The sequence below is a fragment of the Bombyx mori genome, chromosome 1, assembly GCF_030269925.1.
Source record: "Bombyx mori chromosome 1, ASM3026992v2".
Classification (NCBI taxonomy): domain Eukaryota; kingdom Metazoa; phylum Arthropoda; class Insecta; order Lepidoptera; family Bombycidae; genus Bombyx; species Bombyx mori.
The window spans coordinates 14,273,139-14,561,496 of record NC_085107.1 but is presented as its reverse complement, the minus strand read 5'-3'; the positions used below and the strand labels follow the sequence as shown (position 1 = coordinate 14,561,496).

The following is a 288,358-nucleotide window of genomic DNA, read 5'->3' as shown; positions in this document are numbered from 1 at the left end:
TTTATTCCTTTAAAATCTGCTATTTGAGTTCTTTCAGATAAACAAGACTTAAAGAATTACATGCACCACAATATATTACGTTCAACACTGTCAAAAGCCTTACATAAATCATGGAATACCCAAGCAGCGTGACGCGGCTCCTCCCAAGCCTGAAAGAATTTTTAATAAGATCTACACCACCATTAATTATTGAAAGACGCCCGATAAATCCATTTCGTTTATTGTGAATTTTATTTGAACTGAAAGTGTACGCAGCTCTGAAATTAATTCAAAATTAGAGGACTCTATTACATCTATCTACACCCGATTTGAACAAAGGAATTATTTTACTATATTTCGTTCAATTAAGTAAAAACACTACAATGAATACAGTTTTGGGTGTTGATGTATCTGATACATATTTAATCAAATAAAGAACACAAATTTCATACAGTTATACTTGAAATGAATTAACAATTTTACAATACAAACTCCACAATTAAAAAATTTGGAGTAAAATTCAACACGTTTTTAGCTATTAAGGGGTTTTGTGTCTATCATAGACTATACCTACCAACATGCGTAGCGAACGCTTCTAGCAAGAACAATACGCATCTTGAACCTGCTGCACTAGTTAGATCACACATATCAATTTAATTAGAGTAGATTACTTACTCCCTTTAAAGTCTGTGGACGGATTCTAGTAACATCTTTCAACTGGCACTTCTTATGATCCATGCTTAGAAATTAAAAATACTAATATTGTAACATGAAACATATTTAATATTAGTTAGTATAAAAGTATTTTTTATAAATAAGTTCTCTTCGAATGTCATACACAAACCATCTTTCTTTCAGCCCCTTAATATCTTGATCCTGACAACAATAGTGACAGTTCTTTGTGTAAGAATCCAGTACCACTTTAACATAGTGAAGTAATGGAATAATAACATACCTTAAGGACGGTCTTGAGAATGGAACGTGATGTTTTGTTAGAATTTATTAGGTCGCACAATTTGGAAGTTTGAAAATAGTGATTCTCCGTAATGAGCATGTGCATACATAAGTACATATGTAGGAGAATGAAGTTTCCTTTTCTTTAAAAGCTTGAAGTACCTAAGGTTCGTAGCTGATGGGGCCGTTGAAGGAAAATAATTCTCGAAATAATTATAAGGTCGAATAGAAGTACAGATTTTATGCAAAAATCACTTTTAAACTGATTCATGTACAGTTTATTTTGAGGCTCTCCATAAAACTCCATATAATTCTTAGATCAATCATTACATTATAGAAAAATCTAGAATTCATTAGAGAGGACTACAAACAGATAAATTTGAAAAGTCAATATTCTGAAAATTCTTATGCCTGTTGCGTCAAGAATTGTCAAGGCCATTGTCACACCAGTTTGTATGACCTTTGACTATAGCTCATGGATACACACAGCCAAGACACTGCTGCACTTGTAAACGTTAATCCAAACTGAACTTAAACCCTACGTCTTATATCATATGGAACATATCTCACTCCAACACTAGACGAATCAGTTATTCTATATATTTTAAATAACGGTGGGCGTGCAACTTGGTGCACGTGGATGAAGTGAAACTTCTTTTTCGATGTGTAGTATTGTGGTTTTCTTCATTTTTCATCCTTATATCAGATTGCTCTTGTAATACGGAATTCTGTGTATAAAATATGCGACATCTTTAACATTTATATTATATATATTTTAAATTATAAATAGATATACATATCTTTTTTTTAAATACTTCATTAATATATTGGACGCTACTCACTGCTGATACTCGCGCCGCGCTGGCCTGTAACAAGTATACGACGCCTATGCGTTTGAGTCCCACGCATTCACTCTCACTCTTACTTTTTCTAGTATGGTATCGTTAAATGTTTAACGCAACCTTGTTGGAAGTCGCATTAGAAGTTTCACTTCAATACTTCGATGGTAAGTATTTAGTGAATTAAACAAATATGTAATTAGTCGAAAAACACGTTGAATATCACGTGCCGCCCACCTTCCCTAGAATGTAGCCGATGACCATAAAAAGTTCGAACTCAATCAGATAAATGAAGCACGAATGAGTAAAAGCAGACCAAACGTACCACGAAAACCACAACTAAAAACATTGATACTAACCACAAAAATTACATAAGTCATCGTGGCCCAAAAGATGATAAGACCTCCGGTGCATTCGTATGTAGCGATGCACCAGTGTTCGAATCCCGCAGGCGGGTACCAATTTTTCTAATGAAATACGTACATAACAAAAATTCACGATTGACTTCCACGGTGAAGGAATAACATCGTGTAATAAAATCAAACCCGCAAAATTATAATTTGCGTAATTACTGGTGGTAGGACCTCTTGTGAGTCCGCACGGGTAGGTACCACCGCCCTGCCTATTTCTGCCATGAAATAGTAATGCGTTTCGGTTTGAAGGGTGGGGCAGCCGTTGTAACTATACTGAGACCTTAGAACTTATATCTCAAGGTGGGTGGCGCATCTACGTTGTAGATGTCTATGGGCTGCAGTAACCACGTAACACCACACAAAAAAAAAACATAATGTTTAATGCTTGATAACAGGAATTGCCTCTTGGAATAGGAACTACGCCTAAATCAATCAATGGCCTCTCTGGTCTAGTGATTAGCGACCGCGAGTTAATTCCGAACGAAATCAATACCTTTGTTAAATATATTCCGCATTTAGGATATGTATGTGCCTACAGGTTATAGTCTCCTTATTTTCAGTACACATAATACAGAAGAAAAAGCTAGTTCGGAGTAATTGATGATGAAATGCCAATTGATACAATAAAATCAATCATTATTTAACAATAGCATTACTTTACAATATTTTTATATTACGTAATGCCTTCATTCGAAATCTTCATTATATGTACATATCACATTCAAAGCAATTAACAGATTTGGTATCTCACCTATCGATACCACTCATACCACAATAGCAACACGGTCAGTTGAACGTAAGCAATGGATAACAGCTCAAGCAAGAAAGAGCAGTTTGAGTTTTAAGAATTGTAATGAGCGTCATTCGTGTTTCGACGAAGCCATCGGCGATATATCAGGAAAATTCAATATGCAAATAATCTCCTTCATACAAATTTTCAACTTAAAATACATATGTGAGACTTGTTAAAATCTCAATCATGTGTTGCCTCTTTTGACTCCAGTGTCTTTTGGCGATTAAAGACGTCGCGTCTGCACTGACAGACATCACTACCCCTTTTTTTTTGGTCAGGAGGAAATCGCCTTACTCCCACCCTACACTGGGAATGGCGGGTGGGGTATATTGGAGTCGAACCGACTAAAACCTCCTGTCGCTCAACAACCAACATCCAAATCGCTCATGAGACAGAACTCATGAAAAGGCAAAGGGGGGAGAGTGAAGCATTTAGTGCGGAGCACATCTCTCCCATCACCCTCCCCCTCAGGACGCCGGACTGGCGGTCGTCGGCGCCACGACCACTAGCCCTCTCGGTTGGCAGGCTATCCGGAGTCCGCCTAGATGGCGCCGGTTAGAATGGGTTATCCTACGGAATACCCCGCTGGGTCAAAACCAGCGTGGGTCGAGGATAGCCGGCCTTCCATCACCCGGATGCTCTTACGTAAAACGTGTGCAGAGCAGCTTGCACGTCGTCTTCCTAGGCCCCCTTCGCTGGTCTCCAAACCGACATGTGAGGGGGACCCGAAACACTTAGAGGGCCAGGGCTTGGGCAAGGTCCGCCTCCCTGGCCCCCGCTCGACGGCGGCGGGCTTGTTCGTCTCTCACGCGCCCCGCCGCCTCCTTCAGCGAGATGGTGCACTCGCAGAAGTCGAGACATCACTACCCTACCTAATTTTGTTCCAAAACAGCTGGTTGTATGATGCTCTAGCAGCACTTTATCTTTAAAGTGAGAGTTGTGTAAGGTTATAAAGGTCTTCACTAAAGTGCGAGTGTACCATACGTTAGTAGATCCCTGATGCCACATGGCAACCGTGCCATAGCGATTTCTTCTGCGTCGAAGGGATATTGGTACTTCAACTTTGATATTCACTCCGGTAACTTATTAACACAACGTGGTCCATAGAGCTTTTGTGTAATAAAAAAAATTACTTTTGTTAGTTAAAAACTATCGGTGCATGAATAATCAAATAACTTCTGCATGGACGCGTTCGATTTGTTTGAAAAATTACTTTTGAACATGTGAACAATGTAATTTACAACTTTAAAGTTGTGATTATGTTTTGACCAAGTTTTCTTGTGAACGTTTGTTTTCTATTTATATTTAAAAAAGAGTTGTTATTCGAAAACAGTATTTGTTTGTTTGGATTGTTACATCAAGTTGTTTTACGTATAAATTACGCTCAAGTTACGTGTTCAATGTTTGTATTGTTTGAATGTGGCATTAAGAATAATAGACGGTGAAACGTTTTGCATTTTGATTAAAATCAAATGGTTTTAGCAACGAGATAGAGAGAGAGAGAGAGAGAGAGAGAGAGAAGCGAGTCTTCAATAAATTTTTAATGCTACTTAAAATGAATAATTACTAAAACTTAACCACGGAGATGAAAAACGTAATAAGCTACATATGTTATGTCTAATCAAAGCATCTACACTTACAAGATTACACGAGTGAGGTCATGTCCTTTATGGGCGGGATATGTAAGAAAGAGTCTATGCGAAGCGTCGCAACACTGCGTTAACATCGTAAGATCTCATTTGCACTACGAAAGACTACATCGTCGTTAAAATTAGCGTATCTTCTATAATATATTAAATCTAATGTACTGAATAATTTGTTGGTGAATTAGTTTGTCCGATTCTTCGCGTTGGTTTGTTAGCTCAAGCGTCTTTTATCTTTACGACTTGAAATGTATTAGTTAGTTATTACATTAGTTTCTGGCACTTTAGGGAATGTTTTGTTATACTACTATTAGCATAAGATAGATAATGTGCAAACTGTTTTAAAAAATGGGCTATTTTCCTAAGCTCACTGAAAGTTAAGCTATAGTGATCATTTTTCGTTTCTAACCAATATAATTTGTGAATAAAACGCTACTCAACGCATATTTATTATCATTTAAATGAGGTTTCAAATGTCTCTGAACATTTTCGGCTCCTGAAATCAAGTGTAATATGAATGTAATTTTTTCCGGGCTTTGATACAATTTCTTTTTTGCTTTTTGTGAATAATGGCAATACTAAGTGTATTGTAGTTCTATTAAAAGTGATTTTTCATCATTTTATTGGTGCACTGATGGTAGTCGATATCAAGCTACTTTACTCTAATTGAGCAGTTCCATTTTACTTAAATTTCGAGATTTAATCCACAGAAGATATATTGATGATTTTTATACAGTAAGTAAAAATCGCCATAATTACAAATATTGCGTCTAATAGTTAATCCGGGGAATCTTGAAGAACTCAAATACTTATTTAACAAGCGCCCAGTAAAAATAACAATATTGTAAAAGAAATGTTGACTCTGATTTTACATTTGCTATTTCTCTTTGCTTACTTTTTCATTCATCAATAAAAGCCGCTATAAAACTCCTTTGAGTTCCGCTAAAAGCAAAATATCTAAGTAATTAAAACCAGAGCTGATATTGGCTATTTCAAATCCATAGTATATCGCTTTGAAAATAAGGAAATGAAAAGTTAACAGACCGTGTGTAGAATATCGAAATGCTGTTTGCAAAACAATTGGATGCATGTTTACACAATGTTTGATATGATCGCTTCGCTTGCAGGTGCTTCAGCTATTCAAACGACATGTTTGGTGAATGATTACTTTGTAGTTTCCATATTTCATATTTCATATTTCATATTTGGTTCTTCAATAATTTTGGTTTTGTTGACACTAGAAGATATAATTTTTTTTAAATCGATTGCGACTTTTTTCGAGCCTCTTCGATTAGTTACCACATTGTCCACTAATGGTAGGACATCTTGTGAGTCCGCACGGGTATGTACCACAACCCTGCGTATTTCCGCCGTGAAGCAGTAATGCGTTTCGGTTTGAAGAGTAGGGCAGCCGATGTATTGTAAAAATTGAGACTTAAGAACTCATATCTCGAGGTGGGTAGCGGCATTTATGTATATCGCAGATGTCTATGAGCTTCGGTAGCCCCTTAACACCATGTGAGCCGTGAGCTCGTCCACCAATATAAGTAATAAAAAAAACTGGTGGTAGGACTTCTTGTGAGTCCGCGCGAGTAGGTACCACCGCCTTGCCTATTTCTGCCGTGAAGCAGTAATGCGTTTCGGTTTGAAGGGCGGGGCAGCCGTTGTAACTATACTGAGATCTTAGAACTTATATCTCAAGGTGGGTGGCGCATTTACGTTGTAGTTGTCCATGGGCTCTAGTAACCACTTAACACCAGTTGGGCTGTGAGCTCGTTCACCCATCTAAGCAATAAAAAATAAAAAAACTATATTGCCTATTTCAGCCACGAAGTAATCTTATGTATGAGTTTGTAGGGTAAGAAATATTAAAATTTGTATAACTCTTTGCGTTGAATTCACCCGATCGGTCGCAGGATTTGTTAAATATTCACTAGAAAAATTAATTGCTCAAGGTATTGGGATTACTTTCCTCGAAAGGGTTCGGGTTGGCTTAAATGAAATTTCATACTTTACGAAAAGGTTAACCTTATTTGTAACAAATCGAAATATATTTATATGAGTTATTTTGAAAAAAAAAAAAATGAAAACGGAACTGACAAACCGCTGGATAAAACTTACAGCTCAGACGTTTTACTTCAGTAAAACAGTTATCTTTCACCACGTCTAGCCATAGTATTAAAGCAGCTCTTTACATTTTAGCCTCCCATTTTGCTGGGAGCTGCTCGTCTACTTTGTCCGCATTAAGGGTAATACGCCACATTAAATTGAGAGCATCACAGTCGAGGACCGCAATAAACGTCCTCAAATGAAATCACAGCCATTACGGAGACGCTGCCACGAGTGTTCGCAACATTTTAACTGTACAGTGCAATATTTGTGGCCTGCGGTACCATGTTCGCGAGTTCGATGGCATTAGCACCAATACGGCTCAACTCACTAATTGTAACGAAGTACTAAGCCTGATAACAAAATTGAGCAGTAAGGTTATACGATAAGTAAACAAAATTTAAAAATCGCCTCGTTTAAAATACCGGTTCTGAAGCTATTGCTGAGGACTCCAGTTAATATCTTCGTATCCAACGTCATCATCAAAATTCTGAACGGTAAACACTGCGAAATGCGCAGTACAGACAATAGTAATAAGAGACATTATTACTGGTGGTAGGACCTCTTGTGAGTCCGCGCGGGTAGGTACCACCACCCTGCCTATTGCTGCCGTGAAGCAGTGATGCGTTTCGGTTTTAAAGGTGGGGCAGCCGTTGTAACTATACTTGAAACCTTAGAACTTATATCTCAAGGCGGGTGGTGCATTTACGTTGTAGATGTCTATGGGCTCTAATGATCACTTAACACCCGGTGGGCTGTGGGCTCGTGTGGACGAGCCCACAGCCCACCGGGTGTTAAGTGATGGGTGGCCTTCTGAGCAATAAAAAAAAAATTTACATCTTGTGGCTAATGAATTAAAATACCTTTTTTTTCTACAGGCAAGCCCCCGGACTTCATCGCTTTCGCCATTACTCTTTTGATGATGCTCGTCCTGATCGCTGGCGTGAGGAAATCGCTGATGTTCAACAACATCCTAAACTCCATCAACCTCATAGTTTGGGTGTTCATCATGGGCTCCGGTCTCTTCTACGCCGACTTCAGCAACTGGACTGATCATAAGGGTTTTCTTCCGTACGGATGGAACGGGGTACGTACACATATAGGTTTTATCACCGTTTATTAACAGAGAAACTCCCGATATTGTACAGAAATTATCATAGTCCTTAGTCATTACATCGCTGTACCACACTTATGGACGTCAGTAAAGCCAGCATCACATCCAGGCCACTACCTATCGAAAAAAAATGTTTTTGATTCTCTTTTTTATTGCCCTTGTAGGCAGACAAGTATACGGCCCACCTGATGGTGAGTAGTTACCGTCGCCCATGGACTTCAACAATGCCAGGGGCAGAGCAAAGCCGCTGCCTACGCCTAATACTCTCCACAAGCCTCGTTTGAAGAAGGACATGTCATAGCGCTCATATGATACTCATATGATAGCGGAAATACCGGAATGCCTAGTCACATTTTTATTGGAATAATATATTTATACGCTCAAAACCGATATGAGAGATTGTCATAATAAATACAGGGCTAAGAGCGATAGTATAGACGAATTGTTTTAGAGAGAGAGAGAGAGAGAGAATACACTTTATTGCACACCAAAACACAATTTACATTCAAAAAACAATCAAAAAAAGCAGATACATTTGTACAATAGGCGGTCTTATCGCTAAAAGCGATCTCTTCCAGACAAGCGTTTCATTTATAGAAATTCTGGAAAATATAAAAAACTAGTTTTAGATGCAAACCTAATAAATGGAAAAGGCTACCGTGATCACGACTGTATGCAAAACTTTGGGCTACCAGAGATCCAACAATAGTCGTTGATCCCGTTCACACAGATCGTTTGGAACTGCTGGGTGTACCGAGGGACTTTAATCTTTTCTGTTTTGCACCATATTCTCCATGAGAAGTGCTCTGAGGAATTATTCAATATGATCCCTCCGTCTACTCTCTAACGTCGCACCTCCCACCACGGCATTAGAGCTTATCCATACTAATTGGAATCGCTGCGTTCATCCACAGTGCGTTTCCAGAGATATTTTGTTCGTTGTACCATCCGGATCTAGAACGAACTTCCCTCCACGGTGTTTCTCAAATGCCTTGACATGCTCTTCTTATTCTTTCAAACGAGATGGCTTTCGGCCTGGAACTGCTGATGTCCATGAGCAACAATAACCAATGACCGTCAGGTGGTCCGCCAACCATCCGGCCGGTCCGGCCTATTTCTGCCGTGAAGCAGTTAATGCGTTTCGGTTTGAAGGGTGGGGTAGCCGCTGTAACTATACTGAGATCTTAGAACTTATATCTCAAAGATGGGTGGCGCATTTACGTTGTAGATGTCTATGGGCTCCAGTAGCCACTTAACACCAGGTGGGCTGTGAGCTCGTCCACCCATCTAAACAATAAAAAAAAAAGCGCTAAAGAAATGAAAAATTTAAATTCAATTTTGGGGCACTTCATGAAAACGGCTAATGGAGCCATGAAAAAGAATATTAATTATAATTAACCAACATTTGAAAGTGTTATCAAAGTTAAGAGTCCCATTTAATTTCACTTTCTAGGACAAATTTCTTTTTATTTTACTAATGATTTTTATAGTAATTTATAAGATTTGTTTTTGAACTGAAAACTTATAATACAAATTTGAATATATAACATACTATTTAAGAATTAAAAATCAATATATAGCAAGTATTTAAGTAAGCAAGTACCTATATGTGTCGGTGTTCGAATCCCGCAGGCAAGTACCAATTTTTCTAATGAAATACGTACTTAACAAATGTTCACGGTTGCCTTCCACGGTGAAGTAATAACATGGTCTAATAAAGAATGAAGCTCCCATAATTATGATTTGCGTAATTACTGGTGGTAGGACGTGTTGTGAATCCGCACGGGTAGGTAGCACCACACCACCTTTCTGCCGTGAAGCAGTAATGCGTTTCGGTTTGAAGGGTGGGGCAGCCGTTGTTACTATACTGAGACCTTAGAACTCACATCTCAAGGTGGCGGCATTTGCGTTTTAGATGTCTACGGGCTCCAGTAACCACTTAACACCAGGTAGGCCGTGAGCTCGTCCACCCAGATAAACAATAAAAAAATCCAAAAACAAAATTAAAATATGGATTAGAAAAAACACAAATATAAATTCACTTTTGTATAACGTTCCACGCTGAATTAGGCTTCCGCTGGTATTAGCTGATTATCATTGTCAGCTATCTTTTCTTGTTTGAAGAAGAAAATTCAGTGCTGAAGAAACATCGAAGAACCTAATGTTATCGACTGAAATAGATAGCCGCTGCTTTGTGGCTACTATAATAGAAAAATCTCCGTTCAATCTGATATTGAAAATCTTTTCTGCGGTATTCGCTAAGACTTGGTACGTACGTGTCTTTTTCAAATGACTCTTCGAAAGAAAATGAAAGGTTGGTTTCAATGAGCACAGTCCATGAAATTTACTCACAAAAGTCTCCCAATCAAGAGCTCAACCTACAAGTACGTCTTGAGCCGATCTGTCTACATACGTCAATTAAAATAAATCGAATTGCGAAGAAGGCTTTCAAAAAAAAAAGCGGCCTATTATGCAATCAGATTAGGATATCGATCTTCAGAACCAACTTTTAACACAGACACGTACTTACGAGTTCTGAATTAAAGATAGGGCTGTCAGCTTTGAATAAAAGATAGAAAATAAGGAGAAAGAGTAGATACTTAGCACTTTCTATGAACCTACAAAAGTAATTCTGTTACAACAAAAACCACAACGCCAAAGTTCCTTGAAAAAAATTTGTTGGAAGACTTTGGCAGGATGGAGTAATTTTTTTGAGACCAATCAAATTAAATCTCTACACACTGATTCTCGCCATCATTCGTCAAAGTTACGACAAGACCAATTCTTATGGCTAATATGTATTCATTATTAAAAAATTCTTTGCAACCCTATATACAATCCTAGCTATATAGACGTTCAATGAATTGTAGATATTCGGGTCGACTCCTTCGAGCGATTCCGTAATTTGTACTAAATTTGATTTAGTGGTGTTCGTGGAATTCAGCGTACGTGTGAAGCGATGAATAAGCTTATTTTTTTAAAGGAGAACAACAATTTTATGAAAAGAAATGAGAAGGTTTCTTTTGTCTTAATACACACAATGCCACTGAGATAAATAAATATTTATTTATATATTTGACAACACTTGACAAGCAATTGCACGTAAAAATCATTAAACCGCTCACACAAAGGCGTGACAAATAAATCCCCAACACCGGAATTTAGTACTGGTCACTCAGCAACTAGTATTAGAAATAAAATATACAAAAACATTTATTTTCTGCAATAAAGTAATCTCATTTTGAAAAGCATATCAGAACATGGCTGGTTATAAATATAATTGAGATCCCTCGGTGTCACACTAGTTTTTTTACGTGACGTCCATTTGATTTTAATAAAATGAATTTGGTTTTCTTAGTGTTTTAGAACTAAATAAAATCGTAATTAAATATTGATTATAGGATCGTGACTGCCGCTTTGATTTCTATTTAAACGGACAACTGACTCGAAGAACGCAGATAAAACGCGCATTAAGCCAAACAAACTACAAGTTGCATTGTAACGCAATGTCTGTTCTTTACTGCAATCCACTCAGCGTGGCGGTAATTCTACGGAATTAACTAAACGAATAGACCGAGATCCGCCTCTGCTAACGAACTTGGATTATTTTAATTTGATCATGGCTAATTCAGTTCTTGTGCCTAATCTTATTGCAAACTTTGAAAAGAATCGTACTTATATAAAGCCAATGATAGCAGTATGTGCCAATAATAGTGTGTTAAAAACAACATTAACATACTGTAATGAACAGTGCAAATGCTACAGAAATTTTATATATTCAATATTCACATTTCTAAAAAAATAGACCTAAGGATCTACTATATCCAAATAGGACCCCACCGAACGTGGTCTCGCCTTGTCGCGGCGGTGGGGCTTAAGCGTGCACCCCGATACCGTGGAGCAGCGTTGTCTGCACAGGGGTGCCGTGAACAAAGAGGACTGCACACCGTGTTCCCGTTTTCCCACCTTTGCTGGACAAAGGGTGCGTGAAGCGGGAGATGGCTCCCTTCTGGAGCCGTCTTGAATGCTAGGCCATGTCCCCGGCAGCTTTTTTGGCTGCTAAAGGGGAAGGCCCTCCAGAGGAGGGTACCGGTACGCCGGCGTGGCCACACCGTGGTCAGACGTGTGGGTCTGTCAGTAATGGTAGACCCCACGTGGATGAGAAGTGAACCGGAGGGCACTCCCTTCCGGTCGCTGGTTGCCATGTCCCCGGCTGCCTCTTGGCGGCTACAGGGGAAGGCCCCCCAAAGGGGGGTACCGGTTTACCGGCGTGGCTTCGAAGAAGCACACCGCAATCCCTACCGAGTAGGGGACGGGGGCTGCTGCCTAGCAGGAGCCGTGAGGATGCGAACCTCTATAAAAAATGCCCCAATCCCAAGTTTTTGACACCTGACGATGGGATGAATGGCTGGAGGGAGTCTAGTCCCAAGGGTTGTCCCATACCGTAATCCCCACTTGGTGGGGGGCGGGGGCCGCTGCCTAGTAGGGGCCGCGAGGATGCAAACCTCTATAAAAAATGCCCTAATCCTAAGCCTGTGACGTGCCCGGTGATGGGATGAGTGGCTGGAGGGTGTCCAGTCGTGAGGGCCGTCCCAGGGGACCGACCCCTGGTTAAATAACAAAGGAACGAAATGAATGATGGCAAACTTACAAAAAACATTACCCCAGGAGGGTACCACTCTAGGTGGAGAATCCCTCCGTGCTTCCACTTCGGTGGGAGCATGCTGCCCCACGTATTCTGGGGGGGGCAAAGCATGCCACGATGAAGGGGGCTGTGCGACGGGCAGCGGAAAACCCGTCGAACCGAGGTGTGCCAGCGCTGGCTCGACGCGCTCTGCGCTCGTCAGCGACTGCGAGGCGGCTGGCCCGAAAGGGAAAGTCAGGCGGAAGAGGAAATCGAGGGGAGTTTCTTCCCGCGAAGGGAAGGGGGGGCTAACGTCGTCCTCTGACACGGATGCCCCACCGGAGAAAGTGGTGGTAGTCTCCGATTCGGCCTCTGCCGCGGAGGAGATGCCGCCCCCTAAAGGGAGACCCGCTCGGGGGAAGGGCGCACCGTCACCGGCGCCGTCATCGGCGTCGATGTCTGTCGCCTCGCTGGACGGGCGGACGACAGAAGAGGAGGAGGGCGGTCTTCGGGACCCTGCCTTGGTCATAGGCAGGGCCATGAAGACCGTCAAGTCGTATGCGGCGACCAGTGCCAAAACCAAAGCTGCTGGCCGCAGGCTGCGGGAAGTCGTCTCGCGAGTCTCGAAGGTTCTGCCTTCGGTTGCTTCCGCCAATGACCAGGTGGTGCAGCTGATGGCGGAGAATTTGAGGCTCCGAGCACAGCTACAGGCGCAGCAGCGGCCCGATGGCAAGGTTGCTGCTACCAAGCGGGTAGCCGCGACGAGGTCGTCGCCCGCGTTGCCGCGTGCCGCTGGGTCGCGGACTCCTCCGGCATCTGTGCCGGCGGTGTCGCCGCTGGTCTCCGGGGTCCCTCGGGGTCCCTGTCCCTCAGCGGCGGCTGGCGACCCGTGGCCCGTGCTGCCACCATCGCGCGCGGTACAGCGGCGTTCGCGTCTCCCGTCGCCGCGGTCTAGGGAGGCGACGGCCGTCGAGCGGCAGCAGGGATCCGCGGGGCCACGGATCTTGGGCCTGCCGGAACCGAATTGCTACAGCCTGGACGAGATTATCGATCGCACCGTCCAGGCTGTAATGGAAAGGCTGGGTGGCGGGCTGGCGGCTCTCGAAGCGAAACGTATTGTCGCTGGTGACGCTGAACGGCCTGCGTCTACACATGCCGCGGTGTCGGGTGCTGCAGTGACCCGCTCCACCCCCGTACAGGCTCCAGCTACTAGGGCGGGCCCGGGGCGAGACAGAGCCAAGCGGGGGGGCGGCGCTAACGCGAAGTGCACATCGCAAGCGCCTCAACCCCGTCCGCTGCCCCCGCCCCCGTCTAACATGGACGAGGGGTGGAATGTGGTGGCCCGGCGGGGTGCCAAGAGGGCCGTACCGACAGCTCCCCAAGTGGGTGGAGCACCGGCCACTGCGGCGTCTCAGGCTGCTCCCCAACAGGGTCGAGCGCCTGTGGCCGCCAAGAAAAAGAAGACGAAGAAGAAGTCGACGCGCGCGCCGCGGTCGGCGGCAGTGGTCTTAACGCTGCTGCCGGCCGCCGAGGCCAGGGGCGTGTCATACGGAGATGTAGTCTCCCGGGCGTGCGCGGCTATTGATCTGGACGAGATCGGGGCGGGGGAGGGCCTCCGCTGTAGGCTGACGGCCAATGGGGCCAAGCTACTAGAGTGTCCCGGTGCCGATAGTTCCGGCATCGCGGAGCGTCTGGCGGCGAAGCTCCGTACGGTTCTGCCTGAGGAGGAGGTTCGAGTGCACAGGCCGGTCAAAATGGCTGAATTGAGAGTGACCGGCCTGGACGACTGCACCACTAAGGATGAGGTGGCGGCGGCTATTGCCGCCCGGGGCAACTGCGCCCTGGAGAATATAACCGTAGGCGAGCTGCGCCTCGGTTATACCGGGGCTGGCTCTGTTTGGGTGCGTTGCCCGGTAGAGGCGGCCACCTCCTTGGCTGCTCCTCCGCCCGGGAGACCGTCGGGGGAACCGGGCAGGTTGCGCGTGGGCTGGATAGCGGCCCGCGTGCGCCTTCTCGAACCACGCGCCTGGCGGTGCCTTAGGTGCTTCAGCACTGGGCACTGCCTTGCTAAATGCGCGAGTGCCGTTGACCGCAGCGGATTGTGCTTTCGCTGTGGTCAGCCGGGACACAAGGCGGCCGTGTGCTCGGCTGCGCCGCACTGCTTATTATGTGCGGCGGCCGGGCGCAAGGCTGACCACCGGGCCGGGGGCAAGGCCTGCCCTCCGGCCAGCAAGAATGCTGAACGAAATCGGCGCCGCCAAGCTAAGCGGCGTCAAAAGAAGCGGTTGGCCGGGGGAGCACCGGCCGGCACTTTGTCCCCCGCTGAGGCGTTCGCGCCCGATAGCGGGGGCAATGGAGTAGGGGAGGGAGCGATGGATGTGGTTCAGTCTTAATGGATCACACCTATCGCTTCCTGCAGGGAAACTTGAACCACTCCGCTGGGGCTCAGGACATGTTGCTCCAGACCATGGCGGAGTGGTCAATTGACGTGGCTGTGGTCGCCGAGCCATACTTCGTTCCCCCAGCGGATGACTGTTGGTTTGGGGACGTTGATGGCTTGGCGGCCATACATATCAGAAGAACCGCGATGGTCCCCCCCCTGGCGATGGTGACCAGGGGCCCCGGGATCGTCGCGGTACAGTTAGAAAATATCGTCGTGATCGGGGTGTACTTTTCTCCGAATCGGCCTACCGTCGAGTTCGAGCGGTTCCTGGACGGGCTAGAGGTGATCGCTCGTCACCTCGCTCCCCGTTCAGTGATACTGGCGGGGGACTTCAATGCGAAGTCTGTCGCTTGGGGTTCCCCATTCACGGACGCTCGTGGTAGGCTGCTGGAGGAGTGGGCGGTCGCGGTCGGTCTCTGTATCGTTAATAGGGGCTCGATCGCGACTTGCGTGCGGTGGACGGGCGAGTCTATCGTGGACTTGACGTTCGCGAGCTCGCCCGTCGCGCGGCGCATCCTCGGCTGGAGAGTGGTGGTGGGGGCGGAATCGTTGTCCGATCACCGGTATATCCGGTACGATCTTTCTGCCCCTGCGCCGACGCCGGCTGCAGGTGCCCGCGGGGTTGACCCCCCGCAGAGTGCATCCCGGTCATTCCCTAGGTGGGCACTGAAGCTCCTGAACAGGGAGCTCCTGGTGGAGGCCTCTATGGTGGCGGCGTGGGCGCCCAAGCGCCCACAACCTGTCGATGTGGAAACCGAGGCCGAATGGTTCCGGGGCGCGATGCACCGCATATGTGATGCCTCGATGCCCCGGGTCGGCTCTCGGCACTCTGGACGGCGACAGTCGCCCTGGTGGTCGCCCGAAATTGCAAGACTGCGTGCGGTCTCCATTCGGGCGAGCCGCCGGTGCACTAGACACCGCCGTCGCCGCCGCCTGCGGCGCGACGAGCCCGTCGCGTTCGCGGAGGGGGAAGCTCGGCTGCACCGCGAATATCGCGCTGCGAAGGACGCCCTGCGGCTGGCCATCAGGCGGGCCAAGGAGCAGAACATGGAGAGACTCTTGGAGGCGCTCGAAGCGGATCCGTGGGGGAGCCCATACAAATTGGTACGCGGCAAGTTGCGCCCGTGGGCCCCCTCTATGACTGAGCGTCTCCAGCCCCAGCAGCTGCGGGACATCGTTTCGGCGTTGTTCCCGCAGGAGCGGGAGGGTTTTGTCCCTCCCGCTATGGGCGGGCCGTCTGACACCGTCGACGGCCAAGCTCCTGCTGAGGTGCCTCGTATTACCGAGGCAGAGCTCCGGGTGGCCGTTGTCAAGATGACTGCGAAAGACACGGCCCCCGGCCCGGACGGAGTCCACGGCCGGGTATTGGCCTTGGCCCTCGGTGCCCTGGGGGACCGGCTCCTTGAGCTATATAATGGCTGCTTGGAGTCGGGACGGTTTCCGTCGCTCTGGCGGACGGGTAGACTTGTGTTGTTGAGGAAGGAGGGGCGCCCGGTGGATACAGCCGCCGGGTATCGTCCTATCGTGCTGCTGGACGAGGCGGGAAAATTGCTGGAACGTATTCTGGCTGCCCGCATCGTTCGGCACCTGGTCGGGGTGGGGCCTGACCTGTCGGCGGAGCAGTACGGCTTCCGGGAGGGCCGTTCGACCGTGGATGCAATTCTTCGCGTGCGGTCCCTCTCGGACGAGGCCGTTTCTCGGGGTGGGGTGGCGCTGGCGGTGTCTCTTGACATCGCCAACGCATTTAACACTCTGCCCTGGACCGTGATAGGGGGGGCACTGGAGAGGCATGGAGTGCCCCTCTACCTCCGCCGGCTGGTTGGGTCCTATTTGGGGGCCAGGTCGGTCGTATGTACCGGGTACGGTGGGACCCTTCATCGTTTTCCGGTCGTGCGTGGTGTTCCGCAGGGGTCGGTTCTCGGCCCCCTCTTGTGGAATATCGGGTACGACTGGGTGCTGAGGGGCGCCCTCCTCCCGGGCCTCCGCGTTATTTGTTACGCGGACGACACGTTGGTCGTGGCCCGGGGGGATGATTTTAGGGAGTCTGCCCGTCTCGCCACAGCGGGAGTGGCTCTCGTCGTCGGAAGGATAAGGAGGCTGGGTCTCGACGTGGCGCTCAATAAATCCGAGGCTCTGTGGTTTCACGGGCCGCGGAGGGCGCCACCCGTTGACACCCACATCGTGGTTGGAGGCGTCCGGATAGGGGTCGGGGTGCAGTTGAAGTACCTCGGCCTCGTGTTGGACAGCCGGTGGGCCTTTCGTGCTCACTTTGCGGAGCTGGTCCCCCGATTGATGGGGACGGCCGGTTCTTTGAGCCGGCTGCTCCCGAATATTGGGGGACCGGATCAGGTTGTGCGCCGTCTCTACGCGGGGGTGGTGCGATCGATGGCCCTGTACGGTGCACCTGTGTGGGCTGAGCCGCGCAACCGGGCCACTATGGCTCGGTTCTTGCGCCGGCCGCAGCGCACCGTTGCCATCAGGGTCATCCGCGGATATCGCACCGTCTCCTTCGAGGCGGCGTGTGTTTTGGCGGGGACGCCGCCATGGGAGCTGGAGGCGGAGTCGCTCGCTGCCGACTATCGGTGGCGCAGCGAGCTTCGTGCTCGGGGCGTGGCGCGTGTCCCCGAGAGTGAGCTGCGGGCGCGGAAGGCCCATTCTCGGCGGTCCGTGCTCGAGTCGTGGTCGAGGCGATTGGCCAACCCCACGTGGGGGCTACGGACCGTCGAGGCGGTTTACCCGGTCTTTGATGACTGGGTGAATCGTGGCGAGGGACGTCTCACCTTTCGTCTGGTGCAGGTGCTGACCGGGCACGGATGCTTCGGGAAGTACCTGCGCCGGATAGGGGCTGAGCCGACGACGAGGTGTCACCATTGTGGACACGACCTGGACACGGCGGAGCATACGCTCGCTGTCTGCCCCGCTTGGGAGGTGCGGCGCCGTGTCCTGGTCGCAAAGATAGGACCTGACTTGTCGCTGCCTGGCGTCGTGGCGTCGATGCTTGGCAGCGATGAGTCATGGAAGGCTATGCTCGACTTCTGCGAGTGCACCATCTCGCAGAAGGAGGCGGCGGGGCGAGTGAGGGAAAGCTCTCCTCACTACGCAGAAACCCGCCGCCGCCGAGCAGGGGGTCGGGACCGGGGTCGTATCCGTGACCTGGCCCCCTAAGAGCTAGGGGTCCCACCCGTTTTGTGCGGGGAGGGACCCAGACGAGGGGTGGCGTGCTCTGCACGCTCACCCGCAATAGGAAGCCGGGTGATGGTAGACCGCGTTCCCCCGACCGCTCTGGGGGAAGGTGTAACGCGGCGCCATCAAAGCGGGCTCTCGGCCCGCTGAACGAGGGAACCGGTGGTCGTTTCGCTGGCGGCCACCGGTCCGGCGTCCGTGGGACGGTGGGATGGATGTAATGTGCTCTGCGTCAACCCTGTCCCGCCGTTTCAATAGCCCCGACTGGGCTCCGGCCCGGTCCGAGGTAGGGCGCCGGTTGTGAGCGGCAGGAGTTTTTAGTGAGGTTCAACTCCCACATACCCCACCTGCCGCGCGGGTGGGGATCCGGCGATTTTCTCCTGTGGAAAAAAAAAAAAAAAAAAAAAAAAAATATCCAAATAGGAGATCAAGAGTCAACTGCACAGATATACGGTGACATCATCTTATACTTAGCATTGTTTATTGTGAATTGAAATTGTCTTTTGAAAGTAGGCACGCTTCTCGTCCAAAGTATTTTTGTTCACTAATACGAAGTAGGTTTATAAATAAACCTGTGTCAATAACCACAACACTCAATTTGAAAGTGACGGGTAAATTTGATTCTAAATTAAGATTCAATTAAAGTTTTGATGGCGGCGGAGGAAGCTGGGTCGAACCGGTTTAGTCGATCAGACTATTTATAACGAAGATCTTTAAGCGATATTTATCATTGTATAAGATATGCCGAGCATTTAGTTTTTGCTGGGACGTGGGTCGATTAGTTCGTCGGTCGATATCTTTATAACATTGCATAATATTCACACGTGGATCTATTTAGGCCACTCGGGTGCATTAAGCAACTTTTCCCAGCTCTAAATCCAGCACAAGTGGCACTATTCGACGCATCCTTGAGGTTGAAAGTGTGCCGAGGACTGTCTACTTTTCCACTTACTACGCAATGTTCACATAGAAAATACAGAGAAGTTTCCTCCTTTTCTGTAATACGGTACCTGAAGGTTGGAACAAAAACAAGAAAGATAATCAAATAATAGTTAATCAATGTTTCTCCTAACCGAACAACGTCATTTATCCTTGACATTGAATGTGAATGTCAAGGGCTCATATTTCTAGATCAACCAATATTTGACGAAGAAACTCATCATTCCAAATTCATTCTTCCTGTTTTGAGAATAAAGTTTAAGCTTCAATGAACATTTCCACCTGTTGCAGGGGCTAGCCGTCTAGACATTGACATGGTTTCAGCTCTATTCATAGTTTAAATTCTATTCGAGCGGGAGGGCCTTATTAAGTTCCTTATCGGAAAATTGATCTATGACAAATCTATTGGTTAGATAACACAATTCTACAAAAAATATTTCGTTCTTTGTCCTAACGTTTATACTAGGTTTTTCCGGTTAATTATTCACAAAAACGAAAATAAAATACCTTTTTTGGTATAAAGTTTGCTTTTGTGATAGTTATAGTAATAATACTCATTTTTCAATTTGGTTATAAATTTTAATTAATTTTAATACTTTAAAAAAAACCGCGCTATGAGAGTGGGGTGTTTACGTTTACAAAGTGCCACTAGATGGCACTCGAATCATAAACAACGATCAGGTGTTTTGTACAAGCCCAGAAAAACTTAAAATTTCACGAAAGTGTAAATACGATGCTGATGCATTTTGTTTCATATGTGGTCAATTGATTAAAGTTCAAAAGCAAACTGTTTCATGCCATGTATTTTCTTTTCGTCTAATTACGATCTAAGATATCGAAATTTTATGCTTTGCAATCAAAGTCCAATTTGGTGTTGACCCGTGTAATTGAAGAAATGAAATTGATCCTGAACTACGTTTTGAGGCTATGGATCTGACGTAGCTTATCTTCTGGTCTACGAATATTCTGCAGGCTAGCAGAATAAATTATTTCTTGCCACTTATAATTCATTCCCCATCCTTAATTTTCAGCTATTTTTCTAGTATCACCTTGTAGGACTAGACTAGAGGATAGCAACATAATTTCTATTTCTGCCCAGAATAAGTGAGCCTTTCTAAATTAATGAGTGGGCTAATATACAAATGGCAAGTGGAAAGAAAAAAATGGTGGGGGCGCAGTCCAATGCTTTGGTGTAATTAGGTCCGCACCGCCCTCGATTCCATCATCTACGATCCTCTCAGGGTAACCGACAGGACGACATAGCATAAGGACGAAGGTCAACTACGGTGGTGTGCCTACCCTCACAGTTGAGGAGTATAACTGGAGAAACACTATACAATACAATTGACTCGTAAGCAAGATAAGCCAACACACTGCAAAAAAACTCAAAGCTGTGGGACAAGGTTTGAGAGGCAATGTCTAATTAAGACAATAATGAACATTATCAAAAGCCCTCACTCAACTATATCCATGTCTTTAAGGAAATGTGTGCGCAACTAAGCGATAATAACAGAACACAGTAATTAATGCTTGAGACTACAAATGTGAGCCGTTTTCGTAATGTAATAATTTCGTATGTAGGAAGAAAGTAAAATATGGAAAAATACAATCTAACCGCCTCTTCTTTAGACAAATTAGTTTGACACTAATTTTCATTACAAGCAAGAGTTCTTGTCCCAAAATGGTTTCACAGATATGTATTTCTAATCTTTCTTATATCTGTTAAATATCCGACAGGAATGACAATGATCTGTCCAAATTTCAATATGTTTTTTGCAATCGTTTTGTGAATCCGCGTAAAAGATTTCGGGCTAATTCCTTTTTCTCCTTTTATATATGTATTTTATTCCGACTCTAACAAAAAGTCATCATCGAAAAGAATTCAATTTATATTTAGAATCAAAATTTTTTTTAAATTTAGATTGCTTAATACGAAAAAGTACAAAATTCTCTAATATGAATATGCTAGAATATGTCTAAATTATGTATTTAGCATTTAATATAAATATGCGTCCAAAGACAAAGAAAATAAAAAAGCATTGTTTAATAAATGACTATAGCGAAATGTTTTAACTGATCTGAAATAATTGTAGACTTTCATTTCATTTGCCTTCAAAAATTTTACAATCAAATGCCAATTTATTTTTATTTACAAGCCGTAGTCGAATACAAAAATATTAATCCCATCGTGCGCCTTCAGGCATAAAGTAAAATAATCAGTGCAGAAATTTCGATTAGTCCACCACACATACATATAAATTTATTGTATTGGACTAGATTTTTTTTCCTACCTATGCTGATAGCCTTGAGAGGCTATTTCAGTTTCTCCTTGACGTGTAGGTGACCTCACGGGGCTCAAGCAGTGTTGCTGACACTGGCCCTAGTAAGAGCAGTGCTTCGCAGAATCTACCATCGGATCGAAAACGCGACCCACTTAGAAGATCCGGCGAGAAACTCAGTGGGCTCTTGACCCAAGAGGTAGCTAACAGCGTCCATAGACTTCATCACAATAGAAATAACGGCACAATCCTGCGAAATTAAATTCAAATGCATTGTTTAACGGTTGTTAAATCTTCAAGCAGAATTTGGAATGCTTAAATTCAAATATTAGGCTTTTATGTTTGTTTTGATGACAACACACAAGATTTAGCACTAAGCGGATGGTCTTTGGAAGTTAACCCTGCCTGTTGTTTTCGAAACATATAGAGGTGAAACGCCATTTGGTTTAAGCAACTTTACAGGAGAGCTATTTAAAATTTAAAATTTCGAAAAAATATCATAACAGAAAAACTTCTTCAGCTATTTCAATGGTATAAACTTAGTTGAAGTTCAATTAAAAACATCGAACTGTAAATGTTAATACCAAATAAAACGCACCTTTAATCTATATAGGTATGTATACATATATAAAAATGAATAGCTGTTCGTTAGTCTCGCTAAAACTCGAGAACGGCTGGACCGATTTGACTAATTTTGGTCTTGAATTATTTGTGGAAGTCCAGAGAAGGTTTAAAAGGTAGATACATATGAAAATGCTCAGAATTCAATAAAAATAACAATTTAGTTTTTCCTTTGATGTGTCCCCCGGCGGACGGATTTTATTTATCGATTGAGGCACTACGAAGTCTGCCGGTTCAGCTAGTTACAAATATAAATATCACGTATTGGTATCGAAACGTCGCTTAAACCCAAACGAACTTTCACTCCTTGATATATTGTATACTCATATATATTATATACAAAGATATCTTGTAAACGTCGGCGAGAAACAGGCTTTTATTAAATTCTTTTTGTTCTGTGATAGTCACCACATTTTTTATCACTAAAGAAAAAAAATCAAATTACAGTATTGATTTAACATAAAAAGCCCAAATGTATTCGTATGTGTGTCACTGTGTCAATCCCATCAAATTGTATTCCAATATAAATTCTCTTTTTACACTTTGTCGGTGTTTTTTATTGATGTATCTTATAGTCATGACATTTGAGTGATGTGATTTTAGATCAAAATTATCAACTGTTTGCTACTTTTTATAATAAATCATAATATTTATTAACTCTCGGCTCTCCTACTCTTTCCAGAAGAACGCATAACCAAACCTGAAATGCTGATTGTGATAGCACTCTGATGTATAAAGCGATCTCACGATCTTTTCCTATTTAATTCATATCTTTATCACGTCATAAATATACTTACTACGTGATGTTACCGCAATTCGGCTACAGACGGCAATAAGAAATAATTAACACCGGCAGAATTTACTTCAGCGTCAGTTAAAATAACAATGATAAATAGGATTAGGAACTTACACGCTAAACTAAAACTAAACACGCAAGAATTCACATAACTTCAATCCGTAGAATCTTTGAAAAAAAAAAGAACAATCCACTCCAAATTAGTAAAAAAAACTATCATTTAAAATAAAAAAGGTCACCACAATACATTCAATATCATCTAACAAATCTTATTGAAATTTTACATTGAAATCTTAAGTTTAAAATATCTGAATTTTAAATAAACTTGCTCAATATTGAATCTCGCCGCATACTTCGATGAAACTTACGTGGTATGAATAAAATATGCGCCTAAAGAAATAAATAGCCGGGACATACCACAATAAGTTGTAATATAACTAACTCAATGTAAATCTGCTGCGAAAATTTTATTCTAAAAAGACAAAGTTAAATTGAAGTATATCTAAATTTTACATTTTAACATAGACTGAAATACTAATGAATCAGTTTCGAAAAGCGGTAAAACATTTTAAATTCTTAGAACGTTTTCAAAAACAAAACTATTTAAAATAAATATAAAAGTATCTAAGTCATTAGAACACAGAAAAAATTATAAAATATTTCTACTAATATTTAGATATACACCGAAATCTCAACTTTTTTTTTTTTCATTGCTTAGATGGTTGGACGAGCTCACAGCCCACCTGGTGTTAAGTGGTTACTGGAGCCCATAGACATCCACAACGTAAATGCGCCACCCACCTTGAGATATAAGTTCTAAGGTCTCAAGTATAGTTACAACGGCTGCCCCACCCTTCAAACCGAAACGCATTACTGGTTTCACGGCAGAAATAGGCGGGGTGGTGGTACCCACCCGCGCGGACTCACAAGAGGTCCTACCACCAGTAAAAACTGAACAAAACCCTACAAAATTATCGATTCTTCAGAATACAATATTATTTTATTTCGTCCACATTTAGCTTCTAAGCGTAATGTTGCAATACGACCTGTCTATTCTTCGAATTCTTAAAGTCAACCAATAAGTTAATAAATGTGTCTCTCAATGGTATAATATTAACTTCTGTATTTGAAAAATTTCATCAAAAGTTTAAATCATTGACAATAAGTTGGTAATAATACTTTTTTTTTCTAATATATTGGATTGAATGGAGTTGGTAGTAAATTGGATTTACTTTGTGTTGTAGTTTCATCACAAAGTTATTGCGATTAAGAATTGATTAGAAACGTGGAAGCTTGGTGAAAGGTTTTCTTTGTTACTGGACACAATAACTTTAAAGACGTTAACGTCTTAGTGTCGTATATGCCTTTAAACTATTACTCTTATTGAAAATATCATTGTATAGACAGAGAAGTGTATTAAAACTATTGTTGGAAACATAAATGTTATGTTATGAAATCTTTCAGCGTAACAATCGCCAATTTAATTTTAAGTCGATTAACTTTATCAGCAAGGACTAATAATTATGCAATAATTTTGATACTTTGTTTCTGATCAGAATCACATCATGGTGGTGGCTTTTACTGGTGGTAGGACCACTTGTGAGTCCGCACGGGTAGGTACCACTACCCCGCCTATTTCTGTCGTGAAGCAGTAATGCGTTTCGGTTTGAAAGGCGGGGCAGCCGTTGTAACAATACTAAGAACTTAGAACTTATATCTCAAGGTGGGCGACGCATGTACGTTGTAGATGTCTATGGGCTCCAGTAACCACTTAACATCAGGTGGGCTGTGAGCTCGTCCACCCATCTAAGCAATAAAAAAAAATTATAAAAGAATATATTTCGACTTGCAATACAAGCGTGATTTTTTTAAATAACTATATTTACTTATTACACAGGTGTTCAGCGGCGCCGCTACTTGCTTCTACGCTTTCATCGGGTTCGATATCATTGCTACCACCGGAGAAGAGGCCAACAACCCTAAGCGTTCCATCCCTCTGGCTATAGTGCTGAGTCTGGGCATCATCCTACTGGCTTATGTTAGCACTTCCATGATGCTGACTCTGATAGGTACGTATTGCAATAATTAAAAAAATATTAATAATAATAAACAGCAACTCAAATGTAACTACGACTAACCCTATATTTTTTAAGATCATTTTTTGTCGAACACAACTCTAAACTAAATAGTCTGGTGACATTAATTTTATTTTAGGTAAGAGCCACCATGACTGACTTTTGTCGAATACTCTAAACTAAATAGTCTGGTGACATTAATTTTATTTTAGGTAAGAGCCACCATGACTGACTTTTGTCGAATACTCTAAACTAAATAGTCTGGTGACATTAATTTTATTTTAGGTAAGAGCCACCATGACTGACTTTTGTCGAATACTCTAAACTAAATAGTCTGGTGACATTAATTTTATTTTAGCTAAGAGCCACCATGACTGACTTTTGTCGAATACTCTAAACTAAATAGTCTGGTGACATTAATTTTATTTTAGGTAAGAGCCACCATGATTGACTTTTGTCGAATATTCTAAACTAAATAGTCTGGTGACATTAATTTTATTTTAAGTAAGAGCCACCATGACTGACTTTTGTCGAATACAACTCTAAATTAAATAGTCTGGTGACATTAATGTTATTTTAGGTAAGAGTCACCATGACTTTTTTTTCCAGAAGAAGATATTATTATTCATATCCTATCGGACCCTCCCGATCCACTCTCGGTGCTTTTAGGGTCTCCAAGCACTAGTTACTCCAAGAGTTCGACCGATCCTATTGATACTACCCACTCAGTTTCTCGCTGGATCTCGATCCGGTGGTGAATTCTTGCCAGAGTGTTAACTTATCTCAGTTTGAGCCCCGCGAGCTCACATACTCGTCCGCGCGTAGTAGGAGGATCCCCTAAAGCTACCGACGATTAGGTAGAGAATAAAAGGTCACGGTCTACATACAGCCTTTTAACAATGGGTTTGCATTATTAATAGTTGTAGTATGTTAGTTGCGTATAGTATGAGCGATGGCTAGGACAACTGCTCGATCATTGTCAGAATAATTTAAAATAAATTAATACTTCAATTATCTAACTACCCACGTATGTACCTAGAATATATAATCTCATAAACAAAACATATTTCAAGATTCACGGTTTTATTTGAGAGACCTATTATATTTCTGTCAACGAAAGAAAATAATAGATCGAAAATTCTGTTTAAATTTTGAATGGCAGACAGATATTCAGACAAACCAATATTTTGCTGACCGCAGACTATTGATTCGGTTAGGTGTGTTCGAACTCCTGCCGTCGACGGTCGCCCACCGTGTTTGTATTTCAGCAGAAATTTGTGCAAACCGTAAACTCAGACTGAATAACAGATAAATATTGAAACGCCATTTATTCTACTACACTTTATCCTACCAACACTAATAAAAAGCAACAAAATTTAATCACCATTGCAAACCCACTCAGCACCTATAAATTTAAGTAATCTATAATTTGCTCTCAGCTTCAGTTATAAGCCGATGCAGGTCGAGGTCGGTCGAAAACCAATTCAGGTTCATCATGCAGTATACTCCGGTGGAAGCTAGAGCCTTTATTGCATGGGAATTAACCCGATAAACTCATATCTAAAGCCGCATAGATGCGCATTGTTCAGCTTCAATATTAACTTGAATCGCTAGCTAAATTTATTAGTAGTAATATTGAGACATAAAATTATATTAATTTATTATTATTACTAGCTGACCCGGTAGACTTCGTAGTGCCTCAATCGATAAATAAAAGACCTAAACTTTTGTATAAAATAAACTTAAAACAAACAAAAGGAATCCGTCCGACGGGGGACACATCAAAGGAAAAACAAAATTGTTATTTTTATTTAATTCCAAGCATTTTCATATTTATCTACCTTTTAAACCTTCTCTGGACTTTCACAAATAATTCGAGACTAAAATTAGCCAAATCGGTCAAGCCGTTCTCGAGTTTTAGCGAGACTAACGAACAGCAATTCATTTATATATATATATATATAAGAATAGATTACCTATAAAATATATTCAGCCACCATTTTAATATATTTTATGTTGTACAATTTTAACCCATCAAATATTTTGTACATACATCCCATTTTTCTCTACCTGTGCTTTGAGAAAAGAATACTTATTGACAGGTTACGCTCGTATTGGTAAATGTTTCTTAGATGTTCTTTTTAATCTGTTTTCTTTTTGAGGACAATAAAACCTAGTATGTTCGGAGTCTTGTATTGTATTTTAATTACCGGCAATGACACTGCCCAGTACTTTTTGTATGTTGATCTCAATGAGCACTTTTAGGTTCTTAGCCTAATCATTTTTTTTTTCAGAAATGAATATCCTAACCATACAATACAAAACCAGACTTATTTTTAGGATGACTATTTAATAATCGTGGATTTGATAATAATTACATTAAGATCATGAAATTATCACGAATTAAACTAAAAAGAATCATTAGAATAAAATCTCACTTAAAGTTTCCTGCTTAATTAATTATTTCTCCGTTCTCAAACAATATAATGAAGGTTACTAAAACAATAAAACTCCACAAGAATAATAAAGCATGTGGAATGTTCTATAAAATAATATTGCTATATACGAGAACCCTGTTCGGCTGAGAATTCTAATGATCCTCGCAGATGCCGTTACGAAAGTGAAACGATATATTCGTAAAGAATAACCCAACGTCGATTCGCCTAAAATTCTGACGTTGCGTCTTTAATGAGGGCTTGTTCACTTTATTTCTAATTAATCCAAACTTTTTGTACCAGAGGCCCATGAAGGGCTGGCTGGCTGATTGATGTTTGTAATTTATTTAAAATCCCATTCTAAATTTTATCGTCATATTGAAAAATAATAAGTTATTTAAATTAAATCATTGAAATGTCAATATTTAATTAAATTGTAACATTTATGCATTGTACACTTTCGTGAAAAAAGATTACTAAGGGAAAATATAATATACATTTCTTTTTGTTTCCTAATATTTTTGCATATTATTATGGGTATGTAGGTACCTATTTTTCCGAATAAATAATTTTGTAAAATAACCTGACTCTACAATCGAACACCGATCTGCTAATTCAAAAATATCATATAACACCGTTAAGGATAAAAATTGTATCTACTTCCTTAATCACGTTTTTCTTTACCTATGTTATTTCATTTTCATTTATTTATGGAATTTGGTCCCGAACATATCTAAGAGACCCTAGTTTTATTTTTCGTATGCACAATATATGATATGGGGTCTGTGTGAGTGTGAACTCAGTATACTCAAATACGTATAGGGTTGTTTATGTGCCAAATTAAGTGTAATATATGGAACAATGAGTGAATAACACTATGCTCGATATACAAAAGGGGAGATATGCTAATCAAAGGGCCATGCCACGGGCCAATATCCATCGTTTGATTTGAGTCAAAGGATTGCCTTCTTGAGCAACCCAATCTTCTTTTTTTAAACCCACCATGAAATGAAATAGGGTATATCTGAAGGATTCACTTCTTGTGTTTTTACCACAATTCTGCTTATTTTTGGATGCGTCAATTGTTATATAATCATTTAGAATACAGCCTCGTGTCTCGAGGCGACATTCAAATTGTCAAATATATCAGCTCTGAAGACCATTTAAACATCTACTGACTTAAAACAAACGTGGTAACCTTTGTCGGCATGAACGTAGTCGATTACAATCAAAATCTCTTTACCGTCTAACTTGAACGCTTATAAATCAACAACAAAACGTACTGAATAGACACAGCGAATTCAAAATGAACCCGCTTCGTACATACGTAACGAACGGCAGTCGGAAATTATATTTGCATATAAACCCATCCTAATTGACAGAATGATGTTTTAGGATGTCACACGAATTAACGTATGCATATTGTATTAAGTTTTGCACAGACTTTGACGTTATTAAATCGATCGAATTGCATACATTTATACTTTTGTAGGCATTATAGAGTAATATTGCAGTAGAGTTACTGGTGTTATGATCTCTTGTGAGTTCACACGGGAAGGTACTACAACCCTGCCTATTTCTGCCGTGAATCAGCAATGCGTTTCGGTTTGAAGGGTGGAGCAGTCGTTGTAACTATACTGGAGACGTTAGAACTTATATCTCAAGGTGGGTGGCGTATTTACGTTGTTGATGTCTATGGGCTCCAGTAACCACTTAACATCAGGTGGGCTGTGAGCTCGTCCTTCCATCTAAGCAATAAAAAATAAAATAAAGAATAGACTACCACAAAATTAACTTCAACGTAACATAAAATGTCATATTAAAAATACTAAAATACGTACAAATTAATAATATAATGCTGATATATCTTAAGAATAGGTCGTATGCTAATTATGTCATTTCTTGTGAATCGTCATCTTGCTCGATAAGAATTGTACTACACATACTGCAAGGTCTAGAAATGGAAAAAGAACTAAGCAAACTGATCATTTAAATGTGCATTTGATTGAAATATACAAAAGGTATATTTACGACAATTTTCAAAATTTTCAGTAATTAATTTGAAAGTCTCAGTCAAAAGTTCCCCCGCGGGACACACAAATGTTATTATTATGTAAAAGTTAGCACGAAACTTCAATGCGACGTAGCAAGATTAGCGACAGAGCATCCATTATCGTCATCGATTATTTTAAAATGGATATAATATCGATTTTTGTGTGTTTGAGCCATCGCTAAAGTATTGATGATGATAACGCTTCACTTTGGACGTTGGTTGTTGAGCGACAGGAGGTTTTAGTCATGTGACATGCTCCGCCCTCTATCCCCAGTGGAGGGCGGAAGTCCGGTTATTTCTTCCTGAACAAATAAAAAAAAAGCCACAGAACACATAAAATATAGATAGAGCCGTATGTATATAAATAAATAAATAAATATAATTATTTACTAACAATCACGCCACGTTAACTGGTCCCGTGATAAGTTCGTAAAGAACTTGTGTTACAGGTACCAGATAACGGAAATAAATGTAAGATTTTTATTATACACATACTTATATTTAATATACATCCATAACTCTGGAAAGATATTTTTTATATTTATCATACAAATATCTTCCCTTGCCGGGATTCGAACCCGCGACCCCCTTGTGTAGTGACCATGTCACTTACCACTACACCAGACGGCCGTTAATAATCAGTTTGATTGTTCTAGTAACTGTTTTAATGACTCAGTTCTAGCTTCAAACGTATTATATAAATACATACAAATAAATATATATTTATATTAACGTAACTTTTCCCAAGTTAAAGACGTCCGATTAACTTGTTTTTTTTTTATAGACGTCTTGGTGGTGTGTATTTTCTGGTAAGGATGATCCATTTAATCCATCTAACTATGCTGAAAACTAGAGTCTGTATACATGCTACTAAACGAGCGAGATTCAAGAGTTTCTGACTCTTCAAAAGATTTGTGTATTGAGATGCTATTTAAAATTGAATAGAGTTCATCCCTAGATCTTCTAGCACTGATGTGTTCCTTTATAATTTATTTTGAGCTACATTCTTGTCACGTACCATGGCGCTCTGGAATGAAGTCCATTCCACAGACTTCGTTATGAAATCTCCTTATTCAAATGAGATTTAAAAAGAGTCCTTGTACGTTGGTATCGTCTTTGTTATGCCTCTGATATTACCGACGTCCATAAGTGATGGCGACGACTCCCCATCAGTTAGGCGGTATATTTCTGCATTCTGAGACTAAGCATAGTTGGTGGGTGTAACTTCATGGGGAAAGCAAAAGTTAAGCACAAAACCACGACCAACTAGACCGTGGCTCAGTAACACAAATTACCTGAAATAGCAGTTAAATCTGAATGAGCCTTAAAGCGGGGCAAAGTTAAGAAAGTTTGTGTACAGTGCGAAATTCTATGCGGCTACGAGTTGTAGCGACAAAGCGAACGTCGAGTTTCTTTGTCGGGGGTCGGGAGTGAATTGAACAACAAATAACTTGTGCTTTTTAAACCGCCGGTATAGAAGTTTCGAAGTTGAATAAAACAAACTCGGTTACATTTATGATTGGACGAGTTTTTTTTTTTTTTTTGGCAAAAAAGAAATGTTTAATACGATCGATGTCAAACGTGACTTTTTTTTTTATTGCTTAGATGGGTGGACGAGCTCACAGCCCACCTGGTGTTAAGTGGTTACTGGAACCCATAGACATCCACAACGTAAATGCGCCACCCACCTTGAGATATAAGTTCTAAGGTCTCAAGTAAGTTACAACGGCTGCCCCACCCTTCAAACCGAAACGCATTACTGCTTCACGGCAGAAATAGGCACCCACACGCGTGGACTCACAATAGGTCCTTCCACCAGTGATGAATAAAATGAGCTTCAAAATGTATTCGATTAATTTTTTTTACCTAATTAATTATTATTTTTTCTTCTTTCCACTTTTTTCGTGTAAAGGAATATACGATCTCACAGGCCTTCTCGTGTTTTTTGGGTATCAAAATTGATAAACATGACAACTTAAATCTGGTCTGGGTAGATCATACATAATAATATGTATCTTTAACCTGGAATCGATAAAACTGCTTTACGCGCTTTATTGATTCGTGTGCAAATTTTCAAGTTTATTCAGACTCCACGAAAGTTACGTTGACATATCTATATATTAATACGTGAAGCAAAAACTTTGTACCCCTTTTTACGAAAATTGCGCGGACGAAGGTGTATGAAATTTCCCACACTTATAGAGAATATAGAGGAGGAGTGCGCAATGCTAATTTTTTTTAAAATAATGCATAAAAAATTCATTAACTCTATCTATCTATCTCTTAGGTTTATGGCGTTTCCTTTTAGATTTCGCCAATGTCAAGTGTATTTAATACTCTGCTTTCTATAGCGGGCTTCGTGAACGAGCAAGGTCACAGGTATTCACTAAGAATTAAGTGAGTAGCTAAGAATGTTTGATGACAGGATCTCTGTTGATTTACCTAAAACAATATACATACCAATATACATACAACATATATATACAGAGGTTAGTTCTAATTAATTATTAATTATTAATTCTTATTACATTAACTCAATCAAAAAAACATTACACACACTGTCATGTATTTGACACACACATACTCTTTGTTTATTGTCAATCTTTAGTTAATGTCAATAGTCTGTAGTCAAATAGAAAATAGGTTAATATTGTTTATCTTTAATATTATTGACTTTAGTTTAGTCTTGGCGAAATCTGTGATTATGGAAGTATAATAGTAATTGACAATATAACCATAAAACCAAGTTAAAGACCATTAAAGTCGAATTTCGACTACTGCGGGTCCACTAGTTCTATATTATAACATCGATAAATATCAATTTATGTAGGCTTATAAAAAGAAGTCTGCTAAACAATGATTTTTCGGCAACCATCACTTAAAAACTACCGGCCATCTTGAAATACAAAGTTAAACTCTCAGCTTACGTTTGTATTCGGAAATGTTTGTTACGAAACCGAGTCATAACCAAGTTAATATATGCAATCAAAACGTAACCCGCTGGGATCGTTTATATAGTAACACTTTACGCCGTATATAACTATATACATACAGGGTGTCCCAGAAAGAATGGATAATCCTGAAACATCTCATAGTAGAGCTATTGGGACTCAAAATAAAAAATAAAAACATTTGAAAACCCAAATTAAAAAAAACCCAAATTTCAAGATTAAAATTTAAGTTCAGATTAACTTTTATAAAAAATTACACTAGCTACTCATACGATTTCCTGCATATTACTTAGTATAGTCAATGTAAAATATTATAACACAAAAACTTCTATGGGTTTCATTTATTTGTAGCTGTTGCATATTCCAGAAACGCACAGCAGTATGGAAAATATCAACTTTTTTTAAATACGTAATTTGGGTACTACCTGAGATATTTTTTTTATTTTTATTTGTAACCCCAGCTCTACTATGAGGTGCTTAAAGATTATCCATTCTTTCTGGACACCCTGTATATATATGGATAAAATTAAGAAAGCAAAACCTAACATACTATTTAACTCCCTATATATACTAATACTAATAATTCATATTAGTATGTCAGAACGTTCCTATCGTGCTTATCTCGATTAACCTGTTCCAAATTGGAATGACAATTTCGAAATCAGTAGCATATCTTGGCACTACAATTCATATTGCAATCGTTTCAAAAGCTAAATGGCATTTTCAACATCTTTTTTTGTGACATAGAGAGACGAACGAGCTCACGGTCCACCTGATATTAAGTGGTTACCAGAGCCCCTAGATGAATACCGCCGTCCAATTTTAGGCTTTAAGTATATGTTTCCTTCAATATCAATGTCATACTTTATGCGGCTATGGAATGAGCTCCCCTCCACGGTGCTTCCCGAGCGCTATGACATGTCCTTCTTCAAACGAGGCTTATAAAGAGTATTAAACGGCAGGCAGCGGCTTGGCTCTGCCCCTCGCATTGCTGAAGTCCATGGGCGACCGTAACCACTCACCATCAGGTAGGCCGTATGCTCGTTGCCTAAAAGGCCAATAAAAAAAATGCGGGTTTCATAAAAAAATTTACACGATGCTATTCCTTCACGTAGTCACTTTACCGTGAATATCGTAAGAAGCTCGTACCTGGCTGCGTGCTTCCACAAAGCCGGCCCGGCCTAGTCCCATCGCTCGATGCCTTTAGGCCACGACTTAATCTCGTTACGATAAGAGGCTTCAAAACTTGCCGCTCCATCGAAAATTCCGAAAAGTATACTCCATGATGTACATAAATAAATCAAAGGCCGTCTGGTGTAGTGGTAAGTGACATGGTCACTACACAAGGGGGTCGCGGGTTCGAATCCCGCCAAGGGAAGATATTTGTATGATAAATATAAATGTCTTTTCCAGGGTTATGGATGTATATTAAATATATGTATGTGTATAATAAAAAGATTACATTTATTTCCGTTATCTGGTACCTGTAACACAAGTTCTTTACGAACTTATCACGGGACAAGATAACGTGGCGTGATTGTTTAAAAAAAAAAATGTTTAGCTTAACTTAAACATTATCTAATGCAACAGGCGTATCTCCACTGAAACTTGTGGGCTGAAGCATTTTGACGTGACAACGTCTTATAATTCTATGGAGCCGGCTGCACGCACGAAAAAACATGACTCATTCGGCGTTACCTCGCTCTGAGGCGTTCCATTTAAGGCTTGAAGTGCAAGCGAGAGCGCGCAACGAGCGACAAAAAGGCACAATCGGCCTCCGCGTTCGGCAGCGTTCGACATCTGTCTCTCTCCTACTTGAGTGAGCGATGCATCCGCGTGGACAGCTGCTATACAATAATACATTTACATGTTTTCGTCAAGTATGAAGTTCAGTGAAAAGTGAATGTGGTGTCAATTGTATATAGCAACGATAATTGCGATAATTGAAAAATGAAACCATTCCATCAGTATTTTCTTATGACGTTGTCACGTTCAACTATCGTCAGTAAATCGATTTACAGACAACCGATTTTTTTTTTATTACCCTTGTAGGCAGACGAACATACGGCTCACCTGATGGTGAGTGGTTACCGTCGCCCATGGACTTCAGCAATGCCAGGGGCAGAGCCAAGCCGCTGCCTACAAAAATAAGCTTTTCGAAATTCTCCCACAATTCAGAATTGAGCGAAATAGAAGGCTGGCTGAGTTTGAACCGCGCTATCGACAAAACCGCTCAAAGGCCATCGGAGCTAAACGTTTATGAGTCGATAAAGGAAAATCGGTGTCGTTTGCGGATAAATTGAAACAGTTTAAATTCCTTTGGAGTTTTTCCTGGAAATATGATGTCAGTGTCTGTGTTTTCGTAGCTTTGTAAGAACTACTTTAAGCCGCTTTCTGAAAAAAGGAATTGACTGAAATAGCGTTCTTAAATAAAATAAAACGCGCTTCTGTACGTTTTGCTTTTAATCCTCGTTCCAAATATGAGAGGTTTCTAATATTTGTTATTATATCTATACATATAAATAAAATTGGAGTGTCCGTTTGTAATATTGAAATAGCCTCTTGTTACTACATGCACATGAATATATATACGGTACATACACCAAAGTAACATTTTTTACAATTTTTGACTGTCTGTCTGTTTGTTCCGGCTTATCTTTGGAATGGCTGGACCGATTTTGACGGAACTTTCACTGATAGGTAGCTGATGATATAAGAAGTAACTTAGGCTACTTTTTTTAGACTAGCATCGCCCCGCGGCTTCACCTGCGGTACGACAAAAACCGCGGGTAAAATCGCGGGACTCAGTTATCAATAATAAAATTTAATGTTTCCGAAGCGAAGCGAGAGCGGGTCGCTAGTAAACAATACAATGTCAATGAAAATTATTTTTCATAAAATTTTGCTAAAGTATGTTTTAGATTGGGAAATATTTATTAAAAAAATCCTTAGGCAGCCAATTTGTTTTGTGTATGTAGCATTAATTCATTTTGGCTCCGACTTAGATCTCATGTTTTTGTGTATTCCGCTAATGAGTTGAAAACGGGGCGAGCCGTGGCCTCCCACACTCGTGTATGAAAAAAAAACTTGTACCGCTTTATTCACTCAGTCCCGGATTTCGGTTTCGAATCTCCTGCTATTTCTCCGTTCGCCAGTCGTCGCGCTTGTATTAACTAACGTGCACAAAAGCCGGCGAGCCCAGTCGCAACGTAACCCAGGTCACCAAGACTCGCTCCTGCCGCATGTAGGTCAAGGTATTTATCCGACACGTAATCCGTGCCGGCAATACGATACGAAGAAACCTTATAAATTTTTCACCACTAAGCCTAGAATTTATAAGAACAATTTAATGTTTTCATACATCATTGACGTTCTCCGTATGTATGCTGAATAAATTTATTTGTACGCAGTTCACTTCTGATTGTACATTTACAAATTTACATTTACACACATTTACATTTATACATATACGGTCGATGGGGCAGAAAGATCCTGGAGTGGCGACCACGTACTGGCAAGCGCAGTGTGGGACGGCCACCTACTAGATGGACCGACGACCTAGTAAAAAGCGCTGGGTCTCGTTGGATGCAGGTGGCAATGGACCGGTCGCACTGGAAATCTATTGGAGAGGCCTATGTTCAGCAGTGGACGGCGATAGGCTGAAATGATGATGATGATGACATTTATACATTTACACATTTAAGGCAGTATGGCGAATAAAGCCTCTGTATTTCGAAGTCAAAACTACCGCATCCCAAATGTAGACATTATATAAAGTTCTCATTAAATCAAAATATTCAGAGTAGTGGAGTGAACACGATTGTATATATAAATGGTATTATAATAAAGTAATATTGTAAAGAAAAATATCATAAAGATACAATGGGCCATTCTTAAATGTACCTCTTATTTTAATTGGTTTACGTCGTTAAAATCTACTTAAGCTATATTGCTGTATTGTTTAGCTTTATTGTACTGCTAGCTGACCCGGCAAACGTGGTTTGCCTTATAAATAATTTCTAGGTAAGATAAATTAACCTAGATATCGACTGCAGTGCCATCTGCCGGACTAATTTTCTAATCTAAGCCATCCAGGGTGCCACCCAAACGCATACAAAAAAAATCATTCAAATCGGTCCAGCCGTTTAGGAGGAGTTCAGTGACAAACACACACACAGAAGAAATATATACATAAAAATATAAGATATAAGAAAAGATATTGTAAGAGAGAGCTGACGGTATCCGGCAAAATTATCTCTAAAAATGAACTTTCGATTAACTCTGGTATTCGTGTATCAGTTACTAAGTACATAGGAAGATCAGATGCTGGGGGAAAATAATGTTCGTGCATATAACCCGCGCGTTTGTTCTCAATATTACAAACAGAACACGACCGAACGAATATTATTTGCTTTTGATTTTCCATCGCCCTTTTAAAATGAAAACAGAATTGTTTTCAAAAATATTGGAAAACAATTTTATTCGTTTTTTAATATACCAATAATAGAAACAGTTCACTTTCACAGATACATAAATGAACCCACAAATTATTAATCAACGGAACGTGTTGATTGATGTAAAAAAAAACAGTGTATAATCACCTACACAGCGAGGCGTGTACATAAATATTAAACTATTTATTTAGTTTTTTATTGCTTAGATGGGTGGACGATCTCACAGCCCACCTGGTGTTAAGTGGTTACTGGAGCCCATAGACATCTACAACGTAAATGCGCCACCCACCTTGAGATATGAGTTCTAAGGTCTCAGTATAGTTACAACGGCTGCTCTACCCTTCAGACCGAAACGCATTACTGCTTCACGGCAGAAATAGGTAAGGCGATGGTACCTACCCGCGCGAACTCACAAGAGGTCCTACCACCGGTAAAGTAGTTGATAAAAGTTGCTTATAATCATAGAAAAATTTATTTGGCGGCAGACTCGCAGCTTGGAATCCTATGACATATGGGTAATATACTCATCTTTGACGTAAAGAATTGGCCGTCATTAACATACGTACTCCGACAAAATACCTAAATAAACTTAGACAAAATATATGCCTTCTGTATTTAAAACGAGCAGTTCTTGTTCTTTCGTCAGTAGCTATAAACAATTTATAGCTAGTAGTGGTCCAAAGAAATTGGTTCTACCCAAAGTTAATTTTAATACTAAAGTAATCAAAAGATGCTACTTCCATTATATGTTAATAAATACCTTGTTAGACAGATACGCATTCTTTTTCTTTACAGTAAACAATGTGTTTTCATTTTGAATTCCATAAAATCTTATACCTTTAAACGAACAATTCTTGTATAATAATTTCTATTTATATAATCGGAATCTCGGAAACGGCTCCAACGATTTTCATAAAATTTGGTATACAGGGGATTTCGGGGGCGATAAATCAATCTGGCTACGATTTATTTTCAGAAAATGTTGTTTTATTCGGATTTTCAATAATCAACTCTTCCCGACATCTATTGGCGAATAATAATACTATTTTTCTTAATTGAGAGCAACTAACAGCTTTAGAGACACAACAAGATGGCGTTATTAAAAAAAAGCATCATCTAGTTATAATTATCGCAATAACTACGTGATTTTATCATTTCGTTTGATCGAAAACCTTTCGAAGCTTAATTTCAAACCAGTAATTGATTCATTTCAACACTCATCCTCGAATATGAAATTATGAAATCAAAGTGCATCAATTATACGAAATCATTTAGGCAAATTATTAATATCGCTCGCAGCTGAAATTCGCTCATGAATTGCTTTAATTTTAAACGAGAAATCATGTTTTTGATGCACGTACATAATTATGTAATAATATTTTGTGCACATTTATGTGTGTTTATATATTTTACCGTGAATTCCTTGTTTGTATTCATTATTCTTTTATATTTTAATGCATTTAACTATATTGAGTGATTTAATTAATGAAACACGTAGTTTGAATATTGAAATATCCTTATTAAAATTATTTGTACATTCCGGAGCTATCCGTCGTCGTCGTGGCCTAACGGATAAGACGTCCAGTGCATTCGTGTTGAAGCGATGCACCGGTGTTCGAATCCCGCAGGCGAGTACCAATTTTTCTAATGAAATACGTACTTAGCAAATGTTCACGATTGACTTCCACGGTGAAGAAATAACATCGTGTAATAAAAATCAAACCCGCAAAATTATAATTTGCGTAATTACTGGTGGTAGGACCTCTTGTGAGTCCGCGCGGGTGGGTACCACCACCCTGCCTATTTCTGCCGTGAAGCAGTAATGCGTTTGGGTTTGAAGGGTGGGGCAGCCGTTGTAACTATACATGAGACCTTAGAACTTGTATCTCAAGATGGGTGGCGCATTTACGTTGTGGATGTCTATGGGCTCCAGTAACCACTTAACACCAGGTGGGCTGTAAGCTCGTCCACCCATCTAAGCAATAAAAAAAAAAAAGCTATCCTTATTCTTGTATATCACATATATTTTTGGCACACATAGAATCCTAACCCTGGCTCGCTGACCATATTTTAGTCATTTTTTTTACTTATACTGCAGAGGCATATACGAATTTGCAGACTAATATATTTTGTGTTCTAATTCAAACCCGTTGACAAAACGTAATTACTACTAAACACCGTTGACTCTCCATACAAATCAGAATGAATAATAGCTACGTAGCATACAGGGAATATTGTAATATCCAGCAGTATAAGCTGACAGCGAACCTTAACGTACGGGACTAATAGCCTTCAAATTTATAAGAAGAGCTACGAAACTAAAGTGACAACAATAAACGGGTGGTTGGGAATGTTAACACTAAAAAAATCCCTAGCAAAAAATACAATTTCGATTTTTATTTACTTATTCGGGTTGTAGAAATAGTATCGTCACGACCTAAAACGATAAGACGCCGGATCACTGAGTTTCTCGCCGGATCTTTTAAGTGGATCGCGTTTCCGATCCGGTGGTAGATTCTGCGAAGCACTGCTCTTGCTAGGGCCAGTGTTAGCAACACTCCGGTTTGAGCCCCGTGAGCTCACCTACATACACATCAAGGTGAAACTGTAATAGCCTCTCAAGGCTATCAGCATAGGTAGGGAAAAAATGTACTCAATGCAACTATGTTAGTAATCAAATCCCGCAAGAAGAACTAATTATTGACATGGTTACTGATTGGGCTGATCGGGTCTAATAAGCCCACTCGGGTAATTCCCAGCGCCTATTACTGCCGCTTTTTTTTTAAGCTGGTAGCCTTGAGAGGCTATTCCAGCGTAACCCTAACTAGTAGGTGAGCTCACAGGGCTCAAACCTGATGACGTTGCTAACACGAACCCTAGCAAGAGCCGTGCTTCGCAGAATCTACCACCGGATCGGAAACGCGATCCACTGAGAAGATCCGGCGAGAAACTCAGTGGGCTGTGTCTGAGAGTTAATTTACATGTCGAGCCCTTCGTCGCAAGCAACGGATTCGACGAGAACGGTGACCGGTGCTTGAAGTACCTAGAAGCACCGTCAATGGATCGGGAGGATCCGAGATGACGTGTTTTGGGCGACGTCGACTGCTTTCCATTCTTTCCGCAGGATCGGGAATGTAGTTACCGGCGGCCACGATGAGAAGGTTCTCGTGTCGTGCCGCTTTATCGAAGTGATTACTGCCGCGCAATAATGATACGAACTGCAATGTAGGCTTTAAGGGTGGGTTAATTTTGAGATTTAGACCTCGTGTCTCCGTAGATTCCGGAAGTCACTTACCCCACCACGTACTCTCGCGAACTCGTTCATGCAAATAAAAAAACTTGTATGCAATTATTAACACGTGGTAGAAATGAAAGCTTAAAAATTTTTAGCTTTAAGATAATAAAACGGATGTAAATTTTCGGGAACAGAATAATTGTAGGTTTTAGTAAGTCATAATGATACAAAGTTTGATAATTATTTTACGAATACGAATATTAGGTACAAAAGCAGGCAGAGCACAAAGAGAACCACTGATATAAGAAACACGGTATAATCCTTCCTATCTCATTTGCTCCCACGTCAAATGTTATGAATTTATGTGTCTGTCTCTTTTTACTGTCTTTTTTTTTGTTTCATCGACTTTCGCATCATAACGATGCGAAATAAGCTTTTCCTTCAAAAACTAAAAAAAGAAACATTTTCACAAATTACTTCCACGACACACTATTTTTGACGGGGGTAATTTGCGGCATTCACTTTGTGTGATTTCTAAGCTCCGGTAATCACATGAATTCGTTTGGGTCTAAAGTTTATTCACCAGTCTGTGCAAGAAAAAGTTTAACACAAGTTTTATATTACTGCAGCCATAACAAGAATATCTTATTTTACTTAGCTTTCGAAACTTTATTTATTCAGTGCGAACTCTTAAAATTCTAACTCAGATAGTTCTGAGTTATATTAATACCCAATTTCCCCATACTTTCGACCGATACTCTAAGACGTCCTCTCAAAATTTCCTCAACCATTACTCAATGAGTATTACGTTAATGATCCCCTCGAAAAATCCTCAATCTCAGCTTAATAAATTTACCATTTTTGAAGATAAAAAATCTGGAACAGACATGCCCCTATGCCTAAAATAGTTTTAGTTATTTTTACTAAAGTTTATAAGATACTAGCCGTACTCGCCCGCTTCACTGGGCATTTAAAATTAACATTATTATTTATTGTCATTATTATTAGAGAGTCTAAGACTCATACAAATATTAGCCTATCCATTAAGTACATGTATCTTCTACATGGGTGCCAAGTTTCAAGTCAATCGGATGCATGGTTCAGTAGTTATAACGGAACATCCGTAAAAACCACTGTATATTTATATTTTAGTATAGATTTACGTCAGAACACATCATGTGTTACTAATGATCCTATTTATCTATGAAAAATTTACGCATACATCGTAAAAATGTTTCATTAAAATTCGTCCGTGAACTGAGAATTTTATATGCCTGTTTAATTCTAAAGGTTTTTTAGTTGTTATCTTTTCATGAATTTTATTTAGCTATGCTTTGTTTTAAAATAACTGAAACCTTAAACGGCCTTGGCCTGGCTTGGGCCCGGACAACCGAACTGACCTAGTTACCCGTCTTGGCTGATCACATACGGCCAAATGTCACTTGAATTAAATTATTAAATTACCAATAAAATGAAGATATTATATACATATATTATTGACTCTGGTGTACGGCCGTCTGGTGTAGTGGTAAGAGACATGGTCACAACACAAGGGGTCGCGGGTTCGAATCCCGCCAAGGGAAGATATTTGTATGATAAATATAAAATGTCTTTTCCAGGGTTATCGAAGTATATTAAATATATGTATGTGTATAATAATAATCTTACATTTATTTCCGTTAGGAAATATTTATTATTATTATTATTATTATTATTCAAATATCATATCATATCATTTACTAATACTAACGCCACTACTACTACTACTCTATACATATTATACAACTAGCAGCCCGCTCCGGCTCCGCTCGGATCTTTAACAAATATTTCAACGATACTTGACTTTTTTTTTTAATAAAAGAGCACTTATTGCGGCATAATTATAATAGTTAGACATATACTGTCGCGACACTTTTTGTAAATAATAATGTATTCTATAAAGTCGTAGTACATTCTTTTATTCTATCATCAATAGTTTTCGCAGCGCACGCGATGTAAAGAATATTTTCGGTAATTTTTTTACACCTTGGGTTACATTATTGTAGTTTTAGTAAGGATTCCTATTTTTTTTCAAAACATATTATAGCTTATGTCACTCGGCAATAGTGTAGCTTCCAAACAGTGAAAGAATTTTTCACATCGGTTCAGTCGTTTCGGAGCCTATTCAATACAAACAAACAAACAAATCTTTCCACTTTATAATATTAGTATAGATGAGATCTATTCGTAACTAAATAAAATATACTAGTTTCAGTACAAAATGACTTCTACATATGCCCCTTTTTATTTGAATTCAATATCCTCGTTATATTAGAATCAACCGGACCGACTGCCGCAGTATTTACATAAAACAGTAGTAACTCGAGTCAAAAACAACGATTGTTCGTTACCAACACTCACGCATAATGCATACACCGTTCCCAAATTGTATATAATGGACATAATCTATATATTAATACGTGAAGCAAAAACTTTGTATCCCTTTTTACGAAAATTGCGCGGACGGAGGAGTATGAAATTTTCCACACTTATACAGAATATAGAGAAGAAGTGCACAATGCTAATATTTTTTTAAAATAATGCATAAAAGATATATTAAATCAATAAAGAAAACATTACACACACTAACTACCATGTATTTAACGCACACACGCATGCATACTATTTATTGTCAAACTTTTGTTCTTGACGTCTGTGGTCAAATTGAGAATAGATTAAAATATATTGTTTGTCTTTATTAATATTGTTCTATAGTGTAGTCTTGGCGAAATTTGTGATTATAGAAGTATAAAATAATAGTGTACAAACTAACAATTCCAATTAATTATAGTCGAATTTCGACTACTGCGGGACCTCTAGTATGTATAATATTATGTACATGTGTACACGTGTATATATATATGTATTTGGCTCGGCAACGAAATCACGTTTCTCTTTTCTCTAGTCTTTTATAACATTTCTTTCTTTCATTTTAAAACATTTCGTTTTTACTGGTGGTAGGACCTCCTGTAAGTCCACACGGGTAGGTACCACCACTCTGCCTATTTCTGCCGTGAAGCAGCAATTAGATTCGGCTTGAAGGGTGGGGCAGCCGTTGTAACTATACTTGAGACCTTAGAACTTATCTCAAGGTGGGTGGCGCATTTACGTTGTACATGTCTATGGGCTCCAGTAACCATTTAATACCAGGTGGGCTGTGAGCTCGTCCACCCATCTAAGCAATAAAAAACAAGAGTTATTTCTACAGTTTTTTTTTTTATTTTACCGAATGATTAGACTAGTTGAAAGCAAGCCTTGTGTTAACGGATCCCATAGACAACAAAACAGCTCGGAGGTCCAGTTCAGTCAGTCACTAAAAAAAACGCAAGAGGGGTTCGCGGTAGAAATAAAGGTGACAATAGTACGTACAATAAATAGTAAGCCTACAATTAACGTAGTAAAGATTTTTTTATATCTATGTATATACGCTATAGATAATCGTTTATATGATGACATATTAGTGTCACAGAGTCTCTGTTTTAAACGTTCTTGAGTAGTAGTAGTAGTAGTTTTATTTTTTCAATTAGAAAGGCAAAGGTATCATACCATACAGTTTAATATTTTATTTATATGAAAATGATATTATGAAATGAAATGAAATCATATGAAATGAGATAAGATGATATGGAATGAAATAATAATATAATCTCAGTAAAATGGTGGTCATTTACTGATACTTTTTCAGTGGACTTTTTGGAAGATCCAGAGAAGCGGCTTTGTTTCATTTTCTCACATTTTTTGCACTTTCACAGATATTAAACAGTTAAACCACTATTATTACACATTTAAATCTGAAGAAACACCAAATAGACAAAATAAAACAAATTACACCACTTCACTCCTCGCGTTCCCGCTAAAAAGTCTTAAACGTTATTGATTTTATTTGATCTATCCAAAACAACTTGAAATAAAATTATGTCCTTTTAACGAACTGATGTGCAGAAATTAAAGTAATGTAAATTGGTAATACAAAGTAAATATCATAGTAACCTGCTTCTTACTAATTAATCAACTCAGTTTATAAATATTTCTTATTTAATATTCAAGAAAGCAATTGTTAGAAAAAAGTAATTTACATCACTTTATGAATCAGTTCTCTCAGATTAAAATTCATCGTCAAAGCATGAACAAAGAAATACCTTAACGTTTTAATTATTGTAATCGTTTCTAAGAAACATGATGTTCCCAAAAAATTTTAGAATTTTTGAAAGATTTTTTTCCCTTTTTTAACAGGTATTAATATTGACATTCAATGCATCATCAAAATATTCATTGCGATATATGTCAAAGACGATGAAATTCTTCGCCGAACGCCTCCGTGGTTCGTATTGCACAAAATTTCCGTTCGGTGAATTTTCATCTTGTTTCACCTTGAACTTTAAACACGAATCCGCGACTCGACTTATGTCAAAGGGTTGCACCCGCCCAGATATATAAAACTTTAAATCAAAAATATGTAATCAAATGTAGACAATTTTTTTTTTGTCGTAGTGTACAATTAAATCGACTGAACATAATCTACACACTTTAACATATCTAAGTGCTAAGTGGTTACTGGAGCCCATAGACATCTACAATGTAAATGCGCCACCCACCTTGAAATATAAGTTCTAAGTATAGTTACGGCGGCATTGAAAATTTCGGGAATTAACGAAGTGACACAACATTACTATCTAAAAATGTATTTATTGCTTTTCGAAGTATTCTCCGCGAAATTTGACGCATTTTTCCATTACGATGGAACCAATAATTGAAGCAACCATTCCATTCGGAAGTTGGGGTCTCCAAAATGGCCGTTTTGTAGGCGTCCACAGGTTCTTCAGGTGATGAAAATCTCTGTCCACGCAATTTATTCTTTATTTTAGGGAAAGTATAGAAATCATTAGGGCTTAGGTCGGGGCTGTACGGCGGATGGTCTAATAATTCTATGTTTTCTTGCTCTAAAAACTATTTTGTTCTGTGCGCGGTGTGAGAACTCGCATTGTCGTGATGGAGGATGATGCGGCGGCTGCAGTTCTCTTTACGGAGTTCAGAAACGACCTGTGGCAAACAAATGCTAGCATACCATTCTGCATTAACCGTTCTTTGTCCCTCAAGAGGAATAGTCGTAACATGGCCGGTTTTGGAGACAAACGTGGCCACCATTTTTTTTGCAACACTCCGTGAACGTACAACTTTTGTTGGCTTTAACTCATTTTCGAACACCCAAACTCGTGACTGGTTTTTTGTTTCGGGTTCGTACGCGTATATCCAGGATTCGTCACCTGATACAATGTTGTATACAGCATTTGAGGATCCTGCGTGGAATCTTTCGAGAGTTCTGACGCACCAAGTAACGCGAGCCGCTTTTTGCTCTTCACAGAGCGAATGCGGTATCCATCGGGAAAACAAATTTTTTACACCTAATTGTTCATGCAAGATTGTTTATATTTGACTCATGCCAATGTCTAAAGTTGCCTGAATTTCGCGGTATGTCACATGTCGATCTTCCTCAATCAGCTTACGCACAGCATCAACGTTTTCTTGGGTGACTGCAGTTTTTGGACGACCTTGACGGGGATCATCACTGAGCTTGACACGTCCACGTTGAAACTCAGCAAACCAGCGATAAATTATGGTTTTGGATGGGACTTCATCACCAAATGCAGAAATCATCCGGTCAACACACTGTTTTTGTGTTAAACCACTTCGAAAGTCATAATAAATCATCGCTCTTGAATTTTCTCGAGTCAATTCCATTTTCTTAACGACTAAACAAGTTTGACAAAACCTCGTGACAAGACCGAGAATCTTTTTTTAAATAAATAAATGGTATTCGGTTTTTAAAACCAAGGAGTTTTTAATTAAAAAGATTTTAATATGACAGGAACAGTGGAAATATTCCATTCCCGATACTTTTAGTGCAGCCTAGTACAACGGCTGCCCCACCCTTCAAACCGAAACGCATTACTGCTTCACGGCAGAAATAGGCGGGGTGGTGGTACCTACCCGTGCGGACTCACAAGAGGTCATCTCAGCAATAAATAAAAAAGAATGGGTCGTGTAAGCCAAAAATGGGAAATATGATCATAAACGGCAATCCTAGGGAAATATAACAGAGGAAGAGGCGTATTGAACGAAAAAAAATTGCCAATGTATGTATTTATTAATAAACGGCAGTTTTAAAAGTACAATCTGCATACCACAAACATAAGAAACATTATGAGTCAGTATAATAAAAAAAATACAAAAGAAAACAAAAAAAAATATAATAATTATAATAAAGCAAAGCTTAACACGAATCATAATGAAAACCGATAAATTTTTCAAAATTGTTCTAAAAATACCTAGAAATAACCGCTCTAAATATCAGTTTCACTTAGTTTTCAAAGAAGCACTATAATTTCTCGTTTAAATCGATCTCGAGAGACACCCCTGGTTTCAAGTTTCCGCTTGCCTCCCGGTGCACAGCCTTGAACTTCTAAACCCGAAGCCTGCATCCGACGAGAAAATTGACTTTCCAATAAATTGGGTTCAGGGGAGCCGCCGAGATTGCATGTCGCGTATGTTAACCGAGTTTCATAATGTTGCGGAGTTGATTTCGTGCTAATCTAAAGTGCAGCCGTTAACTATGCAATCAGAACGTCAGGGACACGTCCGTCTAACATATAAATATAAAGCAGCATACCTATGCTATTCCCCCGGGACACCAGGCTAAGTGGCCCCTTGCTGTGTTGTGCTGTGCAGTCAGTGTGTGCCCAAAGTGCGAGTGTTTTATCTAGCGGTGCTGCTTCGGGTGGAGACATTCCGAGCAGCGTAACGCAGGACCCGGGAACAGGTGAGTTGATTGACACTTTTATTCTTAACATTGGTTAATAGCGGGTAGGTGTCGATCAGCCTGTGAAAGCTGCGTAACCATTTTATTTTTTAATAAAATTGGTGTACGTGAGCGCCATTGAGTCTGGCCGCCCGTGTCTGTTCCCAGTCCTCCCCTACCCTTTGGGGTTAGGAGGGGCTGCTACCAACACCCGAAGGCCAATCCTTCACAGGTCTGCGGCGTCGGAGCCATCACAGGTAGGTCTTAAGTTAAGTTTAAGTTTAGTGTAGATTGTATATAATTGATTCCCTTTATAATTCACATTACTAGTATTAATTCAGTTTATATTTTTCTTATTCATAATTGTCAATATTTAAGTAGTTAAGTTTTTAATTAATCATTTAAGTAGTATTGCTAGTGCCGTCTCGCTCTAAGCGAATAACAACGAGTCCCAATTATATACAAACCGCACATTCAATTTGCATCTTTTTTCAATTCTACCCTCTTATACATTAATATATATTTTTTTTCCATCCATTTAAATACGTAATTTCACACCGTAATTTAATATTGGCATACCGATCGACAATATTAAGCTGTCCCTGTCGTTGTTCATCACTCATATTAGGCACGGTTGTTGGTTGCGGTTTTCGGTCGATCTGTCCTGTTAAGTAGTATTCTGTGTCATTTAATTAAAACTTCCTTATTTATTGTTTTCTAATATTCCACTATATTATTTTAAGAACTTAGCGGTTTTCGGTGTAGTGCTGAGTGGGAAGGGGAGTTCGACCCCTACGGTTGTGGATCGCTCGGCCGTTGAACCCTGGGCTTCCTGATCCAGAACCTGTGTTTCTGGACCCTCAAATCCGGGGCAATCCGGCCCTGCGATCTTCTGGCCGGGGTTCGTCCTCCGGGACCCGTCTTGGTTGCACCCTTACCGCTACCATAGATTAGTAATATCGAAGTTCCTCTCTCTATAGTTATCACTATCATTGTACTATTATTATTTTATTAGATATCAACATAAATTTTTCTCATTCTCATTTAACTTAACTTTTTTAATGAATTATTAAGTATTAATTAGTATTAGTGATAGGTGCTGATGGCTGCAACCGCCTCCGTATTGTAGTTTTGTAGTTTTGTAGCTTTGTTATATAAGCATCAAATTTTAGTTATTAACTGTATATTAATTCTTAATTCGTTTTTCTATTTTTTATTTTACTACCCACTAGTTGTAATTTTTGATTAATTGATTTTCTTTCTTTATTTATTAATTGAATTTAAATCGAACTAGTTGATTCTTTTTCTTTTTGATAATCACAGACATTAGACATTAATAGTAATATAGACCTTGTTTAAATTTCACCCCTTCCTTTCATTATTTACTTTATTTAATAACTGGCAGTGACTGATAGGGTCAGCAATAATTAGCTGTAAATTAGTAAAGACTTCCTAGTGAGGGTGCTCCTGATGTCCGCGTGACCGACTTAGGATAGCCATATCATGTCTGATGGGGATGACTCCTCCGCGGGCATCAAGCCGTCGCTTAAAATCAAGCCCATCGTATTATGTTTATGTATATATTTTTGTCGATGTGGAGTGCGCCGAACGCGCATACGAACAGCCCCCCTAATCCCGTCTTGCAACATTTCACCCCTGCCCTGTGTGGCAGGGAGCTTCGTTCCGGGCAGTGGGGTTTGCCCCGAGGCCCGTTCCGTGCCCCCGAAAGGGGGTACGACGACCCTTCTTCTTCTTCTATGCTATTCAAAATTATGTTATTAACTTAGACCGTAGTTTCGGTAGGGTGGGCGAGGATTATATGGTGAATATGGTTGTTCAAGGTTTTCAATAGTGGAAATTGACTACTATATATAATGTTGCAGAGTTGATTTCGTGCTAATCTAAAGTGCAACCGCTTATTAAACAATAAGAACGTCAGGGACACGTCCGTCTAACATATATATATAAAGCAGCATACCTATGCTATTCAAAATTATGTTATTAACTTAGACCGTAGTTTCGGTAGGGTGGGCGAGGGTTTTTTTTTTTATTGCTTAGATGGTTGGACGAGCGCACAGCCCATCTGTTGTTAAGTGGTTACTGGAGCCCATGGACATCTACAACGTAAATGCGCCACCCACCTTGAGATATAAATTCTAAGATCTCAGTATAGTTACAACGGCTGCCCCACCCTTCAAACCGAAACGCATTACTGCTTCACGGCAGAAATAGGCAGGGCGGTGGTACCTACCCGCGCGGACTCACAAGAGGTCCTACCACTAGTAATCTCAGTATAGTTACAACGGCTGCCCCACCCTTCAAACCGAAACGCATTACTGCTTCACGGCAGAAATAGGCAGGGCGGTGGTACCTACCCGCGCGGACTCACAAGAGGTCCTACCACCAGTAATATTGTGAATGTGGTTTTTCAAGGTTTTCAATAGTGGAAATTGACTACTATATATAATGCTGCAGAGTTGATTTCGTGCTAATCTATAGTGCAACCGTTTATTATAAGAAACGTAGTACGTTTACAATAAGAACGTCAGGGACACGGCCGTCTAACATATATACTTAAAACAGCATACCTATGCTATTGAAAATTATGTTATTAATTAAATATAACGCAATTTTAGTAAGGTGGGTGAGGGTTATATGGTGAATATTGCTTTTCAAGGTTTTCAATTGTGAAAATTCACTATATATAAAATCGGATGGACAACGCTAACTTACAAGTGGTAACGATCGTTCAGAGCTGTATCGAACTTTATGAATTTATCTCTGTCATAATGAAATCTTATTAAACTATTCAATACTAGCGACCCGCCCTCGCTTCGCTTCGGAAACATTAAAACACACATGAAACCAAAAAAATAAAATATTTTTTTTTTTTAAAAAAAGTAGCTTATGTTCATCAGGGACAATGTCGGCTTCTAATGGAAAAATATTTTTTCAAATCGGTCCAGTAGTTTCGGAGCCTATTCGAAACAAACAAACAAACAAATCTTTCCTCTTTATAATATTAGTATAGATATAGACTAAATTTAAAACAAAAGGGGATGAGATATTTTTACTAGTGATGGGTCGTATTTTGAATTTGAACGGGTAAGTCAGGCCAACTTACCTATTTCTACCGCTAGATTGTCGTCCATACCGGCTCGAGGAGTGGGGCAGTTGCGATTCAATTCAATTGACAGTTTGACCCCTCGTCTCAAAGTCGATAACGACTTTAGGATTTTCATGTTTATGAGCTGGAATGCTTAAATCGATATTCATTTAATTAATTGCCGTATCACCACGATACTCAAGTAAGTGCTTGTATTTCATGTTGCATTTGAAAACATTACAATATGGCTGCTTTTACTTTAACAAAATATAGCGTTATGATAGGCGTAGAATCTCACAACCTATCTCGTGTTCATAGGTTATCGGATTCTGTAGAAGTCACTGTGAATGCCAGCCCCCAGCTTGAGACATAAGGTCCAAAAACAAATTGTATTGTATGACAGCGCCAACTTTCAAATCTGGGCACATGACGGCTTCGCGGTAGAGATTACTTATCTAATCTGAAATTAGTTTTTTGATTTTGATTGGTATTATGTAGTTAATAAAAATGGCTTTCTCCTGGTTTTCGCAATGGTGTCTTAGAAGTATAGAAATATTTATTTCTACTGAAACACATAAGAATATACTTATAATGCAATTAGCTGTATTATTAGATTGACGTGTTTCTCTTTAGAAATGTATCGTAATAACTAAAACAGTATTAAAGGAAGAATTGTCATATTTTTCTTAATGGTAGTGAATTTTTAAGCTTCGAGACTGCGTTATTGATATTAAATGATCATTAAAACGAATCATTAGTAATTATATAGTTTAAGCTCGTTTAATTACCTACAAACCTTACATTTCAGTGCTGTGGCCATATTGATCAGAATTAATTCTTTAACCCTAATACCTTTGCAATTAACTTTATTCTATTATTAATTATAGCTAAGCTGAAAATCCTCTTAAATTTTAACAGTTAAGAATAAGAAATAATAAAAAAAAACACTTCGCAGACAAAAATAATAATAACACGTAAAAATTTTAAAAAAGAAGCTCGCACGTTTCACGTCACTTTGACAAAAAAAAAGGCACAGAAAACACGTTGTCGGTCCTCAAAAAGGCGGACAACGAATTTAATCCCCTCACCGTCCAAACCATTTTCTTTTTTCGTTTTTAATTTAAAAATGCTCTGTTGTATCTACAATATTGTTAAAAACTTTGATAAAACAAATGGATATGATTATTTGACGCATCGTTAACGTATTTGGAGATTCCTTGCGCTAGCTAGTTTCGTTTTTTGTACGTGCACCGTCCTATTAGACTGTTATTTTTGTTGTTAATTTCCGCTTAATAAAATTAACGCTTCTATATACAACCAACGGTTTCAAACTACACTGAACCTGTGCATTCCATAATGAAAAACACATGAAAAGCTTTCAATAACGAGAACTCTGTCAAACGGATCATCAGCGCAAATGCCCAGTTTTTTTTTATTTTTATTGCTTAGATGCGTGGACGAGCTCATAGCCCACCTGTTGCTAAGTGGTTACTGGAGCCCATAGACATCTACAACGTAAACGCGCCACCCACCTTGAGATATAAGTTGTAAGGTCTCAGTATAGTTACAACGGCTGCCCCACCCTTCAAACCGAAACGCATTACTTCTTCACGGCAGAAATAGGCAGGGCGGTGGTACCTACCCGCGCGGACTCACAACAGGTCCTACCACCAGTAATTACGCAAATAATAATTTTGCGGGTTTCACTTTTATTACACGATGTTTAAAAGCATTTCTCATTTACCGTGGTGCGAGTGATAATATACTATACTATATAAAATTTACTATATAAACATACTATATAAAATTTTGTAATAGAAGAATTCGTGTCGTGTCGAAGTCGTCGTGGCCTAAGGGATAAGTTTCGTGTTGAGCGATGCACCGGTGTTCGAATCCCAGGCGGGTACCAATTTTTCTAATGAAATAGGTACTCAACAAATGTTCACGATTGACTTCCACGGTGAAGGAGTAACATCGTGTAATAAAAACGAAACCCGCAAAATTATAATTTGCGTAATTACTACAGGAATGCGTTTCGGCTTGAAGGGTGGGGTAGTCGTTGTAACTATACTTGAGACCCTAAGGTTTATGTCTAAGTTTTAGAACTTATATCTCAATTATAGCGCATTTGCGTCGTAGATGTCTATGGGCTCCAGTAACCACTTAACACCAGGTGGGCTGTGAGCTCGTCCAGCCTTCCAGCAATAAAAAAAAATCTTTATAATGAAACTAGATACTTAGGTGCCAAGACACTAAGCAATTTTCAATCGAAAGATTACCCAATGCTTTATTCCGGTGCACGCTATGTATTGCAATAAAGACTCCGGCTATGTTCAATACCACATGGTTTCGAGGTAACGAGGACCGCATCCGCTAACTTCATTTGCTTTTCTCGTCAGTTCAACCAAAGCAATGGTACTTTTAGGTACCACAAGCACCGGTCACCGTCGTAGTCGAACCCGTCGCTTGCGACGAAGGGCTCGACGAGCGAATTAACCCATAGAGACAGCCCACTGAGTTTCTCACCGGATCTTCTCAGTGGTCGCGTTTCCGATCCGGGGGTAGATTCTGCAAAGCACTGCTCTCGCTAGGGCCAGTGTTAGCAACACTTTCGGTTTGAGCCCCGTGAGCTCACCTACATGTTAAGGTGAAGCTGAAATAGCCTCTCAAGGCTATCAGCATAGGTAGGAAAAAAAAACAAAGCAATAAATATTTTTGTCCGTTGTTATAATAAAAATTCAATTCATACTTCATTCAAATGATCCACTGTGTACCAGTTTTATATTACCATGTTTTATATTTTCCCGTAATTACAAAACAAAAAATCTGAGCCTATAGTCCACTTTAAAGATAAGCGTAATTACAAAATAAAAAATCTGAGCCCTTGTAGACTTTAAGGATAAGCATTTTTAAAAACAAATTGTTAATATAGACGTCGCTATAAGTCAATTTGAAAACCGTTTCGTTTTTAATTGGGCTATTTTTAGACGACTCTTCTTTAGAAATTGATTTTCGCTTTATTTGTGAACTGAAGCTGTTAAATAATGAATGAATCACTTAAATTCCCTTTCAGGCTTTCAATGGCTTTAAGCTATTTCGGGATCCAATGGCGGATCCAGGGGGAGGGTCATGGGGGTCATGACCACCCCCTGAGCTGGGTCCAGGACTTAGGTGGACCACTAATTGAATATAATGATTTTATTTATATATTTTGTCACCATACAGATTTTATTTAACTACATACCTTCAATATTTAATTAATTTAATATAATATAATAACTTTGTATAATGGCAAACGTTTGGGAACGAACGCATCTAAATTTGACTATGTGACCCCCTCCTGGCGCTAAAGCTGGATCCGCCCTTGTCGGGATCAGGGAAACCTCAAACGTAATTATTTATACATGTGACTTAAAGTGGGACTTTTAAAAAGGCCGGCGTCTTTTGAATGCCGTAGACTTTATAATACTAGCTTTGATAAATTTAATAATGAGTTGTTTTTTTTTTGAGTTTGGAATATTGGAGTTTGGAGTTTGGTATATTATAAGCGAGGATAGTGCTGTTCTACCCATTTCTAACACGAAACACACATTTGTTCTACAATGTAATCAAGACTTCGATATCATGCCATAAAAATTTTTTATATTTTTTTCTTTTTATTTATTGCTTAGATGGGTGGACGAGCTCACAGCCCACCTAGTGTTAAGTGGTTACTGGAGCCCATAGACATCTATAACGTAAACGCGCCATCCACCTTGTGATATAAGTTCTAAGGTCTCAGTATAGTTACAACAGCTGCCCCACCCTTCAAGCCGAAACGCATTACTGCTTCACGGCAGAAATAGGCGGGGTGGTGGTACCTACCCGTGCGGACTCACAAGAGGTCCTACCCCCACTATTTCTTAATCATCGATTCACTGTTGGACTGCATAGCTAAGGGACGTCCAAACAAAAATGGACTAACGCTAGAAAGTATCATGAAATTATAAGAGTCCTACTTTCCGCCATTATCATTCGCGTTGTAAAAACCAATAATACATTTATCGCTTACAATGTAACAGCGTGTACTTCGATCTATTAATTAAATACATTTAATTAAATATTGATTTCATTGAAACTAGCACTCCATGTAAGATGTGAGAATCTGTCATTAATAATGAAATATTTGGTATTTTTCTCTAGTTCCCTACGACCAAATAGACACCGACTCGGCCTTGGTACAAATGTTCGCCCGCGCCGGCGCCCCCATCTGCAAGTACATCGTTGCGATTGGTGCTCTCGCTGGCCTCACCGTGTCCATGTTTGGTTCCATGTTCCCGATGCCAAGGATCATCTATGCAATGGCGCAAGACGGACTAATCTTCAAGTTAGTAACGGTATTTCCTTTCAAACTTAAATAGATATCTGTCGTGAGACATAAATACGAGCGAAGAATCTGACTGGATATTAAATCAACGAACATCTAAGTAAAAAACATCGGTTATTTTTTTTTATGTGCAAAATGAATTAGTGATTGCGGCACACCCTCATATAAACAGATATTTGAATATTTAGTATAATTTATATTAAATCTAAGCGGCGCATATCACATTGAGGCTATGACTGACAATGCACATAAATACTATATAACATTTTGTATCAACACGACTCGTTCGCAATACGCTTCTTGTTCAAGATAATCTACTCGATCAAATTAAAATGATAGTAAAAAAATTGGTCGCTTCACGCGTGAATTGTATTCCTAGCTTATATTTTGAAGACAATCACAAAATAGCCGGACTTGAGTCATTTCTTTCTAATGGAAAAGTACAAGAGCCGCAATTAGGGTCATGCTATTTTAATAAACGAAAAAATTTGACGAACAAGAAAATTGAGTTGCGTTTTTCTCCCTTATATTGAGGTCATTTTCTTATTAAATTATATCGCTATTTCAGTTAGCCGAACTAATTCTAACAAATGGTATTGGAACCGTTTTTTTTTCCAGTGGTCTATATATTTTATTTCGTTTTCAATCACATGATCATATTTTTGTTAAATAGAAAATGTATAGTCATTAAATTTATGAAACATAAAATGAATTTTATAGTAAATTAAAACTATAATCTATTTCTAGTGTAAGGTTTTTATTTTGTTTATTTATGGTTCTTTTTTTAATTTTCTCATTTTGAATCGAAGGTTAAGATTAACATCGTCCATCAGTGTTTTGGGAACACTTGCTGAAACAGGACTTGATGCAATGTAATGACAGTAGGTGGGTTATAATTTTTTTTTTTTTTTCGTTCGCTATTAATTGTAAAATCTGAAATGCACTTACTACATTTTCCTTTGTTATTTTAGCACCTTAACATTTTTCGACTTTTACCGGCAACATGTCCATTGTTTTTTTTTACTTTTTCTATTATTTGACTTGTTTTTTATTACCTTATCAATTTAATATTTATAAATTTTTTTCTCTAACATTTTTTAATTTTTTATCCTATTTTGAAATGCAGATATCATTATTAACTTCTGCTTCCGAACAGGTCACTGGCGTCGATTTCGGAGACATCCGGGACTCCAGCCCTCGCTACCATCCTAGGAGGTTTCGCTGCCGCAATGGTAGCCCTGACTATCCAGCTGGAGGTGCTCGTTGAAATGATGAGCATCGGTGAGTATAAAATTAAAAAGCTCGCCTCAGCTATTTGATCTGTCGATGACTTGATTTGATCACGGAATCCGAGCTTTATTCTCGGTCAGGAACCGAGGAATATTCAGGTCTTTGGTCTAGTTGTTCTCGTCTTGACTTTTCCAGCACCCACAGGATATAATCGTAGCTCATAAACGTGAAATGCGTAAGAAATGTCTTAAGTAAGTTTTTTTTGAAGTGAAACTGCTTTAGAATCGTTGGGTGTGATTTCAAACTCGATGAAACGAAAAAATGAAACGTCAAGTCAAAATATCAATTCACAGAGGGTGGTATCTCATACTATAAAAGATGATTTACAATTATTTATATTTAGTTTGTTATCAACAGATGTGGTTGCACGTAAATTACTGAACAATTACTGAATCGCGATGACGAGATGTTACACAGTTGATAGACGCTCTCGTATTTCTCTAGATAAATCATATTTACCTGGCGTAGAGATTCTGTGATCATGCAGGCGGTTCCTCCAGAGTGAGGCTGCTCCATTGCACCGCGGAGTGGTTGGTGGTTGCCCTTGCGATTATTCTTATTTTTTATAAGTTTCACTTCTACCGTGTGTGACTGACTTGCACACACACACTTTTTTTATAAGTTTCACTTCTACCGTGTGTGATTTGCACGCACTTACATTTTTTTAACTACTAAATGAAAGAAACCTAAAATAGCTCTATAATTTATCCCTAATATAATCTTAGCATAAGCACAACTTGAATGTGAATTTTAATATAAACGGGGACTTTTAAATTACACATAAATAAATTGTATTTATTTGTTAGTTTCTGCAGCTATGTCAAACTCAAAAACAACTCAAACAACAGCAGTCGAGATGCTCTGGAACGAAACATCCAGAACAGACGCTAGTTAGCGCTAATAGGATCGCACTGAAACGAATCTAGCGTTGTTACCAATGTTACGTTGTTAAAAAAATGTTGTGAGTTTGTCACTTACTTCTTGTTTGTAACAATGAATAAAGTACACTCACTAATCTGTTCTGTGTCGAGGACTTGAGTGACGTAAACAGAGAAACAGCTTCTTTAGGATATATTTCGACGATTACAATTTTATGGCTAGTTTTACTTTGGTAACTCCAATTTGTGTTGTTAAATAATATATGATGTTAGTATCACTATTCTGGATAGTGCTATGACAAATAAGCACTTTCAATGCTTTTGTGTCGATTCGAACTACGGTACCAAATGTAGCCTTAGCTCTCGCTCTTAGCTGTAAACAGATAACATCATGTAGTTCGTAAACTCGTTCAGAACTACACTAAAAGCACCGTGACTTGAATCAACAATGGTATACACGCCAGCGTCTCAAATTTAATTAAGTTTTTTTAAGCTATTGCATAGCTTATATCGCGGGCTTTGAGCGCGGCAACCGAATCAAGAAATTCCGTAACGAAAATAAAACCTAACACCCTCACTCCGCCTACCATGTAGCTCGCGTTCAACAAATTCACACGTTGCGCTTGTGTAGTGTTTGTGAATAAGCGCGCGGCGTGACGTCGCACTGCATGCGCATCATGAAAAGTCTGCCCATCTCTCTCTCTCGCGGTCTAGCTTATGAATGTGAAGGGGACAGTTATTTTTTTGCTTTTGTTAATGTTTATAAATATAGCGTGGTCTTATTTTATTATTGTATAAGTTAATAAAAAATGCTAGACAATAGCTTTACCGCGGCAGTTCCCGAGTACCACACGTGTTTTTTTTTGCTTTAATATAATAGGTATTGAACATTCCATCTATTTCGTCATCAAGCCCCCGTGACCTAAATTGCTTAATTTAATTCACTTCGCGAGAAGCTAGAAGACATTCAATATGAAAAAAATTGGCAGTCACTGCGAACACATGACATTAGAATTTTTTTGTGTTTATTAAAAGATTTAAATATTTATTGGATGGACTAATACATTATGGATTAGAACTGTACAGCATCTGTACAAGATGCAAGTATTGCAATATAGAAATCCTTCAATTACTTATGTAGCGACTCGATAGCCCACAACGCCAGCAGGCGGCCTTTCCTTGACCTCTTCTTTCGGACTGCGTTCCTTTGCTTCTTCGATTTACAGTCAAAGACAGTTTCATAACTGCACAACGCAAAATACAGTCCACTTCTTCTGTTTGAAAGACCGTTAAGAATTCTGTACACAAGCGCAACCATGAGCTTCCTGGTTTGACAAAGAACAAGAGCGGTACTCCAAGAGTTTGTGCGTTGGTCTCATGTTTCAAGTTTAAATTACATATAAAAATGTCGCGAATTACAGGTAAATGTAAATTCTTATTCTTTATCTACCGAGGGTCATGACTCCAGTCGAGAAGCAGCTGCCTTTGAGCTGTTAGGTCTCCCTCGGAGGCGTTTGGGCAGCTGTTAGCGAATCCCACCCCTCCTGGTTGAGCCTTTTTTCGCCCACATATCCTAATGAAACTGAAAAGGCCTTTCCGCCCCCAGTAATCCTTACTTCGTAAAAAAGGCTGTGATGTCAATTTTTATTATCTATACACACGTGTATATATTTAAACGAATATAAGTATGTTTTTCAGTCTCTGGTACCGATAACACAGAGAATCCTAAGTCGAGGCCAGAAGAGCGTGCATGATTTGTTCCCTTAATTACTTAATTATCTATTTTATTTATTTGACTCTGGATAAAGTAGTTGTGACCGTTATGCAACCTCCAGGGCATTCTGATGCGCCCGTTGAAAAGATCGACCAAATGTGATTTAACTTTAAATTATTCATCCATAATTTCGGCTACAGCGACTGGCTTCCGACTGTCGGTCACCATTTTCGGAATAAAGGCAATTTTAACTTGGATGTGTACGCTGACAGCACACGCGTATTTTATTTACATACTTGTATTGGCGAATGATCTTTTGTGGATATTTTTGCTCGTTTTACTTGAGATACAAGTGTGAGTTTTAGCGAGCAAGTAGAAAAGGTTGATTATTTTGGGTATTATAATAAAAATGAAGACGGTACGTACCCGTACGGCTGTGAAATATCAAAACCCAGTATCTGCATAAAACTAAATTTTACAGGAGAGCCGAAAAACAATTTCATATCTTTGACAGCGTGCCGTTTCAATAATATTAGTCGTACCTTCTTGAGAGTGATTGCAAAATTTGAGGTGCATAACAGGCTTTATAAAAAAGTAGATTTCATGCGTCTATCACAAAAGATGTGCGTAGAGGAGCAGTTACTAATAAAAAGATTGTTTTCTTAGATCAAACTTTTTGAGTGTGACAATTTCAAAACCTAGTAAGATCACTTGCTTTGTTTTCATCTAATTCTAAAATATAATGAGTGGGGATAAACGCAAATTAATAGACTTAGTAAGATCACTTGCTTTGTTTTCATTTAGGTCTGAATTTACTGAGTAGGAACTAAATGCAATTTTTTAAACATAGTAAGAAAAAACAGAATAAAACAACATAAATATGGGCAGAAATAAGCAGTTTTAATGAAAAAGAAAAAAAAAACACATAATCGGAAACCAAACACTATTTGTTCACAGTAAAAAATCAAAAAATAATCACTCAAAATATTTGAAAACAGTCAAATAAAAATAAATTATTCGGTTATTAATATTTGTCCACTAGAAACTAAATTAACTGGATTATTATTAATCGGTACACTTTGCCAAGACTTCTTCTCCAAAACTTCTTTAAGCTAAATAAAGTTGTTACTATGCCTTCCTTTTTACTTTCGTTAATGCCTCTTGGAATATTTTTTAAGGTTGGCATGATCAAGAGATTGTGTTTTTAATAAGAGAATTCAACTCGGAATACGGAGATTAAAAATCATTCAAAACATATTACGGCACCCATTTACAAATATTATTTCAACCAAAGAACTAAGCAAAAAATTATTAATGGGAACAAGGTCATCATTGCGTCGCGGTATGCGTTTCTTTTTTACCCACTCATACGATTTTTCGAATTCGATAACTTCAATATGCGATTTGCAACCCAAAATTACATTCTTATAGTCTTCAAAATCGTACACAGCATCTTTTGTTTTTAATCTGCCTCTCCATATTGCCATGAACTCCATCAGCGACATGCTTGTGTGATCTTTAGTTAGGTAGGTATTACAAAGTCCAACTTTTTAAATTGAAAAACCCAGAGATTATTATAGTAACAAGTGATGTAAAGAGGATCCAATTTTTATTTTGAGCTCTGCAATTATCACACCACAATATCAAATGATTAAAATCTCTTTCTTTTTCGATCATTGCTGCAATTGCATTAACAATGTCATGAGCATCTCGTCCAGAACAGGCTTCATGCCATAGAATACAAATATTATTAACATTCGTTTTCTTTCTGATTGGTGCAAATGTCAAGTTGAAAGTTATCATTCTACTCAAGAAAAACGATTCTTTGACTTTAGGCATGTCGGGTAACAACATAACTTTTTGTAAATCCATCGAATAGTATCTCACAGAGGAAGTATTTTCTAGGGAGGCATCTTCTTGATACTTTTGTATTGCTTTACTTGCTCTAGCTTTGTGATCCCCGTATGCAGTTTTAACATCCTCTGGAATATTTGCACCTTCATTTACTTTATGTGTCGTAGTAGGTTGCAATTTTGGAAAACAAAAAACCTTGACAATAATAAAACACACTGAAGCGTACTTACATTTCACCATGTTGTTCTTTTAAAGCATTCAAGATCAATTTCGACCTATAAAACTGATTTTTACTCATTTTATAGACAAAAACACGAACAACGTGCAACGATTTTCTCACTTACTAAAGTTTCGCGGGAGTTTTGACGTTTATTTCAACCATTTCATTGCCTTAGTATCTGCATGAACCATTTTAAATCCAAGTAACTACAAGCACTTATTAGGTTTTTAAAATGGTTGATGTTATATACTATGTTCTAATCTTGTAATTTTTGCATTTTGAAAACCTTTACTGTAGATACTAGGTTTCCGACTTTGTGTAACTTCGTTTTTTACAAATTTTTGGGGGTTTTTGCTATCCTAATATGTGGAGAATGGTCTACAAGGTCGAAAAATGCAAAAACACACTTTTTTTTAAATTTGTCAGATACTAGGTTTTGAAATTGGACAGCCGGATTGTTTTCTTAATTTGGATCAGTTAACATTTTAAGAATGCTCTTCTACAAATTTATTTTTAATATACCTAGTGAAACGTGAAATACGTTTCTGGCACGAACCAGTCTTATTTTTGAGATTCAGGAAATTGGACCAAAGTCGTAATTGGGATAATAATAATAATAATAATAATAAAATAAGTACCAGCCGGACGCTGTACTCGAAAACGACCGTGCCAAGCTCTACTGGGACCGGCCCATCATTACGGACAGGACTATTCTTGCGAATAAGCCTGATATCGTGCTGATGGACCAGACGGAGTCTCGGGTATTTCTGGTGGATATCATCATCCCCTACGACGAGAACCTCGTGCGGGCCGAGGCAGATAAAAAGACCAAATATTTGGACCTGGCGCACGAGGTGACCGACATGTGGAGGGTGGTATCTACAGAAATAATCCCAGTAGTTGTGTCGGTGAATGGTTTGGTCCCTAAAAGCCTCTCAAAACATCTCGAGAGGCTTGGTCTCAACAAAAAGTCGGTGGTGGCCCAAATGCAAAAAGCAGTCTTGCTCGACAATGCCCGTATAGTTCGCCGGTTTCTCTCCCAATAGTCCCTAACGCTCCGGCCGATTGTTGCCCGCCTCGCCGGAGTGTGTCCTGCCGTCTTCCCAGGCGTGGCAGTGTTTAATACACTATAATAATAATAACGTTGATAACAAAGAAAATAATCTGAAATAATAATAATAACAGGAAGACCGCAATTTAATTCACGCCCCAGTTTCTATAAGTTTCGACAGCCGATGAAAACCATGAGAATCGGATCGTCCGCCCATCTACGCTTATTAAAAAACAACTTAGGCGAACTTAGCTTCAAGATGACGAAACGAATTTGGGCAATAGAAAATTACAAAAGTCACCGACCGATCAATTTCGGTTTTACTTGTCCATTTTAGCTAATTAAAAAAGCTTTCATACCGACTTCTGAAGTTGAAAGCCGCCCCTTAAGCGAAATACATGTCGTTTAAAAATACTAAAAAACACGCTCCGGGTATAGGAATTCGTTCAGAAAACAAATGACTACAAACTAAGTGAGTTTACTAGCTATAAAAAATTAATAATAGTTTAAAAAAACACGCTTTTATAGAAAAACCAACTAAAAAATAGAAAATAAATTTTAATAAATTTGAATTAAAAATAGAGTAAGTAAAAAAATATTTTATTGTAAAAAAAGCGTGAAGCGTGAAAGATTTCTTTATTCGCGATTCTAGTCGGTACATCAGTACACACACATTGATAAAAAGGATTCTAACATATAGGTAACCAACCGAATATCCTTAGTAAACGCTTTGTACATATATACCCTGCTTCGTAAAGAACTTTTACTGTACTGTGAAAGAAATTTTCATTAGATATCAATTGTACCAGTTCTTGCCTTATTTATGTCGGTACCCACTACACCCGTAAAATCTAAGTTTAGGCAGTAGAAGAACATGGAACATTAACAATATCATCATTTATTTATCGTATATTGTCGAACCACATTAGCTGTGCAATTAAGGTTTCTTTCAATCGCGATCAATATTGTTTCAGGAATTGCACGTTCGAAGACTTACATAATGAATTAACACAGCGACATTTTATTGCCAATACTATACTTCTATTTCGTTCTAAGTACCAATTTCCCGCTGGTTGAGGTTGAGGAATAGAGGCAACGGTAGATAAGAAGGCTCTCTGCTATTTCTACGCAATGTTATCATGCCCTACAGTTTGAAGGTTCCAAGTTCCAGCAAGAAGTTGATTCCAAGTTCCAAGGAACAAGTCTTAAAGTGGGAAAGCGTTAAATACGTTGTGATATCCATAATATTTCATGATTATTCTAAGGAATAATATCAAAATGAAATCGTTATATGCGACAGCGATAAAATGGACGTTTCAATTTTTTTATCGTAATCTAAATTTAATCGAAATATTGGTCAATGATCGCAAATAAAACAACACATCTAATATTCAATGTATTATATGATTCTTTAGCTCTGCTCTAATGCTAACTTTTACTATCATTAAGTCCTCTTTTGAATGTTAACCGTGCCTTCGGACCCCGGGTCTTGATAGATATTGCTTCGCGTTAAAAATAAGTACGGACGGTGATTCAAACTTCCTCGGGTATATTATGAATGATTATTATATCATAGGACGTCACAATCACTACAGGCGAATCATAAATTCACAATTTTTCTGATCAATAGTCTGGGGGGCGGTGAAATAATCTGGCAGCGAAATAAAGTATCTACATTTACCAAATGGCGATCGCTTTGGATTGCAAAATCCAGTGAGGTTGATTAAGAGTTTGTAGAAAAACTTAGATCTGCGGCTCATGTTATTAAGACAACTGACAGATTGTCTTACAGTATTTAGCTGTGGGGCAAAGATATTTAGAGACTTTTTATCTTGCAAACTATACCATTCACAATGATTTAAAATTGAGAATTACTGATCGATTAATATTAATCAATATTGGTGTAAAATACAATTTAAGATTATACTGTTAACAAAGTAACATACATTCAATAAATACTAAACATAAAATTCCAAACAAGAAATAAAATATAAAAACGTCTGTTTGAAATTTAATAACTCGTTCCTTTGTCAGGGCACCTAATACAGACAAATCCATTTTAAATGCAATACAAATATTGGGTCTAAACTTTAATATTTTTGAAATCAAAATATGCTTTAGTAGTAGAGTCTTATTAAAGACAAAAAATATGAATGAAAATTCAATACAATGACAAAATGGATAATGTATCTAAATTGGGCTTTGACTTAGAAATTTATATTCATTCCCATATCGAACCACACAAGAGAAAATATAATGATGCTAACACAAAAACAAAATATTATTATTAACCAAAAAGAAACTAGTCAAAACCTATTCTGATGTTCAATATTACCTAAGTATCAAAGCAGTGAAAAACGTTAATGTAATATAGCAATAACTAAGCCAAGCGGGTACCAAAGTTTATGTTAAGATTTTTAAATTTTCATTGATCTGATTTTATGTCAAATGATCATATTAATATTATATTGATGATATTTTTATAATTTTTGAGATGTGAAAGACGATGTGTAAAATTAAGAAATTATTTATTCTTTTAAAGCGACATCTAGTGGCATTATAGTCCAACAAATAAGAAAAGCTTATCAAACGAGAGTGCCATCTAGTCAATAGTAACTGAACTTTACTAATGCGTTAGTTTTTTATTTCTTTACCAACAAATAACATAGAGGGCGTTGCAATACTTTTTCATCCCACCAACAATAAGTATCGGCCTTTTTTTTTTCTTTGATTAAAAACCAAGTAGGAATAGGCTCGCTGAAACAAATTTTTAATGATAAATAGTCTTTAAATAAAGTTTTATACCATTTTAATCAAATTATTTTACAGATATCTTAATTTATATTTTTATTTTATCTGTGTACGAGAGAGATACAGAGTTTCCGTTACTACTCGTAGGTTTTAAATACTTAAAGAGTTTTATCGTTTAATATTATTGTATTTCATAAATATTTATATATTTTCAAACAAATTGAGAAATTAAAGGTTATAAAGCCATACCTAAATAATATAGTGAAAATAGAGGTGCTTCATTTTGCCAAAACTCCCCCACTTCCACCTCGTTTTTTTTTTGTCTTTCACATAAAATTTTAATAATCTCTATATACAAAAATGAATTGCTGTTCGTTAGTCTCGCTAAAACCATAGATTATACACTTAATATATTTGAGACTAAAACTCGAGAACGGCTGGACCGATTTGGCTAATTTTGGTCTTGAATTATTCGTGGAAGTCCAGGGAAGGTTTAAAAGGTGAGAAAATATAAAAAAGCTCGGAATTATATAAAAACAAACAATTTTGTTTTTCCTTTGATGTGTCCCCTTGATGTGTCTTTTATTTATCGATTGAGGCACTACAAAATCTGCCGGGTCAGCTAGTTTTTAATAAAATACTAATAAACGGTAGTCGAACAGTGCGCTTTGCAATAATCAGACTGAAAGTAGGTCGGTTTTATTCTGATAAGTTATAAAAAATATATGCAAATCGATTAAGCCGATAGCGTACATACTTACCATACCTACATTATTAAATAACACTCATTCTAAAAGCACTTTCTCTATCAAAACACTTAACAATTATATGATATTTTATAATAATGATAACATTGTTTTTAATTAAACCCCGTTCTAATTTCAACTAAAATCTTACCGAAGTTGATCACTTTTCTGTAACGGTTTAGCTAAATGTTACTGATGCCGTTTCCTAGATAATCCAGAAAAATGACGGGCTACGTGAACTTTGGAAGATACTAAACAATATTATTTATTTAAACGTCACTATGTCTTTCCTGTTCTATAATATATTTACTTATCCTCATTGTGTGTATTTCGTTGAAAAAAGCACGTCATTAAAGTCATGAGTATACAAGAAGCTTTGACTGCTAATTTATTATGTGGTATTTAATAAAAAAACAAAGTCGAAAAACCAACCCCTGTAACAGATCAATGTGTACATGTCGAGTCTTGTGGATTGCCAGTCTTAATGATCAACTAATCTAACTTCAGATGACGACTACTAACTTATTAAAGAAGAATATTACACGAATCGATTTGAATACAAAAAAAAAGATCATAGCTTCCGTAACCCTCAGACACAGCTTACTGAGTTTCTCGCCGGATCTTCTCGGCGGATCGCGTTTCCGATCCGGTGGTAGATTCTGCGAAGTATTGCTCTCGCTAGGGCCAGTGTTAGCAAATTCGCCAGGCTGAGCCCCGTGAGTTCCCTAACTCGTTTTATGAATCTAGTATAACCCATACTTACTAAAATATGTAGGAAAAACATAAAACAAAGCTTCCGTGGACAGCCGTCAATGAGGCCGTTGCTTAAGTGGTACCTATATCGCAGCATGAACGCTGTCATTGGTCTTGAGTCATTGAGCTGTCTCAACTGTATTGCATGACGATCGTGTCCTTTTCTCCAATATGAAACGGATGATCTCTTTCCAATAATATATAAGATGGTGCTATCTATCCTTGCATTCTCTGTCTTGGTCACATTTAAAAACGTCCCATGGACGAAATGCGGTGATTAAAAAAAAAAAAAAAAAGCAATTCTAAGCCAAATAAGATTTTCTGTTCACGTAGCTCTTAGAAGCTCAATGTCACAGCTTAAAACATTAATTTTCTTGGACGGTATTTTCATACAATATAATAAGAAAAGCAAAGGCTAAGTCGTAAAAAATCCGAAGTTACTCATAAGTGAAATACACATGTGGAACTATCGTAAAATAACAATTTAATGCAATTAATCCTCCAGCATTTCGTTGATAGCGTTTTGTTACTAATTTTAATTCCTTACCCATAGTTATGTTGTCACATAGTTTCGTAGGGCTGTTTGAATAAATAATGCAAATAATTATAGATAGAGCTATATTTATTACCCAAACATTTCTAGTGTGCCTACGTTGGTGCTTGGTCTGTATTCGAAAATCAAAACATTGTGGTAGCGCAATCAGACGACAATTATATCTGCTGATTTTAACAATGTCTAGATCATTTCAATACTTTTTCTGTTTAGTAGGGCTGTTTGCTTATACACGTTTCACATTTTGCAAGCTGTTGATTTATTATATGTATGTATATTGAGACATAAGTAATAGAATGATTTATTATTGTACATACAATAATAAATCATTATATTACTTATGTCTGTATGTTGTAAGTAGTATATTGTATATTGTAAGTAGGTAGGTATATATTTATAGTACCTATATTTTTTATTGTTTTATTTCATTATTCCTTAATGATTTGCATAAAGGTTTGGTCAGTTTCGATAGATCTCTCTAAATATTGTCAATAATAGTAAATTGCAAAATACCTGCTATATCTTGTTCAGAATTTCTTTAAATAAAAACGGTTGCCTAGAAGAGATCACTTGAAGCGATAAGACCGCTTATTGTTCAATTATACCTATCTGCCCGTTGACTGTTTTTCATTGATGATTTTTTATTGTGCGATAAAGTAACTTCTCTCTCTCTCCAATTGTTTTTAATCATTGAACCAATAGTATTTATATCTACGATGTTAGGGTATGTTATATCATGTTTACCCCGCGCGACCCTTATGCGCGGGGACCTCGTAGGAGGTTCGGCCCGGAAAAAAAATATCTTATATCAGCCAATAACTATCAATAGTCCATCTAACTACCAATAGTCCACTAATATATTCTTGTGTGTTAAATGCTTAAGTACTTTCTGTTGAGAAAAACTCCATGATAGGTTCAGTAACTTGGTTTCATCAAGGCTTTCTCTCCTTGTGACGCCGACAAAGAAATATGAAAACGAACATATTTTGCCCCACACATATATATTTTAAATTTAGTTTGCTAAACACAAAGGCGCGGTTTCCAGAAACTTCCTTGCTAATAAAATGTCTGGACAAAAATAAACATGAACAATAAAAAACCTAATACACCATTCAAAAAACGACGCTCGATGAAGAAGGCTAAGCGCTCGTTTTGCAGAAAGTTTGCTGAATTTCGAAGCTCCCTAGATTTCATTGATTTTCTCAGCTAGTCCCCGAGTCTGGGCTCGCTTGGCCCTAGGTAGGTGTCAAATCAAATCAAATCAAATCAAAAAATTTTTATTCAACATAAATGAAAGTACATACTTGTTGAACGTCAAAAGAACTACCGCCAATTCACAAGAACTAGCCTCCGTCCTGAGAAGAATTGGCAAGAAACTCAGCGGGCATGTTTTTTTTTTTTTTTTTTAATAAATTATTATTTATAAATTTTTTAATATTACATTATTTTTTTTAAATATGAGTTTTTTACAATGAGTATTATAACGTAACAATTACTACAATATTGAAATGCCCGGAGCGAGCAACTCATTCCCACTTTGTGCAATCTTCTAGATAATCATTGACTTTATAGTAAGCTTTATTGCACAGATGTTCTTTAACAGTTTTCTTAAACCTATGTATATGTAGGTTCTGAACATCTTGTGGAATTTTGTTGTACAGGCGCACAGACAAACACCCGAATGAATTTCGTATCTTATGTAACCTACTCATCGGCACAACAAGCTTGTGTTTGTTCCTAGTATTTCTATTATGTATGTCCGACTTTTTAGGAAACTCCTCAATATGTTTACGAACATACATCAAATTTTCAAAAATGTACTGGGATGGCATAGTGAGAACTTTAATTTCTTTAAATTTCTCCCTCAGGGATTCCCTTGAGTGCATGTTATAAATAGCGCGTATAGCTCTTTTCTGCAGAATAAATATCGTTTCTACATCGGCCGCATTGCCCCATAGCAAAATGCCATAGGACATGACACTGTGGAAGTAACTAAAGTAAACTAAACGAGCCGTGTCCGCGTTTGTTAACATTCTAATTTTTTTTACTGCGTATGCTGCAGAGCTGAGCTTACTCGCCAATTTATGAATATGAGGTCCCCATTGCAGTTTGGAGTCCACTGTTATACCAAGAAATACGGTTGACTCAACAAGCTCCAATGATTCCTCAGAAACAATTACATCACTATCCACTTGTCTCACATTTAAAGATGGTTTAATACATTTTAAAGTAAATTTAATACATTTAGTTTTCTTACTATTCAATAATAGGTTATTGATACGGAACCAATGAACCACACACGAAATCGCATCATTCACTTCGTCATAGACTTGTAATTGTCGTTTAATTTTAAATAATAAAGATGTATCATCTGCGAATAATACGACCTCGTGTCGGGACTCAATAAAACTAGGTAAATCGTTTATATATATTAGAAATAAAAAAGGACCCAAAATGGAACCCTGAGGTACACCCATTTTCAACAAGGTACCTGAAGATCTATTACCTTTCACATCTACTGTTTGTATCCGTCCTGATAAATAGGAAGTAATAAGTTCCAATGCACCATCCCTAATACCATAGTGATGTAGTTTCCTCACCAATGTTTCATGTTCAACACAGTCAAATGCTTTGGATAAGTCACAGAAAATTCCAAGACAATCATGTGATTCCTCCCAAGATTTAAAAATATTTTTGACTAGATAAGCACCTGCATCAGTTGTAGAGCGACCCCTGGTAAACCCGAATTGTTTATTATGAAGCAGGTTATTTGAATTAAAATGTTCTAAAAGTTGTGTCAAAATTATTTTTTCAAAGATTTTACTCAACGTAGGGAGTACTGAAATAGGTCTATAGTTAGAGGGGTCATCAGTACTACCAGATTTAAAAAGAGGAATCACTTTACTATGTTTCATTAAGTCAGGAAATACACCACACCTAATACAATCATTAAAAATACTAGCAAGATGAGGAGCAATAATGTCTATTACAGACTTCAAAACCTTTACTGATATTCCCCACAAGTCAGCTGTATTTTTTACATTAAGGCTATTAAAACTTTTTATTATATTGCTTGAATTAATTTCCTTAAATTTAAAAATTTCATTACATTTGTTGACATGTTTATGCAATAATATTTCAGCTGCTGTGGGGGATGAATTTAGAGAAGTGGTAGTTGAAACTGGAATGTCAGAGAAAAACTTTTCAAAAGCATTAGCCACATCTTTATGACTAGTTACCAATTTATCATCTATTTTTAATGAGAATTCTTGGTGACTATTTCTGACTTTTCCACTTTCTCTACCAATGATGTTCCAAGTCATCTTTATCTTGTCAGGGGCATTTTTTATTAAATCACTTAAATGTAAAGATTTTGCCGTTAAACAAACTTTTCTAAATACTTTTGAATAGTTCCTGACATATTGATGAAATGTTTCATCATTATTATAGGCTTTTTGAGAGTACAGATCATATAACTTTTTTCTACTTTTGTACACTCCGGTGGTGGCCCACTCGCTGAACACTGTTTTGTTTTTTAATGTTACAGTTTTAGGAATAAATACATCAGCAAAGACCAAATTAATTCTCTCAAACATATTCTGGTATGACAAATTTGGGTTATGGTTATAAATAATTTCTGAATGTTCTTGCTTAATATTTTTTCTAAACTTCTCAATTCGTTTTTTATTAATAGGAACAATCACAAGAGTATTTTTATCTATAGAATTGATATTAGATTCAAAAGACACAAATTGTCCACTATGATCTGATGTTAACTGATTAATAATTTTTTTGTTAATCGGTGTTACATTTGTAAATATGTTATCTAAACATGTTGCCGATGTGGTCGTTGTCCTAGTAGGCTCTAAAAATAAATTTGGGAGGTTATATGACTTTAACAGTGTTCTGAATCTAATAGTGGTATTTGTGTTTTCTAAAAGATTAATATTAAAATCACCACATACAAAAATTTGTTTATTAGAAACAGAAAGCTTCAGCAATGCATTTTCCAAAATATTTTCAAAAGAATCATATAACGCATCAGGAGGTCTGTAGACGCAGACAACAATGAGGTGCTCAAGCTCAACACAGGAAATTTCAATAATTCTCTCAACAGAGAGGGCCACTACATCCTTTCGTTCCTTACATTTCAAACATTTACTAACGAGAATCAGTGAGCCACCGCGAATAGCGTTCTCTCTGCAGAAGGAACTTGACAACTGGTGATCATTAAAATTAAACAATAATTCATAATTTCTAAACCAGTGCTCAGTAACACAGAATATATTAATATTATGCATATTTAAAAACATTTCAATTTCTAGCTCTTTACCCATCATCCCTTGTAAATTTTGATGCACCAAATTGAATATGTTAATAATTGAAACGTTAACGTCTTTTGATGGGTATAATCTAGTTGTATTAATTGATTTGTAATTGCAAGAGTGTGACTCCTTTGTCTTATCAATTAATTTAAATTGGAAGCAGATTCCAAAGTCTTAAAACATGTCAAATTTTTTTTTCCTGCTCAATAGAAGCAGGTATTTTTTTAGCTAAATTTATAGCTAGGAAATTGTGTATAAAATACTGTAGCGATGTTGCTACTTGTCTAAAATTTTTATTACTTAATTTAAATAAGTCATTTTTTGATGTCCTTAAATTTCTAAAATTTATTATATTATTTATGTCTATTAATTTAAATGCATATTTTTTGGATGTCAAGGTGCAGTTATTATTATCAAAAGCATTATAAATTGCATTATTAATATTATTAACAGATTTAACAAAGGCAAGTAGGGTGCGTAAAGAGCACAACCGATATTTCGTCTCTTTTTATCGAGTAGCTTGTGCGCAATGCTTTCTTGCCCGGGTACTCGTGAATGGCCTGATCCAAAGTTAGAGCAACGCGGATGTTCGACGTTGGGAGACGTGTTCGAGACAATCGCACTGCCCGGAAAAACATCTTAGATGCACGCTACGGAGATACGAATGTTTCCGGCGAACATCCGCGTTGCTTTCCACCAGCCCCATGCTCCGAAAACTCTTAGGTAAGAATTATCTCCTAGTTTATTTCTCCTTTTCTTTTTTCAAAATAACTCATTCAGTTCGACATAATTAATTTCATTCTTCTTTTTTCATTCTTTTCATAAGTTCTACTTTGTTTATGAATATACTATATTTGCAATCTATTCAACATTTTTGACCATGAACTTATTCGACAGGTATAAATAGTATGTAATAGTTGATAATGTTCCACAGGCACCCTTCTCGCCTATACCTTGGTTTCAACCTGCGTTTTGGTTCTCCGCTATCAACCTCACACCACAAACCTCATCGAGCTGCTGCCGCAAAGCTTGAGAACTCCTGTAGAACCAGACGCAACTGCCACCGCGTCCCACGAGACATGCTTCACTGTGAGTATAAAAACTTATTTCTAATAATTATTATATACGTATACTAGCTGTACCAATCCGCATCGCTGGGCATTAAAAATTAACACTATTATTTCTCACCCCCACAAAGATTCTCATCATTAACGCCCCCACAACTGGTGTAGGGAGTCCAACACTCATATAAATATTAGCCTATCCATTAAGTACATGTATTTTCTATATGGATACCAAGTTTCAAGTGAATCGGATGAATGGTTCAGTAGTTATAACGGAACATCCGTAAAAACCATATTAGTATAGATATATCTGTAAGTCTTGAAAATGTTTGTCCGTTTTACTACTTGTCTATTTTAGATTTATATTAAGGAAGGTTCGGGCTTGATCCCGGTAATAGGGGTTGGAGGGTGACCGGGAGGATGAGGGAACGACCGGGTGAATCGATGGGAAGATGACCGGGCACTCTTGACATGCGCATTGAGACCAAACAGCCTCCGCCTTGAACATACTGATCGTTCTAGATCTGATTTATACTTTGAATCTCGCGCTGTTATTTTTAAGCTTAACAAGCTTGAGAAACAATGTTTTCTGCTACGATGACTGTTGTTATTATTATTACACTTAAATACTGTAACTTATAAAATAACTTTGTCAAAAACTTTTCTATTAAATGAGATTAAAGACTTAGAGTTAAATACATCTCGTACCGAATGCTTAAACATTTTCTTGTAGTGCCTCATGAAACCGCAATACAAGATACAACAAGTACATTTAACTTTGCCTCGTCTGTAAGAGTTTGGTCATTGTGAAATTAATTATTTTGATACAGTAAAAACCCTATCTAACTAAAACAAAACAATAATGCAAAAATTTAAAATAGAAGTAATCTGTAACACATTTATTGTTAATTATGTTTTCTAAAAGAAGGACGCTGCACGTAAATATTTTCTTCTTTCTACTTATTTCTTCGTCTAGACCGGAGAATGGACGTTAATCTTGTGCCAGGGTATTAAGATCACCAACCCACACATGAGATGAGATGAGATGAGATGAGATGAGATGAGATGAGATGAGATGAGATGAGATGAGATGAGATGAGATGAGATGAGATGAGATGAGATGAGATGAGATGAGATGAGATGAGATGAGATGAGATGAGATGAGATGAGATGAGATGAGATGAGATGAGATGAGATGAGATGAGATGAGATGAGATGAGATGAGATGAGATGAGATGAGATGAGATGAGATGAGATGAGATGAGATGAGATGAGATGAGATGAGATGAGATGAGATGAGATGAGATGAGATGAGATGAGATGAGATGAGATGAGATGAGATGAGATGAGATGAGATGAGATGAGATGAGATGAGATGAGATGAGATGAGATGAGATGAGATGAGATGAGATGAGATGAGATGAGATGAGATGAGATGAGATGAGATGAGATGAGATGAGATGAGATGAGATGAGATGAGATGAGATGAGATGAGATGAGATGAGATGAGATGAGATGAGATGAGATGAGATGAGATGAGATGAGATGAGATGAGATTCCTAACAGTAATGTTACTGTTACAGGGACACCTGCAAGCCCATATCCAAGCAGCCAGTCAACACGTTATGGTCCGTCGTGTCACCCGAAGGTATTTTGTTTTTCCATTTAGCAGTTCTGCGATGCGAACACGCCTGCGATTTTTGGCAAACGCGAAAGGCCAGGCCGACCATTATTTTATAGTATGTGTTTCAACCGAATGGAGTCTCGACATAGTTATTTTCACAGTTCTCCGGACTCCGACGATACTCTTCCTGGCGACGACAGCGAAGAGTACGGTCGTGATGACACCTTCCTCGTTAACTCGGCTGCCGAAAACAAGTTCTACGGTAATTTTTTTATAACTCATCCTTTTGAAGTTGCTTACTTAATATTCATAATTTATTTTCCATAAATTCGATACCTATCATTTACGAATTTCGTGTCGTAATAGTGGGCGCGGTTCCTGGGGGCTCCGGAGCTGCTTACACGCGTTGCGGCCGCTTCATGGAAGCAATATCTCGTAGGCTGCACGCCATGTCTTATCTCTGCCCTGGTCTCTTCCCCTGGGTCGACTGCGGTCCGGCTACCGAATTTACCGGTTAGTTAATCAATTAGTATCGATTTGAATTTTTTGGACCATACAAATTTCGGCTCGTGTCTATAAAGTTAACATTGTTTCAGGTTTGTTCGTGATCAAGGCTGTAGGTGTGATGTTCGTTATGATCTTCTTGTTTGACGTCTTGGCTGCCTACGGTAACCCTGGTACCTCCACCTTCACCGCCATTGTTATGGTACTTCTCTTTCTCGGAATCGTCCTGATCCTTCTTCTTATCTCCCGTAAACCACAGAACCGGTAACGTGTTTTATTTTAATAATTTTGTCAAAAGATTTTATAGTTTAAATCAATGTTTGTTAATACGTTTTATTTATTTATTTTGGAAACAGCGTTGCCCTGATGTATACGACCCCTGGACTTCCGTTCGTGCCGACTATCGCTATTATCGTCAACATCTACCTGATTCTGAATCTCTCGATCCTGACTCTTGTTCGTTTCACCGTCTGGATGGCACTCGGTAAGTACTACGGTTGTGTAAGTACTGAATTAATAAAAATGCAAAGCGTTTGCTGAAGCGGCATGTCTTATTTAATTATTCTTCTTCATTACATTCAATTGTACCAACAGGAGAGACGGGCGTTGGCAGAGCGGTGAATTAACGGGACCTATTATTTTTAATATGACAGGTCTCGTGATGTACTTCAAATACGGAATCAAGAACTCAACCTTGGAAACCAACCCAAAGATGCCACGCGCTGTTACTCCACCCCCACCGAATCCCCTTGACCGCACCACGATCCCGCCAGCTTCTCCAGGACAGTCCAAACCAGTTGGAGACCGAAACATTTTTGAGGGAGACGGCAATAGCGGATTCTACGGACACTTTGACCAGTACGTGAAGGCGATACTGCATCTAACAATATTGGTACCGATGTAAACAATTTTCAAATAATAAACATTACTTTTAGATACCCCGATCCGCTTCTGTCTTGGCACGAGTCGAATCTAGAGCCTGCTCAATCAACCAGTCGAGGAACAATGTCAACGACTACATACAAACAGGTTGAGACTAGGTCGGTAAATAGATACTTCAATTTTTCAATTTATTTCACTTGCCCTGATCAAATAACTATGGTACTGTTTTTCAGATACAACATGAAAACCAACAGTACCACATCCCACACTTCGAGTCGACCACCATGGGCGTACCCAGATTCTACATATGACACATGGGACGACTAAAGTCTCTTTTTTTATTTTCTCCATTAGATTCATTTAAATACTTACAGTATCTGGCGGTTACTATTTGGTGAGATTTTGACGTCACCAATTTTGTGTAATTCATCAGATACTATGAGTATTTTTGAAATAGTTTTCAACTAAATATTTCATTGGTAATAATTTTAGCACCATCACAATTCAATATATTATTGTCTCAAGATGGGCGGCGACATGTACGTTTTGATGACCATGGGCTCCGGTAACAACTTAACATCAGGCGGACCGCGAGCTCATCCGCCCATATAGAGCAATAAAACATATCCCCAAAACATCTCTGACCACTAATTAAAAAAAACCTACAGTCTTAGTATAAATTTCCTAAAATTATCAATGAAAATTTAGTAACATTAGATCATTTCTTATTCTCATAAATTTGTCGGTTTTTAAGCGATTTTTTCTAAAATGTAGGTGTATACATTATTATCTAATTTCTATCATTTAAAGTCTGTTAATTGTAATGATTTTTTCATTCATTTAAAGTTACATTTAAGTTTCTAAATATGAATTTCTTTTTTAAATATAATTTATCAACTCATTATACACCTACTACTTTAGTTAATCTTTTTAAAAATATTTGTTTATTTATTTGTTTAATTTAACGTCTAAGTTAAAAAGAAGAGTAACATCTTATAAAGGAACCATGTAGTACTCGGTGGATCGTGGTGGACTCCAAATTTAATATGCGGAAACAAATATCCTACGTGGCTATAGATTACTTTCTGGAACGCTCGAATTATATTCTACATCAAAGAAAAACTAAGAACTAACTAACAAGAATAACTTCTTGTTGTCCACCGATATATCTTTCATTTTAATTTTTTTTTCTATTCAATTTACTTCCCTTCATAACTATCAACCTCACTAGAATCACATTAAAAATTCCTATCTTCAAATCGAAACATATCAGACGAATTTCTATAGATTTCTTAAAATTACTTACAATATTTATGTAGACTAATCCCCTCTATCTAAACTATCCTATCTAAAACAGTTTGGAAATTCTCTTAAATACAAAACCATTGTATTAAACTGTCTTATACTTTGTACATGTCTTTAGAAACTTCTACGGAGTTCGTTCAACTTTTGAATCCCTCTTATTGTTCGAAAGCCTGTATTGGAATGTGTATTTGTTGCGGATCGTTATTGAGTTAAAATTTCACTAACAATTTAATGTATCGAAGATTTTTCGGGACATGTTAAACCATGAATACGTAAGCTGGCGAAAACGAATCACAACAAACAATCACTACTGGAAAGTCTTCCGTCTATTATAACTGAACGTTTATTTGTGTGAGATGAGAGTGCAATTGAAACTAGAGTTATGGTAGGGATTGGCAATGTCTGGAGTGATAGAACAGGCCAGGGACGCCGGCCATGTTCAGTGGTCTGACGTTTTAATTGCCTTCATCATTTTCAGCAAATGAAGGTTTAGCTTTATAATAATTCGTAAATATAATCGCTGAGTGGCCGTTATTAAATTCGCTAACACGTCGATTCCTATTAATTTGTTTTATTTTCATCGAGTCTCGGAGGCATTCTTGATGACGTGATATTTTATGTAATGTGTTATAAGTTTGTAATTTTAATCAGCTATTCTAGAAACTTATGGGTCCGCGACTAGTTTTCGTAATTAGGTTAATGAATGTTTTTCGTTACTAAATGTATCTCGTTGGATTTTGCTGCGATCGGCATTTGGACTGTGAAAATTTGGACTGAACTTAGATGAGGCTAGAGAGGTGGTGTCGTTGGCAGCAAAATTAATCGCTAGTAATTAGTCTTGATGTAAGTCTTAGTATAACGTAGTTTTAAGGCGGCAGTGTCTCTAAGTAAAACCTCCAGCGTCATAAAAAAAAATTAAAACAAAGAATTATCACGAATAATTCTATTTCAGTACTTTTAGTATCATATAACAGGAATTAATATTCATTTCTGAAAACGTCGTAATTGAAAATAATAAAGAACTTAACAGTTGATCTTAACAGTTGTTGATCAATGAATTAAATGGTTGGCTTTTGAAATGTGATCGTGGAATTGTGAATGAATGTATGTTAATTGTTAATAGCTGGTTCGCATGGTGTCCCTTGACTCGTTCTGTAATTAGAATTAAATTCAATTCGAGAATTTCTCGAAAATTCGATATTAATTCTGAATATAGACGACAACGGGGATAATATTATTTAGTGTATAAAGCGTGAGAGTTTGTTGTAATGGTTAATATCTGGTATTCGAATTAAGGCAAAATTGTTAAATAATCGTTAAATTTCAAATCGGTATCTAGTACTCAAGTTTTTGCGATGAGGCTGCATGCCATTTAGATTTTAATATCATTATACCTATTTATTCTCTAGTAATAATGAAATAACGTGTGTCGTATGCCGCGTATGAAACCAAAACCTACTTCATTAATTAGGACAGACCCCAAACCACTATCGTATTTTTAATATGTGTGCTTTATGATTCTCGTGAAAAAATTTATGATCCGTTGCTAACTATGAAGCTTATTACAGCACGCGTTTTGTAACTGGTATTGGATTGTGAATATCATCGGTCTTGAAGTGTACTTGAAAGATAATAAGAGATATCGTCAACAAAAAGTATAGATAATAACTGAACCGACGCTATAATGGAGCGAAATGATGTGGCATCATTGGAACAACAAAAATGTTATATAAATAATTAGTAATGGTTATAATGTGCCTACAACGAATACAGCTTACAAATCACTAATAATGTTAGGCACCTTAAAGTGAGATCTAACTTTAGGCAGAATAATTATATTACCAGGAATTTTAAAAGCTATGATCTAATGTAACAGTCTTAGTAACTTAAACTAAACACCAAAAAGTTATGTTAGGCACCTTAAAGTCAGATCTAACTTTAGGCAGAAAAATTATATTACCAGGAATTTTAAAAGCTATGATCTGATGCTACAGTCTTAGTAACATATACTAAACACCAAAAAGTATATGTTAGGTCTATTAGTTATTGTATTAAAAATTTATCAGATTTATGGGAAGCAAGCTAGATTATAATACAAACAATCTTTGATAGACTTGTGTACGTACGGTAAGAAAGAAAATTGATGCGAAAATCTCAACGTGTGCTCAGTTATGTTGCTGTAAGTATTATTTTGAACCCCGATTTTCGTCTTGTATCCCGATAAATGTTGAAATGGTATGAAAAAAAAAAATACCTTAGGAATGTAAGTTCTCAGAGCTTCGTCCATCATATCGCGACGACTCTGACGATAGTTTAAGTTTTAAAAATTATTAAACGCCAACATTATATGTGTTTCGTGAGTAATCTAAAGGAATGTAATCGATAAATGGTACTTGGAAATGTTTTGCTATGTGTATCGCTCAAACGCAGGCTGAAATATACATATTAGCATGAATGAATGAGCCACTATACACGCAAATAATACGAGTAACGTTCGTCGATTTCGCAGATCTGTGGTGAGTTTTGTGTAGCAATTTTATTCATTAAATTCTTAAAAATTCAATTCATAATAAAAAAATGCTGTCTCACTCTTACACACTAGAGAGTGAAACGCATATTTTTGTAAAATATTTAAATTGAAAATGCATTTCTAATGATTTAATGATAAAAGAACGTTTATAATCGTAAACAGATCTGTTAAAATTTAATTTTATGTACTCATTGGAAACATAAATAATGGAGTTTAAATACATGTAATCGATATAATATTACTTAACAATTTATCTTAATCAATATACTGAAATATATAATACGGAATATGTGTCTAATGTAATCACATTTAATTGACCCTTTATAAGTCTAAGTTAACGCAGAGGTTGCAATAGCAATCGAATTACCCGCTCATGTGACATAAATGCAGAGATCGACCGAATATCTTATTAGGCTTCGTTGAAGCGTTCAAAATACTGTGCACACACCTTTAGATATACTCAAAAAGGAGAATTGTGCAATCACCATCTTGATACAGACAACAAATTTCGTTTCGCATGGGTTTAAAAGGAAACAAAACTACCCTCGCACTTAATTGGCTTCTATAGCTACATTACGCTTTGGAACCGTGCTCCATCCTGTACCGTTAAATTAGTAGTAACATTTTAAGCCTGAAAGTAGATTCTTGGTATCGGCGGAAATTAACTTCGAATTTACGAGAATTAAAAAGACGCTTGATATTAAAGAGCGTCGGGCTTATTTCGAAATACATAGTTGGATGCTTCATATCCAATATGTTAAGAAAACTACCCGCTACAGATTACCTGAGGAGTTTTCATTAATTACTACAGACTTTTTACAATCGTCGGTACATCGCGTTTCCAAGTCAAACATTCACCTTGAAGCTCAGGTCATAGATGATCGTACATGGTCGATCACACGCACACACACACGACGATCTGCAAATGCAGCCTACTAAATATCTCTATTAATGTGACAACCCTTAATTTGGTTGTCTAAATTGGTTTTTACGCCAAGTAAGATCCGGTAAGTTTCTCTGTTTTTGACGTGAGCGATTAGATGAAAATGCATGATTTGTTAAGGTTCCGGGAATATTGCAGAATTCGGCATTTACACTAAATGAGTGCGCAGTGATCAACACAGAACAGAACTTCGATGTGCAATCGAGCTTAAAAATTTTAGCCTCCTAACAGACGTAGGAACCACCTTAAGTGTATATGCTAATTCGCTGTTGAATAAAACTAAAAAGCGGATAATGTAATGTGTTTTGAGTCATTTTACATTCGTTTTCATTGTCTTAATGCCTTAATCGTAGCGTAGCCGTTGACTTTGCTCCTTTGCTACGCCGCATTGAGTTTAGATCTCGTATATGGCAAAGCAAGTGACAGAAATGGAGACAATGGCGATTGTTAGTTTTGCGACTGCTTATATTGGTACTTCTCACAGATGAACAAAATTCTGCATGTCAGTTTCGAACTTACCAAGCCTAAAACCTCGTATAAGAGAACACAGCCTTTGGATCATGTAAGTTTAAATAAATACGAAAACGAATTTTAAACAAATATTAAATCAAAAAAGATTTGATCCATTGAAGAGAAATCATTCATTGATCCGTTGAGAAATTGATCCATAACAAATCACCATTTTTGTAGTTCGCTGGCTATATGTAACCTTTGCCTTTAACCTTTGGTTGTACTTGTAAATCGATATGATCAAATATTGGACTGAATTTTATTTTAAGGAAAGTTAGTCTCATAATAGCATTTCACTTGACGCCGTGTATGCGAGTAGAGGTACTAAAAGTTTTAATCAATATTCAAAAGAAATCACTAACTTAATCAAATGAACCAACAAATATAAACTTACTCAGGAAACAGAAACGCGTCTGTCTAAAATAAATGAATTATTTGCATTAATTTGTGGTAATAAAATAATAATAAGCAGTAAATCCTCTATATTGTCGTTTGAGATAAAGAAAAAAACAAATGCACTATGACATGTATGTGAAGTGCTATTATAATGAGACTAAAATTTGCGGTACCATCGCAGTTGCAATGTTTTTCATTCGAATGTTTTTCGCTGAAGACAAATCGATCGTCAATTGAAAATCAAACGGAAATGTACAAGTAGGTATATATGTTACCAACTGTAACATCGGACACGTTTAAACATGTAACTTAATGTTATATTCATGAAATTCAGTTCAAAGTGTTTCATAGGCATATTATTAACAGTACATAACAAGGAAGTTTTGATTTGTAGATAAAAAATACAACATTATTTTAGACATTAGTAGACATAGACAAACCTTTTTGCACTACAAAGAACTTCTACCTGTCATAGACTCTTTTTTTTTGCCTACCTACGCTGATAGCCTTGAGAGGCTATTTCAGCTTCGCCCTAACGTTTGTAGGTGAGCTCACAGAGTTCAACCGGAGAGTTGCTAACACTGACCCTAGCAAGAGCAGTTCTTCGCAGAATCTACCACCGGATCGGAAACGCGACCCACTGAGAAGATCCGGCGAGAAACTCAGTGGGCTCCTGTCATAGACTATACAGTCAAAACTTACACTCTATGAGTTTAAAAAATTTACACGAATTCACCAAATTTTTACAAATTCCGGAATCCATTCAAATACCGTGACTTCAAAAACGTGCCAAATTACGCAGTCGGAAACTCTTATTAAGCTCGAACTAGGACTTTTGAGTTTGATTCTCGATCTAGAGTAGAGAGTCAAGATGAGGGAATCTAATGAAGAAATTCGATACGTTTTATAATTTTACTGCAAAAAAGGTAAAAATGCAACGCAAGCCGCGAAAAAAATTTGCGATGTTTATGGACCTATGGACCTAGTGCAGTGTCTGTAAGAGTAGCACAAATTTGGTTTAAGCGTTTTCAATCCGGAAATTTTGATGTCAAAGATGCTCGTCGCTCTGGTCGCCCTATTACGAATAAAATGGATGCCATTTTTTGAAAAAGTGAAGCAAGATCTGCATATCAGTAGTTATGATGTAGCTGAAGAAACTGGAATTTACCACAAAACAATTTTGGCGCATTTGAAAAAAAACTGGGTACACGAAAAGCTCGATATTGGTTACCTCACGAGCTCACTGAAAGAAACCTAATGAACTGTGTAGGTACTCATTTGTGATTCTTTATTACGACGTAATGAAACCGAACCATTTTTGAAGAAGCTGATAACTGGTGATGAAGAGTGGATCACGGACGACAAGAACGTGCGAAAAAGGTCGTGGTCAAAGGCCGGTTAGGCTTCACAGGCTGTAGCAAAGCCCGGGTTAACTCGCAACAAGGTGATGCTGTATGTGTGGTGGGATTGGAAGAGCATTATTCATAATGAGCTGTTACCACCAGACAGGACCATCGATTCTGAACCCTACTGCGAACAACGGATTAGATTAAAGCAAGAAGTTGAGAGAAAGCGGCCGGAATTAATCAACAGAAGATGTGTGGTTTTTCATCATGATAACGCTAGACAGCAAAAAGTAAGAGCTTGGCTGGAAGGTGTTAATGCATCCGCCGTATAGTCCTGATCTTGCACCTTTAGATTTCCACCTGTTTCGGTCTCTTCAGAATTTTTAGGCAGTGTCTGGTTAAGATCACGAGAGGACTGCCAAAACCAATTGTCGCGGTATTTTGACCAGAAGCCCCAAAATTTGTATAGCAATGGGATCATGTCTCTACCTGCAAGATGGCAAAATTTTATCGAATAAAATGGTATCTACATACTTTAGTTAAATGTAAATATATATAATAATATATATTAAAAATGTTGTGAATTTTCTTTTTTTAATGAATTTTCTTTTACGAAGAAACTTTTTCTCCAGCCTATTACATATGTATCTAGTACTGCATGATAAATCGATGTCTTTGAAGCGTCTCGTATTGACGAAGAAAAATTCTACTCTTGTTCTTTTTCACCCTCTTCAATCGTTAAATCCTTGATAAGTTTCCATAGACTAAGCCGAGGATTTAGATCAGAAACAGTTCCGCTAGTAACTGCATTGGAATAGTTGAATACTAATGTAAAGTTGCGCTTGAAAATCGTGTGTTCAGTGAACACAGTGAATTCTCAGATAAGTGCCAGGACCAGGATAGAACTCAATGTGCTTCCGTTTGACTCCATCACCGTCGAACCGCCCGGACAATCACAGTTTGTAACTTAAAGCCATTTAAATCTTAGTTCAAGGCCAAAAGTTTGACTTTGATCTTTCCGGGGAGGGTTATTAGAAGATTTATACAAAGAGAAGATAATGCTTAAAATAATGTTGCATTTGTAATTTGTTTCTTTCTGACGTAATTTGCCTTTGACTTATAAAGGGTTAACCATATAGATATTAGTGTTTCAATGTTCTTGATGTATTAGTCATTTTAATGATCTCTATGTTGCATGTAATCATTATCCATAGCCTGAGGCTCTCTTAAAGAGCCTTTCTGTACTGCAATGTTGTTCATAAAATAAATAAAAAATATAAAAAGTGTTTTTATTTATATAAAGATAGCTACCCATTAAATAGATTATCTTACGAGTATCTAATGGAAACTTAGTATGCGGGTCAACAATAAAGACCCGCCCTGGCTTCGCGTGGTTAACTGAGAAATAGTTTGCTAACAGCAGCCTTAGCAAAATCAGCTTTTTTTTCCTGCCTAAGCTGATAGCCTTGAGAGGCTATTTCAGCGTAACCTTAACTAGTAGGTGAGCCCACAGAGATCAAACGGATGACGTCGCTAACACGAACCTTAGCAAGAGCCGTGCTTCGCAGAATCTACCACAGAATCGGAAACGCGACCCACTGAGAAAATCCGGCGAGAAACTCAGTGGGCTGTGTATGTGGGTTAATTAACTCGTCGAGCCCTTCATCGCAAACGACGGGTTCGACGAGAACGAGGACCGGGAAAGATCAGTACTTCGCGAAATCTACCACCGGATCGGAATGGCGACCCAATGAGAAAATGCGGCGAGAAACTCAGTGGGTTGTGTCTATGGGTTAATTCGCCAGTCGAACTCGTCGATTACGACGAAGAGACGACGGTGACCGGTGCTTGAAGAGCCCAAAAGCGCCGAGAATGGATCCGGGAGATGCGAAAAGACAATTTACAAGTGTACAATTTCCAAAAATATTCGAAATTGAGTTAATATACGGAATCATTTGGTATCACCAGTATTTTTCTCATAAATACTGTCAAAAGAGCCTAATTCAGTTTTAGTTTTTTATTTTTCTTAGTTTACCTATATTTTGACTACTATCAACAAAATTAATACATAATTTTATTTTACTTTAAAAGACAGATAAATGTAACTGGCAAAAAATAAAAAATGAATATTGCAAAGATCATTAATATTAAAAATATCACATGTTAATAAACCTTTAAAACACTCTCCCGTAAAATTTGTAAGTTTTGAGACTTGAATTTGTAGGTTTTAATGCGAGAAGACGATGTTTCGGATGACAGCGGCTTTGCCTTGCCCTGTCACCTAGATTGGATATGGCTGACCCTATTCCTAATCCTTTTCGGAGTAAATTTTAGAAAAAACGAGAAAGTGTATAAAATTATGCACTTCTTATGTTGAACATTGCGGACTTCCATAGTACCATTTATCATTAATTAACCCCGGAGGAGAAGCTAAATTTCAAAAAATCTTCTTATTGGAATACTTACAAGATAAAAAGCACCATCTGCAAAATTTCGAGTTGGTATCCCCAGCGGCTTAGGCTCTGCGTGGATGAATCAATGAGTCGCTCAATCACTCAGGACAAGTAACTAACTATATATATGTAATATGTTGCGTAAATTTTTTTAGATTTAAGCAAACAAGTTATAACTTTTTTTATCATTTATTTTTCACATACAATAATTCCATTACATAGTATCATATGACATTGATTTTCTACGGTAAATCTAAAAAGATATTTAAAAATATCAATTATGATATTAATTCCTACTGAGTATATTAGGTAATATGAGATATACGAAGAGATAAAATATCTAGAATTACTTGATCTACTAAAAGTGTCTCCAAGCCACGGATATGGCCGTCGAACGATAAGACCGTTTCTTCTTCGTCTTCTCATAGACAATCGAAATCCCAATAAGTAGGGAACCCATCTATTTGATGTTAAATTCTACCTCCTGTAGACACTTTAATTACCCCTAAAACTATGACATGAAAACGGGTGGCACGAATATAACTTGCTGTATACTGATACGACAGCTGACTCTTCATGGTCTTTATTAAAACAGTTCCACAAGACTTCTCAAACGCAAATAGCGTTAAGATAATTTGTCTTCAAGTAAATCCTGACTACAAGATGGTATGCGGTCCTTCACAACACGGCTTCACGTGTGTTTGTTCTCTGGCTCAAATCGTTCTAGCGTTTATCTAACAACTAGACGCCTAGGGTGCCACCCGCTATATTTAACCTCAAGTGATTATATTTATTATTACTAACGACAACAGCTACGTATGGTTTAGGAGTTTAGGCCATCTAAACATAAATACCCATTTCATCATCTATGCTGAAATTTGGCACTACAAAAGAATATCATTACAATTTCTAGAATTTCGAAAGGTCGCCCAAATGATTATCAAACATTAAACTTGCTACAGCTGATATATATCTAAACATTATGACTTGAAGAATAAGCTACAATCGTGCGTTTAAAAGTTATTAAAATGTCCGCACTAAATGCAAATACTACTACACTATATACTACTACACCATAGTTAATGAAAAAAGTCTGCTACAGTTGATAATCTAAGATAAAATACAGGAGAACAGGAGTATACGATTGGAGAACTGTTAATAAATGCTGATTCGTCGATTTAATAAAATCATTCCAAGCTGCTGTTTGGTTTAAGCTATCTCGATTAAAGTCATTCTCGTTAGAGGCAAACTTTTAAAAGACAATGAATGAACTGGTATTCGTTCTCGAGACCGCGACTTTACATTATTAAATGCTTATTGCATTAAGTAGTCACTGCTCGCTGTTTATGGTTTGCTCTGTGGACTCATATATTTTGGGTCAGCAAACTATTCCTTTGGTTGTCGCAGAACTATGCGGTTTCGTTCCACTTGATAACATCTCCAGATGGAGATGGAGAACTTAAATTATCAGCTGTTGCTTTTAGTCTACTTTAGTTGATTATTATTCAAAATAGGACTGTTAATGGTAAAACTTTAAGAGAAATCTGGTAATCTCCATGATTTAGTCATTTAGGCTGAACTCAGAAAGCCTCTTCCTCAGAAGATGTCTTTGTAGACGCCACGAAGCACTGTTCTTGGCTTTCTTGTGGACGAGTGTCTTCAAGTGCTCTACGATCGCGTCCAAGCCCGGTATAATAATATTGCAGAAGCCGCAGTGGTACTCCTCTGGACGTACCTAGAATGGAAAAGTTTCTATAAAGTAGAATTCAATTAAGCACTTTATTTCAATCCATCAGATAGGATATTGGGTATTTGAAATGTACTTTTATGTGATTAAGACCGGCCATGCCTCTTTTGGGAAGGCCTAGTAGGCTTTTGTTCCTCTGGGACTAGTAAAGCACAAGTGCTTATCTACTAATTAACTATTTATTGACGGAGGAAGAGAAGGAGTACACGTAGCTTGAGGCAGCCCCATTTGGGTTGCCTTGTCGGATACCCTTTACTTTTGATTAAAATTAGAGGAACTAGGATCAAGTAGAATCTCGTGGATAATATGCAACTACTCTCCTTGTAAATTCAAATTCAAAATTGGATTATTTGGCATATATCCCAGACAGCCAACAGGAAATAATCTTCCTATTTCCATCCCTTTGGCTGATCAAATATCTGTAAATCTAGCGCGTTCACGCTTTAGGATCATGTTCCCAGATAAGCGCCTTCATTCGTATGTCATAGAAATTGCTTTACACTGAATCTGTACTCGATTGTGTATAATAAAACGACTTAGAAATATATTACCTCTCTGATGAATTCGTTTTCAACAGAGTCTATCACAATAACTGGGATTTCCTTCATCGCAGCTTCGTGTCTCACAGTAGCCTTGTGGGCGTCAATTTGATCAAACGTTAATTCGAACTCGCAAGCTTGACATTTCAAAGTGTCCGTGTTCGTTACCAAATAAAAGCTGAATACATTCACAACAATTCTCCTGTTAATGACGACGTCTTTGTTAGCTGCCGAATAATGTTCAATCACGAAAATGGTATTGACGAATTGATGCAGAGGCTCCCTTTTTACTACATGCTCCTGTGAATCTTTCGAATCGCAAACAAGCAATGGCTCCTCGTAGGAATAGCCCTGGGCCACATCCAGATATTGTCCTTCACCTTCCTGGTTGCCATCATCTGATGTATCTTCGTCACCAGTTTTATCCAGCTGTAAAACTGGTGATTCAACTCGCACGTTAGGTTCAGCATCTCTACGTTCTAATTGCTGATACTTTTGTTTGTGCTTAGGATGGGAAAAGTGGAGTGACACAAATATTTGAGTAGCGGTTTTAATAACTTCATTGCACGTCAAGCAATGAACAGAGTTTTCCTTCATCTGAAATTCGGAAATTTTCAAATCATGGAGTAACAATAGTAAATACTTTTTTAATAAGTCGATAATTTAGAGGATAAGGACTATGGAAAAACATTTGAAAAAAAATTCAAGTAAAAGCGTTTACTCAATACTATAGCTTTCTTTGCTGTAACCTAAATTTTATCTTTCATTTTTCCAAGCTTAGTAAATACCTTGAGTGACATACTAACCGTCCTGTAGAGTCCTTTATGAGTTGCAAACTTCACTTCAGTTTGCACTAATTTAAAGAGATGCTCCTTAGTAGAAATGTGAATCTCCATATCTCCAAATTTAATATTGCAGATCAAGCAGGTATGTCCAACGATTCCATGCCAAGCTGCTTTGGCGATAGTCACATTTTTGAAAGCAACTATATTATTTCCCACTCTTTCCAGGTTTCGGATGCCCTTATTATTGATATGCGTGTTTTCCAAAATATGGAGCCTTATTTTGGTGGGCCCCGATATGTACTTGTTACAGTATTCACAGAAGAATCCGTTTTTGACCTGTGGTAATAAACCGAAAAAAATAATTTATTTCAATTAACAGTAGAGTAATAAACCGATTTTTTATAATAGTTTATTTGTTTATCTTTATTTTATAATTGTTAAATAAAGAGCACTAACCTCCCTAATGTGGTCATTTATAAATTCTTCCACGAAGCCGTTAGCTTCCAAATTCTTCTTGTGGCCTTTTTTCGAAATATGTCTGTTAGCATCCTTCTCAGTGGGGAAGTAATTGCCACAGACAAGACAGCAGGAGTGGACTTTCCCCACTAAGATCGCATTCCTGTTCAGCTTCGGTATCATCTTTGAGGTTCTGTAAACGATATGCTTAATAAAAGCACAAGCAATTAACACAACCAATCAACCAAATGACAATTATAATTCAGTACCGTTCCTTAGTCAAAGAAAAAATCACAATAATTTTAAAATGATGATAATTAACACAGATGACATTTACTTAGATATTCATATCACTACATAGTATAAAACAAAGTCGCTTTCTCTGTCCCTATATCTGTCTGTCCCTATGTATGCTTAAATCTTTAAAACTACGCAACGGATTTTGATGCGGTTTTTTTAATAGAAAGAGTGATTGAAGAGCAAGGTTTATATATGTATAATAACATCCATTAAATAGTGGAGAAATCAATAATAAATTACAGTTTCCGAAGCGAAGCGAGGGCGGGTCGCTAGTATAATATATAATGTATAGTTAAAATTCTGTACCATATGTATGTGTGTGCTGAATATTGAAATTTTATGAAATGTATAAATATGTAAACCATGGTTTTTTGGTAGGTACGCAAATACAAATTATGGTTTTGTAAAAATGAACTCTATTTCTTAGCACAGAGGTTTGTTGCTCTACATCAATTTTAATTATGAACAAATTAATGCTTTTATTGCTTATATTATACTTTCTATATGTACAGAAATAAGAAATATAATAAGTATACTCTTCGTGGTCGCTGTTTGATTTTTGCCTAAAACATAAATCATGACTATTAGTAACAATAAGTTTAACAATTCGGATTTACCTACTTTTTATTATTAAATTTTAAAACGTAAAGGATAATAAAACAAAGGATCAAATGACAAAAACTGACGACATTTAATAAAGGAGTATTTTACAAAATTATTTTTTCTTTTTTACGTTTTTTACTTGACATTTTTGTTTTTTTCATAAATCCTTAGGAAAGTCTGCAATCTGTGTCTAGTATTGCTTCCTTTATTTCTTCTAATGTCCTTGAATTAGTCTAATTCACGTTATCAATCAAATTTTAAGAGACCATTCTTCTTGAGATGCATTTTAGAGATCTCTCAATATAAGGCGGCGGATCATATCTTCTTAATTTTTCTTTCAAGATTATTTCTTATATACTATGGCGCTTAAGTTAACTTATAGGTTTGTTTTTAATAGCAAAGGTGTTAGACTTCTGTAATAGCAGTATCATGAAAAAATACACAAATTTTTTTCAGAGATGAAGAGGTACAAGGTTTTGTTACAAAACTCAATTTAATTATAAAACGTGCAGCTGTTAGTGATCCAATCCCAAAGTTACGAATGATGATTTTCCCATTGTTCCATTGATCAATGTTGCAGTGAATCTTCTCTCACCTGGGCGCCTCCACTGCAATCCTTCTATTATTTGCCAATCATATTCCATTCTTCTATTTTCAAACAAAACCTGAACTCATATTTGAATAAAAATGTTCTTCAAACTCCTTCATTCGAATTTTCACGATACGAACATTATTATATTGAGCTATTGATTGATTGCGGCGAGAAGGGCAGGCTATTGCCATGTTATTCTTGTCCATTCCAGTCTTTTTCTCATATGATTGATCTTCTTGTTTTTTTTTTATTTATTGCTTAGATGGGTGGACGAGCTCACAGCCCACCTGGTGTTAAGTGGTTCCTGGAGCCCATCGACATCTACAACGTAAATGCCGTCGCCCGTCTTGAGATATGAGTTCTAAGGTCTCAGTATAGTTACAACGTCTGCCCCACCCTTCAGACCGAAACGCATTACTGCTTCACAGCAGAAATCGATAGGGTGGTGGTACCTAGTAGTACGGACTCACAAGAGGCCCTACCACCAGTAAAGAGGCCCTACCACCAGTAAAAAGGCCCTACCACCAGTAAAGAGGCCCTACCACCAGTAAAGAGGCCCTACCGCCAGTAAATGAGGCCTTACCGCCAGTAAATGAAGCCTTACCACCAGTAAAAGAGGCCCTACCACCAATAAAGAGCTTCGTTCTTACTTCAGATAACGATGGTCCATACTACAAACAATGAACTTCTCATCTCTGCTTACACCTCTCCGTTTATGTCCACCCCGCGAAACATGCAATAATCCGGCCAAGTAGATGTACCAGTAAATTCCGATATTTTTAAATATTTGATTTGATTACATTTAACACAATATATAAGTTAAAGAATGCAAAAAAAAAACTAAATTAAAATATTGCAAAAATAGTACGCAGTAAATAATAATGTTAATTTGAAGTTAGTATATAATGAATATATTTTAATATTAAAAGTATTTGATATTAAAGTACTCTCTTTGTTTCATGTTCTATTTTCTGATACAAGTCTCCAGGATAATTAGGTAAGTACAACAGAAAATATGTTTTTTTTTTGCATTCTTATATAATTGTCCATAAGCGTAGTTCGTATTAGTGATCAATACATAGCACCGTGTCAAAATCGTTTGCTACATGGGTGAGCCCCGAAATATACAAAAGCACAAAAATAGCTACAGGTATTGAAACGCAATAGTAAATGCTGAAATTATATATTTTCAAATAGCAGCCATTGAACCAGCAGTACGGAATTTTTGGTATTCATACGAGAAACGATGTGTTTCTTTTCTATCTTTGTGCAGAGCAAATAAGTTGCTTACCTACTTGTTGATATGTACACAAAGAAATGGGATCTTCAAAAAAAAAAATACTTCTTTCAAATTACCAGAGTCACAAGAATATAAAGAAATTTTAACAGATCGTTGTCAATGTTTAAATCGTCATTCCACTTCATTATTATTAAGCTTTAACCACTTAGTTTTATATTTGCGTAATTTCTTCCCAAATTAGTACGCACCTAAAGCTCATCTAAAGAAAACACATTATAACAATTAACTCATGATTTTTCAGTAACTTACCGCGAATGTGAACCAGCTGCTGTACTTAAAACACGAGATAATAGATAAATACACAGAATATGTGTTAATACGTTCAAAGGAAATGTCTGTGTTCCGCCAGTGGCTCAGCCAGTAAGTAGCTCAGGCAGCCGTCTAGAACATTTGCAAATCGATATTAGAAGACATGCGCAGTTGCAGTATATATTGCATTTTTCATTTTCTCTAAATTAAAGGATGAAGATGTGTTCGTTTTCTATTTTGTTAGTGTTCTATGCGTTCGTTCGGGGTTTTTATGATTGAATTGAAACTTTATAAATTTTGTTTGTTACTTCAGGGAAGGCTTCTGGCATGATACCAAGAGTCGGTAGTTTAGTAAAAAGGTATTTAAGAAAGATGACCTGCCTTCGTATTGATTGATGCAACAACGTACTTACATGTCGAATAGTAACGGGCCTTCCTTATGTGATCAAGTAGACAAAGATACGGTCCGTTTCAAATTTTTGCGTGGCATTAATTCGTTTCAGTTTCAAAGATAGATCAGCTAGAATTGTATGTGTTACAATTAAGACTAATCTCATATCTTATACTGCGAAATTCACCATCTATGAGTTTCAGTAACCACTATTGTACTTCATACATTACGTACATTTAATATGTATAATGAAAGATAGCGCAATGCAGTCGAGATTCATCATTGGTCATCAACTTATGACACTAAAGTTTATTCAAAATGACCTCCGTGATTTTGAATACAGGCCTTCAATCTGCGCGGCCAGTCGTCTATCGCAGCACGAACGAGGTCCATGTCAATATCGGCGGCTGCCTTAATCAAGGATGTCTTGAGTGACTCCAAATTGGGATGAGGCTTTGAGCACGCCTTTTCCTCCAAGTGTTGCCATATCTTGTAATCTAACGGATTCAAATCTGGACTGGAGGAGGGCCAGTCTTCGTGCCGGATGAAGTCGATTTCACGCGCCGCCAGCCAGTCTTGTGTGCTCTTCGCTCTATGAGCTGGCGCCGAATCTTGTTGGAATACCCAGTGCCTGTTATTGAACATGGTATGAGAAACAGGTTCCACAAGGTTCGTCAGGACTATATTTTGATACACAACTGCATTTGTTTTTACACCTTTCTCACAAAAATGTACCTCTGTTAAGCCCCAATAAGAAACTCCCAACCATACCATGAGCGAGGATGGAAAATGACCTCGTTGGATACGCGGAATACGGTTGCTCGGTTCTTCACTACTGTGTGCGTACACCTTATCATTTTGTTTGTTGTAGCTCTCTTCTAGGGTAAAAATTTTTTCATCCGAAAAAAGAATTTCCCGATATTTTTTTCCCGCGTACCGCTTCAACAAAGCGCGGCATCTCTTCAGTCTCAGGTCCATTAGACGAGCATTCAAACGATGTCCTGTTTTTCTTCGATATGCCCGAAGCCCTAAGTCTTCATTTAACACCCTTTTCACCGTGATTCTGCTTAACCCCATCTGAAGGGCCAATAGTTTCTGCTTACGTTTGGGATTTCTTTGAATTCGCGCCTTCACAGCTTTTATCACTGCTGGAGTCATAACAGACCGAGGGCGACCACTTCTTGACCTGTCACCTACACTAGAGTCTTCATTGTATCGTTTGATGGTACGATAAACGAATCTTTTGGTTATATTCAAAATTTTCAGTATGTTAAAAATTTGAATTGGCGCGTAACCGCAACGATGCAACGCAATAACTGCAACACGGTCTTCTTTAAGCGTCCACTCTATATTTAAAAATGAGTAAAATTCTAAAAGTATACATTTTTATTTTCATGAACAACTCGAAATTCGAATTCAATAAACTTTTTTGTGGCCAGCATTCTAAAAGAAAAGTTTTTACTGTGTGACAATACTTATGACCTGACTAGTTATATTCCGCTACTCCGAAAGCATTGTAAATGTAGGAATCAGTGATGAGGCTCTGATCGGACGTACTGAATTAAAGCAGCTTAGATTAAGTAAAAAATCTTTAGTTTTTTTTCTTTTTTCCTTTTATTTTGTCACTTAATGTGTGACATCATTTCAGCACTTCCTTTCAATTACTTACCCATTAAGAAAAAGACAAGAATAAAACTATAGTCAATTTATTTCAAGACAATTTTTTTTTCATTGCTGTACTGGGCGCTAAGTCATACATCTAATATTCAATTATGCCACCACAAACCGCGGGACAAGAGGTCCTTTCTATGGTAACCTATAACACGTAGCGGTATTAAGAGTTGCCGTTAAGACCTTGTGGTTACTAGAAAAATACTCTTCTTTTTCTTCTTGCCCTTAGCTCACATTATGTGGGGTCGACACAGCAGGGATTTGGTATGAGTTACGTACGACCGGCTGTCTACCTTATGTCAGTCCTCCACGGATAACATCTCCAGGAGTATATCCATTGCAAAGTGGCATAGGGATGACAACGTGCAAAACCTTTGCTATTCGTGCAAACTTTTTTTTTATTGCTTAGACGGGCTCATAGCCCACCTGACGTTAAGTGGTTACTGGAGCCCATAGACAGCTATAACGTAAATGCGCCACACACCTTGAGATATAAGTTCTAAGGTCTCAAGTATAGTTACAACGGCTGCCCAACCCTTCAAACCGAAACGCACTACTGCTTCAGGGCAGAAATAGGGTGGTGGTACCTACCCGCGCGGACTCACAAGAGGTCCTACCACCAGTGAGAAAAGGTTGGTTAAAGTATTTTGCTGATGGTAGGACTGCTAAAAGGGGGATGGGTGATCGGCGAACGCCAGGTAATAAGCCAGTGTATAAGTTAAAAACATATAGTTAAAAACTTTTTTTTCGGACGGGATGAATACTATATGCTTAGTGCGAATTTTTCAATTTTCGATCGCGTAAAAGGCTCTGATGGCAAACGTAGGCAGTGAAAAGCTCGCACTAAGCACACAGGGGGGCTTCTCTGTTTAACCAGTACAAAGGAGCAAAAACTCAGCCAGGTAGTTCGAAACTATGCGATGTCTAGTCTTTTTTTTATTGCCCTTGTAGGCAGACGAGCATACGGCCTACCTGATGGTGAGTGATTACCGTCCCCATGGACTTCAGCAATGCCAGGGGCAGATCCAAGCCACTGCCTAACGCAAAATTTTACAATGTACTCGATTTTTCTTTAATGAAAGCGAAAGTTTTACTTAAAGTAACTGGCCCGGCAAACGTTGTTTTGCCATGTAAATTATTTCTAGGAAAGATAAATAACCTAGATATCGACTGCAAGTGCCCTGCCACCCAAACGCATATATACAAAAAACACTCAAATCGGTCCAGCCGTTTAGAAGAAGTCCAGTGACAAACTCATGCACAGAAGAAATATATAAAGATTTATCACTGTACTTTGCTGACGCTAGAATCTCTCGTGACATGCATTAAAATAGCCTTTCGCTTTTCTTGAAGCTTAACGTTTTTCCTCCTTATAACTTATTAATGGTAAAGTGAAATGATATTTGTCCAAAAGATTTTTAACCAAAGAACAATTTTGTTGGGAATAAGTATGAATTTTTCACATTACCTACCTAAATATTATATGGTGCAAGAGTCGCACCGGTGCTCAAAATAATTAAAAAAAAAATGAATATATATGTCGAGATGATAATAAATGGAATTTCGAGTTTGAAATTTTCATACTCATTGCAAAAAACTAATTAAAAGCCCTGTCCTGGTGAAACTGGAAAGGCCTCCGGGCCACCAGTAATCCTTCAATCATAAAAAAAAAAAAGAAAATGTGTGCGTGTACTAGTGTACACACGTAAGAAGTGAAACTTATTTTTCGAAAAATGATCTACATGCAACTTTCTAGAAATTGGTTAAATAAAGTTAAATTAGATAAAGTTTAAACAAAAGGATTTTATTATCATAGACATGAATACAAAAAAGATGGCGCGTAACGGAAAAATGTGACGCGTAACCGAAAAATGTGACGGTAAATTTTTTTCCAACGCCGATAAGGAAGTTTCACTTCAAAAAATTAAAAGCAAACTTTATAAGCGACAGGTCGTACCGACTCAACCCGGGTAAGCATCAATGGTCTGCGACTATTTTGGCTGTAAATAAATCTGATTTGTTAAATAGGTAGTACCGTAAAAGATTTTATTTTATTTCATCAGAAATTTAGTAACTTATTTTTAAATAGGCGGTCTCATTCACAATCAGGTACACAACGCTTACCTGCCCATTTATGCTTTTTTTTTCCTACCTAAGTTGATAACCTTGAGAGGCTATTTCAGCGTAACCTTAATTATTAGGTGAGCTCACGGGGCTCAAACCGGAGTGATGCTAACACTGACCCTAGCAAGAGCAGTGCTTCGCAGAATCTACCACCGGATCGGAAACGTGACCCACTGAGAAGATCCGGCGAAGAAACTCAGTAGGCTGTGTCTATGGGCTAATTCGCTCGTCGAGCCCTTCGTCGCAAGCGACGGCTTCGACGCGGACGGTGACCGGTGCTTGTGGTGCCTAAAAGCACCGTTAATGGATCGGATAATTACTTACCTAACCTTGAAACATAGATTTATTTTTTTATAACCTACCTGCAATGAATTCACCTTTAAACTTCCGATGTATTTATTAGCTGGAGTGTTCCTCGTTACTCTGCCTTTCGCCAGCTTCTATTTTCTAAGTAACTTTATTCAAAAATTGTAACAACATTTTTAATTGGTCCTCATCCTTAGAAGTTAATATGTAAATATTAAGTGTATTATCTATGGTTAATATGTAGCGATATATGTATAAAGGACTTTTTGGCGGGAGCGCGAGGAGTGAAATTGTGTGATTTGTTATAATTTGTCTATTTAGCGTTTCTTCGGGTTTAAATGTATAACGGTGGTTTATAATAATAATATGTATACTAATAACGGTGGTTTATTAACTATTTAATATCTGTGAAGTGCACAAATGTGGGAAAATGGAACCAAGCCGCTGGACGTAACTTCTCGGGATCCTCCAAAAAGTCCACTGAGAAAGTCTCCGTAAATGACCACCATTTTATTGAGATTACATTTCATCCCATATCATCTCATCTCATTTCATTTAATGCCATGTTTCATCATATTAATCGACTTCATTTCATTTCAGTTCATATTATCATTTGCAGAGTTAATTACTACATTAATCAAATTACTTTCTCAACCTAGTTATCTATACCGTCTTACGCTGCTAATTTAATTCATACTTACACTGATATTAATAACAGCCAACATGGACAGTTTCCTTCGTTTTTATTTTTCTTATTACTTGACACTGGCTAATGCACAAACCGTGCGAGCCACAATAAAAAAAACTACGTCAATATTTTGATGATCAAATTATTTCAGATTCCTTTCATTAAAATTAGACTGCCATTGGATCATGTGAATTAAAACACTTCTGCAAACTTCTGACAAATATTTGTACCCACAACAAATTCAAAGCATTTTAATAATAAGGTTAGCTAAGGCTTCGAAATTTTATTTTTCAGACTTTTTGTAATAATTTTGTTTTGTTATGTTGTGTAATGCATAAAACACTTGTTTCATTTTTATTAATTTTAGTACCCTTAATTTGAAATAATAGGACAACTTTGTTGTTAGTCTCTTTGTCTGTCAGACAGTTAAGACTCTTTTTCAAGAACCATTAGATGTATGAAGTATAAGAAAATAGTATTGGCAAAAGAAAATCATAAAATCTCAAATTTCTCAATGAACGCCATCATTCTAAGGTTTTACCGTACAAGTAAAGAAAAGTGTGAAAACAGGATATTTTGTATCTTTGACATATAAAAAAATATTTTTGAATTCATATTCTTACGTCTGCATCGATCGTTACCTATCGAAAATGCACAAAGATAATACCCAAATCGCTAGTGACCAATTTCATTTTCTTTATCAATTAAATAAATCTCCATTATCAAAAAATCCACGTACATTTTCTTTCTTAGTTTTTAGTAATTTTTATTTGGTTTTTCCTATTACATTCCTCGGTGGTTTGTTTTTGGTTTTGTTCGGCGTACTGGATAGGCAGAATATGTGTCCGTATATCTTGCTATAATATTTAAACTATTTAAGATTTTTTTCTTGTGTTGTATATTTGCCCGAATGTATATCGTGTGTGTATCAATCTCAGCAAATTGGGCTAAAAAGTAGTAATAGCCGTCGTGATGATTTGATAGCCAGGTAAACTAAGCGGCTTACCCTTAGGTAAATTTGATTTTGTCAAGAAAAAATACTTTTTGGCGAGAAAGTGGAGAATTATGTGCAGTGAATTGTTTTATTTTTCTAGTTAGTTTTGCTAGTAGGCATATGTTTTTATCCAATATTCTTTTAACGGTGGGTTATTGTTGAATTTCTGAACGTCAAAGTGTCAGTGAGCGACGTCTGCCATGACACCAACTCTTTTTCAAATCCAGCCGCCAAGAGAAATGCATCAATTTTATATTTGTCTTATATTATGAAGTCTTTAAATTTGCCATATAACGGTAAAATAAATATTTCATCAAAATAAAGTCCACGCTTAATTATCATAACGCAACAGCTATAAATAAATCGTTTAGTATTTAAAATCCTACAAGATTACATACACATCTTCTATACTTCTCATCAATGGTCCTTTGTTTCACAAAATTTCTAGTTATACTGTAAGGCACTCATACGTTCAGTACATGATTAATATTAGAATGAAGACGTACGTAGCTTTACTTAAGATCTAAAGACGGCCTTAGCAAACCCGAAACTTTCCTGTCACGAATTATACTCGCAATTGTCCAGTTTTTACTTTTACTTTTGTTATCATTGAACTCTGGAATTCTTCCTGGTCGTTGACAGGACTTTTGGGTTAAGTTTATAAATGTCATTGTATAAATATACTCTCAACAGAACATATTTTCAATAAGAAATCTCCGCTACATGCTGTGATTTGTAATAATGGACGAAACTTCTTGCCCGTCAATGATAAGTGTGCGAATTTAATATCAATTGGCTTTTGATGGTTGCGTATAAAGCGGCTCCGCGTTGTATTGCAGACACAACGAAAAGGCCGCACACAACGCCGTCACTTACTTTGACACAAAAGGATTATAATTAATTTGCTACTTACATAATGTAATTTATGAAAAATAGTAAAATAAAAAAATGGTGGGCGTGCAACTTGGTGCACGTGAAAGAAGTGAAACTTCTTTTACAGTGTGTAGTACTGTGGATTTATTAATTTTTCATAGTAACCGGGAATGCTGTGTATAAAACAAACCACCTGTAGTAGAGTTATTTTGTCGCTGCAGTTTGGGTCATAAAACACAGCCGGGCTAGGGCGGTGAGCATGTTGCGCGGGCGCAACGCCATTATCAATAGAAACAAATAAGTCATCGAAGGCAGTCATAGCATATATGTCGAAGAGAAATTTGTTTTTGTGCATTCGTTCTCTGAATTTCTTTAGTGACACAATGGCTACTCCTTTCTTTTGTACCAAAACAGCACAATTTATTCAAAATAATATTTTTCATTAATAAAAAATTATTATTTAAAATATTAAATTATAAAAAAATATTAAATTATAAAAAATATTAAATAATTATTATTTAAAATATTTTTCATTAATAAATAATATTTTTCATTTCAATTATTCAAAATAATATTTTGCCTGTTGGCATCAATATACCAGCACAAGCACGTGTTGTTATCAACAATGTTTTAATTTTTTTTACTGAAATGAAAATAGATCCTAAAAAGTTAAAAAGTGTTAATTTCTGCCGTTCTCGTGAACTTGCTGCGGCGATATGTGGTGTGAGTGTTAGAACGGTCGACAAAATTAAAAATGAGTGTGTAAAGGGAGAAGTTAGCTCTCCACGAGAAAGCATCAATCGGCCTTGTACAGTAACTGCGTTAGACGACTTTGACAAAAGTGTAATTAAACAAATAGTGTCATCGTTTTATTGCGACGGTGAATATCCTTCCACGGCTAAAATTTTGAGTAGAGCAACAGAAAGAATTGACGGATTCCAGTGTTCCATTACTTCTATGCGTAAAATACTCATAGAACTTGGGTACAAGTACATACAAGCTTCATATGGTCGTAAACAATTGATGGAAAGGACTGACATCGTTTGTGCGCGGCTACAATTCCTGAGAAAACTCAAGACCCTGAGAGATAGTGAAGACACTCGACCAAGAATTTATTTAGATGAGACTTGGGTGAACCAAAATCACAGCCGCAAACGAATTTGGCTAGACAAGGATGGACAAGGTGGCTTAAATACAAAAACGGAAAAGAGGGGCAAGCTAATTGGTAAATATTCTTTCATCTTTTATGTAAGAAATCCGACTTAATGATAATTTAAGACAAAATATGATATTCACTTTATTATGTTGTTTCAGTTCGTCATGCAGGCTGCGCAAAGTATGGTTTTATACCCGAAGCCAGATGGGTCTTCCGCGCTGTGAAGTCTCCGAACGAGGGCTACCATTCAGAAATGAATGCCAAAGGCTTCACACACTGGTTTACAAAACTGCTGCAGAGTCTTGAAGAACTATCAGTCATCATAATGGACAACGCACCCTACCACTCCCAGCAAATAAATCAGGCACCAACATCAGCTAACAAAAAGAGTGAAATTCAGGAGTGGCTCCGCGAACACGGGATTGAGTTTAGTGAGAGTGAGCTCAAGCCGGAACTATTACAAAAGGTATTTCAGATTTTATTATTTAAAGTTTGCAATACATTTGTTTTCTTTTAAGTATTTAGTGGAATATACAAACAACATTATATTTACAGGTGCACCGGAACCGACCAGAAAAAATATACGAATTGTATCAGTTAGCTTTGGAGTCAGGACACGAAGTGATTCGCTTACCACCTTACCATTGCCAATATAACCCAATTGAGTTGGTATGGGCTCAAGCAAAAAATGAAGTTGCCAGCAAAAATAGAACTTTTAAAATTGCTGACGTCGAAGTGTTAGTGCATAAGGCAATTTCGAACGTTTCGCAAAAGAACTGGGAAGATTGTGTGAAGCATGCAGAAAAACTCCAAGAGGTAGACTTGAAGAAATCTCATCTGGCAGAAGAATTCGTAATTCATGTGGATGACGATGACTCTGATGATCCTGATTTATTAGTATACTAATAATTTATTTTTATATCATTATTATCTTTTTTGCTGTTAATTTTAAACTTAGACAATTATTTATATTTATTTTTAATATACAGTGAATTTAGGTTATAATGACGGCGGAGGGGGCACTTTAATGTCGTCGCTATATCCGGAGGCCGCCTCCTACATCTAAATTATTTTGACCTTCACCAAATAAACAGTACTTTTTGAGCTTTTTGAGCTTTGTTATAACATATAATGCATCTATAGTTGTTGCAATTTCATTTAGATTGCAATCTTCTTCCTCTTCTTCATCCTCCTCTTCTTGTGTTTGAAGCACAGACAATAATTTCACTATCAGTCAAGTTATCAGTAATGATAGCTTGATCGTCAATATTCACATAAGTTTCCCGTGCTCAGTAGAGGACTACTTAGCACAGATGGTCAAGCAAATGCTTTGTTTGTATGTTCCTACACAGATGGTCAAGAAAATGCTTTGTTTGTATGTTCCTACACAGATGGTCAAACAAATTCTTTGTTTGTTTGTATGTACATACAAATAAAGCATTTGCTTGACCATCTGTGAATGTAAACAAATGATGAGAAAGCTTAATAGTTTTATGAAAGTCTTTATGCCTTTGCCGACTCAATACCAATATCCGTAAGGGGTTTCTGGGAATCTGTCATAAATAGTTCATAAAAACAAGTCACTATACCCGAAGTTGACGCTATATCCAAAGTCACTATAACCGAATGAATTTTCTGGGAAAGTATGCTTTAAATTCAAGGGACGTATGTGTGACTTCGCTATAACTAAAAAGTCGTTATAACCGAGATCGTTATTAATGAAACACACTGTGACTCTAAACTTTTGTACTTATACGTTGCTTTATCAACTTTTTTCTTTCATTTTTATCACTAACCCACAAAATGACAAATCTAAATACACTATCGATAACGCTTATTGACAACAATAATGCGCATCACTATGCTCGTCCATAAGGCTCGTGAGCGGAAGGAAGAGAGAGCGAAATATTCGCTTCACCGCTCCGACTTTTTATTACCCAAACTGCAGCGACAAAATAACTCTACTATAGTTCGCTTTGTTCTTTCCCGCTTTCCACGGTTGAGTGGTTCGCGAGATGATCTATTTTCTAATTCTCGCTCTTCCTAAATTATATATTTTTTCTCTAGCTGAAACGAATCTGTGACGAGTTAAATTTTGCTCTCAACGCGCCTAAAGTTTCACTTCAATATTCACTATAAAAATTCAAAATAAAAATTCAGTGATCCTCTTCAGATCGATTAGTCGACGATTCCGGCAGAAGGGAATAACGAATTTTCAGTATTAATGTATGAAATCATGTTCATATTATTTACTTGATTATACATAAAATATTCACTATGAAAATTCAAATGAGTGATCCTCTTCAGATCGATTTGTCGACGATTTGGGCATAACGAACTATGCAGAAGAGAATAAGGAATTTTCAGTACTCATGTACGAAATCATAGTCATCTTATTTACTTGATTGTGCATAAAATATTCAAAATTCAAATCCAACGTGATGATGTTACTTACATAAAATTGTGTTACATAAATTTTACAATAAATTTTGCACAGTATTTTCACAGCACATATAAAATTCCGAACGATATATTTAATAATATTTTTAGTGATAATTTAAAACATTACTTTTATTTAAAATACCTCTCTCTGTAAATATTTTAGAAACTAAACTGTTCACACCGTTGGCCTTGCAATGTAGTAGTTTATATGAAACACAATAGATGTCGCTAAGCTAAATAAAATTTAAGATCGTTAATATGTTACACCATCTACAGAAGCAATGAGAAACTAATAACCAACCATCTAGTGGCCACCGCCCGTAAGCAGTAACTTTTCTCTACTTTTACTTTTACTTATACAGTAAATTTTACTTTCAAAGCGCGTATAGAAGTTTTACTTCAAATTGAAAAGTCATCTACAATGTTAAAGGTTCAATTTTTTTGATAGAAATGGAGGAATATTATTATGGTAAACTAAATACATTTTTTGAAGTACATATTAAAATTATTACATGATTAAGAGTATAGGTGTTATGATCACATAGAATATATTTCAATACTAGATTTGCTAACCACAAACCACTTGTCAGTAATTATTATTTTTGGGTTGAACGATCACCATTCGTCCAGAGACCTTGGTGCTTAGTCAGGATGAACGGGGACCTCGAGGGCTCAGCCTGAAGGCGAATTTCTAATAACAACAGCTCTAGTGCCACCGGAGGAGGCCTAACTGCTCAAGGACAGCTGCATCGCGAGTTCATCCACCACCTTAATCGGAACCGCGTCCTGCCGAGAAGATCAGGATCAGAAGGCTGATACTGCGGGTTCAGGCTCATGGTGACTTTTGCTTTTGTTGCTGTAGCTTCGAACAGCACTAAGATTGGATCAAAAGGAACCCCCATGAATCAATGGATTGTACACAAAAACGAACCATTACTAACGCCACGGTACTATTCTACATAGGTAATTACACATAATCTATTTAAAATAAGTTACTTAAAATTTTGATTCGCACTTACAATCTTGTGCAAAAGGTTATGAATTCTAAAATTAACATTGGTTTACACCAGTAATAAATTATGATTTATTGGTAGAAATGTGATTCAGCATCGTCAAACAGAAAGCCACAGATTATGGATCTATCTTCGATGATCCCATTACTCGCCTCCTTTGGATTTTGTACTTTTTATTTATTTATTTATTACTTATAACTATCAAACAATTATTTGGTTACGGTTGTTCGGTTTCAAAATATTACTTTCATATATAAATTGAGTTCACGAGTCAATATTTAACTGGAAATCCATAGAACCCAAGCTATTCTTAGTTCTTCCTTGAAATATGCTTTTCAATATCCTGTTAGCTGGCAAAGTCCGACGAGTCTGCAGGACTTAAATGACCCCATATGGTCGAGCTCTCGCTGAATTCTCAGGACAGGCACTGTAAAGAAAGAACTTGGGTGACCTCACAAATAATCCTATAAATAATCGAATTCGCCGGATTGTATTGGTCCAAGCTGCCTGCTTAGGAAACTTTCCAATATCGAAATTCGCAAAAATCATTAATTAAATGGGTTAAAAAAATATAAGACATTTAAAGCTAAGCCATTATCAGTGTGTAGTTTTCCACACAATTATTGTTGCGGTCGCCCAGTCAATTATAACGTTCGCCATTAACGTATTTCTATTAATACATTAGCATTAAAAAAGCATTTAACTTTACTATTCTTAGTATACATTATTAAATTCAGAATAAATAAACCTTTATTAAAAAAAAAGGTATTAACGTTATAGATTACTATTTAAAAAGAAAATTTGAGCTGCCGTTAAGAGTTTAGACGAATTTAATATCAATGGATGAGCTTATGGCTTAGTGAAAGAGCTTCCGGCCCATTTTATTTTCAGTGGTTAGTTAAGACAAATGCAGTCATCCACTTTGAGACATGAGTTTTATGTTTCAGTTTTACAGTACAAGGGCTGTAAGCTGAAACGCATTACTGCTTCACTGTATAATGGTGATACCTACACATGCGTGGTTAGAAGATGCCCTAACACCAGTAACAATCCGGTGTTCAAAATTAGAAGCCACAAAATGTGTAGGAATACACAAAACAAAAAAATACGATAGAAAACACAACTCTGTGCTATTGATAAATTTAAATCACCGCAACAATTTTTTGATTCGTTTCTGAAAAATTTTCTGGCATGGTGAAAATTCTACATAATAAAGGCATGCATTATTTCAGAAAAACCAACTCATTATAACAACATAATATTATGAACACGCAATAAAATCTATGAGTGCAATGGATCAGTCTGCAGGTCATTGATTCGCCAGATGCTTATAACACTTATAAGCCGATAGTAAGTGATTAACAGGCATGTGTAATTTCGTAACAATGTAGAACTACATACGATATATGCACTACTATATAGAAATATGTATGTACATAAAAATAATCATCTTCATGTATGAAATGTATATGTGTATGTATGTATGTATGTATATAATGTATAAAATGTAGTATAGTATGATAGTATAGTATAGTATAGTATTTTATTTGATTGAGCTATAATTTTGCCATTGAGGGATATACTTTGATATAATATCATCAACCTATGTATTGCAAGTTATAGACTTCCATTAATAGTGCAAACAATTAAAAGTGTAAAATGAAAAAGGACAGAAAAGCTAAAGGATAACAATTAGTAAATAATTTTATAACAAAATAGATATTACCTTCTTCATGTAAAATAATAAAGTTTAATTAGTAACAGAAATACAGAAATTACTGTGACCATTAACATTCTTAGTTTACATGTAAGAAAAACAAACAAAATTTACGCTCATACATTTCCTACATAATGGTCATTGGCCATCATAAGTTTGAAAGTTACTTAAATAATGTTTTTATGTGTAACAGATATGAAAAGATAATTATATTGTGGTGGTGGCTGTCTATCTGTCTGTCCTATCGAGTTCAAGCCATTTCAGGTGCAAGTAAAAGTACCACTTTGAAATTATTATAGATTTTGAAATTATTATATTAAGATTATGAAATTACCCAATGCAAAAATATAAGACTATCAATAATAGCTCTAGTTGAATGGTTAGATAGAACTGAGTACTGATATGAGTAAATTTGAATAGAAAGATTGGGTGTTATCTGCAAAACATATTAGACAGATGTAGGAAATAGGGCATATATATATTTTTTGTTATTACTTAGATGGTTGGACGAGCTCACATCCCACCTAGTTTTAAGTGGTTACTTAAGCCAACCATAGACATCTACAATGGAAATGCGCCACCCACCTTGAGATATAAGTTCTAAGGTCTCAAGTATAGTTACAACAGCTGCCCCACCCTTCAAACCAAACTGCATTACTGCTTCACGGTAGAAATAGGCAGGGTGGTGGTACCTACCCATGCGGACTCACAAGAGGTCCTACCACCTGCAAAATTAATTTATTTTAATTTAAATTAATTTGTTTCAATATATGTGGACTATCAACAAAAAGGGGGATAACAAATAAAATAACATCTAACAGAACTATATCATACTTATAACTATTTCTTTAATTTTTATGCAAGTAGTTATTTAAGAATAGGTGAGTAAATGAGCCTACCTATTGTAAAATTTGACAATCTTGAGTAACGGATAGGGTGTGGGTTCGATTCCCACAATAATTATTGGCAAGCATTTGTGATAAATGATATTGTTTGCTCATTGTCTGGGTGGTGTTTAATACACATATAAAGACATATATCAGTCTGGTTCCCATAGTGCAGTGAATCCTAGTTTGAGGCCAGTGTGTGATTTGAAGCAGATGGGAAAGCTGCTTATTTACTACTTAAGTATACAGGAGAGGACTATAGGCTAGCCTCACACATCCATTCCCTACAGTAACTCAGTAACAGGTGATTGGCAACTTGTGAAGGCTAGCTTTTTAAAACAGCTAGAATGATTTTAGATTTGCTTTCAATTAAAAGGATTAGGCTAGCTGAATTGGGTCAAGATTTAGATAATACTAACATGCGATGTATATTAAAGTTGTTAGAGGTAATATGGGATAAGCTTCCATTAAATTTATGACATAACAAAAGATTATGCGTATATAGAACAACTTTCATTAAAAAAGTTATTAATTATAGAGGAAATTCCTGTATTGCCAAGAATAGTAAATGATTTGTGATTTAACACTAAATCTACCCACATTTCCTGTATATTTCTACCATGCTTTGTCAAAGGTTATAATTTTTAAAATACAATGCAGATAGTAGTTGTTTTTTCTTGGAAAAGAGGAAATATAATTAGAAATAACGAGTGAAGAAAATATTATAAGCATATTCTAAGAATTTTACTATAGTATAGCTAATGATATTATATAATAACATTTACATTTAATTTTATGTGTAATTTATAAAAGTTTGAAAAGGGTTAATTTTAGAGGTACTAGTAAGTTTAGTGTTAAGTAATTTTATTTTAAGCTGATGCTACAAAATTTATCATCAAATAGAGAGTTCGCCATAGTTGTTATATAGTTAGAGCAAATAGAGCCGCAAGCTTTCTCACTCAAGCACAAATATTTTACAAATACTTCGCACTGGACATGAGTGCGACACACTAGAGTGAGAGGGAAGAAGTAAATATTCGCTTTAGAAGAATGAAATCATGATTTCTACATTGTTTAGCTCTGCTTTGCTTTGCTGTGCTTTACAGGATACTAAACACAAAGCTAGTTGATATGGTTAATGATTGAGAAAGAGGCTTTAACTAGGATTCACATTTTTGCATTCAAATCAAGCATCTTTGTCTGTTTGAAACTAGTTTAATGTCTGTTTTTCATTCTATATATATTGATATGAATATACATGTACTAAATACATATATGCATCACAATGATTTGAATTTGACACGAAAAGAAATTGAATTAAAAAATTATATTTAAAAAAATATATGAATTACAGATTACTCACCATTGTATACCTACATGAGAAAGCAAGTTGAATTGAACCATCAATGTGTTTAAATCATTGGCATTTGTGAGCCTTTCAAAAGCTTTATGAATAATTACATTTTGTTCCGCTCTATAATAGAAATGTTATAATTAATCAAAGGCACTTATCAGATAAATTCAATATTCTCTAGTTTTATGAGATAAATTCGATATTCTCCATTTTCTGTTGTTATTACATAACTTCTTCAGTAGGACCATTAAAACAGTGGCAGCGTATTTGTTCGTTTTGTACTGAAATTTATAAGAACATAAAAACAAAATTTTAAATGCAATTTTTACCATTAGGTCAGCGTAATCTGAACTGAATTGTAGTTAAGCTTTGTTTGACTGATGTTACGCTATAGAGCCCCGTACACTTCTAGTCCAGGAAAACCAACATAGTTTTCATGAGTGGATTTAGACACGTTTCCTTAGCGTGAACAAATAACCAAATTAGATGATGGATTCCTTTACAGTTTCTTCTCAATCGTTAGGCTCTCTAATCGGTATACTTTTTTCTATGCCAATCATTCTACAGTCTTTAAATCTTTTGTTAGGTAACAAAGGCCAGATTATCATTATTTATTACTTTTATAATATTAAATAAACGCATGCGTAGCATTTCTTTCATATCCATAGATTATACACTTAATATATTCGAGTCTCGAATATATTAAGTGTATAATCTATGGCCAGAGGTATCCTGTTTTGACATAGAGTTAGTTGTAGGTACATATTAACTCCATGTGTTTTGACAAAAACATTCTTTTTTCCGCGGGATGACGAGACTTTTAAGCTATTTTGGAAATTTTTACATAGGTATTGTACATTGCATATTAGTGTATTTCAAAGTATCATTTTGTCCAAAGTTAAAATATCTTAATCCGGGACTCTTGTTTTATTTAACTGAAAACAATGTTTTTACTTTTAATAAAACAAAACTATTATAAAAAGTAAAATATAATGAAGTGGGTCATCCAAAGATTCCTAAATAAAATAATATCCATAGATAATATTCATATACAATACACAAACTTATTGAGAATAGTATTTATAATACTGATTATACAGGATGGTAGCACTGTTATATTGTAAATGCGTAAGACATTTATTTTTTCTGTCAAATACGTGTTCTCAAATCAGACATATTATGTACACAAAATGTGACCATGTCTTTCCAAAATATAAAACAAAAAAGGGCATATTTACCTTAATGACCCTTATGGTCCAGTTTACAACCACTACTCGCGCGGGCGATGCCGCGATGCCGCAAATGACCAATAAGATTTTGTCGCGCCAATATCATTCAAAAAACGAACGAATGGTACAAAGACACTTTTGCCATCTGGCGAAAATAAACTGAATCTAGTGAATATCTTTGTTCCTACAGGTAGAAATTAGTTTTTAAGGCACTTTGGCATATTTAACTCATTTTCAGAAATTTTAGCACATCGGCTCTTGTCTTACCGAAGGTACGATATGTAGTGAACTTTTTGGCGGGAATGCGAGGAGTGAAGTTGTGTGATTTTTTTTATTTTTGTCTATTTAGTGTTTCTTCAGGTTTAAATGTGTAATAACGGTGGTTTATTAAGTGTTTCATATCTGTGAAAGTGCACAAATGTGGGAAAATGAAACAAAGCCGCTGGACGTAACTTCTCGTGATCCTCCAAAAAGTCCACTGAAAAAATCTCAGTAAATGACCACCATCTTACTGAAATTATATTTCATCCCATATCATCTCATCTCATTTCAATTCATTTCATCTCAGTTGATTAACGTCTCAAATTAATCATCTTCATTTCATTTCATATTACTTATCATTTTCCAAAAAATTAAGAATATAAATTAAAATAAGACATGACTTAAAGGTCTTAGTTACCAGGTCATAAAAATTAAAAAAAAAAGTCTCATAAAACAAATAATACGGAGTGAAATTAAATGAAATGAGATGAGAAAAAAAGCGCGAGAAACGTCAAAAGAGCGAGGGTGTTTTTTAAAATTTAAAATTTGAAAATATCTTTTATAGATCAGATAGGTGTTGAATCTATACCTAAGTTTAATTGAAAATAATACAAATTGTTATTTTTGAAAGTTTTATTTACACATAAAGTGGTGTGTGGTTGTTGCCGCGATGTCCCGCGGCAAAAAAAGGCGTAAGAAGAAGGAAGATGTTGAGGGAGACTCCGAGGAAAGCGCTGCGGTGCGGGACTCGGAGACGGACTCCATTATCTCTGAAGATGACGCTGTTAAGTATATTCCGTTTAAATTACCTGATTATGTCCGTTTCTATCCTGAAGATGGTGGCAATTTTGAATACATTGTATTCCTGGAAAGCATTGATAAAGATAAACCAATAGGCTCGAGAGATATGATGTCTCTCGCCAACGCAATCAAGCGTTACAATAAAGGCGTAAAACAATTAAAAAGAATTAACAAAGCTAAAGTTGGAGTGATATTTGAGAGACCAGCTTTGGCTAATGCAGCTCTAAGTAATAAAAAGTTCTTAGATGGCCACAAACTCTATGCTAGCATACCAGCTGCCGCAACAGAAACAACTGGCGTTATAAGTCACGTGCCGATAGACCTTTCAAACAAGGAGATATATAGCGCCTTGACCAGCACAAAAAATATAATCTCGATCAGACGCTTCATGCGTAGAACTACCGAGAACAGCACTATAAAATTTGAACCTACAAAAACTGTGTCTATCACATTTTCTTGCCCAATCTTACCAGAGAGTGTTGACCTTAATAGTTGGAGATTTGAAGTTCGTGCGTACATACCTCCAGTAAAACAGTGCCTCCGTTGCTTGAGATATGGTCACATTGCTAAATTTTGTAAAAACGCTGAAAGATGCTCCATCTGTGGAGAAGGTCACAACTTTAAATCTTGCAATGTCAACCCCAAAGAGGCCTCTTGTTGTCATTGTAAAGGCAACCACATTTCAATATCTTCTGCTTGCCCTGTCAAAAAAGAAAAAATTCAGCTAAATAAAGATAAATTTCAAAATAAAAGTTATGCACAAGCCCTTAACAGCACTAATTTTCCTTCACATAGTAAAACAGACCAATTCCTTTCATTACTTAATTCAGAATTAATTCTTAAAACCATTACTGAATCACTTGTTAAATTAATCACCCTCAACAGAACCAATGATTCAAAAATTTGCTCTGAAACTATAAAAGATGTTCTAAAAGAGTCCTTCAAAAAGCATAGTAGTAAACAATCTTCAATTATATCCTGATGGATACTTTAAATATAGTACAGTGGAATGCTCAGAGTATAGTGCACAATCAACATATTTTCAACAATTTTCTTTTGGAACACAATGTTCATGTGGCCATTATTTGCGAGACTTGGCTCAAACCTCATCGAAAATTTAAATTGCGTAATTACGATGTAGTAAGACTAGACTCAGGAAACTCTCACAATGGTGTAGCCATACTTGTACATAGATCTATCTCTTACTCTAATGTAAATACCGTTTATGATAATTCCCTTCAAAATATAGCTATTAGAATTAAATATTCAAATTGCAAGGAATTAACTATTGTAAGCCTTTACAGTCCAGGTAATTGCAGCCCTCCTTTCTCACCACACAAACTGAATTATTTAATCAAAAGTCTCCCTGAACCAATTTTCTTGGCGGGGGATTTTAATGGTCATAATATTGTCTGGGGCAGCCAAACCTCTGATTGCAGAGGCAGGGACATTTTAGATGTCATTCATAATAACAATTTAGTCTTACTTAATGATGGTCATGTGACTACAGTTGGCTCTCACATCTGGAGACCAAGTGTCTTGGATTTAACCATAGTCTCTCCTTCCATCTCTTTACAATGTGACTGGATAGTCCACGACGATCCATTAGGCAGCTATCACCTCCCTGTAATAACAAAAATTCTACTCAGTTATAATAATTCTTATTCTACAGACATACCTGATAGTAACCCTCTCCCTTCTTCTTGTAATTTAAAATTAGTTGATTGGGATCTATATTCCTCTAAAGTTGATCTGTTATCTCCCATTTTATGCTTAAATACTCAAGATCCTATTTTAGCATACAACAATCTTATTAAATGTTTAAACACGGCTCTATCAGACTCTTTGCCTTTCTCTTCATCTGGTCATAATAATTCTCATTTAAAGCCAAACACAAAAAGAAAAAGAAATCCACTCCCTTGGTGGAATTCAAACTGTTTTAAAGCTCTCACAGATAGTAAAAATGCATACTTACAATTCAAAGAAAATCCAACTGAAAAGAATTATCTAAACTTTAAAAAGCTTCAAGCTAAAAAAAAATACATAATTAGAGCTGAAAGAAGATTAAGTTGGAACAAATTATGTGAATCCTTCAACAGAACTACACCTATTTCAATTATTTGGTCACATATGCGTAAATTTAACAAAACTTACTCACCTTCGTCTCAGTTTGATAACAATTATGATTGGATTAATCATTTCCTTAAAAAATACACTCCAGATACCGTTGAGCCAGCATCCCACTTCAACAATCAATATTGGTCTTGCCCTAATCACAGCTACTTTTTGGAACCATTTTCATTTGCCGAATTAATGTCAGCAATATCATCTAGAAGAGACACAACAGCTGGCTTAGATGGTATTCCATATAAAATGCTAAAGCACTTATCCGCTCAATCCAAATCAGTACTTTTAAATGTTTTTAATCTTCTTTGGGAACAAACTTTGATTCCAGACGATTGGAAGATTGATTGTTTAGTCCCCATATTGAAACCTAACAAAGAGAAATTTGATTTTAATTCATATAGACCTATTGCTTTGACTTCTTGTGTGGGGAAAATATTTGAACAATTATTGAAACAAAGATTAGAACATTTCATAGAATTAAATAAAATATTACCTTCTAATCAATTTGGTTTTAGAAAAGGCAGATCTTCTAGAGAGAGTATTGCTCATTTACATTTGGACATCTTCCAAGCCTTCAAATCCAATAATGTTTTGGCCAGTGTATTTTTTGATGTTGTAGGGGCTTTCAATAATGTAAATCATCATATTCTGTCTTCTGAGCTTCTTGCCATTGGTCTGCCTGTAAAGGTCGTACAATGGATATTTGATTTCTTGCATGGTAGAAAAGTCTTTGTCAAATATCGTAACAGGCTTATAGGCCCACGTTTCTCCTATAAAGGCACCTGTCAAGGCAGTATTTTAAGTCCTTTAATCTTTACATTGTATATTCACAAACTTAACTTAATTTTAGGTCCCAATGTAACTAACTTACAATTTGCTGATGATTTGGTGGTATATTACTCTGATGCCAACTCTATAAATATAGCTTCTAAATTGAATGCTAGTTTAAAAAATTTACATACCTATTTCAACTATCTTGCCTTAGACATAAGTACAGAGAAATCCAAAGTATTAGTCTTCAGTAAAGGAAGGCCTTTTCAGGTCAAATTATATTATGATAATACAGAACTCCCAGCTGTAACTGAAGCTAAGTTCTTGGGGGTTTTGTTTCTTAACAATTTATCCTGGGGCAAATATGTTGATTGTGTAACTGACAGAGCTATAAAGGCACTGAATATTTTGAGGTCTCTTGCTGGAACATACTGGGGCTCTGATCCTAAAATTCTTTTAACTCTATACAAATCTCTTGTTCGTAGCCACTTTGAATATAGTTTCTTTTGTTTTGCTTCAAATAACCAACTCCTTCACAAATTAGATGTCATTCAAAATCATAGTCTTCGACTCATTACTGGGGCAATGAGAACAACTCCCATAAATTCACTCCAAGTTGAATGCAACACTCCTCCACTATTATTAAGGTTTCAATATCTACAAAGGAGATTTTTGCTAAAATTATTTTCTATAAATAATCACTCGCTTATTAACAAACTTATCTATCTGAACAATAATTTCCCTGTGAATTCCCCTTTCTCAAGCAATTATCCCTTTCTTTTGCACGAGCTCCCTTTCTTGATAAATCTGGTCAATCAGCACAACATCTTTAAATCAGATAACTGGGTTTGCTATACTAAGAGCTATGAAAGTATTATGCATCACATCAGCATAGTTATAGACAATAAACTGAGAGATCGACAAGAAGTCTATAATCTTATATCTCAATATCCCAATTATAATCACATTTACACAGATGGCTCGAAAAAGGAGGATAGGGTTTCAATGGCATTCTATATACCAAGTTTGAAGTTTGGACGAGGTACTAAATTAAAGGAAAATTTGAGCATATTTTCTGCAGAAGCTCTTGCTATTGTTGCTGCATTAAGATTCATTGATGTTCGTTCTGAAAGATTTTGGTTAATCATCACAGACAGCATGAGTGTTCTAAAAGCTCTCCAAAATCATCAATTCAGTGCTAAGTCAAGCTACATTATCACCGAAATCAGATACTTACTTTATATGCTATCTAAAAGAAATTACAGTGTAGAATTCATATGGACACCCTCGCATATAGGAGTCTCAGGCAACGAGCTTGTGGATTTCCTTGCACGTGCGATTGTTGACAGTGACAGCGGCAGCGCTGTTAACAATGCTGCTATTCCGTACACTGATTTACTACCACTTCTAAAGTCAAAACATAATCAGGATTGGAAAGATGTTTGGCAAGAAAGTTTAGCGAGGAAAGGCACTTGGTATGCTGCAATCAACCAAGATATTGGAATGCCATGGTTTTGTAAATCCAGCAATTACAAAAGCAGAAGATTTTACACAATACTTTGCCGCCTTAGATTCGGACATTGCAGATTTAATTCACATTTACACCGCATGCGCATTATTATGTCTCCCTCCTGTTCGTATTGCAATTCAGACGTCGATCAAACTTTAGACCACATATTCTTCGAATGCCCTGAATTCCATATCCAACGTCTTTGTTTGTCATCTAATCTGTTAAACTATTATAGAAGACCTGAAAATATCCCGCGCTGTATTCAAGACTTGCTTAAGAACCATAATATGCATGATATCATTTATGAATTTATTTCTAATACGGTTCAAAACATTTAAAAGGATTGTACTCCCCGGAATGTCTAATTGGATTGAACGGACATACTTTTGGATTTACCTCAACATCGGATTTGAAACAAGCACCTGGAAATATAGATAATTTTTATTTGGATTCTCCTATTATTGCTTAAGGATTTGACATCGACCAATTAAAAACATCGAAGAAGTGGCTTAGGCCTTATGACCGAGAATAATATGATATGATAACGATAAGACATGACATGGCTTCGGCCTTACGATCAAGAAAAATGAAGACGTGGCTTCGGCCTTTAAAACTACCAAAATTCTCCAATTATTACCAAAAACAAGACCTGGCTGTATGGACTAAAGTCCTTTGCCTTTCCCATTAGGGATAAATTAATATCATCATCAGAAATGAGATGAGATCATATGGGATGAAATTTAATCTCAGTAAAATGGTGGTCATTTACTGAGATTTTTTCAGTTGACTTTTTGGAGGTTCCCGAGAAGTTACGTCCAGCGGCTTTGTTTCATTTTCCCACACTTGTGCACTTTCACAGAGATTAAACAGTTAATAAACCACCGTTATTACACATTTAAACCTGAAGGAACACTAAATAGACAAAATAAAACAAATCACACAGCTTCACTCCTCGCGTTCCTGCCAAAAAGTCCTTTACTATTGCAATGTTACAATGAAAAATAACGTCGCAAAATGACGTCGCAATCACGAAATACGTCTATGAAATCTTCATCAAATTCAAAAAACCATCTTATGGAGGCCATACACACTAGGTTTTGCATGCACAGTTTTGCCATTAACTCTCAGTTGAGCTACCTACATGACGACGTTGTAGGACGCCAATACCAAACTACAATGTACGACGATGATGTGATAGCTGAACTTGGCTTAGCTTGTTTTGCAGAACAGAGAAAGTAAAAACGATTGCACTGAAAAGTCTAAACGCTGGTTCTTAAAAAGAAAGCAGTTCTCCTGCATAAATTTGATAAATGAATTGTGATTTACACCAACAGAATAGAACAATTATATACGAATGGAAGGTAAATTTAATGTCGCAGACAATTAAAAACTGAGAATTGTGGCAGGTAAGCTCGCTGGACACCACATATGCTCAGTTATGCTCGCGCGCAAACATAACCGAGCCACATAAAATATCAATTTTGATATTTGCTCGGTTGCATGTACATGCACCGATAGCTGTACAGTTTAATCACATACACGCTAGGCTTGCCTTTCGGTTATGCATGCACGATTAAAACCATCATGCAAAACCTAGCGTGTTGTCCTCCATTACATGGAGAATAGGTAGAGGTACTCCATTACTAGGAGATACATTATTAAGAATGCTTATTCTAATTTGGCCAAAGAGGTTGGTAAGTGTAAAAATACATTTTAAATTTATACTATGTTAATGATGACATTGAAAATGTTAAGGTTCTAAGATAAAATTAAAATATCCTAATATATTTATTAATTTTATTTTTCACATTCATTTATTCTATTACACAATTCTAAATAGCTCCATAAATAAGTAGCTGTTACATAGCTTATCCTATCATAAAATAGAAAAAAGGGCATGTCTAAAAGTGATTACATTGAGATTAAACTTGGTTATATTCTACTTTTTGGAGATTTTAAATATACCACAAAACAGTGGTTTTGGCTTAATATCTACGAGTACCTACATAATGTAAAAACTAAACGTTTAGGCCATCACAACATTGAATTTTTTTATTAAGTACAACAGGCCATATTGAAAACTTCATACTACTTTAGATCTTATAGTAGTGTTGTAGTATTTCTAATAATAACCCAAATGTTTTTCTAAGAAATACATTGACAAAAACACATAAAGCAATAATAATATAATCTACTAAGTATCGAAATATATTCAATACATCAATATTACACACTTACTATGCTAAACCTATTTTGTGTTAAGAAAGTTTGAGCCAGACAATATATAATGTAAAACATGGCATCATGGAAATAGAAAGATAATCCAAGAGAATATTTTGAGTGTAATCTTTATCAAACTGTTTTTAAAATCACCCATTCGTATTTTGTTTTGACCTGTGATGTTGAAGTCTCTGCCAACCGTGACCCAAAGTAAGACTGATTTTCATCCATTGTGTTTTTTATTATGGCATTATCGATTACATGGACCACAAATCCATGCATCTGTGTAATGAAGAAATGTTGCCTTTTCTATATTCGGTTCCCATCATCACATATCTGTATACACATATAAGGTACAACAGATATCATTTTTTTTTGTCCAATCAGCACAAATGTTTAATCGCAGCCAGTTCAGTAGTATTTGTGAGATACGCAACCAAAATATTAGAAATATCCAGATGAAAGATCAATATTTGTAGTACAGGTAGGTACAACATAATTATGTATCTTCTTGTTGTTGAATATACACGCTTTCCTGTTACTATTACAAGGTTCTACTTATTACAAGCCACAATTTCATAGGAATATCAAAATTGGATAACTTTTCTATGAAGCCCAATCAAAATACAACAAAAAAATAAGCATCAATTATTTGTGTACAGATAGATATTCGTAATTCTTTTATAATAAAAATGTAATAATAAAAATTATTATAATTTTGACGCCAATACTCTTTCAGACTTTCTTTTTAAAAATAACCTTTGTAAAAACCCTTTAATTCCATCCTTAGTATATTATTGTAACTCCATCCTCCGAAGTTATTTGAAATTACTTCGAAGTAGGTACCTACCTACTCTTTTTTTTGTTCTCATAAATGGACAGATGAGCTCACAGCTCACCGCATCTTAATGTGAACACCACTGCCCGCCTAGAGACATGAAGTCGAAAGTCTGAGTTTTGTTGAAAAAATTGTTCTACCCTTCAAACCGGAATCTCAAAATGAAAGAGAAAAATGAAGGACGGTGATATTAATCTGTACGCGCTTTGAATTCCTTATTATCGATAATATTTATTGACAAAATCACCTCATTACTGAACAAACGTTAAGATAAGGCTGGAATTTAAAAAAAATGGTACCTGCTTCAGCATCCGTCCAAACCGAATCGTATATTTACGAAACGCACCCAACACATAACCTGCATGTACTGAAGACTATATGTATATGTGAGACTATATACTCCAATAAGCCTACTGACTATGGGTCCTGTTCTCTTCCATTTTTCACCAAAACGTTCTGTAGAACGATCTTGCACAGCTTCTTTGGACTTTCCTTTGCTTCTTAATAACCTAATCGAATAACGCATGTTGAATGTTAGATTCTAAATAGTAAAATATTATATGTTGTAAGAAATTTTATCGTGTCTTTAGTTCTTGTTCTTGGTCACAAGATACATGTGAAGACGCCACGAGGCAGAAGTCCTGCTTTCCCTGTGGCCGAAGGTACCAAAGTGCTCCAACATATTATCCAAGCCGTGTTCGATGCTATTGCAGAAACCGCAGTGGTAAACATCAGGGCGTACCTTAAATGATAAAATTTTGTTTAAGATGTAATGTTCGGTGTAAGTAGAAAACAAAATTGTATTCAAAGTTTATTAGCGGCAGGATATGTTAGGTATGAATGTCTTGATTTGAATGTTTGAAAAACCGGTGATAGAGATTTTTCCGAAAAAACATTAATACCTCTCTGATAAACTCGTCTTCGGCAGACTTTAACGTAATAACTGGAGTTTCCTTCATCGCAGTTTCGTGTTTCAAAGTTACGTTATGGCTGTCGATTTGATCAATCGTCAATTTGACATTGCAAGCCATACATTTCAGAGTATCCTTTGTTATGAAATAAAAGCTGAAAACGTTGACGACAATTTTCGTATTGATAACAATGTCAGTGCCTCCCAAAAATGGCACTTCGATAGAATAAAAATTATTGATGAATTGCTCCATAGTCTCCTTCTTAATAATCAGATCCTTTGAAAGCTCCGACTTATTTTTATTGAAATATTGACCAAACTCTTTAAGTTGTACAATATCAGTGGCATCTTTTGCAGCCTTTGCCAGTTTTTCTTGTATCTGCTTATGTTTGGAGCGTAAAAAATGTGTTGTTACACATGCTTGAATTGAGGTTTTCACCAACCTAAAAACCTCGTTGCATGTCAAGCATTGGAATGAGTTGTCCATCTGAAAATATGAAGATTTATTCAAAATCAAATAATTTACCAAATACCAATCTACTACTATTTACTAGTTACTAATCTGCCTTAAAACCCGTACTGACCATTCTGTAGAGTCCATTATAGATCCTAAACTCCACCTCGACTTGCAGCATCTTAGCAAGATGATCTGCGTTAGAAATGTGATCCTCCATATCATCGCATTGAATGTCGCAGAGTATGCACTTGTTCTCAACAATCCCATTCCATGCTTCTTTTGTGATGGCCACGTCTTTGTAAATAATCAAGTCGTTTCCCAAGCATTCGAAGCAAGAAGTATCCTTCCTACGGATATGCTCATTTTCCGATACATGAACCCTTCCTATGTCCATCGTTGCAATACATTGATTGCAGAGCTCACAGTAGAATCCTTTCTTCACCTATTTATGTAAACACGAAATAAAAAATTTACAATTTTGTTCGTTTCGCAGTCACTGAAGGACATTTAAATATAATTATTTTATTGTAAGGTATATAGGACAGCTATGAATAAGTCACAATTGCCTACCTTCCTGATGTAGTCATCGACAAACTCATCCACAAAACGGCTTGCGTCTAGATTTGCTTTATGCTCCTCCTTTAAGATATGTTTCGCAGCATCTACTTCGCTTGAGATGTAAGTATCGCAAACGAGGCAGGAGGAGTACGCAGACCCCAATAGGATCGCGTTCTTGTTAAATTTCGACGTCATCTTTGAAGATGGCTAAAAAATCGATAGAATAAATAAAATGTCAGTATTTTATTTTTCATTCATGCAAACAGTACTATTGATCAATTAATTGCTAATCTACTGGTTTTATAAAAGAAGAGAAAAACAAAGGATATTTTAAATACACGAAACACTAAACCCATATACTTTTTTATAACTTACCGTTGAAGTTTTCCTGCTCAGATATTTAATGAAGACACAATATCAATAAATACAGTTGAATTGAATAATTCAAACAATTTTATCTGGAGGACCCAGCCACCAGCTCAGCGACCCGTCTAGAATGTTTGCTAATCGATTATTGCAGACATGCGCAGTTGGGTGGCGTCTCTGAAGTCAGTATAAGTAGCTTAAGTAACAAGTGTCTATTCATTGTTTATTTTCTTTTTTCAAATTATTTCAAATTAATTATATTAATGTAAAGTTATGGTACATAATTTATTACAGTTTTACTGCCTAGATTTATATCACAACAATCATACCGTTATCGTCTTAAAGATTAAAGTCGTCATACTTGCTGAATTATTTAATATTGTTGTTTATATATAATATAGTTGTTGTTGTTTATCTCCTTGATACTAATTCTTTTGCGTCAGCTGTCGCTAATAATAGGGTCTTCACTTTATATTTCTGCCTAATTTTTATCTGTAATATCTGGTAATTTCTGCTACGAAAATCTTCCTCCTTAATCCTTAATCCTGAAGTTGATACTTGCTCTTTACATCCTCATTGTACATTAACAATAAGCACGTGACTCATAAAAAATAAAAATGCTATAAATCCTGTCTCTGTGCTACTTCTAGAAAATTATATATTAAATCTGCCGATCTCCCTAACAACACATTCATTGAAATCGCCTGTATCAGGGAATCTCTTTTTGAGGGTACCTTACCCGGAACTGTGCTATGAAACTAAATAAAAACTTGGCGACGTTTGGAATGCATCATAGTGTATGTAATCTGAAGAACATGCTTCGTTCGATACGAATCTTATTTTCCGGCATTCACATTGTTATTTCTAATTTGGATCTCTTTTAACTTTAACACAAGGAAAACAATATGAAGTTAAATAAAAGCTTTACGAGCTTGTGTGTACATAAATTTGACGAATACTCAAGTTTAATAGAATCTTAAGATGAAATATTAATGTAATTACTGTAAAATTATTAATATAACAAATAAACAGGTCGCAGTAGAGTGTTAAACAGTTATTGGCGCTTTGATGTATTAGTGAAAAGGAATCTGTAAATTATGAAAAGAAAATGTGCACTGGTTGTGAGTGGAAAAATTTGATTGATCAGAGATTTGCCGGAATAGCAAGCACTACGAGTATTAACCAATGTCAGGAGAAAATTCTCAGCTAAATTTAGTCGTTTTTTACTAGTAATTGTAGATAATTACATCCTCTTTTTCGCCACAAAAATGAGTTACGCAGCGCTTCTCTTCGTTCCATTCTCAGAGGTCCTTTGTTCGCTGTGTTAATTAGTTTAGCTCTAAGTATAATAAATTTTATATTATGCCCATTATAATTAGGTAAGTAAATAAAAACACCTTAATATTTTTATTATCCTTTATTTGTTACAGTCCTTTACTCTTTTATATTATTAATAAGCTCCCCAGAAGAAGGGTATTGTTTCAACTATTGATTAAGACAATAATAATATTATTAAACACGACACCGACGCCTACTTAAAACAGGAAATGTTCTGAATACGAATAAATACTTATTATGTTAGGCAATTACAATGCGTTACAAAGTTTGTGCTACAATCTAAAGAAATAAATGAATCATGTTTAAATAAGAAGACATTGGCACAGAAATTCCTGATCTTTCTTTCAAGCAAAATTTGTTAATACGAGTTCAATAATCTCACATACTGGATACTATGTATTTGAGCTTCATAGGTATTAATAGATAATTATTATTAGTTAAGGGGACTTTGGTAAGGATATATTTGTGTCGGATCGATTCAGTAAGCTACGTATGTAGCAAGAAATTCAGGCGACAATTATTTGTTGAAGATAGACAAAGCTAGTGTAAATATCATATGTAATGTCACAAATATTTCCTAAGATTCATTAAATTCATTAAAAACTAGAAACATTAAAATTGAAGTTCGATAAACTGCACGTCTTGGGCTTAAGTTCCCATTGTAGATTTTCTTTTTGATGTTATTTTAGTTACCAGAAAACTCGGTGACTTTTATCCAGCGTGTAAATTTGAATTTTCCCAAGACCTAATACTTCTTAGCCTAAATCGAAATGTATGTATGTAATATTCAAATAGATCCAGATAATAAATATTCAGATAATTATTCGACAATGCGCGATTATAAATTACTGTTGTTTATTTTTATTCTTAGTCTGGATATGCATGTAGAAACGCCAAGAGGAAGAAGTTTTGCATTCCTTGTGGTTAGACGTGTTCAAGTGATAGACGATTTTGCTCAAGCCATTGTATGTGATGTTGCAATAGCCGCAATGGTATATTTCAGGACGTACCTTAAATGATAAAGTTCTTTAAATGAGTACATACATATATTACGTCTCTAGCAGAACACAATTAATATGAATAAAGTGAAATAAGGAGCAAGACGTTTCGAGTGGGGGTAGATACCATAATAAAGTAGATGATGTGTACCAAGAGTGGCCACATTCTGCCCTTCTGCGCAACTCAAAGATATTTTCACCAAAACTTAGTGTTAGATAAACAAAAATCATTACCTCTCTGATAAACTCGTCTTCAGCACATCTTAGTACAATAACTGGAGTGTCCATCATTGCACGCTCGTGTTTCTTGGTGACTTTGTGTGTGTCAATTTCATCAAGCGTCAATGTGACCTCGCATACTTCACATATCAATGAGTTCAGCTGTGTTATAAAATAGAAACTGAAAATGTTCACAACTGTTCTCATGTTGATGACAATATCTGTGCCGCCCAAACATGGATTCTTGATAGGATAAAAATCGTTGATGTATCTCTCCATGGGCACTTTCTTCAGGATCGGATCTTTGGATTCTGCAGTTCCCTTTGGATCAGTTAAATTGGACAGTTTCTGTTGATAATTAGACTGTTCGATTTGTTCTTTGGAACTCTTTTCTAATTTATCGTAAATCTCTTGGTGGTTAGGATGTAAAAAATGCGACGAAATACACGCTCGAGTTGGGCTTTCAAAAACCTCGTTGCAAGTTAAGCAATGGAACGAATCGTCCATCTGAAATGGTAACGAAATTATTTTAAATTACAGAAGAAAAATTACGTTTTTTCTATTTTGTACCGTCAAAAAGAAGATATTGTTTCGATATTGTTAATGAATCATGACTGACCGTCTTCCTGTACAGTCCACCGTAAATCCCGAATTGCACATCGAACTTTAACATATTGAAAATGTGTTTAACGCTGGTAATGTGCTTCTTCACATCATTGAATTCAATAGCGCAAATAATGCATTTCTTTCCAATGATCCCATTCCATGCTTCTTTCGTGATAACAATGTTTCTAAAGAGAACCATGCCATTCTCCAAACGCTCGAAGAGATAGGCGCCCTTATTACGGATATGCTCATTGCCTGTTACATGGAACCTTCCTTTGATTATTGTTGATAGATATTTATTGCAGAACTCACAGAAAAATCCCTTCTTGACCTGTTGAAACAGTATAAATAAATAGATAAATAATTTTCATTTTGCAAACGTTAGATAGATAGAGTGACGTCACAAACCTTCCTTATGCGGTCCTCGATAAACTCAGCCACGAAACTACTAGCTTCTAGACTTTTTTTGTGTTCTTCCTTTGAAATATGCAGTGCGACATCTCGTTCGCTTGGAAGGTAAGTTTCGCAGACGAGACAGCACGAATGCAATGTCCTTGTTAGTATTGCGTTCTTGGTAAACTTCGAAGCCATCTTTAAGATAGGCGCAGCAAATAAAACTGCAAAAAAATTTGTTTAAATTTGAATCACAAAATGCACCTTTTCAAAGAATTGACAGGAAATTTGAAATTATGCATAAAAATCTACCTTCAAAATGTATTCTACTAAATTCGTTTCTTTTTGTTACTAGTCTATCTATGGAGATGTATATTTCTATCCAATAATCATTTCACTGCAATTTGTAATAAGAATTGATAGGTTCATGCTTTTTTTCTGTAACTTACCATAAACTGTCTCTGTTTAAGTAGAGAAAACTCTAGAACATTAGAAATTTGAATTAACTTGTAACGGATAAACTTTATTCTTATGCCGAGAGGCCCAGCTAACAGCTCCGGATCAGGCACCCAGAATCTTAAAATCGATTAAAACAGGCATGCGCAGTTGACACGGTTGCCTAGAGCACTACGAGCTATTGATTTTAAAATTAAAAAACAAAAAACCATAAATGAAAATAACTTGCACACTTATGTATTAGTTAGGTAAGTAGTAAAAGTTAAAATAAAAAAATGATTTACAATTTTCTGTTTCTTAAATATAAGAGACGTTATTTTTTAAATCTAAAGAAAAACTCCTTTCATTACGATTTTTTTTGCCTCAGGCAACAACATCCTACAATTCGTAATTCCCTAATTTGATCTTAGATCGTTTCTAGCAATTCTAAAGTATTGTAATTAAACATTAGCTATTAAAAATAAGCGGGATTTCTCAGCTACGTTTTTCTTCGAATGAAATAGGAATGGTTAAAACCGTCTTGGCTTTACCCCTGGTCCTCCCATGGAGATCGGCAAAGCAAAGTAACGTAACAGATGAGTATTTGAGAAATAATATTATCGGGAAACATAAGCTGAGCTCAAAACTAGAAATTACAGTTACGGCGTCTATATTTTTTTGGGAAGAATACACCAAAACTTCAAGATTATGCTTTAGTTTTAGAAAATATCCTTATTTTTTAATAATTGTGTAACCGTAGAATAGCAAATAGTCGGACGTAATATGAGCCCGCGTGAGTAAGAACCATAAGCCTGCCTATTTCTGCCATAGAGCAAACAATGCGTTTAGGTTTTAGGGGTAGATGGGACAGCTCTTAAATGATGTAACTGAAACTTGCCTTATGTCTGGGTGGGCGCTGAATTACCCTTTGTGACATCTATGAGCTTTCTAGCAGTATCCACTCCACACCAGGTTCACCGTGGACTACCATAACCACCTAGTGTAATTAATATGCATTTCTACATATTTTTTTATAAATATAAAATTTTCCGTTCGTTCAGCGGAAACGTAACGATATTAATATTATTTGAAAACAAAGTTTTTTTTGGGTAAGTATTTATTTTCCTAATAATACATCCATATAATTAAAAGGTGTCGTGTTTTAAATACAACGTGGTAATATTTGATATTTTCGTAAGAACCAGCGTACACGACCGTTTCATTGAGTCTACATGTCACAAAGATTTTTAGATATAGTCCACCATCCGCGATCATATTCATCGTAATTCTTGCAGGATACTTGAGGCTGTACAAATTAAAACATGCGCATTTGTGGTTATGTACTTGAAAATTAAAGTATGTTTAGATTCTGCCGAATGATCGTTGCACAGGCCCGACCACCGGTCACCACTGAAGCTATGGTTTTTTTTTTTTTTTTTTTTTATGATTGAAAGTTTACTGGTGGCCCGAAGGCCTTTCCAGTTTCACCAGGACAGGTGGGCGAGCAAAGGCTCAGCCAAGAGGGGTGGGATTTGCTAACAACTGCCCGAGCGCCTCCGAAGGAGACCTAACAACTCAAGAGCAATTGTTTCGCGAATGAATCTACTACCGGATCGGAATCGCGACCCGCTGAGAAGATCCGGCGAGAAACTCAGCGGGCTGATGCATGGGTTAGGTTGCACGTCGACCTCTTTGTCGAGTTCGACGAGTACGGTTACCGGGGTCCCTAAGCCTGCCCCTAGTATTAGAGCTGAAGGCATCTAATGCAAAGGTTATTGGATCTGATGGATCCGTAAGGACGTGTCTAGGGCGTCGACGGTGACTGGCTCCTGCATGATCAGGATTCGGGGAGTAGTCAGCGGCGGCAACGATAAGGCGATTATCATGACGCATAGCCTTATCGAAGTATCGTTCCGACGCTGACTTCATGTATTTCCGAATTGATTCGAGGCCCAGGTCGTCGTGTAGGTCAACGTTCCTCACGAACCACGGAGCCCCGACAGCTAACCTGCAAAAGCGGGATTGTAGGGATTGGAGGGTGTCTATGTGTGTGCGGGCCGCGTGAGCGAACACCACACTCGCGTAAGTCATGACGGGCCTTATGCAAGTTTTGTAAAGTGTCACCTTGTTCCGAAGGGACATTTTACTCCGCTTACAGATCATGGGGTAGAGTCTACCGAGAATAAACGCGGCACGGTCACGGACTGACTTTATATGCGGGCGGAATGTCATCGATGCATCCAGGGTAACGCCCAGGTACTTGACCTTCCTGGCCCAGGGTATGGGTTGTCTAAAGAGAGTAATCGGGGGTGTGAGATTCCTCCTCCTAATCCGGGAGGAAATCCGTGTGGAGCTTCCCCTCTGAAATAGCACCGCAGTACTTTTCGCTGGGTTGATGTCTATGCGCCATTTTCGGAACCACTGTCCTAGGGCTAGGGCTGCGCTCTGAAGCTTCTTCGCGATTAGGGACTTATTTCTACTAGAATAGTAAACAGTCGTGTCGTCGGCGAATAAAGCTAAATGGGTCGGCGGCGACCGGGGAATATCGTTGACGAATAAGCTAAATAGGAGGGGTGAGAGGACAGAGCCTTGCGGGACTCCAGCTGTGAGAGGTCGTGGGGAGGAGCGGGTTCCCTCGACTCGATATCGAAAAGAGCGGTTCAACAAGAAGTCCCGTATGATGAGCACGAGACTATCCGGCACGCCCATGTTGAATAGTTTGAAAATCAAACCATTGTGCCAGACTTTGTCGAACGCTTTTGCGACGTCGAAGAAGAGAGCTCCCGTGTATAACGGTTTTGGTCGATTAAGCCCCACAAGAATGTGCTCCGTGAGGCGGTGCACCTGTTGAACGCATGAGTGATTTGTACGGAATCCGAATTGTTCATCGATGAGAATGCCCTTGGATGAGACGAAGTCTCTGAGGCGTTTGTAGAGCAGACGCTCATACAGTTTGCCTAGAGACATGAGGAGGCTAATCGGGCGGTAGCTCGTCGGATGATTTTTTGGTTTACCGGGTTTATGTATGCCGATAACGTCCGCTTCTTTCCACACCGCGGGAAAGATACAGTTCGCCATAGCGGCATTGAAAATAGATGCCAACATCACGATGAGTTGGACGGGTAGAAGTTTAATAACGCGGTTGGATATACCGTCGGAACCGGGAGCCTTGCGAGGACGTAGGTCTTTGATCAAGTCTTTAACTTCCATCGGGGTGACGGGTGGTAACGCATCAGAGGGTGGCAAGGAGGCTCTGCGTTCTACCTCACTGTCTACTAATTCTACATGAACAGGGTCCACGGATTGAGTGCTGGGCGTGCACTGGGTTTGCAATGTATCGGCCAGCAGCTCTGCTTTTTCGTCATCATCGAACGCCGCGAGTCGGCCTGAGGGGCCTACGAGGGGGGGCATAGTTACTACCGTATCCGATTTGAGAGTACGAGCTAAGCGGTAGTAAGACCTTTGAGAGGGCGCGAGTCCTTCTAAGAAATCAGACCATCTGGCATCTCGGACTTCGGTGATGCGAGACTTTACGTCGCGTTGTAGGGCACGCATTCGAATACGATTTTCCGCGGTAGGATACCTATCGTACGCACGGATCGAGGCGTTCTTAGCTCTAAGGAGTTCCCTAATATCGTCGGGCAATTTGAAGCGGTGAAGGAAGTCCTCCGCTACAACTTGCTTCGATGACCTATCTAATGTCGAGGTGATGTGTGACGTTACGATGTCTATGGCTTCAGCGGTATCCTGAGGAGACGGGATAGAGTCCGGACTAAACGGAAGCGATGGTGGATCAGATTCAGCCAGGCTAATGCCCAGCGTGTGCCAATCCACCACAGTCCTCGTGACGGGAACGGAATCGGGAGCGCGACCGAGCTTCATAACGACGGGACGGTGGTCTGAATCTAACTCTGAAACTACTTCGATCGAGTGTAAGCGCAGAGTTACGTTTTTTAATAACGCTATGTCGAGTATATCCGGGCGATGCGCGATATTTAGCGGGTAGTGAGTCGGGGTTAGCGGAGCGACGATATCGAAGGCGAGATCATCGACTAACGCGTCAAGCCGCCTGCCATTCGGGGTTGTGGTGTGTGAGTTCCACCTGATGTGTTTACAATTTAGGTCGCCCGCCAGAATGACAGAGCTCCCCATACCGAGCAGCGCCTCGATATCACTGCTTAGAACGATCTTATCCGGTGGAAGATAAACGGACGCGATAACGATCGGCGCGTGTCCCGTCAGTGAGATTCGGCACACTGATGCTTCGATATTAGCGAGCGCGGGAGGATCGAGCGGGACGCAATGCAGGGCTCTTCTATAGTAAATGACGGTACCACCACCACGGGCAGAGAGCCTGTCGTTCCTGACCATGTTATAGTTCGCGATTTTAGGGTCACGGCGCGCGGGCTTAAGTAGGGTCTCCTGCACTAAAAAGATATCAATTTGATGGTCACGCAAAAAGTCAGAAACCTGATCACGTTGATTTGCGAGACCGTAAGCGTTAAAAAATCCTATCGTTACGGATAGGGGCTTTATTCTACTTATATACGCCATTGATTACCGGCGGAGTGAGGGGAGGACGTACGTATTTAATGACGCGTATACGTCGGCGTATTCCTGCACAACGGCGATAAAGTGTTGTGCAGTGGAGGCAGCGCGAATGGCGTCGCCCAAAGCGTTAACGCGCTCAAAGTTGATCGACTGAAAGAAGTCGATCGCTAAAGCGAGATTTTCGGACGCGGTCGGAGGGCAAGTCGCGGGGGCGGGACGAATCGCGGAGGAGGGAGTTGTAGCCGTGTTCGTGTACGGCAGCGGTTTTGCCCAGGCCGAGACACTGGGCACCGCCGCCGGAACGAACGCTGGCTTAGCCTGCGACGCAGAGGGTGCCGAGGCTTTGATGTCTGGGCCGGAAGCTCGGAGGCGGTTTTGGCGGGCGACGCGGCGATTTATTTTAGGGGCTCGGGGGCAACCACGGTAATTCGCGGGGTGACCCTGTGTTCGACACAGGACGCAGCTAGGCGGTTCCGTCGCGGTTTTTTGGTCGCGAGCGCAGAGGGCCGTGGCGTGATCGCCCAAACACTTAACACATCGGGGGCGCGCGTGACAGTTACGGGAAGAGTGCCCGTACAATTGACAGTTATGGCACTGGCTAGGAGTGCCTTTTTTATGGGGGGCTTCGACAGCGATACCAGAGAGCCTACAGACGGTCTGTGTGTTAAAGATTTTCTTACCCTCGGGGGTAGGCTGGAGAGCGACTAGAACCATATTATATGGCTCCCTACCGCGACCGGTGTGCATACGGTGCACAGAATTCACTGGTAGGCCTTGTTCTAACAGGTCGGCTTTTACGAGCTCTACATCTAACTCTTTAGGGATTCCGCGTATTACAACGCGGAGTTCGCGCTCCTCCTGGAGCGTATACGTATGGAAACTTATACGCTCCTTACGGAGGTAAGAAGAGAGGGCCCTATGGTCGTCGGGTGTTTGAACCTTAATTTGAATGCCGTTCGCGAGGTTACGGGCATTCGTGAAATTTATATTTTTGGCCTTAAGGGCCAGGCAAACTCGATCCCAAGCTGCCTTCTCCTGAAGGATAACCGGGGGAGGGGTCTGGGTTTTATTTTGTGCCACCGGACGCGGCGACGGAGTGGCACGGGCTGGGGGCGCAACGGGAGTCTGAGGGCGGGGGCGCGACGCGTTCACGGCTTTGCTAATTTTAGCGGCCGCGGGAGCTCGAGACTCCGCGGCACGCTTCTTACCCTTCTGTACCAGGGTGAATCCATCCGTCGATGAGGCGGGGGCGAGGTCGACCTCCATGTCCGAGTCAGAGTCGGAGCACGAGGAGGCGGGTGCAGGCGACCTACGAGCAAGTGTAGGTGTTTTAGAGGGCGCGACGGAGGCCGCGGATGATCGCTCAGCTGAAACGATGGTCACGGCGGACGACGCAGCAGCTTTTCTCGCCAGTATAGGCGACACGGGAGCGGCAGGCACGACAGAGGCTGCGGTGCTCAATGCAGAAGCTCTGCACGCAGGTACAGGCGACGCAGGAGCAGCGAGCGCGGCGGAGTCCTCGAGAGGTCTCGCAGTGTGATTGGCCTTGAAGGCCAAAAACTCCGAGGCGAGCTGTGGGTGGCGAAGTCGGAGGAATTCCGCGAATACAGCGTCCATGATCGCTGAGTACCCAGGTGGGGCGGCCCCGGGTCTTGAAAACACTCGCCTTGCGGCGAGGCCCCAACTTCTCGGACCTGAGCGGTTCTATTGAACACAGGTGGCAATGCGGCGCGATTACTACAGGACAAAGAAAAAGCACAACAAAACAGAAATTACGAAAAGAAACAAAACAAATAAATACTTGCAGGAAACCACTTTGTCGGCAGATGTACCACGAACACAGAAACAACAAAAGGAAACAAAACAAATAAAAACTTCCAGAAAGAGCACTTAGTCGGCAGATGTACCACAAACACAGGCCGCGCGAACAATGGCCGGGCTAACAAAAGCCGGGCGAACAAAGACCGGGCGATCGAGTGGACGATGAGCACCTCCGCACGTGACGGGTGCCTCTATCGGAATGAAGCTATGGTGGTTTAATTACATAACCATCAAATCTAATAAAGCCTTAACTTTTTCAATACTTTAATACTGTGTCAGTGAAAATGAACGCGTATGACGGACACAAAAGTAATTGTATTAATCAAAATTTTATTTTTAAAACTGCGCTATTAAATATGGCGTTACAGACATTTATAGGTCATATCGTTACAATTCAAAACTACTGCTACTGATATTCTAAGTAGTCTCCTAATAATTAGATAAAACATTAAGATCCAAGAGAGTAAGTACAATTGCTACTTTTTAATTATGAGTTCCATTTATTAAGAAAGACATGTACAATCTACTACTTGAAAGACATTGAATACAAAATCGAATGCTACTCTAATATTTTAAATCAAAACTATTAATACGATGAAATTACGGCTTTCAGTTGATATTCAGTTGAGAGATACAGAGGAAAGGTAGGACGGGTGAAGGAAATTATGCGATTTTTTTCGAAGCTGTGGTGTTACAGAGTCTTATTACTAACCCTATTCTGACATAAAAGGTTGCTATGGGTATTATGAGAGATTATAATATGAATGTTTCTAATTCAATTACATAAATTTAAAATACATTTAAATACGTTTGAATAAGTTTTAGACATACCTTAAAAAAGATTATGCATCATTACAATCTACCGTAATATTTGCTGTGTGATTACAATGTTTTATTTTTTATTTCTATGAGCGTCACGAAAATGTAAATATCTATGAAATGACTATGCGACGTAGGTATATGAAATAACAACACCATTCAACTATGCGTTCTCACGACTAGTAACTACTTTGAGTATCATTACTATTGAAAATTAATAAGAATATTAAATAGTTTCGCATTAATTTATCCATAAACCGGCATCCTTCGTCGTCCTTAGCAGCTGATTTTTAACCTATTCTATAGTCATATTTTTGAAAAGTATCAGAATAGCTCATGACTTTGCTTTATTCCAATTTCTTAACCAGCATGTGCTCGTGGAGACGCCAAGCTGCAGATATCCTGCTTTGCTTGTGATCTGCGGTATTCAAGTGCTTTAAGATGGTGTCCATGCCTTGTTCGACGATGTTGCAAAAGCCACAGTGGTAAACTTCGGGACGTACCTTAAATGATAAAAGCGTAGGTAGTACGTGATTTGAGTAAATTTAATAATCATAGGAATTGGATAAATGTTGTTTGTAATAAAAATTTAGCGTAGACAATAGATGATCTATGCTTATTATTTTGCAGGCACTTTTTCAATTTCATTTTCGAAAGTGAGCGACTTCGTTTATCAGGTGCCAATTTTAGTTTAAGAATTTATGATATTTAGTATAAGTTACCGTTACAGGTAGCCTGCTTAGAGTTTAGATGGAAAGTGTCAATAATAATTATATTTAAATGTAACATTACCTCTCTGATAAATTCATTTCCCGCAGCCTGTATTAATATGACTGGAGTGTCACTCATTGCAGCTTCATGTTTCTGAGAGAGTCTATGGGCGTCAATATCATCAGAGTTTAAAGTGAGGTCACAGATCTCACATTTCCAAGTATCCAATTTCGTTATGCAATAAAAGCTTGAGAGCCCCACAATTATTTTTGTGTTTATGACAACATCTTTGCCGCCCAGAGATGTGCCCTTGATCGCATAAAAATCATTGATGAATTTCTCGATGGACAGCATCTTGATTCCGTCGTCGTTGTCATCTTCATTTGCAAGGGACGAATCAGATGACAGCTGGCGGCTTAAAGCATTCTTCGCATTTAAACCACGTGATTTTCCTTTATTCGTACGTTTGTCGTTAACTTGTAACTGTTCGTTTGCAGCTTTCGCTAATTTGTCATAAATCCTTTTATGTTTAGACTCTAAGAAATGCGTTGTTGCACTTGCTTCAACATTCGTATTTACTGGTGTATAAACTTCGTTGCATGTTAAGCATTGAAACGCGTTTTCCAACTGAAATTATGTCAACTATTTAAGCACTGTAATCCGTGTTTGCAGTGGGACGCTATGTTTAATATTAGTTCATGAAACATTAAAATATGAAAATTAAATCGTATTTATTGCTGCTTCAACTGTTACGTCTAAAATTATGCTATAAAAATATATCAAAAGAACTAGACAATACAAAAAATTAAAATAAAGAAAAGACCACTTGACAATTTGAAATAATATACTAACCACTCTGTAGAGTCCGTTGTAAGCACCAAACTCCACATCTACCTGTACCAACTGAAAAAGATGTTCTTGGCTAGTTATGTGACTCTCCAGAGAATCAAATTCTGTGTCGCAGATTATGCACTTGTTTTCAATGATCCCATTCCATGCTTCTTTCGTGATAGGTATGTTTTTGTAGCTGACCATACCATTTTCCATCCGCTGGAATAGTTGGACGCCCTTATTACGGACGTGTTCACCATCCGATACGTGGAGCCGTCCTTGTATTATGGTTGAAAAGTATTTATTGCACAGCTCACAGAAGAATCCCTTTTTAACCTTTAGAAAAATTGAAGTAATATAAAAAATAGAAAACCTTCAGAAAAAGATAAGCAAATTTCTAACTTAGCATATTGAAGTGATTTGCGCAAACCTTTCTTATTTGATCAGTTGTAAATTCCTCCACGAAAATGCTAGCTTCCAGATTTGTTTTATGGTCATCCTTTGAAATGTGCCGTATAGTGTCTCGTTTGCCTGCGAGGTAGCATTCGCAGACAAGGCAGTACGACTGCAAAGTCCCAAATAAAATTGCGTTCTGGCTAAAATTCGAAGTCATCTTTGCGATGGTCAGCAGCTATAAAAAGTACTGGAACAAGAAGGTTTTATGTTGATTTTTATAACCATATTTAATTTTACTCTCAGTGCGATTTGCCACTTTAATTAATTACAGTGATGTTCTAATTAATGGATAGACATAAATGTATATGTCAATTTAGTTTCCGTAGAAACTTATACTTTGAACAAAACTGTTGAGCAAGCGAGTCTTTTGTACATGTACCGTTTCCGATAGAAAATTTGTAAGAGCGAATAATACTCGATATATCGAATAGTCTCGAGAAATTGTAAAAAATCTCGATCTCATCGCTTAGAGCCTTTGGGTCTACGGAAAGACTTTAATGCTCTTTGTGTCATGTAATGTCTCTTTCATGTCACTACAGAAATGCTTCAAATTATTCTATCATCGTCAATCGCAACTTCTGTTGTTGTAGAAGAGTTCGTCCATATCACTCGGAACCGCTGCATTCATCGAGGGAGCGAGTCATCGTTTTTAGAATGAATGAGCTTCTTCTCCATTGTGTTCCCCAAGCACTATGAAATGTCCTCACAACAAAGTTTGAAAAGAGTTCGCAGTGGTAGGCAGCATCTTGAATATGCCCCTACCACTGCTATTGTCCATTCAAGCTTCTTCAATCCAATGAGCAAGGGTAACCACTAGATGTGCTACCTGGTCATTTGCTTATTACGCAAAAAAGTAGTTAACATTGCCTATGGTCGCTCAAAAAAACTACTTATCGCTACCGACCGTCGTGTTCGGCTCCAACGCCAGTAGGCGTTCTTCCCTCTAGTGAATGTTACGGGACGACATGAATGGGCGAGACCGAGCGGCGCGCTAACCGGACTCTAGGTCGCTCTTCAGAAGAGCAACCGATTGGCGGTATATTACGTTCAGAAACGGCAGGCTGGTTCTGAACTAGCGGTGTATTCCGGAACACCAGCGGTATCATGTAGGGCCGCCGTACGGTGACGTCCGACGGAGAGTCGTAGACTAACGCCTCGACTACTCCGTCTGCCGGACATCCTTAGGAACAGCTGCGCGTCTGGTTGTAGTAGGTTGTTGTCCGGATTTTGTCTCGGGCGGCCATCGGACGTAGGGCGAGGGTGCAGGAGTCATTTAGTAGGTGAGCCTTTAACACTTTCGACCGCCAAGTCCCACATGTCCCGCGTGTCCCTCAGAACCTCGTAGGAGGTCCAACCTCGGCCCAAAAAAACAAAGGCCCCTTTATCGAGGCAAGCACACGCCTCCACACACAATTAAGTTTGAAGACAGGCGTCTTCACAATCTTAAAATTCCCAGCTTTAAACAGGTTTTGTTTTCGTATGCATGATTGAAGAATATTCACTGACTTTTGATTTACTTGGGTGTATACAATTCGAAAATCAGCTACCGAAAAGTAGAGAAAGCCCGTTAAAAATGTTCCCCATAAAGGTAACACCTACGTATATTTATTGGTTGTATTGAATTCAATATAAGGTTCTTTAAGCGTGTACACCATTAAAAAGCATCGATAATATTCTAAATTTTGAAAAAATATGCAAAGCAAGCAAAGTTGTCTGTTAAAATGCAACAAAACAATAAGATTTTTGAAACTTACTTTTTATAAGTGTTTCAGCTGAAGTAATGATGGACACTTTCAACACAATTGCGCCGAAAGGTCCAGTCAGGGGCTCAGCGACCCGTCAAAAGCGCTTGTGAATCAATAATAACAGATATGCGCAGTTGCGCGCGTCTAACAGTGTATTCTATCTATACATTTATTGTAAAGATTTCTAGCGGGATAACTAATTTCAAATTTATTATAGAGAGGAGAAAAATGATGTTGTCCTTAATAAAGAGACCAACAGCATGTACCGAATTAGTTTATACGAAAAAGTATAAGGCGAGAAGTATGTAATAGGGTCAAAATATTAATTTATATTGAACTATAGACAATACAGTAATATAATTTCATAATTTTTTGTTTCATAAGCTCAACTAAATTACCAGTTCTTGTAAGCAACAGCTGTAAAGGTGTATGGGTTAACGATGTGAATTTAATTATAAATATATTTTTTGGACAAGACAAGAACCATGATACTTATATGTTTTTAGTGTAAAATTGTCCGTACTGGAAGACAATAGTTAGCATTATTGGCATAGGTGCCATTGGACAGATGGCGATAAATGTGTTCCGTAAGCCACTAGGTATATGTAATAAATATTAATGTGAACAAGTTTAAAAAGCGTAATATATAAGTATAGGTAATAACTAATAAATTTAGTTCACGAATCCAAGATTTTAACTATTAAGCGGAAAAATCCGAAAAAACCTTTACATATCCGAACTTTTAAAGGATATTCCGAACGAAAATTGTTTTAAACGAGATATTATATTGAGTAGTTTTTAAGCTACAAGATACTTTCGATACGACGTTTCGAAAGTATAGAAAACTTTATTTTTGAATTCATTATTTTATCTATGGTCTTTCATGGTTATCAAAATTCATAGGACTTTTTGGCGGGCACGCAAGGAATGAAGTTGTGTGATTTGTTTTATTTTGTCTATTTAGTGTTTCTTCGGGTTTAAATGTGTAATAGCGGTGGTTTATTAACTGTTTAGTATCTGTGATAGTGCACAAATGCGGGAAAGTGAAACAAAGCCGCTGGACGTAACTTCTCGGGATCCTCCAAAAAGTCCACTGAAAAAATCTCAGTAAATGATCACCACTTTACTGAGATTATATTTCGTCCCGTATAATTTCATCTCATTTCATTTTATTTTATTCCAGTTAATTAATATCTCAAATTAATCATCTTCATTAAATTTCACTCCTTATTATCATATTTCATAAAAATAAGAAATGACTTAAAAAAGGTCTTAATTACCAGGTCATAAAATTCCTTAAAACAAAAAAAAAACAAAATTCATAGACGTCACAAGGACTCTTTGGCGGGAACGCGAGGAGCGTAGTTGTTTGAATGTATGTTTGGTTAATTTGGTGTTTCAGCAGTTTTAAACGGCTTGTTAACCGTTTAGCGTTTGTGAAATTGCATAAGTTTGGGAACTATATTTTTCGAGTTCCTTCAAAAGCTCCACTGAAGTCTTAGAAAATTTCCATCATTCTACTGAGCCCTTATTTTTCATCCCATCTAATCTCATTTCAGCCAATTAAATTCATATCATTATACTCCGTATCATTTTTCAATAAAAAGAATATGTTATTTTATAATTCACGATTTTTATAAATTCGACACTGACAGCTATGGCATCGCAAGAATCCATTTGCCTTTAAAAAACGAAGAAAGGGACGCCACTACGTAAATGCTGCCACTCTTTTTACATGAGATCATGATATATCTATCGCACATTTCGAACTTCGCGATAGAAGTTTCCTTCGATCTACGTACACTGGTCGTCGGTATATTTTGTACTGTCTGTACCTGGGGGAGAGCTTGGAGGAATTGTCAGAAATTATCCTGTCATCTTATGAATAAACATCGCACCATCCGCCACGGGAACAGAGTACATTACGTATATTTATGTTGTGCATTTCAGTTAATCAAAACCGCCGTCCAACTCTGGAATGAATTCCAGCGTTTGTCTATGGTAATGGTTTTATATAATATATATATATATATATATATATATATATATATATATATATATATATATATATATATATATATATATATATATATATATATATATATATATATATATGTATATGTATGTCAATGAATGTCAACAACCACCCATAGACACAGCCCACTGAGTTTCTCACCGGATCATCTCAGTGGGTCGCGTTTCCGATCCGCAGGGAGATTCTGTAAAGCACTGCTCTTGTTAGGGCCAGTGTTAGCAACACCTGATTTGAGTCCCGAGAGCTCACATACACGCTAGGGTAATGCTGATATAGCCTCTCAAGGCTATCAGCATAGGTAGGAAAAAAACAACAACCGCTACTCATTAAGTGGATGTAGAACCTTATTTTCTAATGCTAAATAAAAAACTATTATTGTATTATATTGTGGTGGATTCGTTTAAATGAAGCTTTTATTGAAGAACGTTTAAAGTATGTATCTAATGAATGTTTTAACACATGTGACGTCACTATCTTACTTCGAAACAAAAAGACATATTTTAAAGACAGAAAAAAGGTTTTATTGAGTTCTCATACAGTATCACGGTACATTATTATGACATCGACAAACTACTAAATATATTTTACATTTTTAATGACGATACGTCTTTTAAGAAACATTATATTATTTGTTTGATGTCAATGTATTGTCACGCGGGTACATTTCAGCCATGAAGGATAGTTTTTAGTGTGGCCATAATCACTAACTATAATGTAGTCATCATTGCAAATATTATATTGCGCAAAGTGATACCTACAAATAAAAAAATTAGTGCGATTAATATTTATGATTTGATATTAGAAATGAAGTATATTCGTATCAACGAAGCGATAAATATGTGGATTTTTATTACATACATCGACTCCATAGAGTTTTAGTTAAATCTACCCTCTTTTCTTTTTAATAAAGTAACGATCCGCATAAGTTTTTTTGGTTCTAGTTTCATCTTAGCATAGTCGTATACGAAATATTCATATACGAACATTCTTTTGGTTTAGTCGCGGAGTCTGTTCGAATTACATTTTAAACTAGATAAAGTAAAAAAAAAACAAATTAAAAATCATATTAAAAGGAAAACATGGCCTGTTTTTACTAGCACGTATCAAATTCTGGTCTCTTTTCCGTTTCAAACAAAATATTTGATATTAAATTACCAATCATTTTCGAACATTAAGTATTTTATATTTATTGATAAAAAAAAATCCCGTAATGCCGTTTACATGCAAATAGAACCTTAGCGCGCTGCAAACAAAGGCTAGTGGATAGATGACGTTCGTTTGATTAGTATAGCATAGGGAACAGCGTTTCGAATCAAGGGAAGCTAAAAATCACGGAGACAGTACAGGCCAATCTCCACAGACAGTCCAGTACAGTCTGATTACCAGACCAGCTGACTGGATTAAAATATTTACACATGTCCAGGTGTTGGTTTACACGATTATAGCCTCACAAGTTGAGCTGGCCTAGTAAAGACGGTCACTTTGATGAGAGATAGGCATCGTTTCCGGATTGGTGGAGACGAATCGTATAGGATTCAGTACATTCTGGTTTAACGTAACCACGACTGACTGCTCTGCTAAGAGCCTCACGACTGAGAAAAATAACAGACAACGTGAGCTGTTATATACACGCGTTACAGATGACGTCATCAATGTTATTAAAATCCGAACACACCGACTCCGAGCACTCTTGAATACACATTACATAAAAAAATTATTAAAAAAAAGAGTGCCCAGTTCTGATATAGAAATTCCGGACCTACGATTCACAGATTGAGTGCGGAATAAGTTATTAAAAAAAAAAAAACTATATTCATACAAAAGAAAACAGATTCTCATTTTTTTTAAACATATTATGTTTTTTTTTCTCTCTTTTAAATTAAATAATAACTTTAACATATACTTCTACTGGTTACGTTCTACACATAAATTACACATTTATTATATTTACGGTAAGCGTGAGCGTTGTTACATTTCCTTTAAATAATTGTTTTTTATCATTTTTACAATGATAGTATTTATATGTAGTACAAACAATTTAATTAAAATACGATATTTCGATATACGATATACATAAATATGATACAAAAATAAGATACTACAGATTTAAACGCTAGGACTTGTATATATACGTGTTTATTTACTCTGTGTATGAACCGCCAATTGGTAAAACAATTTAATTTTAAAATTAGAAATAACCTTTTTATACCACGTATATATACCCAACGAGGCCTAACTGAACTATTTCAATAAACAAAAATACATTCACCGTCAATGTAAAAACATTTTAAACATTGAAAATTAGTAATTACATTTTTTTATAACTTCTAAACGAGAAATATAAAATTCACCATTCTTTTAGTGTAGCTTTAAAAAAAAGATGTAAGTAATGGTACGAATAGAAAAAATAGTTTTTATTTTTGTTTTTAATTGGATAATTTTTCATATTCCTTTTATCACAGATGTGGTAGCAGATAACATATGTAAAAAAACAGCATTATGCATTGTAACCCGTGTAAGTTAATTTCATATCATTTTTGGAAGTCTCTTTTGTTTTTGTTTTTTTTTTTTTAAATCTATGTACGTGTATTATTAGTTACTTTTGATTTAAATTTATATCTACTAATATGCGGAAACTAAATAAGTTACACAAATTTTGGCTCACTATTTACCATACATTTACTCATCTTTGTTAGAAGGCGTCGCCGCTCGGTTTTACACTGTCAGCCACCAATCGTAATAATTATAAAACGGTTTTAAATAAAAGCCGTACAAAGCGGGAAACGGCAGCGCCCTCTCTGTAAAAGTAAATAGGATATAGTACATAATTTACCAAGTACAACATCCTTCAAGATTTTTCATCTTACAAACGTATTAACATTACACGCAATGTAACACAATTAAACGCACCGCGTCAACGGTTCCGGAAGCACTTCGCTTTACATTACGCGTTCATTGAATATGAACTAAGAAAACGACGGTGTTTCATTCGTTTCATTTAATATAGAACTTTGTTTGTCTATATCGACATAGTATAATGTTGCCATTCCGACTCCGGGAAAGGTATAATTACTACCCATATTAAGGTATGTTTTATTTATATTACATTTTAAGAAGTCGGAAAATGTTGCGTATTATGTATTATATTCTCTCACTTTATCTCAAGTACAAGTTATTTTTTTTTTTTGAGTTTTATTTTATTTTTACTTTATCAACATACAATTTTATAATCTAAAAACTGATATGCTACTAGAATTTAATGATAATCGTTACTGTTACATAAGTCGCTTCCTGCAATAAATAATTCACGTCAAACGTTTTACAGGAATCTAATCATGTCTAATTTACTTAGAAACTGAAGAAAAAAAACCTTCACATCCATATTCTGATATCTTACAAAGACAAGTTTCTAAGTTGTAATTTATAAAAAAATTATTGACACTCCAGAATGATTGAGCAACCGAGAACTATTAAAATTGCGGTCAACTAAATTAATAACAAAGAAAAAAAAATACATTCTAAGAATAAATTAAGTTTCCGTAAAATAAATTCGATCGTTTCTTTTGTTCTGTTCAATATCATAAAAAAATACAATTTAATGAATGGTATTTTTTTTATTAAAATGTGTTGTTACACTACATTAATATGCACGAAAACGTCAAATCTCAGTAGGAATCAGATTACACAACAAATTAATAAATATTATAAAAGAAAACAAAAATTGTGAGTCCCAAAGTAATATTATGGATTGTTCTTTTTATTGCACTTGATTGTGATAATGTTTTTATAATTATTATTTTATGTAAATTAATGCTCACGCTCCGAACGTACATACTGTAAGGTGGTATTATTACGATCACCGTACATACATACATAACGATATATCAATCACCCTATAATTAAAATATGTTCGTAATAAAAAACGCAATGCAATACAAACTGGTAAGAGCGCTTTCTAAAAAAAACATAATTCTAATATATATTTTTCAACTGTTATATGCACGTTATATGCAGGGTACATACAAGTCAGCTGAACAAATCAGTACAAATACAAAGTAAACATTTCTCAAAAAAAAAACTTGTATAAAATGGAAACGAAACGGAATAAAATAAATATTATATCAAAATTAGAATGATATTTTGGTTTTCGTTTTTTTTTTTTTTGGAAAAAACAAGACTGTTTTTACATTAAATGTATTGCATACAATGTATTATTGCATACATGTATTAATTCACAACCGCGTCGACAAAGATTTCACGAAGGAACACCAACCATAGATATATGTATGTAGATGAAAAAAATATTTTTTACGGACTGAATGCAATCAGATATCTTGTACATAAGATTCCAAAAAAAAAAATTACTGACTGTAATCCATTAATCACCGCGGCCATTTTGAATATCAATGCAAACAAAATGGCGTCGTGATGGAGATCGCGAAGCCGTTAACTAAATTGAAGACGCGGAATCGCATTTGTTTTACTCTTGGCACTGAGTGCGTTCTTCGCTATCGTCTTGTTCTTTTGAAACTGTTGATTTATCATCTCCGGATTCTGCTACGTCTTCGGGATTCAAGTTCTCGTCCTTTTCTTCTATGGGCGCGTGTTCGTTGCGTAAGCTGGTGACGCCACACTCGCCGGTAGGACGTAGGACAAGATACATTAGCAGATCCGAGAGAGATATAATTCCGATGACTTTATCGTCATCATCGACGACAACTAGACGATGTACCTGAATAATGAACATTTTTAATATTTTATATATTATAATTATACAAAGGAAATTAAATGTCTAAAATGGACAAAGTTAATTAAGTGACGGAACATCGGTAATTCGGTAATAGACTAACATGAGTTTGGTTGAGACTAGCAAACTCTGGCCATTTTGGATAATAATTAGTAATAAAACAATATTAAATAGACTGTACCACTCAAATTTCGGTTTAAAATATTAAAAATGTTGGTTAGGCTACACAAAGTCATTATATTTTATTACAATTACAATTACATTACAATTATACTATTGGACATAGTTCGAACTGGGTCACGGTTTGCTGTGACTCGTTAACTGTTTGAAAAACATCCGATTTATTCAAACCAGTTGCGCGCCATCTATTTTGATTTTCATATTACTACGACAGAAACCTCGCCTAAGGCACCAAGTTCTATGACAGCCGGGAAAAGTATAAAAAATCAAACTTATGTAAGATCTGATATACGCAACAAATAAATTTGGATATTTAAATATCTTTGAGCAATGAAGCAAAAACTTTGTACCCCTTTTTATGAAAATTTCGCGGACGGAGGAGCATGAAATTTCTCACACTGATACAGAATATAGAGGAGTGCAGAATGCATATTTTTTTTAAATTATAAATAAAAAAAGTCATTAAATCAATAACTCAAACATTACACACACTACCATGTATTTGACACGCATAGGCGTATTTATTTTTAAAGTCCGATAATAAATATTAATATTGTTTGTCTTTAACATTATTTGCCTATAGTGCAGTTTTTGTGATTATAGAAGTATAGTCTTTGACAATAGAACCATAATAATGCTCAAACTTATAATTTAAACTAAGCATTATTGTCGAATTTCGTCTATGGGCGACCACTAGTAATTGTATTTTTTACTTTATTTTATTGCTTACGTCTGTGTACAAGCTCACAACCTACCTGGTGTTAAGTGGTTACCGGAGCCCATGGACATCTACAACGTAAATGCCGCTACCTACCTTGAGATTTAAGTTCTAAGATCTCAATATATTTACAAAAATATAAAACATAAAAATACCTCGGCCCGAACGATTCTTTCCATAACATCGAAGAGTGTTTCGTCGAGTTTACATTTCTGAACGCCCTCGAACCACTCGTTCCGATGTTCGTTTGCCGTTTTCAATGTAACGTCCAGATTATTATACGTCTTTTCGGCTGCCAGGTTCTGAAAATTAAAACGGTATTGTTTTATCGAGCAGTGACGTCACAAGCTCGCGTCTGACACAACCTTCTGCAATTCGTACATATTAGGTATTTATCTATGGATTTTTTTGGCGGGAACGCGAGGAGTGAAGTTGTGGTATTTGTTTTATTTTGTCTATTTAGTGTTTCTTCGGGTTTAAATGTGTAACAACGGTGGTTTATTAACTGTTTAATATCTGTGATGGTGCACAAATGTGAGAAAGTGAAACAAAGCCGCTAGACGTAACTTCTCGGGATCCTCCAAAAAGTCCACTAAAAATCATAGTAAATGACCACCATTTTACTGAGATTATATTTCATCCCATATCATCTCATCTCATTTCATTTAATTTCATCCCAGTCGATTAATGTCTCAAATTAATCATCTTCATTTCATTAATTCATTTCACTCCATATTAACATTTTTCATATAAATAAGAATATAAATTAAAATAAGACATGACTTAAAGGTCTTAGTTACCAGGTCATAAAATCCCTTAAAACTGTATACAAAAAGTTAATATCATTTTTTTTTTATTTCTGTCTATCAAAACATGCACCTCTTCTAGGGCAATGGCAATTTTTGGAATGACGTTCTTGGAAAAGACACGGATGCTATGGGAGCTAACATTATTCAAAGGCATTTTGTACTGCCTCTCGAATATTATATTTTTTCCTTGTCAACAAGAAAATATAGCTGCTGGAAAAAGTAGAAGTTTTTCGTCGCAAGTTCTGATGGGTACGGTAGATGTATGCAAAGCTTCGAACTCTTGTAGCTTGAGAGACCGACTTTTGAACCGGAAAAAATATCCCTTTATGTCTTGAGTAAGTTTGTCTATCTGATTCGAAGGCGGGGCTTGGGAATGGCTTAAGACGAAAAAGGATGCACATATGTGCGCTAATCACGTCACTAGCATCGAGTCCACTACGATCGCACTCACAATGACGTCAAACTTGGCGTAGATGTCTTTCAAACGTCCTTCGGGATCGATCAGGGGCAACGCCGAAACGCGCCTGTTCACGAATTTCTTCAGGGCTTCGATGATCGAGGTCTCCTCGGTGGCGGTCTCGATGTCGCTTAGGGTGCCGATGCGGAGATCGCGAATCTTACTCTTCAGGTACGACGGCTTTGGTAATTCGTTTATCTGTAAAATTGAACCAGTGACACTTTGAACGACTTTAATTTCGATTATCGTATTATATATTGTACATATTGAGGAGTGAAAAGCCCTTTGGTTTAAGCGACTTTTTGGAACTCTACAGGAGAACCATTTAAAGATTAAAATTTGGAAAAAATATCTTGGCAAAAAAACCTTCTTGAGCTGTTTGAATGGAGTAAACTAAATTGAAGTTCAATTAAAAACATTGAACTGTTGATGCTATAATACCAAATAAATCGCACGTTTAATTACGATGATATGTAAATGTGGCGTATTAAGCGAGATCTCGCTTAAGCCAAATACAGCCTTTCGCCCCCCGATATATGTATGTATATATCGTTAGGTTCGGATCGCGTTCAATTTAAATTTAAACCTATACAATATTTTAAATACTTCAGCAAGCGAATTCAAAAATACGAGCTTAACGTGGTACTGGATGAACACTGGGATGGTGCCGCAAACAAGATTATGAAACTGACGTTGATTCTTAATGAACTACATACATCTTAGCGTTATCGGCTTTTAACAAATGTCAAAAAGGAGATAGTGGTCTTCTGGTGGTAGGACCTGTTGTGAGTCCGCACGGGTAGGTACCATCACCCTACCTATTTCTGCCGTGAAGCAATAATGGGTTTCGGTTTGAAGGGTGGGGCAGGCGTTGTACCTATACTGAGACTTTAGAACTCATATCTCAAGGTTGGTGGCGGCATTTACGTTGTACATGTCTATGGACTCCGGTAACAACTTAACACCAGGGGGCCTGTGAGCCCGTCCACCCATTGATGCAATAAAAAAAAGATCTGAGTACAATTTAATTTTTATGTGTGCTTTTCCTAGATGAACCGATTTTGATGAATCTTATTTTAATATAAAAAATGGCGTTTCTCATGCGATTCCATTTAAATTTTATCAAGATCGATCGATTAGTTTTTGAGTTATCCTTAAAAATGTATATTTGATTAATTTCCGACTACATTGATGATATTATCATTTTGTTTTTTTTTGTTCAAGTCAGTTTTTAAAATTTATCAAGATCGATCGATTAGTTTTTGAGTAATCCTTAAAAATGTATATTTGATTAATTTCCGACTACATTGATGATATTATCATTTTGTTTTCTTTTTGTTCAAGTCAGTTGACTTCTTTTTGTTGTGTTAAAATTTTGTATCTGTAAATGTATTTAACGTGTCCACTGAAACGTTTCTATTAATTTACATATACATCCTTGTAATATTACATAATATTACAAGGAAATTATATAGAAAATAAATTCTCGTAACTAAGAAGTCGAAAAATATTACACAAAAATGTATCTACTCTTTTTAGACAAAAACACACCAAAAGTCTTTATATATATCCGATTGCTTATTTAACAGGAAAAATGAAGAATGAACTGAATAATCGATAAGAACAAACATTTAAAAAGAAACAACAAAACACGTATTGTTTATATTCCCTTCGGTTTTCTCGAGTCGGAAACGCAACTAAAATTACTTTTTTTTTTTTTAGTATAATTAAATTATTATTACCGAAGTTTCGAATACTATACAGATTTCGTGATCGCGAATGACTAAGGTGTTGTTCATCGACATTTGATTATTTTACTGCACAGCTAAAAGTAGTTTTAACTAGCTGACCCGGCAGACTTCGTAGTGCCTCAATCGATAAATAAAAAACCTAAACTTTTGTATAAAATAAACTTAGAACAAAAAAAAGGAAAAACAAAATTGTTATTTTTATTTGATTCCGGGCAATTTCATACTTATCTACCTTTTAAACCTTCTCTGGACTTCCACAAGTAATTCAAGACCAAAATTAGCCAAATCGGTCGAGCCGTTCTCGAGTTTTAGCGAGACTAACGAACAGCAATTAATATTTTTTTAAATATAGATTACGTAAACCGAGATCGACCGGACAGTCGATAAAAGCGTAAGGTTGATTATATTGGATAATGGATACTTACATACAAAAAGAGGAATCTCAGTATCCTCTTGTGCGTCAGTATGTAGAGCACGTTGCCGGTGTCGGGATCGATGACCGGTAGACGATGGATGCGGTTCGTGATCAACATCCTTATGGCTTCGAACAGTGAAGAATCAGGACCGATCGATACGAGCGGCATCACTGAACCTTTCAACACGCCTGCCAAACAAATATAACTGACCGTCAAAAACGGCAGCTGCAAAGAATAACATTGTAACTCAGTTTTAGCTTAAACATGATTTACAATGTTATTCGTTGAATGTGTCGAAATATCGCTATGAGAGAAAAAAATTACACTACCGTCAAATATGATTTACAATGTTATTATTTGCATGTGTCGAAATATCGCTATGAGAAAAAATATACACTACCGTCAAATATCATTTATAATGTTATTCTTTGAATGTGTCGAAATATCGCTATGAGAAAAAATTTACACTACCGTCAAATATGATTTATAATGTTATTTCTTGCATGAGATATCGTTAAGAGAAATTTTTCACACTGTCGTCCTACCTATTACTTTCTACGTAGAACACAAAAAACAAACTCAGTTGTGTTCTTTGAATGAAACTGAGACTTGTCCACATGGTCATCCCCCATATTGTATACTACAATAACCTTCCACTCTTTTTTTTTCTCTGTGACTAACGCTAATTCCAGGCTTCCTCTTTTTTATTTCCCTTGTAGACAGATGAGCATACAACCCGTGGTTACCGTCATCCATGGACATCAAAAATAGCAACGCTGAGTGTTATATGCATATTATATGTATTTAGTATAGGACCTATACCTATATAGGAAGTAGTATATAGCCTACCTCTTATATACTCATATCTAATTTTATCCATTCGTGTTACTACACACATCATCTCACAATTCTAATTTTTGCTCGATGCATTCTTTTTTCATCTACTGCTATCATAGCCCTGTCCAGTCTAGCACTCTGATCCATACGACGGGGTCTTATAGCTGACTTCTCTAGATTGATTAAGAGGCATTCGCCTATGTTAAGTAGGGTTATGCTATCCAATTATGAGGAGTGCTATCGTTTGTTTCGTGTTTTATGCACACGAGTTCACGGCACGATAGTTGACACATATGTAGTGTTGTTATTTGCAAACCAGCAGGGTTTGCGTTCAAACCCGAAAGCCAGGCCAACATTCTTTTTTTTTAACACTGGGGAATCCGATTACGGATGCCCGGTCGAGGAGGGTGACAGACCGGGTTATGTCGGACTCCGGCGCCTCCAGATAAGAGGAAGACAAAGTAAGGCCGTACGGGCGCTGGTAATACGCCTAACATTTAGGAAGTTTCTTCTAAAAGTGCCATTAGTGACATTAGTTTGCTCATCTACTAACGTATTAATTTGGTAACAGAGATACTTAATCACGAAATTTCATTTTTGCACTGAACAAAATTATAAAATTATCACTTATCAATCGTCATACAAGTAATTTAGTTACTCGGAAGACACATCATATTTTTTTCCTAAATATCGATATGTATTTTTGTTTCGCTTGCGGTTTGATTAATGTATGGATGGCTAAAATTCTAAATCTAAACAATGTTTTTCGGTCATTTGTTTACTGATTGGTGCTTTGTTGTCATTAAATTTGTACACTTTCTACAACATGGACTCGATAAAAATACGAGTCATTATCGAATACGAGTTCCGTCGCGGAAGCAATGCTGCATAATCGGCTCACAACATTAATGACGTGTACGGAGTGAACACTAAAAAGGAACGCGCGACTCGATATTGGTTTGAACGCTTCCAACATGGAGAATGAATCCCGTGGTCGCCTGAAAACTAACATCAACTACGACGAATTAAAGGCGATAATGGAATCTGACGATACTCAATCTATCGCTGGTTTGCAGCATCTTTCACTGTTGATGTCGAAATCAAGCGACTAAAAAATCCAACCATCCTTCGTGACAAATGTGAATACATCGCTAACATACACTTAACCTTGTGAGGTGTACATACATACGTCACGCTAACTACTTATGTTACGGATTTAGAAAAAAAGAACGTTCTGGAAAAACCGCGAACCAGTCGCACCTTCGTCTCTAGCCCACACTTGAATATCAGAGACATACAGTCCTATATAAATGAATTAATCTTTTTTAATAGTAATTCTTTTTTTTCTTTTTTTTTTTATTGCCCTTGTAGGCAGACGAGCATACGGCCCACCTATACTCATGAACCTATCCCAAGACAACGTTTATTTTAGAAATGATCGTCGAATATTCGAAATTCCACCACATTGCATTCGACTGCATATTTCTTTTATTATAACCTTATATATATATAATATTTATATATATATAAACACGTCATTACGAATCCTCCTTATCCATTAACGGTGCTTTTAGGTACCTCAAGCACCGGTCACCGTCCTCGCCGAACCCGTCGCTTGCGACGAAGGGCTCGACGAGTAAATTAACCTATAGACACAACACACTGAGTTTCTCGCTGGATCTTCTCAGTGGGTCGCGTTTCTGATCCGGCGGTAGACTCTGCGAAGCACTAGCTAGGGCCAGTGTTAGTGGCACTCCCGGTTTGAGCCCCGTGAGCTCACCTATTAGCTCGATGAATCTAGAATAACCCCTAGAGGCTACTAGTATAGATAGGAAGAAAAAAAAAGTTTAATCGCAACATCAAACACTCACGGCGCCACGTCTCGAGGCGGTGTTCCTCGAGCTCTTCCATTTTGACGTCGGGGCTCGTGTAGTACATCTGTAGTATCTTGATGAAGTCCGTTATAGTCAGCATACCAACGAACTGCTGCTGGTTCGAGTCCCACAGCGGGGCGGCTCGCACGCCTGTGGCCAAAATGTTTGGTTGCAATCGTTTTTTTACCGGACAACCAAATATAAAATTTCGTTTACAGCAAAACCGATTTCGGTTGCGACAAAACATACAAAAAATAAAAAAACGTACAAAGAAAATTATAATAATAAGCCAGAAAGAGTTTCGCTAGAGCATATAAATATGATTCACAAAACCAATTCGCGCTATTCACGGAGGGACGGACGCCTTTGATGTTTTATAGCATTCGTATTACAGTGTCCAGACTTATAATATATATATTCGCTTTGCGTAACAAAAAAAGAAAGAAAAACGAAACTTCATAAGATAATATAGAACTATCGAGAAATTCGGTAGGCACTGCTAGCGACTGCAAATCAAGTGTTTGCGCAGCATTAGTAGAATCTGTTGGCAACAGCGTGTTAAATCAACATAACGAATATAGTTTTACGCTAAGCAAATATTATTATCCGAAATGATTTAATATTTGATTTGGTTACTTTATATTGATGTAAATGGAAGGATTCGTTTCAAGCCCTACGCCCCAGCAGAGGGTAATAGGTAAGAAAGAAGAAGAATATTGATGTTAAATTAATCATATGAAAACAATGCAAATAATAATAAACAAATAGGAATGTCAGAATCCAACTCACCATTGTAAACAAGGGCGAAGAAAGCCTTCTTGACCAGGAGTTGCGTGTCGAACACGACCAGCTTCGCCGAGGTTGGTATCAGATCGTAGCACTTGTGAAACTTGAAGAACTTGACGAATATTTGCGACTCATCTTCCTCTGTAACGTAGAGAAGACCGGTGAAACATGGCGCCAATCTCGCACTCATTCTTACGTTAGAGTTTAAAGAATAAACAGGAATTACGGAAGACGACTAAAAAAAATCAAAGACTTTTTTGTGTCCGATATTAATAACCCCATTTTATATATCGAAAAGAAAGAACATTAATTTAGTTGTAGACACCCTCTAAATCCTCTAAAATATATATTTAGAGGGCTATAACAATCACGTAACTGCACTGTACTGTAATTGTACGAACAGCTCGCTAAAGTTAACAAGGTACGTAACAACCGTCCTGTCTACACCTGCGCGGCGGTACAATGTCTCCGGTTTCTTGGGTACGGCAAGGATAAGGATACGAGTAACCTATGTTGTTTGGATACAATATTTTAACCTATTATACCAAACTGAGTTGTGATCGTCTAGTTGACTTACGTATACCGTCTACAGCAATCACGTAAATTTACCATAAATACAGGTCGCTACATGAAAATATATACACGACAGTCGGTTGAATGGTTATCTTCGTTTGTAATCATCATTAATACTATCCCTCAAATTATTTTATCATAACGCAACCACTGTTTTAATTATAATTTAATACTTTATGATGTTCCCAATTAAATTTGAATTATATAAATAATTAGTCCGAAGCAAGAATCAAACAAACATGTAGATCGCCTTATTAGTGGAGTAGTAAGTAACCCTGACTACTAAAACGCGGTTCCGTATGTATAATTTATATAAATATAAAATATCACATTATAAATTTGAAAGGGTGTTTGTCCATTTTTGTTTTTGTTTGTCCTCCTTTAACGTCGAGATGAAGCAACGGATTGAGGTGTTTTTTTTTTTGAAGTAATAGTATCGAGTCATTAGAGTGACATAGGGTACCTTTCACCGAAAAAACACCTTATATCCACGGAAAATCATACTGCTAGTTTTCCTGGACCACGCGAGTGAAGCCCAGGGTAACATTTAGCTATTAATATACTTGGTACAAGAGATCACAACGTTCCCGCTTACTAGTATGAAGAACGTCTATTGGAACGTTTATGTTTCATATGTCGATAACATAATAATTTATATTAAGCACATTACGTAAATCACATGTGTCAGGCAACGTTTATCAACAACATATTATTGTGTGATAAAACGCAGTGCACAACTGATTGCAACTAATTGGTACAGACTGAGTATTGGTGTCGAGTAAACAATATTGCAATTATATTGGAAAATTAATTTAATGATTTCATAAATAAAAACATCAAATTTAAGAATTTCGTCTTAAAATCAGTTATAAAAGAGGTGAACGCACGCGGTTTAGCATTCAAAAATGCATCGGGGTTCCGTGAAATAGTGAATGAATTGATCAAAAACCCTTTATGTAAATTTGACTTGACCACTCTTAAAATCGGTCAGTGTTGAACGTTATACTCGTATAATAAAATTATTGTTATTAATGCCATACATGCAGATTCTGATCGAGAATTACAATAAAACATGACGGTTAATTCATAAACTATTAGTATATCCATCGTGTTTATACTAATGATGTAAAAAAAATTCAATTTCATTCAAAACGATTATACTCGAACTTATCTATGTTTTGTAACACAAATTCAAAATTAATAAGGCATGTACTTATTTATGGTAAAGTTCGCTCCGAGCATCGTTAATTCAAATTACGAATCGAAGGCATTTTATAATATTAATAATTTATTTTCGTTGCTCTCTTAACCGTGAAACACATTTAACCTTGGTGATCAATAGTCTGTTCCGTAGTTTTGTATTTTCAATTGCCCCTCGTCAAGGCAAACGGCGCGGCGCAGCGTAATCGCGGCAAACAATGTCGCGTGTTAATTCAATACATAAACATTAAAAAATGTTTAATTCGCTGTATAGTTATGAAAAACAAAAAGTTTCAATACATGAATTGTGCACGAAAATATCATAGAAACGGAATTAAGAAGGAGAACGTATGGATCAGTATTCCATAATACCGAACGCCATTCGGCATTTGTCTTCGTTCCCAGAATTAAATAAAAATGAACAAAATAAATATTTTACTAATATTTTCGTCTCATCACGCAATGTTCAGTACTTTAACGAATGCTTTGACGAATTAAATATACAATAAATTACAAAATTGCTATATAATTTGGTATATCTATATCTATAGCTAACTTATATCTATGTTTGGATATTCTTAAATTTGTCTCTTTTTGCCCTCTTTTCGTTTGGTCTCTCTTACCCTGTCTTGGAAATATTCTTTGCTCATGAGTCAAAAAAAACATGACATGTACAATGTGTTAAGTTAACAAAATAAAAGGTGAGTTCGAATCTATTTTCAGAAATCGTTCTTACTACACGACCTTCTAGATTTTTTGAACCTTATGACGGAGACCATAATCAGTCCTTTACTAACAGTAACAGTAACAAGGCAACATTCAGAAATCGTTCTTACTACACGACCTTCTAGATTTTTTGAACCTTATGACGGAGACCATAATCAGTCCTTTACTAACAGTAACAGTAACAAGGCAACAGCCTACCCTTGTCTAGCTCTACGTGCTATTAAGAATCTTCTTGATACAATCCCTATTCAAGATTTCAATAAAATTCTTAAGATATTGCATTCCATTTTGCATACAGTGCAAATTTGAGATCTCGCATATAAACGGATGTATTATTTTTAGTAATTTGGTTTCAAACTTATCCTATACATGCTCTATGGTGCTTATAAGAAGTAAAAGCACTATACTCCAACCCGCCCCTATCGTTAAAAGCAGCTGTGAAGGAGAGCGATATTAAAACCTGAATAATGCAATATAAAGTTCGTCAAGTTTCCAAAACGCTCTCTAAAAAGTTATTGGTGATGAATTTATGAACGTAAATTGATTAATTAGTAAATTACTTGTTATTAATATTAAGATAATGATATATTTAACTAATCATCATGTATTATGTAGTTACCCGGATAGTTATCGCGTTAGTTAGATATCGATAAGAATATTTGTCATTGTAATTTCAAATCATTTCTATGACATTTTTATAATATAGTTTTTAAACGATTAGCATGCAAAGGTTATGCGTTTTCTGTACTTTTGAAGTTTTTACATGCATTAATGTTCCTAATTATGAGCGTGACCTCGGGCAAAGTCAAAATAGGCAAAACATATTTTTTGATGGCCAGGACTCTCAAGCAGATGATAACAACGGAAACCATGAACATTGTAATTTAATAAAACCTTTAAAAAAACCTACTATTATAATATTTAAAACTATTTTTTTTTTTAATTGGAAACCACGAATACAACAAACTGTAGTTTTCGAAACGTTGCAAATAATATAATGACAGTAAAAAAAAAACGTAAGTGCAAGTAGTTTTAATTATATTTAAGACGCTCTAGAACCGAAAAAATCTTAAATTTATTTTTGTACACGTGCCATTACCCTCGTCGTTCTGAGAGCCCGAAGGTTACGCGAAGCGTATTTATTCAATCTTGTTCTTCAATTCCCGCTTATATAGTATATTGCCGTACCAACGCTTCTCGTTCAAGAATTTGCAGCGACACCACATTGGTGCCACAATTCTCTTAATTTATCGAAAGTTAACATTTTTAATTGTCACCTTTTCGCGAATGTTTTAATTAATTTAGTAAAAAGCGCATTAATTAAGTTAATATGTAATGTGCCACAACAATTTCTTAATAGTATTCCAGGGTCGAGAGCACAACGAACATTTTTCCGATTCCTACTGACATGAAGCAGTTATTACGTACAGAAATGTCTTTGGAATTCCTTTACTAAAAAGTTTTTATTTGACATGTTGATACATTGTACATCGCGTCTCCTGTTGCTAGGTGTAAGACTGTACCAATGCCAACGAATGCAGGAAAACTAGTCATAGTTTTGTTTATTTACGTTCAGCACCGATGCCGGTGAGTTGCGCGAGCGGTTCTGAGGCCATGACGTCACGAGAAACCTCGAATGACGGCAGCAATGGCTTAGATTTGTTTAGCATTGTAAGATTTTAATACTATTTCGAACATGATTTTCTTTTAAAACAATTAGGCTATTTGAACTAAAACAGTCATAGTATTGAGTTTACAAGCTTCAATTTCAATAATAACAGGATCACCATCTTACCTTGGAACTAGACCGTTAAACGCACTCATAATTCACAAAACGGAGCATCGAAGTAATAACCAAACATATTATTTAATTATTTTATTTTAATAAGATAAAACAAAAATACGAAATTGCTGTAGGAGACGGTGTAATTATTTTGTTTTCATATTTAGATCTTGGTTATTCCGAATGTTGACTTCAATTATCACAACGAGAACTAAGGAAACCGATGAGAGATGACGCTTAATGATTTCTTGTGGCACCTTTGTTTATTTGCATGCAGCTGCGCACAGTAACATAACGAAAACATCAACAAGCGACGCTCCGGCGGCGTGGGTGACATAAACAATCTAACACCTTTCAGGAGCCAGTCGGCAAGGAACGCCTTCCATGCCCGTCCGACCGCTTCGAATTCCTTGATGAGATCGATGGAGTAAACGGACTCCTCGGAGTCGTCGACGGCGAGCGCGGGGTTGTCCGAGAAGTAGTGTAAGCGCAGCATGCGCAGAAGCCGGGCAGCGCATTGCCCGTCGCCATGCGCCACTCGGTGCGGCCCGCCGCGCCTCCCACGGCTCACTGCTATTTATAAGCACCACGTCTGCCGACGACCGCTGCCCGCGCCGGGAGACGCGCGACGAACTTGACACCGCTTCTAGACGCGCAACTGCTGCTTGGCCGCCTGCCCTGTACCGATCCACGCCCACACCACAAACAGGGGATACGTGACCCAACCACAACCAATCGCGCATTCTCTTACCAAACAAATTCGTTCTGGTCATGACCGTCATAAACAAAAATACAAAGCGCAACATTCATTCGCCACTTAAAAAAAAAGGACTAAGTTTCAAAATAACGATCTAAATTTAAAATTAAACTTTAATTTCCTCAAGAAAAATGATATCTTTTATATGACTCGAATTCGTATTAGTCTAAATCATTGTAAAGAATAACAACAGTTTAGACATATAAATACAGGACAAAAGGAAAATAGTTCGGTACGACGTTGGCATCTCTCCTCGATAATCTATGTTTAGAATATCAAAACCGTGCATGCCACAACACAGACCACACGGAAGAGACGATCGTACGATGATCTCTATGAAAGCTCAACTAAGAAACCGCGTCGCCCGCAAGGTCGTTTTAGACGTATTTATGTCCATACTGTTCAATTACACATCATTAATCGCTAACTGTATTCGAAATTATACCTTGCATTCATTCCTAGCATAACCAGATCTATTACAGAATTGCTGGTAATACTTTTGGGTATGTATGTATATACATATATATAAATTTCATACAAAGTGCTCGAAACAAATGTAATTTTAAACCCAAAAGCTGGCGTACACTTGGTGCCTATTGAGTGCTTAGGTGAGTGCAAAGGATTAACAACACCACTATCAATCGTAGTGTTTTCCTTTTTAGCTGTACGGTTTAAAGGATGACTCCTTCGCGATAAATGTAGGCGGAATGCTGGTGCCTACAACCTGACTGCAGGATTTGACTTCTCGGGGACCGACATAACACAGTCTGTTACCCCCCTCGACCGGGTTTCAGCAAACGGATTCCCCAGCGTTAAAAAAGTATTTGACAACCGCCATAGTTGCATCACTCGATATGAAGACACAGGAAGTCTTAACCATTACGCTACGACGACCTCTAAACATGGGAGACAAACCTGAGCGGCGGACTAGATAGAGTGGAAGGAGCAGCCATTTAAATACGGCGCGAATCTCGAATAATGCCTTCCTGTTTCTGCCATGGTTGTGCTATGCTCCTATGCTATGCTATGCTTGTTAATTTTTATCATCTAACCGAGTACCACATATTATAAAAATATTAAAAAATAGTTGCAAAACAAATTAATTATTACGTCAGAGTGTAATAATATTCAAAATGAAAGTTAAAGACTCAGACAATTTTTTCTTCTTTTTTTTTATATATATTTACTGACTCAAGCCGGAATTCAATTCCGAACCTCATACAAGAGTTCACACAAAGCACTGTGGTCAAAACGACGTAATTGCATCGTTAATTCGACATTGCGCAGAAAAAAAATCATTTTGTTATTCGTATTTACATTGTTGAAAATAAAATATCATTAGCCTGATAGTTTATCACTCATCCGTGTACTTTCAAAATACTATTGCACCACAGTAAGTACACCACTCCGGAAACAAAAGTTAGAAAAACGGTTTAGCCACTGTTTGTTATTCCTAATATATATATATATTTGTTTTCAAACAGAAGGCTAGTCACCAAATTCTAGATCTTTCGGTTGATTTCAGTTTGTATTGGACGTGAATAACTAACATGTGATTGTTTTCTTTTTTTTTTAATGTATAATTCGATTACTAAATAACTTCGAGATTATACTAAGTTGCAATTTATCAAAATACTAGCGGACCGCTCCAGCTTCGCTCGGGCCTTTAACAAAAATTTCAAATTAAAAAATTATAATACACACACCCTTCTATTTGCGTCAGGTTACTAAAAAAAGAATATTATAAAGACTAGAGGTCCCACAGTAGTCGAAATTCGACTATAATTAATTGGAATTGTAAGTTTGTACACTATTATGATTGTATTTTATACTTCTATAAACACAAATTTCGCCAAGACTACACTATAAAAGAATATTAATAAAGACAAACAATATATAATCTATTCTCAATTTGACAACAGACGTCAAGAACAAAAATTTGACAATAAATAGTATGCATGCGTGTGTGCGTCAAATACATGGTATGTAGTGTGTGTAATGTTTTCTTTATTGATTTAATGTATATTTTATGCATTATTTTAAAAAAATATTAGCATTGTGCACTTCTTCTCTATATTCTCTATAAGTGTGGAAAATTTCATACTCCTCCGTCTGCGCAATTTTCGTAAAAAGGGATACAAAGTTTTTGCTTCACTTATTAATATATAGATAGTTTGAATATTATTATTTTGATCAACGCGCGACGTCGACAACTACATCATAAACGATATTATTTTGACGATGTTTTATTTTTTTTAAATTAAAGAACACCTATTGTGACATAACTATAATAGTTAGACATATGCTGCCGCGACACTTTTTGTAAATAATAATATGTTCTACAAAGTCATAGCACATTATTTTATTTTATCATCAATAGTTTTCGCCTCGCACGCGATGTAAAGAATATTTTAGGTAATTTTTTTACACCTTGGGTTACATTATTGGACTTTAGTAAGGATTCCTAATTTTTGTTAAAAAAGAATATAGCCTATGTCGTTCGGGGTAGTGTAACTTCCAAACAGTGAAAGAATTTTTCAAATGGGTTCAGTACTTTCGGAGCCTATTCAATACAAACAAACAAACAAATCTTTCCTCTTTATAATATTAGTATAGTATAGATATGACTTATCTAAAGTCTTGAAAAATACTTTTTTCATCGAAACCTGCAAACAAGACAACTTTGTAAAGCGGATAAAGTGATATTTTTCGTTTCCTTTCATCGTCGAGACAAATGGCTCTGCTTATATTTTGTAGTACACTACAACCTAGGGCCGCGGACGCATACATTTTTACTTTAATTTTGTTATTAATAAGTAATCGTTACTTTTTAGTAACAAATTGTCCAATTTCAAAGTGCAGACAGAATGTCTTAGTTAATATTGAAAATGCATCCAATTAATTCACATGTATGTAACACGAACTACCCTTGATTTCAAAACACACAACAACCAGTACAGACCGCGGTATAAATGACTCAATTTCATTGGAATAACAGCCATCATACTCCGTTAATCAGAAAAGCAACATTTCTGAACGCTACAAAAAAATATTGGTCGAAAGCGTCGAGATTATGCCCCAAGTATTACCAATATCCAATAGTGCAACTCAAAATTACAATGGCTTTATTATTATTAATGTTATAAATGTTATGTTACGTTATAGAAAGTCCCACAAGCGCTTTCATATTGTTCTATTATGATTTCCCGATAGCGTCGTCGTTTTCAGTAGTGTCCGTTGTATCAACGTCGTCTCCCAATAAATATACCAAGGTTTCTTTCTTTTTTGACGGAATTTATACTTTCGCTGCAACTGTTAAAAGCAACACAGCCGGCTACACATTTGGCTAAACGCGATAGTAGACAGCGGTACAAACCCACTGCACATATTGATCAAGTTCAAACGACATCAACGCCTACTATCCCGAGTTTACGAGTAGTTATTGTAGTAAATTGAGACGAACATCCAAGTATAGACCACCTATAATCAGTGCTCAAAAACAGACACTATTAAAAAAAATCGGTTGTCTGTAAAGTCGGTTTACTGACGGTAGTTGAACGTGACAACTTCATAAGAAAATACGCCTAAGAGCGAGGTAACGCCGCATGAGTCAAGTCTTTTTGTGCGTGCAGCCGGCTCCATCGAATTATAAGACGTTGTCACGTCAAAAAATGTGGATAGAGATGTGGGACAATCAAGCGTTTCCTCACGTTCGCATTGGACGACACTAACAGGATTCAAATAGGATTTTAACACCTTTAAATATTATTTTAAGTCCTTGAACTTACCTAAATCCGAAAGGCTAACTTTCTCCAGGAACGGGTCAGCGACGGGAAGCTGAAACGAATTTTATGTATACGTTAATTAACCTCGTACCTAGTTACATGAGAAAAATATGAATATAGACAAACAGCGATAGATAGCAGCGCAAGTGTTTAACTAAACTTTAATTAAACATTAATTGTTTGGAATGGAATTAACTGTTTGATCTTTCCATCTTGATTGCCATTTAATTATGAATAAATAATTAATTATTAGGGTTGATATCAATGTCTTGAGCGATTTTTTTTTATTGCTTAGATGGGTGGACGAGCTCACAGCCCACCTGATGTTAAGTGGTTACTGGAGCCCATAGACATCTACAACGTAAATGCGCCACCCACATTGAGATATAAGTTCTAAGGTCTCAGTATAGTTACAACGGCTACCCCACCCTTCAAACCGAAACGCATTATTGCTTCACGGCAGAAATAGGCAGGGTGGTGTTACCAACCCGTGCGGACTCACAAGAGGTCCTACCAAAATGAAGTCGCTCGGTGTTCTAGTTTATCTTTGCCGACTACGATAGTGAAAAGGGTGCAAATGTATTAAAATTCAAATTGAAGTAACATACCCCTCTGGAATCGCGGAAGAGAATGGCGGCATGATGAGGATCCAAGAATGCATCTGAAGCTCTGTGTCTGTTAACAGGCACGTTGCCGAGAGACGACCTGCGTTTTTCAGCTTGTTGCGAGGCAGCCCTGCGTAGATGTGCTCCTGTTGACAAAATGTAATTAAAAATTAATTGGAGTTGTTATATATTACGAAATACAATAAAGCTATTACTGGCCAGTTATGATCGTCATGAGACCGACATTCATTTTGTACACTTCGTCTTTCGTTAAGCACCTTCTACTTCAATACAAACGTTGGAACTCAAAATAAAAGAAAATAATAAATTTATCCATTAATATGATATAATTTAAAATTAACATTGTTACAGTTAAAAATAAGATTAAAGTGAACAGCACAACGTTACCGCCACGCGGGGATTGTTTATATTGACCACAAAATACAATAATATAAATTATCTAATAAAAGCCAACAGTCTTTTTTAGCTAGACGAGTGAACAAATCTTGAGACATGAGGTCGTAGTCTCGATAGAATTGCTTGTTCTATTAGATTCGTTTCTACGGTAAAATCCATAAATCGGAACCCATAAATTAGAATTATTATTAAAAATCAAGTGTCACGATATTTTCGTGTTTTCATCAATCAAACTGTCGGGATCTGTGATCAGGTGCGACCTATATTTCTATCTAAAAGTATAAGCTAATAAAACCAGATCACAAGATTAAAAATAGTTTTCACGGTAGCGGATAAAGCAAACGTCCTCGGGGTCACCGTAAAGACATGTGTTTCCGGTAAAATCTAGCCAATCGTGCTAAATACTACACTACTATAACGCTTTTGAGATATTTATAAAAAATATCAGTCGCGAATTGGAACTAAATTAAAAAAAAAACATTGAAAGTTTTTTAAACTGCGTTCATATTTTATTGTGTTAAGAAAGTTTAATAATAAATAACTGGGAACAAATCACACCTAATTATGCTTTCCTGTGTTATAATATACCAGAGAGTGATATATATACTTATACATATATGTACGTTTAAATATATACATATTATATAGATAATAAACTCCCAGACAAAAAGCAAACAAACCTGTTCATCATACGAATGTTTGCCTGATGTGGGAATCGAAAATAATGTTGTTCTAATTAACAGTGCTTCCTCTTAAAATAGGATTTACACGGCCCGAACACAACGCGACGTCATCACCATACCATACCACAACATTGTAGCGTGGATGTATACGTCATGATACCACAATGTGTCACTTCGGTAAAATACCACACACCGACATGTGGTAAAAACCAGTCGACAGTTTATCTCTATAATTATCGGATTGGAATGGTAACAATAAGGTGAATTCAGGTTTTTCTAGATATAGCATTATGAATAAAACTCCTGCATTCCGGTTTTCGGAGGGCGGGACAGCCTTTATACAACAAATACAATTAAGACTTCGATTTTATATCTTGAGGCGAATCGCTCTTTAAGCTGCAATACTTGACTGCTTCGCGGCAAAAATAAGCACAATGAGAATACGTTACCGTGCTGGCTAACAAATACAAAATTTAAATATTACGTAAAATACGATGGCTTCATGAATGATAGCAAAACTTGCAGTGAAACATATTTTTTTTTTTTTCGCGCCGGGGGCCGAACCTCCTACGAGGTCCCCGCGCCTAGGGGGCGCGCGGGGTATGTGAGACTCAACGATCTGCAGGTGTTGAGAGCAGATCGCGGGCCCAAGGATTTTAGGGCCCACCCACTAAACGACTCCCCTGCACTCTTACACCCGACGTCCGATCTCCGTCCGGGGTCAGAACCCGTTCAGAGTAGGGGGGTTCCCGCGGTCAACACTACAACCAGACACGCGGCGCCACCCCGAGGACGCCCGACCGACGGGTCGTCGAGGCGATAGTCGACGACCAACGACGTCGGTCTCCGCGGTACGGCGGCCCTACCAGGCCGCCCGGGCGGTGCCGCTGGTGTTCCGGGATACCCCGCTGGGCCAGAACCAGCCTGCCGGGTCGGAACGCGATACACCGCCGACCGGGTTGCTCTTCAACAGTATGTTCGGCGACGACAGCGACGACGAAAATGCGGACCGCATCGCAGTCCGCAGCCGCCGACGCGCCGTCCCGTCCTCCTGGTGCCAGCGCGCTAGAGTGACGGTAGCGTGCAGCGCAGCCTCAACCCCCTTAGGTCGCCCCGTGACCATCACCGGGAGGAGACTGCCTCCTCATAGGGGCTGGAGCTGGACAAACGCCCTCCTCCGAACCCCGGCTCGACGGCGGCGGCACGGCGCCGAGAGGGAAGAAGAGCTCTCCCTCTCCCGTTCCGCCGCCTCCTTCTGCGAGATGGTGGACTCGCAGAAGTCGAGCATCGCCTGCCAGGACTCGTCGCTGCCGAGCATCGTAGCCACGACGGTCGGAAGCGACAAGTCCGGTAACTTGCAGTGAAACAGCCCCAACTCATGGACCGATCTTCACCATTATTGCTCCATGATAACGCGAGACCTCATACAGCACGAGAAACCGTTTTAACTCTACAGGAATTGCAATAGGAACCATTCATCGCCCTCCGTATTCGCAAAGCCATGCTCCAACGGACTGATGACTGATTTGGACAATTTTCTACGTGATAAAAAGTTTTCTTCCCAGGAGGTAGTACAAAATGCTTTCACACAGTTTGTAGAATCTAGATCACTAGAGTTCTATCGCAAAGACATAAATTACCTTCCAATTTGATGGCAGTAATGTATAGATTATAATGGTAGATATTTTAATTAAATAAAGATGTTAAAAAAACATCAATTTAAAATTTTCAGTACAAATCGGCAATTTCATAACTTAACCCCTAATATTTGTTGTTTCGTATCATTGATAACAAAAACTGGCTCATCGCCATTTAATATTAGCATTTCAGTTCGAGTTCAGAGAGTCAACACGTCATAAGGCATGATTGCTGTATATTTATCTTTCAAAGTCGGTCGGTGTTTATTTTGAAATGAAAACAAAATATTTTTCATTTTAGACAGTGTTTATAAAGATTTTATCTCTAATCGGTATAGTGATTGATGCAGCTCACCGCTTTTTAATACCACCAAACTTAAATCAATATTTTAATAGTGACATTGAAAGTGTTAGGATTATATATTGAATTTAAACAAAATTAATAAGTAGACAACACTTTGACAGTGGTAGACAACATTTAATTGAATCAGTTTCATAGTCAGGTCCCTACTTTGAGCGCAGTGACAATGCCCCATTTAAATTAAAAATTGGCTTTTATTAAATTGCGTGCATGAATTTCCGGGTATTTCCTGTTTACTGTTGAGAAGTTCCTATATCTGGAGCCAACGCTGGAAATTCAGGTCATTAACCATAAAAATGCATTCTATCGAAATTGGAAAAGCAAGTAAAAATGCAGGATGCAAGGAGGCGTTTTGATACAAAAATGCATATTAAACAAATGCTTATTGTAACATTACCATTTTTTTACACTATTTATCTTAACAATTACTATTTAACGAAATGAAATTATGAGAGTGAGGCTAAAAATTAACACCAGGTGGGCCGTGAGCTCTTCCAAACATATAAGATATAAAACAAAAACTAGAAACCGAGCTAATATGAATTTGTAATTTTGCTGATGTGTTCATCTCGAAAAATGAAATTCTTATTTTCATATCTGTGTGCACCAATTTTTCGAGTAAAGTGTAATAAAGGGACGGACGAAATGAAAGCCTAGCCTGCAATCCCACCAATAGTAGAATACGTTTGCTAAAGATATGTATGTGCTCTAATAGAATATCCCAGTGTAAACATCTGACGCTAACTGCGTTGCTGAAGTAAACAAAAACTGTAATTTGTAATTGTTTATTCGGACACAAATATGCTATGTGAATAAAAACCATTTTTGACGTGACAACGTCTTATAATTCGATGGAGCCGGCTGCAAGCACGAAAAAACATGACTCATGCGGCGTTACCTCGCTCTGAGGCGTATTTTCTTATGACGTTGTCCGACAACCGATTTTTTTTATACACAGAACTTCTGAAACAAATTCGGCAGTAATCAATATCGGTCATTCATTTGTAAATGATCCTGTCTATAAGTAGACAGCTGTCGGTTCACTTTGATAGCCAGCTGGAGACGAGCGAGGATGGGACCTGATCGGTGTGTGCAGCGCCATCACTTCTCGTGAATTTGATGCTCGAAAGACTCATTTTAGCGTTTATCTAACCATTATGAGCTTAGCCTGCCACTTGCAGTGTGAAGTGTCTTTTATCAGAGCTGGCGAGACATAATAGCAAGCTTCGAGGTTGGGGGTGCTCTTAACGGTTGACATTTTTGCTTAGAATGCTGCTGCTACCTTCATAAATCACCATAACAAGAAAATTGTAGTCAGATATGTACCTTTAAAACCACGCCTGGTGCATCAACATTTATCTTTATGAGCCTTTGCATTGTCTGAGAAGGCTATTCTTGGTTATGGAACATCACTGAAACCGGACATTGCTCACGCAGTATCCTAGTGATCTTCTGTAGAACTCTGAGCGTAAACACGGTCATTCTGCTTATTACAATAATAAAACGCATACTAAAAATTGTATTGTATAATACTAAGAAATGTAGCTAAATATATAATTCAATTTACCGCGGCATTTTGTAAACTTTCTCTTTAAGTATCACATCAGTGACGAAAAAAAATTGCTTCTAATAAAAATATTTTCTCGTGGTTCGATTCGTACTTTACAAACTGGTGTTGTATGAGTTAATACATAATTTTTATATTAATCACTTAGTGGAATTGTTCGTCGTTCAATCGTCAATTTCATATTTTTGCATTGCATTATGATGTTTACAATGTTTGCAATCATTCTGCGGGGTTATCGTTCAGCACATAAATCAATCATGAAGGTCAGATAAGAGGTCACGTTGTTTGTCCGCGATGGACACCTAAGCTACTGAACCGATGTTAACTTATTTTTTTTTAAATAAGTGTTTTGGTCCAACTTGGGCCATAGGATAGTTTTTATTTCGATTAATGGTCGCAATATATATTGATTAACAATAAAATGATTTCTTATGTTGATTATTGTTATTAATTGTAAGTTTCATAGTCTAAAACAGATGGCACCTTAAATCAGTTTTTACAGACAATTGTAATGCTGTCTGACATTGATATCTCATAGATAGTGCGGTGTTAAAAATACCAACGTTTCACATAAGCTACAATTTAATGGCCTAAACACCACGTGTTACTGAGGCTAAAGTGTAAGTGAAATTTATTTCGTAGTAAACGCAATACAGTGAAATCCAATTGTCCTTAATTTGTTAATTTTTGGTATTAGTTTAGCCGGCCACGTGTTACTTAGAAACAAAAACCTTAGCTACAGCAACGTGTGGCCGGGTCTGCTAGTGTACATATATAATTGAGATGTTTCATTAAACTGTTGTTTTTTTATTACTATTATAAATATTATTAGCCGTCGGAAGAAATTTATGATGCAATTTTGTAGTCGACTGCTTCATATTATATTAAAAATAATCATTTAAGCGGAACGAATCTCTGAAATATTTGTCGTTCTATATTACTCTTTATGGTAGGTATAACAAAAGACTATTCCATAAATGATGTCGCATCATACAATTTGCAGGAATATGTGTGCATCCGGCTTCTGTGACCGTGCAGACTATTTGTGTCTGCACAAATAGTCTGCACAAATTACAGCAGTGCACAACATGTCTTCAATCAAACAGGGTATTTAAATTTGTTGACGCAAGGTAAGAACTTGGTTCTATCCATTAGTGATGAAATATGCAAAAAAAAATTTGAGCCGCAAGGGTAGATGATATCATCTTCTTGCCTATATTCCTGTAAATTCGTTGGGAAAGCAGCTACAGTGTAAAATATAATTTAGGCTAGGAATTCAGGAATAAAACTTGAACAATTAACAGTAAGTGGATCGTGAACTCGAAAATTCATCCACAAAAAGTAGAACACAAAATATCCAAATGGGCAACGATAACCATTAACCAAGTGTTTTAGATTATCTACCGACGTAAACAATGAAGCCAATATAAATAATAATATTAAATAAAATGTTATGAAATATTACGATACCAAACACAGGCACAGTGTTACACTCTGAATTTAAGTATTTCAAAGACCTCCAAGAATCCAATGGGTACTAAATTAGAATAGTTTTTATCTTTTACCATGTAATCTTATCTTCGCGATTACGACTACACTTCACCTTTTTGTATCAAAATAACGAAACTGATTTTATATCTTCAAGGTATTGTTTAATTAAAAATTCTATTATGCTTGAAAATTAATGTACATCAACACACGAAACAGATGCGGAAAAAGTTATAAGTACACAAAAAATATAATTACAAGATTTTTTTGTTTTCTTTGTGAAAAATTACGCTTCTAATTGTTTACTCACCCAAAAAATGAAATTCGCTTTACCGTATCGAAGTAATAACTTTCTTTGTTTCCACGTTTAACACGCCTAACAAACAAAATGCAAGAACGAAGAAGAAAAAATATATTGGATTGATTGGTTTCATTACGATGGTTTCCTTAAGAAGTGAGTAAAGTAATTAAAAGTTACCCTATTACGAAGCTTGATTAGAAATTTGAACTAGATCCGCGAAAATAAACAAAATTCAGAAGATACTTTTCAAAGGGGCCAAAAAATCGATGGAAAGCTTTTAATTGCCGAGGCACTTAACAACCATTGGCAAAACCTTTTTAAACCTGTCCATTTCTAAATGGAAAACGAATCAAACTGAATATTTTTATATTGGTTTCCATCATAATTTATTGGAAATGGTTACTTGAATTATTTAAAATAAGGAGAGCTGTTTTCTGTTTTAAAATACCTATTGTGTAAATATGGTGAAGAGAACAAACAGAAGGGGACGACAGTTATATTGTAATAATACAAGATTTAAATAAAACAACAATAACACTTGGTCGAACAATGATTTAAACTCACATAAAGGTGTTTTACGCAAATATTTATTTACGTAACGTTGGTGTTCGTTTTCTACGACAAAGGAAAGGTCTTCAGCCGTGCATATTTATGTATGTGAGTGACTCCCTTCTAGGGTTGTTCTATCGAGTATTTCTTCTTCTTGACACACTAAATATTCTAGTCGTCAAATGCACCAATAAAGACCTATCGCTCCACATAAATCCTATCTCCAATGAATATGATGAATAAATGATTAAATCCTATTTACAATTATTTTAATGAAGCACTACTAAAGAAACCCTGTTTTGGTTTTAAGCTTCATTTAGTAGGTTACCAAATGTTACTCACGCTGAGTTATATCTTCGAACCAAATCTTCTTCTGAGAGAGAATATTCAAGTAAACGCAGTTGAGTTGTGTATTGAGTGAACATATATATACATAGTAACAGAATTTTATTTAGTCGATAAACAATTTTGTAGTCCATATTATTTTGTCACATATGTTTATCACCTCACTAATGAAAAATTAATCCTTTACAAAAGATGAAGAAACCAATATTTATTGGGTTGCTCGATACGTACTTTACAACGTTGTTTGTAAAATATATTAATTTAATTATTTATACATTTAAAAAAACGCACGATTTATGAAATTATTTGACATGAATCCAACAATAATGCCTACATGCAGGTGATCCAATGCTATGAGAGGTCTTGACAAAAAGTATACTTAGTCTCACAATGTCGCACGCTATTGGCTTATTCACTCGACTAAAGTTTAAGGTTAACTCGTAGGTACTCGACTATTTTTTTGTATGGTTCAAACTTCAAGTTGCAAATAGACTAGAGTAGAATAACACAACGAACTACCCAAAGCAAATAAAAAAATATCAATTAGATCCTCGCTATTTACACCCGGCCGGGTAGGTGAGCTCACGGGCTCAACTGAGAAAATTTGCTAACACTAGCCCTAGCAAAAGTAGTGCTTCGCCGAATCTACCACCGGATCGGAATCGCGACCTATTGTGAAGATCTGGCGAGAAACTCAATAGGGCAGGTCTATCTACAGGGTTAGTTCGCTCGTTGAACACTTGAACGGAGGACGGTGACTGGTGCTTGTGGATCCTAAAAGCACCGAGAGTTGCTTTGCGTTGTCCCGTCGCGGTCAGATAAGTCGTTCATTGCTCATGCGAACTTAGTTCTAGAGACCGCGTAATTATGAGTAGATGAGCACTCGCTCTACCCAGTATTAAAGTGATTACCGATGTCGATTTTTACAATGCTTCTGGTGTACATTTTATACTGCATCTCGGATGAATAATCCAGATTTTCATAATACCTACAAAATGGAATGGCGGATAATGGACCACGCTGCAAACCTCAAGAATTTAAGGTAATTGTAACGTTGTGACCCGTTTTCATTGATACCAAGGCATTAATAACAGTTTACATATATGTTATGGACTGGACTTATGGATGAATGGCTTAAATGCTTTTTTTATTTTGCGACAATTTTAATCCCATACTTAAAATGTTGGCGGAAATTCATAACAATACAAGACTGAATAACAGATTCCAATTGATTCAACGGTTGGAAGGATTACCGTACACAAACATACTGTCAAATTTAAATATTATTTTTATATTACAGGAATATCTTGTCGAGCGAGGTTTGGAATAAATATTTTTTAGCTTGCAGCTGTTTCACAATGCCTCTAATAACGTTATTGTTCACGGAGCGGGACATTTTGCATCATACTCGTATATGCAGTGCCTGTATATCTGTACACCATATGTATTAAGCAATTTTTATTTTAAAATAACATGTTATTTATCAAGACCAAAGGCTTATGTCCACAAAAATCGACATAATCAAAATCTAATATCAAATGCCTTGACATTGTTTTCATAATTATTCTGATCAATGACAAGGATGTATTCGACAGTTTTTTCGACACACACACAACTCTTTGGTTTAATTATTAGTGACCCTGACTTGTTACCAAGGGGTTCAGGTTTGTTCACAGGTCGAAGCCAATATTTTAATAAGATACCCACTACACTTGTTTTTTAAAATAGAATGAATACACGGCCGTTGTACGGGAGAATTACGACATAACTCAAACCCCTCTGACTCCATGTGTCAAGTTGGGATATGGCATTCACGTTGTGATATCTTTAAGCTCCGTTAAAAACTCCATACCAGATGAGCTCGAGAAATAGTTCAATTATCATACTTAAATATATAAAGAAACTTAGTGCGATTGACTGTTTAAACGAATGTAAATAACTTGCCACTGAAACAATTCTTAAAATCATAAGTGTTTTTTATTATTATTTAACAATTAAGTCGCCGTTATTGGGAATCTCACCCCTCACCCTATCTTAAATGTTAAGTTTTAATCACAATTGAATTTAAAAATCGTTGTTTTTAATTATTATTATACCACATTTTTCACTGAAACGCACAAATAATGCACAAACAAGTATTAATACCAACAATATCATCAACTGTTTTCACATATGTATCTTTTGTGCGCGGCATAAAAAAGATATTAAAATGATATTTTTGTTAAAAATATCAGGCAATGAAAATTTCTATCGAAGTTGTCAGCTTACAGAAAACTCGAGCGATTCTGCAAATAAATCTTGAAGATGAAGGATGACAAACGGACGGAGCACCTGTCCTGATCCTGACCTTTTCAGCTGAAAAAGGCCTCCGGACCAACAGAAATCTTTCTATACCAAAGCAAAAGGAGAAGAAGTCACCACTTCGACAAAGCGGCACGACATGAGAACCCTCTCATCGTGACGGCCGGTAACTACATTCCCGATCCTGCGGACAGAATGGAAAGCAGTCGACGTCGCCCCAAACACGTCATTTCGGACTCTCCCGATCCACTAATGGTGCTTTTAGGTACTTCAAGCACCGGTCATCGTTCTCGTTGAACCCGTCGCTTATGACGAAGGGCTCTACGAGGAAATTAACTCTCAGACACAGCCCACTGAGTTTCTCGCCGGATCTTCTCAGTGGGTCGCATTTCCGATCCGGTGGTAGATTCTGCGAAGTACGGCTCTTGCTAGAGTTCGTGTTAGCAACGTCGTCAGGTTTGAGCCCCGTGAGCTTACCTACTAGTTAAGGTTACGCTGACATAGCCTCTCGAGGCTCTCAGCTTAGGTAGGAAAAAAAAGAAGAAGAAGTCATCGTTGACGGCTACTACTTTGACGCCATAACCATTAACGCTGGCGTTTCATAAGATTCGGTGTTTGCACTATGATATTCATATGACATTTCAATGGCTTGCTGTACACGTACAATATGTACAGTGAATGATAGAGTACAGAGAATGGGCGATGCCCGGTATAAATCAAGAATTTCTGAGATCTGAAGTAACGATCAAAATTTGTGTCTGAAATGGAAAGCTCTATGTGATAGGTAAGCGAATGGTGTGAATTGTATTAAGTTCGATTCAACCATTGAAGATACAGATTATATATTGCAAAGAACGACATATTATACTTATATGTCGTTGGAAAGAAGGACTTTTTTATCCCGGTGTCGTAATGCGAAGGCTTATCCCTACAAATGTCAAGAGAAATGAGATAAGTGTTTTTTGCGGCTTGTGAACATTGATTTGCGATTGAAATAAATTCAATTCTTACATTTGTGAAGCCGTCTCGAAGAATTCTCATCTTAAGACGAACGTTGTCCAGGGTTAGGTCCCACCGACCGGTTGTTCAGAATTACGTGTGGAAAAAATAAATTTGATGCTCCGCCCATTCAAAGCGCTAACGATCCACTTCCAGCGTTCCCCAGGGATTCTGAACGACGATGTCATCGACACACATGATATACGATGCTTGTCGAAGGCCTTCACAATATAAAAACTCATTGTGTGGGCTTCGAGAGTAAGGTCAACACAACCAAGACTGAAACCGTAATTTCAATCACTGACCACGAACCTCTCTTCGAGGTCCCTCGGGAGCTAAGCAATTACATTCAATTCTATCACCTTAAAGAAATTAAGTTATAGCAATATTTATGTAATTAATATCTAATATATAAAATTCTCGTGTCACAGTTTTCGTTGCCATACTCCTCCGAAACGGCTTGACCGATTTTGTTGAAATTTTTTGTGCTTATCCAGTATCTATGAGAATCGGCCAACATCTATTTTTCATCCCCCTAAATGTTAGGGGTAGTCCACCCCTAAATTTTTTATTTTATTTTTTTGGCAAAATTTTAAATTTCTATTTTTTTATGATACAACATACAAAAATACATACAATCCTCAATTTTCACTCTTCTACGATCAACCCTTGCTTTTTAATAGTCATTTTCATAATTTTATCATTTTCTATCCCGCTCGATAACATCAATTATTATCACTTGGTAAGTTATCCCCTCCATGTGTCTACCGGTGTCACTTCTCACCCTGTAAACAGCACGGAGTAGGGATGTTACCTCTACAGTTTTCGGCTATTATTAGTGTTTATGCTTCAAGCGTAGTAGTTAAACATTTTTAGTTCATCGCCTTGCATGTCAGATGGAAAATGTACAAAAAAATTCCCTAAAGATTTCACTAACGATACAATCACAAATGTCGACGGAAACCCAATATATCGTCGAAGGAATCCAGATAATGGCGGACAATCATTTATTAAAAACATCAGCAACACAGACATTGATATTGACAATCGTTGGGTCGTGCCATATTCGCCCCTGCTGAGCAAAACATACAATGCTTATATTGATGTTGAGTTCTGCAGCTCTGTGAAGAGCATCAAATACATTTGCAAGTATGTCCATAAAGGCAGTGACATGGCGGTGTTTAGATTGGAAAATATGAATGTACCATGGCACACAAACATTCGCTTGAGGCGTTGAACAGGACATTGAAAGATATTAAAAACAACGACAAACTATTTGGTGGCACTCTGTTAGTCCTTTCAGGTGACTTCAGACAAACACTTCCCGTCATTCCACGTTCAACATACGCTGATGAAATCAACGCCTGCTTAAAGTCATCTACATTGTGGCGTAATGTTGAAATAGTACAGCTGAAAGTAAATATGCGCGTTCAAATGCTTCAAAATCCATCCGCTGAAACATTCTCAAAACAACTCTTAGATATCGGCGATGGAAAAGTCACTATAGCTGAAACTGGATACATAAAATTAGCGAATGATTTCTGCACTATCATTGATTCGCAAGATGCTCTCATTGAACAAATATTTCCCAATGTACACACGAATTACATAAATCTCGAGTGGCTTGCAGAAAGAGCAATGTTAGCTGCAAAAAATGTGGAGGTTGACATTTTAAATCTGAAGATACAACAGTTATTGCCAGGAGACTTGGTATCATATAAATCTATTGATACAGTTTGCGATGACACTGAAGCTGTAAATTTTCCAACAGAGTTTTTGAACTCACTGGATTTGCCAGGCATGCCACCACATAACTTACAATTGAAGGTTGGATCTCCAATTATTTTGCTTCGTAATTTGAACCCGCCACGGCTATGCAACAGTACGCGATTAGTCATTAAAAAATTAATGAAAAAAGTTATCGAAGGCACCATTTTAAATGGCAAGTTTCGAGGTGAAAATATATTGATACCACGAATACCTATTTAAGCGGGCTAACAAAAAATATTGTTCACGCTGCAGCATTAAGAGATTAATATTATGTAATGAATTAATTATATATATATATAATTATTACTTTTAATAAATTAAAACAATTAATGTTTGGTGTTTTGTTATTTTTAAACAACATTCCCTCATCGTTCCCTGCGCTCCAGGCCTTTTTCACTCATATTCCACATCCTTATACACTTCCAATAAGTTAGTATTTTAGAAATTCTCTAGAAATCTTATATATGGCAAGACACCGTTTGCCGGGTCAGCTAGTAATATATATATATATAATAGATAAAGCATTAACACGTAGCCTTTCCTTCGATCAGGTCGCATCGAGGGCAAGCGCGCCATGGGCAGAGCACCAGCCAGATGGTCAGATCTAGCAAGAGACGCACTTGGTGGTAGTCTGTACTATGCAGTCCATGCCACCCATGATCGAGCACAGTGATAGAACGTCACATGTGGTCGCGATCCTCAGTAGTGGGGGAACGATATAGAAGTTTCCTTCAATTCTTCTTCCACAATTCTATTGCCATTTTGTTACTGTAGAGAAAGCTACAAAACTCTAGCTTTCAGGAGCTACATGTAAGTATTTCTGACATCGGATGTAATATAATGACAGACTCAAATGCACTCCGAGTAATCAAATTTTGAAAGATAAACAAGTAAAAAATGAGAATTTTAATTTTAACTGCTTACAGTTTCTCTCGTATGTGTGCTATCTTTTACGTAAATAGCTGTATATATCATGTACTTGCAATGTTAGAATAAAGTATAATTTATTTTCTTTTATTTGATTAGTTATAATTTACCAACGATAGAGATGAACGATTAGCAGATTGAACTAAATCTGTATACACTTATATGCATATACACATACACCTGAGTATACACCTATAATTAATTAGACAGATAACAATATGTACCATTAAAACGAACATCAACTGCTAGACTTCATTTACTTGTCGTTTTTGTACTCAACTATGAATTCAATGAACTCCCGTCTATGGGTAAATGAAGGACAAGTGTTTTATGTTCAATTTTTACATCGAGCAGATGATCTCATTCTTTTCATGCTTTTCAAGTAAGAAGTAACGCAGTTTCATACTTTAAAATCAACTACAAATAGAGTAAAGTGGCTTCGACTTAAAAAAAATGGAATTGGCAATTATAAGTATGTAATCAGACAACAAAGCAATTTTTTTATTTGCCCATTTTTCTTGTTTCGAAATACCATAAATACGACCTCGTAGAGTAGGTAAATTAGGCTTCATAAAAATAACATGTATAAATATAAGACTTCAAGCAATTGTTTGTTAATTGTTGTATATTATATTATGTTTAAGTAAAAAACAAGTCTAAAAAAAGCAGTAAGAAAGTGAAAACATAAATAAATACCTTCTTTTAAAATAGCATCGAATATTTGGTATGTCGCTCCACAGTCTTCTAGCAAAGGTCTTTGAATAACCTTATGTAAGTGATCAGCGTCTAGAGATTTAGAGCGTGAACGAAATTCATCGTTCTCCATAGTCCGAGTTTGTTCAGCACTGGTAGTGGGAGCCGCACATGATCCTCTGCGACTATCGCCTGATTCGTGCCTCCAACTACCCACTTTTTTCCCGAATGTTCGGATAAGTTCTTGGATCGAATGGTGCTTATGACGATGTCCACTTCCACTCGATCCTGACCCTCGCCTCTCACTCGAAGTGGTTTTCGAAGAGCTACTAACACTCTCCGTTAATTTTTGAGCAAAATTTTTATTATCGAAACGGCTCTTGTACGGTGTGTGACTAACTTTGTTGTTGGTTATTTCACCGTACCTTTCACATTTACTGTACTCGTTTTCTTGTATATCGTCCATTGCGTCATTAAATAGAGGGGAGACGAATTGGCGGTACTCATTACGTGGCGTTTGATATGTGTTGACGCTGGTTTGGTAGCGATCGCCCTCGTGACGTCTCCTTGAGTCTGCATGGTGTGTGTGATAATGATGCGAAGACGATGAAGTGCGAGTTTCCATTACATCTCGGAAATAGCTGGCAAAATTTGGATAACGATCTCGTGGACTAGATGCAAATTCAAAAGGTGCGCCTGTAGAGCCTCTTAAGCTTCTTTGTGCATATGACCCTCTTTGGTTTATAGGAATAGCTCTTTCCTGGGAATCCTGAGGTATAGCTCCACGCGAATCATTCGAACTCAATGAAGAATACCAACTGTCAGCCCGCTCCTCTTTCTCTGAAGGCGGTGTAGAATCCCGAGAGTGTTTGTGTAAAAAGTGTGACAGGCCGTGCATTTTCACAAATCACTTGTAATATACTTGTTGAAATGTTAGTACACAACTACATGTTCGTTAACTGCAATTTAAATATAATATTGAATCGATCGAATCTCTGTCATGAAGCGGTGTCAAAAACATAATTTCAAGAATTACAGTGGGCGGGTTGACCTTATAATTAGCACCAATTTGTTTGAAGTCCTTTGAAAATATAAGCAGGACCATTGACCTACTAGAGGTGTCGTACCATCTATTATGTCATTTAATTACGTCCGAAGGTCAACGGTTAGGTCCAGTGAGAACATGCGCATGAATTGAAGCACAAGTTCATAAATGCATTAATAGCGTTGATAAGGTACATGAACCAGTTTTAGCAAGATTTCAAGGCCATTGCGTTCTATTTAAGGGGAGTGCGATTGTGTCACAGACGGGAATGTCGGCAATACGAAGGGGCCCGTGATGCAGGGTAAAAAACGTCTGCTACAGGACGCATGCGTGATTATATTGCGGTACAACGGATTTTAGTAGAATCCTTTAAATACATATTTATAAAAGTATACGACTTTTGTGCACTGCATTATATAGTGAATAGTTGTTATTTATATTTTATAAGTTTTAGAATTTACCTATTAAAAAAAAAACGATAGATAGTGATTACTAAAATTATGGTTACTTCAATTCGTCAAAGTGGTCTTATAATCGCTAAAGCCTTAAAGCTCAAACATTGACACTATTTAAGATACTTTTAATCTCTAAATTTGAAGCGATGATGTTCCGAATAGATTTTAGGCAAGAGTATCATTCTGATAGAAAATAGGAAAATTAAATTTGCTGATTAAGCATTTTTAGTAAATTTTCAAAGATAAAATAAAAATAAAAGTCCTGTTTCACTGGGCGTACCGAGCCCCGCACACGAAAATATAACTTTCCAACCTATTTTCGACAATACTTAGTGGTGTCAGTGGCGGCATTCACCTTGATATCTTTACGCTTTTAAGTGATTTTTATTTTTATTTTATTTTTTTTCGGGCCGAGGTCCGAACCTCCTACGAGGTCCCCGCGCCTAGGGGGCGCACGGGGTATGTGAGACTCAACGATCTGCAGGTGTTGAGAGCAGATCGCGGGCCCAAGGATTTTAGGGCCCACTCACTAAACGACTCCCCTGCACTCTTACACCCGACGTCCGATCTCCGTCCGGGGTCAGAACCCGTTCAGAGTAGGGGGGTTCCCGCGGTCAACACTACAACCAGACACGCGGCGCCACCCCGAGGACGCCCGACCGACGGGTCGTCGAGGCGATAGTTGACGACCAACGACGTCGGTCTCCGCGGTACGGCGGCCCTACCAGGCCGCCCGGGCGGTGCCGCTGGTGTTCCGGGATACCCCGCTGGGCCAGAACCAGCCTGCCGGGTCGGAACGCGATACACCGCCGACCGGGTTGCTCTTCAACAGTATGTTCGGCGACGACAGCGACAACGAAAATGCGGACCGCATCGCAGTCCGCAGCCGCCGACGCGCCGTCCCGTCCTCCTGGTGCCAGCGCGCTAGAGTGACGGTAGCGTGCGGCGCAGCCTCAACCCCCTTAGGTCGCCCCGTGACCATCACCGGGAGGAGACTGCCTCCTCATAGGGGCTGGAGCTGGACAAACGCCCTCCTCTGAACCCCGGCTCGACGGCGGCGGCACGGCGCCGAAAGGGAAGAAGAGCTCTCCCTCTCCCGTTCCGCCGCCTCCTTCTGCGAGATGGTGGACTCGCAGAAGTCGAGCATCGCCTGCCAGGACTCGTCGCTGCCGAGCATCGTAGCCACGACGGTCGGAACGCTTTTAAGTGATGACTTAACCCCAAAGGGCACTGCTTTACGCATGTAAACTTTGGGTGCTTTTGTTTACTATTGTATTTTCTTGCAAAAGGCGTTAATAGTCCAAGATTCCAGCGTACACATTTTCCTCATGCCAACCCTACTAAGTACCTAAAATATGTACTATATACATAAACAAGTAAACAACCTATGATTTAACCCAACTGTAGTTCTGTTGATTGTTCTAATTGTATTTTAACAATTCCCGCAGGATATAATCATGAATTGTCTCGAGCAGAACTGTTACCATTATTGTTGTGCTTGAAATTAAAGGTCGAAATTTAATATTATAGTAGAAATTGAAATCTACTTTAATGTACTTTAGATACATCCCTTTTGTCTATCGCAAAACCAATTTACTAGCTTCACCGTATATTGATAGTCAGTTAAAGCTTTGTAATATATTTGTTTAAGTAATTACAGATTGTACAAAGTTTAAAAATATTTTAAGACCATTTAAGAATATTTCGAGTAACATTACATTTCGTTGACAATTCAGAAAGGTTATCGTTTTTTTTAAATTAAGATTCACGGTACATATCGACAGTGGAATAACAGATTTCATTTACAGATAGTACATTAAATTCTTAATGAATATTATGTTCAATAAAATTATTTTTTCAGTGCCCATCGTTGTTATGAAATGATAATGATATTTTACATTCTAGATATGTATACGAGTATATTCACCAAATTTACTGAAATACATATTTTACATTTTAAAACTTTATATACGAGTGTTCTCCAGATATAACAAAACGTGTATTTCAGCATATTAAACAGTTCGGATATATTTCATCTAATCGACCTAACTGGCCAATATTTAAAGTTATCCATGGCCAGAACTTTCCAGTAAGAGTGCTCATGATCGATAAGCCTGTCCGGGATGAGATTGTCGATTTTTGTGGCCACCATTCTTGGGCCAAGCAGCAGGGAGTCCCCTGGTGTTAAGAGGTCATTGAAACCCAATCGCAATGATACAAAATTCGTACGTATTGTTACAGAAATTGCATTGGTACAGTACTGCTATAGATGGTAGCAAATTAATAACAGTAGCTAGAAGAACATTAAAATTATATCACCTGAAAATTTATTTCTATGCTATTGTATTGTAAGACGTGTTGACTTCAAAAACGATACTCATCTATACTAATATATAAATCTACAGTGGTTTTTACGGATGTTCTGTTATAACTACTGAACCATGCATCTGATTGACTTGAAACTTGGTATCCATGTAGAAAATACATGTACTTTAATGGATAGGCTAATATTTATATGAGTGTTGGACTCCCTACACTAGTTACTGTGGCGTTAATGATGAGAATCTTTGTGAGGGGTGAGAAACAATAATGTTAATTTTAAATACCCAGCGAAGCGGACGGGTACAGCTGGTTGTTTTATAAAGATATACACAAACTCGAACCTTTTTTCCATCAATGACCGACAAGCCTACCTGTGAGTGAATGATTAATGTCGCACATGGACATCCGCAATGCCACGGGCTCAGCTAAACTGCTACCTGCCGTTAGGAACTCTTTACAAACCTTGCGTGAAGAAGAACAAACAACCTGTTATACTTGGATTGGAGGTGCCCAAAACGATACTTTTAAAGGTACTGTTAAGGAACACACATTTTTCAAATAAAAGGAGTGTACTGTACTCTGGTGGTGGGCACTGCGATGATAAACGAAACGACGCCTCATCTCAAACAATTCCTCAGAGCATCTTTCATGGAACCAACTTTACAAAAAACAGCGTGGACCAGTTTTTTCGTAGACCACAGACAGTAAGTACCAAACGAAAAATATATCTTTCAAATCCATTGATCGTGTATACCTATAATCAAAGCCATTGATATTAGAGCATAATTAATACGATAGTACCAATAGATTATAAAATTACGGAAGTGAATCCAAATCATATTGAAAAATAAATTTTAGTAAAAAATTCAATGAAAGTCCATCTCGTTCCCTTTTAAGCATTCTCTTTTTTTTATATCGCCTCATCTACCGGTGCTGCCATCTAACGATGACATGACGCCATGACGTTGGTTTATACTTATTATGTTTTGAATCAAAATCACTAAATGCTACCGGTTTATTTTTAGACGATGTTAGTTTAATATAAATTAAATACTTAAATTATTAAGCCCGGTAGACAGTGACCGTCATATTTTAAAATAAATAAAAAATATGAATTCAATTATCGCGAGAGAAATGTCCTCATTTAAGTCGTTCGTAGATTTCGCAATCGCAAAAATCATATTCAACTTTTAAATCTTCAAATTCTAAAACACAATTAACAATTGTCCTTTACGTTTCTATTATATTTAATTCATTTAACATTTAACATAACATTACACGTATACATTATTACACGTATACATATATATAACATTAACGTAACATTTTTTGCTATTAAGGGTAAGGAAAAGAGCTTTGTTAAGAAACATTCATCACCGGTAAAACCCGGGCCCGCGCCATTGTGACTATCGCTAAATGTGCTGCGAAATGATGTTAGTTTGAAACTGTTTGATGAAACTAAACTGGCCCCACGTGTACATTTTTTTTATTCCTTAGAACGGTGGACGAGCTCACGGAACACCAGTTATAAAGTGGTTACCCAACAACGTAACAGCCGCCATCTAACTTGAGACACGAGTTCTAAGTCTAAGTTTTTTTCCTAACTTTTCTAGTAACCTTGAGGGGTTATTCTAGATTCACCGAGCTAGTAGGTGAGCTCACGGGCCTCAAACCGGGAGTGTTGCTAACACTGGCCCTAGAAAGAGCAGTGTTTAGCAGAATCTACCACCGGATCGGAAACGCGAACTGGGAAGATCCAGCGAGAAACTCAGTGGGCTGTGTCTATGGGTTAATTTACTCGTCGAGCCCTTCGTCGCAAGCGACGGGTTCGGCGAGGACGGTGACTGTTGCTTGTGGTACCTAAAAGCACCGTTAATGGATCCTCCGTTTTTACAGTACAACGGCCGCTCCACCCTTCAAACCGAAACGCGTTACTGTTTAACGGCAGAAATAGGCAAGGCGTCCCAGCACTAGTAAAAAACATTAAACTCCAATAAAGTATTATACATTATGGGACTACGACACAAACTTTCTATAAAATTTATGAACATTGGTAATAATTTGAAGAACCTATTGAAAATAACCGACAAAACCGTATCGGAATAAAATTTCAGTGCAGGTAACATGAACTAGACAGAATGCAAAATGGCAGTTTCATAGATGTTATTGTTCCAAAACGTACAAATATCAAATACCATCATCTACACAGTACGCTAATTCTATGATTGACTTTTTTTTTTTTTCCTACCTAAGCTGATAGCCCTAGCGGCTATTTCAGCGTAGCCTTAACTTTAGTAGGTGAGCTCACGGGGCTCAAACCTGACGATGTTGCTAACACGAACCCTAGCAAGAGTCGTGCTTCGCAGAATCTACCATCGGATCGGAAACGCGACCCACTGAGAAGATCCGGCGAGAAACTCAGTGGGCTGTGTCTGAGAGTTAATTTACTCGTCGAGCCCTTCGTCGCAAGCGACGGGTTCGACGAGAACGGTGACCGGTGCTTGAAGTACCTAAAAGCACCGTTAGTGGATCAGGAGGATCCGAGATGACGTGTTTAGGGCGACGTCGACTGCTTTCCATTCTGTCCGCAGGATCGGGAATGTAGTTACCGGCGGCCACGATGAGAGGGTTCTCGTGTCGTGCCGCTTTATCGAAGTGGCGCATGGACGCCGACTGCAGATACTTACTGATGGACTCTAAGTCCAGGTCGTCATGGAGGTCGACGTTCCTGACGAACCACGGGGCTCCGACGGCTATCCTGCAAAAACGGGATTGAATAATTTGAAAGGATTTTAAGTGTATGCGGGCCGCGTGAGCGAACACTACACTTGCATAGGTCATGACGGGGCGTATGCAAGTTTTGTAGAGTGTCACCTTATTTCTAAGGGACATTTTACTTCGCCTACATATCATCGGGTAGAGACGTCCTAGAATGAAGGCGGCACGGTCGCGTACCGTCTTGATGTGGGGGCGGAATGTCATCCTACTGTCGAGGGTGACGCCTAAATATTTGACCTTCGGGGCCCACGGTATGGGCTGGTCGAACATCGTGATTGGGCGAACGGCGGGGGCGGGGTTATTGACGCGCCTAGTCGGGAGGGGGATGCTCAGCGTGGTGTTCGGAGGGCGACCCCTTTTGAAGAGCACCGCTGTGCTTTTCGTGGGGTTGATGTCGATGCGCCACTTCCGGAACCACTGTCCCATGGTGGTAGCCGCGGTCTGAAGTCGTCGATGAAGCAACGCCTTCTTCCTACACGAGTAGTAGATGGCGGTGTCATCGGCGAAGAGCGCCAGATGGGTCTCCGGAGACCGGGGTATATCGTTGATATACAAACTGAATAGTAACGGGGAGAGGGCGGAGCCTTGCGGGACTCCGGCTGTGACGTGACGGGGCCGGGAACGCGTTCCCTCGACTCGATATCGGAACGAACGGTTCGACAAGTAGTCTCGTATGATGAGCACGAGTCTGTCTGGCACTCCCATGTTATACAGTTTGTATATCAAACCGTTGTGCCAGACTTTGTCGAACGCCTTCGCTATATCGAAGAAGAGGGCTCCTGTCGGAATGGATGATTGACTACTCTAAATATATTTTTTTTAGTTTAATTGTCACACATTGACAATTTTGTGGGGTAGCACAATACCAGCGTGTCACTCGTTCGGTAGGTACTGTAATGTAATCAAACGTTCAGGTTTGTATAATAGTAGAATAGTCAACATATTCCAACGTCACAATTTCAAGTCTCAAGCCCTTTTGAGACAAAGCCAAAATCTAAATTTTATTGAATAACACCCTTTAAAACGGAACGCATGATTGCTTCGTCGCTGAGTGACCGCATTATGTGGAAGGCATTGGGGAAGGCCTATGTCCAGCAGTGGGCAGATAAAGGCTGATGATGATGATGATGATGATGAGTGAGTTTTATTTATTGCTTAGATGGGTGGACGAGCTCACAGCCCACCTGGTGTTAAGTGGTTACTGGAGCCATAGATATCTACCACGTAAATCCACCACTCACCTTGAGATATACGTTCTAAGGTCTCAGTATAGTTACAACGGCTGCCCCACCCTTCAAACTGAAACGCATTATACTGCTTCACGGCAGAAATGGGCAGGGTGGAGGATCCGCGCGGACTCACAAGAGGTTCTCCCACCAGTATTGCGCAAATTATAATTTTGCGGGTTGGATTTTTATTACGCGATATGTTCACCATGGAAGTCAAGGTTTAGGTTAGGTTTAGTCAGGTAGGTTGGTAGCGACCCATGCGGACTAACAATAAACCCTTTCTTTTTTTTTACTCGGGGGAATGTTTATAGATACCTGGTCGAGGGGGTTATGACCGGGTTATGTCGGAGTCCGGCGCCTCCAGAGAAGAAGAGGAAGAAAAGGAAGACCGAGGTCCTCTTCTTCTTCCAATTCCTGCCGGGAGACCACGCCTTGAGAAAGGAGCGCAAGAAGCTGCGCGGCGTCAGCAACGCAAGACCTGCCCCGCAAAACCAACTACCGACTAAGCCCCATAGAGATCCACCACTCCAACTCCACGAAACCCACGGTACCGCATAATGCGCGCTGAAAGTTCGCTTTCGCGGGTACCGGCCCTGATAACAGAACGGGATTTCATTCTTAGTAAAATCCCACAGGAGGTCGTCTCGAGAGACACACCGTGGCTGGCGCACAGGAGCCACCTTGCACCGCCTCACCAAACTAACAATAAACCCTTCAACCACCAAAAATAAATAACTTGAAAATACCAGGTGAGCGAAGAGCCTGCCAATAAAATCAAATGATTCTCATAACAAGCGACCTACTTTTCACTTTGTTGCGATTCGCCTATACAATAAATAACTCGTTGTCTTTTTTTAACAGAGTTCTGAGGGTTTTTTTCTCATTATACATACGATAACCTAGCTAGCCAATGAATATTAATGGATTCCAGGTCAATAGTTTTCTACGATGCAAAAGTTAGTTACTGGCGTATTTAGAACAGCGAATGAACCGGGTATGTATCATGCTTTTTTCATTTGGATTTTCATTTTGAAATTATTGAGATTGATGAAAAAAATCCAATTTTATTTTATAAAACAATTATGACAATGTTTATGTTACACCATGTTTCATTATTTCTCCTAAGTTCGGGGTGGAATTTTTTTTAAATTTTCTTCCTATTCACCTTTTCTCTATGGTTTAGAGGAATAGCGATTCCCTACGCCTTGGGTCTGTTGGCATGTGGGATTTGCTAACTACTAACTAAGACTAAAAAATCCCGAATACTCAACAACATGCGATAAAACTGAAGTGAGACAGAGTGGAGACAAAGTGATGTGCTAAACTCATGTCACTCTTCCTTTGACCCTGCCCCCATGGGATGCCAAGCAGTCAGTCATTGTCGCTACGACCACTTAGTCTGCCACTAAATGAGCTATCCAACGCACACCTAGACTAGCCAACCACTGCCATATTCTACCCCCGAAATACCCCACTGGTCTAGAACCAGCGTGAGTTAGAGATGCGTTAATTTGTCACCCTCTTGCTCTTTCGCAAAACGTGCGAGAGCATTTTACATTAACAGTACTTACATAAGCACGTGTACATTGCGTATACTTGCATTGAATTAATGGGTAGACGAGCATTTGGCTCGCCTGATGACCATCGAGGCTTATAGATATTAGCAATAGCAGAGGAACCGTTGAGAGTGCAATTTTTTTCAAACATTGTTTGAAGACGGTTGTGTCATAGCGTTCGAGAAACACTGTGGAGGGTATTACACGCTACCATGTACCATTGAACCGAATGATATGTGGTAAAAAATATATTTGAAAACAAACAGTAGGTGAGCAAAGTGCCTGTGATGCCAAAGGCAGTACTTTGGTATCACAGGATGTAAAGTAGCGTTGTATTGGCAAAAAAAAATTTAACATAAACGCTACTCTCAGTTAGACATACATGTGCTAACGACGACGTACACATTTGTAACTCCAACAGTTTTTCGTAATAAATGCCCTTTTCATTTTAGACGTTATTTGAATGTAATGAAAAACATAAAACATTTTTACATTTCATAATAAGGAAAAGAAAGAAATATATTCTAAGCCCTGTGAATTCTTGATTTCCCAATTAAAAGTTTTTTTGTTTATTGTACATACTTTGGTGTTGACTTTATACTACCAAGAAGTATATTGGCGATATCAACGCAAATTCAAGATCCGCTTACAGGTAGATATAAGTATAAATGTAGTTTCGAATCTTGCGTGAAGGTTAATTAACTCTAGAAAAAGTTTTATAATTTTAGCAAAAAAGAAACCTTTTATTTTAAAAATATATAACTTCATGCAAATACGCTTTGCATTCAATATAAAACAATAAAGTTATATTAAAAGCAGTAAAACAAATTCATTCATCCCAGATTAAAATAATTTGATTAATTTTGGAAATTTTGAAAACTATTACAGGCACAACTAAGTTCTAGCTGTTTCACAAAAAAATCTTGGGGACTGAGTGCCCGGTCATGCTTCTACATCGCAGCTCGGCCGAATATTCACACTGCGAAGGTTATTTTTATTTTTTATTGCATAGATAGGTGGACGAGCTCACAGCCCACCTGGTGTTAAGTGTTTACCGGAGCCCATAGACATCTGCAACGTAAATGCCGCCACCCACCTTGAGATATGAGTTCTTAGGTCTCATTATGATTACAACGGCTGCGCCGCCCTTAAAACCAAAACGCATTACGGCTTCAGGGCAGAAATAGGCAGGGTGTTACCTACCCGTACAGACTCATAAGAGGTCCTAACACCAGTAATTACGCAAATTATAATTTTGCGGGTTTGATTTTTATTACACGATGTTATTCCTTCACTGCGGAAGTCAATCGAGAACATTTGCTGAGTACGTATTTCATTAGAAAAATTGGTACCCGCATGCGGGATTCGAACACCGTATGCAATGGAGGTCTTATCCTTTAGGCCACGACGACTTCATCGTCACTTCATCATCCCGTGTATTTGGTGGGAATCGGCCGGTTATTTATTATGAATTGTTTGAACAGAACGAAACCATCGCTGTCGAAGGGTATTGATTTCAATTAATGCGATTAAGTCAAGCACTGTGCGGAAAACAGCCAAACAACAACCAGAGGTATGATAAAGTCATACTCCTGTATGACAATGCTCGGCCTCACGTCGCCAAACCCGTTAAAACTTACTTGCAAACTCTTAAATGGGACGTCCTACCCACCCGCCATATTCCCCAGATGATGCGCCGTCTGATTACATATTATTTGTTCCGTTCGATGATATAAGGCTGATCAGCATTTGCGCTCATATACAGTTATCAAATAAAAACGGATCAGCCTCGAAAGACGAACACTTCTACCGCCAAGATATTCGAAATTTACCAGACAGATGAGAAAAGCTGATAATTTGTAAGGTTTTTTTTTTTAATTTAGTAAAGCGGCGTTTTCCTCAAAAACCAAAGAGAGCTTGCGGGCCTTATACATAACATAAAATTATATAAACGTGAATCTATTTTATACTAATCTAAAATAATTACTTTATTAATTTACTACTATTTTAAAGTTGTAAATATATTGGATGACTAGTGAAGAGCACAGCACAAATTATCATAAATTTTTGGTATTACTACATTTACGGTTGTCGGTTCATTCGAGTCTCACGCAAAAACTAAAGGACTGAGTTATATTAATATCTTAGTACTTAAAAGCATATGGTTATAATAAAAAAACTGATGAAAATTATAATTGTGCTCGTTACGCACACATGTAGACCGGATTTTAGACACTATGAAACCATATCTTGAACGATAAAGTGTGCACCCAACATTAAGTCCTGTTTCAAATGCGGTCAAATTATTAGCAAAAAACTACATTTTCGTGAACTAAGAACGTGCGTATGCACGTGAATAAATGACTTATGTTCAGATTGGCGTAAAACAATAAATTCGTAGTAGTTTTTATAGAGCTTACTTATCGTCATAATAACGTCTTTACCAGTGGTCTTGAATAAGAAAACATAACCTTTTTTAATGCTTAGATGAATGAACGAGCCCACCCGGTTTTAAGTGGGTACAGGAGCCCATAGAGCCCATAATGTAAATGCCGCTGCTGCCCATCTTGACATGAGTTCTATGTGTCCATTTTTGTAGTGCAACGGCTGCCTCACCCTTCAAATCTAAACGCATTACTCCTTCATGACAGTAATGAAGGCATAAGGCATAAGGGCTCACAAGAAGCCCTACCACTACTTGAAAATTCGAACTAAATATATATAACTAGTCAGGTCATAAGTATTGTCACACAGTAAAAACATTTCTTTTAGAATGCTGGCCACAAAAAAGTTTATTGAATTCGAATTTCGAATTGTTCATGAAAATAAAAATGTATACTTTTAGAATTTTACTCATTTTTAAATATGGAGTGGACGCTTAAAGAAGACCGTGTTGCAGTTATTGCGTTGCATCGTTGCGGTTACGCGCCAATTCAAATTTTTTACATACTGAAAAATTTGAATATAACCAAAAGATTCGTTTATCGTACCATCAAACGATACAATGAAGACTCTAGTGTAGATGACAGGTCAAGAAGTGATCGCCCTCGGTCTGTTAGGACTCCAGCAGTGATAAAAGCTGTGAAGGCGCGAATTCAAAGAAATCCCAAACGTAAGCAGAAACTGTTGGCCCTTCAGATGGGGTTAAGCAGAACCACGGTGAAAAGTGGTGTTAAATGAAGACTTAGGGCTTCGGGCATATCGAAGAAAAACAGGACATCGTTTGAATGCTCGTCTAATGGACCTGAGACTGAAGAGATGCCGCGCTTTGTTGAAGCGGTACGCGGGAAAAAAATATCGGGAAATTCTTTTTTCGGATGAAAAAATTTTTACCGTAGAAGAGAGCTACAACAAACAAAATGATAAGGTGTACGCACACAGTAGTGAAGAAGCGAGCAACCGTATTCCGCGTGTCCAACGAGGTCATTTTCCATCCTCGCTCATGGTATGGTTGGGAGTTTCTTATTGGGGCTTAACAGAGGTACATTTTTGTGAGAAAGGTATAAAAACGAATGCAGTTGTGTATCAAAATACAGTCCTGACGAACGTTGTGGAACCTGTTTCTCATACCATGTTCAATAACAGGCACTGGGTATTCCAACAAGATTCGGCGCCAGCTCATAGAGCGAAGAGCACACAAGACTGGCTGGCGGCGCGTGAAATCGACTTCATCCGGCACGAAGACTGGCCCTCCTCCAGTCCAGATTTGAATCCGTTAGATTAGAAGATATGGCAACACTTGGAGGAAAAGGCGTGCTCAAAGACTCATCCCAATTTGGAGTCACTCAAGACATCCTTGATTAAGGAAGCCGCCGATATTGACATGGACCTCGTTCGTGCTGCGATAGACGACTGGCCGCGCAGATTGAAGGCCTGTATTCAAAATCACGGAGGTCATTTTGAATAAACTTTAGTGTCATAAGAATCTATGTTTTGTTAAGTTCATTTTGGTATATGAATGGTTACATAATGAATAAACTTGTTTCAATTATTTTACATTAAACATGTGACAGAATTTATGACCTGACTAGGTATATATTTTTTTTATTGCCTTTGTAGGCAGACGGGCATACGGCCCACCTGATGGTGAGTGGTCACCGTCGCCCATGGACTTCAGCAATGCCAGGAGCAGAGCCAAGCCACTGCCTACCGCTAAAGTCGCTGCCTACCGCTATAATCCATAATCTAATCCTAAACATAAATGGGTAGAAAAATTCAAGAATAATTCTCTAGTATGCTTTTTTCTGTTTCTTATTAACCTTCGAACAGACATCGGTGAGTGCACGTCGTCCTCCTTATTTGAACTATCCAAAACTGTTTCTTTGCACAGCTTTAATAAACGTATTAGATTAAAACGTTTATTTCTTCGTTTCAATTTTATTACTAACGCCTTGAAATTACATTAAAAACTGTTGTCAGTTCATCACAATACATTTCTCACCGACAACCGGTTCATTTGCGACAGGTTAACAGCGTCATTTATTTATTCTGTTGTGTTTTGAAATTTTAGGAGCAGAAAACTATGTGGTTAGGGATAATCATTATAGTCGGATTTTTAATTAGACGAAGCCAGCTGACAGTAGCTAATGTCACTTTGTGAAATAATGTTGCTATATTTAAAGTAATAGTGATGCGTTCAGTTCTCGTTCAATCACATGAATGAACAATGAGTGTGAAGAGTTAATCATTAATTTCAAACTATAAAAGAATGTTATTTATATTTTACAATAAAATTGTATTAAAGTGCTCCAATATATGTTACTAGTAGTATGTAACTACAATGAGTTTTTTTAATTTTCATTACCTACCCATAATTGTTATATTTTATACGTCTATAATCTATAATTTCAACTATTGTGTTATTTTTGTATAATTTCAACTGTATTGCAAATAGGACAGTCTTACAAGCTTCCTCGCAATGTTTTTCTTAATGTTTAAAACACTCGGTATTCAGTACAGGTAGATACTATAGGAACATAATATTTCGTCGAAAACTCGTTGGTATGTACAAAGCACGCCTAAAATTCGAACCCCGTACCCGATATCGGCAATTCGGCACACCAACTATTCACTAGACAATCGAGGCAATTTCATTAATTCAGGAGTTTTTTCAATCGTTCACTTTGTCACAACACTATTTTTATTTCATCAAAAACTGACAACACAGTAAACGTCAGTTAACTTCGTCTAATAAAAAATCCGACTATAGGGTCGCGTGCACTACCTTCTTAACACAGTTTTATAAGGAACCTAATGAAAATAGCTACGGATTGGATCCCGAGTATTGCCGATGTCGTAATGAGCGACAGTAAAATCCTTAATATCGGATGAACTATCGTAGACAATAAGAGTATAGGAAGATTACTATTATTGGTTAGGGTACTTTAAAAGCTTATTGGTGCTAAGCCCCTTTGAGGCCTTAGCTTGTTACCTACCCGCGTCGTACTTTTTTCCAACACAAAGTACCTAATTCGGCACTCCGACAATGCAACGTAATAATAGTTCTACTTCTTGTCTCAAGAGGCGAATTCTTGGTGTGTGTGTGTGGTCTTCGGTACTTAAGTGAAACAAAGTTTCACCACTGTTACCAAAAAAAATATGGGTGTTATTATGATACGTTTTTGAGAAACATGAATTTTCCAAATACACGTAAACGGACTAACGTGTTTCAAAAGTTAGATAAAATACATTGTTCATACAACATTATCATAAATTGATGGTATTATCAAGATAAAAAAAACATCTCAGGGGCAAACGAATCTCAAAATGATTTAGAATTTAGGAACGTTTTCATGATTCTCGATTTGACTTTAAGCACTTGTAAAGCAAAAGTTTCTCGAAGCAAAACAGGTGCAATATCACGTTTTTAATTATATTCATTAACTACCTTTGAATATTCTTATTACAGTAAATGACGATCAGTGTACCTTATATTGATTTAACTGATTTGTTACTCCATTGATTATTAAAATATAAATAGTAAAGTTAGACAAGCAGCAATTTACAAAAACAAAAAAAAAACGATTATCTTCGTTTTTATCAACATAAATATTAAAACACACATACATATACACGTACGTTTATAATCAGGAACTCGGATTATCGGTGATTAATAAATTATTAAAATGTCTTCATTTCGTCACGCATTTACATAATACGACTGTTATAAAAGGTTCACTCAATAAGACCGTGAAAGGGAATGATTGGATCAGCCCAATATCATTGTCCCTTAATCGTATCACAAGGAGACTGCCTTTTTGATTGTCAGACTTATGAAACCTTACTCTCGACATGAACATCCGACTCATAAAAATATTTTAGCGTAGTTTTCTGTTAAGCTCTGTCTTTACGAATATTTTTTGTTTTTGAATGTCGGATGTGTTTGTTTCTACTTCTACGTGTGTTCTGATTGATGAAGGTAAGCATATATTTTTAAATTTTGGGTAAACTATTGTTTGCTATTGTTTTTAGTGGCCTAATGGTAATTAAATTTTGGTGAGTACGAGTGTCGCGATACGCCAGCCAGACAAACCGGCGACCCGACGCGTAGTACTCACTGTGCGCCTTCAAAACACGATGTAAACATAACAATAACACACCGGTCCGACAGAGATTTAATCGTATCAATAAATAAAAACCGTTTACCTATTGTATAATTGACTGAACACGTGATATTTCACTTATCTCGAAACGTAAATAAATATTCACATATTTTGATCGTATTCAATTGATTGGACAGCCACGCGAGACACGTCACACGTCCACGGCCGACGTGGGAACACTAACTTAGTAAAGTGAAGTAAGCAAAGAGAGTGGGAACGAGAGGGCGCGAAGACGACTACGAGCGAACCACGAAGTGTGTGACTAGACCGACGAGCCTGTGTCATGAGCGCAACGTCGGCCAATGTATATTTCCTCGGGTTGTGGTCAGCCATGGACACCGCACTAACCACGCTGCAGCGGCGTCGTCGGAGACGCGTGACCTTGACGATGTATTCGCTCCGATAAGTAGCTTTATTCAAACGGATTTGTAGTTTTATGCGTTCGTTCTTTGATTTTTTTAAGCCGATCGCTATAGTAAGCATGATAATGATTTAGGAGCGAATTCTAGTTTTTTTTTTATGTTTGTAAAATTACCTATTATAATATATTACCAAAAGTAAGCAAGCTTTAGAATAAAGTTCTGATAATAAGCAAAAAAAATAGGCGTTTTTAAACAAGTCGTTTGATTTGAGTACGAATTGGCGTCGCCCAATATGAATAATATGTTTGGTACATATGATTCATCTATTTAATTTAATCCAGTCCATTGCCCGACTGACCTCTGGATCTATAAAAATGAACGCGGCACGGTTTTTTATTGCGGCGGATTTACTTCGTACTTCTTCAAGAGTTAAGAAGATTGGCCACTGAAAAAATATTAAAAACAAACCACTTCAAATACAGAGTAATTAACAATTTAACGAATTCAGTTTTGAGCTGAAATCCCGCACCATTCTTTTAATTAGATTAAGTTTTTCCTTTAGATTTAATTAAAGATAAACACGTTTTTATGCAAACTTCTTTTAATGTACTAGATGTCTGAAACGAGATCAAGGTTCAACTGGTATTGGTAAAGAGACTATCGTAGCCCGTAGACTACCACAACGAGAATCCCACCACCTATTTAGAGACAAAATGTCGAAATCGCTTTTTTACTGTATAATAAATAGCTCTCCCAAACCATCAAACGCGTGACTCCTTTGCAGTAAGTAAAAGGCAAGTCGAGGAATTCAGAATACGCAATTTTATAAGTTTTACGAGTTTGATGTTTATTACACGACATTATTCAATAATCGTGGATGTAGTTTATGAACACGGGATTACACCGCCATTGTCGTATTGCTTGATACGAGTACACAGTTGGTCATATTCTTGTGGGTTACGATGACTTTTGCACATTTGACGACATAATCTTAACCTAAAGTTTTTTTGAAAAAATCTTCATTTACGATTGCTATCACTAACTAGGAACGATTTTGATATCATTAATTTGTCTCAAAATCAGAAATCTTGTCACATGATCATTATTATTTTGATAAAGATCTTTAGTCTATGAAAGTAGATGATAACAATCACAAGAGACTAATGAAAATATTGAAGTAATAGCATACGAGAACAATGCATGTGAAAAGCAATCATGATATGATAAACTAATACTCAAAAGATTCGTTTCGTAGGGGTTAAAGTATGAAATTGCTGTTCTATTGTAATAGGTACTTCGAATTGACATAGAACCTTCATGGTTTGAGATTTTTGAGTGAAACTTTTTCAAATGGTACCTATGAGGTTCTTGTTTTAAAAAATGTGCAAAATTCGATTATCGACTTTCAGTTGTTTTTTTTTTATTCAGCTTAAACAAGAAAGATGGATACTTCGAAAATTCGAGTGATTTTTGAATACATGTTCCGTCGCGGAACTAACGCTGCAGAAACAGCTCGCAATGTCAATGTTGCGTTTGGAGAGGGGACTGATAATGAACGCACCGTGCGATTGGCACCGTGCTTTGAACGCTTTCGTGATGGAAATTTCGATTTGAAGAATGAACCACACATGTGATTAACAATGAATTGAAAGAGATGGTGGAAGCCGATCCGAGTCAAACCACCCAGAAATTAGCGGCATGGTTTGACATTGCAGAAAGAAACGCGTGTTGAAACTTGTGTTGCTTTGTTGAATCGATACAGAAATGATGGAATATTGGATCGAATTGTGACATGTGATGAAAAGTGGATTCTTTACGATAACCGCAAACGAAAAATGCAATGGGCTGACCCCAAGTCAAACATCGCAACGCAAACAGTGTCCTAAAGCAAAGCTTACCAATAAAAAGATAATTGTAACAGTCTACGCGATAAAAAGTTTTCTTCCCAGGAAGCAGTACAAAATGCTTTCATGCTTCACAGTTTGTATAATCTAGATCACCAGAGTTCTATCGCAAAGGCATAAATGTCCTTCTTATTAGATGGCAGCAATGTATAGATAATAATGGTAGATATTTGATTAAATAAAGGTGTTAAATGAAAAAAAAAAACGAATTTCAATTTATCAGTACCAATCGGCAATTTCATACTTTAATCCCTAATATTTAAAAGTTTGAAATATAACATTATGCATTATCGTTGTACAAACATAATTATTATATAATATTCCTGTTGAATCGCGAGGTCAATGTTCGAAAACTTGTTTGTTCTTGGAATTTACGAAGTACATATATATAGTTCTAAATTATTTCCTTGTCAAAAACAGATTTTAAGAGAAGCTATTTGTCCCAACAAGGCAATAACATTGCAACACGTACAATTCTTGATTTAACTTTCTTCAACCTTGGAGACAATACATTTTTGTCAACATTAAACATAATTATGCCCGAACATTTGAAATGCTTCGTTCTCGGCAAACAGTTATTTTCCTGTAGTAAAACCTACAATATTCCACTATACTGCTCCATAATATATAGCCAGAAAATTTGATACGGAGCCAAGTAAGTATAGAGGAAATTCTTGAGAAATAAAGCTGTTATTGTCGATTAATAGGTCATATTAGTAGCCGATAAGCTATTTGTATACACGCCACAGAAATAAAATAAGTTTGTATTCGCAATATAAATTACTATATTTATCATCGTTTACAAGTCAATGCTACACTTAACAAATCACTTTTTATATAATTAATAACTCGTTTAAACAAAAAGTTTAATAATAAAACAAACTTTCATGTATAAAAACACGAATTCAAAGCTGTCTAAATTTCATCGCGAAAATTTACTATTTAAGCATTTAAAAAAAATTGGAAATACCGTGTCTGAATTCAGGAAAATAGTTTATTGCTTAGAATTTACATAACATGACGATAATTTATAAGACGATCCATTTTTATGATTTTTCTAATGTAATAAATGCTATTAACCTAATTACATGTTTAAGGTTTATGAAATCAGAAAACAATTAAGTTAGGGCCGACGCCGCGCCGATAGCCTTTGCAATAATCAGAACCGAATATATATTAGTATGTGAATTTGCGATATTAAAACGCGATGTCGCATAACCATCTTTCAAATTATGAAGTTAATTAACAAATTTTAATGGACAATAGTCTGTCTATTATATACAGCCAGGATAAAAAAACCAAGATATTTGGGTTTAGAACCTGTCGTGACTTTCTAGCGGGAAAGCGAGGAACGAACTTGCATGAATTATTTAATTTTGTTACTTTAGTGTTTCTTCAGGATAAAATGTGTAATAAACGTGGGTTAGTGATATGCGGTGTTACTGTTTACACAATTAATACATTAAAATAATTTTTCACATGTATATTCTAATCTGAAAATATTTTTAACTTAAGGCCAAGTTTTGTATCCAAATTGTTTACGTTTATAGTTCATTCAAAGCACATTGTAAATCAAGGAGGGACCAACGGATAATTAAGTAATTATTAGGGTGGTAAAACCGCTAACCAGCAGGCACTAAAAAGTTTTCTTTTTCTGTTAAGCAACGTTTGAATTGTTAGAAGGATCAAGTTTGAACTCAAAGCTCTTTAAGAGCTTCGTAATTTAAATAGGGACAAGAAATTGGTTCAAGAAATTAAATGACTAGAAGCTAGACTTGAATTATTTAATGACTAGAAAAAAATAACTTTCTGTTATTGCTTAAACGGATGACCAAGTCCACGGTCTATCTGGTGTTCAGTGGATACCGTAGCCCATAGAAATCAACAACGTAAATGCCTCCACCTATCTTGAGACGTGAGGTCTGAGTTTCAGCTCTATGATAGAACGACTATCCCACCCTTCAAACCGAAACTCATTACTGCTTCGCGGTCGAAATAATATAGGATATAAAGAGAGGTGAAAGGCTATTTGGTTTAAGTGACATTTTTGCAACTTTACCGTAGAGGTTTTTTTTTCTACCTAAGCTGATGGCCTTGAGAGGCCATTTCAGCGTAACCCTCACAAGTAAGTGAGCTCACGGGGCTCAAACCTGACGTCGTTACTAACATGAACCCTAGCAAGAGCAGTGCTTCACAGAATCTACCTAACCTACTACTGATCAGAAACGCGACCCACTGAGAAGATCCGGCGGGAAACTCAGTGGGCTGTGTCCGTGGGTTAATTTACTCGCCGAGCCCTTCGTCGCAAACGTGGCTCTTCCATTTAAGGTTTTAATTTGGAAAAAAAAAACAAAAAAACTTCTTCAGTTATTACAATGAAGTAAACTTAATTAAAGTTCAATTAAAAATATCGAACTTTTGATGCTAGTACTAAATAAATCGCACTTTTAATTACAAAGATAAATATCGGGTATTAAACAAAATGTCGTTTAAGTCAAATAGCGAAAATTTTATGAAATCGATAACATAATGACGCTACAACGTGAATGCCACCTTGTGACAAGAGGTCGAAGTCCCAAATGCATTGGATTCATCTTTTACTGTTAGTTGTACGAAACAGAATATATTATTTTGCAGCAAAAACAAACAGGATAGTAGGTACTACTAACATTCTGTTTAATTTTCATTATTATTAATTGAGATAGCTGATATAATATTAGATTATTATAAAGATATACTTTATGATGTTCAATTCTCATAGCCGTAAAAATAGGCATCTACAATAAGTCTATACATAACGTAAGTTTTACGTTACTAATCGACACATTTGGCTACGTTTCGAATATATTTCATTATTTTATTAATGAATCATTTATATCGTTTATTCCAATCACAGCTACAAGCTTTGAAAACAAAGGCTTAATTTTTATTTTGGAATGTATGTACACACCTATCGCAATAACGCAGAGATCAAATGAGCTTTTTTTATATTTTAAGCAAAAGAACTGGATTAGAAGATACTTGTTGAAGAGTCTTCACACACTTTACTCAAACTTAGAAATAATATCAGTATTTAAGGTTAGGCAGCAGATAATGGAAATTGCGCAAAAAAAAAAGTTGACCAAATGAAGTCATAGCGCCGTTACTGACAACGAATATTAAAAAAACATCTAATAATTCTAAGAAAATGATAAAAATAGAAAAGAGAATGTAGAAATTTAATAAGGAATATGATTAGGAAAACCTATTCAACCTTATCAAACTAAATAAGAAAATGTTTGAACTCTTTTAGAGAGTCGAGAAAGAATAGCTATCCATCTTTTATTATTACTTTTGAAGAAAATGTTTTCACCTACTTTTATACTCATGAGTCAATATTTTCGAAACGAACAAAAATTCATAACACAATTGAGACCGTTAGTCCAATGACTCCTAAGAAATATGGATAAATAAGTGCATTTGACTAAAGTTTTTTTCAAAAAACCAACCCTTAACGCACCTGTAGAAAGTGTGAAGAATCATCAAAATCGGTTCACCTACAAAAAAGTTCTGAGCTAGCACAAATAAAAAACCATCAATTGAGAACATCCCCTTTTTTTAAGTCGGTTAAGAACACAAGACTTACCCGCTGTAGCGTAGTGTTGTTGCTGAGCCAATGCCCTCTGTAACAAATAAACAAGAATGTCATTTAAAAGTTATAAGAACAAAAGTTCAAAAGCTTTAACGTCTACAAAGTTCAATTTTAGTAGGAGGCATGAAGGATTTAAAAATTGAAAATCATGTTACGACGGAAATCGTTTTGTAGGTGTAACTAACTTTTGAGCGAAGTCCGAAAATAGGCTTTATTAAGAAGCATCTATTGGTTTTCCAGCATAGGGGATTGTCAACTTTTTGTGGTGATAAACTTAAAATAATCCATGTTCATATTGTTAAGCTTAGAAACAGCATATTGTCAGCTAAAATAATTGTATAAAAAGATTTTAAACTAAAGAATAAAACATGCTCGATCACAGAATGCCTAATTACTCCTCGACTCTCTCAAGCTCAGGAGCATGGAAGAATATCTACGCACCCAATTTCTCATTTCCTGTTCAATGCATTAACAAGTTACGGGTTAATAATCTAAGCCTTTTCAAATAGCATCATAATACTCGGCTGATTTAAATTGAAGTTTTAGTCTAGTTTTATGTTTTTCGACTTAAAATATATTCTACATTATAGGCGAATAACTTTTCATTGTTTCACGCAAATCAAATGTGTCAAAGAATTATTTCAAAGTTTTTATTTAACGGATCATTATTTTCTTTCTTAACGACCACGAATTATTTCCATTTCTATTTTTTTCGCCTTCGGTGAACATCCATTTTCGTTAATTTAAAAAACGAATAAAGTAATTAAAATGTATACTTTGTTATTATACAATTATCTATATTTTAATACGTGAAGAAAAAAAATTGTACCCCATTTTACGAAAAATTGCGCGGCCGAAGTATGAAATTTCCCACACTTATAGAGAATATAGAGAAGAAGTGTATGTATAATCATAATATTTTCTTCAAATTCTGCAAATAAAAATACATTAAATCAGTATAATAATGTATTTGTATGTATACATTGTATGTATTTGACACACACACGCATATATACTCTTTTGTTTATTGTTAAAGTCTGCGTTCAGGTTGAGAATTGATTAATCTTGTTTGTCCTTAATTTCATTTGTCCATAGTGTATGTAGCCTTGGCGAAATCTGTGATTATAGACAATAGAACCATAATAATGTTCAAACTCCTGACTATAAATAAGTATAGTCGAATTTTGACTATTGGGCTAGCACCACCAGTAAAGACAAAAAAGTAGGATTGTTCCAGTTGATTCAGGTAAAACAAATAACCTAGCATACACACAGGTTTACCGTTAGAAAAAAAATCTATGGATAAACCTATCCAATTATGTCAACAATTAGCGGTACTAATTTAATTAGTTATAGTGAAATAATTACAATTTCAATAATTTTTTTTGTCTAATAGCCCAAATATCTATATCAAAATAGGATAATGATAAAACCAAGAAACTTTTTAAAATAGCGGCCATATGTGACGAAAAATAATGTAGTCATACATGACCGTGCAAATTAAAAATACAAGAATGAGTCACGACTTGGAATAAATTATTTATTATAACCACAGAATCTATAATACTACCACATCTGAGCGTATGCCCAATACGAGTATTTTATATGTGCTTTTAAATTCATTCAATCTTGTTACCTTTGTAAATCAATTCGAATGAAACAGTCAAACTACTTTAAAATTGGCTGTGCCGTGAAAAATAAATCTGTTTACAAATTTAGGCTCATATGAATATCATGTATTTATATAAAAGACAGAAAAGTTAACGTCATCTGTATTACTGATAGAATAAGCTTTTTTCATAAAACCAATAAATACGATAATGTGCACTGAAGATACAGTTTACAATTCAAGTTACAGACAGTTTTAAGGGTAACTATACAGTTAATTTTATTTTATTAAAGAACTAGTATTAATGTCAAAGGTATAGAAATTCGAATACTAAATCCGCGAGAGAGATGAATACATACATACATACATTCTGTCACATGTTTAATGTAAAATAATTGAAACAAGTTTAGTCATTATGTAACCATTCATATACCAAAATGAACTTAACAAAACATAAATTCTTATGACACTAAAGTTTATTCAAAATGACCTCCGTGATTTTGAATACAGGCCTTCAATCTGCGCGGCCAGTCGTCTATCGCAGCACGAACGAGGTCCATGTCAATATCGGCGGCTGCCTTAATCAAGGATGTCTTGAGTGACTCCAAATCGGGATGAGGCTTTGAGCACGCCTTTTCCTCCAAGTGTTGCCATATCTTGTAATCTAACGGATTCAAATCTGGACTGGAGGAGGGCCAGTCTTCGTGCCGGATGAAGTCGATTTCACGCGCCGCCAACCAGTCTTGTGTGCTCTTCGCTCTATGAGCTGGCGCCGAATCTTGTTGGAATACCCAGTGCCTGTTATTGAACATGGTATGAGAAACAGGTTCCACAAGGTTCGTCAGGACTGTATTTTGATACACAACCGCATTCGTTTTTACACCTTTCTCACAAAAATGTACCTCTGTTAAGCCCCAATAAGAAACTCCCAACCATACCATGAGCGAGGATGGAAAATGACCTCGTTGGACACGCGGAATACGGTTGCTCGCTTCTTCACTACTGTGTGCGTACACCTTATCATTTTGTTTGTTGTAGCTCTCTTCTACGGTAAAAATTTTTTCATCCGAAAAAAGAATTTCCCGATATATTTTTCCCGCGTACCGCTTCAACAAAGCGCGGTATCTCTTCAGTCTCAGGTCCATTAGACGAGCATTCAAACGATGTCCTGTTTTTCTTCGATATGCCCGAAGCCCTAAGTCTTCATTTAACACCCTTTTCACCGTGGTTCTGCTTAACCCCATCTGAAGGGTCAACAGTTTCTGCTTACGTTTGGGATTTCTTTGAATTCGCGCCTTCACAGGTTTTATCACTGCTGGAGTCCTAACAGACCGAGGGCGACCACTTCTTGACCTGTCATCTACACTAGAGTCTTCATTGTATCGTTTGATGGTACGATAAACGAATCTTTTGGTTATATTCAAATTTTTCAGTATGTTAAAAATTTGAATTGGCGCGTAACCGCAACGATGCAACGCAATAACTGCAACACGGTCTTCTTTAAGCGTCCACTCCATATTTAAAAATGAGTAAAATTCTAAAACTATACATTTTTATTTTCATGAACAATTCGAAATTCGAATTCAAAAAACTTTTTTGTGGCCAGCATTCTAAAAGAAAAGTTTTTACTGTGTGACAATACTTATGACCTGACTAGTTATTTGTTAAGTGGGATCCTTCTTGTTGAAAGTATCCTTCATCATAGCCGGTTGCTCTTGGCAGAGCAGTCGTGGTCATGTGGTATTCTTGTTTATTAAAGCCTTGACTGATGTTTTCCATAGTTTGCGAATTGAGGCTTGGCGCACGCACTCTTTAAGTGGAGTTTCAGTAAGGTCTTTCGCCTGATCAGTCCAGCGCATGGGGATTCGTCCACGAGATCTCTTACCATTTACCCTACCTTTAATAATTAATAACTCATATGAGATTTATTCTATTTCTCTCAAGCATTCTACGTATATATTATCGATGGCAATGACCGCAACAAATAATAAAAGGTAATTGCAAAAAATTTATGCCCCTACACAGATATTAGGAGCAACATTCTGAAATGTAGTTTTACAAAGTACAATTTATGCAATTTTATTTAATACAAAGCTGTGGAAAGTGCTTCTTTTTGAGTGCTCTCGGAAGCGTTGCTTAGAAAATGAAGTTGGAAATGAGTTTTTAATTCACATTAAAGTTTTAATTCTGCTTTTATTATAAATAATTCAATTGAAACGCCTTTAATACTTTCACATTTATAATTTCTGCAGAGAATAATAAAATTTGATATCACAAATTATATTTCGATTATTTTTATTGTTTCTTCTGCTATTCACTAATCCGCTACATCAGTATTATCGGTAAAATCAATTTAATAGGAAGTTAGCCGATTTTAATAAATCTAGAACTTTCTTCGGTTACCCGAGTCGTAGACATAACTAAAACTACTTTTACGGTTTCATCTGGCATTTTCATTGGCATTATAATATTTCCGACGTTTTCATTTTTTTCAGTTCTTCGTGGCCACTGACGACTGAGTCGACCACAAATGTAGTTTCACTTATATCTATATATTAATACATGAAGCAAAAACTTTGTATCCCTTTTTACGAAAATTGCGCGGTCGAAGGAGTATGAAATTTTGCAAACTTATAGAGAATATAGAGAAGAAGTGCACAATGCTAATATATTTTTTAAAATAATTCATAAATGATACATTAAATCAATAAAGAAAACATTACACACACTACATACCATGTATTTGACGCACACACGCATTCATACTATTTATTGTCAAACTTTTGTTCTTGACGTCTGTTGTCAAGTTGAGAATAGATTAAATATTGTTTGTCTTTATTAATATTTCTTTATAGTGTAGCCTGGGCGAAATTTGTGATTATAGAATTATAAAATATATAATAGTACATAATAGTGTACAAACTTACAATTCCAAATAAATTAAAGTCCAAAATCGACTACTGCGGGACCTCTAGTTTATATTATTTTTTCCTTTAACGCGAATGAAAAAAAACCTATGTAGATATCGTTTAAGTATATGCCAATCAATGCGCATAACACAAAGCGGTCGTGTCGGAATGTATTTATTTAAATTCTGGGGTCTCGATTTACAGTTCACTTGAAAAATAATCGTGCTGAATATATGAAAATACAGGTATATCTCGTTACAAGTTCGGAGATTTTTAGGTCGGTCAGACTAAACAAATACATTGTCGGTCAGCGATATTGAGGACATCTTTTCAATAACCACAATGTAGTCGTTATGCCTTTGTTCTTGCGCAGTATGATATTAATGACAGATATTGTGTTCGTTACTACCAATGCACCGTGGGCGTCTTATTCAGACTAGATCTAATCGAATGTATTTGTTTTTTTCTGACGTTAGTTACGTAATCGTGAATGAGGGTTTATTTTTGCGCGGCCGTAACAAAAAAGATATTAAAACATTTGTCTCTGGCGGACGGGGCTGTTCTAGAACAATTACGACAGTTAAAAAAACACGCTCCAAACATTTTAATCTCTGGCTTTTTATTTTATAAAAATTTGAAAAGTAAATGAATTCGATAGCATAATTTTCAGAGATATTTATTGTTTTAAATTCAGCATTCGTAATAAATATAAACTTATGTACATATTTACGTTTCAACTTAAATCAAAAGTTTTTGTTTACCCACCCAGGACCATAATAAACCCGTTTCTCCTTAGTTATGTATCCTTATAATAGTAATTAAATTAGAGCAAAAACTAGACTTATTTTTAAAAAATCTGAAGATTTATAATGATGGAATGTTATATAGATTATAAATTGCGACATTTCTAAGAAAATACAGTTACTGGTCTAGACTTCACTTATTATTTATCATACTATATTTGATATTACACAGTAAACATAAAGTAATTGAAATCAATTACTGTATCTGTATCCCTTCTGATCATTTTCATTTCATTTAGTCTTGTGCATTTTGTGATATGTACGATGTTATTATACCTTTAATTAATAAATAACAATAATAACATATAAGTGAAAATGTCTATTTCAATTTTAATTCGTGCTGCAACGATTCCATTTTTGTTTATCTTTAAAATTATTCTTTAAAACTACACGAAACAATAAACAAGACGTGCTGAGGTTACACAAACATGACTGATAAACGAGGATCCTCCAAATATCTTGGGTAGCAGACAAAGGTTTTTGATGTCAGTATCGTCAATCATGATAACATGAATATGAAGATAACCAGATAATCGGATACTTGCTACGCGGCAACCGTGAACCTATTTAGGATGACGAAAAATAAAAAGATTCTGTCGCAGATAACCAATGAGCCTTTGTATACCATCAGCGCCGATATTGTATGAAACTAGGCCCGCTAGATTGAACACATTAACCTTATACTGTATATTTCTTGATTCGATATATTTCTTGATCCGATTAGGCAAAATTTAACAAAACGCATTTTTAAATATTTAAAGTTGACTACGTCCCAATAGTTTTTAGTGGTGAGACTTACAGGGTGTGAAACTACGTCATTATGACGTCACGCCATGTTAATAATGGTCACTAGGTACGAAATACATGTGATACATTAAGAATTTAATCGAACTGGACACCGAAAGCTTCTTAATTTGTTTGTCGAAACCTTTTGCTACCACTCGTCATCATCATCTTAGGCCTTACAGCCCAGGGTGGGCCTTAGCCTGGTCCAATATGTCTCTCCAGACTGCTCTGTTCAGGGCTTTCTCCTTCCAGTTCTTGACGCCGATATTTTTGAGGTCGCGCTCCACTGACTAGCACTAATCTACGCCAACACAGCTATGGGAGTAATCAACTCAAATATAGTTGGAATCAGCATGGTACCATAGCGGTAATTTTGTGGAGCAATCAAGAAAATTTAAGTCAATATATGTTTTTGCGTAGTGATCATTGGTTGTGGGGCGCTTACATGACGTTAGCGATGTTTTCGTGTCTGTCATTATTCTCGTAATGAAATAAATTCTTTGTTACAATATGCAACAACACTAGACTATTATAAACTGAATATAAGGTAAGACCAACCAATTCTATTGAAGAAAAAATCTAAAGTTGACAAAAAAAAATTAATTCCTGTTAAAAAATTTAAGGCGTATGTTCTCACAGTGCGTCATAGTTATCAAAGTTGTTCATGTGATTGTTGATCTAACAGAGGAAGAAAACAACTGGATTGTTTTAAAGTTACATAAACACATTTACACTTTAAACATTTTAACATAGGTATATGTTTTTTATTTAATTTTGAGTTCTACTAATTAAATATAAAAATACCTCAATTATCAAATTTGTGCATATTGACACTTTAAGAAAATAATAAAAACATTTCACAGCTTGCTCACAGCAGCTCAAATCGACATTAAAAATAGAGCGCGTTCACCATTGCTCATGAGGAATGTGAATCTTAATGATGATCTGAAGTTTGACCCCATCGATAAGTATTTTCAGTTGGCATCAGTGCGCCACTTTCAGAAGGCGGCACGACACGAAAACTCTCTTGTCGTGGCCACCGAAAACTACATACCCGATTCTGCGGCCTCACTAGTAAAGAGTCGACGTCGCCCTAAACACGTCATTTCGGCCCCTTCAGATTCATTAACGGTGCTTTAAGGTACCTCAAGCACCGGCCACCGTTCTCGTCGAACCCGTCGCCTGCGACAAAGGGTTCGGCGAGTAAGCTGACCCATAGACACAGCCTACTGAGTTTCTCGCCGGATCTTGTCAGTAAGTCGCGTTTTCGATTCGGTGGTAAATACTGCGAAGCACTGTCCTTGTTAGGGCTAGTTTTGGCAACGTCCTCTGGTTAGAGCCCTATGAGCTCACCTCTTTTTTTTTTTTTTCAGGAGGAAATCGCCGGACTTCTGCCCTTCACTGGGGATGGAGGACGGGGCATGTCGGAGTCGAACCGACTAAAACCTCCTGTCTCTCAACCACCAACGTCCAAACCTCGCATGAGACAAAACTCATGAAAAGGCAAGGGGGGGAAAGTGAAGTGTTTAGTGCGGAGCACATCTCTCCCATCACCCTCCCCCTCGGGACGCCGGACTGGCGGTCGTCGGCGCCACGACAACCAGCCCTCTCAGTCGGCAGGCTATCCGAAGCCCGCCTAGAAGGCGCCGGTTAGAATGGTCTTTCCTACGGAATACCCCGCTGGGTCAGAACCAGCGTGGGTTGAGGATAGCCGGCCTTCCATCACCCGGATGCTCATGCATAAAACGCGTGCAGAGCAGCTTGCACGTCGTCTTCTTAGGCCCCCTTCACCGGTCTCCAGGCCGACATGTGAGGGAGACCCGAAACACTTAGAGGGCCAGGGCTTGGTCGAGATCCGCCCCCCTGAGCCCCGCTCGACGGCGGCGGGCCTGTGCGTCTCTCACGCGCCCCGCCGCCTCCTTCTGCGAGATGGTGCACTCGCAGAAGTCGAGCATCGCCTTCCACGACTCGTCGTCACCGAGCATCGATGCCACAACACTCTGCAACGACAAGTCGTTTCCTATTTTTGCGACGAGGACACGGCGCCACCCCTCCCATGCGGGGCAGGCGACGAACGTGTGCTCCGCCGTGTCCAAGTCGCAACCACAATGGTGGCACTCTGCCGTCGGCTCGGCTCCGATCCGGTGCAGGAACTCACCGAAGCAACCATGCCCAGTGAGCACCTGCGTGAGCCGGAAAGTGAGGCGTCCTCTGTCACGATTCACCCAATTCACAAGAACCGGGCGAATCGCCTCGACGGTCCTACGACCAGCCGAAGGATCGGCCAGCCGTCTGGACCATGACTCCAGCACGGACCGCCGAGATTGGGCCCTCCGCGCTCTGACCACACTGGGGCTGGGACGTGCCACGCCCCGGGCACGAAGGTTAGTCCGCCACTGATAGTCAGCGGCGAGCGCCTTCGCCTCCAGGACCCAAGGCGGCGTCCCAGCCAGTACACACGCCGCCTCGAAGGAGATGGTGCGATAGCCACGGATGACCCTGACCGCGATGGTGCGTTGCGGCCGTTGCAGCAGCTTCGCTACCCTCACGGCCAGGGACTGGCCCCACACGGGCGCCCCGTATAGGACCATTGATCGCACCACCCGCGTATAGAGACGGCGCGTCACCTGGTCAGGCCCCCCCACGTTGGGCAGAAGCCGGCTTAACGCGCCGGCCACCCCCAACAAACGAGGGACCAGGTTCTGAAAGTGAGCACGGAAGGTCCAACGACTGTCCAGAATGAGGCCGAGGTACTTCAACTGCACCCCGACCTCGATACGGACGCCTCCAACCATTGATGAGCTCACCTAGTCGCTTTGTAAATCTAGTGTGATCCAGCCCGCGAGGTTACTAGAACATGTAGGAAAAAAGAGCTTGTTGTAAACCGACTGTCTTCCTGGTGAATACTCTAATGAAAAGAACTTTGGTAAAAACTAGTACAAATTTGGACCGAATTGTCTGATGTAGCCATTATTCCAGAGCACGAATAGACTTTCATTTTTGGATCTCAATGCAAGAAGCACTTAGATTGTGACCGATAGTCACTTGATGTGAAGAATGTCACTCACCTATCTACGCTAGTAAAAAACGCGTTTATATTTTCAATTGCATTCAAATACCTAATAACTTTACGAAAATTAATCTAAAATGCTCAAATTATCGTAAACCAGAATACGTCCTGATTTATATTAAATTAAGCATTCACTCACTCCTTGGATCACTCACGTGTGATATTTTCAAAGGGGCTCTTTAAATGGAACAGAATTAGCCAACGTGATTCCAAAATATCACTAGCTTATCATCAAAATAAATCATAAGTGAACAATGAATCTTTAAACTAAATTCTCCTCGTGTGAACAACGTACGTAATTTATTCAAGAAACTTTTTAATATATTCAGTTTTATTTTTGACTGCTTCGGTTCAAAGGTCATGTTTGCGGATGAGGAAAATAAGAATTTTAATGAAGAACAAAGGCCCCTAAGAACATAGGCTACTGAGTAGGGCGATTCGTGTTTATGTTGTAGTTTCAATAATACCTACTGATAACGATGTTAGGACAATTTGGTCAAGCTTCATAGCTTTTTTGTGATTTTGTAAAAATAGGAGTATAGAATCATCTATTTCAGCTTTACTTAAAACTTTGATTTTTGTATGAACTACGTGTGGTTCTCGTGAAAAAGCAAACAAAACAAAAAAAACAATATAGTTATCGTTTAATGTGTTTTATTTTTCCTTTTTCCGGACCTACCTAAGTAGTTAGTTAAGTAATTACAACGTAAGTGTTTCCACCCACGGTAGGCAGCGGCTTAGCTGTGCTCCAGGCATTGCTGAAGTCCACGGGCGACGGTAACCACTCACCATCAGATCGGCCGTATGTTCGTCTGCGTACACGGGCAATTATAAAAAAAAAAACCAGCTTAATGGAATTCGAAGTTTCTATTATATTGTACAATGACTGTATCATCATCCAAATTCGGATTCAGAATGACAAATAGTCAGTAGTAAACTAAAAATTATAATTTCCGGCAGCGGTTCTCGACCTTTTTTTGCTCTTATTAACTGACATGCAAAATTTGCAGTCAGTACAGTCAACACACATGTTACATGTACCACAGAGATACAACTCTTCCGGGTCACCTCAGATAAAAATATCGTATTTCTATATCTTGCGACACACTTAACAGGGGCTTGCAGCATACCGGTGGTTGAGAGCCGCTGGTTTAGAGGTCAGGTTCCCAAGGAAAAAAATATTGCATTTATTTACCAAAAAGTTGTTATCCTACAGATATGTATAGTTATCACTCAACTGATAAAGAATAGATGAAAAGAAATCAGCTCATTATTGTTCTCGTTAGGAAATCTATTAATGTATTTTAGTATGAATTTGAAGGGTGAGATGAAAATTGCTGATCCGTCATTCGCAAGACTTGAAAACTTTAAAGCATTAGTAAAATGAAGGAGTGTATAAATTTTCGTCGACAACAACAGCTGCGCTAACATAACCATGATCCTCAGACCGACACAATCAATCACTTGTTACTTCGTCATTTTATCATATAGATAAAGTACAAAAGCTATTTTCTTAGGTTTGCATGTCTATTCGCGTTTGACGTTCGCGTTGAAAAGTTTGAGTTTTTGTTTTTCTGGATTTCTGTCGCGAAGTAATGATGCGCTCCAGTTTTACAGTAGCCGTTTTACTATACAGACCTAGACCTCATGTCTCAAGGAAAGTAGCGACATTCACATTGTCATATCTATAGGCGATGGTAATCCCATCACACCGATATGAGATAGTTCGGAAGAATTGCACAAAGAAAAGCAAGATCCAACAAATGGCCTCGATGCATTCCTAAACATGTCCAATTGTAACGAAATTGTTGTTGGAACTCGAGGGAAGAATTCTGTGATAATACAATTAAAGTACGGCAGGTGATTCCCGAACAATTCGTAGTAATTTATGTTTTTCATACAATTGTCGATAGTCACCGTGAAGCGTGACCGGAGTTCACGAATTAATAACTAAAAACATTTATTGCTTATAGCGCATAAAAACCTACACATAATCCCATCGTGGGAAAGGAGGTAGGTAGCTTTGCTCAAAACAATATCGACCGGTCACCAACTTTGAAAACAATACATGAAATTCATCAGAAACCGGTTTCACGCTAACGACATTACATTTCCAGAAGTAACGCAAGTTATAAAGGTTCCGAACAACAATATACGGACCGTCGCGATATCGGTCTATGAAGTAAGCTGCCGCGCTGTGTAAAATTTATCCTTTACACTTTCCTCCACGATTGTCGTGTTCTTAATATTATTATCATCGTGAGATGCAGATTTCAGATCATATTAGTGTCACTCCGACAGGTCCGGGGGATACGGCTGCGTTTGATAGATCCTGTGTGCATTGAAGCTCATCGGATTACACCCTATTATTTTCATTTCGTTAACCTTCTCGTCAACGAAACTGTGTCGCTGAATACTTCGAAGGAAATGCGATCCGATACATTCTTTGACCAGCTAATGTAGACATTTAACTTGAACATAACCGACATACATGCCCTTAACAACATCAAAGGATTGATCACATAATGAGACTTCGAAAATTTTAAGCCTTATTCTTTTTCTTCTTCTGTAAATCTTCGTTAATCTCACAATTGCTGATAGAGTTTATTTTTATACAGCAGTACACAATAGTAAAAGATTTAAAATAAAAAAGATCAAAGTTATGGCGTGTACGAAAATATGAAAACTTCTGAGACCCTTATCCCACATTATGTGGGGTCAGCATGTCCCTCTTATCATGCTGCATAGGGATTTGGCATGAGTTTTACGAGCGACCGCCTGTCTGACGTCAACCCTTCTTGGGTTAAGCAGGCATGTACGAAAACACTTAAGTTAAATATCTGAGTCGCATCCAGCAATCGTAAGCAATTTAATTGATATAAGGCGTTTTATCGACATTAAATGCACTGATTCCGTTTATATTCTACAATGATAGTGACGAATACTGTGTTCGATATACAAATAAAACATCAATATAAATGTTTTGAGGTATGATATTAACCATTCCCTAGAACGGATAGAGTTGGTAGTCTACTTAGCTGGCAAAATAGCTTTATTCATTAGCATCCAATTTTAATACTATTTTTAAAATGTATAATTGAAAAGGAGCGGACTCCCGGAGTCGAGTCGCCAGTGACCTGAGGGACGTGAGCCACCTGTCTTTCGCTTTTGAGACCTCAGAATACGATCTTTAAAACGATAAAATTAAATTACATTGTAGCAGTTACTACCGCTTTAGTTTCAGAAACATTTTACACATACATACTAATGTATGGCTAGGACTACCTATATACATTAATTTAGGGGGTTAAGGGTCGCCTTGGATATGCTGTTAGTTGCTACATTGCAATTTTGTATTAATTCACAAATTGGTTATGTCATGAGGTAGCAGCAATCACTCCGACCAGTCTTTATGAGTTTTCGACATAGCCAGAAAGATTTTCTGCGGATTCTAAAAATACCTTTTATAAAATTATCCGTGATAGAGATGTGACATGTTCGAAAATTAAAAATATATTTTACTGAATTGAAAGGGCTTTCAATAAGACCAGAGGGATCCGTCTTCACTAAAAAAAGCTTAGGTAGGCAAATAAGACAAATTATACCACCAGCCACTAATATACATTGGAATATCTGCTACTACGCCTTTCAGATATGACACGTACAATATAAATAGTTCGAATCTCAAAGAACAATTAAGTAAGAGGAAATTAGGTAAATAAATAAGGTAAAGATGTTACTTCGGAACAAAGACGGGGTAGGAAGCATGCTAACTCAATAAACTGGAGGTTTTAACAATGCCTCTTCGGAATAATAGCCGAAGAGACTATAAGTAACAAATTATATATAACGATAAGTATATTTATACTACTGATAAATTGATAGCAATAAAAGTATTTTCATATAAAAAAGTAAATAATATATTTATTCTACTTATCGTAGCGTGACTATTCTTAGTAGTGGCAGTAGTGTTATATTAGAAATATAATCACTTGATTATCTTCGTTTAAGCCTTCCACTGATTCCTAAATATCTACTAATACCAAATCTACCACTTCTGTAGACTTGTCCCAATCAGACAGGGATTTATTAAACCGATTAAAACTACAAAAGGGATACATACTGTATCCGAACGAACCTCATCTAGAGGGTTAAGGGACATCAAGTAAAAGGCATAAAAGTAAATTTCGGTTTGCAAAAAATGGAACTGCAGAATTTGTTTTTCTTATAACTTAATACTCATTGTACCCATGTGATTGGCCAAACAATAGTCTTCGCGCTCAATCTAAATCTTAAAGTAACGTCTTCAATATTACGATCATTTCAATTGACCTGTCCACCTAGTGATCATAAAACTGCGACCTCGATCATTTGTTAGCACAAGCATACGATACGACGCATCGTTTTTACTAAGCAACGCACCGCACAAACAATTCCCTCCTACAAACGTTCTTTTGTACAAATATTGAAAATATCTTTTATCACAAAAACACATACCAAAACTGATTTAGTCCGAGGTTTATGTGATAACATGACCCAACGAGTGTTCTTAAAACTTAACTGACTCGGCGTCAAAATGAAAGGTATTTTTGTTTTAAAGCAATACGTAGTTAGTAGGTTTTTTTTATTTTTTATTTCTTCAATATTTACGGATGAAGGGTACTAAAGACAGTGTTCATTACCTGTTGCTGCAGATGCTGATAGTGTTGTGCTACAAGGCGGATCCCGCTAATTTCCAAAGAACGTGGATCTAACGACCTGCTGCGCGGTTTCTCCGAATAAAAGACGTCCTCATCTCTTTTTCCCTTTTTCCATCTGAAGTAATTCGCCATAATGGCACACTGTTCACTAGCACATTCCAAATGTTACGGGTGTTCAGTCGAATAGTTCGGCGGCGCTTAAAAACGTTTTTACCTATACACGTCGGTGTCGGATCATGGAAGCATTTCTTTTGCTGCTGAGATAACGTAGCCGTCACGAGACGTTTTGTAATTATGCAATATGAAAACGCAAGCGACCGATATCCGAAGCAATAAGTTAGTTTCTGTTACGGGACCGAGATACGCGTAGTGTATCGCGTGTCTGGTTTTAACTATTCGACTCTACCGCAACATATAAGATTCATATTCATACAGACGGCATTTACTTAAAAATATTTCGTACATCTTTAACACTTTTAACACCTTTTGTCGTTTAAATCGTGTCCGCTTAATTCGGTCGAAACGAGCGCGTATTCTCGGCGCGGCGTTTAAGTAATATTTTCCGTATTCATTTAGCCTCGATTTATCATGAGCGATTACCGTGCGTCGGTCGCACGATGCGATACGCTATAGTCTTGTTTATTTCTTAACGTTGTATAGGGACGTGCATTATCAACACTGTACGTTCTGTTTATGATAACGGGGTCTAAAGAATAAGAACAACGGAGTTAGTCGTAGCAACGTACATTGAATTGTTTGTTACAGCTGCTGCGCTCGAATCCGGTGTTTTAGAGGGAACAATGGCACCCTGCAGTGAATAGCACCAAGATAAAGTTACAATTTCAACGAGGAATCTTCATAATGTATATAAATCGTATTGTTTGTTTTGTATTATAATTAAATTGTTGGTATTGTAATAAAATTATTTAAAACCACTTTGTATTTATTGTTATGTTCCTTTTTTTTATTGCCTAGATATGGGGACGAGCTCACAGCCCACCTGGTGTTAAGTGGTTACTGGAACCCATAGACATTTACAACGTAAATGCGCCACACACCTTGAGATATAAGTTCTAAGGTCTCAGTATAGTTACAACGGCTGCCCCAGCCTTCAAACCAAAACGCATTACTGCTTCACGGCAGAAATAGGTGGAGTGGTGGTACCTACCCGTGCGGACTCACAAGAGGTCCTACCACCAGTAATTACGCAAATTATAATTTTTCGGGTTTGATTTTTATTACACGATGTTATTCCTTCACCGTGTAAGTCAATCGTGAACAATTGTTAAGTTCGTATTTCATTAGAAAAATTGGTACCCGCCTGCATGATTCGAACACCGTTGCATCGCTATATACGAATGCACCGGACGTCTTATCCTTTAGGCCACGACGACTTCTAAAATGTATGTATGTAATGTATGTATTATTTTATAGGCTTCATTGCATAATACTTCATTATTTTATATCCAATTTTTCTAGTTCTTGGACAGTACTAAACAGAGAGTAAGTATATTCAGTACAAGCAAAGAGATTATTAATTTATTACATTCTACCACACGACGGATGTAACCAATTGAGAGCCTTAAATCAATTCGCAAGAGCACAATATTATATAATCGGAACACGAATTGCTATTGCATTGCTAACGATGTGAAGAACATTTTACAGAAAGGCCCAGTGGCTTTTGCTTCTATACTATCCTGAAGATGACAGTGCTTTATAAACCATAATTCTTTAGAATCCAATTACTATGCAATTCAAAATATTGTAAAAAGTAAAGGTGATAAGACTACTATTTCCGAGTGGTTAACCGATATTTTTGACTCAAAAATTTAAAAAAAAACAAGCATTGTAATTCCTGACCTACATAAAACCGCAATATTTTATACAATGACGTCAACGTTTTTGAGCGCTATCCAATATTTACACAATACGATTCAACTTCCATAAAAGACCCTTCATCCTTTCCCCCTTTCCTTTCCTATTGTTAATTTTTTCATTTTCAGTTCCCTTTATTTCAATTAAACGGTGTATCTGTCCCAATAATAATAAAATTCATATACAACCTTATCACCGCTACTATTCGTGGGAAGGCTTATCGTGAGCCGAAGCGGGTAGATACCACTAAATCCGCCTATTTAAGTGTCGAAAAAATTAGGGCTATTTAAAAAAATTGAACAGCTTTTCTTTTCTGTACAATTGAGAATTTATATTTCAATGTGGGTGGATATTTACTGGTGGTAGGACAACTTGTGAGTCCGCGCGGGTAGGAACCACCGCCCTGCCTATTTCTGCCGTGAAGCAGTAATGTGTTTCAGTTTGAAGGGTAGGACAGCCGTTGTAACTACAGTGAGACCTTAGAACTTATATCTCAAGGTGGGTGGCGCATTTACGCTGTAGATATCTATGGGCTCCAATAACTGCTTAACACCAAATGGGCTGTGAGCTCATCCACCCATCTAAGCAATAAATAAATAAAAATTCAATGTTTTTGAAGGCAGACCGGCTGACGGTCTACTCATGGTGAGTAATCATCGTCACTCATAGCCATGTCAAGGCTACGACTAAGCAGCAGTCTACCACTGAGAACTATCCTCAATCTTGAAGGACTTATTACAGCACCCAAGCAGTACCCTGTATGGAAACTAAGTCCAGAACCGGATCATGAGTGACAAAAACGTTCTCTGGGATTGCTTTGTGGATAAAAGTTAAATGATATCTATATATTAATATGTGAAGCAAAAACTTTGTATCCCTATTTACGAAAATTGCGCGGACGGAGGAGTATGAAATTTTCCACACTTATAGAGAATATAGAGAAGAAGTGCACAATGCTAATATTTTTTTTAAATAATGCATAAAAGATACATTAAATCAATAAAGAAAACATTACACACACCATGTATTTGACGCACACACGCATGCATACTATTTATTGTCAAACTTTTGTTCTTGGCGTCTGTTGTCAAATTGAGAACAGATTAAATATTGTTTGCCTTTGTTAATATTTTTTATAGTGTAGTCTTGGCGAAATTCGTGATTATAGAAGTATAAAATACAATCATAATAGTGTATAAACTTACAATTCTCATTAATTATAGTCGAATTTCGACTACTGCGGGACCTCTAGCACAGATAATAAAGCCAAACTCTGCTCTGATGGGTACCAGTGGGCACAAACAATTATTCAGGCGAGTCCCCATGGTATGGCGAAGGTAGTCTTTCGACATTTGTGGCGGTATTGCGTTAATACACCTAGTAAACCTTGAACTGGTCTAGTCAATCCGTTATTTTTTTTGTAATTAATAATTGTGACACCAAAAACTATATACTAACATAATAAGACGTACTTTGAATTACCTTATTGCCACCTGCGAATTCGTTTTACTATCAGTATGGAAAACATTACAATAGTGGAGGCTAGTAGCATTCAAACAGAATCTAATGATTGGTTTACTTTCGGACACTGTTACCGATTTGTGCGGATCAAAGAACTGTTATCAATTCTTCTTCAAAACCTACGAATCGAGGGTATTTGGTTTATTCGTAGTAAATACGTCATAACAGTACTACCAATCTAAGCAAGATGAAGGGTTCGTGTTATCAGCTCTTACACACAGACTATACAGATTTACAATTTAATATGTTTAAAACAATATGCTTTTACTGGTGGTGGGACCTCTTGTGAGTCCGCACGGGTAGGTACCACCACCCTGCCTATTTCTGCCGTGAAGCAGTAATGCGTTTCGGTTTGAAGGGTGGGGTAGCCGTTGTAACTATACTGAGACCTTTGAACTTATATCTCAAGGTAGGTGGCGCATTTACGTTGTAGATGTCTATGGGCTCCAGTAACCACTTAATACCAGATGGGCTGTGAGCTCGTCTACCTACCTAATAATAAACATAATAAAAAACGAAAGAGGATTTTAATAAATCAAGCAAGCTCAAAAGACCATTTCTTGTATTCTTTAAAAGAAATCAGAATCTCGTGTATGTACTTACCGCTTTTCTTTTTTCGGCAGCATCCGTTGGCGGAGCTTGACCCGGGACGGATGAACGACCTCGAAACATTTCCATGACCTTCGCCATGGCGCTAGGACGTCGGGACGACGATGCCGTCAATGTGTGGTAATACTGTTCACAGCACAAAAGAACATAAAGATGGCTTCGAATGCACAAAAAAATCTCGTTAATTCTATAATTTTTTACGGATTTATGTTTTTTGACATTTTCGTGGATTGTGAGTACAGTTTTTTATGAATTCATTTAATATATTAAAACGTTTTGTATTATTTATTATTTTTTGTGTAACGAATTTTAATTCTACATTCGTTCGTTTAGATACTAGCTGAACACATTAAAAATTATGGCACTACAACATTTGTGGATTGGTAATTGAAGGGGTTGGAAAAAAAATCCTTTTAAGTACGATAGTTTTAATTTTTCGGATATCAAATTTAGCTGGCCAGTGTCGATGAACTCTCGACTCATGTTTAGCTAAGCGATTACTAAAGACTGTTCTTATTATAGAAATGATCCTATTAAGTAAGGTCTTAAAGTCTTAGTAAAAACTGTCCGATACAAATCGATGCAGAACCCATTACGTCACAGCGAAAATAAACAGCAAAGTCCTAGCACGATTGTGTAGAACTATTGTCCCATTGACTAAAAACACATTGATAAATATAAATAAAATGATTTTATAAAAAATAACAATGAAGTGTAATATTGATCGAGTCGACTCTTTCTAGTAAAGAACATATATGGAAAAATTTTCAGACTTCTTTTTTTTATAGTTAATATTTTCGAATGATTTCTGTATTCGCGATATTATTACATAGACTATAAGTGAATTCAGGCAATGTCGAGAGCTTGTTCAAAGTTTGAATTGCAATAGAATTACGGCTTTATTAGAACGGAACTTAGGACATTTAGGAGCTAAGCTTTGCCCGACACTAAAACACTTGAAATATTTTGTGTTTTTAATTTTTTGGCTTAAAGCATGCTTTATCTGTACTGACTCAAAAGACGCGTTACCAGTGCCCAACATAGGAATTAAATACCGAAGTAAAGTAACATTACATACCCTTGTGTCGCTTCCGGCATGTTTGTGAGCTGATCCGTCTCTCACTTTCACCACTGGCGTGGTGCTGCTCGTGGAGGCTTCCGGTTTGGAAGGTTCTTGTTTAACTTCCTTAGTCGAAGAGCCACCAGATGATTTGGTAATACTCTATTTAAAAAAAAAACAACACGTTAGGATACCTAAAAATCGCGTAGATCCCGAAATTTACAAATACAACAAGAAATTAAAAATCATCATCATAAGGAGTAAAATGTGAAAAGGACGTGTTTTGAATCGGCTTTTTTAAAGCGTTCTTAATAGAAATCGTTTTGATTATATGAGAACATTTAAAGTTTTGTTTATGATTATAATAATAAGCAGACAATTTTTAAATCATTTAAAAAAAAAGTATAAAATTACAAAGAATCTTAATTCAAACAAACGAACATTCTTATTACAAAAAAGTTCCATTACTATACAAAATTTAACAATCCTAATATTTTAAGTGATACACAATCTCACAACTACTGATGTCATGAGACTGTTTATTTTTTTATTTTGTATGCGTTTGGGTGGTTCCCTGCATGGCTTAGATTCACAAATCAGCCCTGTAGATGGCGCTGCAGTCGGTATCTAGGTTATTTATCTATACGTAAAGTAAGCGGCTGGATCGACTTGAATGAATTTTTGTGTGTGCATTAACAGAACAACGTCTGTCGGGTCCGCTAGTACTCAACATATTAGGTACGTAATAACACCTTTTTAAAAAAATATATGTTATAGAGCAGTCTGTGGGAATACGGAAGTTCATTCAAGAAATGTTCTTTTTTTTTTATTGATTAGATGGATGGACGAGCTCACAGCCCACCTGGTGTTAAGTGGTTACTGGAGCCAATAGACATCTACAACGTAAATGCGCCACCCACCTTGAGATATAAGTTCTAAGATCTCAGTATAGTTACAACGGTTGCCCCACACTTCAAACCGAAAAGCGTTACTGCTTCACGGCAGAAATAGGCAGGGTGGTGGTACCTTCCGGCGTGGACTCACAAAAGATCCTACCACCAGTAAATGTGACCGTCAACTATTAAATAGTCCAATTCCAATCAAGAAGATGCATCGTAGAACTCAAGAATTAAATTTACACACCTGGACGGCAGCTTTGACTTGTTGCATGATCGATGATTGTTTCTTCGCATCTCCGGTTTTAGGTTTCGATTTAAATATATCGAACAATGCCGGTCTGCGACTGACCCCGGAGGTGCCTGAAAGACAGAAAGAAATAAATCTATTAATGTAAGGGATCTCACGGGCCATCGGATTGCTGAAGCCCTAATATGATTTGACATCTTAGTCTAGCCTACTGTTCTCTCATCTCTATCGCATTTTAAATAACCCAAAACTCGTATTTAATGATCCACTAGAAGAAAGTCTCGATTGTATTTAACCCACCGGAGCTATTCAAACCGAATATAATAATTAATTCAGTGACAAAAAGACCTTGTTCTATCCTTACTATGTGCATAATGTAGTTTATGGCTAATTATAATATAAACGTCAAAGTCACTGTCAAGTTGATCATCTGTCACGAGTGTCGCTGTCAGTGTTCCGAGCCTGACTTTATAAACAAGTTTTGCGCATTTGTCTGTATGTTGTACATCCCCGCAGTTCGCATATGTTTTTACTCAAAATATTTCAGCATATGTATTTATTTATTTCTACATTTTTCAGAAAATAATCACAGAATTCTTTATAGTGTGCGATTATCGTTTCTATCGCGTAAAAACCTTGTCTTATATATTTATCAGATCCCATAGATATTATGCGGATCCTATGACCTATTGAGAGACACGAGTCTTAAATATGGCTATTTTTCCTCTACCTATTCGCTGGTAGCCTAAAGGCTATTCCAGCTACGCCCGGAGAGGTAAGTGAACTCACTGGCTCAACCTGAGAGAATTTGCTAACACTAGCCATAGCAAGAGCAGTGCTTCGCAGCCTACCAACGGATCGGAATCGCGACCCACTGCGAAGGTCCGGCGAGAAACTTAGTGAGCCGCGTCTATGGGTTAGTTTGTTGGTCGAACTCTTCAACGTAATCGACGGGTTCGACGAGGAAGTATTGCTGTATTTCGACTGTCCCACCCTTCAAAACCAAAACGATACACGGCAGATATAGGTATATAGACAGGATGACAAAATATATTAACCCTTTGACCTCGAATGGCGCCGATAGAGAGTATGACAATTTACAACAATCCTAAACAACTTTTATCCTTACCGGCTACTTTTACTTTCACAGTAACATCTGTTTCGCGTTTCATAACTAAATCAACTACCTACACATCGAATATCAACACTATTAAATTACTTCCCAAAAAATAATTTAGACTGTTTTTTTCTATTTATGAATAATAAATTAAGACCGAAAATAAATCTACAGCACGTAAGCGACACTTCGCAACGTTCGCGAGAGAGCATTCTTTAATTTGGCACGTAGTGTTAAGGCCGTTTGATTGATGCAAGTGGATCTGAATGGTGAACAACAATAAGTTAATTGAGAATTACCATGTATCGTTTGTTGGTACATAGGGTGGGGTTGTCCGTCATCGTTAGAACCCCTGCGTTTGCGTTCGCCTACTGACTGTGAGCTGCGTGTGATCGCAGCATCGAGCCGGTTATCTGGAAACGAACAAAATTACATTTGTTAAAGATATTATTCTAGCCGTGTTTTACACATTCGTTCCCAATGTTTTCTAAAATAGTTATCTCGATTTACTTTCTGATAAATTTGCTGGTGTTAGAAACAAGAAAATGTTCTTCAGACGATGACATCGTTAGCGTTATTGAAGGGTCGTGTGGCGGAAAAATGTAGCAATGGCCTTTAAATCCATTAAGACATAATAACTGTGTGTTAGCGATTATTGGAGCCGATGAACTTGAATGCCGTTGCATGCTTAAGGTCCAATTCATTTACAATATACTTTAATTTATATACAAATATAAGAAATCATAAATCGGAACGTTTGGATGTTTGTTACTCAATCACAGTAGACAGAATAAAAATGACAGTAGAAGCGGATACATCTCTACATACATAGATGATACCTTACGGAGTTCGAAAATAGTAGTGTGTGACAGTGACTAACAATTTTAATACTAAAATTTCATCTTAAATTGATAGCATTCACTATTTAATTATTTAATTTAAATACAAAGTCCATTGTGGAAATACACATGAATCTATTAATACTCATGAACGAACAAACAACGCCACATTCATATAGTATTGTTTTAAAATCTATTGACAGTCGTAAAGTTATAACGCATTCACCGATTTTAGTATCATATGACCTATTATACGTGGGCATGCCGAAGATTCATGAATTCGCGTTGTAAAAACGAAATAATTTACACAAATTGAAAAATGCTACTATAATTACGAATAATTTTTTGTTAAACAAAACACTAGCCAATCTTACATTCATTATTAGTTATTCAGTCATTAAGGTATACAATTCGGAACATTTGTAGGACCACTTTCCTGTCCATCTGTCTGATGCTTAAGATTAGATAAGAATCCATTTATCCCAGAAACGCGTAGGGAATCAAGTTAAAATAGGCACTAAATACTAAGGTCTACGGCAGAAGGAAATGCTAATTAAACTCTAGCTTCACATTCAATTCAATCAAAACATATAGCCAAATTTTCTCACTAAAGAAATCCTATGGAGCACTATAACTTAGAATGACCACACACCTAGAGGGTAAGGCTTGTAAGTACTACTTTTGTACCTTTAGGTATGTAGGTTCGGTAGAAAGAAGGTTAACGCAACGCAACGTCTGAGCATCGGACCTTAGGTAGCAATCCACGTTGCAAGTGTGTCATTACAGAAATATGAATATTAATAAAAAAAATACTGGTGGTAGGACCTCTTGTGAGTCCGCGCGTGTAGATACCTTGCCTATTTCTGCCGTGAAACAGTAATGCGTTTCGGTTTGAAGGGCGGGGCAGCCGTTGTAACTATACTGAGACCTTAGAACTGATATCTCAAGGTGGGTGGCGCATTTACGTCGTAGATGTCTATGGGCTCCAGGAACCACTTAACACCAGGTGGGCTGTGAGATCGTCTACCCATTAAAGCAATAAAAAAATATCGAATAAATATCTTATTTTTTCCCTATCACTGAGAACATAATGAGCTATTCCAGCTACGCGCAGTTTGGTAGGTGAGCTCACGGGGCTCAGCTTTGGAGGACTTGCTAACACTAGCCCCAGTAAGAACAATGCTCCGCTAAATCTACCACGGGATTTTATTTATTGGCCTTGTAGGCAGACTAGCATACGGCCCACCTGATGGTGAGTGGTTACCGTCGCCCATGGACTTCAGCAATGCCAGGGGCAGAGCCAAGCCGCTGCCTACCGCAATCGTAATCGCTAATTTCTATACATAGATATGATAACACTCTGTAACTTATAACGCGCTCACTCTATAAACCATCAAAGCGCTAGTTTAACTCGCACTTGATCGGTTGCTTTCACGTTTTTGTTTAGCATCGAATTCCAGAAAATTTAGGACTTGCTTTGTAAGCAATTGTATTGTTTCTTGTATGTGTGGCATAAATTACAGAAAATTCAACGATGAATTATACGTAGTGTATACGTAATAAAGGTATCACGTTAACAATTTTCACATATGATACAGACTTAAATCACGCAAACAGTAGGCATACTAACTTATATGTAGCATTTAATACTTCAAATGTCAGAAAACGTCGAGTCCATTTTATAGGATTATACTCAAAAGAGTTTTACTAAACATTTTTTTAATAAACAAACACATACTGGTTTTTTACTGGTGGTATGACCTTTTGTGAGTCCGCGCGGGTAGGTACCACCACCCTGCCTATTTCGGCCGTGAAGCAGTAATGCGTTTCGGTTTGAAGGGTGGGGCAGCCGTTGTAACTATACTTGAGACCTTAGAACTTATATCTCAAGGTGGGTGGCGCATTTACGTCGTAGATGTCTATGGGCTCCAGTAACCACTTAACACCAGGTGGGCTGTGAGCTCGTCCACACATATAAGCCATAAAAAAAATATATTTATTTAAAAAAAAATTTTCTTCCTTATATTCCATGTTTTATTAGAAGATAATGCTAGTTACTGTAATATGTTTTTTTTTGTACATTTTGAATTGCGTTTCATGCACAAATGCATATTAGATTCATAGAGACGTCAATTATTCTGCATTAAGATTGCGTAACTGTGTCATGATCTACATAGCAGTTTGCCATCAACGATCGTTAAAATACACATACATGTTAGGTAAATAATAAGACATAATATAATAATATAAGATATAATAAAAGAGGTTAGAGATATGTTAGGCACCGAAAAACAAAACAAATACAAGTTCAAATTTGGGAACAACAAGGCAAAAATATGCGTATGTTTTTTTTTTATAATAGAGGTTAAAATATGTATGAAATTGCCGTTTTATTGTAATAGGTACTTCGAATTGACATAGAACCTTCATGGTTTGAGATTTTTGAGTAAAACTCTTTTCAAATGGTACCTATAAGGTTCTGCTTTTAAAAAATGTGCAACATTCGATTATCGACTTTCAGTTGTTTTTTTTATTCAGCTTAGACAAGAAAGATGGATACTTCGAATATTCGATTGATATTAGAATACGAGTTCCGATGCGGAACTAACGCTGCAGAAAGAGCTCGCAATATCAATGTTGCATTTGGAGAGGGGGCTGCTAATGAACGCACCGTAATTTTGGTTTAAACGCTTCTGTGATGGAACTTTGATTTGCAGAACGAACCACGTGGAAGACCGCCCACACATGTGAAAATGAATTGAAAGAGATGGTGAAAGCCGATCCGAGCCAAACTACCCAGGAATTAGCGGCATGGTTTAACGTTACCTTACCAACAATATTGACTCATTTGCGTCAAATCAATAAAAATAAAAATAAATGAAAATGGGTGCCTCATGATTTGACTGATCTGCAGAAAGAAACGGGTGTTGAAACTTGTGTTGCCTTGTTGAATCGAAACAGAAATGAAGGAATATTGGATCGAATGTGATGAAAAGTGGATTCTTTACGATAACCGTAAGTGTAAAATGCAATGGCTGACCCCTGGTCAAACGCCACAGCAGTGTCCTAGAGCAAAGCTTACCAATAAAAAGTTAATGATAACTAACTGTTTGGTGGTCTCAGCAAGGTGATATTCACTATAGCTTTCTCCGATAGCAAAACTTGCAGTGAAACAGGCCCGACTCATGAATCGATCTTCACTATTATTCCTCCATGATAACGCGAGCCCTCATTCAATACGAGAAATCGTTTTAACTCTACAGGAACTGCAATTAGAAACCATTCGTCACCCTCCGTATTCGCCAGACCTTGCTCCAACGGACTACTATTTTTTTGTGATTTGGACAATTTTCTACGTGATAAAGGGTCTTTTTCAAATTTGGGGTCAAAAGAGAGTTATTTGATCTAATTCTCATAGCCTTAATGTTACCGTAATTATAAGTACAGTAAATTTGTTGTCATGACAACAGGCACGTGGTCCTATAACTATATATTCGTAAATACTATTAAATTAGGAGTTATATTCATTAAAAACTACCCCAAACTCATTCGTATCACTTGTTCGAAATTCACATTCTAGCTTGTTTGCTATTTTTCCAGTAATGTGTGCTGAAATTCGGCAATTTTATTTGATCAGTATATAATACAATAATAAAGGTAATCTAACTGGATATTAGAACATTATTAAAAACAAAAGAAGTACGGTTTTTAAGATTTAAAAAAAGTTCCTATTTAAATTGTCATCCCTGTTGGCGTTATCAAATGCGTAAAATGAAAAATTTTAATGGATAATAAATAATATTATCAATAAATGAGAGATTGCCTTGATTTTGATGAAGCATTTTTTATTCTGAACATGCCTAAATACAAAACAAATGGAAAATTAGAAAAAGTTTTAATTCATGAAATCGTTACTTTTTTGGCCGCATAATTGAAAACGACCCTAAAAAGTTTTATTCCCAGGAGGCAGTAGAAAATGCTTTCACACAGTATGTAGAATCTAGATCACCAGAGTTCTATCGCAAAGGCATAAATGATCTTCCTATTAGATGGCAGCAATGTATAGATAATAATAGTAGATATTTTGATTAAATAAATATGTTAAATGAATAAAAAAACGAATTTCAATTTTTCAGTACAAATCAGCAATTTCATACTTTAACCCCTATTATTTCATATTCACCTACAATGTTACGTATATGGTATTGGCACTTCACGTACAGTCTTACTTGCAATTTCATTTTAAGATTGTGACGTCACACAGTACTTGAGCACTGCATCATTATGAAATATTCATTTCACATCATGTGATACAGTGCTATAATTAAATTACTAACTAAATTAACCGTTACCAAAAGTATTTCTATAAGACTAGCACGGTGTTTACTGAAGCTGTAAAGATATAAAAATAAATATTAAAGATCAAAGTACATCACGTGTGTATTTAGTTGTGAAAATTCCCGCGTGCAGAATGCTTAAAAAACAAGGTCTTTATTTTAAGCGGTTAACCACTCCATAAATAACACACTTTATGATATCAAGGGTAGATAGATATCTGTCTATAACCAAAATAGATTACGTTCGATTAAAATTAGAACAGATTTCTTAAAATAAGCAACCGCAGATACAACCCAGGACATTTGTACTTGGGCCGCTAATGAGCGAATTATTTTAATTAAAGTAATAAGTAATCTGTATTATTATAATGACAGGAAAACGCATTTTAATCTCATTACGTTTATGATATGCTTACATTGATGTTAATTATCATAATTTATGGGCATATCACTTTTGAAATATCAATCAAAATAAAAGCATTGTCTTATTGACGATAATAAACAAAACATATAATTGAGAACTTGTGAAGTTTTCGAACCCTAGAACAAGATGGTTGGCACAATGCCAGTAGCGTCTAGCGTTCGAATTGAGAACGTAGCCACACTCCTGCCAAACATTGAAGACAATCTACAACTTCGACGATAATAAATATACATTTACTAACTGCGAATAGTCAGAGAGCCAATTTTAATATTCTCACTCGTCAAAATAGGAATTTTTTTTCACTTAATCGTACTCCGTTCATAAGACACAATTCGAGCTTCAATAATATTTCACAGTTTTGGGCATACTTTGGTTAGGAAACCGCAAACAAACGACGAGTACTCGTAAAATTTCAATGCGAGTCAAAATATAAATTACTATTGAAACCCGGTCATGCTCCGCTATGAAATATTATTTTATGAAATATATTTTTCTTCATACATATGCGCTACCTCTCCCACACCGATTGTACTATATTACAGTATAAAGCCAGTGTGCTATTCTGATATATACGCTTACTAGCTGCCAACCGCAGCTTCCCGTGTTCCCGCAGTTTTCCGTGGGTATGAGATGTTTTTTTCAGTATACTTGCTTCGTTTCAACGGAAAAAAGGGCAAACAAACATTCTGAAGAAACATTCAAAGTCCATCCAGAATTTTTTGGTGAATGAGTAACAAACATCGCTCCATTCTAGTAAGCTAGTGGCATCCTAGATTATATTATTAGGATATTGGAATATATAGTATTTATTACTATGTTAATTATAACTGTTACTCACCACGTTTCTGTCGCCTTTCATCACTGCTACGCCGCAAGTCCTTCTCGCGACGATATTGAATTTTATTCAAAGCATCTTTTTCTTTGGGCGTCATACGAAAACTCCAAGTACCAGACCGAGATCGCACACTCTCCGTGCTCTTATCAGACGTCTTTGAATCACGCATTTCAGTTTCATTTGTTTCAGGCTTTTCATTTTGTTTTTCTGTATCATTATTAGTGATCGAAGCTGGTGTATCTTGTATTATTGTTTGTTTTATTAACGCAGCATCCTATAAATAGAAACGAGACAGTTCTTATGATGCAACGTACGAAATGAAAAAATGTATTTAAAAAAAAATCACTAGAAAAGGCAAGCTTACCGTCTTATCCTCAGTTCTCTTAACCCATATATCTTCGGAGCTCGTGGGGATTTCGTCGACCGTACTTCGAATTTCTATCAAGCTACTATCAAAATAATTTTTATCACGATGGAGATTCTGTCCTGTAAAAATAGATCGCATACTCGGTCTCTGTTCTTCAGCACCCTTAGTCCCGAAATGTACAGTGTGAGCATTGTGTATATGAGAGCGTAGTGCCCTTTCAACGGACGCCAGGGGTGGCTCTGTCGTTGTTACTAGAAACTTATGTTTCGCTCCCATAATAGTTCGGTTTAAACGCGCGTGATCATCCTCGTTGTCATACAAATCATCTGGTGACTTATCTTTCTCCGCGTTACTGCGCTTTACTTCGCTGCCATCACTTAAGCTAAGTTCTTTGGCCAAAATATCTGAAATAGACTGATGCGGCTTTCCCAATTCTATCTCAGAAAATAAAATAGGTGCAGGCGGATCGTTTTCCCTTTTGTCGTCTTCTTCGTCTTCTTCGCGGCATTGAGATAGACGTCGACGCTCAGTATATGGGAACGGTGAGTTTGGAGGTATATTTCTACTTGAAAGATTATTACAATGGTTCATAAAATAATGTTGGAAGAAACTATCAGTCTCTGGTGTATCATTATTGTCACCCTGTATGATATCCTTGAGCGCTGCTAATGACGTAATGGTGTTGTAGTTTATAGCATTGACTAAGTCCTCGCTGTCGGTAGAGCTCCCCGACTCACTACCATTACCGTCAGTCAGCCTGCTGGTTTGATTACACATATTGTCCAATTTTAAATCCGTATTGGTTGCTTCCATTTTTTCCTTCTTTTCATTTTTACGTCGATTTTTTTTATGTTTAACTTTTAAATCTTTTTTCCTATCGGTATCCATTGAACAACATGTGCCCTTCCTGACTAAGCCAAACTTATTAAGTACTTTTTAGGCGGTAAGTTTCGTAAGGCACTAAAGTCCGTTTAAAAAAAGTATCACACAGTCACATTATAGTATATAAGTTTGTATAAAATTAGGTGATGTCGTCGTTCCTCCCGCGGTTTTCATCATCTAAAAAACGCCATAGTACGGCTTGATCGCAAAGTGTTTTCAATAAACATAATATTTGGAATCTGAAATCAAAATTTATACTGACAATCACATTTTGATTAACTTTAAAAATTACAGCAAATATATTTCTTTAAATCTCTCACGTAATCTTGGACATTAAGGAAATATAAATTAAAAGTACATGTCAGTACATATTTGTTACAAGGTGCGCTATACTCATAGGATTAACTAGACCACATTAAAATCATCAGGTCACGTGATTGTTGACGTATACAATATAAATGGCCCATTGAAATTGTCGAGTTGAGAATACAATAGAGCACAATTTTCCGTTATAGAACAATCCTATTTCATAACAGCATCTAGGTTCCGTCGTGGTACTAAAAAATATTACATAGACTACATGTATTCATGAAATAGTAAAGAAGATAGACTGGTGTTTCGACTGAAATCTTATACTCGTTTTTTTTAATTTGGTGGCAGAGTGACCCGTCTCGGTTGAACGGGCGCATACGTAGGGGTAGGATGAAATCCGGCGATTTCCTCCTAATCCATTTTTTTTTACTTTCATCCAACCATTACAAATAATATTTTACTTCGTCATGAAACAACAATTGCGACATCAGTAGAACAATTTTGTTATATAATCGAAAGGATTAATATCAAATTATATGCCAAAATTAACTGTTTTATTTTAAGGAAAACATCCAATAATAATCTAATATATAAAATTCTCGTGTCACAATGTTCGTTCCCATACTCCTCCAAAACCGCTTGACCGATTCTCATGAAATTTTCTATGCATATTCAGTAAGCCTGAGAATCGGCTACTATCTATTTTTCATACCCCTAAGTGATTAGGGTTGTCCACCCCTAACATATTTTTTTTATTTGGACATTTTTTTTGTTATAATGAAGTATTATGTGGTTGAATGAGGTTTTGTTATTTTAATTATATATTCCCTCATCGTTCACAGCACTACATACCTCTTTCACTCATTTACCACATCCTTACAAACTTACAAAAAGTTAGTTTTTTTTTTTCTACACTAGAAATTCTCTAGAAATCTTATATATGGCAAAACAATGTTTGCCGGGTCAGCTAGTATATAATAAAGATAACAAAACTATGAAGCTTCACTATAAATATTATTTAAAAACAATTAACTTTCAGTCGTCACATTAACAATCAAGTGATGCCTATAAAGATTTAGAAGGTCATTTATTTGTATAGGTATGATACTCATTCTTTTATCGTTCTAATTTAAAGTTTGAATCTTTTATCTAAACATATGTAAAGTCAAATGTACTTTTATAGCACGAGGTTCGCACTAGTGCTCGTTTTTGGTAATCTGTTAACAATGTGTTGACAGTTTTAATGGCATGGTTTACTGACTATTGCACATGGATCTCACAGTGTTCATTTGCTATTATAATATAAAAAAGGCTAAATAAAAAGTGTTATGTACACAATACACACTATAAAGTTAATACGTTATTCATCAAACTATCAAACTCAAAAATAATTGAGCTTCTTACACTAATCAACATGTTCACACACACTATTACATAAATAAGTATATTAAAACTTATAATACTGCATTTGTATGAATATCACACAATCAAAATAAGGTCCCTGTTAATTTAAAATTTATTAATAGAAGCACAAACGAACAGCATCATCACGATCGGGTCAAATAGCAGAATTAAATACATTCACAAGGACACATGATGTAACTACAATTACGATAGTCTTCCTTCCTTGTTATAAATTCATAAATGGTACTTTATCGGTAATGATTTATAAATACTTCGGTGGAATGAGATAAATGAGAAATGTTAGGAGATACGAAAAAGCTAAAAAAAAAACAATTACATTTTCAGTACATAGAATGATATCGAACGCAGCCAGCCACTTTAATGAATAGTGGAAAAATTACGTTACGTTACGTCAAGAAATTATCTTAATTCGTTATCAGATTGTTATTTTTGAACAATAGTAACGAAAGGTCAGTCGATAAAATACGATAATTGTTAATATTAAAAGTGAAATCAATTATTTTTTTACATTACGTCGATTCTACAGTCTTTACTACGGTGATGATGGTACTTTATCGCGACCTATTTAGGGCACAATCACTTTAAGATAACAGTTTCCAACCGGAAGAATTTCAGATATTACAATTCATCGGAACATATAATTTACGGTCAAAATGATACAAATGTATGAATAGCCTATTTAAAGTGTTTAAAATGATTATACATTTTTATACTTTCAATCATTGTCAATTTCCTCGAAGTAATCGCGACGCACTTTTAGGTAATCATTACAATACAGTTGAGGTTCGCGTTGGTTATTTACGCTGCAATGAATGTTTAAGGAAAATTCCATCTTATATTGATGTATTTAAAAACAATTGTACGTTGTATTTAAGAAACAAGACAATTAAGGAAACATTAAATGGACGTTGTTTTCTAGTTGTTAGGTGAACCATGGCGTAATAGGTCCCGACTGCATGACCATTTAACATTCCTTACAACCGAACAAACGAACGGTAAATTTAGTGTACCTATCGAATTTAAAAATAAAACGTAATTTACATAATGGTCTACGTCTTACGGCCTCGAAGGTCGGAAGGAATGGAAGGCGTAGAAATCATTGTAAAAAAAATCTGCTGCTTATTTATAAACATGAACAATTTGAATAACCAAGCCTGGCACCAAAACGTTAGCATTATAAAAAAAAAACTGAACGATGATATGAAACTCCATTATCTGGCTTTCCTTACTACCGGTATGTATCAACTAATGCGTTAATACCCACTTTATGGTTTGCATTATTTATTAAGAACTTGTTAAGAAGAGCAAGGGTAATTTGTTTGCTCATTCACACGATCATAGATATAAACTATATTTAGTCACGACCAAACTGAATCAACGAAAATACGTATATACATATAAAAATATGTTTTACTGACGTAATAAACTTTTCAGACATGCAATAAGGAATCACGAGACCACTGTTTACACTTTCAACTATTACATGAGGAAAGTAAAATGTTCACAGCTCTAATCATACGACTGTTTTTCATGGACAAATAAACCGGTTCATATACTATCTGCAATTTGTTACGAAGGATTTTAACGATGATGATTTCAAAGGTCGCGAAAATATTTTGTTTTAACACGTCTTATTAGTTGAAATAGTAATTTTATCTAGATACTGAATTTTACTCTCTTCTTTTTTACCTAAATTCATGAGGCAACTCGACATGAACTTAACAATCTTAAAACCATATTAAATTATGTAAATTGAATGAATTTGAAATATTGTTAACTAGCTGACCTGTCGAACTTCTTACCGCCTAGCAATCAATGAATGCCGTGTTACAGATTAGCTGAACTAAACATCACTTTGCCACTAAGAAAGCACAAAACGGGCGTATCGTATCTTGCTATGTTTTCCTCAGTTTACAGAAAAAAATATTTTAAGGACACGCAATTTAACAACCAATACATTTCAATCCTTTTTTATTACTGAATTCTTAAATATGCCATTATCCGAATATTGATATACCTTGTCGATTTGAATCTGTTGTTTAAATACGTTTTATAATTTGAGGGTAGAATTTACCGTATCACCGGGATTAAACATTTGACAGTTATGAAACCCATGACCATTTTGCATGGGAAAATGTTTTTTTAGGGTTAATCAGTGTATTATATTTTTAATATGTGATCTTATAGCTCATTCTTCAGTAACTAAGTAAACCTTTGTAGTTTGGACTCATTTGATTTGTTATAATAAGTAGTTTTTGGAAACTAGTCTACTTTGGGTTTATTAGATTTATCTTATTAATTATATTTATATCCTACTAGCGACCCGCCCGCGCTTCGCTTCGGAAACTGTAATTTATTATTGATTTCTCCACTATTTAATGGATGTTATTATACATATAATCCTTCCTCTTCAATCACTCTATCTATTAAAAAAAACCGCATCAAAATCCGTTGCGTAGTTTGAAAGATTTAAGCATACATAGGGATATAGGGACAGAGAAAGCGACTTTTACTTGATACTGGCTAACAGATGAACGAAATCCTCTACTAGAATGGATGTCATGCATTATCAAAATTTTGTAGCTTCGCTAAAACTTTGATACATAAAAACCCTTATTATATATGAGTTCAGAGAGATGGATATTTAACTGTAATCATAGCTTAAATAAGCATAACTTACTTAGCAATCTTTGCACTGATTGGCTAGCCTTCTTCTATTGTGTTTTTGAAAGATTCTCCTAGCATGAAATACATATTATACTATGGACACTAAAACTTAATATTCATATACAGAAACATAAATTACATCTAAAAAAAAAAATCAAAACAGCTCCACAATGCATGCAAATATACCTTTTTTTTTAACACTGGGGAATCCGTTTACAGAAAATATATATATAAAATATACAGATGCCTGAAAAATGTTAACATGGTGTATTTTTAGAACAAATCAATATAAAACTTACAATACTGTTACAAGCAGAATCCAAGAGGGTCCTGAAAGTACATACATATTGACAATAAAGGTTGCTAAATCAGAATAAATTCTGAGCCAAAAATCCAATTTTGTTGGAAAATAACATCTAAATATCTTGGATTTCACCAGCCTCTGATGATATGTTATTGAAGTATTACTCTTCACTTGATAAAGGGATGTAGTGAGTCAACAGATAACTATGCAATCAACACTATTCAACACTCTTTCAAAACGTTTGATATTTAAGAGTAAGGACAAGGTCCATAATAGCCTTAAGCCTAGCATTTAAGGTACTTCATTTTGTTTGATGATTTGAAATAATTGATACAACCAGTTTATGGTTAAGATGAAAAAGGAAATCAGATTCAAAAGTATATATGAACACTAAAAAATTTAAGTATAGGCCAATTAAAAAGTTATAATTTTAGTGTTCCCTTTAGATATATTTGCTGTTAATTAATATTTCAAGTATTCAAACCAGTAATCTTCAATATTTTTTGACACTGCACACTTTTTAAAATTGCAAATGTGATGTCACACAGAAAAAAATATATTATTATGATGATAAAAGTTATTTACTTAAATATTTATAAACCATGTAAAACAGTATAATAATACTTTTGTATATAAAAAAATAAATTTCTGAAAATATGGAGCAATATTCTGAACCTGCATACATGCTGCTGTTATAAAGTAGTCACAGCATTAATAAACTACCATTTTGTAAATACATATCCATAAAAAGGGAAAAACAAATCAGTTAAGTACCAATGTATCTTGTTTTCCAACTAAATATCTATTTTTTGGCACAATTTTTTTGAAGTTCTCCATCTTCTACATTTACAATTTTCTTCTTTCTTCTAATTTATTAATTTTGTGTTTTATGTTCATGCCTATGAATCCTAGTTTGTAACTTTAACTCTTAAAGCATAACTGAATGTGCAATGGACATTTTTCTCAAACACTTGAATCAATTTATTATTTAGTATTGTATAATAAGATACTTCAAAAACTACTAAATGTTTCATGTAGTGTGTAGTTAATGTTTAATAAATTGCAATTAAAATAAACTAAAGAAACTCAATTATATAGTATTTTTCAAACTCTGGTTTTATATTTTCATTCTTGCTTTCTATCATATAATTTTATACCACTTTCCTTAAGCTGATTCCAAACATAAATATAAGATATTGATATTACACTTACAACTTGCGCAAATAATCAATAACTATAACTAACTGTATTCAATGATTATATGCAGTAAGCGAGTAAAACTTGTTATTTATTGTACACTTAACATTAAATTAATAACTAAACAAAACCATAATGCCATTGAATAATTAATTAAAAAACAATAGTCAAAAAATTTTGGAGAGCATTAGAAGGAAATATCAATTTATTTATTGGCACAATTTTTAACAGTTTACACCAAGTTATAAGCCAAAAAATTGAAACTTCATCTTCCAAACAAATCGTAAACGCGCGCACATGCCTATTGTTTATAATAGCAAAGTTTTATACGAAACTTAAAATTACAAAAACTATATTTATTTAGGATTCTTACACTTGAATTTTATATTGTCCAAGAATACGTGGGAGCAGCCGCATCTATGCGAAGCGAAAAGAAGACGTGACCAAATAAATGAACCACACACCGTAAACACATCAAAATCATACACTCAGTAATATCCGATAATTTCACTTTTCCCAACAAACCATTGTAATTATATTGTGGTGATTTAACTTATTTAGATGCGCTATAGTTTTAGGAAAACGTCGATTAATTTGTGAGAATCACTCACTCGAAACACTTCGATCTACCTTTGACAGTTAATTATTGTACAACATTTACTTTTCTTTCTTGAAGATTGAAGATTAATATTAAGGGCCCGGTAACGTGACCTTTAAGCCAACAGTAATTGCTACTATGGTGCATATATTTTTTGTTTTCTTTTATCCATTTGCTGCTAATGGAAAATAATACTTGACCATAAAAAACCTTTGTAATTATATTTTAGATGTGGAAGGCAGATTTCGGCAGAAATAAGGCGCACCATCTCAGTGTATTTAAAAAGTGTCCCCTGGAAGGGAGCCAATTAAGGTGATGCCATTTTGTCTGTTTTCATTGCTTTGACCGGAGGTCGTAGCCTATGGGCCACGACGATTTCATAGTAGCATAGCCATAGTAGCAAATGAAAAGATTTTAACTACCATATTTCAGATCAACGCAGCACACTTCACTTTTTTATACTCTTAACATTTCCAGTTCCTACACTAGCACTATTTCAATTAATCTTCCAACAATAACTTGCTATTTAGAGCCTGTAAATTATAGGTGGACAATTTTTCAACTTGTCCCTTAAATAAGATGGTGCTTCTTACATATATTCTCCATATTTTAGAATGTGAACGTTTGTTTGAATGTTCGACGGATTTTTATCATGGATAACTTAAAGTATATTGAAATAGCGTAATTTCTACAATAGAGATAAATATTGCTTCAGGTGCTGCACATAAAAAATATAGCAGAACAGAGCATTTGAGGTACTGTCTTGCACTGATAAGTCTTATCGACTCTTTTTGATCATAAGACCAATAAAGGCTTAAGTTACTATTTTTTTTATTTTTAATGTACAAACACACTAATTTTAATGTTAATACAGTAAATTATTTATGAAAGACCAAGGTATTATGTAATTACTAATTAATATTATTTAGGTTTTTTCGTCAGATTGATCTGATTCAAATCGCAAAAGAGCAAGCAGGTTTTGTTAAGGGTCGAGGAACCAGAGAGCAGATCTTAAACATAAGGCAGTTAATCGAAAAGGCAAGGGAGTTCAACGTCCCGATGGCTCTCTGCTTCATTGACTACGCCAAGGTTTTTGACTGCATCAACTGGAAGAAAATGTTCGACGTGATGCAAGAGATGGGAATACCGGACCACCTCGTCTCCCTTGTTCAGACTCTATATATGGATGGAATTACGAGAGTCAGAATGAACAATGAGTTTTCCCATCAATTTAAGCCCGAACGTGGAGTCAGACAGGGGTGTATACTCTCCCCACAACTCTTCAACCTCATCGGTGAACACATTATGAGGCTCGTTCTGGAGAACTGGGAGAGGGGTATTCGTGTAGGAGGCCACCGAATTAATAATCTTCGTTTCGCTGATGATACCACTATAATCGGTACCTCGGAGCGAGAGCTGCATGAGCTTCTGAGGAGAGTGGAAGTCGTTAGCAAAGATTACGGACTTTGCATCAACCGATCCAAAACGAAATTGATGTTTGTCGATAGAGCTGGCACAATGACACGCACTCACGAACTGCGTGACCTGGACGTGGTGCAGGAATTTGTGTACTTGGGGTCATTAATATCCAGTGACGGTGATTGTGACAGGGAGGTGGTCAGGAGGGCCCAGATGTCAAAATCAGCCGTGAAGCGATTGGAGAGGATTTGGAGAAATCGCAGCATAAGCAAAAAAACTAAGATAAAGCTCATGAGAACCCTTATCTTCTCCATATTCTTGTACGCTTCTGAGACGTGGACCCTCAAGGGCCGTACCCGATCGAGAATTGACGCATTTGAAATGTGGTGTTGGCGCAAAATGTTGGGCGTATCATGGACGGAGCGCCGAACAAATGTGTCAATTCTCGAGGAGCTAAACGTCAAGACCCGTCTATCTACAATCTGTATGCAGCGTCTCCTCAAGTACTTCGGACACGTGGCCCGACAAAATCCTGAGAACTTGGAAAAATTAATAGTTGTAGGTCACGTGGAAGGAAAGAGAAGTCGAGAAAGATTACCAACCAGGTGGACGGACATTATCAAGGAGGCCACAAACACCAGCGTCCCGGGCGCCATTAAGCAGGCCGAATGCAGGCAGCATTAGAGGAAGCTGGTGCAAAAACTGGACCAAGGTGGTCACGACCCTCAGTAATGAGGAAACGACAGAGAAGAAGAAGAAGAAGATCTGATTCGATCTCGATTACAAATAGCCTATATTCATTATCGACTAATAGGTGTTGCGCTATCTTGATAATACCAAATTCAACATGAATACAATTTACATTTTGCTAACGTAAAAATAACTGCTGCTTGAACATGACTCATCATCATCATCAGCCTACAGACATCCACTGCTGGAGATGGACAAGCCTTATGGTTCACTGCACTGATCGATCCTGGACAGCCGAGCAACGTCCTACTACTGCCACTAGAACCTTTAGCTTTGTAAGTTACCTTGGTTCCTATGTATGAAAATTTCTTCATGTCTGATTCAATCTCGCAGGGAAACTCAGAGGATAGCTTTGAGCTACACTATCAAAGATAAAATTTATGATCCTACATAGTACATTGGGATTCTGTAATCTTCTCAGTAATAAGATAGCTAGAAATAAAAGCGGTCACGCTCTTTTTTACTACCTACAAGGTTTGATCAAGACGCGGATAGTTTAACTTAAGCTTATAAAGTCATGTGGATACCATTTTCGTAATATTTCGAACCTCTGATTACGAAAAACGTATCGAAATAATAGATGGCGGCTTTAATTTTACTTTTAAATTACTTGAGTAGCAGAGTTTCGTGATTTCTCGAGGTGCTGATTACATAAATTATATCTAGGTAAAATACCATTTCGTACAGACGCTTAAAAATTAACAGAGCACATTAAACGTTAAGATTATGCACGTCAAAGCATAACAAAGAAAAAAGGTGGCATACATAGCGACGTTGTGTCTCACAAGTTTATTAACTATGGTATGACATAGTGTCTCAGTCACAACTCTAGACTGTCTACTGCACGGACTAGTGACGTACCTATTTTTTTTTTTTTAAGAGATTTTATGACCTGTTAACTAAGACCTTTAAGTCATGTCTTATTTTACTTTATATTCTTAATTTTATGAAAAATGATAATATGGAGTGAAATGAAATGAAGATGATTAATTTGAGACATTAATCAACTGGGATGAAATTTAATGAAATGAAATGATATGGGATGAAATATAATCACAGTAAAATGGTGGTCATTTACTAAGATTTTTTCAGTGGACTTTTTGGAGGAATCCGAGAAGTTACGTGCAGCAGCTTTGTTTCATTTTCCCACATTTGTGCACTTTCACAGATATTAAACAGTTAATAAACCACCATTATTACACATTTAATCCTGAAGAAACACTAAATAGACAAAATAAAACAAATCACACAACTTCACTCCTCGCGTTCCCGCCAAAAAGTCGTACCTATTTATTTACTGGTTGACATGCATAGATTATATACTGACACGGATACCTATGTCAAAACGTCGCAGTGTACAGGTAGGTGCCTGCTGTTATATTTATTGAAATGTAGTGTTTTATATATACCTAGGTGCCTAGGTAGATACACTTTCAGTCTCCTATTATCTACCTATATCACCTCACTATTTGCAGCTTGCAATCTTCACTTCACTTCGTGGTGTGGTAACTTTGTGATCGATCGATATAAAGCTCAGATTGTGGCGGTGCATTTGCAGAGCTTAACTTCTTCCTAACAATGATAAAATTAATGCTTTTGGCATTGTTCGCTACGACTTCCTTATGTGACGAAACTATAGAATTTGCTGTGGTAATTTACCGCCATGGCGATAGAACCCCAGTGAACCCCTACCCAACAGACCCTTGGAAGAATGAATCCCTGTGGCCCGTGAACTTTGGACAACTTACCAATATTGGCAAGAAGCGGCACTACCAGCTGGGACAATGGTTTCGGAAGCGATATTCGGTAAGTAAAGAGTTTTATAACAATGCACCTAACATACCTACCCACACCACAAACAAAATGGAGGATTGCGAAATTTTCAATATTACAGATTTTATTTATTCCAAAATTAAACACTAAACTTTACATATAGAATTGTATTCTTTGACATATCATCAAATCATTATTGTGTATTGTTTTTTAACTTACAGCACTTAATTTCAAAGCAGTACAATCCACAAGAGATATATGTAAGATCCACGGATGTTGATCGCACTCTTATGTCTGCTCAGGCCAATTTAGCTGGTAAATATCTTTGATTAAGTAGTAAATTTTTATTATATTTTCGTGTCAACTATTCAGAAAGTATACTTTATTATGCTGCGAAAATAATAGCAAAACAATTGAATTTGTCATATCAATTGTCTTTCAAAAAAAATTACATAGACTAATTTCCTTATTCCACTTAATTTGACATCTTGATAGACAATTCCTCTCAATGCACAGGAATGTATCCTCCAAATGGAACTAGTGTGTGGAATCCAGATTTGATGTGGCAGCCAATACCTGTACATACAGTTCCTGAACATGATGACAACATTCTTGCAATGAAAAAGTCCTGTCCAGCCTATGATAAGGAGCATCTGAAATACACCCATTCAGTGGAATACCTGAATAAACTCCATAAATATGATGAACTAATGCAGTATGTATATAATTTTATCAATAACAGTACCAAGTACAATTATACTTCTGCATGACTTTCTGCTGAAATGTTGTATTGTAGTAGCATTCAAGGAAAGATATGTCTTAGAGCTTAGGAAATACTACAGATAGAAGTTCCATAGCAGGTAGGTATGTGGCAATAAAAGCACTGGAAAAGCACTTTGTACACAGTGGTCGCAGGTATTAGATGAAATCTGCTCCAGTGTCACATGGTCTTCACAAAGACAGTTCTTCCGAGCATGAAGAATGGCATTTCAGAGTAATACATATAAATAAAATTAGAGTGTCTATTTGTATTATTGTAATAACCACTTTTTACTACATGCATATGAATAACTATATGGTCCATACACCAAAATAAAATAAAAATTCAATTTTTGTCTGTCTGTCTGTTAGTTCCAGCTAATCTCTGGAACGGCTGGACCGATTTTGATGAGACTTTCACTGATAGGTAGCTGATGATATAAGGAGTAACTTAGGCTTAGTACTTTTTTTAGACTAGCTTCGCCCCGCGGTGTCACCCGCAGTTATTATCATACCACGTGCAAAATGACAGGCTTTGTCTATCAATAATAAAATTTAATGTTTCCGAAGCGAAGTGGGGGCGGGTCGCTAGTTGTATATAAAATTAAATCTTTTGCATTAACAAGGGTTTTATTTATTTCTTTACAGTATAAATGTTTATTTAAATTAAATATGTACTTGTGCTTACATACTTTGACAAATCTTTATATTTTAATGTTTCATATGGATTTTTTTTTGTTGTGGATTAAACTAATAACTCTAGGATATGTTCTCAAGAACCTCTGAATTTATTTTCTCAGAATGTCACTAGAAATTGCAAAGAATTCTATTCTATGATATTCTTCTTAACATACCGTTTTTTATTTCTACCCTTCTAAAAAATCTGTTTATGCTTAAGTCTCTATAGACCTATAGGAGTTGGAGATTTTGGAAAAGCTTTAAGCAGCTACATTTAGAAGTCTCCAACATGACTGGTCTAAAGACTTATGTTATTTTTGCTTTTGGCTTAAACTACGCAATTTTATTGAGTATTTGGTAGAGATGTCAGAGACCACGAGTGCCAACATGACTGACAAGCTGACAAACAAATTGAAGTTGAGGTTAATTTTTATGCTTCCCATCATAAGTATGACAGGACTATTTATGGTGATTCTCAGTTTATCAGAAATTTCATATTCTTTTAAGTATATGTTGATTACTTTAACAACTACATCATGTGGTCCGTGTTCATGTACAAGTTGATTTCAACTGTTTGTTGTAAAGATATTTAATATTTCGTGGTGTACTTATTATCTAGTAGGTTTTGGTATGCACACCAGGAAAAGAACAGCTTAGGACCATTAAATATGTCCAAAACCGTCATTGATTCTTCTTCAACTTCTGTGCCTGATACACATGAATACAGGGTAGTGATGGGTTTTTTTTATGAAACCATGGTATGTTATTTTCTCTGCTAACAGGAATGCGAAATAAGAGAATAAAGAAAAGTGTGGGTCCTCTAAAAAGGAGCATTCTAAATGAATAAATCTGATCATTATTTCTGTAATTCGTAAAAAAATCGTCTCGTTAGTCTTGTGGCCAGTGACTTTGATTATTATATACACATATCAGGGCCTGGTCAGAATTTGTTTCTTATTTAGAAATGTTAGAGTTCTGGGTATAATTGTCATTGTGTGGTGTTTTTTCAACACATAGAAAAGAATAATCTGGCTTGGGTCCTTTTAGTATAAAACAAACTTTATTTTACTTAAAATCCCCGTTTCAGCTCGCGTGCTAGCTACTCAACATGGCTAACTAGAGCAATCTTTGTCTCATATCGATTTCTGCGTCAGCTCCGCGCATGCCTATCTTAACATGATTCTTAACTAGATAAATGGCACGGTAATTGGTATCGCTGTTTTTTGTACCTTGTAAAATGAGAGCAAAGTAAATTTAAATTAATATTTTAGCTTAAGATATGCCGGAACTCCCTTTTGTGGACATAATTCTGTTATATGTCTCACTGTGCGATGAAGGTCGTTGATCTCTGATATTTATTCATCGGTAGGCTTACACCAAATACGTAAATAGCCTTGCGACAACAGCTATCATATTTGTAATAAAATAAACGCACACGGTCAACGTTTGATTCTCCACACCTATCAAGGTGAACACTGTTTCTTTCTGATAAAACGACAATATGTTTGGAACATTTGCACTGATAAATTAAAAAAACGCCCGCCTATCTATAATATCAATAATTTGTATTTGTTATTGGTAATATAGTGAGATAACTGTTTTCATTTTAAATAACGCATTGCTCCTTCTTTTCAGGTGTATATTTTTTTAACACAAACAAAAATACACATTCACTCCTTACTTCTTTATTCTTTAAGACGAAATACCAATAAACTGCCACCCTAAAGTAAAATCAAAACCAAACTAATTTGCTAAGCATTTATAATGAAACATTTCATTGCTAGCTAAGGTCATTTTGTTGAAGAGTAGCTACACGAGGTCTCATAGGATAACGCTGCTGCGTAAGATTTTGGGCGTCCAGTTTAGTGACCAAAATAAACATAGTAGGCTGCCCATTACGTTGAACTGACGCAAAAAAACATTATGTCCCGGCAACCTTGTAAATAAAAAGAGAAAACGTAAATTAGCGGCTTATCGAAGGTCAAAAAAGTCAGAATGAAAATAACACAAAAAACATAGCAATTTATTATTAATCCACAAAACACACACAAATTAAATTGTTGTTTAATCATTTTGATGTTGAAATTAATGCTATCTGTATAACGTATTTTTTAGTTACTTATCTTCGAACACTGGCACCAAAATTAAGAGCTTTGCCGATATTTTGGATATCTACACCACTTTGTACATTGAAGAATTTAATAATTTCACCTTACCGCAATGGACTCGCTCTGTCTACCCTGAAAAAATGAGGGAACCGGCTGGTTACAGGTAATTTTTAGATACGCTTAATCTTTTTTTTTTGTGTTCGTGAATAATTTATGTAAACAATATTATCGGTTATGATCATTTTGAAATGAACGTTTAAAGGCAATCTGTATTGCAAATCCTTTAACAACGACGTAAAACATAACATCTTTTGCGCTTCGATTTTATACTTTAGGTTTTATCGTTTTAGCTATTTACAACAGAACAAAACTTCTTGTCTCATATACTAAAGAGCTGTAATTGAATAACGCCCCAATGTATATTAAACTGTTTTTAATTTGTCTTTCCGAAAATAATTTTATTTTATAGCATTTTTAATCAAGATAACATCATCATCATCATCATCACATGAACACCACCCAAAACGTTAAATATGGTAATCGCATCATTTTTTTCGAATTTGTTTGGATAAATAAATTTATTCATATCATTCATGCGAATGTGACGAAAAAGTACCTAATCTTTTTTCACCCTACCTCGCCATTATTAGATTAAGACGTTTTTTAATTTTTCGATAACTATTGATTATTCCATTTAACATTTACAGCTTCAAGACGGAAACGGCGACACCGCTATTGGCCCGTCTTAAAGTTGGGCCTTTGATGAAAATCATTGTAACATCAATACAAGAGGTCATATCGAATAAGACTACTGGAAAAAGTAAAAAGCACAAAAAACTGTTAATCTATAGCGCCCATGACTTGACGATCGGAAACATTCTCAACTCGTTGGATATGTACGACGGAAAATGTCCCGCTTTCACATCTACGATCTTGATAGAATTAATACATGGTTAGTACAATGTGATTGGATGGTCTTTTTTGGTTTACCGAAGCTCACATATCCCACCCACCTCTAGACTTTAATGGTAGGCAGCGGCTTGGCTCTGCCCCTGGCTTTGCTCACGTCTATGAGCGACGGTAACCACTTACCATCAGGTGGTATGCTCGTCTGCATAAAAAGGCGATAAAAAAAAGACATGATATTAATAATCAGTACGCAAACGATGCGATGATTGGCGTCCTAACGCTGTTTTCATTCACAGATGATTACACTCAGGATTATTACATTAGAATCTTGTACCGGAACTCGACTGAAATTATAGAACCCAGCATTTTAAATATACCTTGCTGCGGTGCGAAGTGTCCATTTGAACGCTTCAAGACCATCTATGACAATCTGATTTCCGTTAAATGGGACTATGAATGCAGGCAATCTCAGGTGAGTATCAAATGGGCAACTAAATGATGTGCTATTTGAATCACAAAGTTAGTGAAACTGTTGGATCCCCGTTAAACTTTGGTTCACATTGTGTTGAATGTATTTTCTTCTATTTAAAAAGCTAAAAAGAATCGTTGGGTTGGAAACGTCATCATCTTTTACCATCGCACCAACCACTGAAGCAGAGTTCATCCTGACTAAGTCACTTATCCTTCTTCCTATTCATACACTCTTGACAGAGTGGTTGTGGTCATGCATCAGTCGGATGCGACCTGCTCATGACTCTCGTGGGAAATAAGTGCAGTGGTTTCCCGTTGCCTTCTGCACCAGCATTTTAGGGGGTATTTGATGCCCAAGGTTTCTGACGCCTCTTCCGTATAGGTTGTCCTGACGGGTGTGTATGGTTATACCGCCATTGCTCGGTCGCCATTGCCCCGTTGGTTTTCTAGCAGGGAGTACCACGGCAACCTGTTGGTCGCCGCCGCCATCCGGCGCGTGCAGGTGGGGTTGACAATTGGGCCGGTGAAGGTAGCATTCCGATTTCCCCTTACTCCCCTTATTCTTATCCTTACATCATACTTATTACAATTTCCAGAGATTGTGATTGTTATGTACCTTCTGGCTCTGAAATGAACACCCCTTCACAGATTGTCTTGAATATTATGATTTGCCGAGTTTCAAACGAGACTTGAAGGCAGACCTCTGCAGTATAATGCACCCTGGCCGGAGAGACTCTTTCATTGGTTTTTGTTATTTTTCGTTATTTCACAACTTGATTAAAAAAACCCATCAGAAATGTTATTTCTGTTATGTCACATAGTATTAGGTAGTATGTAATATTTATTTTTTTATGGAAAAAAGTTATTTTAATATTTTACGCTAATATTTTTTGTTACAAGTATTTTTTATTTTGTTTTCAGTTCGTGGCGATTCTTGTTATGTCTTTCATAGTTGGAATGGGACTTTTTGCTACTATCTACATGACTCATAAAGTACTTTTCATGCACTGGTCGAAAGAGATGTGAGTTGTTTTAATGAATTATCGGTAAGCGGATAACTATTTTGCAATCCCCAAGCTAGGATATCCAGTAGCTTAAATAACGTAGTCTCCCTAATGCAATTGATGTAATTTACAATGCGGATTTAGTAGTGTAGATTAAGTTGTGTGTTAAAAAAAACTGTAAATAGATTTGCTTGGCGATTGTGACTTAGACATTCTGACGTTACTGTAATGTTGTTTATTAGCCGTCAATATAACCTTTAAAGGATAAGTATGTAATTCTCGACAACAGAGACGATAGGTCGGAATCAACGCATACAACTTTCAATTTTAATTGAAACCAACGGGACTACATAAAAATATATGATTATTTCAAATAATGGATTTCAAGGTTGAGGCTAAATTTATTTCCGACCTAGATTAGTTCAAGTCTCTGGTGTCTATGGATTACTATTTACCCATTAAAACATTTTTTTATTTATTTATTTCAGTGATCCCGAAGTAGAGCAGTATGATAGGTTTGTGAATACGCATTTTGTTACCTTAAAAGTGAGCATGGATTGTTCATTCAACAGAGACCAGGTCTAAAATGAGTCCGCGGCAGACTATAGTCAAGTAAATATGGCGTCACCTTCGGCCACTGCTGTCATGTGAAAAAGGACTCTCGATATGTGGACACTTGCGAGCTACCATCAAAATGTTTGGGACTGTTTGATTGAGAGATTGTTGCGGGGTCCGAAATTACTCCAATTGCCAAAGATGCTATGAAATTTCGACTATATATTATCTACCTAATTATCACAGATTAGAGTTCATTAATGTGAATCAAGTAATAATATGGTAACGCTTTAGGTGTAATGTATTAGAAGAGTTGTCTTAAAATGAAGGTTATTAATGAAATGTCTTAGGTGCACAAGGCCTTAATAATAAAAGTATCGTATTAATATCATACGTAGTTCTACTATTTCTAATCAAACAATATTATAAAGTATTTTGCTGGTAGTTTAATTGAAAGTAAAATTCCATTAATAATAATAATATATACCTTAATCATCTTTAAATATAAGTATTTGTTGCCTTTATTTTTATAATTAATTAACCATTATGAGTCGTTGGCTGGTAATCATTAAAAATAAATGAACGTAAAAGTACTTTAAGTTTACACATAGCTTGTAAAGATGGGTCCTGTAATTCAATTGTTTTTGTTGATATTATTGGTAATGGTGATTTTATCTGACAGCTCCCAATTTAACTCTCTCTTTGATATTAAATGTCTATTATAACTCTTTAATTATCATAATAATACTCGATATTCATGTTTATAATTATATATAACCTTTTAGGAAAATATCATTATTGGTAGCAAAGTGGATTATTGTGACTGATAAATGAAATATGTAAATTGTGATACATATGTATTAAAAAGTACATATTTTTTGTAATTTATCGTTTGTATAACGACGAAACTTTAGTAATTTTTTATATTTTTTTTTGTTTTTGAGGCGGAATTAGCACTAATAAAGGCCAAAACGCCCTAAAAAGGCGACGGGATCAGTGGTCTGTAAAAATGTACCAAAATAAAAAGCACGTCGCATGAGACTGCTCAAACTTTAATTCAAACTGAGGAGACCTTTTAATTTATTTAAGACTGAGTAATTAACTTGTGTAACTTTAATATTTTCAAAGAATGACAAAATTCTTTGGTACTTCCAATTTTATTATGAATGATAAAATATATCGCAAATTGATGTCTATTAGTGAAATTATCACTAATCATTTAAAACGTCACAATTGTAGATTTTGTGTAATTTTAGATCTGATTACAGGTATTTTTGTTTAAACTTTATAATAACGTAGCGTAGAAAACCTTGGTGTTCTCTGTATATTAGGTATACCGTACTTGTAATTTTTGGTGTTGATGTTTAAATAAATAAAAAAGAAATATGGCTTTCTTTCTTCCCACCCATCCCACATTTATACATCCTACCTTAGTTCAAATATTTAGCGGTATAGAAGCTACTCTGCTGTTACAAACTTATCCTGCCTGCTGCAACAACTAGCTCTAATTACAAGTGCTTGCAGTTTTCAATCATAGTTTGGAATGTTTTTTCTACATTTCACGATATTGCAGTCACGCGTGTAAAAAGCATACCACCCCATAAGTGAGTTTTCGCGGGATTAACCCTTGATGTATTGACGCTGTTTCTAAAAAGACTGTTAGATATTACTTCCTATCGATGGTAGGTACGGGACAGTGGTTGACTGTTTCCATCAAGCGAAAGTTTGTACAATCTCATAAAAACGTCATAACTGATATATTCCATTAAACAAAGTGATAAATTCCATTACTATAAACGACTGAGATAGGTGGACTTAGGACATAGGTTTATTTTGATTTCGTCTCTAGGTATCGCTGCAACTTTCGATCAACAATACTATACATTCACACATGGTCGTAGAGACTCGTGTGTGACATCACGCCACAATATGCAAAACAAAGGGTGTCAGAATAACGCTACGTCTTAAAACAAAAGCACTCACGGTTTAAAACAATACGGTGTTAACATTAATTTAATATATAAAATTCTCGTGTCACGGTGTGCGTGATTGAACTCCTCTGAAACGGCTCGACCGATTTTCGTGAATCTTAGCGTGCATATCGGTTAGGGTTGAGAATCGAACAACACCTATTTTTCATCCCCCTAAATGTTACGGGTGGTCCAGCCCTAAATTTTATTCTTTAGACAAATTTTTTTGTTTTTATTTTTTTATGATACAGCTTACAAAAATACATACTACCCTAAATTTTCACCCCTCTACGATCAACCCTTATTTTTTATTTGCTAATTAAAAACTAAATTTTTTAGCAAGAATTTTGTTTTTATTTTGTCATGACTTAGAATAAAAATTTCATATTACTCTGAAAATTTCACCCCTCTACGATCAACCCCTATTTTTTATTCGTTAATTATAAACTTTAATTTTTTTGGCAAGTTTTTATTTTGTCATGACTTAAGATAAAGAAATTCATACGAGAATCGGCTACTATCTATTTTTCATACCCCTAAGTGATAAGGGTTGTCCACCCCTAACATTTATTTCTTATTTTTTGGACAATTTTTTTTTGTTATAATGAGGTATTATGTGGTTGAATGATATTTTTTTCTTCACTAGTAATTTTCTAGAAATCTTATATATTATTATGGCAAAACAACGTTTGCCGGGTCAGCTAGTATATATATATATTATTTTATTTATTTATCTATATTCAGCTGTGAAGCAATAATGCGTTTTGGTTTGAAGGGCGGGCAGCCACTATAATTATATGAGTCGACTATTATCAAAGCCGGCAATCTGACTTTTGGACAATGATTGGTAAATCAGAAAAACGAATTATTGACTTTGTATTCCATTGGCAGTCACAAAACTCTTCGGAACGACATCTTAGATAAATAACAGGTTAACTATTAACCTTTATTTAATGCAGGTTTTGAACCGTATTCTTTGAAGGAGACGATTATATTCAAATCAATCTGTATTGACATATCAATAATTTTTTTTTGTCCAAATGCACAGATTGCCACCTTTGATAATAGACGACTCATATACTTTAAGATCTTAGAAATTATATCTCAAGAAGGGTGGTGGATTTAGGTTATAAATGTCTATGGGCTTAAGTAACCACTTAACACCAGGTGGACCGTGAGCTCGCCTACACATCTAAGCAAAAAATGTATTTTTGGGGACACTAGGGAAATTTACTAAAACTCAGATGTGTGTCAGATGTTTTGTAACCAACTAGAATTACAGCTCTTTATCATCCATCAATAAATTAAAAAAAAATATATCTATGATTTCTAAAAACTAGGTATGTAGGCACTAAATGTCGAAATTGACTTTTATAATAGATAAATCCGAAAATTACAACACAATAGGTGTGAATGTGTTAAAATCGCCACACAATGCGTTATTTGCGACATTCAGTGATTTGCAAAGCCTGTGTTCAAATACACAAAAATTTGGACACAACACAATCAAAGCTTAAGAGTGAATGATCTCACATATCTGTATTATTGTTTCGTAATTACCTACTATGTATCTAAGTTTATGTTTATTTTGTGCTTAATGTACCAAGAAAAGCATTCTTATGTGATATATATGTATAATCTTTAAAAAAATTTGCACTAGATGATTCGACGTATCTTAATTTTTGGGCCAGAAGGAAGTCGCCGAACTTCCCTTTACAAGTTGGGGTCGGTAGTTGAAGCATCTCGGTGTTGAAGCGACCAACCTCTGACCGGCCCGGACAGCAAGGCGGAACATATCCAATAGGCTGAGGACAAAGTTATTGACTTCGTACGTAGTGAATGTTTCCACCCCACCCAGTACCCGCTGCACGCTAAACCGATGGTCATCGCCAACTTGTACCCTCGGGATAACCCTCGCCGCGGTAGAGATGGGCAGAGTAGGCCTTTTTTATCTACCAGGCCTTGACAGCTTATTTGACAAAAACTATATTTGCCACATTCTCTAAAACGTATTAATTGCATTATTGACATTTACGTTGCATTTCACTACTTGAAATCATCAAAGTTATGATATTTATACATTCGAGACGATTACGTTATAAATTAAAAATGTTTCATTACAAAATTGAGATTCGGTATTTACTATGTGTGTCAAATTGGGAATATTAGAATTGCCTGACTATATTAGTTTGTTATATTCTTGAACTCTTTATATGTTAGCTTTATATATTTACCTAGGAATTTGCCATTTAGTTATACAGAAAGTTAAAGTATTTTTTTCAAAGAGACATTCATTTCTCTGTCAAAATATGCACCCATAGTATCGATGTATCTTTGCTAAAGCAGTATTAATTTTTCAATGCTCCCCTTCAAGAAGGTAGGTGAACGTTAGCCAGCAAACTCTTGGATAATTAAATATTTTCCCTGCCAAGAAATTTACCAAATTTGGTCAAAAATAGAAGTCTGTCGACGCAAGGTCTGTTGAGTACCGTGGATGACGCGAAACTTTCAATTTCTACAAACTTCCGCGCATGAGGTCGAGCGTAGTCGTGAAGAAGCCGCGAGGACTAGTGATTAACATGGTCTCAGTATAATAAGGTCTCAGTATAGTTACAACGGCTGTCCCGCCCTTCAAACCGAAACGCATTACTGCTTCACGGCAGAAATAGACAGGAATAGAATTAAGTAACTGTGATGAATTATACCGGAACTAGACCAAAAATTAGTGACCATGAGTGTATAGGGGTAAGTTTTTGTTTGAGGCACTGCCTAGATGCTAAACAGACATGCAGGGTCTAAACCAATGATCAAAAATAAATATTCTTTCATCGCAATTGATAATGCGGTTCAAAATTCCTTCCTTTCATTGCCTGTTAAGCAACGCATGCCGACGTTAACGCGTTCGTCGCGCTGGCGATCGTTCAGTTTGTGCGGTATCTACCCACCAAGTTTTTTACCTTGTCAATTTAACAAAATGAACCAATATCGTTTTGATGTTGACGTCGAAAGCTGCTGCTAACTCAGTGGTTTTTTGAGTTTCGTCAGCTTCCTCTATGATCTTTAATTTGTCGTTGTTGATTTGATATTCGAGATCAAAAATTCCTTATTGGAAGGGTTCAAACCAATAACGAGTCATGCGTTCGTCTGTAGTGTTCACTCCGCACATCATTAATATTGTGAGCCGATTGTGCGGCATTGCTACCACGACGGAACTCGTATTCCATAGTTACTCGCATTTTGTCATGTCCATATTTATGAAAAATATACAAATGAAAATAAGAAAAGAAAATAAAATATGTACTAATCATTAAACAAGTGACTGAATTTGAAAATATAATTACATATTTTTGAAATAAAATTCAGTTTCATTTAGAATTGATTAGCTGGTCATAGATAAAATACATTTCAAATGGCCAAGTACTGTAAAACGGCTACTTCATAGGTACCTAAGGCTTTTATTTTACGGGGTCATTACTTTTTTAGCTCGGTTAATTTACTAGAGAAATGTTTTTTCAACTATTAAATAAATAAACAAATAAACGGTTTTAATAAGTCTTTTACTACATATTTTGTATTTTTTTCATCTACCGTATTTTTTGTAACAAACTCACATCAGCGTTTCACGTTGCCCAAGATAAATAATGCAGATAACTGCAAGCTCACGAGCACAAAACTATTAACAAGTAATGCTTCTAACGTTATTTATAAATATTAATTTAAGTCACTAGGGTCATCTCGTTATAATCTGTAAAAGGTCTAAAGTTTGTGGCATCATAAATTAGTTTATAGTAATCACCTTATCACCAATTTACTAATAAAAGTTTACTACAAAGTTGCTTTGGTATGAGTTTGTAAAATGAAAGTTGTAGAAATTTAAAACAACGTTTTCAAAAATATTTTTATTTCGCTATTTTGTGATCTTCTGAATAATTTACTTTTTCGCGCCTTCCCGTGTCTGCTTTTCAACGTCAACAATATTGTTTAGTTGCATGTTGTAAATTTTTAGAGAACTATAATATATTTTCATTAACATCCATATGTTTAAATTAAAAATTTGGAAAGTTTATAAGATAAATAGGGATATGCAGTTAGAATAAAATTTCCCAAACTTTCTCTAGCACTGAGAGAAATATTATTGTTACTTTTAAAGAAACAAATGTCAAGAGCTACAATAAAAGTTTAGAGCTTCCAACACTTTCTATCAAATAGGATTGTAATAAAAAATATTATGTATTATTACATCTCTAGTAGTATGTACGTGTAAACATATGATTATTATTATGTAGGTAAGGTGTTACGCACTCGCATCCATCTGCTTGCACCGGTATTATGTGGGACATACTTCAGATGAAATAATAATATTCTCACATTTAAGTGTCAATATGAGACAAAAGGTCACGTTTTAAAGGCATTTATTGATTTTTTTTTAAATCCTTAAATGAATTTTAACAGTCTTTATTTTATTACAACAGTTAAATCACAATACGTTAAAAGAAAAAGGAAATTATTTAAAGTTTACTAATCAATAATATCCGACAAATTACTATTGAATAAGTTGGGAATGGCGTATTTTTTTTTACCTTACCCGAAATTTCGTTTTCATTAAGGTGATTGGAAGACTTAGCATTCCTAGACATCGATCAATTTCGTTAAAACAATAGGCTTCCTTACTAAAAGAATATTTCGCCCACTCTATTTTATTAAGTTATCACTAACTTAATAATAGGTTCCATTTATTTGAAGACATTCAAAACTGCTACACTTAATACTGACGTAACCTTGGTAATCTAGTGCGTGCTTAAGCAAAAAGTCTAGACTTATCTCAGTACATTTTACTATATGTGATAAATATAAATAAACTCGGACAAGGGCACCGCTCCGCATATTTTTTAAAACAATGCGGAAGTGGCATGAGTCTGTTGTTATATATGTATATATGTATGTATGTATGTGTTCGACTTGATATTGAAACATAAAAATTACAATTAAATTATTTGTTAAGGTTTTGTAGTACATTTGTGTTTTTAAACTTGCAATAGGTATTTGATGATCACAGATTTTCCTTGAGCATAGGATGCTTTCAAAATACGGTCGTTTAACAGTTCTAAGAAACAGGGCTGTCTGTAGATGAAGAGTGGCTCTACTTTGCCTTACAGGAGGATACAAACGTAAAAAATACGTATGCTATTTTTTTATATATAATACATATATAACAAGAAATAAATTTGAGTTGAATGAAAACTGGAAAACTGTGACAAATCACTTAACATCCAAAATTCTAATTATCAACTCGTCGGCGACACTGGTTTATTTGCATTTCTGTTTGTTACATTCGCATCTTCATAATGCGACCTCGTCTGTCTCCAAGTTACCTAATAAAATTCCGGATCCATCGTCACCTTTAACCTCTACGAAAGTATCCACGTCACTTGAACATTGTGCCTTAGGCGTACCGAAGCTTATTCCTATGATGTGGCACAGTTATTTAAAACCTCAAAAGATTACCATTAATAGCTATGATGATATGTAAACTACTAAGGATTTTTTTTTGTTCGAAACATTTTTCTTCATTTTGCTTTTGATTTAATATTATGTGGTAATCGAATTATTTAGAAAGTTTTGCACTTATGGATGTATTTGTTCATCAAACATATGGTTAGACATCTTCGATGTCATTAGCGAATTCACCAAGCAAGAGCTTTTGTTTGTTACTCAGTCTATCGTTTAAATTAAGCCCGTTTTTAGCAGTACGACGTGTCTATAGTTGTAAAGTTTTTTAAATTAAGCTAAAATATGAAGCAAAATCGTATTAGCTAATTAAACATAGATCGTATCAGATGTACAAGCGGTAACAATCGACAAAACTTATATGTATATGCACAATAGTTTTGCACGATGTTGCGCGTGTGCCAAATATAAAACAGGCTGACTTACCCAAAAATGAACAGGTCTCTGTTTTATGCAGGCTTTAGTGCCTTTCGTGGATCACAGATTGCTGGATATGAAAAAGCGTTGACGGCAGCGGAGGTGGCGGGCGGTCGCCAGCGCCAATACCAACTCTCGAAACACGAAACGTAGGTACCGAAGGTGCCTGTAATAGAACGGCAGAGCAAGCGAGGTCTCCGTTCGTGGTGGACCTGCACAGAACCACAGCGCGGAGAAAGGAAAGTTCGTAATTACGCAGTGCTTGCAACATCAGAGGCCTAGCAACACACAGACATGAAGATCCTACCCCTGTGAGTAAAAAAATCAATAAATTATTTTTTTAATTGTTTTACCAATAAAATTTTGGAATTTGTCAAGGAAACCCTAGATTTTATAGAGTCATTTTATTATGATATGCTTTGCGAATGCCTTGCGATAGTAAAACCGTTTTTATTCTAGAAATAAAAAAATAAAAAACGTAAATTCGACCCTAGTGCATTTTATAACATCAAGTTGTCAAGACTCCAGAAGGTTGTAATAAGTATGCGCTAAATTTTTTATACTTTATAGCGATAAATCCATTGAAATCCTTTTTTTATTACACCTATTAAAAATATTTGTTTTCAAAAAAAAACAAATCGCATTGTTCTACAGGATGCTTTATGTTGAATTAGAAAAAAAAGGAATGGCTATTCGGGGGTTAAAGAAACAACATAACATATTTAAAAAAAAGTATTATATGCTTAAAGTATTAAATAGTCCGCAAAAAATATGGAGAATCTGTTAACCTGAAATAGTCTTCCATCATATAGTGTTAAGGGCATGGATGCATCCTACCTACTTATTCGTTGACTCGGATTATACGACTCGTCTACGTTTCAATGAATGGTATTAAATAATATATAAACTCGTGTTTATTTCATAACAAATGACTTAGAAACCCCGATACACAGATCTAGAGTTGACCCAATGTAGCAGACCAATTAATTTTCAAATTATTCGTGCGAGAACGGAACCGGTATTTTGAATGAGTCGATCTCATGTTGAAAGATAGATTTGCAACTCGTGATTAGGCAATGTAATGTTATAAACGATGAATACATGTTACGTCAGTCGCGAGATGTACATTCTAACTAAATAACACTGGCATATGCCTCGAGCTTAGGCAGTCTTAACAAAAGCAAATTGTTTTATTAAATTCAACACCACGTAAAATATAATAGTAAAATAATAAAAGTAAATGAAAGCCTTGAAGAACTTTTTTTATAAGTAAAAATAACTTTGTCGCGTATTCTATCAACCCAACCCACAATTTACATACAGTTCATTAGAAATAATATTAAAAATGAATTTCGCGATTACAAATATCGAAGGTCGCATTGTCAATAAATCTATTTTGAGTGAATATACTTTTTGGGCAATTTTTATTTTCTACAGTTCCATTCTGTATGCGGAATCGTGTCGTAAATTCGACCGGTTCGAAAACTAACGAAAACTGCGGTTAAATTTTGATCAGGCCCCAAAGAATTGTAGTTTCTGCATTTTGCAATGTCGCCGTCTGATTATTCTTGATAATAAATACGGTCACCTCCGCTTGTTGACCTCAATTGATACAGATTATAATGTATTAAAATTCTGATAGGTTCGGATCGTTTACTGCATTCAAAATTAACAAAATGCAGTTTGCATTAAGAAATAATAAATAAATAATTTATATACTATTCATTTTATTATTTTCTTATTGCTCAGTTTCGCTAAGATGTATTTATAGAACATATTTTCATACGAGCGAGCGCATACGACGTCGTGACCCGTCGAATACATACTTCAAATAGCAGGCACTTACTCAACATAACTACTTACATAAAAACATATAGTAGGTAATAAAACAATCTTGCCTAACCAGATGAATGACATCTGTAAGGATGCGTATACAGAGTTTTACAAAATATATTTCGCATCACACGATAAAACAATGCATCGCATTATATAATGTCAAGAATGCAATCGTTAAACATTTTGCTATAATCTTGTGAAATTTTGATTACAACTTTTTATGTAGAAATGTGTGTGACGGGAATGTTTTCATTTGATAAAAAATTTGAAAATCATTGTAACTAGAACGAATTTTTTAAATATGTATTTTCCTTTCAAAACAAACAAGTTTATTAAGTTACCTATATCAACTTTAATTTAAATCAAGTTGTACATAAATAGCCTAATTAAATGTTTAGGTTTTTTAAAATCCGTAATTTCATAATGGCTCGCGGAATGATGCACGTGCTCACAACGCACTATAAGGTCAACTACTTTTTTTACTTCTGGTTTCTATTCATCTGACCTTGGCGGTATTGGGGCTCACAATCATTATGCGTTTAGTGCAACAGTGTGTCTGCGTTACAAATACATTAATGCGTAGAAAGCTGTACCTCTTAGTAACGTGACTGCAATAGTTTATATTCGTCTCTAAAAAGAGTGCAAATACATTCCTTTCACAACTGGTTTTTTACTGGTGGTAGGACCATTAATGGTGTTAGGCCCTCTTGTGAGTCCGCGCGCGTACCACCACCCTGCCTATTTCTGACGTGAAGCAGTAATGCGTTTCGGTTTGAAGGGTGGGACAGCCGTTGTAACTATACTGAGATCATAGAACTTATATCTCAAGGTGCATTTGCATTGAGCCCATAGACATCTGTAACCACTTAACACCAGTAACCACTTAACATCAGGTGGGTTGTGAGCTCGTCCACCCATCTAATCTATAAAAAAAAGAATATAACTAGAAATTTTAAAACGTATTTTATTCGGGCGGACCTTAAAGCGACATACCGTCCGTGATAGCGCGTGACGAGACGTGCGCACGATCATCTCAAGAATTACATAAACCAGAGAAAGTTAAGGGACGACGACAAGCATCAGTCGGAAGCGGATGCGGAATCACACAAGAGTCCATCTTAACTGGCCCCGATCGAACTTGTTGAGTAGTACTACTGTTACCGGACAATATAGCGACAAGTCGACCTTTGGCGGAGCAGGTGAAGCGGTGCGCGTTCCGCCTTGCAGAGTCGACCCGGAGGCGGCTCTCGGTATGTCGGTATAGCTACACTGCGACATTCACCCAACCTCGACGTGCCATATTTAAATATCTGACATTTAATGGCATTCAACTATTATGCTTAAACTTATTTCATTAGACATTCTCATGGGGCCAATAAGATAACCCGCAGTAGGTGGTTCACTATAAATAGCGATGGTGCAAATGTCTTTTCAATTTATTATTTCAATTTAAGGTTATATTTTACTGAGACTTATCCTGCTGTTCACTCCTTGAACTTATACTGACACCGTGACCTTTTAATATAAATACATTTATAATGATAGAATGTGGTGTTACGTGGTTCGTATATTGCCTACATACATACGTAACTCGTTAGAACAGGTAGTCAAATCGAGCGAGTGGACTCGACTCGAGTGTTGTGCAAAAATTTAAATTATCTAGGAACTATTTTTTCGAGTTTTCTATCTGAATGCTGTATGTTTGTGCGGTAGCAACGCCGTATTTACAAACCGAATTGGCAAATGACTTATTGCAGCGTGCGAGGTCAGCACAACGTATCGTGTTCTGTGCGCTGTTACAATCTGATTGACTGTACGTTTTGAAACGATTCGTTTTTGTTTCGATTTTGTAGAATAATTGCTGCCGATAATTGCGGTGACTTAAATTAGACAATGCGATTAAATGCACTATTGCTTATTTCACATGTGCCTATGGGAACTCTTTGATATTTATATCAGTAGTAATTGAAATTAGGGGGTAGATTAAATATAGGTAGCGGCAGACATGTGATCAATATTAGGATTTTAAGAAACGCTTAATAGCAGGCGAGCCGTATACTTTACCTTCTACCTATCAAGCCCAATAAATGTCAGCTAACACTATTCTAAATTTATCATTAATTCCATAATAGTTTGGATGTTATGTCATTTATTTTAGATTTATTTAATGAATTGGTCATCCAGTGTCTGTAACTTTTATCGCGTTTTACATCGGGCAGGGGGTGATCGTAACTTTAATCAAATTATACATACAAAAGAACGCCCAGAAAAAGATGCCGTGTGTACTTAGATTGGACCGATACTTATGTGGCTATGTGGGCTTAATAAGAATTTTCAGAGATAGAATGTTTTTAATGTATATCGAATGGTTTGTAGCAGCCGCGACTTAAGTACCTATGATGTTCCTTTAAACTCCTAATCTGTCAATTATACTTTAGTTCAGTCATCGCAGGGAGCAAAGGGTTGTCATTAGGGAAGCAAATCAGAACGATGCGAGTGGTTCATTTTGATATTTCAGTTTTATTTTTTCAATTTCCAAAATGGGTTTATATATTAAAACATTATTCTATCTAATATACAAATTATAACAAAAAACATCAAATTCAATGAAATGATCATCCATTTTAATATAATTCAATTAATGTAAAAAAATGTACAATTCCGACACTTTATGTACAAACAAACATTCAAATGACATGCGTCCATAAGTTATCCCTGACATTTTAAATAATTATTAAATACCGATATGCAGAATTATTCGTATCGTTTCGAGTTCTCAAAACATTTAAATTTTATAATTTCATTTCAGATGCAAAAATAAGACGCTTTTCAGTTTATTAAAAAAACATAACCTAAATATTATTGATTAACATATTGTACAAAGCTGTGATTGTATATACTCGTATGTGTCCTCGACGTTTTATTTTAAAGGTCAAAATTAATGTATTTGACATCTTACATGTCGTAATATGAATGTATAACTTACTTTTAAAATAACGGAGTAGTTTAGCCAATTTTTCACTAATTATTTTAATAATTACCTAGGAGATATGTATATAGAAGAGATTCCGTGCCTTTTAAAACGATGACCTAAAAGCATCCTGTTTGCTTATAATTAATTTATTAAGTTCATAATAATTTTTTTTCTGTGAAAGTGAAAACTTAAATGACAAATTTTGTCATTAATAAAATTCATCTTTTCCTTTTTTTCCTACCTATGGTGATAGCCTTGAGAGGCTATTTCAGCTTCGCCCTAACATGTAGGTGAGCTTACGGGGCTCAAACCGGAGTGGTGCTAACACTAGCCCTAGCAAAAGCAGTGCTTCTCAGAAGCTACCACAGGATCGGAAACGCGATCCACTGAGAAAAAAATTCATGCAACATGCACAATCTATCAGTTTTTCCTCTGTTATATAAAGTTTCGTAACCATTGTACGGTAAAACGAAAAGGTTTTTAAAATAATTATATTCTACATAACTAAGAAATTTATACATAGAAATTTCTGAATTTTCTTATCTGAATCCATAGCCAGCTGCTTCTAAAGACATAAAATTGATAAGTCTACCGCGTTAGGTAGTTTATGTGATATAGTATGATATGGTATACCTTTTCAATTACCTCTGTTACCAGTGTTATCTATGGGTTGCATACTGCTTAGAGTTAAACAAAAACACATCCATAACATTAATTGTTTGCTTTCGAATCTAATTGTAGCCTTTACTATGTTTGTCGTTCGGCGCGATCCGCCCTTTTTCGTTCTAAATAAAATGATGTAGCTTTATTTACAATCGGAAATTAATATATATTTTAGTTTATTTTATTAATCTCACTTCTAAATCTATATATATAAAAATGAATTGCTGTTCGTTAGTCTCGCTAAAACTCGAGAACGGCTGGACCGATTTGGCACGATTGAGGCACTACGAAGTTTGCCGGGTCAGCTAGTAATAACTAAATTTATTAATATTTCGCACCGCGTATTACTGAAATTATATTTCATACTAAAAAAAATCATCGGTAGGCTATGAGATCAATGTTATATTTAATGTATCGACTGACGAGATCACGATGTGGTTTAATCTGGCTTTTAGATCCTATAGAAGCAAAGAAGCGAATGAGACGCGATGTGGTAACCAATAGTGAGAGGATTTTTTTAAAATTTCGCTGCTATTTATAATGTCATTAAAGTTGCTTTTGCCACGTTTGTTTGTTGTTGTTTTAAAAAGTTCCCGATATTCGCACGAATGCTTCGGTGCAGAACTAGACAGAACTGTGCTACCTACCTATTCCGACTTTTAATATACTATACGACAAGCAGAAATTGTTTTATATTTCATTACTTCGCGGACCTTGCTGTGGAGTACATGATTTTCTATTTCAGTTTAGAATATCGACACGACCGCGATTATCATATGTATCGGTCCCGAATAAAAAATAAACGGCGAAATATGTCATTCGGGAATAAATAATTTAGCAAGGAGAATGATATTAAGAATAGGGTCCTAGTAAACTAGTCCTAGTAAACTTGATCGGGGTCGCTCAGATACTTTAATGAATGTCCATATCAACTATTATCAGAGTTGGGCCATTTGATTACAAATATATATGCAATTGCTGCATATTTTACATATTCTACAAAACGCAAGATTTCACAGATTAACACACATAAATTTCAAGTTTTACTATTCAATATCATTGCTTTTTTGGGCCGGGCCTTAGATCGACTAGGTATCTGACCTCTAAAATTTTGATAATTGCTTCATTTATTTCTCCAAAACAGTACAAAAAATATCTAGTATGCAGGGTTCAATATCTGTTTCATTTATCTGTTCAATATATCTTTATTTTAATTGTGTACCGTAATTTTAATATTGATTCAATTTCGATACAAATAATCTAAACGTAATTAACTCGAAAATACAGCTGAAGTTTTTGGTATTAACAAAAATAGTAAACCTATATTGTCGTAATATTTCAGATTTGTTTTGATAGCTTGCGTAGCGTGGTCAGCGTGTGCACAAGAAGAGGGGGAGGCTCGTCCGGCACAACGGGGCCTCCTGAAACGAGGCCTGCTCACCAAAGGGAAACCGACCACAACAACCACAACATCTGCGCCACAGGTACGGGAATTCTTAACTGCAATCATAAACAAACTAGCCGAGCATTTAAAATTAACATTATTATTTATTGTCATTATTATTATGGAGTCCAACACTCATATAAATATTAGCCTATCCATTAAGTACATGTATTTTCTACATGGATACCAAGTTTTAAGTCAATCGGATGCACGGTTCAGTAGTTATAACGGAACATCCGTAAAAACCACTGTAGATTTATATATTAGTATAGATTAGTATAGACTAAATTGAGGTGACATTTAAATTGTATGTAGTTCAAAAAATATGTGCGCATTTCTGGTGCAACTTTTTAACTTTATTGTTAGATGGATCACGTCGCGTCAAATCTTTACTTGAGATCATGGACTTCACAACGTGAATCATGTCACTCATTGCGAGACGAAGTCAGATTCAAATAAATTCTAATTTTTTAAGTATACATAAACATGAACGGTTAGATATTTTGATGTTTGCCTTTTAGCTTAAAATATTTGTTCTGTTAAAAACGAAACATAAATGACTACCGCTAATATATGAAACGCAGAGCATTACCAAGTTAGGACGGGACGTTATGCTCACATCAAATCACTTTTTCCTTTCTATCGTGCGACACACGGAAGATGTCTCAACACCGTTCACTCCGCTCAGTATATAAATGTTACATTACGGATGTGACTAGTTCGACAAAAACAAAACAAAAAAAATATCTTCAATATCATTACGTAACAATGAAGATAATCGTCTTCACGATTCAATTCAACAAAGGTGGAAGTTCAAATATGTAACCTGTCACAGTCAATTAAGACCCGTCATTTGCAATCGAATTATAAATTGGAAAGCGTGTTGTTTCGCTGCTTTTGTTGTTGACGAATGAGAATATATTTGAATAACAATGTAGGAAATGTTGAATAACAGTCGGTTAGCGTCGCATATTCGATGCGTCATGTATCGCCAGCTGAGTCGCAGCTTGCAGAGGACTTTCAAAAAAGAAGTCGCCGTGGTCTCGTAGTGCGGGACATATCTGGCGATGACGTCAACCTGTTGTTTCCATAGACAGTTACATCTGAATTACGTAAAGATTGGATCCATCTGGTTCAAGGCGAGTGGGCCGTGGGATGTTATAGTTCACCTTCGAACGACCTTACAAAACTGCCCTTTCAATAAAGAAATTTCCATGTGCTCTTGGGACCGCAGATGACCTTTCACAGTACACATATTTGTATCATATCATTATTTTATTTATGTACACACAAAAAAGAAGACATAGTACAGAGTAATAGGAAAATTATGTACAAAGGCACTGCTTATTTCTTTAAGAAATCTCTTCCAGCAGACCTGCGAAATGATTATGAGAATAATAATTAAAATGTAAAATATAATAATAATGAGTATGTGTAGAACAGCTAAAATAACAAATAAAACATGAGAATTATAGTAATGCACATACACATAGCAATTATGTACGTATGTATGTACTCAAACTTCGTATAACCTATTTTCAAGAAGAATTATTTCTGGAAACCAAAATGTGGATACGTTGATTGTATAAATACGCAATAGCAGGATAAAATTCAACCAACGTAGTACGACGTCATATAATAAACGTAAAATAAGCGTTGTTTGTAGAGAATGTCCACAGCCTTGATGCGTAAGTATTAATTAAGGTGGCGATTGTAATTCTAGGATATTTGTGGCATATTGATTTCGTTCTGTAGTAGGTAATTGCGACAACAACCGCGTACAGTTTTAAATAAAACATAATCGGGTTTGTTATTTCGTTACATCATCGATTATTAGGATTGATGACGGACCAAAATACTTTAAACGAGAATGCTTCCAGTAGAAAAATGATGTTTTCAAATGTAGCTCTCATAATTACTCTGTGTGTTTAGTGCGAGTACTTTTACGTTGTCGATAGCGTAAAAGTTAACTCAAGTTTGTAGGGAGTTGTAACGTTTACCTGCGTTTGCCGCTAGGGGCGCTGTTCCAATTGCGAACATTTGCACTCTTTAAACTACAATATGGATGGCCAGGAAAACTTTTATTAAAATGTAGCCTTTTCGAATACATACCAAAGCAATACTACTGATACTACAATTGATACTACTATAATTTAATAGTTTTTCAAAAATGCTAGCCATAGGTAGAAAACCTTACGTATTACTTGTACGTATGTAGGTAAACAGATTAAATGATATGTGTATGGTTTTTGTGGACTCTTCAAGTCCTTTAGTAGGGAATTGCTCTCTCTTTACATTCAAATATAACTCTTTAATTGACACCTACCTTTTCTTACCATAACCATACAGGAAATTGGACTTGTACAAGGGCGTCTTATAACCCCGCACGCGTAGATACCACCACCCTGCCTATTTCTGCACGAAGCAGTAATGTTTTTCTTTTCGAAAGCTGGAGTAGCCGTTGTATTGTAAAACTGAGACTTGGTAATATATATAATAAGTAAATATCAATTGTATATTGGTATTTATAGGTATATGTAAGAATTGGTATTTACAGGCTCTAAAAACCAGGATGACCGTGATCTCGTTTGATTAAAAGGTTGACCCTGGCAGAATTCTGTATTCTAAATTTACTTTTTACCATTATTATTATTATTTTTTGTATTGTGTTTCTCGGAATATTTAAGATATTTCGGTATAATGAAGATCACGGGCCTATGCCAAGTGAGCTTCATTTTCTACTTGCAGAATTTTTAAGTCTTCCTGCAAGAATTGACGGACTATATGGCATGTGTTTAATATTGCGGCTTTTTGCATGGTCAAGTACGAGTTCTCTGCTATGTCTAATATTTTTAAAGATTGGAGTAGTTGTATAGGTATAACGCCTGTACTGGATAGCACCAGTGGTACAATGTAGATTTTGTTCATTTTCCAGATTCTTAAAATTTCTTCCTTTAATTCTGTATATTTATTTACTTTTTCAGCTATTGATTTCTGTATATTATTGGTGTTAGGAACTGCTATGTCTATTAAATGCACTACTTTATTTATTTTATCAATTAGAGTTATATCTGGCCTATTATTGTGTATAGTTTTGTCAGTTAGTATGGCTCTGTCGAAGTATATCTTGTGCGTGGCGCCCTCCAGCACAGGTTTTGGGGCGTATTGGTAATATGGTTTCAGTGTGCTTTCTAATAATTTATATTTCAGAGCTAACCTTTGGTGAACTATGTGAGCTACCTGATTGTGCCTATGTGTGTAATCGGTTTGTGTGAGTGTCGGACAAGCACTTGTTATATGTTGGATGGTTTCGGAATGACAATTACATTTTCTGCATTTATCATTTTTTTTTAATTTTTTGTTATTGCTTAGATGGCTGGACGAGCTCACAATACACTGGTGTTAAGTGGTTACAACGGCTGCCCCGTCCCACCCTTCAAACCGAAACGCATTACTGCTTCACTGCAGAAAATAATGTCCGACCATGTAAAACCATGTCCGAAAATCTTTGAATTTCCAGGAATACGCAGAGTATGAAGACGAAGGTGATTATCCTGCCGATGGTGAGGCCGCAGAGCCCTCTACCGAAGCAGCGCCTCCGTCTTCCACCGAAGGCAAGAAACTTATAGCCGGTGGAGTAAGACCGTTCAGGAGTAACAATGATTTACTGGAAATCCTAAAGAAAAAGCGGGCACAAGCTGCTGAAGGTAAATAAATGAATACCGATTGCTGACATACATACATTTGTGTTTCATAATTTCATTTTCATAACTTACGAGTATATATTATATTATTATTTCTACGCCGTATATTATTTTCAATGAATAATTGAATAATGAGTTAATTTTTTCATGTTATTGTAAAACTTTAAGCTACTTTATAAACATTAAAAATTAACCAGGCCATTGTTTGAATAGTATGCATATTAATGAGGTGCAGATTTGAGGTATCTGTTGTAATAGGATAAAATCTACCTTACGGTACAATATACGCATTTAGATTTACAAAATCTAGCAACAGAAAATTGAGTTTATTATATGAATTTTTACTGGTGGTAGGACGTTTTGCGAGTTCGCATCGATAAGTACCACAACCCTTTCGATTCCTGCCGTGAAGCAGTAATGCGTTTCGCTTTGAAGGGTAGGGCAGCCGTTGTAGTGTAAAAATGTCTCCGATTGGAGCTCATGTCCCAAGGCGAATGGTGACATTTACTTTATTGATGCCTATGGGGAAGCCCATACATAGTGGTTACCGAAGGGTAACCACAGAAATTCAGGTGATCCATGAGATCGTCCACCTAACTTAGTAAAAAAAGAAATTAACTAAGTAAATTCACACTTCACTTCAATGGGTTCAGCAAAACGTTCGTGATATTTCTAAGCAACTGATTTATTTTTTATTGTAACGTCATGTTACAAATCTTACGGAAATATAATACGTATTCACGTTTGCAGCCAAATCTCGCGGTTCAACAGTAACAGAACCCGCGGCTCCTTCCGATGCTGGTGGCGACGCTGCCAAATCGAATTACAGTGGTAAATACGAATTGAATATTACTTTAATATAAAACTGCAACAGAAGCGACCTTATTAAGAAAAAGTTTACCGTCACTTCCGATTACAGGTTTTCATTTTTATTTCATTTACGTGTTCGGTTTATTTGTTCGAGAATTATGAATATGAGTGGGCATTTAAAACTCTTTGTCTAAACGATTTATAAAAGACTTCAAGGTTAAGAACATTTCTGCAACTAAAATCGAGTCAGATAGATAGCCTTGATAATCGATTATAGGACACGGCCTTTTCGTGCACCCTTATAGCACTAGCCGTGTGTTCTCTATTTTCCTAAATTAGTTTATCTGCTCCTCCTAATTCATACTTTGAGGTGTGGTAATAAAGCTTTTTTTAATCCACAGTATGTGATGGTACTGCTATCTTGTCGTTGTCTGCGATTATAACATCAAAAGAAATAAATAAAATCTTTTGTACAACCTTGAATAACATTGTCAAAAATTGTCTCGTCCCATAAATGCTTGGAAGTGTACCTGTCATGAAATTTAAATTGTCCATTCATTTCTTAATTCGAAACTCATCCAATTTGTACGAAAGTGTTTTTGTTTAACTTTAATTATCCTACTTTAGCATTATAATATAAGACAGCGGGTTCCGGTTTTATTTGTTTATGCCGCAGCACATTTAAAATTTCTTCGATCTTTAGTTCATTTTCATTTGAAAATATATATAATGACAAATAAAAAAAAATTAAACTAGTCTTTTAAGAAATTTTATTCTATTTTAATGTCCCACTTAAATTTTCGTTTAACTCGTTGATTAATAATTGGAACGATAATAATTTCGTGATAGGTAAGAAACGTGCCAACACACCAGCCGTTGCCGGCGAAGATACTCCTGCCCCCGCACCGAAACCTTCCAGAGGAAGATTCAACAGACGTAAGAAATTTCATCCTGCCACACACAAAGAGTTTGATTTTATTTCTGAGACGTAGTCTTTGCAAATCTAGTGTTACTTAGTCGGAGCTTATTAACTGTTTAGTAATTGTAAAATAGTGCAAAAACAAATCACAAATGATGATGGTTAAAGTCGTCGTGGCCTAACGGATAAGACGTCCGGTGCAATTGTGTTGAGCGATGCACCGGTGTTCGAATCTGAGGCGGGTACCAATTTTTCTAATGAAATACGTACTCAACAAATGATCACGATTGATTTCCACGGTGAAGGAATAACATCGTGTAATAAAAATAAAAACCCGCAAAATTATAATTTGCGTAATTACTGGTGGTAGGACCTCTTGTGAGTCCGCGCGGGTGGGTACCACCACCCCGCCTATTTCTGCCGTGAAGCAGTAATGCGTTTCGGTTTGAAGAGTGGGGCAGCCGTTGTAACTATATTTGAAATCTTAGAACTTATATCGCAAGGTAGGTGGCGCATTTACGTTGTGGATGTCTATGGGCTCCAGTAACCACTTAACACAAGGTGGCTTAGAGCTCGTCCACCCATCTAAGCAATAAAAAAAATAAGAAAAAAAAAATAGCCGAACATGTCGTCGCTTTGTTTATATTATAATGACACTTAAACTTACTTCTCTCATATTAATATGTGAGTTAGTAGGCCAGAGAATAGTTACGCCAAATACATGAAGTCAGCGTCGGAACGGTACTTCGATAAGTCTATGCGTCATGATAATCCTGATCATGCAGGAGCCAGTCACCGTCGACGCCCCAGACACGTCCTTACGGATCCATCAGATCCAATAACCTTTGCATTAGAATGTAAAAGAAGTTTCCATACTTTTTCTATGCATGACCGAATCTGCATAAGTTTAGTTTTCTGTGCTATTGCTGTGGACATAAGCTCCCTATGAAATGTGTGTTTTTTATTTACAACGTCTCATTTGGATAATAACATTAGATAGCAAGAATTGTAAGGAACAATGTGTGACAATTCTTTTCGGATTCTAGCATCATCAAGAGCCGTGGAACCTGAAGCCGAAGAACAGAACGAGTCCGTTCAACCAGCACGGTCCAACAGGTTCTCCCGACGAGGAAACTATTAAAAATGATATAACTCTCTAACCACCCCCATTTCACCTCATAACATTCATTCCATCACCAATAAGCCATTACTGATCTGTGACTGTAATCACAGGACATTTCAAAATTATCACACTAATGGGAAGCTTAAAAAGGTTGTTTCTGTTTGTGATTATCAGTGAACATAAAAAAAAAAACAATAAATAGTTATATGATCTACTTTATCTAGACAAATAAGCAAGGTTTGTACACTTTGTAAATTATGTGTAAGTATTTTTTAAATAAAACAAACGATATTTTTTTTGTGTTTTTATTATTTTTTCAAGCACTACAAAAGCGATAATAGAAATTAAATCTAGAATGGTTACATGAATGAAATAGTAAAATATTAAACATTGGCTCCCATGTGTTGTTGGTTTTGATAAATTGACGAATTTAATTTTTATGGAGGGGGGTGTTAAAAATTTAAGTCGACAATTTATAGCTTACGAGTCGTGATAAATCACCACCACATTCGAGTGAGTAACAACTTATGAGAAACCATGTTTACTACTTTACTACGAACCACAAAAGTAAAGAAAAAATTAAAAATACTCGATAAATGAAAAAAGTAAGTAAATGTAAAAAAAAAGCGGCACACCTGGCCAAAAAACCGCGTAAATCTGTACCAACGAATATTTCACTTAATGTCCCGATAGTTAAACACTCACAGTACAGGTTTTCACAATTTTTGTAACACTAAAGTAAAAAATAAACATGTTATTCTAAAAAAATAAAAAATAAAGGCGTTAAGACACGCAAGACATAAGGCACCAAAAAATTTGCTGTTCATTCCAAATTAATTGGTACTTCATGTTTTTTTTTTGTTTTTTTTTTTTTGTTTTTTTTTTGTTTTTTTTTTTGTTTTTTTTTTTGTTTTTTACAAAAAAGCACTACAAAAGCAAAAATATAAAAAAATGGTATAAAATACCAAAAATACAAAAAAAGTACGGTATACGTTCCACGTGAAGTATACGATTCACGTTTGATTAAAAATAAAAGGAATAGCAAAAAATGTTAGGAAAAGCAAAAACGGATAGTTAAAACCTACGGTTAGAAAAAAAGGTTTACAAAATTATTATTACTAAAAAAAAAGCATAACATTTCATTCCGTGAGTTAGGGCAAGCATATCAAAGGAACGAAAAATAGCCAAAAACTAGAAACTAATAAAGGGACCGAGTACGTTCGTATTAAAACCTAATAAAAACGTTCCACAAAAAAATAGAAACGGGGGAAATTCATTTCCACGTTCAAAACTTACTAACTAATGTACTTAACACTTTATAGTATTACACCTTTTGGAGTGTCCGTATTTGTTATTCTATTTACCTCATCGAATCATAGTTCTTATTCTAAATTGTACGATGCCTTAACTAATTCTATAAAATGGTGCACTAAATTAATACACAGCATTGAATGAGCACGAAAATGCCTACTAGATTAGAATGAGTTAATGCATAGCGAACGGGAGATATTAGATGGAAAATAAAGCCTGAATTATTTTCGCACGAGTGTTTTCCAGACTGTAAAGAAAAAGTCGCATCCAAAATAAGCCAGGGAAGCATCTCTATTTTGCATACGTAATACCTCAACCTGTTGAATGCATCAAAGCATCTAATCATCCACAGACAGCATCTTAGCACAGTGCTATCTTAACTAGCATAAGTCAGACGCTCATTTAAGCATGACACACGCGGCTCTGCAATGTCATTTGAGCAACATTACTCACTTAAATCTAGTATGAACAATATTCAATGTTCTCTGTCAAGTTACGTGAGTGTTACTAACATTAAAAAAAAAACTTAGACAACTAAAAATGCAATAGGGTAGGAACTTATCAAACTAACTTATCTACTAAACACATTCACACATCAAACGAACACCTATATTCACTTCTTAGGTGCGCGAAGTAAAACGTGTACATTTAATAAAATCAATATACTAATTGATCATTAAATATGTTTCGATAAATCAGGACCGAAGATTTAATGAAACCATTATTAAAGTGCTATCTCAAATAATATTAATATGAATAAATTTTACTTCAAAAAAACTCCGCCGTAAATATGAAAAATAAAGTAATAAAAAAGACACAAAAGTAATTATAAAAAAAATGCTAAGGCAAAAAATTAATGAAAGAAAAAAGAGAAAAAAAAAACCGTTAAAACGTAGGTTTAACGTTCACTTGTTCAAGACACGGGTGACTTCGGCCAGCAGAGTCGGGAATGTTCCCGGCTTCACCAGGTTCACGAGCTGCTCAGCAATCTCCTGGCCAACTCTCACCTGAGCTTCCTTAGTAGAGGCCCCTGAAAAACACTTCACAGTAAATCTCAAATACTTTGTCTTTTTTTTCCTACCTAATCTGATAGCCTTGAGAGGCTATATCAGCGTCGCCTTAACTAGTAGGTGAGCTCACGGGGCTCAAACCTGATGACGTTGCTAACACGAACCCAAGCAAGGACCGAGCTTCGCAGAATCTACCACCGGATCGGAAACGCGACCTACTCAGAAGATCCGGCGAGAAACTTAGTGGGCTGTGTCTGAGAGTTAATTTACTCGTCGAGCCCTTCGTCGCAAGCGACGGGTTCGACGAGAACGGTGACCGGTGCTTGAGGTACTTAAAAGGTACTTAATAAATGTTCACGATTGTCTTCTACGGTGAAGGAATAACATCGTATAATAAAAATCAAACCCGCAAAATTATAATTTGCGTAATTACTGATGATAGGACCTCCTTGAGTCTTAATCCTCAGTGCGTGGGTCGTGACACAAAAAAGAATTAGATGCGTTAGTAAAATACTACATACTACAGATATGTAGTTTGTATCTATTTACTGGTGGTAGGACCTCTTGGGAGTCCGCACGGGTAGGTACCACCAACCCGCCTATTTCCGCCGTGAAGCAGCAATGCGTTTCGGTTCGAAGGGTGGGGTAGCCATTGTAACTATACTTGAGACCTTAGAACTTGTATCTCGAGGTGGGTGGCGCATTTACGTTGTAGATGTATATGGGCTCCAGTAACCACTTAACACCAGGTCGGCTATGAGCTGGTCCATTCATCTAAGTAATAAAAAAAAATTAAACTTATTCTATTTGTTAATTAGATTTTCTATAAAAGCGTATTTTGTTAGTTTTTTTTAAACTATTGTTTATTTCTAATTTTTTAGTTTAATATAAATTTTCTCAATATATTTTTTTATATTGAATTGTCATCGGTCCGGTCCGATCGGTTAATCCGACGTTTTGAAGGGACTCAAAATCATGTTCAAAGATTCCGTTACATACTAACATACATATGTCTGAAGCTAATAAAAGCGTATTAAAAAGAACAGTAGGTACCCAGATGTGGAGTGGCAATTACAGCAGGCTGCTGAATAATCTCCAAAGTGACAGGATCGGTCGGCGGCTCCTGCTCGAACACGTCCAGAGCAGCCCCGCCCACCTGTCGATTAATTGAATAAACTAGTCTGTACGGACTGACTAACAAACAATGTTTTCAGTTAGGAAAACATAATAAGGAAAAGGTCACTTAGGTAATTTTTCAGGAGAAACGTTGAAAAATTCAACATCTACATAGTATAAAAAACAAAGTCGCTTTCTCTGTCCCTATATCCCTATGTATGCCTAAATTTTTAAAACTACGCAACGGATTTTGATGCGGTTTTTTTAATAGATAGAGTGATTGAAGAGGAAGGTTTATATATATAATAACATCCATTAAATAGTAGAGAAATCAATAATAAATTAAAGTTTCCGAAGCGAAGCGAGGGCGGGTCCCTAGTATTATATAATTATTATATAGTTCTGCTAGGCTATAGAAATTGAATGAACTACAAACTTCATAAGTAAAAGCAAACATCTCTCTCGTCTCAATTATAACGATTTAAAAATGTATTTTGTCATATCAGGTCAGTGTTAACAACAAATTGCATAAGTGGCTTTATAGCAGCGTATGTGCGATATGTCTTTATTTATAAACACAATGCCATCTTTCGATGCACACATGCACTGACTAAACCACGAATCTTAAGATTGAGAATAAGACTGGTAAGTCATCACGATCATTGGCACAAGTTTTTTTAAGTTTTTTCTGTGATTTTTGTAATATCCTTTCGTATGCTTTTCTGCGCTTAGAATGTCTATAAAATTCATATGTTAAAATTGATTCCAAAAACATTATGTAAAATAGACAGAGACAAAATATAATTAATATACATTAATGTGTTTCTTGATAAAAATGATCAAACTGCCAAAATAGTAATTCAAAAGTGTTACATTACACTACACTACAAAATTGCTACATTTTATATGACAAAAAAAATTAACACATTTTGACAATGAGATGAAAGTGCAAAGCATATTTTCTTTTAAGAAAAGTGCCTTTTGAACGCGAAAATTATATGCATGTGTTTGAGTTCAAATCTGAATGACTGAAATCTGAATATTGTTAATAGCAATACACCGCAACATATCCGATGTATCTTTTTCAGAATATCTATAGATGGAAACATTTGTCTAGAAGAGATCACTTTTAGCGGTAAGATCGCCCATAGCACAAATTATAACTACCTAGTGATTTATTTTCCATTTACATTATGTTTGGATGTGCAATAAAGGATACTCTCTCTTTCTCTCACACAAAAATCGACGCTAAAACATGCAGCGGAAGTGCCGCAATACAATACCTTGGTTATAATTTAAAAAAAATTAAAGAAGCAACAAATAGCCAACAACCTTTCCAGACTTCAGAGCCTGCAAGAAATCTGTCTCTTGAATAAGCCCGCCTCTACCCACGTTGATGATTTTCACACCTTTCTTGCACTGCTTCAAGACATCGGCATTGATAAAGTCTGAAAAAACGGTATTTAAATATATTAAAAATCACAAGGCAATTTATTATTTTGATAAATTACTGAGCAACACTGCATTATTCGTCTAAATTAAACAGGTAAATAAGTATTAAACTAGATTTAAATATAGAACCAAAATCTAGTGTTACAAAATAAAATACTATTAGAGAAAAAGATACAGTAGATAATGTTGATTCTTTTGTCAAATACGTTATCAAATTGTGATAAGGTCTGTAATAAATCGTGGTAAACACTCAATATAGATATTTATTTCAGAATCACCTTGGCGACATTCCTTCAAGATACAAAGAAATCAATATGACTTTCCTCAAGGACGTTGTTGACGTGTGCTATGCGATAAGAAATCTTAATGGATACATTTTTAATGCGAAATTACACCTCATCGCGGACAGAGTTTGCAGAAATTTTCAATTTGGGAGTTGATAGCTGCAGTCGCATTCATTCTAGAATGCATAACTAAGATTGCCTATAGTCATGGTTAGTAAATAGTCTGACTGATTTCGTGTAAGACCTTTGGTCACCATTCTTCTGTTGTGGCTGATTCCCGTAGTCTCCCTATCATTAGTCTCTATACTTACCCATAAAATTCGTCGCGGACCAGCACCAATTTGTTTGTTCTAACAGAAACGCTGTAACACTTTTATTAATACATTTCGTTTATAGTAAAGTGTCGATTTGATTCAAAATTTCTTTCCTTATAATGTAATTTTTTATATCTGTTGATATGTTTTTCTTTTAATACATGATCATTTCACGTGTAGTTTTATTTAAGTGCTTTGTTTCCTTATAATGCATTTATATATTCTAGAAATCGGGTTTTGTTCAATGAATATATTTTAGTGTTAATATTTAACGTAACTTACTTCGAGTAGACTCAATGAGCGGAGTGTGCAGGGTGATGTAGTCCGCTAGAGGCCAAATGTCCTCCAGCTCCATCTTGGTGCAATGGAACTGGGCGCACTGATCAGCAGACACGAAAGGGTCGAATCCGATGATCTACGGCAATTAAAATGATTTATAAGTGTGAAGTAAATAATTTCAACGCTCACTTTCACGCAAAGCCTTTTGAAATTTACGAATTCGCGGAATGCATATTTTAAATGGTACAAATACTTTTGTGCAATTTATTACGAGTAGAACAGAAATTATAATTACCTAAATAATTTATGTATTCGTTTAAATGAATTTACAGTGACAGATAAATTTAGCTTTTCGTGTGAAATAAAGTAATAAATAAAATAAGTAATAAATAAATAAAATATGTAATACCATTCCCAATTTTATTACAAGATGATCTCATTTAGAAGGAGTTAGGTAAAATTCTTTTTGTAACAGAAAATTTGTGACGAATTTCCTCGATATTAATGTTTTCATCCCATATTTTTGTTTTGGTGGTCTAATATTTTTCAATACCTATGCCCGATTACTGTCACACCAAATGAATTTTGATAATGAAGTAAAACACGTTATTTATCTTTATTGTTGATTATTATTGTCTACCGAGTCAGTTATTCCCAGATTTATAAAGATTAACCTTGAACCAGAGGTCAATTAACTTGATAGACATTAAAATTATTTTTTCGCTCAATGTCAAAATCAGCTTGTTGATAAAAAACAGTGCTCTGTCTTATCTACTTAAATTACAAGTGCGATAAAATAGTATGTAATATGCTTTATGCAACTATCGTTCGCAGTTGGCAACATTATAATTATTTGATTTAAAGTATTAGTATGGCGAGCCAGTGCTTGGAGACAATTGAATCAATTGCAGCGCACGCATGAACATTAAATGTTTGTGGAAAGATCAACGTTAATGCCAGCCCATTTTTCTTTAGATGAAAATATTAAAGGATGTTTAAATAATGTCATTGTTATTTAAAAAAAATACATTTAATTAACTGAATTATTCGAATACAATATGCAAAAAGGACATTTTGATGGTGATGTACAAATGTTTTCAATGAGAGCTTTGAAGAATGAAACTAAATGCGCAATTTGAGCTGTGGTGACTTTTTGAGGTGAAGTAAATCGTGATACAGCCTTCCAATCCTGTAAGCCACGGAATCGGAGAATTCGCGTGTTGACTTAATTTTAAAAACTCAGCAAGCATTGCAGGACGCAGCGAAGCGCAACTTCGTTTCGCGTGACGTCATTTGGGGCCATTATGGTCAATGAGCTAACCGTAAAATATTTACTAAAACAAAACGATGATATGATGCACTGTGATTAGTACTGAAATTTGTAAATTATATTTATTTAGAAGTTACAGACGTTGATTTTAATTGGTTAACATCCCTTATTGAAATCTCATTTTCTGTTACATTAAAAACACGTAGATTTCTTTGTAAAACAGCTGGCTAGATTTATAGGGAAAAAAAATACTATTTTGAAATTTGGGATCAAGTCAAATTTACAAATGTGTTTTTTCTAGGTAGTGGAAAAAAGAGTACAAAGAATAACTGCCATAAATTCGCAAAACTGCATTTTTTTCTACATCCGTAATCTAAAAATAGCACTTTAGATACAATGTTAGAAAATGGGAGTTTTAGAAATTATCAATATGGCCTACACCGACACGAGGACTTAGAAATGAATTTTTCAGTGTATAAATCAGAAAGCTTGATTCACTACATAAAGTAGCGTGGGAAAATCGGTTTGTAGATAAACTGTTAGTGAAATGGCCAGTAGGCGAAGGTTGAATTCTAGAACGCGGCTAGAATTACAAATACTAGCTAGGACTTTAGAGTCGTTACTTGATACGGCAAAGGAAGGATCGAAATTTACATAATGCAACTCCTAGTTTAGTTTAATGAACAATAACTGGACCCGTGCGTGTCAAGGCATGCTGGTGTAACATTTCATTTCCCTCTAACCTTAAAGTCTCAGGAATTACATATAAAAATACTAGTTTCTATTCGGGTTACCGAAAAGCAAAAGTGAAAACGAAATTTTATTCGTAATTCGTTTTTTTTTTCATTTCAAAGTTTATTGATGTAGATGGTTACATTTTACTGTATTTCAATGCTGTCAACAAAACTGTTGATGTTTTTTTGTGCACTGTCTAGAATTTTGTAACGATTATTTGATGCCAAATTTACATACAATCGGCTAGTTTGAACAAAACAATATCGCTAAACATATGACATAATGAGACATGGTATCGAACCAACCAAAGTAGCTATTCCTATGACATTCGCAAAAAAAATAATGATTCGTTTATTAATATTACATTAATATCAGACAATCACTATTATCACATTCTTGTTCACAAATTTTGGCATATATAATATTCAAAGGATTGTTGGACAATATTGCTAAATGAAACAGAACTACTTGAGCTTAAAACAAGAAAAAAAACCGGTTAATAAAAATTCGTTTTCCTCGACATAAAACCTCATTTTAAAAGGTACCACGAACCCAATACATTTTTTACGTTTTGGATCGACCATAGTTTCAATTTACTTAAATAAGATGCTATACTCTATTTTCAGCTGTAAATCTTAATCATTGGGTTCCGCATCTTGAATTTCAGAGCATCGAAAAAATTATATGAGGTTGATTAAATCACAATATAATATACAACACTATACCTAATTTCTTAAATTAGGAACAAAATAAAACACAGGTATATAAAGTAAAAAAAAAACTTAAAGCAACTCAAAAATACATACGTTCATGCCGAAGGCGTACATCCTAGTGGCCACCTCGCGGCCGACCCTGCCAAGGCCAAGGATGGCGAGGGTCTTGCCAGCGAGCTCGCTGCCAGTGTACAGAGCCCGGTCCCACCTGCCAGCCTTCAGCGCAGTGGAAGCTGGGACCACGTGGCGAGCCAGAACCAACATCAACGTGCAGGTCAGCTCGCACGCGCTCAGCGCATTGGCGCCCGGAGCGCTAAGAAAACAAAGACATAAAAAATTAATTATTTTGCACAAAAATCGTCGTAGCCTAAAGGATAAGACGTCCGGTGCATTCGTGTTGAGCGATGCACCGGTGTTCGAATCCCAGGCGGGTACCAATTTTTCTAATGAAATACGTACTCAACAAATGTTCATGATTGACTTCCACGGTGAAGGAATAACATCGTCTAAAAAAAATCAAACCCGCAAAATTGTAATTTGCGTAATTATTGGTGGCAGGACCTTTTGTGAGTTCACACGGGTAGGTACCACCACCCCGCCTATTTCTGCCGTGAGGCAATAATGCGTTTCGGTTTGAAGGGTGGGGCAGCCGTTGTAACTATACTGAGACCTTAGAACTCCCATTTCAAGGTGGGTGGCGCATTTACGTTGTAGATGTCTATGGGCTCCAGTAACCACTTAACACCAGGTGGGCTGTGAGCTCGTCCGCCCATCTAAGCAATAAAAAAAATGTTATGATGGAACTGAAATAAATGCCTTATGGTGTTCTTGGTTACCGAACACCGTGTATAAAGAAATTTTATTATCGCCCGTCTTGTAATTTGAGGTCGGCCAAGCTACTCTTGATTAACAATTAGCAGCGAGATTCAGTTAGATAAGATCGCGGAGGGCAGGCAATTTCAGAGTCGGGTGGCGGGTTAATATTTCATTTTTTTATTGCATATCTGGGTGGGCGTGTTCACGGCCCGTCTGGTGTTAAGTAGCTCAGAGACATCAACAACGTAAATGCCGCCACCCACCTTCGGTCATGAGTTCTAGTTTTTACTATACCACGGCTGCCCCCCCCCCCCTCCTCACGCTTCAAACCGAAGCACTTTACTGTTGCGGCAGAAATAGGTAGACAAAAATAACATATGATCAAAGTAATCCCTAGAAACGCGCTTTGGATTAAAGCAGCGATTGTAGATAGTTGTAGTGAAAACAAAAGAATGGAATCGTTTCACACAAGAGCCCCATAATGAAATTAGTCCCTACTATTACTATCGTGTATATTATATTAATTAACTTAATTGCATTTGTCTAACTTATTTGTTAGTGAACTCAAGAAGTAAAGGTCTACTTTAATGATTTTACTCATGGACACAGCTCACTGAGTTTCTCGCCGGATCTTCTCAGTGGGTCGCGATTCCGATCCGGTTATAAATTCAAATTTTAAATTCAATTTTCATTGTTATCAAATTTTCTAAGCTTGAGCTTGTTAGCTCACCTACCCGCTACACGAAGCTGGAATAACCCCTCAAGCTACCAGCGAATAGGTAGAAAAAAAGTATATATAAAAAAATGATGTTTTTGATTTTTGAAGTGAAAAAAATTCTTCAGAATCATTGTGATTTCAAATTCGATGAAACGAAAAAATAAGTCCGTCGTGTTTTTTTTAATACAGCGCCATCTATGATTTTTCAGATTATCATGATTATCAGATTTTTTAATACTAACGTGTGTATGAAACTTCTTGTAGTGAATTTTAATTTAGGATTATACGTGAAGTTAAAATATCAATTTACAGAGGGTGCTACCTCATACTATAAAATATGATTTACAATTATTATTTACTAATGATAAAATTTTACATAATATAAAAAAAATATGTTTTTAATTTTTTGACAATTAACTTACTTGATCACTCCGACGCCCTTTTTACCGGCGGAGTCGACGTCGATGTTGTCCACACCAGCTCCAGCACGACCGACCACCTTCAGCTTCACGCCTGCGTCCAACACCTCTTTGGTCACTTGAGTTGCTGAACGCACAACCAGAGCGTCGTGGTTCTGTGAATTTTAATTTATTCGTTGTAAATTGAAAAATTGAATATTTTTTTATTGCTTTATGCGATGAGCTCACAGCCCACCTGGTGGGCTTACCACCTTAAGTGGTCACTGGTGCCCATAGACATCTACGACGTAAATGCGCCACCCACCTTAAGATATAAGTTCTAAGGTCTCAGTTACAACGGCTGCCCCACCCTTCAAACCGAAACGCATTACTGCTTCACGGCAGAAACAGGCAGGGCGATGGTACCTACCCGCGCGGACTCACAAGAGGTCCTACCACCTACTACCACCATTTACATATCATTATGCAATTTTAACTTTCATTTCAATAAGCCCTGACACCTCAATGTTTCGAGACATTATAGATATAGTGGAACACCAGGTATCATTCTACTCGCGCCGGCTCATATACCCTACCACTATTCTACATATGCGCAAACTCAAATATATTTTTTTGATTTTGCTTAATTAAACACAGGTGCAACCGACAAATAACGCGAACACATGCTTGCGAATAGTCTACGTAGCACCTGTTGCTGTCATTTACATACTACACTGTTATACAACACTGTATTAAAATACTACTTGTATGCAATGAACACACACTTCTTTAATCAAACGAAAAATTAAAGTTAGCAGCAGTAAGTAAAGTTTTTTTGTTTAATTCATAACGATCGGGAAAAATGTTATAACAGAGCAAACATTAATGTTTAAATGCATGCATCGTATCATATCCCGTGTCACCGCGTTGCTTGATACGATTCGGTTAAATGCGATATCTAAAAAACAAAAAGCATCATTAACAAACAAAAAAAAGCTTATTCATTACATAACGAACAACAAGACAAGTGTGTTACGGTCACATTCCAGACGATGACTTCAATGTCAAATTAGCTTTTAAAGAGATAAGGAGCGAAGAGATAAAACGAATACATTGTAATTGACATACATATATGATCCCGGCAAGATATATAAATACATTATAATGCATGTATACGCTCCCGGCAACAATCGTAACAATAAATAAATAATTTGTTTCATCGTTGCAAAAAATTATTCCTAATCGTGCATGTCAAAAGGGCAACAACCTTTTGATATTCAAATGGAAGATAATAAACGATGCACGTACGATAGTCTCATGCTTAGAAGCATCACTAAACAGTAAATACACAGTATTTTTACACACTAATACGTATGTAACAAATAGCGGTGGGATCACTAAGTAAACATTTTTATCTTTGGTTAATGACTGTTACTATTTCTCGATGCTAGATTATTGTAAGTCAATAATATTTACGCCAAGTATGAGGGTTCGTTCTGTACCCGATTAACAATAAACCTATTGGATGCCACACAAAATATGTACGAAATATCGTTACACTTAAACTGCACCGATAATAAAATCGAAACATTTATGAAATAATCTGTATTACTTGCACAATTTGGGTTTTTTTCCCACCTATACCAGTAGCCTCGAAGGGTTATTCTAGATTCACCGAGCTAGGAGGTGAGCTCACGGGGCTCAAACCGGGAGTGTTGCTAACCCTGGCCCTAGCAAGAGCAGTGCTTCGCAGAATCTACCACCGGATCGGAAACGCGACCCACTGAGAAGATCCGGCGAGAAACTCAGTGGGCTGTATCTATAGGTTAATTTATTCTTGGAGCCCTTCGTCGCAAGCGACGGGTTCGGCGAGCATGGTGACCGGACAATTTCGTGAAACTTCACCTCTGAGCGAAGCAGTAGCAAAATATTAATAGATACTTAAAAGGAAAACACGTGTGGCCTTTCTTTGATAAAGAATAATGAACGTAACATTTGAAATTTTTGAATTTCGAAAATTCATGTTTCGTGACATTGTTGTGTCTTCATAAAAGGACTTCCCAAAACAGATGCCTCCCACGTCCCCTACGCCCTTGGGCGTCAGAAAATTATCACATAATTATTTTACATTGCGTGAAACTGAAAGAAAATCTGGTATCGAGGGCGTTGTAATAATCAGGCTTTCGTACAAAACTGGATTGTTGATTTGAAAACAAAATAATCTGTTAGCGATGTATGAATTCATATCTTCAGATATTGGTAGTTTACAGCAAAGAAGACCAAAGAAGAAGTTATACAAGAGGATTTTAAGCTAAGTTGTACCGTCGTTATTTATCACCCGTAACTTCAACAACTAGTAAATATTTTCATCGCCTCAAAAAAATCACTTAACCACCTTACTAACCGCCTTACCAAATCGGTGTTGTGTCTGTCACGAAACAATCATACGCTCCTATTTTAAGGAAAGGACAACCTTCATAGGAGTACAAAAATTAAGCTTCACCCTCGTGTCTCCAGATGGGAGCTGGTATTCGCCTTGTGATGTCAATGAACTTTAGTAGCGACTCATCACCAAGTGCACCATGAGGTCGTTTGCTCATCTACGCCAATAAAATGTAATATCCAACGATATATATACATTAAAACAGAAATAATTATAATGATTTTCATATCTAGTGCTTTTAATGCTTCAAATTTGGTCTTAGGTACTTACTTGTTAGGACATTACATTACACCTGTGTTTGTTTATTGCAAGTACTTAACATATGATAAATATTAATGTACGTTTTATAAAGGCGTATTGTGAAAATAATCACTTATCTATTATCTGTTACCAAGCTAAATGTGCGACTGAAACAATTAGTTTCACATTTTAATCTTGAAACTAAAAATGATATGTGATTTGGTGGTGATATGTGGTAAGAAAAAAGTTATGTCTAAATAAAAATACACAGATAATACAAAGCCTCATTTTGGAGCGAAATCGATTTAAAAAAAAATATGTTGTGATAATAAAAGTTTAAATTTTTATCACTTGTCGACGGAATATTAAAATTATTAAAACTAAAAATATTATTTCGGAGGTAAGAATCAATAATTACCAAACATGTATTCGATTTATGGCCATTAGTAGAAGTCAATATTGTCTTTAATCTAATGATGTGTTTTCGTTTGTGGAAAATTAATATTGAAGTTATCACTTCAGTTATCACAAGCATTTTTGTTAAAACAAATGTACTACAATTATTATTGTTAATTTAAGATACTAAATGGGTACTAATTTATGAATAACTTACTATAATCAAATATTTACTTTATGTTTTTAATAAGCTTACTATATTTTGAAACATAATTTATCAATAAATATAATTAAGATTTTTATAGATTAGCTATGATTAAAAATTATTATTTTTTTATTTTTGTTTTCTGAGATCTTTTCAAGTATTCGTTTATATACTTTTAGAGATGAGACCGTCCTCTGTATACATATGAATGTTCTGATTAATTTGTTTATTTTGGTATACAGTAACGTAACACATTTTTAGTTGTTATAAATTAGACAAACGGGCACAAAATTATTTATAAAATTGTTTTATTGAAACGTATATTAACTAACTATCCATGTATTTATTATATTTTATAGGTTTTTCAACAAACACCAACACAAAAACAAAAACAACAACAATAACAAAACACCAACCAGAACGCTTAATGACAATTATAATTTTTGTATAAAATGTAGAATCTTTAGTTAGTTCGTAGTCTATTTTAGCTTCAAATTACGTAATGATATTGCGTTAAGTCGAGTTTTATATTAAGTTAAGCTAAATGCTTTTGCAATTTTTTAAATAAGAATTATTAGATACCTACTGAGTGTTCATAGGTCGCGAGTCGACTGCGCTTGTACTAGACGCGTACGTGGATTTTCTCAATGCCATTCGCTCAAAGCACGACGCAATAACGACTGTACTCGTATATGGTTGGCGCTTCAAAGTTTATCAAACAAACATGAGCGCTATGAAATGTCCTTCTTCTAACGAGGCTTGTGTAGAGTATTTCTGCAGTGAAGCAGTAATGCGTTTCGGTTTGAAGGGTGGGGCAGCCGTTGTAACTATACTTGAGACCTTAGAACTTATATCTCAAGGTGGGTGGCGCATTTACGTCGTAGATGTCTATGGGCTCCAGTATCCACTTAACACCAGGTGGGCTGTCAGCTCGTCCAACCACCTAGCAATAAAAAAAAAGTATTAAGCGGTAGGCAGCGGCTTGGCTCTGCTCCTGGCATTGCTGAAGTCCATGGGCGACGGTAATCACTCACCATTAGGTGGGCCGTATGGCTAGTCTGCCTACAAGGGCAATAATAAAAAAGAAAAACATGACAATGACTGCGACAGTTAACTAATTTCACATAATTAATTTATTTATTATTAAAAAAAAAACTAATAGATATCGTTTAATATAACAGCATAACAGTACCAATTAATACATTATCTTCACTGTCTATTGATACAAAGGTTTCTCTAAGCTGGCGAACATGAATAAAATAAAATGTTCACGGGGACTTAATATTGGCAAGACCATTGTCTAGTCGAAGTGCAAAGGCGAAATAATCCAATTATAAATAACCAACAATAGAAAATTAATATGGGGCTCTCATTACATCAAAGGTTCATTCATCGTACATTAATGCGATTTTTTATTAAGATTGTAGTGACATGAAGGTCCTATTGTTATTCACAGTGATATAAGGTTTTAATGCTAAATAGAAAGAAAAAAAACAGAAGAATTTTCAATTTTGCTTTCCAAATATGTTTTACTTAAAGCTACACATACCTAATGTGGAGAAGTGTAAACAGGCAGATGAGCTATCAGTTCTTCTGATATTATGTGCCCATAAAGGTCTTGAGGTTGAAGATTTAGTTGTATCATTGTAAGATACTTTTAAAATCGAAACACATTACCGCCTTATTGCAGAGCTAGACAGTATGGTGGACACACTAGGGGTTAACAGTATGCTCTTCCAGTAGTAAAACCATCTGTCAGCAATCGCAGTGTTATTAATAAAGTAACAATCAGTTTTGCAGTTTCAATATTTTTAAAAGCATCACGATAAATCCCGAACTATCCGTTCTGTATACTTTAAAATTAAATTCTGATTTTGCACTGGAGAGGCTCACTGCAAACGGATTTTACGCAAATGTTATCCAGATTAGATTTTACATCTATCATCGCATACCACCCGGTTTTTAAAAACGAATCTGTAAAGTCTAAGCTCTGGTGCAATATTCACTGAAAACTTATTTATTTATATAAAAAAACGTTATGTATGTCCCCATAGACTAAGAAATAGCGAGATCAATTTGATGAAATTTTAAGATTACGTGAGCCAGTTTATTTGTATGTATGATAGCCATGATTTGAAAGTCAAATAAAATATCAGTAAAAGGGCCTGGTATATATTAATTTTATTATAACATTAATATTAATCTCGTTGTGATTATAACAATTAAGAACAAATTTAAAATATTGAACTGAATTGATAATTAACTTTTAAAACTGACAATCGGATCTATAGCATTGAATGGGTCATTGTATAGTTTTGTCTTCAATGCGTTCCTAAACCATCAATCGGATTATGATGAAACTTGATATAGCTGTTGTTGGCACTACAGGGAATGTTCCTGTGTTAAACATCAAAGACCGAAAGTTGACGCGCGACTAATTTAAAAATTCATGATTTTCATATGAAAGGATTCGATTGTGATCATTATTGGCACAATTGTTGTTAACACTCCAAATAAGGTGTCATTAATATACTATAGGTGGCGTCCGAGTACTTTCAAGAAGTCCAGATATATCATAGAGTTAGCAATAGTTAGAGCGAAGCCTGATCGAGTTTCACTAGTATAAGTATGACTACCAATTTACCAATTAGTTTATCTGTTATGTTTTCACCCCCAAACCGCTAAGACAATTTTGAAGAAATTCGATATGAAAATAGTTTTTACATTAAAAAGGAATATAGACTTTCTATCATCCCACTGCTGATCACGGGTGTCTTTCACCCACATGACATATAGAGTAACCCACGCAGACGTATCTGGGGGCGGGAAGCTATTATGGTTTAAAATAAATCGAACTGCTTCCCAGATTTTAACACCTTAATGATTTGCTACAGAAATAGACAGGTTATTCGCACCTCCTTTAACAGACTATTATGGTAATAATAGGAGCTTAATACTAAACTCTACAAAGAGACCAGAAATGATCTAACATTGACTATCGCCCCGAGACATTAGCAACGTTTGTGCATAGCCAGGCCACTGTCTTACTCCACTTGCGTCAAAAAAGAGGAAGAGATCTCATTCCAGCTTAATAAATAAGCGATAAATATGACGTCTGCAAATATATTCATAGGAAGGGATGATTTCCATTGCATGTCGAACTATCACTATTCTTTGAAAATTGGATTAGATTAATTACTATGTAGGTCACTCATCTCATCTATTTGATGGTATATATATATATATATATATATTTTAAAATGAATCCAAATTAAACGTTTCTTTATTAGGTATTTTTTTGCCCTTATTGACAGACGAGTATATATAACTGCTTAAGACTAGATTACTCACCTTATCTATTTGATGTTATATATTATTATATATATATAACATCATATATTTTTTATGAAGAAAGTATTACTAGTGGTACGAAGACCTTTGCAGTTTCACCAGTACAGGTGGGCGAGCAAAGGTTCAGCCAGGAGGGATAGGATTTGCTAACAGCTGCTCGAGCGCCTCCGAAAGACGCCTAACAGCTCAAGGACAGCTGCTTCTGAATTGCATCTTCGAATGCATCTGCTACCGTATCGGAATCGCAACTCGCTGAGAAGATCCGGCGAGAAACTCAGCGGGCTGTTTAGGTTAGGTTGCACGTCGAACTCTTTGCCGAGTTCGACGAGTACGGTTACCAAAGTCTCTAAGCCTGCTTCTAGTGTTAAAGCTGAAGGCGTCACATCATTTATTATAATATCGAGGAGCGTAAAGCTTTTTGGTTAAAATGTCGCTTTTGCAACATTACAGGAGAGCAATTTAAAAATTAAAATTAGTAAAACATATTGTAACAAAATATCATTAAAAAAAACTTCTTCACCTATTTCAATGGAGTAAACATAATTGAAGTTCAATTAAAAACATCGAACTGTTGATGCTAATCTATATATAAATATATAAAAATGAATTGCTGTTCGTTAGTCTCGCTGAAACTCGAGAATGGCTGGACCGATTTGGATAATTTTGGTCTTGAATTATTTGTGGAAGTCCAGAGAAGGTTTAAAATATAAATAAATATGAAAATGCTCGGAATTAAATAAAAACAAACAATTTTGCTTTTTCTTTGATGTGTCCCCCGTCGGATGGATTCCTTTTGGTTTTTTTTTTAGTTTATTTTATACAAAAGTTTAGGTCTTTTATTTATCGATTTAGGCACTACGAAGTCTGCCGGGTCAGCTAGTACGAAATAAAACACACCATTTATTACAAAGGTAAATGTCGCTTAAACCAAATAGCCTTTCACTCCTCGATGTATTGTATGCTCCTGGTCTAGAATAATATCGTGTTTAGTCTTACGGGTATCTCCATAAGAAGTTCTTCCTTGGAGATCTTGGCCTTGGTGGTGGTGGCGATTCCGTAAGCGTTGAGGAGTTCGGCACACTTGGCGCCAACCCCGTCGACGATCAAAACCGACTTAATGTCCACGACCATCTTGGTTCTGAAAAAAGTAGAGCTTACATTATATACTTGTGCGTATATGTTTTATAATATATACAATAAAATAAATACTGGCGATTCAAAAATGAATCGAATTTAAACGTTTTTTTTTGTTTCTGTATTTTGAGGTATTTTTTTTATTCCCCTTGTAGACAGACGAACATACAGCCCACCTGATAATGAGTGGTTACCGTCGCCCATGGACGTCAGCTATGCTAAATAGCAATAACAAATTCTCATCGTGCTTTAAGTAATTCACGAAAGACAGTCGCAACGGTTTTTACATATTCAAATTTTCATACAATGTATGTGTTAACATATTTTTTTCCACGAACATGTTCAGAAGCATTTTTTATTACTGTAAATGGGCAGTCAACATACAGCAGGCAGCAGACATACATACATTTTTTTGTATTTTTTTTGTTTTAAAACGTCTCTACCGCCCTTATATTTGGTAAACGTGCCCTTAATAATTATACTCCAATAGTCCGAATTTTGACAAATCCTTTCTAATCCCTACAAAAATTTTAAAACACCTTTTATCTTTCTGACATCCGAAGCATATTTTGATTTCCAAACAGTTTTCAACAAACTACATCTATAATATCATTGGAAGGAATTAGACTTGACTTGATTAGCGAATAAAACGTGTTTTCAAACTACAGAAGCAAATCCGTACTGGTTATGTTATTATATATTTTTATTTTGTTGACAATAAAGCATCACGTAGCTTCAGAAGGAAAATATAATTCATAATAATCTTTAATGATTAGGTCTAAGGAATTTCACAAACATAAATTTTGCCTACTGAGGTCGCATTACGAACATCTGCAGTTTTGCAGCAACTGCAACCGGTTTTTAATAGTTTTATTTATATCTATACAAACATAAAAATAACTTTTTAAAACAAATTCATTTAAAGAATAGAAAATTACACACTTTATTTATTTAATCGGAAAGTTTTTCGATTCAAAACTATAATATGTGTATGAGCGATGTGACAATACGATGGCGATAAAAATGAAAACCCATATTAAATGGCAAGATCGAGATAATGGGATATAACCAACAATTTTATGAATAAAACATAAATAAAAAATTATCCGCAAAAAATTTGACACAAATAACACAAACCTAATATGAAAACGAAAATAAATAAATGCGGTAACGATAAAATTTAAATAGTTAAAATACCAAATGACCGATGTTTAGTTACAATGAATGGGTGGACGCAAAACATGATTTGATTTGATGAAACGGTCATTAGGTCAAATTGACATTCAACAGTCACAGTAATGTACTCACTGGTAGTGCTATCGTTGTTAAGCTTGATGCTGGTGTGCGCCTCCTCCGAGCGTCTGGCAGCGACTGACAGCGACACTCACCGGTTTGAGCGTATGTAGCGAGTCTGATTGCTTGAGCATTGAAGAACAGAGACGAACTAAGTGCACTGTCAGCAAAAATCAATTGGATCAAAAACGATGAGTGCGCATAAATCATTTTTCTTAATAACGGTCACCGTATTAGAGATTGTAATATTATTTTTAAATGATTTATAGATAGTTATTGGACTGACGAATGAAAAGAAAAGAAATGAAAGTTTTTTTTAAATCAAGTTTTTGATGAAGTTAGTTTTTCTTTAATGATAATTGAGTTTTGTTTCTCGATGTATAATGTGTGGATGTCGGGTCAATCGTGAGGCACGCACCTCGATCCGACCCTGAATAAAATCGCCACTTATCTTTAAAGAGCCAATGAACGAAACTTGTCTGTCTGTAGTTTATACAGATATGATACAAGGTTTTCGCATGTGTGCTTCTCGGGCACCATGTTTTTGTGTTTGTGCGTGAACAAAATTACGTCATAAATGATTATTATCTGCATACATTTTCGTAATATTGATAATTTATAAATAATGATAGTCATTTTAACTTTCTGTATTATTGATTGAATCATTTTATTACCAACAAAATAACGTTTGAAGTGTTAACTTCTTGATACGTGATAAGAGACGTGTTGTCATGGCAACCAATCTTCGCTGGCTCAACAGCTTGTAATAATTACGTGAAATAATATAAAGATATTTTAAATCTACTGTGAATGTACTTAAAATAGAATACTTATAAAATTAATATTAACTGTTTCCTTATCCTTTGTGGTAGGCAGCGGCTTGGTTGTGGTAGACAGCGGCTTGGCTGTGGTAGGCAGCGGCTTGGCTGTGGTACGCAGCAGCTTGGTTGTGGTAGGCAGCAGCTTGACTCTGCCCCTGGCATTGCTGAGGTCCATGGGCGACGGTAACCACTCGCCATCAGGTGGGCTGTAAGCTCGTCTGCCTACAAGGGCAAAAAATTTAGAAAACTAAGATAAAATTACAGTCATTAGTATTTAATTTCAATTAAAAGAATAATATGTATAATTCAAATTCGAATTTTGAGCTAGGAACTGAACTTCGCTGTGTCTTGTTGTCGACAAACGAGCTAAGAACACTTTACCTTACAGTAAGTGGTTTTCCCCGAATCCTGATCACGCAGGAGCAAGTCACCGTCGTCGCCCGAGACACGTCCTTACGGATCCATCAGATCCAATAACTCTTGCATTAGATACCTTCAGTTCTAGCACTAGGAACAGGCTGAGGAACCCCGGTAACCGTACTCGTCGAACTCGACAAAGAGGTCGACGCGCAACCTAACCCACGCATCAGCTCGCTGAGTTTCTCGCCGGATCTTCTCAGCAAGTCACGATTCCGATCCGGTAGTAGATTCATTCGCGAAGCAGTTGAGTTGTTAGGTCTCCTTCGGAGGCGCTCGGGCAGTTGTTAGCAAATCCCACCCCTTCTGGCTGAGCCTTTGCTCGCCCACCTGTCCTGGTGAAACTGGAAAGGCCTCCGGGCCAGCAGTAAATCTTCAATCGTAAAAAAAAGTGTTTATCGTCCCTAACGAACGTATTTATCGGAGAAAGTGATTTTAATTCGTAATATAGTAAATATCTTAAGACACCTAGTTCTACAGTATTTGTATGAAAATACACAGGTATATTCGTCATGTCGTGTTTTATTTATTATGGAAGCTATTTTCCACTGTTATAAATTTACCAGTTAATTACCATTGAATACCAGAATATGCGGTTGATCGGCGCTGGACGACGCTACTTTGTTACTTGTGAACTTTTTAATTATTTATTGCTTAGATGGTTGGACGAGCTCACAGTCCACCTTGTATTGAGTGGTTACCGGAGCCCATAGACATCTACAACGTAAATGCCGCCACCCACCTTGAGATATAAGTTCTAAGGTCTCGAGTATAGCTACAACGGCTGTCCCACCCTTCAAATCGAAACGCATTACTGCTTCACGGCAGAAATAGGCGGGGTATTATACCTACCCGTGCGGACTCACAAGAGATCCTACCACCAGTAATTACGCAAAGGAACTCACGAAATAATGGTAAGTTCACAAAAAAAGGAAAACAGCTTACCGAAGTTTTCAAATTTAAATTATTACCGACACTGAAAAGAGTTGGTTGGAATGGTCGGAAATGAACTTGAAGCGTTTATAAAAAAAAACCGCAAATCCAACATTCTTTATCAAATATCCACTACCCTACATTGTGTAAAAGACAAAGATTGCGTCACATCAATGACGCAATCGTGATCTTTGGTGACAATTTTCCAAATTATAATGTTCCACGCTTGTTTTACAATAAATTTATTTTCTATATTTTAGTTGGATTTTCCATAAAAGCGTGTTTTTTAGTTTTGTTTTTAAACTATTATTTATTTTTCATTTATTAGTTTAAATAGCATTATGTATCATAAATTATTCATTAATGTATAATACATTCACAAAAATACAACACTTTTCACTTTGCTAAGTGATAAAAGGAAGGAGCTCAAATGAATTTGGTGTTGGAGGCCCAAAATAAATAACGGGTTTAACTTTTTAAAATATTGAATTGTTATCGATCCTTGATAAGTAAGCCAAATTTCGTGTTAATCAGACGTTTTGAGGGGGGTCCAAATCTAGGTTAAAGATTCTACATATATACATACTTACATTACATACATACGTATGAAGAAGCTAATAAAAGCGTACATATTAAAAATGCATTTTCATCGATCGGTATAAAGGCTTTGTAATGTAAGCGTCGTACTTACGAGTAATATCTGAATAATCAAATTGGTTGTAACTATCTACTAGGGCTGCCACTCAATACTTTTTGCCTGTCACGATGTATATATTTTTCACACACATCATCAAACACTATACAGTGTATTATACGGCACCTTCAAAGTTTAAAGTATCATTTATGAATTTCATGAATTATAAATTATAAGCCTTATAGTAGATTTTATGATTTAGTAGGTTTTATGTTGGTTAATATAAATGACTAGCTGTACCCGTCCGCTTCGCTGGGCATTTAAAATTAACATTATTATTTCTCACCCCCACAAAGATTCTCATCTTTAACGCCCCCGCAACTGGTGTGGGGAGTCCAATACACACATAAATACCTATTACCCTATCCATTAAGTACATGTATTTTCTACATGGATACCAAGTTTCAAGTCAATCGAATGCATGGTTCAGTAGTTATAACGGAACATCCGTAAAAACTACTGTAGATTTATATATTAGTATAGATTAGTGTACACGAATATTAAAGTTTACGTGGTCTACAAACATCACGATGCTCTCTCATAATACCTAAATTCTATAATTTAAATTAATTGAATTAATTGACTACGCAAATGGCTTTTGAAGTTTTTAAAATGATAAATGGTGATCAATGGTAAAAATAGCCAGACGGGTAGCAATATTTTGAAAACAGTTCAAAGCTAAAACGTCATTAGATGTATTACTGTAATCTTTCAAATAACTCTTCGAGTCAGCACATATTTCGGACAATGCAATCTTACTTCAAGAGAAATATAGCATTGCCAAGCCACTATAAAACTAATTCCAAAAAAATATTTGAACGACTGAATTTTTAATACTAGTATCTATGAGATTACAGCAGAACAGTTGACAGCCCTGATGCAATTTATATAAAAATGATTAGGTTGACATTTCGGTAGGAAAGAACATTTGATACGATTCCCACAGCGTAGAGTAATACGATTCCATACTCGTGTATAATGTACCTACTTGTTTGACTGAAATGGTATTTGAAAAAAGCTTATGTAAATCGGTACCTAGGACGAATTTAAATTCATTTAGAGATTGCAGGAAATAAGGTTACTGGTACGACCCTCGGTCACGGAGAGGGGTGATGTAGCGATAACTGTCATTAAATAATATATTATGACAAACACATGAGTTGCGCTAACAATATTTTCAAAATAAATTTGCATACAGTTAAGCTATGAACAACAACATTCGGATATTTTTTTTTATTGCTTAGATGGATGGACGAGTTCACAGTCCACCGGGTGTTAAGTGGTTACTGGAGCCCATGGACATCTACAACGTAAATGCGCCACCCACCTCGAGATATAAGTTCTAAGGTCTCAGTATAGTTACAACGGCTACCCCACCCTTCGAACCGAAACGCATTACTGATTCACGGCGGAAATAGGCGGAGTGGTGATACCTACCCGTGCGGACTCCCAAGAGGTCCTACCACCAGTGATTACGCAAATTATAATTTTGCGGGTTTGGTTTTTATTACACGATGTTATTCCTTCACCGTGGAAGTCAATCGTGAACATTTGATCGCTGACTTTCTCGCCGGATCTTCTCAGTGAGTCAGGATTCCGATCCGGTAGTAGATACATTCGCGAAGCAGCTGCCATTTAACTATTAAGTATCCTTTGGAGGCGCTTCGGTAGCTGTTAGCAAATTCCACACAACCTGATTGAACCCGTGGTTGGACCCGTTGAAGTCATTATGGCCTAAAGGATAAGACGTCCGGTGCATTCGTGTTGAGCGATGCACCGGTGTTCAAACCCCAGGCGGGTACCATTTTTTCTAATAAAATACGTACTCAACAAATGTTCCCGATTGACTTTCACGGTGAAGGAATAACACTGTGTAATAAAAATCAAATAAATATAATTTGCGTAATTACTGGTGGTAGGACCTCTTGTGAGTCCGTGCGGTTATGTACCACCGCCCTGCCTGTTTCTGCCGTGAATCAGTAATGCGTTTCGGCTTGAAGGGTAGGTCAGCCGTTGTAACTATACTGAGATCTTAGAACTTATATCTCAAGGTGGGTGGCGCATTTACGTTGTAGATGTCTATGTGCTCCAGTAACCACTTAACACCAGGTGGACTGTGAGTTCGTTCAAGCATCTAGGCAATAAATAAAATAAAACCGTGCTCGCCACACTGTCCTGGTGAAATAGAAAAGGCCTCCGGGTCACCAGTTATCCTTTCTTCATTCCAAAAGCATTCGGACCGTCGTCTAGATAGCGATACCAGCGGCTCGATGAAACCGTTTCCGATTTTAATTTTCCCTAAAATACTATCTAATACCGTCGCACTTTTGACACTGAAATCTATGACTCACACAAATAAAGACAACTCTTTTCTTTGTTGAACTTACTTAACTTTTTTGAATTTTTTCCACTAAACTATACTACTTTCCCACTAAACTATACTTGAGACCTTAGAACCTATATCTCAAGGTGGGTGGCGCATTTACGGTGTAGATGTCTATGGGCTCCAGTAACCACTTAACACCAGGTGGGCTGTGAGCTCGTCCACCCAACTAAGCAAAAAAAAAAGGTGTACAATTGATACACACTACTCAAGTTCAAATTCAAATTCAAAATCATTTATTTCAACTTAGATGTCAGTAAGACACACTTGTTGAATGTCAAAATATAAATAACAATGTTAACTCTACCACCGGTTCCAAAAAAAGCCACAGTCCTGAGAAGAACCGGCGAAACAAACTCAGGGGGCCTTTTTTTTTGTTTTTCCTCAATTTTGTTTTTTTTAAAATTAATAAAAATATTTACAATAAAGGAAAAAACAAGTCAAAAAATACAATTAAAAATAATAATAATAAAAATTGAATGATACTGACATAGTGCACATGCTTAGCTACTGCTGATAATAATACTATAATTATAAATATAATAATTACATATAATAAATGTGTAATATTCCTATCACCATCATCTCAGTGATGTCAATATGTTCTTATGCTCGTTTAACTACGAAAATTACGTATTTAATAATAATTTATTTATTTATTTATAACTTCTTATACTGGAAAGTATAAAGGCGGACTTAATGCCATAGGCATTCTCTAACAGTCTACCTTAGGGGAGTGCAGAGATGAAACTTGGTAGGTGTAGTGTGAAGGTGATATCACTTAAACATATGTGTATATATAACATACATAATATTTATAGATACAAATACTCGTACTTAAATAAATACATATACATAAATATATAGATATACATAAATATATAGATATACATAAATATATACATATAAAAACATATATAAACAAATATTATCAATAATTCGATTGTTATGAAACGTTATTAAGCTACGAATGGTTTCAGGATCATACTCGAGACGTTTAGCGTTTCATTAATTGTTAATGTACGGAAAAACAATCTATCTAATGAGAAAAAAATAATAATGTAGTAATTAAGCGGCGTTCTTTTATCCTTTTAGACAATCATAGGTCATGAATATTGGAACGAAAATTTCAAATTAATATTAATTTCAGGCTCATTTCTTTATGGTACTGAGATATTGACTTCATCTATACTAATATTATAAAGCTGTTTGTTTGAACGCGCTAATCTCAGGAGTTACTGGTCCGATTTGAAAAATTCTTTCAGTGTTAGATAGCCCATTTATCGAGGAAGGCTATATGCTATATAACATCACGCTAAGATTAATAAAAGCGGAGCACCGATAAAGAATGTTTCAAAATCGGGGTTATTTTTACCTTTTGAGAGTTTCCGCTGCGTGCGCTGCAAAAGCGGTTAAAGTTTTGCTAAAATAATGTATGACAGAATTGTTCCCCTTTAAAGGATCTAAAAAAAAGTCTGCGACAGCATATATCTATATGATAAGGTTGGCTCACTATAACGTTTTTTATGCTAACCAAATTTGTTCTAAAATAAAGCATTATTTGTGAACTATTTATTCCACGCGAACGAAGTCGCGGGCAAAAGCTAGTATAAAAATAAAATTGCGAGTACAAAGCATTAAAACTTGAAAAACAAAGATATCTTGTTATGCTGACGTATATTCTGAGGAACGTAATGCACTTGGTGCGTTCCCATAGTTCTTAGATGTCGTAGTGACGGCATCCAAACGTAATTGTAGACGATAATCAATTTTCAAAGGAAACGCGGACCGGTAGCTGAATAGTCAAATTAGCTTTGTTTTCATTAGGGCTGCTGCTCATTAATTTAGGAAAGTAAGTTCATAGTGATCGGGAAGTACTTATTACATTTGCGTGATGCGACGTCACCGGTTTTTAAGTCCCGCAGGTAGGTACCATATTTTTTAAAAGCAGTACGTAGTTTGCACATTGTTCACGATTAAAAACGATAACCTAAAAACAACGTGTAATTGTCAAAGTCAAAATGGAAAATTAATTAATTTGTGTAATATCTAGGTTGGGACGTATTGTAAGTAGGCATTGGTATTATTTTTTTCTATTGCTTAGTTGGGTGGACGAGCTCACAGCCCACCCGGTGTTGAGTGGTTATTGAAGCCCATAGACATCTACAACGTAAATGCGCCACCCACCTTGAAACATAAGTTCTAAGGTCTCAATGTAGTTAGAACGGCTGCCCCACCCTTCAAACCGAAACGCATTACTGCTTCACGCGCAGAAATAAGCAGGGAGGTGGTACCTACCCGTGCGGACTTACAAGAGGTCCTACCACCAGTAAATAGATACAAACTACATATCTGTAGTATGTAGTATTTTACTAACGCATCTAATTCTTTTTTGTGTCACGACCCACGCACTGAGGAATAAGACGCAAGGATGACGAGAAGTCCTTACACATCACAACGTGAATGCCACCACTGTCCTTTCAACATGAGGTCGAGGTTTCCATTACCATAAGGAAGCCCGGAATAAAACGGATATAGGTTCATAGAAAACAAAAATTCACCGCGAAACAATAGACAACCCTGATGGGCTTTATTTAATTATAATCGATTCAGCAATCCTGTAGGAAACATAACTTGATACCGTTCTCATAGTATGTAGAAAAACTTGCATAAAATGCAATATTCGCTTTCTATAGAATTGAGCCGCAAGTACGTACTGAAATACAACACTTTAGGGAGCCTTCGAGAAACATATATTGATATGTTATTCTTTGTAAATTCAATCAAGAATGTAATTTAGTTAAATCTATACAGAATGTACATCAGACCTGATGGTAAGACCCCTTGTGAGTCCGCAGGGGTAGGCACCACCACCCCGCCCGCATATTTCTGCCGTGAAGCAGGGTGGGGCAGGCAGGTTTGAAGGGTGGGGCAGCCGTTATAACTATACTGAGACCTTAGAACTTAGATCTGAAGTTTTTTTTTTTTTTTTTTTCTATGTGGGTGGACGAACTCACAGCCCACCTGGTGTTAAGTGGTTACTGGAGCCCATAGACATTTACGACGTAAATGCGCCACCCACCTTGAGATATAAGTTCTAAGGTCTCAAGTACACTTACAACGGCTGCCCCACCCATTACTGCTTCACGCCAGAAATAGGCGGGGTGGCGGTACCCACCCGCGCGGACTCACAAGAGGTCCTACCACCAGTAAAAGATGGGTGACGCATTTACGTTGTAGATATATATGGGCTTCAATAACCACTTAACACCAGGAGGGCTGTGAGCTAGTCCACCCATCTAAGCAATAAAAAAAAACTACAACACAATATAGTGTACAAGATCGCCTAAAATTGTTTTGCTTCATATTCGATATTTAATTCCTGGAGACATA

General features: G+C 36.7%; 10 protein-coding genes and 3 long non-coding RNA genes across 36 annotated transcripts in view; 6 read left to right on the top strand and 7 right to left on the bottom strand.

Annotated features, from left to right (window-relative positions):
- Nucleotides 1-82,761, top strand: part of LOC101740985 (solute carrier family 7 member 14) — a 124,091-nt gene extending 41,330 nt beyond the window's left edge. Inside the window, exons 5-17 of the mRNA XM_038012107.2 lie at nucleotides 7,609-7,817; nucleotides 24,627-24,798; nucleotides 54,056-54,239; nucleotides 55,396-55,520; nucleotides 71,309-71,463; nucleotides 73,022-73,086; nucleotides 73,224-73,324; nucleotides 73,429-73,575; nucleotides 73,659-73,830; nucleotides 73,923-74,050; nucleotides 74,220-74,424; nucleotides 74,502-74,606; nucleotides 74,682-82,761. Coding sequence (XP_037868035.2) covers nucleotides 7,609-7,817; nucleotides 24,627-24,798; nucleotides 54,056-54,239; nucleotides 55,396-55,520; nucleotides 71,309-71,463; nucleotides 73,022-73,086; nucleotides 73,224-73,324; nucleotides 73,429-73,575; nucleotides 73,659-73,830; nucleotides 73,923-74,050; nucleotides 74,220-74,424; nucleotides 74,502-74,606; nucleotides 74,682-74,775 — 1,862 coding nt within the window. The 3' untranslated portion in view covers nucleotides 74,776-82,761. The remainder of the gene's footprint in view (nucleotides 1-7,608; nucleotides 7,818-24,626; nucleotides 24,799-54,055; nucleotides 54,240-55,395; nucleotides 55,521-71,308; nucleotides 71,464-73,021; nucleotides 73,087-73,223; nucleotides 73,325-73,428; nucleotides 73,576-73,658; nucleotides 73,831-73,922; nucleotides 74,051-74,219; nucleotides 74,425-74,501; nucleotides 74,607-74,681) is intronic.
- LOC134199348 (uncharacterized) lies at nucleotides 204-1,334 on the bottom strand. The gene is made up of 2 exons (XR_009973804.1): nucleotides 935-1,334; nucleotides 204-855 (listed from the first exon to the last, which is right to left on the bottom strand). It is a non-coding gene; the product is annotated as an uncharacterized LOC134199348 (long non-coding RNA).
- A 1,003-nt stretch (nucleotides 82,762-83,764) lies between the features above and the next one.
- Nucleotides 83,765-87,409, top strand: LOC134199351 (uncharacterized). Its single transcript, XR_009973805.1, has 2 exons — nucleotides 83,765-84,042; nucleotides 87,228-87,409. It is a non-coding gene; the product is annotated as an uncharacterized LOC134199351 (long non-coding RNA).
- Nucleotides 84,102-95,669, bottom strand: LOC101744484 (uncharacterized). 3 transcript variants are annotated; one of them, XM_062670006.1, is made up of 6 exons: nucleotides 90,916-90,934; nucleotides 90,503-90,634; nucleotides 87,459-87,651; nucleotides 87,024-87,338; nucleotides 86,230-86,814; nucleotides 84,102-85,666 (listed from the first exon to the last, which is right to left on the bottom strand). In XM_062670006.1, the coding sequence occupies exons 3-6, from the start codon at nucleotides 87,639-87,641 to the stop codon at nucleotides 85,493-85,495; spliced, it is 1,257 nt and encodes a 418-aa protein (XP_062525990.1). In that variant the 5' UTR covers nucleotides 87,642-87,651; nucleotides 90,503-90,634; nucleotides 90,916-90,934; the 3' UTR covers nucleotides 84,102-85,492. The 3 variants fall into 3 exon arrangements, with proteins under 3 accessions (XP_062525990.1, XP_037867932.1, XP_004933141.2); XM_038012004.2 differs by lacking the exons at nucleotides 90,503-90,634; nucleotides 90,916-90,934 and adding an exon at nucleotides 95,051-95,669; XM_004933084.5 differs by having other exon boundaries at nucleotides 90,503-91,154.
- Nucleotides 95,670-98,197: 2,528 nt separating this feature from the next.
- LOC101744245 (uncharacterized) lies at nucleotides 98,198-99,813 on the top strand. Its single transcript, XM_038011986.2, has 3 exons — nucleotides 98,198-98,774; nucleotides 98,864-99,171; nucleotides 99,261-99,813. The coding sequence occupies exons 1-3, from the start codon at nucleotides 98,198-98,200 to the stop codon at nucleotides 99,609-99,611; spliced, it is 1,236 nt and encodes a 411-aa protein (XP_037867914.2). The 3' UTR covers nucleotides 99,612-99,813.
- Nucleotides 99,814-108,226: 8,413 nt separating this feature from the next.
- Nucleotides 108,227-118,328, bottom strand: LOC119628339 (uncharacterized). Of its 10 annotated transcripts, XM_062670053.1 has the most exons (13): nucleotides 118,176-118,328; nucleotides 117,813-118,007; nucleotides 117,370-117,684; nucleotides 116,778-117,272; nucleotides 112,545-116,617; nucleotides 111,499-111,964; nucleotides 111,030-111,215; nucleotides 110,820-110,903; nucleotides 110,568-110,738; nucleotides 110,385-110,438; nucleotides 109,896-110,033; nucleotides 108,931-109,110; nucleotides 108,227-108,473 (listed from the first exon to the last, which is right to left on the bottom strand). In XM_062670053.1, exons 2-5 carry the CDS (start codon nucleotides 117,993-117,995, stop codon nucleotides 116,462-116,464), a joined length of 1,149 nt encoding a protein of 382 aa, XP_062526037.1. In that variant the 5' UTR covers nucleotides 117,996-118,007; nucleotides 118,176-118,328; the 3' UTR covers nucleotides 108,227-108,473; nucleotides 108,931-109,110; nucleotides 109,896-110,033; nucleotides 110,385-110,438; nucleotides 110,568-110,738; nucleotides 110,820-110,903; nucleotides 111,030-111,215; nucleotides 111,499-111,964; nucleotides 112,545-116,461. The 10 variants fall into 10 exon arrangements, with proteins under 10 accessions (XP_062526037.1, XP_062526032.1, XP_062526033.1 ...); XM_062670048.1 differs by having other exon boundaries at nucleotides 110,568-110,903; XM_062670049.1 differs by lacking the exon at nucleotides 110,385-110,438.
- A 1,240-nt stretch (nucleotides 118,329-119,568) lies between these two features.
- Nucleotides 119,569-122,530, bottom strand: LOC101740699 (uncharacterized). 2 transcript variants are annotated; one of them, XM_004933143.5, is made up of 5 exons: nucleotides 122,170-122,530; nucleotides 121,736-121,944; nucleotides 121,341-121,658; nucleotides 120,737-121,228; nucleotides 119,569-120,514 (listed from the first exon to the last, which is right to left on the bottom strand). In XM_004933143.5, exons 2-5 carry the CDS (start codon nucleotides 121,916-121,918, stop codon nucleotides 120,350-120,352), a joined length of 1,158 nt encoding a protein of 385 aa, XP_004933200.1. In that variant the 5' UTR covers nucleotides 121,919-121,944; nucleotides 122,170-122,530; the 3' UTR covers nucleotides 119,569-120,349. The 2 variants fall into 2 exon arrangements, with proteins under 2 accessions (XP_004933200.1, XP_062525996.1); XM_062670012.1 differs by having other exon boundaries at nucleotides 119,569-121,228; nucleotides 122,170-122,326.
- Nucleotides 122,531-128,840: 6,310 nt separating this feature from the next.
- Nucleotides 128,841-133,808, bottom strand: LOC101744006 (uncharacterized). Its single transcript, XM_004933082.5, has 5 exons — nucleotides 133,099-133,808; nucleotides 131,319-131,531; nucleotides 130,910-131,224; nucleotides 130,139-130,684; nucleotides 128,841-129,849 (listed from the first exon to the last, which is right to left on the bottom strand). The coding sequence occupies exons 2-5, from the start codon at nucleotides 131,499-131,501 to the stop codon at nucleotides 129,694-129,696; spliced, it is 1,200 nt and encodes a 399-aa protein (XP_004933139.1). The 5' UTR covers nucleotides 131,502-131,531; nucleotides 133,099-133,808; the 3' UTR covers nucleotides 128,841-129,693.
- Nucleotides 133,809-135,622: 1,814 nt separating this feature from the next.
- Nucleotides 135,623-228,514, bottom strand: Snf4agamma (SNF4/AMP-activated protein kinase gamma subunit). 5 transcript variants are annotated; one of them, XM_021352503.3, is made up of 16 exons: nucleotides 228,312-228,514; nucleotides 221,058-222,181; nucleotides 220,697-220,967; nucleotides 214,558-214,671; nucleotides 213,139-213,254; nucleotides 212,014-212,157; nucleotides 210,930-211,061; nucleotides 193,045-193,081; nucleotides 157,132-157,274; nucleotides 156,527-156,575; nucleotides 147,703-147,840; nucleotides 146,911-147,063; nucleotides 144,212-144,390; nucleotides 142,030-142,233; nucleotides 140,925-141,071; nucleotides 135,623-139,856 (listed from the first exon to the last, which is right to left on the bottom strand). In XM_021352503.3, exons 2-16 carry the CDS (start codon nucleotides 221,946-221,948, stop codon nucleotides 139,605-139,607), a joined length of 2,970 nt encoding a protein of 989 aa, XP_021208178.2. In that variant the 5' UTR covers nucleotides 221,949-222,181; nucleotides 228,312-228,514; the 3' UTR covers nucleotides 135,623-139,604.
- LOC134199352 (uncharacterized) lies at nucleotides 207,059-207,862 on the top strand. The gene is made up of 2 exons (XR_009973806.1): nucleotides 207,059-207,607; nucleotides 207,693-207,862. It is a non-coding gene; the product is annotated as an uncharacterized LOC134199352 (long non-coding RNA).
- Nucleotides 228,515-231,902: 3,388 nt separating the features above from the next.
- LOC105842703 (prostatic acid phosphatase) lies at nucleotides 231,903-240,255 on the top strand. 6 transcript variants are annotated; one of them, XM_062669996.1, is made up of 9 exons: nucleotides 231,903-231,975; nucleotides 232,090-232,420; nucleotides 232,609-232,702; nucleotides 232,904-233,102; nucleotides 235,940-236,095; nucleotides 236,640-236,884; nucleotides 237,138-237,313; nucleotides 238,234-238,334; nucleotides 238,889-240,255. In XM_062669996.1, exons 2-9 carry the CDS (start codon nucleotides 232,193-232,195, stop codon nucleotides 238,899-238,901), a joined length of 1,212 nt encoding a protein of 403 aa, XP_062525980.1. In that variant the 5' UTR covers nucleotides 231,903-231,975; nucleotides 232,090-232,192; the 3' UTR covers nucleotides 238,902-240,255. The 6 variants fall into 6 exon arrangements, with proteins under 6 accessions (XP_062525980.1, XP_037868430.1, XP_037868433.1 ...); XM_038012502.2 differs by having other exon boundaries at nucleotides 238,805-240,255; XM_038012505.2 differs by having other exon boundaries at nucleotides 231,944-232,420.
- A 5,372-nt stretch (nucleotides 240,256-245,627) lies between these two features.
- On the top strand, nucleotides 245,628-260,535 carry LOC101743521 (myristoylated alanine-rich C-kinase substrate). 2 transcript variants are annotated; one of them, XM_062669989.1, is made up of 7 exons: nucleotides 245,628-245,779; nucleotides 246,807-247,077; nucleotides 253,582-253,723; nucleotides 257,204-257,390; nucleotides 258,138-258,218; nucleotides 259,047-259,133; nucleotides 260,163-260,535. In XM_062669989.1, exons 2-7 carry the CDS (start codon nucleotides 247,061-247,063, stop codon nucleotides 260,255-260,257), a joined length of 609 nt encoding a protein of 202 aa, XP_062525973.1. In that variant the 5' UTR covers nucleotides 245,628-245,779; nucleotides 246,807-247,060; the 3' UTR covers nucleotides 260,258-260,535. The 2 variants fall into 2 exon arrangements, with proteins under 2 accessions (XP_062525973.1, XP_004933136.1); XM_004933079.5 differs by having other exon boundaries at nucleotides 245,763-246,020.
- Nucleotides 260,536-262,274: 1,739 nt separating this feature from the next.
- On the bottom strand, nucleotides 262,275-279,942 carry LOC101743755 (D-3-phosphoglycerate dehydrogenase). 2 transcript variants are annotated; one of them, XM_062669987.1, is made up of 9 exons: nucleotides 279,733-279,942; nucleotides 278,831-278,943; nucleotides 278,287-278,428; nucleotides 270,680-270,831; nucleotides 268,817-269,036; nucleotides 266,009-266,141; nucleotides 265,009-265,124; nucleotides 263,614-263,716; nucleotides 262,275-262,580 (listed from the first exon to the last, which is right to left on the bottom strand). In XM_062669987.1, the coding sequence occupies exons 1-9, from the start codon at nucleotides 279,925-279,927 to the stop codon at nucleotides 262,456-262,458; spliced, it is 1,299 nt and encodes a 432-aa protein (XP_062525971.1). In that variant the 5' UTR covers nucleotides 279,928-279,942; the 3' UTR covers nucleotides 262,275-262,455. The 2 variants fall into 2 exon arrangements, with proteins under 2 accessions (XP_062525971.1, XP_004933138.1); XM_004933081.5 differs by lacking the exon at nucleotides 278,831-278,943 and having other exon boundaries at nucleotides 279,733-279,892.
- Nucleotides 279,943-288,358: the final 8,416 nt, after the last annotated feature.

Bases quoted from the DNA above. Each gene is read 5' to 3' on its own strand.
- LOC101744484 (XM_038012004.2), bottom strand. From the start codon at position 87,641: ATGATACCGAAGCTGAACAGGAATGCGATCTTAGTGGGGAAAGTCCAC. The intron at 87,339-87,458 runs GTTAGTGCTCTT...TTATTACCACAG, and splicing joins TAAATGACCACATTAGGGAG to GTCAAAAACGGATTCTTCTG. The intron at 85,667-86,229 runs GTAATATATTTC...TTTCCATTCTAG, and splicing joins AAAACGAATTCATCAGAGAG to GTACGTCCAGAGGAGTACCA.
- LOC101744245 (XM_038011986.2), top strand. From the start codon at position 98,198: ATGAAAATAGATCCTAAAAAGTTAAAAAGTGTTAATTTCTGCCGTTCT. The intron at 98,775-98,863 runs GTAAATATTCTT...ATGTTGTTTCAG, and splicing joins AAAGAGGGGCAAGCTAATTG to TTCGTCATGCAGGCTGCGCA. The intron at 99,172-99,260 runs GTATTTCAGATT...TTATATTTACAG, and splicing joins AGCCGGAACTATTACAAAAG to GTGCACCGGAACCGACCAGA.
- LOC119628339 (XM_062670035.1), bottom strand. From the start codon at position 117,995: ATGACGTCGAAATTTAACAAGAACGCGATCCTATTGGGGTCTGCGTAC. The intron at 117,685-117,812 runs GTAGGCAATTGT...TTACATAAATAG, and splicing joins TCGATGACTACATCAGGAAG to GTGAAGAAAGGATTCTACTG. The intron at 117,273-117,369 runs GTCAGTACGGGT...TCATATTTTCAG, and splicing joins ATAATGGACTCTACAGAATG to ATGGACAACTCATTCCAATG.
- LOC101740699 (XM_062670012.1), bottom strand. From the start codon at position 121,918: ATGGCTTCGAAGTTTACCAAGAACGCAATACTAACAAGGACATTGCAT. The intron at 121,659-121,735 runs GTTTGTGACGTC...CTGTTTCAACAG, and splicing joins TCGAGGACCGCATAAGGAAG to GTCAAGAAGGGATTTTTCTG. The intron at 121,229-121,340 runs GTCAGTCATGAT...TTACCATTTCAG, and splicing joins GTGGACTGTACAGGAAGACG to ATGGACGATTCGTTCCATTG.
- LOC101744006 (XM_004933082.5), bottom strand. From the start codon at position 131,501: ATGACTTCGAATTTTAGCCAGAACGCAATTTTATTTGGGACTTTGCAG. The intron at 131,225-131,318 runs GTTTGCGCAAAT...ATTTTTCTAAAG, and splicing joins CAACTGATCAAATAAGAAAG to GTTAAAAAGGGATTCTTCTG. The intron at 129,850-130,138 runs GTAATGTTACAT...TTATCATTTAAG, and splicing joins GAAATGAATTTATCAGAGAG to GTACGTCCCGAAGTTTACCA.
- Snf4agamma (XM_021352503.3), bottom strand. From the start codon at position 221,948: ATGGATACCGATAGGAAAAAAGATTTAAAAGTTAAACATAAAAAAAAT. The intron at 142,234-144,211 runs GTAAGTATCCAT...TCAATTTTACAG, and splicing joins TGAGATTCCTCTTTTTGTAT to ATAAACGAATTACCAAAGCC. The intron at 139,857-140,924 runs GTATTTTTATGT...TTCATTATTCAG, and splicing joins AAAGAATCGTTCGGGCCGAG to GTACATCGTCTAGTTGTCGT.
- LOC105842703 (XM_038012502.2), top strand. From the start codon at position 232,193: ATGATAAAATTAATGCTTTTGGCATTGTTCGCTACGACTTCCTTATGT. The intron at 233,103-235,939 runs GTATGTATATAA...CGTATTTTTTAG, and splicing joins AAATATGATGAACTAATGCA to TTACTTATCTTCGAACACTG. The intron at 237,314-238,233 runs GTGAGTATCAAA...TTTTGTTTTCAG, and splicing joins ATGAATGCAGGCAATCTCAG to TTCGTGGCGATTCTTGTTAT.
- LOC101743521 (XM_062669989.1), top strand. The intron at 257,391-258,137 runs GTAAATAAATGA...TCACGTTTGCAG, and splicing joins GCGGGCACAAGCTGCTGAAG to CCAAATCTCGCGGTTCAACA. The intron at 258,219-259,046 runs GTAAATACGAAT...ATTTCGTGATAG, and splicing joins TGCCAAATCGAATTACAGTG to GTAAGAAACGTGCCAACACA.
- LOC101743755 (XM_062669987.1), bottom strand. From the start codon at position 279,927: ATGATTTATGCGCACTCATCGTTTTTGATCCAATTGATTTTTGCTGAC. The intron at 278,944-279,732 runs GTGAGTACATTA...AAATTTTTGTAG, and splicing joins TAACAACGATAGCACTACCA to GGATTAGAAAGGATTTGTCA. The intron at 263,717-265,008 runs GTTGTTGGCTAT...ATTAATCGACAG, and splicing joins AGGCTCTGAAGTCTGGAAAG to GTGGGCGGGGCTGCTCTGGA.